Source organism: Xenopus laevis, chromosome 2S (genome assembly GCF_017654675.1).
Source record: "Xenopus laevis strain J_2021 chromosome 2S, Xenopus_laevis_v10.1, whole genome shotgun sequence".
Taxonomy (NCBI): Eukaryota; Metazoa; Chordata; class Amphibia; order Anura; family Pipidae; genus Xenopus; species Xenopus laevis.
In genome coordinates, this window is record NC_054374.1 from 38,380,196 (window position 1) to 38,629,746 (window position 249,551).

At 39.2% G+C, this 249,551-nt stretch overlaps 3 protein-coding genes across 6 annotated transcripts; 1 reads left to right on the forward strand and 2 right to left on the reverse strand.

The window, feature by feature from the left end:
* Positions 1 to 3,071: 3,071 nt before the first annotated feature.
* ift20.S (intraflagellar transport 20 S homeolog) lies at positions 3,072 to 14,203 on the reverse strand. Of its 3 annotated transcripts, XM_018248369.2 has the most exons (6): positions 14,045 to 14,203; positions 13,720 to 13,882; positions 10,766 to 10,894; positions 9,415 to 9,500; positions 6,355 to 6,458; positions 3,072 to 4,367 (listed from the first exon to the last, which is right to left on the reverse strand). In XM_018248369.2, exons 3-6 carry the CDS (start codon positions 10,890 to 10,892, stop codon positions 4,286 to 4,288), a joined length of 399 nt encoding a protein of 132 aa, XP_018103858.1. In that variant the 5' UTR covers positions 10,893 to 10,894; positions 13,720 to 13,882; positions 14,045 to 14,203; the 3' UTR covers positions 3,072 to 4,285.
* A 24,871-nt stretch (positions 14,204 to 39,074) lies between these two features.
* Positions 39,075 to 48,345, reverse strand: gla.S (galactosidase alpha S homeolog). Its single transcript, NM_001096218.1, has 7 exons — positions 47,994 to 48,345; positions 46,906 to 47,080; positions 45,155 to 45,332; positions 42,258 to 42,349; positions 41,684 to 41,845; positions 41,394 to 41,591; positions 39,075 to 39,413 (listed from the first exon to the last, which is right to left on the reverse strand). Exons 1-7 carry the CDS (start codon positions 48,155 to 48,157, stop codon positions 39,156 to 39,158), a joined length of 1,227 nt encoding a protein of 408 aa, NP_001089687.1. The 5' UTR covers positions 48,158 to 48,345; the 3' UTR covers positions 39,075 to 39,155.
* A 7,032-nt stretch (positions 48,346 to 55,377) lies between these two features.
* On the forward strand, positions 55,378 to 225,353 carry LOC108709348 (small G protein signaling modulator 2). 2 transcript variants are annotated; one of them, XM_018249111.2, is made up of 24 exons: positions 55,378 to 55,583; positions 110,478 to 110,553; positions 173,080 to 173,242; positions 181,735 to 181,896; positions 183,188 to 183,255; positions 185,165 to 185,310; positions 190,847 to 190,981; positions 191,982 to 192,106; positions 194,511 to 194,578; positions 196,397 to 196,560; positions 197,917 to 198,049; positions 199,233 to 199,367; positions 205,097 to 205,250; positions 205,637 to 205,701; positions 206,841 to 206,986; positions 207,324 to 207,452; positions 208,762 to 208,944; positions 211,252 to 211,647; positions 214,116 to 214,240; positions 214,864 to 214,946; positions 219,031 to 219,140; positions 220,732 to 220,828; positions 221,024 to 221,191; positions 222,934 to 225,353. In XM_018249111.2, exons 1-24 carry the CDS (start codon positions 55,527 to 55,529, stop codon positions 223,020 to 223,022), a joined length of 3,177 nt encoding a protein of 1,058 aa, XP_018104600.1. In that variant the 5' UTR covers positions 55,378 to 55,526; the 3' UTR covers positions 223,023 to 225,353. The 2 variants fall into 2 exon arrangements, with proteins under 2 accessions (XP_018104600.1, XP_018104599.1); XM_018249110.2 differs by lacking the exon at positions 199,233 to 199,367 and having other exon boundaries at positions 55,379 to 55,583.
* The last annotated feature ends 24,198 nt before the right edge of the window (positions 225,354 to 249,551 follow it).

The window sequence follows — 249,551 nt, forward strand, 5'->3', positions numbered from 1 at the left end:
GCAGTTTTAATCTGCCCGTGTATGGCCACCATTACTTTCTTTTAAATTTGAGGCATAGGAAGAGACTCACTGGGCCCAGTGCAAACTGATCCAATAGTTGGGACCTCAGATCTCAGATCACACCGAAGGAGATACAGGTGGTCGGGTCATTTCTTGATGTGATCCTCGCTCAGACAGGGTTTTTAAACTAAAGATGGCCAAACAAAGCCTTTCAAAGGGCCTTATGCATGGAGCTTTTATGGGCTTTGTTTGGCCATCTTTAGTACTACTTTATCTATTCCACCTGTATTGCCAATACCTTTATTGTCTCTTAGTTTCTGTTGCTCTCACAGTAGTCCTGTAGTCTACACCAATCAAAAAAAAAGGAGCTCCACACGATATTAGGTATGGATCCCTGAAACTGGACGAGTAGCAGCACTATTTAATGCTGTTCTTATATCTACCAGGGAGCAGTTATCTTATGGCGGGGAGTTGTTATCTGGTTACCTTCCCATTGTTCTGTTGTTAAGATGCTGGATGGGGGGAGGGGTGACCACTCCAACTTGCAGTACAGTAGTAAAATGTGACTTAAGTTTATCAGAGCACAAGTCAAGTGACTAAAGGCACCTAGGAAACTAACAACATGTCTAGCCCCATTTCAGAGCAGAAGTCTGCTGGAGCAGCATTAATAAATGATGCATTTTGAAAAAAGTTTTCCCGTGACAGTATCCCTTTAAACTTTGCCCAAAGGCAAAAAGAAATTGATTGATGCACAAATTAGATGTATGCCTTGAAATTGGGCTTAATGGCAGATCCAAAAGCTGTTGAAAATGTCCCTCCTTTGTGGGAATTATAAGGAGATTTGAAGAAATAATATTCTCTGAATGTTTCCTGATCACCTGACGATCAATGAGCAGAGCCAATCTTCAGCAAAATGTGGTTCTTTTCTTGTTATAGGTGCAAAAAAAAAAAAACTGGGGAAGAGGGTGGTTTGATTTTACAATATTCTCTTCTGTATCTCTAAACACCAAGGAAGCAGACACTGACTTTCAAGAGATGGTGAAGCCAACCTACTACTTTTATGCCTAGTTGCTTTATAACCTTTATATTCTTCAAGAAAAGCTGGCACGCAAACGTTTTTACGCTAACATGGGTGATTTTTGGGATTCCCCCTCCACACCTGAAACTTTCCCGCTCTGAAATACAGCTGGCAGAAAGGTTGATGGCCGCAACTCGGAAAACCATTCTGCACCATTGGCTTTCCCCGTCTGCACCCCCACTATCTCTGGTCAAACAAAAGCTACACCATATATTTCACATGGATTGGGTGGAATCCACTACAAACAAAGAACAATTTACTGACAATTTTTTTTCGACATGGATGACTTACATCCAATCGCTCCCGATTCCTACTAGACACCTAACGATATACACGTTTAGATACACTACGTGGTATGATACAGAACTATTACTCAACAATACTAGTGTCCATGAAACAGATCAGTACATTCAAAATCTTCTGCGCTCGCAGGAACAAACGTCACGAACGCCCCCAGGAACCACCACATAAATTAGATGTTAAGAACGAGGTATTCTTAATCGTTTTTCTTTATCCTCACTGATATGTATGAGAGAAATAATGTTGTGTACTGCAATGCCTTATATATTTTACAATGTACCATTAAGTGAAGATTACTGCTCTGGCTATCGTGTGTGTACGTTCGACTTATATTAACGATGGATTTCTCCATCATTCTTTTTTTTTTTCCCATAATTCCAAATTCCTCTGTATTTGTTTATTTTATTTGTTTTAAAAAATTTTCAATAAAGACATATTTGAAAAAAAAAAGAAAAGCTGGCACAAACTTCCAAATCAATCAGTAAAGTGCAAATGAACCAGATCAGCGTCGGCTTCCTGTATGTACAGAATAGAAGTCCATGTTGGCGATCCATTCCAACGAGGCAGCAGAGGAGACTTTTAGCAGCAGCGATCCACAGCTTATATGGTCTGTCGCTTCATAATTAACCATTTAAAATAAGACGATTTACAAAAATGTCTTTCTCACAGTCTATTCAATATGTTGGCACTATATAAATACATGTTAATAATAATTAAGACTGTTTTAACGGTCAACATCCCCTTCAATCTTTCTAAATACAGGGAGGGCTGCCAAATCTGCAGGGTTCTCAAGTCATTGGGGGACAAGCTTGGTCAAACACAAATAAAGGAAATACTTCACTGTCGGGGCCAACTCCCCAGAACTAGGGGTAAGCAGAAAAGGCACAAGTCTAGAGCACAACAGTGTGTGTGTGTGTGGGTGGGGGGGGGGTGCTATGCACATACCTCTTCCGTCTGTCTATCACTAGTTTGGGCCCTAGGTGAGGGAAACTTCTGTACAATATGTATCTGGCTGAGTGATCCCCAGCATTCGCACATGCTGGAGAAAAGCATTGGTCACTTGTATAAAAGGGATGGCTTGCCTTGGTGCTTGACCAACATAGTAATTTCCTAAAGTGGCCATAGACAGAGACCTGGTCGTTTGGCTCTCCTTGATATGTCCACATTGAATTGCCCAATATTGGGCTGAACCGATCGTGGGCCCTAGACAGATATCGATCGGGGAAGCCATCGGATGGCCCCACACGAGCCAATAAGCTGCCGACTCGGTCGGTGAGCTGATAGTTTACATTGTGCCAACATAAAGCCATGTCCTCTGTTTTAAATGCAGTTCTGCAGGAAAATGTAGTTGTAAGGTTACCATTTAAGAATTAAGTACTGGTCCAACATTTACAGACTACAATTTAGCCAAAAAAAACCTAATGATCTTCAGTGACGAGCTTCAATCCAAGCAAACCTTGTGTGTGCGCCATCAATAAGGACATCAGCTGAGTATCCAAATGTAAATTATTTTCAGTCTAGACTACAACTGTATAAAAAGCTGTGATGAACCTCTTCCTATAGTTGCAGCTGTCCCTGCTGCTCACCTGTTCAGTGTGAATGTGTGGCTCATACTGACATTATTCCATTATTATTATTATTATTAGCATTATCAAGTTGCTAAGAAGACAACAAAAGCACAGCTGAAACATTGTGGTGTATATATATATTATTTTATAAATCAAGGCAAATTAAATGTACACAAAAAAGCATCCATATAAAAAAAATTGTTTCTAAGCAGATCCCACTGAGGGCACAATATAAACATATTCACTTATCCACAACACTCCAAGCAATTCAACGTGTACAAATAAAATATATAAAATGAGAGACACTGAAAAACCAATCGAACTCCAGTTTCAGTTAAACAGAACTGACTGACGTACCTACATAAATGCTACCCATGGCTGCTGTTTGGCTTTTTCAATACTACAACAGGTGCACGGTGGGATTTTTTTTTAAAAACACACTATACAAATTGAGATTTTTTCCAAGTGCCAGTAAAATATAAAGGCAAAGTTTCCATTTATAACATCCACACTATTACAAAATGGCACCATTTTCATCTCTGAAGAATATATAGTTGTGTTTGTCTCCAATGGTGAGACTTGTTTTCAGATGAGTAGATGTGACATGCTGCTCCCCATACATACTATAGCTGCTGCTAAATCTACATGGAGCAAAGATATTGCTCTTCCTATGGCTTTTTCTTCAAAGGCAATGTCAAAAATATGAATAGAAAATGCAGAGCCCAGTCTATAATTTCACAGTGATGATTCAAGTGGGTGAGGTATAGGTGAAAAAGGGGTTATATAACCGTAGGTGGCTGCAGCTGCTAAGTACACCATCATAATTTAATTTAAAGGATAATCCCTGCTAACATTATGGCTTTATTTATATTTGAATTGTGCTGACTGGCTGTTACTGATCCATAACTATTCATTGCAGGAAATACTGAAGTCAGATGGGTAAGTCAATATACACACACGTTGCTTTGTATAGATTAATGTGTCCAACATCTAATAACTGTAAAAATTCAAGCATTTAGGCATAGAGAGATAGAGAGATAGAAAGTATAATAATACATTTTAATGTTTAACAGTGATTTAAAATAAGTATTTGATTCTCTTAAAGCTTCTACACCGGTTACTTGCTCGGGAGAAATTCTGGTTTTGCCGTTTTTTTTGTATCCATGAAATGTCTGAAACTGCACAGAAGGAATGGTCGGGAGTCCAGGAACGTTAGAAACAAAACGAGCAAGTAATATTAAGGAATGTTTAATTGAAAGTCCAACGGTATTGCAATGAAATGTACTGGGGGGAAATAAAGGACCCCACACAGAGTCAAGCAATACGCTTGTAACTGATGCTATTTCTGGAGGTTAAACTGATCAATAAATTCATGTTGCTCAGCTTCCACTTTACACAGCGCGTCATATTCTATTCGGTACCTGAAAGAAAGGAACAATAGAATTGTTTGTCCGGGAAGCTTATAAATGTGGCTGTAACATTTCCCAGTATGTCCTACATACAGTAGATATAGACGCACCCATACAAGTTCATGTAATACTTCTCTTATGTATAATAAGCACTTTTTCTATTTGCATATTTTTAGATTTTTTAAAACCAAGACCCAACCCACCTTTTTACCCATTTGAACCTGCTAACCGACCAGCAATTGCTTTATCCTCCATCTGATCCCTAACCAGCTGCCCACCATTGCACAAACTAGTTGTTTTCCGATAGATCACCAGAAATAACTTTTTTCAATTACTTTCTATTTTGTGTGTCACCGTTTTTCCTCATATTGAAGTATCTTTTTTCACCTTCTAAAGCAGCTCTGGGAGGGGGGGTCGCCGACCCTGTAAACTGTTCTAAACTGATACATTTAGTTGATACATTTCTTATCTTTGTCCCTGCTCAGCAGAATCTCTGGGTTTCATTACAGGCAGCTGTTAGAATTGATACAATAGTTGCTAATACTTCAGAGATGCTGCTGAGAAATGTATCAACTAAATGTTACAAAATTGTAACAGTTTAGAGTCTGCAGCTGAATTACTGAGCTGTAGGGATGGGCGAATTTGACCTGTTTCGCTTCGCCAAAAATTCGCCTCCAGCAAAATGTCACCAACGCCCATTAAAGTCTATGGGTGACAAAAAAATGGACGCACGGCGAATTTTTTTTTACGTGCGTCTTTTTTTTTGTTGCACGCTGCCATACAAATCTATGGGCGTAATTTCCGCGGCGAAACAAGCAGAAAAAATACGCCCATCCCTACTGAGCTGCCAGACTGAAACACCAGAGACAGGAATATATTCAACTTTAAACTTAGATTTTGGAAAAACAGTAAAAAATAAATAATGGAAAGTGATTCAAAAAAAGTCTTTATTTCTGGGGAACAATCTGAAAACAACAGAACTGAAAAATGTGTTTGGAAGGTGAACAACCCCTTTGAAGGAGTAAAATCTAGATATAGAAATATAGTGAAGAGCTGAAACCCGACCTACATCAGAAAATCCTAAACACTACCTGCAGGGTACCTGTGTTTTTTGTGGGTAACCTGTGGGTACCCAGCCTGTTGCTGTTGATGTGCTCAGCACCAAGCTCTGGATTTTTCATAAAGAGCACAGGGGGAAGCAAGTGCTTCTAGAATGAGCGCTAAGGGGTGCACCCCCCTGGGATCAAGAAAGACCCCTAATATATCTACAGTCAAACTCTGATTTCATGTTTTCCAGGAAAACGGGGAAAATGTAAACTGGGGGTATATAAAATTGGAGGTTTTCTGTAAAAACAGTATAAACTGTTAAAAATAACTATAAACATAAAATACTAGAAAAATCACATTTCCAGGGGTTTTAAGGAAAATGGGGCAACATTATTATGTAAAATGCAGGAAAACATACTTAAAATCTCAGAAATGTTCCCACTGAAATGTAAAAAAAGAAAATCGGAACAAATGTAAAATGCTAAGACATAAAAGCAGGGGTTGATTGTATATATATACACAGCAGATCAGAACTAGCCTGCTAGTTTATCTGCCAGGTACCCTCACAAGCAGCCATTTTATATCTTATAGGGTGACCCTGTCTCTACTGCAAAAATGTATATATTACATGTGTTTTATACTTCCACAACCTATACCAGACTGTGCCTTGTATTCACTTACGTCCCATTCAAACTAAATGCTTGACTTAATATCTGAGAAATAGCCCAACTCCTGCCATCATCCTTCTATGATAAAAGGCTTATCCAGGAACTCTTGCTAATCATGATAGTTGATAGAAGAACTAACGGAGTTGGTGGAGTTAATATTTACACAAAGCTACACTATGCATACCCTCATGTGCTCACCTTACACACACACTAAAGCACAATGAATACACAATGAAACAATTATGTTTATTCAGAAACAAGATTTGGACGCTGGTAATACATACCTTTCTAGTTGCATTTTCTTCTCTGCTATTAAGGCATACAGTTGCTGCTGCTGGGCTTCTCTTTGCTTTGCTATAGATTTTAATAAGTTCCGGGCACCTATCGCCTTTAACAAAATAAATGTTATTTTTAGACAAACACTGTGCAGTGGGATCATCCAGCACTAGTCAAGATTCCACAGGTTTGATTGCAAGGCTCTGTGTCCCAGGTATATTTCTAGCAGAAGAGCAGCATGACAAACAAACATAAAGCAGTTCAAATACCATAAGGGCTTTAGCAAACGGGCAGATTCGGGGAGATTTAGTCGCCTGGCGACTAATTGCCTCTTCTTCGGGGCGACAATCTCCCCGAAATTCCTTCCGCCTGCTAAAATGAAAAAAATGGCCTGAGGAAACTTCGGGCGACTACGGAAATCAAAGCTCCGCGAGTGCATTGCCGCAGGAAATTTTTCATTTTAGCAGGCGGAAGGCAGTTTTACAAAACTATTGTATTATGAATATGGGTAAAGTGCAAAAGATAAAATCAAGGAAACACTTCTTTTTAAATTAGTTTTAAGAAAACGAAGACCTGATGGTCTTTCTCTGAGAAAACTGTGTTTGCCAAATCTGCAAGATCTGTATGATCTCCCATAGACTTGCACAGGTTTCAAAAACAGCACGTTAAATGGTTTGTCATAGAACTGACCATTAAGGGGGTTATTTATCAAAGTCCTAATTTATCTCAATTTCTGATACAAACTCCGATCAAATCCACTCGGTTTTTTATGCTTATTTTTCCCGAAAATTTGCTTATCGGGAAAAAAAAAAAATCAGATTTTCACAAATTTTTCAGACTTTTTCAAGAATTTTATGATTTTATTGTAATTTTCGGGGAATTGCATTGGGACTTCTCCCATTGACTTACATGCAACCTCGACAGGTCTGAGATGCCGGATTTTCAGATTCGGACTTTTCCATCCTCGGGGGTTTAATAATTTCCGAAAAATTCGTGATTTTTTTAAAAGTCAGATTTTATTAAAAACAAAAAACACACATTTTTCGTGATTTTTGCATCCAGAGTTTAGTAAATAACCCCCTAAAGTGTGTGCCACTGTGAAAGGGACATTCGTTTATTTGCTCCATTTGGGTAAGGATTGATGCGAATGAGGCATAATCTCTGTAAAGTGCCGCTGCATATATTATTATATAAATAATAAAGCCAGGGTGCAGAGCACATGCAGACTCTGATTTCTTAAAGGGATACTGTCATGGGGAAAAAAAATTTTTTAAAATGAATCAGATTATAGTACTGCTCCAGCAAGCAGAATTCCGCACTGAAATCCATTTCTCAAAAGAGCAAACAGATTTTTTTATATTCAATTTTGAAATCTGACATGGGGCTAGACATATTGTCAGTTTCCCAGCTACCCCAGTCATGTGACTTATGCCTGCACTTTAGGATGGAACTAATTTCTGGCAGGCTGTTATTTTTCCTACTAAATATAACTGAATCAGTCTTGGTGGGACTTGGCTTTTACTATTGAGTGCTGTTCTTAGATCTTCCAGGGAGCTGTTATCTTGTGTTAGGGAGCTGCTATCTCGTTACCTTCCCATTGTTCTGTTAGGCTGCTGGGGGGGGAGGGTGATATCACTCCAACTTGCAGTACAGCAGTATCAGAGCACAAGTCACATGACTGGGGGCAGCTGGGAAACTGACAATATGTCTAGCCCCATGTCAGATTTCAAAATTGAATATAACAAAATCTGCTTTTTTGAAAAATGGATTTCAGTACAGAATTCTGCTGGAGCAGCACTATTAACTGATGCGTTTTAAAAAACAAAAACATGTTTTCCATTGACAGTATCCCTTTAAGCATGGCCAACAAGTGCCAACATGTCCAACAGCACTGTACAATAAATGTATACCACTTCATTCATTTATAAGGTACAAGGAGGCCAATAAATCATGCAAAGAAGCTATAAGGCAAGCTAAAATTGATATAGAAAAGGATATTGCAGCAAGCAGTAAAAAAAAATCAAAAATTATTTTTTTAAATATGTTAATAGTAAAAAAATTAAGCAGGAAGGGGTAGGACCCTTACTATCAGAGAGGGGTCAGCTGGTTGATGAAAACAAAATAAAAGCGCAGATTCTGAACTCATTTTTCATCTGTCTACACAAATTTCCCAGCTGCCCCAAGTCATGTGACTTGGGCTCTGATAAACTTCAATCACTCTTTTACTGCTGTACTGCAGTTGGAGTGATATCACCCCCCCCAGCAGCAAAACAAAAGAACAATGGGAAGGTAACCAGATAGCAGCTCCCTAACACAAGATAACAGCTGCCTGGTAGATCTAAGAACAACACTCAATAGTAAAAACCCATGTCTCACTGAGACACATTCAGTTACATTGAGAAGGAAAAACAGCAGCCTGCCAGAAAGCATTTCTCTCCTAAAGTGCAGGCACAAGTCACATGACATGGGGCAGCTGGGGAATTGACAAAATGTCTAGCCCCGTGTCAGATTTCAAAATTGAATATAAAAAAATCTGTTTGTTCTTTTGAGAAATGGATTTCAGTGCATAATGCTGCTGGAGTAGCACTATTAACTGATGTGTTTTGAAAAAACATGTTTTCCGATGACAGGATCCCTTTAAAAGCCGGTTCTTCCATTACTGCATGAGATTCGTTCTGCATCTTACATGTTTATTTTTCTGTATGGTAGGGTTAATTCCAGGGGGCATGCCAATGTTAAGGTGCCTAACTTAAATGGTTTCACAACTTGTAGTAAGTAGCCAGAGGTGTAGGCATGTCAATCAATCATTCTAAGCAGCCCTTGAGGGTATTTCAGACATTTTAACAAAAGAGTATTTATCAATGGGTGCAAGTGAAAATTCACCCTTTGATAAATATGCCTTATAAAATCCCATAGAAATGAATGGAGAGTGGTGGAATTTCACTCTAGCGGAATGTGGCAATCTCTAACTTCACTCTTTGATAAATATACCCCAAATGAGTGGATGTGATCAGCGTTCACAAGAAAATCAATTTTATTTAAATTGTTTAAATATTTAATATCCATACCTTCATCTTCTCATTTTCAGTTTCTTTAGCGAGCTCATCGACAAGCTCAATTAGTCCACCCACTACTTTCTGAAAATGTCCTATTTCTAAACGAAAACAAGGAGGAGCAAGCCATTGTTAGTATGTATGAAACACGTATTTGTATCTGACACAGATATGCAGCCTTTCAGCTGTGATCTGCTATAAAAGGCAGCTGACAGCAGGGCTATAAAAGTATTCTCTATTTGAAGTCATGGATCCAAAAGAAGCTAAGACAAGCAGCGTCAGCATTCTTACCTAAAATACCAGCTTTTACTGCTCATGCAAAAAGCTGGGAAGTTTAAAAGGGAACTATCATGAAAATTGAATAAGAAACTTTCTAAATACTGTTTCTGAAATAATCAAGTTTATCTTCACTATTCCTCTCTCAGCATCTGTTTCTCCTCATTCTCTCTTCATTGAGGAGTTGGGTGTCAGATGAATGATCCAATATATCTTATGGGGGGGGGCTCCTTTTCCCTAGAAGATGTATTAGAGCTCACTCTATTAAAATCACCAGAAATCCTGTCTCTCTACATGCAGAATTTGTGCAAAAGTTATTTATTTTGTTAGATTTTGTTTGTACTGGAATCAGTTATTTGAGTGGGCTCTAATACATCTGCTAGGTAAAAGGAGCCCCCCTATAACATATGACACCCAACTCCTTAAAGGGCACCTGTTTCCCCCAACCAAAGGTGCTGGCTAATACAGCCTGCATTCCGTTTGGGGATAACAGTAGTTTTTTTAAAAAAAAAATTCCCCCCACCAGCGCTACGCTACCCGCACCAGGAGATCCGGTCACTTGCTTGTGCATAATGAAAAGCTGCCCTGAATTGCTCATTATGTGCGTGACGTCACATGCGTGTTATGCGTATGCGAGTGACACAACATGGCTGCTCCCAAAAGGAGCTCCCTCCCGGTGTGGGTAGCGTAGCACTGATGGGGGGCATTTTTTTTTTTCAAAAAAACTACTGTTAGCCCCAACCAGAATGCGGGCGCTATTAGCCCCCACCTTTGATTGGGGATAACATTTTTACCCAACTGGTGCCCTTTAATTATAGTTCCCTTTAAGGCTTCTGTAGCCACAAAACTTTCAAACCGTGCAGGAGAATATGGGGGTCTAGCTGAACGTTCCTTCTATGCACAGAATGACAAGCCTACATGGCTGGAAAATTAAATGGAATCACATTCTAAATAATAGTTCTGGTACATTTTACATTTAGTAAACCCATGAATTCGCATTCATGTCACAAACTGTGTTTCAAATTGCTGTATGCAAAAAAGCATTCTACCATTTCCAACCAAGATGTATACTGAATAATAACAGACTTACTGTCTACAAAATCTCGGCATTCCTCCTTTAATTCGGTTGTTTGCTGGGACACATCTGGATCCAAGATACGCAATTTGTTCAGCTCATCAAAGTGCAGCCCTGCTTCGGATAGGGAGTCCCTGGCCATTGCTGTGGGAACAGCAGGAGGAATATTTGGTTAAAGGTTTAATAGTGTAAGTTCTTCAATCAGTGCAGTAGCCATTTTGAAATCACCAACAGGTCACAATGCAGAGAGTACAGTCATTCAGTTTAGGGGTTTTTTTTATTTGCTTTACTTTTCTATGAATCTTCAGTGTATATAAACTTATAGAAACCTCTCCTCAGACTTAAAGGGGAAGTAAAGTCTAAAATAGAATAAGGCTAGAAATGCTGTATTTTGTATACTAAATATAAACATGAACTTACTGCACCACAAGCCTAATCAAACAAATAATTTATGCTTTGGCCACAGGGGGGTCACCATCTTGTAACTTTGTTAAACATCTTTGCAAGACCAAGACTGTGCACATGCTCAGTGTGGTCTCGGCTACTTAGAGGTCGTCATCAATTATCAACACAGCACAAGTCAAATAATATCTTCCAGAAGCTGATACAGAAGCTAATACAGTTTATTTCCCTGTTCTACGGGAAAACCAACAAAGCTGCTTGAGTTCTGAATGGCTGAGAAGTAAGGATCCCCCTGCTGTTCATAAGTATGATTGTTTCCCTGCTCAGCAGTTAGGGACCTTCTGATAATTCTCATCCACAGCAGTAAATGAAGGGAGAATTTCACTGCATACAGCCAGGTTTCTTATAAAAACGGTACACATTTTTTAATTAAAGTATATTGGATTAAAAAAAGAAAAAATGGGATTTTATTTTTTTGCCCCCTTTATCTGTCATGATTTTTATGATGTATTTTTTATTTCTAAATTACACTGCAAATAATTCACTCTACAATATAAAATTTAATTCCTGAACCAGCAAGTGTATTTTTTTTAAATTGTAATATTGGTATGTAGGCAGCCATCTCAGGTCATTTTGCCTGATCATGTGCTTTCAGAAAGAGTCAGCACTTTTAGGATGAAACTGCTTTCTGGCTGTTGTTTCTCCTACTCAATGTAACTGAATGTGTCACAATGGGACTTGGATTTTACTATTGAGTGCTGTTCTTAGATCTACCAGGCAGCTGTTATCTTGTGTTAGGGAGCTGCTAACGCGTTACCTTCACATAGTTCTGTTGTTAGGCTGCTGGGGGGGGGGGGATTTGGGTTTTTCCCATGACAGTAACCTTTAAACAACAACAAGCATTTTGGAACGCGGGATGCCACAGAAAAAAAGGGACGGCTTGACTTTTACCAAGAAATAACCAAGAATAACTAAACATCTGTCAGCTGAAGGAGTAGCCATGCCTGAAATACATGTATTAAAAACTTTCTGTGAAGCCTCTGCAGTTTTCTTGGCAATTGCATCAAGCATTAATGCAGCGAGATTACATAGTGCATTATACTAAAATACCACAAACTAAAGAGTGCAGGACAAAGTTAATGAACATAGAAATTCATTATTGTATAGACTTTTGGATGATTTTAATTTTTTTACACTTTGATGAGTACGTTGAATTTCTGTAAATAGGCATATGTCATGAAAATGGAGTTGGCTCTTACTGGTTAACTGATCATGTCAAAGATTTTGCATGCAGTGGTTTCAGAATTCTAGGGTTCAGGCTCCCCTTAACTTTGTTAACATTTGTTTGGCTGCACCCTAGCGCCCCTATTAATCATGTGAAGTTATGACTGAATCATTCTATATTCTGCAGTTATTTGCTTTCTCAACACTGCCTGCTTCAGATCTAGCACTCTCTAATCTCTCGGGAACTCCTACATGAGGCCCACAAGTCTGCTGTTCTCAGTCATCTCAATGTGCCCCTGCTAATGTGGGAACAAGCCTCCATTAATGATTGAATTACACAGAATCAGCAGCATGCAAGTCATGACTGTTGGTTTTCCATTACTCTACTACACCTACTAGTAAATTGCCATGTAGATATATAATTTCTACCAAAAACCGTGATTGATCAGGTTAGTGATGTCGGACTGCTATTATTCTGAACACAACTGTGAGAGAGCCATTTTGTTTTACTCAACAAGATGATATATTAATTTATTTCTAATTTAAGAAAAGGTCAGTGTAATACATATTTTACACTTGAGATGCCGCTGTGAATGAACTCCAAACAGGCATCTATATTGATCTATATCCAAATCTGACATTTCCAGGTCAAAGGACTGATGTTAAAAGTGGGGCAAAGAACACTGTTTAACTATCTATTCAGGAAATTGGGAGGGCTGCCATAATTCAAAATAACTTATATATATTGAGTATTACAAGGCATGCTGGGAACTCAGCAGCATAGATTTTGGTTACCAGGAAACAAATAAAACCCACTACAAATAGGCTACAGGTTTCTGAGATACGTTGTGCCCTATTGGTGCTATGGAAATGTTCCCCATCCTGTCTTATCCTAAACTTGACTAGTTAGTAGCTTAAGCCTAATACATTAACAGCATTACCAATCTGTCCACTTCAGAAAGAAGACAGACACAGTAACCAGAACATTCATCTTTTAAATGTGATGGAAGAAGTCAGTGTGAGTCATTAATCCCACCTTGGCTCCATGCAAGTCTAGGAGTGTCCCAGCCTCCTGCCCTCCAGCTGCTGTAAGTCAAACTGCAACTCCCAGCCCCACCACTGGCTGCCAATCAGCAAAAGCTGCACTGTGTTAAATACTGAAATCTCTGAAGATGCAGAATGCCATACCAAGGGCAATTGTTCAAGGGCTAGTAACTCATAGCAACCAATAAGATGTTCACAAAATGCCACTTCCTGATTGTAAGATAGAAGTAACTAACTCCGTATCAAACCATCCAACTCTAATTGTAGCCCATGGAACTGTCGCGTTAAGTTGCCCTCACCTCCCAGTCCTTTCCAGCTTCAGCTGCCACGGATACAACTCGCCGGTGTTTACAGACGTCATTTGCTGGAACACAATGTGGCTTCCATAGTGACAAAGCGGAAGCAGAACCTGTAGGCGCCATGTCACGTGACATAATTCGCTTCATATTTTCCACAGCGAAACTGAAAAAGGGAAACAGATGTATATCATGCATTTTAATAACTAAAGGGATTATACGACAGGTGCCTGGTTTATAATGCCGTCAAACTATGTCATTGCTCTTTTCACTTAAAGAGTAATAACCGTAAATAAACATGTCAGCTGGTATCAGCATTCCTCCTCACCGCGAGGTTCTAAGCCAACACCAGGAGCCTATCAGCGAGGAAGAGCCAGTGTGGCATTCTGGGAGTTTAGTGTTTCATTACGCAGGATGCGTAAAGTTATTTGGCTGCGGCGTGTGACCCAATAGAATACTATTACACTTGCCGGTATCCTCTGGCGCTGGGCAGTTCCGAGATTAAACCTGCTCTACTCTGATAGCGCGGGGCGGTTTCTGTGGCAACTATTGCGGAAGTGACCTCAGCCTGTGGAAAAGATGGAGGGACCATTTACAACGCCTAAATAATTTCATTTTTTTTCTTTAAAGAATAAGTAAACTTTAAAAACAAATGAATGTAAAATTGATGAGGGCTATTCTAAGCACTTTTGCAATGTACATTCATTATAAAATTTTTTTTAATTCAAAGGTATTAAAGGATACACGTCCTGTTAACATGAATTCATTTTGTTACAACAGCACCACCTGCTGGTCATGTTCCAACCAGTCTGACCACTGAGTACTCAAGGAAGTTGTCAGGAGAAAGAAAGAGGCTGCCTTTCTTTCTCCTGACAACTTCTTTGACTACTTGGTGGTCAGACTGGTCGGAACATGACCAGCAGGTGGTGCTGTTGTAACAATTTATTTATCTTTGGCAAAAATGGTTCCAGAAGCATAGGCAGCGAGGCTGATGAATGCTGTGTTTTTAAAATGTGCCATTCTGTGGACATCTGGTTCTATGGAGAAAGGGATAAATCCATCTGCAGAACATCAGGCCCAGGTAGAATAGGAATAAAACACACACAAGCAACTTGTGCTGGCTGTGATCTCTCCAAAATGTGCATGTCTGCAATTTAAAGGGACTCTGTGATAATTTTTAGTGTAGTATTTATTTCTAAATTACACTGTTTACACTGCAAATAATTGGTGTGTAGGCAGCCAACTCTCAGGTCATTTTGCCTGATCATGTGTTTTCAGAAAGAGCCAACACTTTAGGATGGAACTGCTTTCTGGCAGGCTGTTGTTTCTCCTACTCAATGTAACTGAAGAAGTTGCAGTGGGACATCGATTTTTACTATAGAGTGCTGTTCTTAGATCTACCAGGCACCTGTTATCTGGTTACCTTCCCATTGTTCTGTTGTTAGGCTGCTGTGGGGGAGGGAGGGGGTGATATCACTCCAACTTGCAGTGCACCAGTAAAGAGTGACTGAAGTTTATCAGAGCACAAGTCACATGAGTGGGGCAGCTGGTAAACTGACAATATGTCGAGCCCCATGTCAGATTTCAAAATTAAATATAAAAAGTCCATTTGCTTTTTTGAAAAGTGGATTTTAGTGCAGACGTCTGCTGGAGCAGCACTATTAACTGATGCATTTTTTTAAAGAGATAATTACCAATACAGTGTGCTTTGGCTTCCTTATACTGTAGGAATATACAGTGTAGCTGTGCCTGCAACCTACTAACCTCACTGTAGAGACAAATCACAACTTCAAAGTAGCAGAAAGCTTCTCTGATTCACAATAGAGCACTATTGAGCTCTTTATTGTGAGTCCTCTCTGATACTCGTTGCACTCAGTTGAGTCACAAGATAGAGACATGATTAGCTTTGATTCTACCTCCATTTGCAACACCCTTGTGCAGCGAACCCACTGTTTCTTGACTGTGGGTCTTCAGAAGTTGGTGAACTACACCTCCCAATATTCTTTACTATAAAATAAAGAGAAATAGCATGATGTAGTTCATAAGTATATGAGAAAGCACCCCAATGCACTCTTTGTTGTGCATTGTAGTAGTCTTGAGTTTGAGTTTTACATCAAGTAAGTGCTGCGTATAAAATAGTCGGAAGCAAGAAGACTGATTTATTTAAACTGTGATTTCCAGTTTTTCATTTTAAATCATGAGAGGCCTCCCATGGGTTTTGTAGGAAATGTGGTTCTATTGAAATCGACTGTAACAGGAATGTTCACCTTCTGAATTATTCCCTGAAGTGGCCTGATTATCTGATATATCAGTTATTTGTTGGCTGGATTACATTCAAGTGATGCCATATGAGGAAGTCTGTAAACTCTTCAATTCAACAGAGGTGATAGAAATCATATGTAGGAGCACATTATTCACATAGATAACACTGCATTGCAGTAGAAATGCAACATTGGTGTGTAAGGGTGTTTAACCCAATTATTCCAGCTACAGATTGTGATACAAAACACTCAACCTTTGGGGGTACAAGCCAACCTTTGTGAAGTATGTTTTGGTCTCTGCACTAACTGTTCTGCAGGATTACTGGAAAGAAGAGCTAAAATGTCATTGCTGTTTTCATTTTTCCTGGTTTATCTGGATTCTCTTGTGTTCTCTTATGAACATTAATGGCTCATTTAACTGTCTGACTTACTGTTCATGGGTAACAGAGCAGTGAAAGAATGATGAAATGGATCTGGTTTCAGTTGCAGTGTTATCAACATAATGATTGCACAGTACAAAGGTTGCCGTTAGTGATGATTGAAATGGCGAAAAATTCACAAAACGCATTGGTCAATGGTCGCCAAAAAATTTTTTCTGTGCAACAAATTTTCTCACTCCATCTCAACAAAATTCACATAAACCTGTGTAGAAGCATTTAATCCACATTTCTCCCTAACTGGCCTTCAGATTCAGTCCCCATTTATTGCATTGGTTTGAGCCAAAGTTTGGGAGCCTCTGGTTTAATGACATTTGTTTGCTATCTTATGGAAAAACTGCACAGGTGTTGGAAAATTGTGTAGAAACCTTTTGAGATGGTAAAATGATTTTCTAGGCAAATTTACAAACTATACTGGTTTATTCACAAGATACACTTAGGGGCCGATTCACTAAGCTCGAGTGAAGGATTCAAATGAAAAAAATTCGAATTTCGAAGTATTTTTTGGGTACTTCGACCATCGAATTGGTTAAATTCGTTCGAATACGAACGAAATCGAACGAAAAATCGTTCGACTATTCGACCATTCGATAGTCGAAGTACTTTCCCTTTAAAAAAAACTTCGACCCCCTACTTCGGCAGATAAAACCTACCGAAGTCAATGTTAGCCTATGGGGAAGGTCCCCATAGGTTTGCTAACCTTTTTTTGATCGAAGGATTTTCCTTCGATCGTTGGATTAAAATCCTTCGAATCGTTCGATTCGAAGGATTTAATCGTTCGATCGAACGAAAAATCCTTCGATCGATCGAACGAACGTTTAGCGCTAAATCCTTCGACTTCGATATTCGAAGTCGAAGGATTTCAATTCGAGGGTCGAATTTCGAAGTATTTTTAACTTCGAAATTCGACCCTTAATGAATCTGCCCCTTAAAGTGGAATTCTTAATTATAAGGACTTGGCAGACATACTTTTGTAAATAAACCTGCAGAGCCTTTACATTTGCAAATTATACCAAAAGGAAAAGTGTCAGCATTAAAAACAAAGCGTTATAAATAGGTTTTTTTTATATTGTGCTAAATACAATACAGTTTGTACATAAAAATTAAATATAGGCTTCCTGTTTTTATACCCTATATTTTTAAAGTTTTTCCATGATTATCTAAATGGCACAATGAGAGAATGTACAATATATACATTGCGTTTGGCTTAGCAAGAGGTGCCTACAAATCCCTACATTTTCCCAACAGGTTTTTTTTTTTTTTTTTTTGTCACACGAAAAGGTACAAGCAACTGTGTACTGTGCAGTATACACATAATATGCCAAATGCTAGCACCCTTACAGATGTGTTGTTGGTACACTAACATTCCTTTCTATAGTGGAAATAACATAAATCTAAGGAGACGTATACGTACACTTTATTTTACACATTGATTTCTTTTTTCCTTTTACAGGTTGGATTCTTATTGACCTTTGTGGAAAGCATTTTGGGAGCATTTTAAACTATCTTCGAGATGATATTATTGCTCTTCCAAAAATCAGACATGAAATCAAGGAGTTAATGGCTGAAGCCAAATATTACCTCATCCAGGGTTTGCAAGATAAATGCCAAACAGCATTACAGGTGATTATATAAGCCTAGTTTTATTTTGCATCTACCCATCCACTGCAGCATAAGTGTATAAATGCTATATACTGAAGGGGTCACTGATCAATGCAAGTGCAGTGTGCAAATTTGGATGCATATTGCCACGTGTTTACCCATAATGCAGCATTTTTTGTGCATTTAAAACTGCATTTGCATGCAAATCACTGGAAGCATGCCTGGTATGCCTGTTGTAACTCACTTTGGGAACCCTGCAGGTACTGTTATCCAGAATGTTCGGGACCTGGCGTTTTTGGGATAACGGATCGTTCCGTAATTTGGATCTTCATAATTTAAGTCTACTAAAAAATCATGTAAACGGTAAATAAACCCAAACAGGCTGGATTTGCTTCTAGTAAGGATTAATTATATCTTATTTTGGATCAAATACAAGGTATTGTTTTATTACTACGGTGAAAAATGAAATCATTTTTTTTAAAATTTGGATAAAATGGAGTTTATGGGAGACAACCTTTTCATATTTCGGAGCTTTCTGGATATTGGGTTTCCAGATGACTGATCCCATAACTGTACTTCTAGGTCCAACAAAAGTTACAAGATTGAATTATTAGAAAATATAGGGAAGTGCGGGAGCATGTATGGATATAATTACCATAATGAATTGCATCAATATGTGCACTCGGTTGTATGCATTTTAGAGCATGCAGACTTGCAAAGAGTACTTTCATTAATGCCTCCTTATATGTAACAGGTCAAATTAATAAATTACACCTGATATGCTATCACTGGGATTTGTCCAAAGAAAATCCTCCATTTGATGCATGCTTAGACTGTAAGTAAAACATGATTAGAATGAAACAACTTTTTGTATTTATTACTTGGATCATAACATCTTCTGAGCTGGTATTGGGGAGCAAGGATTTGGATGAGGAATATTTCACAGCGTTGCTGCTGACCTGCTTTGAACACTGATATCCCATATCCCAAAACAGTTGAACACATTCTGATCAATTGACAGCTTTACCAGCTTTGATAAATGTGTGTTTTAATTTATTATTTCTTCACCAGAAAGTTTTGATAAGTGGAAAAATAGATCAAGTTGTTGAGAATCCTTCTAAATTCCTTGTGCAATGTTTCATATATCAGCCCCATGGAGTTTGTATGTTTTTCCATGTTTGTGTATGTCCTCTGTTGAAGCTCAAATGAGAGCTCACTGTGGTTGTGCTCATTATGTGAGTGTAAAACTTGTCTGTAAGCACTGATATTTCTCGTTCTTATTTAAGCTTGTTTTCCGCTTTTCAGATTACATTTTACCAGGACTATGTATAGTAAATTGCAACAATACCATAGTATTGATTAATTTTTTTTTTAATTTTAGGACAAGAATGATACATATGAGGCAGTCTGTAATATTCCTATTATCACATCCCCCAAAGAAGAAGAGAAGCTTATTGAATCATTTGCCAAGGTTTGCTATGTACAGTTTAATGCCAGCAAAAGTGGCCTGTTTGTGTATAAATGCTAAGTCTAAATGACTTTTTTCTGTTTTACTAAATGTATCAACTTCTATTTAATTAAATCTACTGCAGACAATAGATCAACAGATGATGCAAGGTAACAATTAATACAGTGAATATACTGGCATACATGTGCAAGTAGGGATTGGTTGAACAATTCTTGGTAGTATATGAAACGGTGTTTAGTGAGACGAAGTGTTATTTTATTTATTATTATTACTATATTCTTTTACTACTAGGTTTTAGCAAACCCATTTGGTTTAGGCAAAGAACTGACCACTAAATCCTTGATTAAAAAAAAGAAAAAGACACTGCATATTACACAGGTCAATAAAAGCTGCTGACTTGCCCCTGCCAGACAAAGTTGGCAAGTTATTGATCTGTGTATCTGGACTGCTATATGACAGATATTTATTGGGCCACATAGAGTTATCCAAATCAGGAAGAGGATCCACTAGTTTGGCAACCTAACCAAAGATCAGATCTCCACGTGTATGGCCTCTCCTATATCTTCTTTACCTATAATTTCTGTCTTGCCGAGACGTTGTAGTATAGTCTGTAATATGTAGGGCCATTGTAGACATTGAGGAAAGGTCCAATTTAGCTTGAACTATTCTGAGCACAGACGTCACAAGGCACATTATTAATAGTTTCCCCCCTCATGATTGCTAACATTATTTCACTTTTCTGTTTTTACTGAATTTCCAACAGCCGGTGGTAAACTGCTATACAACAGAAGCAACAACAAATACTCTTATACCAGGTTGGTTGTCTTTTATTCCATTGGTTTTGGAGCTCTTCTGTGTGTGTTTCATTTTATTAATTCATATTTGAATATAGGTATTTTAGGTTTGCTATACTATGCTTCTTTGAAAGCAGACAGATACAATAGGTCCTCTGCACTCAACTCCTCAATATATTAAAGGATGTATTTTTTATTTCTAAATTACACTGTTTACACTGCAAATAATTCACTCTACAATTCACAATACAAAATATCATTCCTGAACCAGCAAGTGTATTTTTTTAGTTGTAATATTGGTGTGTAGGCGCCATCTCAGGTCATTTTGCCTGGTCATTTGCATTCAGAAAGAGCCAGCACTGTATGATAGAACTGCTTTCTGGCAGGCTGTTGTTTCTCCTACTCAATGTAACTTAATGTGGATTTTACTATTGAGTGCTGTTCTTAGATCTACCAGGGAACGGTTATCTTGTGCTAGGGAGCTATCTGGTTACCTTCCTGTTGTTCTGTTAGGCTGCTGGGGGGGGGGGTGATATCACGCCAAATTGCAGTACAGCAGTAAAGAGTGATTAAAGTTTATCAGAGCATAAGTCACATGACTGAGGACAGCTGGGAAACTGACAAAATGTCTAGCCCCATGTCAGATTTCAAAATTAAATATAAAAAAAAATCTGTTTGCTCTTTTGAGAAACATTTCAGTGCAAAAGTCTGCTGGAGCAGCACTATTAACTAATGCCTTAAGCTACTAAAATGTCCACCTCTTTAAATAAAACAGGGATTGTTTGTCCATATATTGCAATATATTCAATTAATGTTTCAGGTGCCACACAGGGCACAATCCAGAAATTACAGCTCCTGCTAGAGGTATGGAAAGGAAAACAGTGTTCTTTAGCAGCAGATAAGCATGTACTCCAAATCTTCTCTGATTATTAGTCTACTGTCCTGCACACTTTTAGAATATTAGAGCAGGGTATGTATTACAAATGGAAGTGTGTGGAAACTGCAGCTCTGTTGAGTTAAATATAGCACCGTTTTCAGTAGAGTTTGAGAATGGTGCATGGTGTTGCAAAAATCCATAATTAATAGTTGTTCATATTCAAACTCTCCTCAAAAAGTAAAAGTGTAGTGTGTTTGTGTGTGTATGCATGTCTGACTACAAACAATTTCAAATAAATGTAATTACTCACAGAAGTATTTACATTTCCAGCAATGCTGATGACAATCTCCTGAAAAAGCTTTCCTTCCGCTTCAATGGTCGCGTCTTATTTATGAAGGATGTGATTGCTGATGAAATTTGCTTCTGGTCATTCTATGGTCAGGGTCGAAAGTTAGCAGAAGTCTGCTGCACATCGATTGTTTATGCCACAGAAAAGAAGCAAACAAAGGTATATGATTTTACACTGATTTAGCGTTCAGTTCTTCTAGGGTACATTCTGGATTATGTGGATTCTTATATCTTTAGTTTGCTTGCTATTAAAAATTACACATTTTAAGTTATGCCAATGAAAACCAAATTCTACGCATCTTGTTGCAGCATGATTTCATGATTAATGGAATAGTAAAGGCAACATTTGTAAATAGTGGAATAATGCGGCACCTGATTTAATATACCAAAATTATCTTTATTGTCTGCCACAAGATTACCCATAAACAACACTTTAACAGACCACCTTCCCTCTAACATTAAGATAAATACATCGACCTGTATGCCTCTAACCCTAACCTCAAAAATGAATTTCATTATACTGTTCTGGGAGCCATGAGACATTTGTTAAAGGGAATGTCAACCCAAAAAATAATTGTTTGCCTAATCAAAGAAAACATAATTCTGAACTACATTCATTACATTATTTGCTTTGGTTCTTAAAGGGGGTGGTTCATCTTTAAGTTAACTTTTAGTATATTATAGAACGGCCAATTCTAATTAAATTGGTTTTCATTATTTGTTTATAGTTTTTTAATTATTTGCCTTTTAAATCTTTCCAGCTTTCAAATGGGGGTCACTGACCCAACCTAAAAAACAAATGCTCTGCAAGGCTACAAATTTGTTATTGCTACTTTTTATTACTCATGTTTCTATTCGGACCCTTTCCTATTCATATTCCAGTCTCTTATTTATATCAGTGCATGGTTGCTTGGGTGATTTGCACCCTAGCAACCAGCTGAAATTGCTAAGTGGAGAATTGCTGAATAAAAAGCTAAATAACCCAAAAACCACAAATTATTAAAAATGAAAAACAATTGTATCATTCATGTAAATAGGAACAAATGCACAAATGTTTTTCTTTGTTCATTGGTTTATTGTAAAAGAAAACGTAAATAAACTGCTTTAAAAAAAATGAAAAACAATTGCAGATTGTCTCAGAATATTACTCTCTATATCATACTAAAAGTTAATTTAAAGGTGAACAACCGCTTTAAGTTATTTTACTGTATATGTAAAGCAGTGTTTGTTTGTTTCTAGTCTCTGCGCTGGTGGATCAGACTAATGAAACAACATTGAAAAAGTAAAGGAGTAAATGTTACTTTCAATAGCAATTGTTTTTACAAATTACTTTAAAAGCATTGAACACTTTAGAACTAAGTTTTTGTGATTGGCTTGCCTTTTAATCAAGATGGGATTGCATTGCAAGGATCATATATGCACAATGGAACGGTTACCTGTTAAGCTGGCCAAAGATGCAAAGATCCGATTGCTGAATCCTCGAACGATCAGACTTCCCCATCTCCCGACCTGCCACTAACCATTCAGATCAAATAAAGTAGAAAAGAACAGATCAGCTGATGTTCTGCCCCTGACAGCAATCGTATGAAAGTTATGTCCAACAAAAGCTGGTGACAGTCTCCCACTGAAAATCGTACGATCGGCAATACATGCAGAGATATTATTGGCAGCCGACAGAAATCTTTGAACCTGGCGGATCGACCAAACGCCCGATCTCCATGGGACACAAAATATCTGGACTCTCCACACACCGTCCGAAAATCAAACGAATCGATGATTCGTATGACCGGATCTTTGCGTCTATGGCCAGCTTTAGAGACTACTGAGATTTGGTGGAACCTTTAATATTGGATAATGCACAATAATCAAATGATACTGGTAAATGTTACATATTGCCAGATTCATTTCATTTTTACTGGGTTTGAGCTAAAGTTCATCCAGTTGAGCAAATTAATAAATTATGCTTTTGCTTGTATAGTTCAAGGGATATGAAACAGGAGCACATGAGTTAATAGAACAATGTTTGTACATGGAAAAAGTACAAGAACTTGTATCAATGAAATCTTTTCACCCTTAGGTTGAGTTCCCAGAGGCACGCATCTATGAAGAGACGCTAAATGTACAACTATACAAGACCCCTCAAGTACTCAAGTGTTTAATCATGTTCTGGGGGTGCTGTGTTATCCAAGGAGTAAAGGAGGCATATGGATTTAAGGGTATATCTTAATATGACAATTTTTGTCACATATGAGTGATAAGTGATATCCCTGCAGTGAGCACCAACTATTTGGTTTTTTGGTGTGCTATTAATGTGCACATGATCTTGTGGTAACATGGGTGTGGTTTAAAGTGGGTGTGGTTTAAAAAACAGGTAGTGGTCAACACTGGCTTCCATTATCAGGCCCTCCACTATGTAGGCCGGAAAAATGACGGCCCTCTGGACCACAGAAGTTGGACAGCACTGACCTAGAAGATCTCAAATGTTTATCATTGGGAGCCAAACCCTGCAGCGAGTGCTTTATTGCCAACCTGCTATTTGCAGTGATTGTGTGATGTACATACAAGTGAGAATCCAATAACACCCTAGTCTTAATCTTTTTCTTTTTTTAATTAATTGCTTGTTTTTATTTTGCAGTTAGGGTTATTTAAATGTTCTGAGAAGTAAATAGGAATCATGTTTTGCTACTTGGTCTTGCACAGATGCTATTTGTGGTGTTTATCACCTCATCTGTTATTGGTAACAGAGAAGCTGCAAGAGTCGCCCTTTTCATATAACTATATTAGGAAGGTCCTACAATAACACAAACATAGTTGGGCTTCCAAAATCTACAGATTTCACTTATTAATGGCCTTAATTAGTAAGTAAATACTACATTAAACATTTAAGCAGCATGTAGAGTTTAGCTGTGTTTTGTTAGTTCTCAAATGTTGGGCAGTTGTAGCTTCTCAGACAGACTTTATAATGTGAATATGGTATGGCTGATCTCAGCACATCTGGCATGATATATAAAAGGTGGCAGGCAAAGTTTGCCCAGGTTTAGTTACCCATAGCATCTAAAGTTTGCTTTCTTGCAGCTGGACTGGGAATTCTGCCTTCTGATTGGTTGCCTTGGGTTAGTAGACCTGAAGCAAAATGTGCATCCTGTATTGTATCACCCCATAGATAGGAGGAGCACCTCATGTGAGCTGTTCATTGGATACAGGGTTGGCCTCTTCCCCTCTTTATTTTCCACAAAGGGATGCCCTGTATGTAATGTAGTACAGGTATGGGACCTGTTATCCAGAATGCTCGGTACCGGGGGCTTTCCTGATAATGGGTCTTTCCGGAATTTGAATCGTAACACCTTAAGACTACTAGAAAATCATGTAACTATTAAATAAACCCAATAGGCTGCTCTTGCTGCCAATAAGGAATAATTATCCTTTAGTTTGGATCATGTACAAAGTACTCTTTTATTATCACAGAGAAAAAGGAAATAATTTAAAAAAAATTGGATAATTTGATTAGCATAGAGTCTATTGGAGACTGCCTTTTCCGTAATTCTAAACTTTCTGGATAACTGGTTTCCGGATTACGGATTCCATACCTGTACTGATATGAGAGCTGTCATGGAGAAAATATGACGCGACTTAATCTCCCCGAATCTGAGTGTGTGTCTCTGCCCTAAGGGTGAGGACAATTTGAGAGCCACATCTTTGCAACTAAAAAAAAGGGGGGGGGGAGTCACCCTCTGGATGTAGATAACACAAAAATCTAAATTCTTTGTGATCCACCTCTGTGTGGATCAGCCTTTCAAATGTTGCTGTTTTTGAATAACATGAAATGATACCATGGAAATACAGGGAATAATGTGCTTTCTGCTGTAGCCTAGAAGGATACTAGAAGCAGACCCTGGACTTAAAAGAGGAGACTGTGACACCCAGTGGAATTTTCATGCAGGTATTTTATGTTTGTGTTGTGTTTCCCACAATATAAGTAAATTAATTAAGATAGATGGGTCTACCGGCACAATGGTATACCTCAACTGAAAGTGCCTCAACCACTACCAATAGTGAACACCACTTTCTCCACATCTGCTCTGTCTCATTCTGGGAGAGATAAATCTTATGTCTGTGGTTTTTTCCCAGTCACTGTGGCACATCACACCTATATCAACTTATTCACAACATTTCTTTGCATTTGGTTTGGACATGAAGGTGACAGTGACAAATAGGGATTAAGACTTTGTCATTTTTATTGGCAGACATTCAGTATTTAATTACAGCACAACAAAAAAACTCCACTCTCTTTTCTCTTATGAAAAGAATCTGCTCCAAAAGGAAGAGAAAAAAAGCCAAAAGGATGAGGTTGATATTAAATTGCACTCATTGCCAGAACTTTCCATCTTTTTCTGCTTAAATCTAATCAAGTAAAAGACTGAGCACAGACCTTTAATAAAAACGGCAACTTTAATACAGCTGAAAATGCCTGGAGGCGGCGTAATTCCAAAAATTTACTTAATTTAGCTTTTAGCCAATATTCTGGAACGAGAGCTGCTGTGATTTATTTGTGCATCTCGAGTAAAGTTTGTTTCATTTCTCTGTGTTGCCATATTATAAAGAAACCAAGGAAAGCCATAAATTTAAGTAACTTCTTTTTAGTCGCTGCAAAGTGAGATAGAAGTATTTTTTTTTTGGTTTATTCTCTACTAGCCATCTGCCCGTACGACTGAACTCTCCTGTGCTGGCAATTCACAAGGGGAAATCTACTGTGTAGATTTCATAGGCAGCAATTAATATATAAATAAATAAATAAATATATCTATATATCTATATATATATATATATATATATATATATATATATATATATATATATATATATATATATATATATATATATATATATATATATAGATATATATATATACAGTATATAAGGAATAACTTGTTGTTTTGTATTGTTTTTATTTAGATTAAACCATTTATTTAGATTAAACCATTTAAGTGCCAACAGAATTTCACATTTCATTTTCACTCAGTGCCAGACCTTTTTTTGAACATTCTCTGCTCTCTTGTTTTAGTCGGAGATTTTTAGTTTACCTAAGAAAATTATAAATTGCTATATTTCTTTTTCAGGAAAACCTGAGCTCTTGAGGGGCAGATTTACTGAAGGGTGAATCGTTGCCAGCGACCGCTTCGCACACATCGCACCACTTCGCCAGTCGCAAATTGGCTACCACTAGGCTATAATATGCAAAGTTGCACCCTGGGCGCTGAACGCTGGCGACTTTTCGATAGCGTTACTTCGGCTGTGCAAGCATTTTATAGCAAAGATGTGCTAGCGTTGGTTTGTGCCTAGCGAAAATTCGCTAGTGATATTGCACTTAGGTCAATATGCATACGGCGGGTAATTTAAAGTATGGAGGTCTTTATTATAAATTTATTATAAATGTTGGTGCAAATGCTTGAAGTTACCACTTTTTATTACAAATGTCCAGGGAACCTTAATAAAGGCAAGAGAGTTAATATAATGCCCTACACATGAGCCCACTGTAAAATGAATGTTCCATATGTTATGAAATGTCCGGAGAAAACCGGTTACCCAAAAAAAGTTTGTCAGGACTTTTGCAGGCAATTCCGCTTCAAAAAGACAAAAGTTGCAAGCGTTATTTTAACTTTAATGCATTTTCAGCTCACAGAATATGATGTAAGTGACAAAAGATTGAGGAAGATGTAGCTTCTTTACAGCACTTTGCCTGGTCTGACGTAGCGAAGCCAACTCTGGCGAAAGAGGTAATGTTCCATAAAATCCACATTTCACTGAATTTGCGGAGTAACTAGGTGGGAAAAAAGTCTTGATTGTAGTGGTTTTATTGGATTTTAGTGATTTTTATTACATTCTGTCCTGTTCTTAGTGTTCTTTGTTACTTATTTTTGCCCATGGAAATTTTTCTTACTATATATCCATTTGGGGTTCGCTGTGTGCCTCATAGTTTTGTAAAGATTATGGGGCAGATTTACTAAGGTGCGAAGTGGCCAATGTTAGTGACAGGCACAGACTTTTTTTATTCTTTTTTTATCCTTTTGGCCGTTCGCCAGAGCGAAAAGTCGCCTGGCGATAGAGTGTGAATGACCACTAGCGCTGATATGTTTCGCTAGCAAATTGGCGTCTGTGTCTGCTGAAATTGGAAATTGACAAAATCCTTGTGGGCGGCAACACTGACAAATTGTTGTTAACGTTGGCCAGTTTGCACGTTAGTAAATCTGCCCCATAATCTTTACAAAACTTTGTGGTACTAGAGAACCCCAAATGGATATATAGTAAGCAACATTTCCATGGGCAATAATAAGTAACAAAGAATACCAAGAACAGGACAGAATGCAATACAAATCACTAAAATCCAATAAAATCACTAAAATCAAGACTTTTTTTCCTACCATGTGCAATCAACAGTCAGAATCACATTTTACACATTCTACTATTCTGCTCAGTTACAATAATGTAACAAAAAATGAACTTCTGCTCTCAATCAAAATACAATTGTTTTTCCTTGCACTTCTGCAAAGACAGTATGGAGGGGAGTCCAAGGGCAGCCACAGCACTTGCCCCTCCCTGGACTTGTACATAAAGCATATAACACTTTTTTTTTTTTAATTACCATTAAGAACCTGAAATAAGCTTAAGAAAGACTTCTTATGGTCAGCACCCCTTAAAATACTGGACCATCCCAATGCCTATTCTAGCGGTCTGGTTTCACCCGCCCCTTCCCTGCTCCTCAACTGTGTGAGGAATGAGAGTAGAGAATCTCCTGATGAAGCAGCTTCATTCCCAGGGCAGATGTGTGTGAATCTGTGTGAATGCCAGTGTATGTGTGTGTGTAGTAATGTAACTAACCCCTGCTGGGCCCGGGTTTAGGCTGTGCAGCCCCCCCCCCAAGTGCTATTCTGGCAAACAAGGAGTTTGTGTCATTTATAGAATGACAATACTATACATGTGCAACACTTACTACTTTATATATTTATAGAAAAGCTGTTGTTAGGTTTGTGTGGAAACCAAAATATGGGTACAAGTAATTTGTATGATATGTTTTCTTCCTGCCCCCCCCAACAATGACGCAGGGTGATGAGGTTGAGTGGAGTTTTATACAGTATGTGAGTAGATGCTGGGGGAGCGCAATGTGATACCTAAAGGTTCCTTGGGGACTGCATTGAGATTCACACAGTGCTGTGCAAAGCTACCATCACTAATTACGGGACATTATACTAAATTAGTAATGCCCTCCCCCTAGGCGACTATAATTTTTAGTCCACTGGTCACCTGGGTCCACTGAGTGATGGGACCCCAATAAACAAAAAAATAAGCCCCTTCCATGCATAGTCATGCCACTAATCTGCCCAGCCATGTACTGATTATGCCAAAACTCTGTAATCTTATACCAATATCTTTTCAGCAAGCTCAACACCTTTTGTGATCAGCATACAGTACCTTCTTATCTCAGGGGTCCTTTCTGCCACATAGCCCCTGACTACTGCAGCACCACCAGCTGGTGCCTATAGTAGCCTCTGGGAAGGGGCTGTGGCTATGGGATAGCAGGTATAGTAGGGAGAAATGGTGCCTTTAGTAACAGTGAGGATAATAGTCTCCAGAAAGGGACTGTGGGATAGCAGGTATAGTAGGGAGAGATGGTGCCTATAGTAACTGTGGGATAATAGTCTCTGGGAAGGGAGTGTGACTGTGAGATAGCAGGTATAGTAGGGAGAGATGGTGCCTATAGTAGCAATGGGATAATAGTCTCTGGGTAGAAGCTGTGGCTGTGGGATAGCAGGTATAGTAGGGAGAGATGATGTCTATAGTAGCAGTGGGGATAATAGTCTCTGGGAAGGGAGTGTGACTGTGGGATAGCAGGTATAGTAGGGAGAGATAGTGCCTATAGTAGCAGAGGGATAATTGTTTCTGGGAAGGGGCTGTGGCAGTGGGATAGCAGGTATAGTAGGGAGAGATAGTGCCTATAGCAGCAGTGGGAATAATAGTCTCTGAAAAGGGACTGTGGGATAGCAGGTACATTCATGGTAGGGTACCAGCTTCTGTATGATATATTCCTTTAGTCAGTGCTTGAATTGGGGCGGAATGGGATCCCGTTACTTTTTTGAAATGACCAATCTCCATCCCCTCAGGCGGGATGGAACGATTTATAATACCGGAACTATGTGGAACCGTTTTTTTTAAAAAACTTCCCTTTGTTTTTGCGCTTTAGTGTAGGTGGGAGCGTACGCCATGTGGGACGGAGTTCCCTTCCAATCCAAAGTATAGAAAGGCATAGGCGGAGATAGGCAGAGAGGAACCCCGCCTGCTGTAGTCTGCAGAGAGGAAGTCCGGTCTCGGAGGAGGAGCCGATGCAGCAGTATCGCGTTGGCGCGGCACAGCGCTGGCCTTTGTTCAGGGTCTGCTGCCTCACCTGCTCCAATTACTCACACGCAGACACCGGCGGACGGCCGTCAAATCAGTGCTTCATCGGTGACCGGGTGACCAGCCTTCTCTGCTATTCTGCACAGCACACGCAGGACTCACCCTGTCCCAGGTGAGGTCCCTAGTCGCAGTCCCAGCCAGCTGAGCGAGCAAGGCCCAGGTAGGCACTACGCACATCCACGCCATCCATCCATTCCTGATTCAAATGGAGGTCCTGATTCTGTCCCCAGAGACCCTTAAATTAATATTTCCAATTCCAACTATCGCCCTAGTATGGTCTAGTGTCCCAGTGCCTAGGTAGAAAATTTCAACAGATAGGAATGTTTGGGACAATGCCACCCTTATACTATTTTCCTTTTCTGATCTTTAATTAATGAATTGCTGGCCTCTTAATTTTTAAGTTAATTAACTCAATTTTTAATATTTAGTTTTTTTTAAGCACATGCACTTTAATTAATTGATTGGCTTATTTATTATATTATTTATATACCAAAATAATTGATTAATTTATTAATTGATTGATGTGCTGGCACTGTATTGATTTGGGCATTATTGCATATGATTGAATTGGCACTTAGCGCTTATTTATTTATTTATTTAAAATCAATATTTGTAGAGTGTGGGGTTTTACTGCTGCTCTATTTAAAGGATTTCTAGCCATGTTGTCATGTAATCAAGACCTTGAGCATCTTAACAATTTACTATTCCTTGCCCCTGATCTTTGAAGGGGTATTTGAATATTTGAATTATGGTTCACTTTTTAAGGTAACTTTTTTTTTAGTATGTTATAGAATGGCCAGTTCTAAGCAATTTAGCAATTGGTCTTCATTAATATTTTTTAATTTGTTAAAAAAAATTGAATTATGTTGTTATTATATTTATAATTATTTTGCCTCTTACTTGACTTTTTCCAACTTTCAAATAGGGGTTGCTGACCTATCGGAAACAATTGCTCTGTTTTTTAGCTTTTCATTACTCCTTTCTAGTCAGGCCTCTCCTATTCATATTCCAGTCTCTTACTCAAATCAGTGCATGGTTGCTAGGCTCATTTGGGCCCTAACAACCAGATTCCAGAAATTGCAGACTGGAGAACTGCTGAATAAAAAGCTAAATAACTCACAAGTCACAAATAATAAAAAATGAAAACCAATTGCGAATTGTTTCTGAATATCACTTTCAACGTTATACTAAAAGTTATTTTAAAGGTGAACAACCTAATGAACAGGGGGGTTCCACTTCCACAGATAAACTATTTAATCAGATTTATGTTTTCTCAGAATTGCTTCTCTCTTGCCACTTCCTTGCTGCCAAACTTTCTGTTCATTGGCCATGTTTTAGTGATCTTACTTGCTTGTCTGGGATCAATTGAGTGCCCATTGGCCATTTCTACAGTGATTGTACTGGCACAGCTAGGGTTTGCATGACTTGGTTATGTTTTTTAAGTGGTTGTGTTTTTTAGGGGGTGTGGCCAAAAAGTGGGCATGGCTTTGTAGACATTTTTTCGGCGTGCTTAAAATGGTCCTGACTTGCGTTTTTCTCCTGTGTGTGCCATGATGTTGCGGGAGCCGGGAAGGCTTGATTGGTGTGAGCATGTGTGCAGCATCCTGCCAATGTGACATGCTTACTGCGTATGTATAATGTGTGTGTGTATTTTGTGTGTATTGTGCATGTGTGTGTATGTGTGTGCATAGTGTATAGTGTGTGTATAGTGTATGTGTGTGCATAGTGTATAGTGTGTGTGTGTATGTATGTGTGTGTATATAATGTGTGTGTGTGTATATGTATGGCCACCAGCCTGCTGGGTCTTCACATTGGCCGGTTTGTCGGTGTGTCCAGTGTTCCAGGCTCTTACTACTGCAATCGCCTGTATGAGTATGTGGGCTAGTGACTTGTTTTGAAGAAAACAGGAACCGGCCAGGCAAAACAGGCTCCATGTGTGTGTGTGTGTGTGTATATATATATGTGTGTGTACTGTGTATATGGACTCATTGCTCTTATCCTGGGCACAATGACAGTACCTGAAATCTTGCCATGCGCCTGACTAGTAGCTTTATGTGGGATTGAGCAGGAGAGACCGACCCACTGGCCCCTGTATGGTTGGTTCTTGCAGAGCAGAGTCAGTATTCTGTTGCGAATGTGCAACATTTTCACATGTTTAAATAACCGGATCTCCTGTTACTGGCTCAGTTGTGCATTTTTTGTATAATGGCAACGCTTGAGAAGTTGACCCCTGACTTGAGATGAATGCGCATTGTGCAGTTGCGCACTTTAAAAAATGGTGGCTGAGGTAGGCAAATTAATGAGTTTAGCAAGGCAGGGCAGATGGCTAGGAAAGTCTGGTGGCAGAAGAAGTACAGAATGTGTGTGTGAAACACGGGGAGGATGGCTTTACTCACTGAAACAGCTAAACGCCTATTAAGGTCTCTTGGAATTTGGCAGATAAGGGGAGAGGCCAGAGGGAAAAAACACTTAATGGGCAAATGAGTCTGAATTTAGGGAAATAAAATACAGCAGAGGGTGGAATAAAGTTAAAGGAGGCAGAATGCAGATAAGGTCAGGAATGAGCTGAGAACATTAACGTATATATAAATGAATGATAGGGCAAAAGAACATCAGGGAAAAGTAGATAATGTACACAGGAAGAATGAGAACATATTTTGCTCTATTAAAGTAGGAAACTTTGAAGCAAGTAGTAGGATGTGGGTGAGAACAGTAAAGAAAAAGAAAATATGTGAGGATGAAATAGAAAAGATTAAAGGGAAAGTTTACCTAGCAAAACGATTTTTTTTCAGGACAACCAAGGCTGATATATTTTGTGTGAGTCCACTTCTGTAACTTTACAAGCTTCTAAATGCATATACTGTATATACATTTCATTTGAAGCAACATAGGGGGTTCATCACAGTGAGGTTGGGGAATGCACTGCCGGGTGATGTTGTGATGCTTATTCAGATAATGACTATAAGAGGGACTTTTTGGACAGACATAATATCAAAGGCTATTGTGATTCTAAACTCTATAGTTAGTATAGGTATGGGTATGTAGAATTTAATTAAAAGTAGGGAGGGGTGTGTGTATGGATGCTGGGTTTTCATTTGGAGGGGTTGGACTTGATGGACTTTGTCTTTTTTCAACCAAATTTAACTATGTAACTATGTAAATGTAAACAATTAGGGTCATTCTATTTCTTGCAATATTAAAAAAAATATTTTTGATAAACATGGAAATAGCAAAATAACTGGTGGGCGAGACCTATTAAAAGTGGGTGTGGCCTATATTTTTGGGCGTGGTCTAAAAAAATTTGCGCTGCGCGCGGCACATCGCCCATCCCTCCACCTTTTTGAACCCAATTCAAGCACTGCCTTTAGTCCATGTCAGGTCGAGTCAAGAGTGAGTTTATTGTCATTTCATCCATATATGTTTGTACAGTACGCAGTGGAACGAAAAAACGTTCCTCTAGGACCATGGTGCTACACACAACATAGAAGTACCGGACAAAAGACAAAAAGTGCAAGTGCAAAAATATGCAACTCCTGCAAGACAGGACAGCACAGTGCAGGGACAACAAAGTGTATTTTCTTTCTTTGTATAGCCACCAGCAGATAAGTTAAGAGTCATCCAACCAAGATTCTGCACTGAGACTTGTAAGACGGATAAGGTGGAAGGCTTCTCTGATGTGGATTCCAACTGGAGTAAAGCCTTTTCTGTGCTAATGTGAACTAACATCAAACTGCCTGTACCGCAAGAGATGACGGCAACGTAACATCCATGGCTAATTTCATTGGTGAACATCAGATCTTCTGTCTACTGCAAGTGTTTGGCTCTTTAGCAACAACAACACCACCACACGGGATCATTGGAAGAAGAAGACAAACATCACAAGAAAAAAGAGCTGCAAGCTGGATTTTCCAATTGGATTTTTGATGAACTTCCTTTAAAAGAAAACATCAAAACTGAACATACAGTGCACTGTACAACATCAACGTTCAGTATATTTTCAAGTTCTTTATATAGGGTAAATTACAAAAGGTAAGTATGGGAATAAGAATGTTATGTTTATTTCTTTTTCATATATTTTTCTTTCTCTAGCTTTCTTTTTCACACTAATATATAATAGGAATAAGAATATTAGAGTTCGTTCCTTCTCTCCATTTCTTTGCTTTACCATTTTCATCTCTCACGTGTTTTTGTAACCTTCTTTTTCAACCTAAATATATGTTCCAAGTTCCAACAAGTTAATTCTAAGTTATATGCGGATAATTGGTTTTGATTTTTGGGATTGGATAAGGGGGGATGTATAGATGGGAAGTTATATGGGGATATTAATGTTAAGATTCTTTCTTATCTTTCCTCCTCTGTCATTCTTTTCTTTACAATTTTAACCCTTTCGTGTGGTTCTATTTTCTCTTGTGTGAATGGTATGAAATGGTGTGTGACTGCAAATAGGGATCCCCATTGCACCAATATAGAAGATGAACATAGAGAACCTTCTGATTGGCTGCAAGTTTAATTTTGACCATTATTAAAATGTAGAAAATCTCTATGAGGCTTGTGCCTCGTGAACTCAGTAGGAGGGAGTAATAATGCAGCAGATGGAGCTGCAGCTTGTAGGCCCCTTTTAAAACATAAAATTAGGCCCATCAGTGGTATGAATGTGATTTGAATAGAGTTAAGGGAGGCTCAGGGTTTAGGATCAAAGGAATAAGAATAGACTAGGCAGAGCTGTATGTTCCTAAAAGCTGCCTAGCCACAACTCCCTCCTTCCCCTCCCCACCATGAATCATATATTAGTCAAGATAAATAGGCCCATAATAATCCTCATCCCCCATAACCAGGCCTTTTAGATAATAAAGGCTGCTGGTATTAATAGTCAGTGGAAAGTTGATCCAGGGACTGGTCCGATTGCCGTTTTGGAGTCAGGAAGGAATTTTCCCCCCATCTGAAGCAAATTGGAGATGGCTAAAGATGGGGTTTTTTGCCTTCCTCTGGATCATCTATAATAAACCTGATGGACACGCTCACCCTCAATTACTGTGTAACGGTGTCCTTAATTCATTGATAGGGTCCATCAAATTCTTACTGAATAGGGAAGTACTAGGGGAATTATATAGTTAGTAAAGCAGTGGGGAGTGGAATTCCAGTCTCACTGACCATGGGATTTGCCACAGGGACAGAGAAAATAGTGAGTGAATGAGTGAGAGCATGTGGGTGTGCGGAAGTGTGTGTTATTGTAGATTATTCATTGGGGAACTTTTGTTCCTTATACCTCACAGTCTGATCTGAGGAGGAGGGGTCCCATGACGGCTTATATCAGCCGGTATCTGGCCAGTTAGGGAACTATTGCAGCAAGTCATGGGGTGAGCCATTTGCTGCAATAGGTGTGTGAATGGACAGTAACGTGGTTGAAGCCTTGACGTGGCGTTACTGCTCACATGTATATCATGTGCCAGTTCAACTGACTGCCAGACGTAGTCATTATAGTAGCAGTCGTAGTAGAAAATATATATAGAAATAAATGTATAAATTGCATGTTTGCAGAAAAAAACTCTATAGTTCATGTAAATAATCTGATATGTAGCCATGGAGGCAGCTGTTCAATCAAATTTAGTTTATAAATGTAGTTTATTTGTAGGTATAATTACCTATATAAAATGGTCACTATTTTAAATTCAGTTGCCAATTGTTTTCAGTGTGTGGACTCCTGCAACAACAGCAAGATCTGGCTTTTACATTGACGTCATGGGGCGGATAACAAGTGCATGAAACCAGCCATGATTGCTGCTGGAATATACAGTATATATTGCTGTTTTGCCAAAAAAAAGTCATTAAGAAATATGTGAATTGGGCTACTTTGGGAATTTTTTGTGGGATTTATAACTTATGCACTGAAATAAACTGGAGCTCTGTTAGCTGAGAATTTGATGGTCGATATACCCTCATGCCTTCAGCAAAACAAGATATAAAAATATTCAGGGTTGAATTACTAATTTATTGATTTCACCCTTTCATCCACCTCCAGTATGTCCTTTAGGGTTGACACCCCCAAATCCCATATACAGAGGAGTAACTACAGAGGCCGCAGGGATCACAAGCATTTAAAGATCCTTCTCTAGTAAACAAGGTTTCCAGGTTTAAGTTTATCCATCAAGCTGCTCAGTGGAACTGTATCAAAAGCCTTGGCACAATCCGAATATAATCCATGAATTACAACATCACTGTCTAGTAGTTTCCTACTACATCATAAAAGGAAAAAAAATATCACATGATTGGCCGCTCATAAAACCGATGTAGCTGAAATTAATTGAGAGCAACCAAACGCCCCATCTGTCATTGCCCTAAAGCCAATCCAGATACTGGAATGATTTCTTCTCATGTCAGCTTCTATACCAGACAAGGGGAGTAAGAAGGTAAGTAAGGTTTTCTAAGGTATAGTATGTTTACCATATGGTGCTTTGCTCATATTAATTATGTTTTAGGATTATCTTGTGTTTGCCACTATGTAAACCATAGGTTCATATGCAGGCACATCAAAATAATTCCATGGGTAATTCACTGTGCTGCCCACACATTACACACCATGGTTTTTATATAATATAGTGTCACACATTAAGGCATCACCTTACAGAGATTGTTTACTGTTAATGTCCCCAAGAGAGCTTACAATCTAAGGACCCTATCACCTGTCAGGGAGAATATAGAAACTCTTGCCTTTATTACAAAGTACAGGTATTGTATCCGTTAACCAGAAAACTCAGAATTACAGAAAGGTCGTCTCCCATAGACTACTCCATTTTGTCCAAATTTTTTAAAATGATTTCCCTTTTCTTTGTAATAATAAAACAGTAGCTCCAGTCTAAACTATAGTGTTTGGAATATGTGAGAAACAACCAGTATGTAGTTTGACTTTTAGCTGGCTGGATCTAGTAAAGGTTGTCTTTCAGTTTATCAATGTCATACTAATGCTACTTTTTTACCCCCTCTTTTTTAGGGTCAAGTCATCCAGTTCTAATTTGTTTATGCAGTTTCTACAAATTGCAATAAAATTCTTGTCATCATAGCTGTTTCCCGAGTTCAGTATTTCCTTTGCTTATTTCCTGCTTCTGATATTGGAACATTATTTTCACTTGAGCCAGTCATACCTTTATGTACCGTAGGTCTGGGGCCCATAGTTCTGGTTCTAATAAAAGAAAAAATCATTTTCACATCTAAGCACTCTATTAAAGGTCCCGTCTTAAAGATAGGAACTGTATGTTGGTCAGGTCATGGGCTAGAGTACAAAAAGCTGGGCAGAGATTTGTGAGGCCTCCAGTTCCATAAATGTTCTATAATCGCAGTATAGATTGGGGGCAGTTTTTTAGGAAGGCCAATTTCAGCTTTTGTTTTGTTTTTTCTCCCCTTCATATATTTTTCTAGGCAGCTTAAAAAAGGTATTTCTCCTTATAATGAACTTTTGTTACAATCTATTAAGTAGTATTATAAAGCATTTTGCAGTTAGTCTTAAAAATGAATAGTACAATTAACTATAAACAGAAAGCAGAAAAATGCAGATATTTCCCAAATCATTTATTCATGAAGACCAAGTAAGAAGTTGCTTAGAAAGCTTCATTTAAAGTGAACAACCCCTTTCCACCTCTGGATATGATGCTTGGGAACATCAGAAAGATATGGGTTTATCTACAGGATTCTTTTAGTGAAATACATCTTGCTTCCTCTTATTCATTCGTTGTATATTTAAACAGCTCTTTGTGTTTTCATTATAATTTTGGGAATAAGAGGAGGGACCATTTTAAGGTTCCTTCTGCTACAAAGACGGCAGAACCTAAAGGAAAAATAAATCTATAGGAAAACATCATTTTTAATTATCAATCCTCAAATCCATGAAAATATTAACTTTTTTTTTTTTAAACAGCCCCCCATTTCCTGTTAATTTAAGTTTCCACATCACAAAAACATCTGGGAAGTCAATGACTACTTTTTGTTAACTCCTCCTGCTATTGATTTCAGGGGCAGATTTCAGTAACATATTGAAGCTCAGGATACAAACCCCAGGTAAATGTTTTATCATTTCCCATAATGTGCTGCTGTGTAGCCCTGTAAATCTATGATGTGGAGCAAACTGATTGGTTAAATGGGTAGGTGTGTTTTTTTGGGGTAAATGGATGTCAGGCTGAAGTTCACCACCACGTTTGAAACCCCCTAGGGCTATATATGTTTTGCTGCATTTGGTCTTACCCTATGGAATGCTAAAATCTTGGTCAGAGAAAATTTGTGCTGTCAAGAACGTGGGACTAATGGTAAGTAAGAGATATATATATATATATATATACATATATACATATATATATATATATATATATATATATATATATATATATATATATATATATATATATATATATATATATATATATATATATATATATATATGATGTGCAACCTTATTCGTTGGTGTTGGTATATAAGATCACTTTAAAATGCCTACATATACATACACATATTATATAACAAATAAAACCACAACCTTTTGAGCTGCAATTGTGTCTTTTCTAAAGCTGCCCCCCCACCCACCCATTTACATTTCCCCTGTTGTGGATCCTGACACAAGAACATGGCCACGTGACCACAGTCTGCCCAAATATTCTATATTTAGTCATGTCTGAGAAAAGAACTGTCAACATTCATGTATATGCAATGTTTGGCATTTTAAAGTGATCTAATAAATGACGTTTTACATATCTAGATGAGACTCCATTGGATATATATATATATATATATATATATATATATATATATATATATATATATATATATATATATATATATATAGATAGATATAATGGAAGCAAAACCTGCTTATTGGGTTTATTTAATGGTTACATGATTTTCTAGTAGACTTAAGGTATGAAAATCCAAATTACGGAAAGATCTGTTATCCAGAAAACCCCAGAAAACCCCATTCTGGATAACAGGTCCCATACCCATCTCCAATGGAGCCACAGTAAAATAAAAAACAAAATTTGGATTTTAGTTATCACTTGATTTGGAAGTTTTTTGGCTCAGCTGTCTTATCAACTAATATTGTATCCCCATGCCATGAAATTGGTGCCATTATTTGGAAACAACTTTTTAAGTGTTAAAACACTGGTTTCTTTTATCGCTATCTTGCAATGACAGTGTTAAGGCCTCAAAAATATAACCTTCATCTCAGTCCATCCTAAGCAATATGGTTCCTGAGGGATTTATCCACAGTGACAGCAGGGAATTGTCATTCAGATGCCCATACTTATGGTAGGAAGGCAGAAGGCGAGTAATAAAGCAACTGTTCCGGCAAACTCTTTTTTTCCACAGCAAAGACAGGGACAACAGGAAATTTCTAGGGCTGCCTATCTCATAGAAATTGGTCACAGAAACAGCCAGAGATCCTTTGATGAGAGGCTTCTCCCACACTTCAAAATTATCAGCCTAAAGAGGTTTAAAGAGAGACAACAGTTATTAGAAATGACTAGCAGTCTCGGTTTAGGCTAATGCCATAGAGAGCTGAAACTTGCCTGCTGAAAACCACAGGCTGACATTTAGCCCCTATGTTGGAAGCAGCCCCTTACCTTGCCTGCACCCAGATCCATTGCATTGGCCCAGGTACAGGCACAAGCAGATTTCGGAGCCAGAATCCAAATGCAGGCAAAGTAAAGGCAAGCATATGGGCTTCAACTTGGCCTGCATTTTTCAGTAGGCCAAGTTTCAGCCCTATGTGGCATTAGACTAAGGAAATTCTTAAATGTTGGAAGTTTCATCTTGTTCCCAAGCATAATTTCACCCTGATGATTACAGAGAAGTAAATACAGTATTGTTAATAAACATTTGTGTAGGCGCTGATATTTTGATTGTCCTAAGGCATTATCCTTTCTCTGACTAGTGCTACAAAGCACAGACTTTACATGAAACCTACAGGTTCCCATATACATATATTAGACCTGCTATCCAGAATGCTCGAGACCTGGGGTTTCCCACATAAGGTTTTTTTTCCATAATTTGGATCTCTATACCTTAGGGGGCCCATTCATTAAGTTCGACTGAAGGAATAGAAGAACAAAAAACTTCGAATTTCAAAATGTTTTTTTGGCTACTTCGACCATCAAATGGGCTACTTCGAACTTCGACTCAAATGATTCGAACTAAAAATCATTCGACTATTCGACCATTCGATAGTCGAAGTACTGTCTCTTTAAGAAAAAACTTCGACCCCCTAGTTCGCCACCTAAAAGCTACCGAAGTCAATGTTAGCCTATGGGGAAGGTCCCCATAGGCTTGGCTAACTTTTTTTGGTCGAAGGATAATCCTTCGATCGATGGATTAAAATCCTTCGAATCGTTCGATTCGAAGGATTTAATCGTTCAATCGAACGATTATTCCTTCAATCGTTCGATCGAACTATTAACGCAAAATCCTTCGACTTCGATATTCGAAGTCGAAGGATTTTAATTCCCCAGTCGAATATCGAGGGTTAATTAACCCTCGATATTCGACCCTTGATACATTTGCATCTAAATCTACTAAAACACGATTTTAACCCGATAGGATTGTTATGACTTCAATAAGGATTACTTATATTTTAGCTGGGATCAAGTACAAGGTTCTGTTGGATTATTTCAGAGGAAAAAGAAATAATTTAAAAAATTTGAATTATTTGATTAGTATGGTTAAATTTATCAAAGAGTGAAGTTAAAGATTGCCACAGTCTGCTAGAGTGAAATTCCGCCACTCTCCATTCATTTCTATGGGATTTTGAAAGGCGTATTTATCAAAGGATGAACTTTCACTTTTACCCATTGATAAATACTCTTTTAAAAAACCCATAGAAATGAATGGAGAGTGGCAGAATTTCACTCTAGAGGACTGTGGTGATCTCTAGCTTCACTCTTTGATAAATATACCCTTATGGAGATGGCCATCCTGTAATTCAGAGCTTTCAGGATAAAAGGTTTCCAAATAATGGATCCTATACTTGTATCAAGCTACTGAATGATGCTATTGGGATAGTCATAAGGGCTCTAGCTTTTAAGTCTTCATATCTATTGTAATATTTTTTATGCTGCTATCATTATGGTACAGGTATCTGGAAACAACAATGAGCTCAGCTGGTCATCTAGTTAGCTTGTAGCAAAAAAAAAATAACAGGTGTCAGGGCCTCTATAACCTTTATAACTGACAAGTTCAATTTCTACCTATAGTCTTCATCGGAATTAACACATTTAGCCTCTATTTGCTTACCCCCTGCAGGAATAACCAATTAGGTGTCAGAGCTGTTGCTACTATTATAGATATACATAATCATGCAATCACAACGATGCAGAGACACATACCAAAATAAAACCAGGTTACAGATAAAAAAATATGGTTGAAAATTCAGTCCCATGATACATTATTTGTCAATCCATTCACTACCTTGAAAACTCTGTATCCTTGTGCTCCAAGAGGATCTTGGTTAATGGAGATCACATGTTTATCCTGGAGAAGAGCTTTGGACTCAGCAGAAATATCTCTCAGATCATTGGACATCATGAGAGGGGCAGCCATAATGGCCCAGAGAGCCATCTGTGTGACTTGCTGGTTCCAGCTCAAGCCAAAATTACCAATCACCAGCTAAAACAAAGAGAAAGAGGAATGAAATATGGTGAAAAATTCAGGAAAATTGAGATCTTATGGTATATAATTTGTCACTATTTATTGCTTACCATGTCTGGGTCATTCCATGAACCAGGACCAGCCACAGGAACAAGTTCCTCCTGCACAGCAGAGCTTAAGGTCATCACAGCCTTTACACTCCCCCAGGAGTCTGAGATGTCACCAAAATTCCTCCAAGAATTGCAGTATTCGGCCACTTCAGTGTAATTGATCTTCATTAAAGAAATTTAAAATAATAATAATATCACTGTACAGTTCGCACTAAATAATTTCATTTGGTTGATCTGTTTTGGGATCTTCTCTACTTGTAACCATCTCTAGCCAAATTTAAAAATGTGGTTAAGCTTATCTTACTGTGTAGAACGGAAGACGCAAAGCAATGATTTGCAATCTTTTCTATTTGCACTAATGTATGCCAAGTTTACAGTGCCTGAGATCAGTGGTTAACTAGATATTACTGGGCCCCACAGCAAATTATTTTTCCGGTGCCCAAAATGTCTAGAGGTTGACTTGTTCTACCAATATTTATTGAACTTGTACATGAGGTAGGGCCTCCTGGGCCCCCCAGCAGCTGCAGGGTCTGCTTCCTATGCAGTTACGCCCCTGTCTGAGATTAGTTCTCACCTTCTTTATACCCCGTTCGTACAAAGGCCATTCACATGAAAACACTATCTTTCTCCCAGTGCGATTCAAAGCCACAGACATTTGGCGATATCCTGCAGGCAGAAAAGAAATACAAAAAAATTTTGTTAAAACAAGAATTATATTTGTTTAAATATAAAAGGAATGTGCGTAAAAATAGTGTTTTAGGCTGAATTATTGAAAATTTCTGGAAATCCCCTACTAGGCCTGCCCATCTGTTCCACTTCCTGCTGCCTCCTTTCCCAGGCTGTGCAGGGGAACCAGTAGCACTCAGCTCACTGCACTGGTAGGGAACTGAAGCCTGTCTTTGCTTGTGTGACTGCAGGGCTGTGATTGGCTATCCCCCTCCTACTGTGTTACTGGCAGGGACTGTTAGGACACCCCTCAACCCAAACAAGAACTGTAGCATATCTATAGTGAGCTCTAATAAAGTGGTCTTTTTTTTTTTTTTAAAGATAATATTATTTTTTAGCCCAAAGTAACACCAGCACCAAATATGGTTATAATCTATGTCTACTTTAATAGTGATGGTATTGAGATGGTTTCTCAGTCATGGGCATCATAACCCTACCATACATCCATGACTGTATTACCTTAGCAACCCCTTGTTCAACACAAGTTTAATGAATAAGTCTTGCTCTAAACATTGTCTATTCTTTTGATCCTAAAAACCTATGGTTTCTGTTATCTCTTGAGCTAAACAGGTAGTTTGAAGTTATTCCATGTTGGGTCCTTGCAAGGTAGATCATTTATATAATTTAATGTAGATAATGTATCTATTAAGATATTAGAGAATATTAGCAGAGCACAGACAGACCCTGAATAACAAACTACTGTTCACAAAACAATCACAACAATTTTAGGAGGGGCTTCTAGTAACAGAAGAGTGGGGTATGGAAGTGTATATGTCCAGTAAGCCTAGCAGCAAGAAATGAAAGCTGTTATGTATTGAAAGCAATCTGTGCAAGAAAAAGTGTGAGTGTGAAAGTGTTTATGTTCAGTAAGAATACTAAGAAATGTGGTAGCACAAGCAGGCCTAGTAACAGGAGACATGGGATGTAGCAACACATGGACAATAAGGCTAGGTATTCTTTTCAGAGAATATGAGAAAAGATTATTGTATAGTTAATACATTTTTTTTAGGAGGGAGCAAGTAATATGGCCGTAGGGTTTGGGTAGAAGAATAAGTTAGGGAACAGAGTTAGAGCAAGATAAAAGTGAAACTGAGATGAAGGCTGTCAAGAAAGAGAAGACAGAGAAAGTAGAGTATCTGTAAAGGAGAACACGTTACAAATAATCATATAACAGCACTGAGTTTATCCTAGAAAAACAGTATTGCAGAGTCAACATAAGGTGAAGACTCAGCTGTTTGAAATGTAACTTGTATTAGTTACAACATAGGGAGGGATAACTGCAGGTCTTCAATTAGACAATTCATACAAATGCTAAGGGACCAACACTGTTTGTTATCTTTGTAGTAGTTTATGGGGTAAAAACCACGGCCTTTCAAAAGGATCACTGATCAGGGCAGTTACCGATCATTAAGACTGGTAAATCCTGTAGGGAACAGATTGTACTGGAAGGTGGATACAATCCTCTTCTAATAGGACCTAACAGGTCTGCTACATGATATTGTCATTGGTTTGAGTACAAAACAACTGGATCAGCTTTGAACCAAAACTTGGCTAGTTTGGTGAACTTGCCATATGACTAAATCTACCAATAACTTTAGACCAACAATATAAACACAAACATATACAATCCGTAGAGAGAAGAAAGGGAGCAATGGGAAGGAAACAAACAGACACAAACTAAGAAACTGCATTTGTATTTACCATTTGCAGCAAAGAGGAAAGGCAGACCAGCAGGAAGAAGACAAGCATATGCAAGCAAGAAAGTGAATTAGCATTTACCTGTAGAGAGCAGACACAGAAGCCTACAGTTATTCCAATAGTAAATGTTCCTATACATGTAAATGAATAGACTCAGTGATAGAGAGCCACTGAAACTGCACTGTTGTCCCCAACACAGCTTTTTATAAAATAACCAATGGCTGCACAGTTTTTTAAATACATATATTTTTTCTATGGAAATAAGTATCATTAATACTGTGCCGCCAAAGTATGCACTACTTAAACATGTAGGCTGTGTAGATGAGTAGGGTTATGTTATAGTATAAGGGCCAAAATATCGTGGAAATAGATCAGACGGGGTTTTGGTTTGTAGTCCATATAATTCACCCCATGGAAAAGTGCAGAACCCACTTACTTCTTTGCACATACAATTTTAAAATTGCGTGCACAAGATATATTATTGCACACACAGCCAGGAAGAAATTAGAAGGAATGCTGGTTCCAGTGAACATGAGTTATTACACCTGTAGCACATTATTACATTGCCTTAAAAGTTTACACAAGTTTATATTGTGTCAGAAAATCCATAGCAAGTAATCAGCAGGGAGGCCATACTGAACTGTTTAGCTAGTTACTGAGCATGCTGGTCAGGATCAAAAGCAAACTAACTGAACAATTATGTCCCATGTGCCCCCTTCAAGTCTCTGACTTACTGACTGGTTAGAGAGATGCAAAGGTGGAAGCAGTGGCGTAACTACCGGGGGAGCAGGGGGTCCGTTTCCGGCCGTAAATGCGGCCATTTCCGGCCGTATGGAGGGGGCGGGGCCCGGCTGCACGTCCCGCGCCAGGGCCCGCCCCCCTCTAGTTACGTCTCTGGGTGTAAGTTCTGTTCTGGCTATTACGTTAGTTATCCATACACTCCAGTCTTTATAGAGGACATTTTTGGTTAACTAACTATATTGAAAACTTATTTTTATTTTGTACATTCTTCTCTTTTATCCAGTTTTATTTTTACGCTGAACTCACCATCCTCCAGTTGGTCCAGAGTCCCATAGTTGCAACCGTCAAATTTCAGCAGATCCACCTCCCATTCAGCGAAGGTCTGTGCATCCAGGTCATAATAACCTTGGCTTCCTGGAAAGCCTTCACAGGTTTTAGTTCCCACATCTTGATAAATACCCAGAAGTAATCCACGGGAATGAACCTACACACAAAGTAATCACAAATGTTTTGTATGTGTTAAAGAAACGCATGCTAAACACATTATTTCTATATACAGATTCAAAACCCTGGCAATTCCGATGTGGTTATTTTTAATGGAAAAATTGAAATCAATATGAATTTTAGCATAATGGACAGTGATATTTAAGACTTGTCTTTATTTAGCATAGCTTTGTGTAATTTAAACTTTGTGTATTAAACTTTTTTGGGATATTGTTATTCAGCTGGCATTTAAAGCGATACGGATACTTTCGTATAAAAATCAAGTATGTGCTGCACCCGGAATATTTTCCCTCAAAACCGCCCCCCACCTGCGCACCTGCACTGACCCGACCCTCCGACACTGTTGAAAGATCTTCTGTGCAGTTTCAGTGACACTGGGGTGGGAGTGGTGCGATCCTTTCATAGGCTAATTACGGGCCAGAACCCCTCTCCCGATATTGGGATTTGGAAAAAAAAAATTGTTGCAGCGCAGCAGTTCACGCATACGCCGACCCATGCAGTTGTGGCACAGTAGGGGGACGGATAGTCTGACCCTGCTTCAGCCTATGGAAGAATCGCTCCGCCCCCCAACCCAGTCATGGAAGCAACACAGAAGATCCGTTAGTAGTGTGAGTGGTCGGCTGCGCAAAGGTGAGACGGGCTGGGGGATGGCTGAAGTAAAACATTCTGGGTGCAGCACATACTTCATACTGACACGTTTCTATGATTTTTATAGCAACGTGTCAGTATTGCTTTAAACAACAATCTATTTGCTATGACCAAACCCTGGAGAGTGATTGGGAAGGAAGATTAAGATCAACTGCTGTCTAAAAGTTGAAGTTTAATGTTCAACAAGTGTTAATATTTAGGTGATCCTTCCTTCTGAGCATTGTGCACACGGTCCCTGCATTGTTAAACCTTAACCTCCCCCTCTGAATATGCCTACTTCCTTCTTTCATTATTCGGAATGACTAAAGACGGCCTTACAAAAACAAATGTTGTCGTTAGGTACAAGCATTTTTTTGTGTATGTGTCCAATGGAGGATCAGAACAGATGCCCTTGCCCCACAGATATCACTTATTGAATTAGGCAGGTTCGAGAACATTATTTTATCTGACTCAACAAAAGATAATATATGTCTGTGTTTAACCAGTCTAACAATAATAGTAGAACAAAAGAGGGAAAGGATGATGTTTCAGACTGATGTCTTTATACCAATCTTTCCTGTAAACAATCATGTTTAAATATATCATGTTAACTATTCATCAGTTATATGACATTAGCTCTTTGTATATTATTATCTTTATATAAAGGACAAGTAAAATGTCATTCACTAGGGGGTGCCAATATGTTAGCCCCCACCCCAGTAAATATAAACACTAACCTTACTTTTCAGTGGACATGAGCTCTGGCCCGTGGTCTAAGGTTAGCAATTATATGTATTGGGGGGTGCATAACACATTGGAACACCTAGTGAATATCACTTTCTGGAGCAGGAATGCTGCCTAGAGAACTTTGTTTAAAGTGTCATCAAAAGTAGTAGATTGTGTGTGCCAATAGCGAGGTCACATACATAGTCAGCTAGCTTCTTAATACCCCCTGGGAACCGCACAGGGTCAGCTTGTAGCCTGTTGTTTTCATCTCTTTCTCGATCCAACCAGCAGTCATCAATACACAAGTATCGGTACCCTGCATCCAGCCAGCCTTCAGAAACCATCTGGTCAGCCATGTCCATGAAAAGACGCTCACTGGAGGAAGAGAGTTGGGTTCAATTTGACGAGAGACAAACGAAAAACAAGAAAGTCAAGTTTTAGGAAGCTATGTTTTACATTTTACTTGACTTTTAAAGGAAAATACAACCCTAAAGTTAAAAAACCCTACCCTACATAGACCCCCCTCCCTCCAGCAAATGGCCCTAACGTTTTACTTACCCCTCAGTGCAGATTCAGCCATCGGCGTTCACAGGCGCCATCTTCAGCTGCTTCGGTAATCTTCGGAATGAGACCGGCGATTCGGCAATTTTCGTGAGTTTTGGCGCATGCTCAGTTGTCGCGAAACAGAAAATTGCTCCAAATAAGCATGTGTCGCCACGCCGGTCTTTCAAAGAGAAGAAGATGGCGCCCGTGAACTCCGATGCCTGAATCTGCACCGAGGGGTAAGTAAAAGTTTAGGGGCATTTGCCCAGGGTAAGGCTGGGGAGAGGAGGAAGAGGGGGTCTATGTAGGGTAGGGGGGTAGGGTTTTTTTTAACTTTAGGGTTGAATTCTCCTTTAAAGGGGACGTATTGTGTAAAGACCAAGAATGTCCCAGTGCATTATACTCTTTTAAATATAGTAGGAATGGGCTTTAAAAAAAATTGTGTTTTTGGTTGATTTATTGAATATTTATCCATAAAACCTACTAGTCTCTTCCATCTGCAACTGATATACGGGCTTTCAAGTGCCTAATGGGTGCAGTGGGGTATGGGGGCTGTACCAAATTATCAATGTTACCCATGTACGTTTGGGGCATGCAGCAGTTTAAGAAAACAGCAAGTACCTGGCGTTTATCAAACAGCATAGGATTTAATTTCCCCTTGCACAGGCTATGTTGCCCCTCTATCTGCACTACTGATGCAGCCAACAATGGAGTCTCTTGGACTTTCTGCCCTAATGGCTCTCACCTTATACAGTTCTTGGGGTTCCTCTCACAATTGGTTTCACACAGAAACCTCTCCCAGTGGAGCCATCCCATAGGAGGTGTCAGTGCTAGCCCATTTTGCAAGCTTCTGGCCCCAGGGAGCCACACCACACTTCCCAGCAGTACAGATAGCCAAGCAAAAGTCATGGTGCCCTTAGAGTGTTTGCCCTTAGTAAGGTGCACCAGGGTTCAGCCAGTCACAGAGCACCTATGATGAGTCGTCCTGCAGAGCTGTAGTCAGTGAGAAATGACACCCTATCAGCTTGTTAATTGTGGGTGCTTTGGTCCTCTCACTGCAGCCGGCTCAGCACTGTCACTGACTCAAGTTCCCAGCAATGATACAGTCATGTGACAGGTGGGGGGAGCAGCACAAACCAGGAAGTTGCTGTGAGAACCAATCATAGCTCACCGGTTCAAACTGAAAACATTACAAGGAAGCAGTGACACGGGACGGGTGGGGATTTCTGGGAAGTAATAATATAAGAGTATGAAAGCAGGGGAGCTGTATGTAAACCAAGTCCTCACAGCAAACAGTTTTGTGCTTTCACACAGCAGTTGTTAGACGGGAATTAGGGTGTGCTGGTCACATGACCAATACAAAGAACAGCAAGACGAGTTAACACATCGCTGGCTCCTCTGTTATGCCCATACGCATTGCTGCTGCTGCTGGTTTTGCCATGAAAAGTCTACACCCCCCTCCCCCCAGCTGCCTGAAAATCCAATGGTCCAAACAGTGAACTCCTATCCATATTTTTTTTTTTAAATTTATATACTATTTGTATAAACTTTTTGGGGTTGGTCTTACAAAACAATGAGAATCATAAAAAGCATGGCCATTTTAAGTAGAAGTATGAGCTTACCGCTTTCCATAATGGGTCCGTTTGCTCGTGCCCTAAACCCTCAGCAAAGGGGAGCTACAAGCAAACACTTTAAAATGACGAGCAGGCACCATTCCGGTGTTCCTGTGTGTGTGTGTGTGTATGTGTGTATCTATGTCTGTGTGTAAAATGAACTGTTAGTGTTAATGTGTGTAAGGGCCACTGTGTGTAAGAAGGTCTGACAAACTGTGTGTGTGAATTATAGAGACTATAATGAACCTGTGTATAGCTGTGTAACTACATTCATTATTCAGTCTTATAGGGACAGGTTGGCTGTGAGTTTTGCCTACAAATATTCTCTCCACAAAGCACATTAACCCCTACAGTTCCTTGTCTTGCTGCTCCATTGTATCACTCTATTCACTGTCTTCTTTTACCCTTTCCCTTCTCATTCTGTGAGTTACCTCCACACTCACTTCCCTGTCTCTTATAACTCTCTGCCTCACTCTATTCACTCTCCTCTTATACTTACCTCTACACTCACCTCTCCATCTCTAATAACTCTCTGCCTCTTTCTATATATTTGTGTAGATAAAAATATTATAATATATATTTGTGCACCTCATCCCCCTCTCCTGCTCCTGTCCTGTACCCACCTCATTCTTTCTTTTTGGATGACTCATCTTTTAACTCTTCTGCCACTCTGGGAACAAAGCAGCTTTCTATAGACTGAAATAGACTGAATGTATTAACATAGCTTCTATGCTAGTGACATTTTGTTGTTCACAACCTCTTCCTGGTATAATATATGGAAAAAATTAAAATGAGGGTATGTAAAATGGAGGCTTCACTGTATGTATCCAGTTGTTACTAGAACTAGAGGGAATAACATTCTACAAACCACTGGCTAGTAATTGTGCTAAGAAAGTAGAAAATACCAAGTGCTGTCCTGGCAAATAAGGAGTTTGTGTCACTAACAGAATGACAATACTATACATGTGCAACAGTTACTACTTTATATATTTATTAAAAAAAAGCTGTTGTTATGTTTGTGTGGAAACCAAAATATGGGTACAAGTAATTTGTGTAATATGTTTTCTTCCTTGCCCCCAACCCCAGGAAACTTTCTGCAGACGCCCATGGTGGTGCATGCCGATTATAGTAATGTAAAATGGTTAGTTTCAGACATTGTGCAGAAGAACAGCGTACTTTGATTAAAGAGTTGATTGGAGAGGGGGAAACAAGTGCAGAAAATGATATGTTGTGCTGCACTGGTAAAACTGATGTGTTTGTGTCTTTACAATAGTTTCTATAAACAAGCTGCTGTGTAGCCATGGGGGCTGCCATTCAAAGCTCAAAAAGGAGAAAAGGCACAGGATACACAGCATATAACATATAAGCTGTAGTATATGACTGGGTGCTTCAGAATGTATCTGTTATCTATTGTGTATCCTGTGATTTAATGGCTGCCCCCATGGCTACACAGCAGCTTGTTTATATAAACTATTGTGTTGTGTTTCTGACATAAACACACCAATTTTACCAGAGCAAGGCAATAGTACATTATATTTCATTCCTTTAAAACACTTTCCATTTTGGTGTTACTGTGAATAGCCCACATCAAGAAAAAAATCCAGCTTCCAAAGAATTTGCAGCACTCCCCGAAATAATAAAAACACCTTTATTTTCTTACATACGGCTCAAATCCTGCTACCATTCCTGGCAAGCAGCACTGAGTGTCTCAGCTACTAACCAAGCGAGACACCATTTGTACATGATTTATTGGTAAAGTACTTTATGGGGCCGATTTACTAACTTCGAGTGAAGGATTCGAAGTTAAAAAACTTCGAATTTCGAAGGTTTTTTTTGGGCTACTTCAACCATCGAATGGGCTACTTCGACCTTCGACTACGACTATCGAAGGATTCAAAGTAAAAATCGTTCGACTATTCGACCATTCGATAGTCGAAGTACTGTCTCTTTAAAAAAAACTTCGACCCCCTAGTTCGCCATCTAAAAGCTACCGAAGTCAATGTTAGCCTATGGGGGAGGTCCCCATAGGCTTGGCTAACTTTTTTTGATCGAAGGATATTCCTTCGATCGTTGGATTCAAATCCTTCGAATCGTTCGATTCGAAGGATTTAATCGTTCGATCGAAAGGAATTATCCTTCGATCGTTCGATCGAACTATCTGCGCTAAATCCTTCCACTTCGATATTCGAAGTCAAAGGATTTTAGTTCCTAGTCGAATATTGAGGATTAATTAACCCTCGATATTCGACCCTTAGTGAATCGGCCCCTAAGTGTTATAAATCAATAAATGTGTAAAAAATGTTTAACCTTTATACAGAGTGTGATCTATTTTATTATTGGGTGAAGGCATGAGTACCAGATACTGACCAATGTCAGAGTAACAGTATAGAAATGATATGACCACACTGCCCGTTGGTCAATAGTGTAAATGGCAGCAGATGCTTGAGCTTCCTGTGTATGTTTTATGTGTGTTGCAATTTTGTTACAAATGCTTGCTGCTGTTTTCTGTTCAAGCAGTGCCTTCTGATGAAGTAGATCAAAACTGTGCTAAGCTCTCATCATTAAAAAAAAATCACTTTCATCAGAGGTCCTGCTGCACTCGAGGACATTTCACACCAGCTGGTGCATGGAAAGTAGGGAAATCTGCCAATTTTGCAAAGGCTTTAGGGTAGGACTCCATGAACGATGCAGCTTCTGCATCCGTCGTGCCGCGTTGTATCAGTGCTGTGACACCATGCGACAATTCTATCTCTTACCTTATTTTTGTCGCAGTGCATCGGATCGCGACAAAATCGTTTGTGGAGTCCTATCCTTAGGGTTACTTTGGGTTTGAGGACAGTTTCTTGCAGCAAGATGAACTTTCCATAAGATTAACCATAAACACTTAGGGGCAAATTTATCAAAATGTGAGATAGAACTCCTATTTATCAAATGGTGAACTTCATTGATAAATACGATTCTAAAAATCCCATAGGAATGAATAGAAAGTAAGTGAGTTTTTTTAGGCCATGGATTTATGGCAAATTACGAAGACTAGAAACAGATACATTAATTTTTTCTGTGGAGACACCAAACTACTACAGGAATCTGTTATCTCCTTCACACCTTAGGTCTAATTTGTACCTAGTCTGGACTACTTTGCATAACCCATCTCTCTGTAAATCTGTCCCTGCTTGTAATACAAATTATGCTTATGTGTTGTTTCTCCTTTTGTCCCTCACAGTTTTTTTGTAAACAAAATGCTGTATATATGTCAGTGCCAACATAGCTTTATTGTAATCAGCTTTGAAGAAGGAACTGCAATGTTCTGAAAGCTTGCTGTGATTATCATCTTAGTTAGCCAATGGGGGAATGTAATTAAAAGCATTGTTTAAAATGGCATTTCTTTTAGAATGTTTAGCGCTGCTAAAATGTAAAATAATTCACTGGTGAATATTACATTGCCAAATGTTAGGCACCCCCAAGTGAATGTATTTACTTACCTGAAACCCTTTTACGATGCTCCTATCAACAAAAAACTGATTCCAGTGAGCACCACGGAGTGCTCCTCTTCCAGCTTTTTGCTTCGCACGGCTGCACATTAGAGAGAAAAGCCGAACTTTAACTAAAAAGTTGGCTTTTTCACTCTACTGCGCATGTGCCTGCCCCGGGAAATTTGAAGAAAGAAGAAGCCGGAAGACAGAGCCGGGCCACACTGCGCAGGCACCCTAGGCAACCTGGGCCGACGCTGCGCCTGCTGAATGTGCACATGCGCAAGTTGATGCCAGCGCGCATGCGCAAGTTAATCAGCGTGCACACATGCGCAGAAGCATCAATCGCGTGCAAGAAGACGGGGAATGAGAGGACCGGACATGGGGTAGGCGACAGAGCAGGTACGTGCCTGGCGCCCCCCCAGCTTTGCGCCCTAGGCACGTGCCTACTCTGCCTACCCCTAGTTCCGGCCCTGCCGGAAGAGGATCACTCCGTGGTGCTCGCTGGAATAACCCCGGGCCAGTGCAGTTTTCTGCTGATAGGAGCACCAGCCCGGGATTTCAGGTAAGTAAATACATTCTCTTGGGGGGTGCCTAACATTTGGCACCCACAAGTGCTAAACGACTTTCCTTCTCCTTTAAGGTTTCCACTTACCTTAGAGTTCACTCCCTTGAAGAAGCTCTGGGCGAAATGCGCATTGGGCAGACTTGTACAGTGTTGATAAGGTGAGGACCCAGGGTTTGTGCAGTGCCTAGTGGTCAGTATAGTAAGTAGCTAATTTGGCTTAAAAATGATTTGCTTAAATATGCCATATGATTTACTTGGGCAAACATGGTGGGCTTGGATTCTATTATATTTTTGCACATGAGATTTGGGAATCACTTCTGATCCCCTTATTAGTACTCAAGTACTCTATTAGATAGGATATAGATCCAACCTACTTTTAGGTAAATAAGTGGATCGTTTTCACCTTATTCGTGACTGACATGTCAGTATTATTTCAAACATGTGTCTGTTTTAAACTTTGAATAAAGTGTGTTTCAAAAACTATATTTCCAGCAGGGAAACCCCTTTATGAGTAATTTCCCTTTTTCTTAGCGGTTCTTCTTTTCTAGTACCTAAACAGCATTTTATGATAGACACAGCGAGAAACCCCAGCATTTCATGATAGACACAGCGAGTGTCCCCAGCATTTCATGACAGATACAGCGAGAGTCTCCAGCATTCCATGACAAAGAGAGTCCCCAGAGACAAAGCGAGATACCCTAGGTCCCAGTATTTCATGATTGACACAGCGAGAGACCCCAGGAACCAGCCTTCATGACAGACACAGCAAGAGACCCCAGGTCCCAGCATTTCATGACAGACACAGTGAGAGACCCCAAGTCCCAGCATTTCATGACAGACACAGTGAGAGACCCCCAGGTCCCAGCATTTCATGACAGACAGCGAGAGACCCCAGGTCCCAGCATTTCATGACAGACACAGCGAAAAAACCCAGGTCCCAGCATTTCATGACAGACACAGTGAGAGACCCCAGGTCCGCGCATTTCATGACAGACACAGTGAGAGACCCCAGGTCCCAGCATTTCATGACAGACACAGCGAGAGACCCCAGGTCCCAGCATTTCATGACAGACAGAAAGAGACCCCAGGTCCCAGCATTTCATGATAGACACAGCGAAAAACCCCAGCATTTCATGACAGACACAGTGAGAGACCCCAGGTCCCAGCATTTCATGATAGACACAGCGAAAAACCCCAGCATTTCATGACAGACACAGTGAGAGACCCCAGGTCCCAGCATTTCATGACAGACAGAAAGAGACCCCAGGTCCCAGCATTTCATGATAGACACAGCGAAAAACCCCAGCATTTCATGACAGACACAGTGAGAGACCCCAGGTCCCAGCATTTCATGACAGACAGCGAAAGACCCCAGGTCCCAGCATTTCATGACAGACACAGCGAGAGAACCCAGCATTTTATGATAGACAGGGGGAGCATTTACAATTATGCTTATACACAAGATAACAAAAAAACATTCACACTGTTGAAGGCAGAGGCATAAACACAGAATGGGGTGGCAGCAGACTGAACAGTGAGCTGCTGTGGAGGAGGAGCCTGAGCAAGGAGACAGCACGGGAAGACATATGAGTGCGAGTAATCGTGGAGCCCAACGCAGCTGAACTTCTAGGGCACGCGTCTCACAAGATTTGAGTGTGACGTCACGTGGAAAGAGCCGAATGCAGAAATATAGAAATAAAAGTTCCCGTCTGCAGAAACTTAACACGCTGCCCGTACCTCCCAACATTTCGGAAGGTGTTTTTTCACACGTAGAACAGCGAAATGTTTTGAGCACGCCGCTTTCTGTGGCCACACCCCCTTATTACCATGTTCCTTTTACAAAATTTGGCAGGTTAAGTTTGAAAATATTTCTCCTTATCTAAACCGTGTCTCAAAATTGTTACAAGTATCTTATTTGCACCTGTTAGCTGTTCTGGGCTCTCTGCTAAAAGCCAATTAAGTGAGAAACTTTGGGGTTTTTTTCTGGCTGTTCAGTGCAGGGAAAAGAGGGACTTTCCAGTACAAATGAGGGACTGCGGGTGGTTGAGCTGTCAAAAGAGGGACTGACCCTCCGAAAAAGGCATTTGGGAGGTATGCGCCTGACGGGACGCTGTTTTGTAGGGGGAAAAAGTGGCGGGATGACAGAAAGCAAGGGAATGATGTTTTTGGGGCGCGCTGTTATTATTTTACTACACTGGAGATTAATACGCGGCGTACATTTATTTATGGGTGTATTACACTGAAAGATACAGGAGGCACCATTATGTTTTCCTCTCATCCCTAAACATGACACAATTGCTACAGCCAACACGCTTTTTGCTTCACATCTGGCTCCCACCTCCCCCGTGGAGCTGTTACTATGGGAACTGCAGGGACGCAGTCACCAATAACACTAAACCCACTGAGGGGCGGAGTCTAGGGGGAGGGGACTCGGGGGGCAGCCCGGGGTGTGACGTCACAGCGAGTTCTAGCTGGAATGACAGCAACAGCATCATCAGGAGAAGCAGCGGCAGCAGCATCAAGAGCAGCAGCAGCAACAGTCACTCACCTGGGCCAGCGTGTTCCTCCATAGACACGGCTGCAAGGAACAGCTTCCTTCCTAGCACTATCCCTGTGCTCCCAGCACCATGAGCTGCTCAGATGATAGCACCAAGGAGAAGCTGCTGTGGAACGTCAAGAAGGAGGTACATTCCCAACACAAACATTTATATTTGCACAATTGCCTATAGATACACACAGACAAATGCACATCTATCTACACACACATTTGGACACAAATACACTATATCACACATGCTGTAAATGACAGTTTGTGCCAGTGCCTCTCAGACGAGCTGCTAACCCTAACTCTCTGCAAACTGCCTGCTTTTAAACCACAACTCCCAGCATTATGTGACAGCACAAGTCTACCAGGGGATGCTGAGAGTTGTAGTTCTGCAGCTGTAAAGACAATATTTTAGAATGGGCAGACTGAAGACTACACATCCTTATTGAATACATGCTGACTGAGGGCAGTGCTCATTGTCTTTTTGCAACAATAATGTGTTGATGTGTGTTTATAAAAATTCTCAGGTTTTTTGTGGTCACACCATAGTGTAACAGATAGATGAGCCCGTCTGCTAGACAATGGAATTGGTTTCTAGGAACTGTGGCTTCCATTCATAGGATTCTTACAAATATCAGAGATAACCGTATGTTTTGTTTTATGGTCCATGCCTCTCAGGGATAGGTACTAATGACTATTTGGTCCCCAACCTTTTTTACCCGTGAGCCACAATCAATTGTAAAAAGAGATTGGGAGCAACACCAGTATTAAAGGGCACCTGTTGGGTAAAAATGTTATCCCCAACCAAAGGTGCGGGCTAATAGAGCCCGCATTCTGTTTGGGGATAACTCGACTACTGTTATCCCCAACCGTAATGCGGGCTCTATTAGCCCGCACCTTTGGTTGGGAATAACATTTTTACCCAACAGGTGCCCTTTAGAAAAGCTTCTGGGGTGCCACATAAGGGCTGTTATTGGCTATTTGGTAGCCCCTAGTTGGACATGGCAGACTACAGGAAACTCTGTTTGGCCAAAAATAAACATAATTTGATGCCAGAAACCGTGTGTCTCGTTGGTAGCTCAATCAAACAGTGGTCTGGTTTTGCCAAGTCCACAAAGGAAGTATCATGTAGACAACAAAATTTTACTGGAGAGCTGATGTGTTAATAAGTTTATTCAAGATGCAACTGCACCAGAAGAAGGACCCTAGTGGTCCAAAACATGTAGTGCTAATGCATCTTGAATAAACTTATTAACTACTTCAACACATCAGCTCTCCAGACTCTGTTTGGTAGTACACCTGGTTTTTATGCAACTAAAACTTGCCTACAAACCAGGAATTCAAAAATAAGCACCTGCTTTGAGGCCACTGAGAGCAACATCCAAGGGGTTGGGGAGCAGCATGTTGCTCACGAGCCACTGGTTGGGGATCACTGCCCTAGTGTATAATGCATCTGCATGAGAGAGTGTTTGATATGGAGTCTATGCTCTGGCATTAACAAAAGGAGAAACAAATGAGAGAAAAAGGTAAAATTGCTCTTTGATCATCGTCTGCTCATACCTATGGGGTTAAAAGTCAGTGGAGTGAATGAGCCGTCCGTGGCATTTAAGAGTGGAGTCGTGTTCACGCTTAGCGTTTGTTGCTGGTGACATTTCAATAGCATTTGGATCCAGCACAGCCATCTGTATGTTACAGTAACAGATGTACGGATCATGACACCACGGATTTCCGTCTGACTGGCTTACCCCACTTCTTCAAGGTTCCAATAAGCAGAGTGGTCACTGCGTTCCGTAGTTTCTCAACAAAAGAGAATTACACTTACAGTTGAATGTGCCAGATGAAATGGTGTCAGTTCATTTCTTCAGCCTGTTCTGATAAATTATGTGCAAGTACATTGACACAAGGGAACCCCGGAATTACCTTTGACCTGGACATGGTGGTAATTTGAAGGTTTCCTTAGCCAAGTTACATTATAGTCACAAGTGACTTGCACCAAGTGAATCAGATGCTAATGCAGTTTATTAACACTTTGCTCCTGAAGTGACACCATTCCAACACAAAATACTACCATCTACTCATCTTCTCTCCCTACTCTCCCCACAGCCCCTTCCAAGAGGATATTATTCCCACTGCTACTATAGACACCTTCTTTCCCTACTATACCTGCTATCCCACAGACATAGTCCCTTCCCAGAGAATATTAAACCCATTGCTACTTTAGACACCATCTCTTCCTACTATACCTGCTATCCCACAGACATAGTCCCTTCCCAGAGAATATTATCCCCATTGCTATTATGTGCACCATCTCTCCCTACTATACCTGCTATCCCACAGTCATAGTCCCTTCCCAGAGTCTATTATCCCTACTGCTACTATAGGCACCATCTCTCCCTACTATACCTGCTATCCCACAGTCACAGTCTCTTCCCAGAGTCTGCTATCCCACTGCGACTATAGACACCATCTCTCCATACTATACCTGCTATCCCACAGCCCCTTTCAAGAGGCTATTATCCCCACTGCTACTCTAGGCACCATCTCTCCCTACTATACCCGCTATCCCACAGTCACAGTCCCTTCCAAGAGGCTATTATCCGTCTGCTACTATATATGGACCGATGCACCATCTCTCCCTACTAGCCTGCTATCCCACAGCCACATGTATATAGAAAATGTTGCTTATCTACATATACATAATTGAGTATTTAACTAGAAAATACATACTTCACATATGTGGATCAATTAATTTCATGGAAATACCATGACATATAAATACATTGTAGAATTCTTGGCAATATATAGCCCAGTGTCAGCAGCCAGCGTTAAACAATATTCCCCTCTAATTTCTTCCTGGGTATGTTGCCCAAAAAACTATTTTGTGTGCACATTTTAAATTTGTGTGCCCAGTTTTTAATACAAAATCTTGTGTTTTCACACAAAATTCTTCATGTGCACCATAATTTGTTGTGTGTGCTGGCCTCAAAATATGTGCACAAGCTCATGCCTAGAGGGAACACTGGCTGTAGACCTTTAAAATGCTTTAAAAATTGCAGTTCCTACAGATGTCCATGTGGTGGAATATAGTTGCACATATTATTTGTTGTAATACCAAGATTTTTACATTGGCTTCTACAGGGTAGTTCTATCCCAGTGTATGAGAGTTTCTGTGATTACTTTCTGGCTCTCAAATTCTGCAAAATAAAAAAGAAATGTATCATTAAACATGTTGTATCTCCCACAACTGACTGATTGGGTGGTACCTCATTGTAGCATAAGGTTTCCATAACTGCAGTTTCCATTTCTCCCACAAGTAGAAGCTAATTTCTAAAAGCTCCAATTCTATTGTGGTTTATTGTATAGGGTGAATATGAAAGGGAACATGGCAAATGGGCCTAATGCATAGCTAACTATAGGTCATATGCCAGTGAGCTTTTTCTTCCTAGAAAATGTTCTCTCTGCTTCATTAATATAGTTCAATAGAATTCAGAAGGGCTCTCAAAAGCATTCAGCAATCTAATTTCCATTGCCATTTTTATCACAGTTCTGGCTCCTGACATTATTCACCCTACAGTTTGATATGTTTTCTGAAAGGAAAGCAGCTTGTGAGCTGACATCATCACATATGCTTTTATACTCATACAGTACAGATGGAGCCATCTATATTCACTAGGGATGTGCCGAATCCAGGATTCGGTTTGGGATCTGGTCTTTTTCAGCAGGATTCGGATTTGGCAGAATCCTTGTTGCCAGCTGAACGGAATCTGAATCCTAATTTGCATATGCAAATTATGGGCAGGGAGGGAAATCGGGTAACTTTTTGTCACAAAACAAGGAAGCAAAAAATGTTTTCCCCTTCCCATCCCTAATTGCATACTCCTATTAGGATTAAGATTCGGTTCGGCCAAATCTTTCGCGAAGGATTTGGCCAAATACAAAATAGCGAATTCGGTGCATCCCTAATATTCACTCATGTGGTCCTCTTTATTTTGATATATTTGTTATATGGTATCTAGTACAGCAGATCCTAAGAGAAGTAGCAAAACCAAAATTAATTAGGTAGTGCAGTTTCCTAAACCCTATTTTACGATGTGGCTGTATGGGCCAGATGATTTTGGTAAGCTGGCTCTATCTGTCATGTTTATGGGTAGCTTGCACTTATATGTGACCAAGTGAGCCATGGAAAGTCCCCAGCTAGTATGGTCACTTTCAGCCTTAGTTTGTTTAAAGGAGAACTAAACCCATCTTGGAAAGTGTCTGCGACATTCACATGCTCAGTGGGCTCTGAGCAGCTGTTGATAAGCTACGCTTAGGGATTATCAAGCAGAATATGAGGTTGGTCTGTAATATAAGATGATGCTACAAGGATGAATAATAAATTCTGATGTTAATTGTATTGGTTTCTGTGCTGCCATGTAGTAATTATATGTATTAATTACTAATCAGCCTTATATTGTGACATTTATATTCTGTATATACGGTATATTGTGTGTTGGTCCCTAAACTGAGTAAGTGACAGAGAATCAGCAGAAATGAAGATGGAGAGCTACTGGGGCATCTTTGGAGACACAGATCTTTGCTGCTAAAGGCTGTGGTTGCCTTGGGTTGGTACAGAAGCATAAAACATAATGCACAACATTTCTAGCCTACTTCTTTAGTTAAGCTTTAGTTCTCATTTAAGGGGATTGTTCCCCTTTGATTTAACTTTTAATATGATGTAGAGAGTGATATTCTTAGACAAATTGCAGTTGGTTTTCATTTTTTATTATTTGTGGGGTTTGAGTTATTTAACTTTTTATTCATCGGCTTTCCAGTTTGCAAACTTTTTATTCAGCACCTCTCCAGTTTGCAATTTCAGCAATCTCATTGCTAGGATTCAAATTATTCTAGCAACCATGAATTGATTTGAATATGAGACTGGAATATTAATAGGAGAGGACCTGAATAGAAAGATGAGTAATAAAAGTAGTAAATACCAATGCAATTGTAACCTTATAGAGCATTTGATTTTTTCCATTTTTTTCCATTTGAATGTTGGAAAGAGTCAAAAGAAGAAGGCAAATAATTCAAAAACTATAAAAAAAAAAAAACCCCAAAAAAACAATTGAAAAGTTGCTTGGAATGGGAATGTCAAAAGTTAAGTTAAAGGTGAACCACTCCTTTAATAAAAAGTGTTACAAATGGTGTCTGGCCAGCACCTCTGTACTTGAACAGTTGCTGATAGGATCAGTATTTTAAGAACATTCATAGACTATGACTATGAAGGTTTTCATTCTTCCAGGTCATGGTATATATTGTGCAAGTAATTCTAGAGCAAGCAGACTTGCTAAGTAATCATTGCAGACAGTGGAGCAATTAGATGATATTAGGCCCAACTGCAAATACATTTTAGGGCCCCAACAGATCCAGAGATTGTCCTGTTTAACCAATATATGTTGAAACTCACTATTTGGGCCTCATGGGGCCCCCTATACCTCCTGGCCCCCCTGCAGCTCATCCGAACACCTTCTTATGTTCAAAGACTAATATGTCATGTGTCCCTACATTTCTAAATACATTTTTATATTAGCATTTCTGTATATCCATATACAGTATATATAGAATATAGAACTGTCTGCTAAGAACATGTCTAGGTGGAACTGGAATGCTGCTTTTGGATATTAGTTACACCTGAGCTTTACATGGAGTTCTACAATGAGTGTACAGATTATTGTAGATTGTATTTAGTCTGCCGTATTTTATGTTTCGTTCTGTATCTCCCATACTTAACTGCTAATTTCTGGGGAATAGCAAAATCTTAAAAAGGCATTTTTGTGTCTTTCAGGGCAGTTATTATATAGTTAATGGTTAGTTGCAGCTTAGTTTGTATGTACTAAAGTTGGAGCCTCCATTTAACTTGCAACAGCAGTCTGTGCCAGATTGTGTTTATTCATTCACATTTAAGACTTGCACAATAAAGATTGTTATGGGACTAAAATAATAGTGTGTTTGAGCCCACAGGCGTGGGTATGCCTGCTGTAGGTCGGGTCAATCCAAAGTTGTTGCTGTTGTCACAATAACCTGTTGCAAATAAATGGAAAATACGTTTGATACACAAATAAATATTCAGTTGCAGGAAAAAAGAAGCCTGTATACATAGTAATGTGAATTAACCTAGTCAGAGAATGGTTGAGTTAGACATAGAAGGTCATGTTATATTACTGACAATTTAGTTCTGCTACATATATAAGTTCCTAGCTAAACTTTACTGATTCTTCTGCAGCGGATATTCTATGACAGTATTTATTCAAGCTTCTTAAAAAATTTAAGGGAATTCCAGTGCAGTTAAAAGCCTAACATGCTTGCTTAAAGGAATTGTTCAGTGTAAAAATAAAAACTGGGTAAATAGATAGGCTTGGTGACTTGTGACTGGAGTGAATGGATGTCTACTATAATAGCCAGAACACTACTTCCTGCTTTGCAGCTCTATTGGTTTCCACTGATTACCAGGCAGTAACCAATCAGTGACTTGAGGGGGAGAGGGGTCATAACTGTTGCTTTTGAATCTGAGCTGAATGCTGACTATCAATTGCAAACTCACTGAACAATTATGTCCCATGTGGCCCCCCTTATAGTTGCTGACTAACTCAGAGTTAGAGAGCTGAAAAGCAGGAAGTTGGGTTGTGGCTGTTATGTTAGACATCTGGTTGCTTCATCCTTTATAGATTACATATTTGGCTAATTAACTATAATAAACATTTTTTATTTTGCACAGCCTGTTTACCCAGTTTTTATTTTTACACTGAATTGTTTCTTTAAAGTACATGTGGCTTACACTTGCCCTTGAAAGCCCTGAGTCAGAGATTTTTCATCTGTACCCTAAAGGCTCTCCAGCTGTTCCAGGGCAGACAAAGCCTGTAGCTATATGAGCTCGTTTTCATCATCAGCTGTTTTTAGGCCATATTGCTGGTAGAACACTCCCCCTTGCATGTTTATAACACAACAGGAGGGTTATAGGAGCATAAAATGATGATTGTGGCAAATTTATGCTGCAAGGCCTAAATTGCAAGTCAGTAACTCCTTCATTGTATCTAGTGAAAATAAAGCAAGCGTTAACACCTTATACATTTACTGCTTAACCTTTACATTAGACAGAAGTAAAGGGGAGACCCAATAGTCCAGAATACGCTATTTTGAATAAATAGGTTGTGTCATTAGCTGATTGATGTAGGTGTATAGATTTAATTAATATGTTTTGCTATATTCTATCTTTGTTGCCCATAGTAATCTGTTCTAGATAGCATGCACACCAGCAGCTCTGCACACACAGCAAGCCATTCCTCTTTTTAGCTCTATGACAGTATTGCTTTAGACCACTCTCCTCTAATACGTAGGAAAAAAAGCATTTCCTGCTACAGGAAATCTGCCCCATGGTCATTTGCATTTATATGACATCTGACAGGCAAATAGGATTACAGAGCACTTGTAAGATTTCTAGAGTACCTGTCTCCATGACAGCCTCCAAAGGGCAAAAAGGAAACAAAAACAATGGCTTCTACCTGAACTGATTCAACAATGGCATCAGGAGAACTGCTCTATCTTCAGATAACAGGCTTACATTCTATCTTGCCTTCCATCTATGCTCAGCTTTATTTAATTTACTGTATAGAAAATAATAGTCAAGGAGCATTGCCATGAATATGTGTTATCCTCCCTTAAAGGGGAACATCTATAAAATACATGTGCTGTAGGACTGTAAATAACTAATGACAATACGTAACTAAACATTATTTCTACTTTGAAATAGGACATTTAATAAATTATTAAAGGAGAAAGAAAGCAATTTGTTAGCTACCCACTGTACCACCATTATAGCCTGGATGGCCTGGCTGGGAACATTTGCAGTACTGAGGGTTATTCAGATCTTGAATAGTGCATTGGATACCTGGGCGGGGGAGGCAATAGTGGTGTAGCCCTGTGAAAGAATTTACCATGGCTGGAATAGTTTGTAAAGAAAAGTCGAGGCATGTTAAAAAGTAGCAATATTACTTACTGGGGTACTTAACAAATTGCCATTATTCAGTGTTTCTGCTCCTTTAAGTATTACCACTTGGTGGAGAACATTTGTTTCAATAGACCAGAAATTCACTTGTTTAGCCATGTGATTTCAAATGGTTCATTTACTCTGACCCTGTATGCAATACAGCAATAAACGTCTCAAAAGTGTGCCCCTTAATGCTTATTTAAAATACATTCTCATGTACTGACTGCGGGTTAGCACACAGGGATGCTTTTCAACAGAATAGATGCTGTTGAAAATGTGCTAGGTGTAATTCTATTTTAAAGGGGATGTTAGTGGTTTTAAAGCAATTGGTAAATTTAGAGCACAAGGAAAGTTCATATTAGCTGTCTCTCCACTTCCTAGGTGATAGTGAGTTCCTAAGCCACCCAGTGACCACTGAGTGGGTCTCCACTATATTTTCTACAGCAGGAGAAATAACATTGCCTTTGCCAAGCATTAACTTTAGGTAGTGGAAAGTGCTAACAAAGAAAGCCAAGATGATGATCACAAGGTAAAAGGAAGAGGGACAAAGAATATAGCTCTATTAGGGATGCACCAAATCTACTCTTTTAGAATTTGGCTGAACCCTGAAACCTTTGTGACAGATTTGGCCGAATACTGAACCAAATCTTTACCCTAATTTGCATACGAGAACCTAACATACAGCAACTGGATAAATATTTTTTACTTCCTTGTACTTCCTTGTTTGTGTGACATGATTTTAAGGATTTGGTTCAGCTATGCACTTTTATTAGGCTGAATCCTGCTGAAGAAGGTTAAATCCTTGCCGAATCCTGAACTAAATCCTAAATCCAAAACTATACTTTGTTATTTTTAAACAAAAAATATAGGGGCCGATTCACAAAAGGTTGTTATTCCTTAAAGCACAATTTTGTGAGTTATTTAAGGCACGTTATTTAAGGAAGGATTCATCAAAGTATTTTCACATGCACTAATAGATATATTGCAAGTGTTAATTCTACATTACTGCAAAGCAGTATTCTAATTGCATTGCGATACTTATAGAATAGAAAAAATCCTAACGCATAATTCACAAACATATTTTAAGCGATAAAAGCATAAAATAGTGCGATATTTACTGTGAATTTTAACACCTCTCAGGAGTAGGCGTTACTAAACAACTTCAGGAAGATGTAGTGAGGAGCTGTAGGGTAGCAATTAAAGGCCATTATGAGGAACTGAAGCCTTACCTACAGCCACTAACACATTTTCATGATACTTTGGGCAGGTCCAGAATGCACTATGTTCTATGTCCTGGAATTATATTAAGTTTCCCTGGGAAAATAATGACTAGAATACTGTAAAAAGAGACTTCTACTCTGCCAGTGGCATTCCGAATGTCTTAGGTGCTATAGGATGCACTAATAACGCGTGACAATATCAAATGGCTTATAATATTGCACAAAATTATGCACAAAATAACACATACTATAAAATACCCAAAATGAACGTAAAAAAAAAAAATATTGCTTCTTAAGTTAGACAAGTGAACTTTTAGTGAATCATTAATTCTAAAAATATAACAACTGATTTTTAGGGCATGCTATAAATAACACTCACTTTTTCGACCTTCAGTTATTTGGCCCCATAGTGGTTTAAAGGACCACAAGGTGGCCACTCTATAGGCATTGAACTGATTGTGTTCCTTTTATTTTCTTCCATTGTGTGAACCTTTCTGCAGTGAGTGCCAGAACAGTATGCTGATCAGGTTCCTGAAATACAGACTAGTGTTTCCCTTATTTGGGCTCATCTGTGTAGTGCAGGGTTTCTGATCAGCATATGTAGAGCCAGTGGATCATTTTGGTGGATTATACTGATGAGCTTGGAGTGGAGGGACTAGCATGCAGAGAGAGGTGATACGTGCCCAGCGCCCCTACAGCATTGCACCCTAGGCACGTGCCTCTTCTGCCTAGTTCTGGGCCTGGCTGTCCTTAAGAGCCAGAGGTCTGCTTTAGAGGATTCCAGACAAATGGACAATTTTTAGAAACATTTTGGGTTTCTTTGCCAGAATTCCTTTTGCGTTGCATATTAAAGGAATTGTTCAGCGTAAAAACAAAAACTGAATAAATAGATAGGCTGTGCAAAATTAAAAATGTTTCTAATATAGTTAGTTAGCCAAAATATAATGTATAAAGGCTGGAGTGACTGGATGTCTAACATAATAGCCAGAACACTACTTCCTGCTTTGCTGCTCTCTTGGTTTCCACCGATTGGTTACTAAGCAGTAACTAATCAGAGACTTGAGTGGGATGGCACATGGGTCATAACTGTTGCTTTGGAATCTGAGCTGAATGCTGAGGATCAGTTGCAAAGGAGAAGGAAACCCTTCTGGCGCAAAACCCCTCCCCCCGTAGGCCCCCCTCCCTCCTCCCCCAGGCCTACCTCCCCCCTCGGGCAAATGTCCCTAAATTGCTACTTGCCCCTCTGCGCAGGTCCTCTCACGTGGAGTTTGCAGGCACCATCTTCTCCTGTGCGCTCTTCTTCCTGGATTTCCCGGCGTTTTGCGGCACATGCATAGTAGGAGCATTTGCCGGTTGGAATCTACTGCGCATGTGCCGAAAGTCATGAAGTTGCCGGAAAAAAAATCGGAAAACTTTGTGACTTTCGGCGCATGCGCAGTAGATTCCAACCGGCAAATGCTCCTACTGCGCATGTGCCGCCAAACGCCGGGAAATCCAGGAAGAAGAGCGCACAGGAGAAGATGGCGCCTGCAAACTCCACGGGAGAGGACCTGCGCCGAGGGGGTAATTAGCAACTTGGGGGCATTTGCCCGGGGGGGGAGGTAGGCCGGGGTGGAGGGGGGCCTATGGGGGGAGGGTGGAGGGGTTTTGCGTTGAAAGGGTTTCCTTCTCCTTTAAAGTCACTAGGGTTTATTTATGAACTCTGGGTTAATTTGCACATGGGCAGTAACCCATAGCAACCAATCACTGCTTGGCTTTTTTCAGGCAGCTGCAGCTAGAACAATGAATGCAACAATCTGATTGGTTGCTATGGGTAACTGCCCATGGGCTAATTTGCCCAGTGTTGATAAATGACCCCCACTAAATAACTTAGAGTTAAAGAGCTGAAAAGCAGGAAATTAGGTTCTGGCTATTATGTTACACATTCAGTCACTCCAGCCTTTATAGATTACATTTCTAGCTAAGTAACTTGATTAGAAACATTTTTAATTTTGCACTGCCTATCTATTTACCCAGTTTTTATTGTTGCATTGAACTGTTCCTTTAATAAAGAGTGAGTCTCATCTTTTTTCTCATGGATCCAAGAAGGAAGGCTGGGAAGGAAATACAGCATCACTCCTAAAATTATTTAAAGGTATTTGAAATTAAAACATCACACAGAGAACAAAACAACAGTTTAGGTTTTGTTATTATGTAATAACAATTGTTATCATTAGTAAAATGAAAAAATAAGGTCTGAATCCTGTCTGAATACTGTTGCGAGGCAAACTAACCAGTGCTTCCTAGCAGAATCACTAGTGAATGATCATAATAAGGGAAAGACAGAAAAGGAATAAGGAGATGATCAAATAATGTACCCAAAACTCATTATGTTGCTGTATCTGGATAGCTGCTCATGGAACCTCAAGAGTAACTTCAAGAAAAGCCCCCGTAGGCACATCAAACGCTGGTTTTCCTGGAATTAGTGACTGTCCTCTCTTATTATTCCTTTTTACCTTTTACCCAAGCAACTGTGATTGTCAGTGAAGTTGGTTTAATGCTTTGCTGTCAGGCAAGTCAATATACATGTTTCCACCAGTATACCTGCTATTTGCATGGCTGCTTGACATAGAAACAAATCACCAGTGAACAGAACCCTAACCCAGTCAAACAGAGAAGAGGAAATCGTGGCTCATACATTTTATTCCCTCTGTAAACCACTGTATTCTATTGAATCTGTTAATTTGTAAAACTACCTAACAACACATGGGGGAAGGTAATATAGGTGGCTAAAAACATTCACTATGTGAATAAATGTTCTCATTGCAAACATTTTTGCCTTTGCGAACATTTTGTGAACACTTTGCTCCCACGCAACTTTAGGATATTGATTGCGAATTTTATAGTTTGCAATGTATGTAATATAACTTTTCAATGACAAAGTCCACCGTCAAGCAGGTATTAAAGGTTTTCAATACGCAATTAAGATTCGAAAAGCAATAAAAGCCTAATGAGGAATTTTACATTGTGACATGTACATTTTTATTTGCAAATTGTTTCTCTTGGCAAATTTTATTACATTTCCCCAATAGGGTTTTAATGTTGAAGGACAGAGAAAGAAATGGACAGAGAAATAAATGTTCTCTAAGCCAAACAGGAATGAAGGTAGAAACACAAACTCCACCTTCAAGCTCAACAGCTGGAAAGCAAATAAAGAAATAGAAAGGTCAAGTATTGTAGGTTTTATGATGCAAATATCATTAGTCCCAACACTGATAGCAGTCCTGTATCGTGGTGCACTATGTACAGATGTACACTATACAAGAGATCTATCAAATGTTACGCAGATGTGCACTAGTCCAACCACAAAGCCTACTCCCTTAACCAATAAGTTGCTTTATAATTATAACCATTTGTGTATCTGTATATTATTTGCATAGTACTGGCAAAATGCTTATCATAGTAGAATTACAGTCCATTACTGCTATAATGTCAATTCACTTACAAGCTAGGAAATAAGTACAAAAAGTATCTGACAGTTTCCCAATCTAATGGAAAAGCGATTTGTGTTTGTAAACCTTCAGTTTTGGCCAAGCTTAATATATATACTCTGTAGAAAAGAGTAGAAAGATATGTAGACATATAAGATGTAATAGGGAAGCATCATTCCCTTGCCTGCAGTCCTAGCAAAAACATCAGCCATTATATACATTTCTGTTTTTCAGGTTTTATGCTCTCCTCTCTGCTGAGCTTCCGATTTATGACTCCAAGGGTGACTCCTGTTTATATCACAAATTCTAACAAGCATTTTAGGCTTCTTGAAATCACTTGCCCACAAGTAAAATATAAATCATGTGTTTTATAATGCTTAGCTGGCAATATATGCCATTAACATGGTCATTAACAATTACAAGGTAGAGCACAAAGAGAAGCAAAAGCATGCCCGTTAGTGTTCATTTCAGAAGCTCTCTCTCTCTCTCTCTTTTTTTTTTAATTCGTAATTTCTGAATTTTTCGTATAATAGGGAGGGGATACAGAAAAGAAAATGGAAGAGGGAAAGGGAGAGGGGAATAGCTCCAATGTACATATTAAAGTAGCATTGATGTATTCACGCATTACTTCTAAAATGTAATTCCAGCAGCTCTCAACACCACATTGAATACAATTAAAATGTCTAAGATAATGTTTAGGGGATACAGGTGCTTTCTGCATCCAGCACCAGATAGGAAATCTGACACTAGTTTGAGAATCCAGCACCAACGTGCATTAGGTTATGGGAAGGGCAGAGCAGTTTGGATACCTACAAAATATCCCCCCTATGTTTATATATTTAGCGTCCATTAAACAAGTGAAATAATAAGTAATATCTTCATTAGGACACCAGGAGAGGCATATAAAAGAGAGTGAATATGTAGCTAGGTGGTCTGTGTGTATGGCCTTGCACTGGACAGCTGAACATTGGGGCCATTGTTTGTGGTTACTCCACTATCAAACAAACCACTGGATTAAATTAATATTTGAAATAGCAAAGGTGATCAGAGAACTTTGAGAAATTTTACCTTAAGTTATAAGTTGGGCGTATGTCCCCTTTAATATGTGTATTTCAGTCTATTTAGCACTCTTTGGTATATTCCAGATGTTTTATGTGCTAACATATACCTCTGGGTGCAGCAATGAACATTCTGTATTTATATCTGTGTGTATATCCGTGGATATTGTGCAGATATGATTCTGGTGTAGCTAATTATCTTTACCTGACATAACTGTCACATCCTTGATATTCCTACATATTAGTTGATAATGAAACTTTAAAAAAATCAATTAATGGAAGCATATTTACAAGCAAGGATACATATTTTCTTTTATGTGTTTGTCATTGTATTGCATTGTATATATGTTTACTAACTTCGGAGATAAAAATCTGGAGATATTTCTGGAGATCAGCAATTAGATTTAAACAGCCACCTATAAGTTAGAAAACAAAAGCAGAGATCTGATTGGTGCTATGTGCAACATCTCCAGAAATCTCTCTAGATATTTATCTCCAATGTTATTAAACATACTTAGCAAGCGCTGCAGTGCTAGCTCAGATGTATAAATATTGTATAGCGATAATACGAATGAATAAGCAAGGATGCAAAGCTGATTGTACAGGGTAAATCCTTTACAGAGGAAATGGGAAGTAAAGTTTCAGTTAAAGAGACAGTAACACCATTTTTATTTGGCCTCTGATGTCACATCAGGTAATTTTCATATCCTGACATTATCACGCAGCACTAGAACAGTTATGTGCCTTAGAGGGCAGCAGGCAACCTGAATGCATAACCAGGTGATCTGCTGCATTTCTTTTTTGAGGCAATGCAGTGTTCCTGGGAAGATCTAACATAGCTAGCAAAGGAATATTGAGGCTTATCCTTGCTTAGCTACCTCACTCCATAAAGTTCCATATGCTAAGTATTGTAACGTTCAGTATCCCACAACCCAGAGTAAACCCCAATGTCCCGGGCTCGGCTCACGCTTCGGCCTATAACTGCCGCCTTTCACGTCGGGTGGGGCCCTCCGCTACTCGGATGCCGCCAGGACTTAATAGTGAGGAGACTGAGGGAAGAACTCTGGGCGAGCAAGGGAACGTAACGTAAAGGTTATCAAAGTCCAGGAACGGGCCGAGTCGAAACCAATCGGGAATGCAGTACAAAATCGGTAAGCAGCAGAGTAATCGAGGTCACAGGCCAGGTCAGCAACTAACAGGGTCGAAGTACAGAACGGAATCCAAAGAGTAGTCAGGGACAAGCCAAAGGGTCAGGGCAGGCGGAAGTCAAACATGAATCAGGGATAGCCAAGGTCACAACAAGAATCACAGAAATAATCGCACCCAGGAACCATATACAGAACCTACGTTGGGCAAGGCACAAAAGGACTGATGGCCCTTTAAACACTTGAATTTGGCACCATTGGACGCTGGCGAATCAGCGCCTGCGCAAACACGGCAGCGCAATTGCGCCAGCGTGCCTGCGTCTTTAATTCTAGCGCATGCGCGCCGCGCGCTCCATAGGAGCCGGCGCCTGGGGCCTAGCCGTATCGACGGAGGAGGTGCGAGACGGGCGTCCCCGTCGAGGGGGCGGCAGGCGTCCCTGCCGTCCCCTGGGTAAGTACCTTACAAGTATACTTTGTAGTACTTTGCAGCCTCTCGCTGCTCTAGCTTGATGGTCATAGATGCATGCCCCTTATCTCCAGTTAAGGTGCTATATTTTTCTACCCATGAGTAATCCATATTCTTAAAATGCTGTATAGTGCAGTCCACAGCCAAAAGGACATTTCAGGGCTGGCACAGTAAAATATAGTTAAAGGACAGGGAAAGGCCTACCTATAGTGATGCCATCAGACAGCTGCGAAGCTGTCGCTGGCGAATTTTCGCCACTTAGTAAATTTACCCCCAAGACTTTTGGTCATGTGCAGGTAAGTTTATAGGCGGCACATGCACATTTCAAGACTTCAGGAGCGATCGTTATTTCCTGAGAACGAGCACTTACCCATGAAAAGTCCTCACATCCAGGGGAGGAATATTCTTGGTGCATGTGCATTTAGTTTGCCAGGACTATCTACTTTATGTCACTTAAAAGAACATGGCAGCGCAGAGTAAGAATAAGTAATGTTAACTACCAGCAGACACTACATGAGACATTATTTCAGTGATCAGGTACACCAAGGTGCCCTCTATTAGATAAAGACAAAAGCATTGAAAGCCTTTCCTTGTCCTTTAATACCTATTTTGGTGTTACACCTCCACAGTGTCATTGTTAACGTCCATCATCCATGTTTTATGGCAGTGATGGAATGGTTGATATTCAGAATATATTGTATTCGGAACAAAACTAAAAATCACAGTGATCAAATTCCCTGCAGTAAAAACTATTCCATCATCTGCATGTGTCTGCCCCATCATGGCCACATGTCAAACTAGACTGGTACTTCCCCTTTAGTAGGGGAAACAATTTAGCTATGATAGATGACATTTAAAGGTGCCATATTTTTTGGAGCAAAAATAACTTTTTCAGTAAGAGACTTTCGTATATACCATGTACATGTGCAAACAAAAACTTGCAGTTATTAACACTGGTGGATGGGGTCACTAAATACTTTTATTAGTTTGCAAAACTACATTAATTTACGCAAAGGAAAACTTGTTCCAACAAAGGAATACATATATTTTTATTTTTTCTTTTATTACATTCCCTCCACACCATTTCCCAGGCATCAATTTGTCACTGCTGAACCAGACATTCAGATTTATTGGATGGTGGAACTTCAGAATGGATGATCTAATTGGAATCAGAATAGCCAAGCATAAAGTGCAACTGACATTAATTGCTTGTAAATTGCCTGGCTTAGATTGAATTACTGACAGTCAGAGAAAACCCACCCGTTGCGGTAGGCAAGAATCTAACAGACCTCATTTGTTTTGTGTAACTGCCAATTGCTGGATATCTGTGAGCACTAAAGGCTAGGGCCAGGCATTTGTAGATTCTCCGCAGGTGGAGAATCTGTTGCCTGCTGCACCCCATCTTTTCTTCAGGAAGGGCAAATTTCAGTTTAAAATGTAAAATGTTGTGTTTTGACTCAGAAATCCACTATGTCTGCCTGCACCCGAGCAGAGACAATGTTTTCGGGTGAAGGCAGAGCAGAAGCGGAGGAGCAGTGCGTTTCTCCACAGGCCAAAATCCGCAATCTGGCCCTAGCCAAAGTGACAACATAACCTGTAAAGGTGACCATACACAGAGAGATCTGCTCGTTTGGCGATGTCGCCAAACGAGCGGATCTCTCCCCGATATGCCCACCTTGAGGTGGGCAATATCGAGCTGATCCGATCGTGGGCCCTAGAGCCCAACGATCGGATCCTACGGTGGCTTTACGGGCGGTCAGATCGCGGGACCACATCAACGAACAGATGCGGCCGTGGTCCGACTGGATTTTTAGTCCCATTCGATCGAGATCTGCCCGACTTTCGGCCAGATCTCGATCGGGGAAGCCCGTCAGGGGGCCCAATACACGGGCCAATAAGCTGCCGACTCGGTCTGTCGCCAGCTTTTGTTGGCCCGTGTATGGCCACCTTTAGGCTCACTTAAGAGTGTAGATATGTCCCCTTAAAGGTGGCCATACACGGGCCGACAAAAGCTGCAGAAAGACCGAGTCCTAAGGAAGTGCCAAAGAAGCACTCAAAAGTGCATTTGGCTACCATATGGAAAATACACAGCGTATTTCAGCAAAGTGTATTTCCAAACCTGTGGATCCTATAGAGTTCAATAATATGTTTCCTTGGCTTATTGGCGTTTCTGCGTCTTGTGGCGGATGTTGGCTCGCAAATGCCAAATGGGAATTGCTAAGGTTTGTATTCCATTATTTTCAGTAGGGCTTCATTTTGTGTGTATTTACGCTTAACCAAGCATTTTTAAAAGTGCATAAAAATGTCCCGTGTGACCTCGATCCTTAGTCTTACCAAACTTGCAGCTCTCTTCCTCTTTTTGTTACAGGGCTGGATCAGATCATTGGGTCATAGTGAGCAACAAGCTGCTTGTGTAGCAATGGCGGAAATTGAAAAAAGGCTATATGGAACAGGTTAAACAGATAACACCATTATGTTCTACAGAGCTTATCTGCTGTGTAACCTGAGCCTTTTCTCCTTTGAATGGCTGCCCCCATTGCTACACTGCAGCTTATTTATATAAACAAAAGTAGTGTTTCTGAAGCAAAAACAGCAGTTTTACCAGTGCAGGGCAACACTGCATTATATTTTTATTACTTTAAAACACTTTCATTTGTTGATATTACTGTTTCTTTAAGGTCCCAAGCATTCTGGATAACAGGTCCCATACATGCACTACAGAAGCAAATGCAAAATCCTGTAATGTGTGAAAAATTGCTATAGATGAAGGCCTTAACTTAAAAAGCCCCTGTCACATCACTAACATGGTCCAAGAAGTGCAGAGATGGGGTTGGAGATAACTTGTGGGTCAGAGTGATATTTTTCATGTTTCGGTGCTTGAATAATTGTGTTCTATCTTGCCAGACTGGTCATTTAAGTGTTCCACCACTACACCAAAAGTTGAAGCACAATACTAATATATATATATATATATATATATATATATATATATATATATATATATATATATATATATATATATATATATATATATATATGGAAAATGTGATTTTGAAGGAATTGTATTCATTTTAATCTACCACCTTAATTGTAGCCAAGATAATATAAATAACAGTGAATCTCCATGTAGATTACCCACATACAAATACATTATAGTTCAGTGCTATAATATGTTTATATAACTAGGTGTACAGTTTCGACAGATATCGGATTTATTATCTGAGAACCCTTTATCCAAAATTACAGCTATGCCATTCCGAAGTCAGTCTTATTTAAAGAGCTTAATAACACTTTTGCCTTATTTGCACTTGATGGTGAGTTAATCTTAAATTGTCCTGATGGTAAATCAACCCTAATGGTTTAATATTTAAATGTTTTTATTATAGCCTTCAGGTACAGTGCTTCACATATAGGAAGGACCCCTTATTCTTAAAGGGGTTGTTTACTTTCAAATATTATTTCCATTGCAGTTGGTTTCAGATTGTTCACCAGAAATAAAGACTTTTTGGGATTACTTTCTATTTTTTATTTGTGACTGTTTTTCTGATATTGAAGTTTAAAGTTTAATTTATCACCTTCTAAAGCAGCTCTGGGAGGGGAGGTCGCTGACTCTCTAAACTGTTCTAAATTGATACATTTAGTTGATCCATTTGTTATCTTTGTCCCTGCTGAGCAGAATCCCTGGGTTTCATTAAAGGCAGCTGTTAGAATTGATAGAATTGATATATTTCATTTGATTTGATATATTGCTAATATTGCAATGATACAGGCTGAGAAATGTATCAACTAAATGGTTCTGCCGGAAGAGGATCGCTCCATGGTGCTCACTGGTATAACCCCAGGCCGGTGCAGTTTTTTGCTGATAGGGGCACAGGCCCAGGGTTTCAGGTAAGTCAATACAATCACTTGTTGTGCCTAACATTTGGCACCCCCAAGTGCACAAAGCCTTTCCTTCTCCTTTAATTAAGTAATTAACACAGTGCTACGCAATATGTTGGCGCTATATAAATACATGTTAATAATAAAATTAACTGTAATGCGTGTTGGAATGATGAGAATTGGAGACCATTATTTGAGTTTGTTTCTACTGCAGAGTGGCAGAGGCTGGCCAGCTGGGGACCTAGACAACCCATCCGGCCAGCCTGCCCACACTTCCCCTATCCCGCATGCGCGGTGACGTTGCACACTTCTGAGTGCACTAGACGCAGAGGGCATTCACGCATGCGTGGTGACGTGGTTCGTGTATGCGCAGTGACGCTGAGAGGCGTTCGCTCGTGTTCAGTGCCAGGTGAGTCTTGTCTAGGGTTAGGCAGAAGAGGTAGCTGCACAGCCCCCCCCCCCCCAATTGTTGCGCTCTAGGCAGCTCTGCCTCTTCTGTCTAATCTTAGTTCTGGCCCTGCAGAGTGGATTTCCATATTGTGAGGGGTGAGGTTTGTTCTGTTCTGGGGGGTGAATTCTTGCATAGACAACCACTGTGTGTATTTGGGAAGAGTAGTGAACATGGTGCTAGAAGTTGTAGACCACAGGCACCTTCCTAGCAGCCTCGCAAGGAGCTTAATCAGTATCAGCTTTACCCATGTCCTGCTCTTTGATCTGCATTCCGTTAATGTTGATGGAAACTTTTTGGGCATGTAATTGTCTCCTCAAAAATATAGATATTAACACATGCGTGTGGGTGTTTAATCACACATAGGAAGTTGCTCTGTACTCTGGAGCTTTATTCTCATATCATAACTTTGTGGTATAAAGTAAGAGGAGCAAATTTTTTTGGTAACATTTGGGTCATCATGATCAAATTCCATGACTCACCGTTGGTTATTTTTGAACGTAATATCCTGACAGCATGATGATGACTCATTTAATAACCCTGTCATTAAGAAAGATCTTAGAGAGAGGGCTTGTCAGGGGTTTATAAATTCTATTACTGAAACTGCAAGATAGCAAGATAAGATAATGTTCTGAGACTGCCTGGGGGTTATCTAGTAACATGGTCAAGGATTGCCTTGACCAGTAACCAATAGCAACCAACGAGATCTTTGCTTTTTTATACTCACTGCACTAGCCCATATTATTTGCTGTTTTTTTCTATTGGTTACTTGACTACGAACAACTTCTGTCCATATTACTGCAGTTGTGGGAATAGTCAGATTGCTTCTTAAAACAGTGTCAGACTGGATGTAAATATCTCAGTACATTCAATGTATTTATTTGAAACAAAATGAAATATAGATGTAATGATACATGCCCTTTTAAGTACAGTAGTATTGTCTACAAATTAAAAATATCAGGCTCAAGTTTTGTCCCCTCCAAAAAAAACAAGGGATATGTAATAGCCAATAAGAGATATCAGTAAGCTGCAAAATCAGTACTTAGTCCCCTACAGCCCCCTTACACTAGGAAATTTTGTACAATTTACATATTTACAAAGATTTGTCATTTTGAATTCCCCGCTGATTATATAAATCTTAGGGTGTAATATACGTATATATATAAATGCAAGGAACAAAGCTGTGCAAGAGTGGTATAACTATATAGAAGAGGGGGGCCTGGGAAGAGAAGTTGCAAGTCATCTGCAATTTTATGTGTGCGGTGGGGGGGACCCAAAAAACTTTTTGCATCGGGGCCAGGGATCCCCAAATACACCACTGGCTACTTAATATATGCTGTATTGTGTAAAAAGTACAATTGTGTTTCTGTGATTCATTTAGACACACTTGAGGATTGACATAACTGATCATGCGGTACTAACTAAGCATTCAACTGCGATAACTCATTCCACTTCTGTCTCATTTTCCTTCTGGCTAATGTCAGATGGGACATGGGGTGGACTTGTTTTAGTCTAGTGTAAAGGTGACAATAGACATTACAATTACGATTTCCTCTCACCATTGAATTTCAAGATTTATCATAATCTGGCCCTTTAAGAACTCAAATTTGACTATTCGCCACCTAAAACCTGCCAAATTACTATATAAGTCAATGGGAGAGGTCCAAGGATCAGTTTGGTGATTTTTGTAGCCTACCTGACAATCAAGTTTTTTAAATTCAAATTGAGTTTTTATAATTCAAATCAAATTCGATTTGAGTTTGCAGGTCGTTTAAATGTGTTTGAGTTTCAAAAATTAGATTTCATTACTAAAATTTCGACTAGTCGAATTTCAAATTTATGGGAGTTTTGGGGAGTTAAAATTCACATGAATTTGAAACTCGACCCTTGATAACTGCCTCACTGTTAGAGTTGAATTGTCAGATATACAGGTAGAAACAATAGAATTCTACCTGACAATTCAGCACTTACAATGGTTGATGTTCGGGTGCCTTCAAAGGCGCTCTATCAAAATGTTCTGGGTAGCCCGATCGACGAGCTAACCGATATCCAAGTCTTCTGCCAGTCGGCTTATCTTCCACCATAGACGCACCAAATATCATACGAAACTATGTTTCTTACAATATTATTGGTGCGTCTATGACCACATTAAGTCCCAATAGAGAATTTAGAAGCAAAATGTATAGTCCAAATAAGTAAGTAGAGCCATATGAGACTTATGTTAGATCACCCCAATTAGAGAATATTTGCAACTTGAAGACATGTTAAAACAGAGCCTAATGCATTTCATGGCTGCTGGGGCACTTATATGATGCCAGATCTGGCTGTTTCTCAGCCTATATGTAAACACAGGCTAGGGTTGCCACCCATCCGGTTTTGACCTGGACAGCCCCAGCTTTCAGAAGGGCTGCCCAGGTCAAGATTGCCTGTCCTGGTTTTCCCAATTAGGGAAACCGGCAGGATCCCCCTTGATTGCTACATCATGGCCCCGTCCCCGTGCTGAGACTTGCCTCACCCACAATGTCACCGGTCCACCCTATTGTGTCACTGCCTTCCCACCATGATGTTACCAGTCTGCCCCCTGCCCAGATCACAGTGGTCTGCTCTCTTCCACTCCTATATGGCTGTTAGTAGCCTTGGGCTACACTAGCTTACAGAAAGAAACACACCAATGTATCAGACATTTAGCCAAAGTTGCAAGATTACAGTACATTTCTAGTACAGCAAATGTGTTTTTGCCTCAAATCTCACCTTCAAGCTGAGGGTCCTGTGGATCAGTTGATTGGATATATAAGAAGTAAGCTGCATGGGGATTAGTCCAACAAACCATCTATATTATTATCAAATAAACCCTTACCCCTCCCCCCATTTAATTACATATTTATGCTCATAGAGTAGGAAAGCTGCACCAAGTCTCCCCAAAGTGTAATTTTTATTTATTTACCATTTGCTGTATTTCTTAGTCAGATGACTCCTTGCTTGGATTTTTTTTCTTTAGAAAAGAGTCTCCTTGACTACTGTGTTGGATGTAAAGGCTCACCCTCCTCCAGTGGTGCCTTTATACTTTGTATAGGTGGGGGAGTGCTCTCCCAGATGTCTGCATTGTTAAAAGTCATAACAACGTCAGATGCTCACATAGCATATTATTTTATTCTAATCGCACTAATCGTGTATATGTATAAGTAAATGTTAAAACGATAAAAACTCACATGAACCCACAAGACCTCATTTACTATTATTATTTGTCCTGTCCTTGCTACCTTCATAAACTAGGGGGCAGATTTAAAAACCCTCGAATTAGACCCTCAAAGTAAAATCCTTCAAATTCGAAGATTGAATCGAAGGATATACCGCAAATACTTTTTTTTTAAGCGATCGATCAAAGGATTTTTATTCTACCACAAAAACCTTAGAAAAGTGCTGGGGAAGGTCCCCATAGGCTAACATTGAACCTCTGTAGGTTTAAAGTGGCGAAGTATGAAGTCGAAGTATTTTTTAAAGAGACATTACTTCGACTATCGAATGGTCGAATAGTCTAACGATTTTTACTTCGGATCGTTCGAATCATTCGATTCGATCAATTAGATCGAATTTGACCCATTCGATGGTCGAATTACCCAATAAAATACTTCGAAATTCGAATTTTTTTCAATTCGAATTATTCCCTCAAGTTTAGTAAATCTGCCCCTTGATGTTAACATCCAAAAGCTATATGAAATGGATACCATAACAACAGAATTGACATTTATGTCAAAAGTTGTTGAGACATTGTTACATCAGGGTAGAAACTGGAGTAAAATAAAGGTTTAATTTTTACCATTAGCTAGGTGTTACAGAATGTACACTTATCTTTTAATACCATGATTTGTGAGAAGTTCTATAAGTGCAATTTAAAACATTTTTAAGCATTCCATACTTTGAGCCACAGCTTGTTTATATTGTAACATGGAACATATATATTGCACAATTCAACATGCGTTCTGTCCTTGTATGTCATTTTTTTCACCCCAAAGGGGCCCTTCTGATAAAGGTAATGGTAACTGTAATATATGTTCCATGCAGCAGTGATACACAGGCTTAGGTTGTTCTTACTTTATTCATTCTGTTGACAAACAGCCTGCTCAGTCCCAGATAACTCCATTGAGATATGGGTATAATATTGCAAGATATATTGTGACACAAGACTGAATAAACCCCTACCTACTGCTGAATAAAATATCTGGGGATAAATCATATTGTGGGATTATTAGAAAACCAGCCCATGACATGATTTATCTCTGGCAGGCTCCAAGAGGCGAGGGCCCAGTTGTGCACCCCTGGTAATTACACCATTGGATGTGTGTTTCTTCCTTTTATATGTGGCGGCTAATGCTAAAAATGAAGCTTTTATTTAACTCCAGTCTCTGACCTAGTATAACCCATTGAAATTCAGTTGGAGAATATTTTTGCCATAAAAAGAGGTAAAAGAAGCAAAACATGGCAATGTTCACCTTTGTTTTTTTAAAAACTATCACTGCTTTTACGGTAAAACGTTCCCATATTTGGATATACAGGTATGGGATCCGTTATCCAGAAACCTGTTATCCAAAAATCTCATAATTACGGAAAGGCTGTCACCCATAGACTCCATTTTGTCTAAATGATCCACATTTTTAAAAAATAATTTTCCTTTTCTCTGTAGTAATTAAACAGTACTGAGTACATTGTACTTGGTCACAATATATAATATATGCATAAATAGTTATATAATTAATCCAATTAATCCAAATTATGGAAAAGATCCATTATCCAGAAAATCTCAGGTCATTCTGGATAACAGGTCCCATACCTGTAATATAATCCATTTTCTTATATGTAATCATCTAAAGCTCTGTGAATACATACAATGACTTGCTAGTGGCACTGCTAAAACAATATAAAGGGCAATGCTGTATTCTATGCTAAGGCCCTTCTAGTTTAGCCTATTAACTGCATAGGAGCATAACAGCCATATTGCTGCAGTTGTGGGAATAGTCAGATTATTTCTAAAACAGTGTCAGACTGCATGTAAATATCTCTGTACATTCAGGGGGTTATTTATTAAAGTCTGAATCCAAAAAAACTTGGAAAAGTCTTTTTTTAACAATAAAATCCAAATTTTTAGTGGGAAAAAAATACTTTTTTGAGATTTATTGTACCCCAAGGATGGAAAAAGTCATAATCTGAAAATACTCCATCTCAGACCTGCTGAGCTTGTATACAAATCAATGGAAGAGGTCCCTATCCTATTTGGAAGTTTCTGTGGTCTGTGCTGGAATAAGACTGAAAATCCAACAGTTTCTGGCAACAAAATTGAAAAATTTAGTGATTCTGGAAAAAAATCTGAAAAAATCATACATAATACATTTTTTAAAAATGATTTCCTTTTTCTCTGCAATAATAAAATAGTACCTTGTACTTAATCCCAACTAAGAAATAGTTAACCCTCATTGGAATCAAAACCAACTTTTGGGGCTTATTTAATTTTTACATTATTTTCTAGTAGACTTATAGTATGAAGATCCAAATTAAAGAAAGATCTGATATCCGGAAAACCCCAGGTCCCGAGCATTCTGGATAACAGGTCCCATACCTGTATATCTTTTTTTTTTAATATTACCTGATCACTGCATTAAAACAAGTATTCGCGCTGGCGAATAAATTCACAAAATGGCTGCAAAAATTCGCTGGTGGACACCGGCATCATAAACAAGACGCCGGCGCCGTTTTGCGAATTTTGCGGGAAATTCACGAATTTTTCACTGAAGCGAAACGGTGCAAATTCTCCCATCACTACAAGTATTCCATGGGTGCATCAGTGGCTTTAAATAGAGTTTTTTTTATGACTTATACCAAAGATTGAGGTTAGGCAATCTCCCACCCCTATATACAGTATAAAGGCACAGTTGGAGGAGGGTGAGTCTTTCGGACCAATACAGTAGTCAAGGAGACTCGAGAACAATACAATACTTGAGGTGTGGGGCCTCATTTGATAATAGTGTCCCTCTCTACTACAGTTTAGCAAGCCATTGCAGTCTAAAAGCAAAAAGCTTTGATCATACATGTATAGGAATCAAATTAATGATAATCATATATAGCTAGATATTCAACAGAATAACCAGCTTTGCATCAGACTGAGATGGCCACATCCGTAGGTGCAAGGCAGATTTAGTTCAATAGTGTACTGCACTATTTACTTCTACTTGTAGTCATGATTTCCCATTGTGATCTACATTCATAAAAGCATTGTTTGCATTCTGTTCCATGGAAAATATTACTTAAATACTGAATTATGAGAAAATGTATATTGCTATATTTTACAAAACTTCTATTTCTAACATTAATGTAATAAATATCTGAATGAAAAGCAAGAAATAGGAGAGTGATTTAGACAAGCTGTTTGTTGACAGTGTCTTGAGATCTACTGATCACCAGCAAGAGGTCCTACCTTTTGGGCACCCCTGTTGTACTGTGTGCTTTTCTGCTCTCTTGTCCAAAAAGAGACACTGTTCCTGGTGTTCCTGGTAAAGAACAGTGAGACTGGCTCTTAAAGTTACACATGCTCTTTGGAGGCACCTGTAACTCCCCTAAACTTATTGGACTCTTTTCTCATTGCAACACTCACAGAGGCTATCTCTTCCACCCTGGCTCTCTGGCAGTAGTCACAGACTTGGAGCATGGGCAGTTGAAGCCAGGACCAGACTGGTTTTAGCTGTGCATGTGACAGATTGGTCATTTTCACAAGAGAACCAGGGAGAGGAAGTCAGACAGCACAAGATGACCCAAGATCCCCGAATCCTGCTGCACTACTTTTTCTGTTATCATGAGGAATGTGGGAGTGGGCTGACTGTATTGGGGTGGTTGGTTGTTGTGGTTCAGGATATGGGAGAGAGCACTCTGCAGGGAATTGAAATGGTATAAAGGGGTTTTGGTGTCCTTTAAAAACCTGTCCCAGTAACATGATTCTGCATTTTATATGTACTTATTATTGCTTACAATACGTGCATATCTGTGTATTGCATCCCTTATTTGCTCCCTGTTAATAACATCTCATGTAGAGGCAAGCTGTTGCTACCCATCAATTGTTGACCTTCTGTTTCCAGTTACTGACACACATGTTCCTTAAATAAATATTTATAGTCCGATAATATCAGGGAGAAAGTGTCATTGGTTGATAAAAGTATTTAGTGAGAAGTCTCAAGAGAATTGCTTATACACAAGCCTCAAAATCTTTTTAATGACTCTAATGACAACTTTACCTAGGTAATGAATTCTATCTGATTCCTGTCTGTTCCAGCTTCATGTCTGTGTGTTCTGCCCCCTCTGGGCACACTGATAGAGAAAAATACCTCATTAGCATTATCTGAAGGAAGCTGCAGCTCAGTTATGCATGGAAACAGGCCCAAGTTCCCTCCCGACGTTTGGGAATTCAACCAGAAATTATATCAAAACCTAGTCCTCCTACACAGAATCCACTGGGGGTTGTAGCTTCTTTCCCACAGCATCTCTCTCCTTCACTTCACCCACTCACCAAAAAAGAGGGCAATCAGAAGCAGTAATATCAAGATTCTGCTGACTGATTTAACATTTGCTGTAATGGCTGTTTGTATCGACCACAAATATATATAAGAATGCTGCAGCAAACTAAGGCATGCATACATTGTAGTAACCAAACAGTCTTCTTTGGTGCTTCTTGCAACCCCCTGAAATAATCTAGAAAAAGTCAACATTATAATAAATTTCCATTTTATTTTATTTTTTTAATAATTATTTTTATTGAATCGGGCCTCATTTGTAAAGCATGAATGTGCAGTTTTGCAATCAGAGACCACCTACTGGAGCGGAGCTATGAAGGAGAGCTGGAGTGGCTTCCATGGACCCATTATTTGGAAAACACTCAGCAGAGACCTATTAACCTCCCTTAGGGCGACCAGTATAACGAATCTATTTCTCTCAGTTTTAGTAGTCATTATGGAACCTGTAGTAAAACTCGTACCCTAACCCTTATCTCTCCTTTCTTCCTAAACCCACCCTCTTCCCCTACTGGTGTGACGAAAGAGCTAAACTGTAGCACACTATGTTGCCATTGTGCGCATTACTGAATCATATACTGTACATCTCAATGTCTAAATGCACACCAATGTTTAATTGGGACAGACAAAGTGACATTGTGCTACTTTTATTTGTACTGTGTTTTCAGTATTATGACTGTTTAACCTATCATTCTTTGAAAATCAATAAAACGTTCAAATGAGAAAAAAAAAGAATGTGCAGTTTTTACATGTATTTTGACAAACATTTTCAACATTTTTTGACTCACAATTCTCCCCAGAATTTCACTGTAATTGAGGTTCTTTCCAGGTTGCAAGCAATGCTGTAAAATAAAAAGAAATTAGTGGAGTGGAGATGGTTTATTTTTTGGTGCCCCCAATTTTGTGTTTATGATGTATCTGCTCACATGGCTCTAGACAGGTGCATCTGGACATCACAGACCAATCAAAACTTTTTTTTTATATAGCCAATGAGATCTTTGCCCAGGGCCCACTGATACCTTAAAGCTTTTTAGTCTTCAGTTGGCTCCAACAGAACTTCTTTATCTCGGATTGCAGTAACATTTAGAGGAAAAATAATGCAATAAGGAAATTCAAATGATAAGTTGAAATTATAATAGGATGTAATTTATTGAGCATCACAGACCAATCACAACTTTTTTTTATAGCTATGGGAGTTCACCAATGAGGTCTTTGCCCTGGGCCCACTGATACCTTAAAGCTTTTTAGTCTCCTGTTGGCTCCATCTGCAACTGAGCATCTTTATCTTGGATTGCAGTAACATTTAACATCTAGAGCAGGGCTGTCCAACTGGTGACCCCCCCCCCCTTGTGTGGCCCCCCACCTACCTGCTGTGTTTGCTTACCATGTGTAAGATTTAAATGGTATCATTACAGAGAATAACTGGCCCCTGCATTGTTTAAACTAAAACTAATCCCATGTATTGTTCACATCTGTGATCCCCCTGCATTGTTCACACTTGTGACATTTCTATTGTTTACACCCCTAAAGCCTTGTACTGTTCACACCTGAGACCCAGACTGAAACTGCCCACATTGTTCACCTGTTCACACTTTATACAAAATGCTAATGGGGCACCAGCACTGTGTCACTGTATGTAGTACATCATAGAGTGGTCCTGATAGGTTTCACTGTCTCTTGCTCTGTTCTGCCTTCCATATGACCCCTGTGTGTGCCATACTCTGTCTATGTGTGCCCTGCTCTGGCTGTGTGTGCCCTGCTCTGCCTGTGTGTGACATACTCTGCCTGTGTGTGCCATACTCTACCTATGTGTGACATACTCTGCCTGTGTGTGCCCTGTTCTGCCTGTGTGTGCCCTGCTTTGCCTTTGTGTGCCCTGCTCTGCCTGTGTGTGACATACTCTGCCTGTGTGTGCCCTGCTCTGCCTGTGTGTGACATACTCTGCTTTTGTGTGCCCTGCTCTGCCAGTGTGTGCCCTGCTCTGCCAGTGTGTGTCCTGCTCTGCCAGTGTGTGTCCTGCTCGGCCTGTGGAACATAAGCCTGGTACTTGTTCTGGGGGTTTGTTAGCATTTGAAAATAAATTATTGTTAGGGGCCCCTGAGGTATTTGATCATGTGCTGGGGGTGCTGTGTTATCCAAGGGGAAGAGGAAGCATATGGATATAAGGGTATATCTTAATATGACAACTTTTTTCACATATGAGTGATAAGCAATATCCCTGCAGTGAGCACCAACTATTTGGTTTTTTGGTGTGCTACCACAATAAATGTGGACATGATCTTGTGGTAACATGGGTGTGGTTTTAAAGTGGGTGTGGTTTAAAACAGGGCGTGGTCAACACTGGCTTCCATTATCGGCCCTCCGCTATGTAGGCTGGAAAAATTTTGGCCCTCTGTTCCACAGAAGTTGGACAGCACTGATCTAGAGGAAACAAATAATGCAATAAGGAAATTCAAATGAAAAGGTGAAATCATAATAGATGTAATTTATTGAGCTGTTTATCTCAGAGGTTTGTACAGTTCATACTTATTTCACTTGGAATAACATATAAACATATTTTAATACTCATGCAAGGTAGATTTGAATAAATAATCAGAGTGATGGATTTTCCAGAGACTACTGTGTGGGAGCACAAACTGGTTTTAAATGCAGATGACACAGACAATTGCTTATTAGCATTATGAAACTGCAGTAAGTCCCCAGGCAGAAATGAGCAAGACCTCTGATGGAATAAAAAAAGATGGATTCTGTGGCTTACTTTCCTTCTGAATTGTAAAACAGATTAATAAAAGAATGACAAATCAAACTTACTAGGAAAGCCCTGAATGATTAAAGTTAGAAAATAGGTCCCCTGGAGGGGATATAGTCATAACACAACCAAATATCCGTATATGGTAAGCACCAAAATATGACTTTTTTTCTAATGAACAATAGAAATGTACTCATTTTTATTTGGTTTGTGAAACTCAATGGGCCTGATCCACAGAGAAGAAACATAATTGCTCCATTTGAGGACCGTAATTAAATTGAAATGGATGATTAATACCTGATAATTTCCCTTTAAGAAAAAGATATCACTAGATTGTTCTCTTGAGCTATAATCACTGCAGCTTGGTGACTGGTGAAACAATGTATATTGGACTCTGCATTTTATTATCCTGAGGGTTGTGCCATGTCATGTGATTGCCTGGCATGTCATTTCTTATGATCACTTCTATTTGTGCATAATGGGAATTGACTCAGTGCTGCATTTAGCTTGCTGTTTGAAAACCAGCCAGCAGTGTTAAATAACTGCAAAACAACCAACAATCTCTTTGTTAACAAAAATAAATAATCCATGAAAATTACTCGTTTCTTGTGAAAACAACATATATGACCTGTTACATTAACTAAACATTGATGGACATCCTTTGAGTGACTATTGTGATTAATTCTACTGTTGCCTGTATCTGTACTGACATTTTCTTTGAAGCCATCATTGCTATGAAGAACATTGTTATTTATTGTTGAGACATACACGCCCAGGTAGTCTTGCTGATGATATAATGCTAGCAACAGAGAGAGAGAGAGAGAGAGAGAGGTTCATTTTAAAGTAAAGTCCTGGACAAGTTCAGTTTCTGAAAACCAGACCTGACTTATGACACACACCTAGACCTACACGCAACAGGAACCATCATGTGTGGATCATCCTGACATCTTTCGCACCATGGTCGTTTATTCGGTGGGACAGGTTAGAAAGTTTCTGTCTGATAACAATAATATCCTTGTTACTAAGTGGTAAGTAGTCTTTGGATTTCTATGGTTTGTTAAATGTTTGATAAAGAATATGGCGCCTTGGACTTTATATTATTCTGAGCAACAAAATAGCGTATAGGACAAGAACTAAATAGATTTAAGCCTGTGGTTGCTGGGTATTGTAATATGCAATACAAGATATTTATAATATACACACAGCACTTTGCCACAGAACTTTTATATCATCCACTCCTGTATGTTTTTATTGCTGTTATTAAGTGTTTTTGAAAGACAAATCACATCCATTGCCCTCTATGTCTCTCAGGGATTTTGCTGGCTTTCTGGCTGAGGGCTTATCTAGCTTTAAGGTAATTTCAGAGGATAAGTTGTGATGATGTCCGCTTATAATGACTACTGTGTTAATGAGCAGAGGTGCCTGCTGCAAATTAGACATGACATTTTTTTATAGCCACAAACCAAAAATTCTTTATACATCAACTCCCAAATATTTCAGGTACACAACTCATCCTCCCCACATACATACAGTATTTTCTCTCTCTCTGTCTCCCAGACAATCTTTGTTGAACAATAATACTTTAACACAATACTCTCTCTGCATCAAAATTCTCTTATAAATGTTTCATATTTTATTTGCCTCTGGTATTCTGAATCTTTGGGGGGTAATTTATCAAAAATTGACGTTTAAAATTGTGGGGCAGTTGTTATCAGGCTTAGTGAGTTCAAGTGTTCAACCTTGTGTCAGGGCCCCACTTAGTTGATAAGATCACCCATTCATCAGATGTTCCAATAATATCTACAGTGTTTTGCCCAGAATTATTTACAGTCACATAGGAAGAAAAAGTGAGGTGAAAAATGTGTATAATTCACTATGTGCCTAATTGTGCAAATATAGTACATGTGGAATATGCAAAAGCACATAGTCCTACCAGCTTCTTTGTTCTAATAAGGAGGACCAAGTTAGGGGAGGCTTTGAGGAGCACTGTATTAATCAGATAGGTTGGATCAGAGCCAGATGAGTTACAAAAAATGCTGGTGGAGCACCTATCTTAAAGGGATGAACACTGATTTATAACAGCAAATATGAGTTCAACCACACCCTAGCCGAATGGACCTTTAATCTTGGGTTTCAGGTGTATTATGAAGAGCAAATAAGCATTCTCCCCAAATCTTATTCTTACTGACCTTCAGGCCAAGCCTCCTGTCACTGCTCCAGGACCCACTGGTGGGGGCAGCCACTTGGGGAACCACTGCTGTGGAGTTATGTGCCGTGTTTTTCATTGATACATGTTCAGTTTTCATCATCTAATTAATGACAGGTTAATCGGTATCTCCCATCTCAACCAGACTTCAGTCATCAGTTACCTGGTGGTATATAGTTGTTTTTGGGTAGGACTCCACGGGCGATTTCTGCGCGATCCGATGCGATGTGCAAAAACGCAGGCGTCACGTTGGATGCGATGTAAATAAGGGAAGATATGGAAATGTCGGATTAAGTTGCATCGTTGATCCGACGCAACACGACTGTCGGATGCAGACGCGGCATCTGCATCCGACAGTCACGTCGGATCTACGCTGCGACACCATCCGACAATGCTACTACTTACCTTATTTCCGTTGCATCTGATGTGACGCCTGCGTTTTTGCGCAGTGCACCGGATCGTGCCGAATTCATGGAGTACTACCCTTTCTTCTGCAGGATTCTGTTTCATTGCCTCAGTGACATTAGAGCCTTTTATAAAACAAACTGAGTAGAAGCAAGAGCTGTGTTTCATAATTTATGAATTAAGACATCCTAAAATTATTTAAATGTAATTTTACAGTATGTTTATGTCCTTGCCTTTCAGCTGCTCTGTACATTGCACATCGGAATATACACAGTTTACAATGTTTCCTTATTTAAAGTATTTTACTATTTTATATACTGTACTGCTGAAATATTTATGGTAGCTACATAAGCCTCATCAACACTTTTTGTTGGAGCAATTCATTGTTCCCATTAAAGTCACAGCATAATTTCACTAGCAATTTTGCTGCTTTTAGTAGCTAATAAAAAGAATATTTTATCAATGAGTTTTATGAAATGAGTACTTGCCATTAGATTAAGGCTGACTTGGGGATAGAAGTGGGTTCTTCTATACAGCTCATCTTTGTGGAAAAAACAGACCCATGCAGCTGTGCTCACTAATAAATGCCTAGGATATGGCTTTCAGGACCAAAGACAGCTGTGAGAAAACCTAAGACTCCGAAGAAGATGCTCCTTGTGATTAGCATTGGTGCATTTGGCAGTTCTTGCCAGAATGACTGTTGTTATTATTATTTATTATCCTCTGGAACAATTTAGGATCTTGTGTACTCTGGTCATCAAAATGTTGAAATGTATTTTAAAAAATCAACAACTACAGTATATTTACATTTCTGGTGATGTGTTCACAATTATCAATTTGGGCTTAAGGGGGTAGATTGCCTTTAAATTAACGTTTAGCGTTATGTAGAGATTGATATTATGAGAAAATTTCAGACTAGTCTGCAGTTTATTTTTTGTTATTCCTCTTATTTAGCTTTTTATTCTGCAGCTTTTCAGGCTGAAATGTAAGCAGCTACCTGGTTACTAGGAAACAGTTTACCCTAGCAATCAGGCAATGGTTTGAATAAGAGAATTGAGTGTGAATATGAGAAGGCTTGACTAGAAAGATTAGTTATAAAAGGTAACAATAAAATGCAATTGTAATTTTAGTATAATTGTAGATATAGCTTTTTGTCTTATCTCCATATGAAAGCATGTCAGATGCAGAATTAGAAAACTAGAAGAGCAACAAGTGTTAAATTGAATATTTAAATACTTTTTTTGAAGTTAACGCAGAGGTGAACTACCTGTTTAATACAGCCTTTGGGAGCAGCAAAGAATATCTAAGAATCAGAATATAACCAATAAGCCTGTCCGGTCCAGTGAAACCTCTTTTTTTCCCTTGCTGCTCTTCATTGCTTGATCTATTGGGACATATGAATAGGTCCATGTCACTGTTTTATAGTTGACATTAGCCAGTTGACATTAGCCAGCACCTCCATATTGGCGCATTGCTTTCTAGAGTTCCCAGATGAATTTCCATATACTCTTTGTATTTTCTCATAACCAACAACTGAGGGTGAGCATTTAATTTAAGATATTGTACCAAATTAACTTATACAGACAAATACAAGAGGTCCTCTGCACTCAACCCATTATCAATATATTTAAGACATTGAGACATTTTGTGCATTAAGCTACCAAAATATGCCCTCCCCTTTAAACAAAACAGGTATTGTTTGTCCATATATTGCAATATTATTCAGGACAATGCAGTTATTAACCTACCTATGCATAATATGGTAATAAATTAATATACTCCTAGCTAAATTAGTTTTCATTTATGAAAACATTTATAACTGTTATTGATAGTTAAAGTGGTGGTTCATATTTAAGTTAACTTTTAGTATGTTATAGAATGCCTAATTCTAAACAACTTTTCAATTGAGTTTCATTATTATTATTTTTTATTTTTATAGTTTTTGAATCATTTGCCTTTTTCTTATGACACTATCCATGTTTCAAATGGGGGTCACTGACCCCATTCAGAGAACGAATGCTCTGTAAGGCTACAAATGTATTGTTATTTCTACTTTTTTTTGCTTAGCTTTCCATTCAGGCCTCTCCTGTTCATAATCCAGTCTCTTATTCAAATCAATGCATGGTTGCTATTATAATTAGGACACTAGCAACCAGATTGTTGAAACTGCAAACTGCGGAGCTGCTGAATTAAAGGCTAAATAGCTCAAAAACTGTAAATAATAAAAAATGGAAAGAAATTGCAAATTGTCTCAGAATATCACTACATCATACTAAAAGTTAATTAAAAGGTGAACAAGTCCTTTTATACTACTCTGCTCGACTCATCATATGTGCCAGTCAGTTATCAGGAACACACTTTCTCAATCCTAAACTCTCCCACCAACATGGTATCAGCCAATGAAAACTCCTATTGCCTGTATGTTCTCAGCTCCAAATCCTCCTTAGTCCCTTCCGATATCGCTGTTTGAGTAAAAGATGATAAAGGCTTGCCTTGTCGTGGGAAGTCTAAAAAATGCTCAAATTTACAAACAATTGCTTGGAATTAGCTGAAGAAGTTAGGGTGGGGTAACTAACCCCTCTTGCCCCCTTCTGTGGACACCCATGTTCATAACCTGACTGTCCAACCAGCAAGCTGAACCATAAGTATAAATATAGCCTTTTCCATCTTATTTAAAAATAGCTCGAAGACTTGTTAAGTCAAGAAAACATTTTATCACTTATTTGTTGTGTGGATCTAAGTGTCAAAGCATACAGAAAAATGTGACATTATTAGAATTTGCTCAAGCATACTAATATGTGAACATGACAAGCGACGCAGTGATATATAACCAATGGGAAAAGAATGCAGACAAATAGCAGTGTTCTTAGACTAGAGCCAGGCATAGAGAGAAGTCCTTGTGGGTACATACTATTGGCATACATAGTATTGCTGTTTACTTCCTTATGAATTATTTGTTCTCAGCTAACGAAACAGTAAGATTAGCATCTTAAATCATGTTGTAAAACATTACATATTGGTATAAGAACTTTTTTATTCTCTCCAGAGTACAACCAACTGGAGGCAGAGACACTGAAGATCTATGACAGTGCCCAACAGATTTATCAGAGTAGAAAAATTATTCATAGCTGCTCCTGTTCATTTTAGATGAGGGCTGCTGAGGGAAAGGCCATGCGCTTCCTTTAGAACTATTTCCATGCTATCATTAGCTGTGTGATAATATTCCAAAGCGGCTTAGATGTTAGAGCAAGCTGAATTTTGGCACAGTTGTCACATTACTTATTAAAGTACTACTGAATCAGAAATGGCATGAAGTGATATGTGCTCAGAGCCAGAAAAGAAGCAAATATAAAAAAAGTTCTGGCATTCAAAATCTGTTCATGTTAAGTTGCTCATCTTCTGCTGTACCTTCTGCAGTTGGTAGAACATTACCACTCCAAATAGTTTTTTCCTTGGAATGTCTACAGATTTGTTGCTTTAATAGAACCCTGTCATTTTTGTAATTACATTTTTTTGCACAGCACGCTTTTTTGGTGAAAATATGGAGAATTATATGGAATTCTTGAAACAATTTTACATAATAATGGTTTATGTAAGCTAGGGATGCACCGGATCCACTATTTTAGATTCGGCCGAACCCCCGAATCCTTTGCAAAAGATTCAGCAGAATACCAAACTGAATTGGAATTCTAATTTGCATATGCAAATTAGGGGTGGGAAGGGGAAACATTTTTTACTTCCTTGTTTTGTGACAAAAAGTCACGCAATTTCCCTCCCCACCCCTAATTTGCATATGCAAATTAAGATTCGGCAGAAGGATTTTGCCGAATCTGAATCCTGCTGATAAAGGCCGAATCCTGACTTGATTCGGTGGATCCGTAATGCAAATAGTTTTAGGCAAAAAAAAAATCTCATAGGAAAAGTAAAAAATGCTTTTGTAAACTGCATAAATGTGAATGCACCGAGTGCCCTATTTTGGCATTTGACTCAATCCTGAATCTTTCATGAAGATGAATCCCAGAGCTGCCCCCACAGTGCTCCCGTGATTTAAATTGTGATCGATGTCGCTTCACGCAGCCGGCGCTAGGACCATGTAGTGCCGGCAGCGGCAGGTGGGGCGTGCGCAACAGAAGAAGTCGGCGCTTGGACAATGCGGCCTTGGGGCGCCGCGATTTGAAATCCGGCCCTGCGGCTGGGCGGCATGCCGCCCCTACATTTTTGCCGCCCTAGGCCCGGGCCTATGTGGCCTCGCCACAAATCCGGGCCTGGGAATAGCAAAGTTAGGCACCTACAAGTGACTATTTTTACTTACCCGACACCCCGGGCCAGTGCTTTGATCAGCACAAAACCGCTCTGCCCAAGGGTTTTTCTAGCGAACACCACAGAGAGATCCTCTTCCTGCTTCATTGGTTTTCAAATTTCCCGGGGCAGACGCAAGCCCAGTAGAGCAAAATAACTGCTTTTTGGTTAAAGTCCAGATTTCTGCTCTACTGCGCATGCGTAACTGCGAGAATGCCCGAAGAGGCAGGAAGAGAATCTTTCCATGGTGGTCACTGGAAGATCCCTGGGCCGTTGTGGTTTTCTGCTGATAGGAGCGCTGGCCAGGGGGGTCAGGTAAGGAAAAGTAGTCACTTGGGGATGCCTAACTTTTGGCACCACCAAGTGTAAAATAATGTTCCTTCTCCTTTAACGATTCAGATTTGGTTGAACCAGGCACTTGGCTTTTGATTGAATTCGAATCCAACTAGTAAAGGCAGAATTTTGGCCAAATCTCAAACTGAATCCTGGATTTGTTGCAGAAAAGATTTTGTCTTAAAACTCATAAACTGATAAATATTCACACCTTCAAAAAAATGCAATTTTAACTTCATTTTTATTAAAACAACTGTAGGGTTGTAGTACACCATCTAGTGCTACTCTCACTATAGGGGACCTAAGATATTATCTGACCGATCAGTTTAAGCCTAGACACAGGGAATGAGTAATATTCCTTAATTAATGGAACAGGTTTTGAACATGATTTTCCTGCTTTTAGAAGCGTCCATTAAAAGCATGAAAGCCATTAACGTACAAGGATTGTGCATTTTTAATGGGATGTCAATAGTATTCCCAGTGGTGCTATATGCACATGAGGATGCAGTTATTGCTGTGACTGTTCATGAGTCACAAGTTTCTTGTCATTGATGTTCCTTTTTTTACACTAGCAGGCTAGCAGACCTCTGGTTGTTCCAGCACTGATCATTATGTAGCAAGATTGCAGGTTACTATTGAATCTGTCAGTAAGTAATATTGAGACGTCATTGTTTGTTAAATTACACTGTATTCAGTCGAGATTTCTAGTGTGAAGGAACTGTAAGGATGGTGGTAGACTGAAGATGTCATCGCATGGATATTTATGGAGCACTGGGGAAGATGAGAGAGTGAAGAAACCCGTCCTTGTTTGCCTCAGTGGCGTAACGAGAATTTGTTGGGGCCCCCTACAGAGGAACTTTCCGAGGGCCCCCGATGAAGAATGTGGGCGTGGGACCTGATTGGGTACAATTGGTCCAGCATCAGCTGTGCAGAGCTGTCAATTTCAGTTTCAGCTACTGACTACTTGCCACACATAAGCACATAGCTCAGATGACGTCACTGTCTTTGTGCATGCACACATCCAATTTTGCCTGCAGAAAACTTGGGGAATTCCTATTAGACTGGAGTAAACTGGGCAAAATCAGGTAACCCCTGGGGAAATGGGGGGGATGACATGTATGGTTGTGCTAGTATAGTCACTATAAATATGGCCAATAAGCACTCCATTAATCTCAGCTATGCCAATAAAATCACTGAAAAATGGCGAATAAACACTGTTAACTCCACACATACCAGTAAGATGCCTGAAAATGGCCAATAAACACTCTGTTAATTCCACATATGCCAGTAAGATCACTGAAAATGGCCAATGAGAACTTCATTAAATCCTGAGATGACCGTAAAATCAGTGAATAGATTAAAAGAATTACCTTACACTTGCAGAATACCAGTATTGAATTTTCATTGTGCTCCCACAGCTGGTTAGCGCTCTCTCTCTCTATCTCTGCCTGCTCCCTAGGTTGGTAAAAAAAATCCAATATGGATGTGTGTTCCACAGCAGAACACACGGCCCTTCACCACCAGCGGGAGCACCGGCAGCAGCCAGGAGGCAAAGTGTGAGAAATTAAAATTTCGAATTCGAATTTTCAATTCAACCTTTGATAAATCTGCCCCTTAATGTTAAAATGATTCTCTAGTAGAAATAAGGTATGAAGATCCAAATTACGGAAAGGTCTATTATCTGAAACCCCCAGGTCCCAAGCATTTTGGATAACAGATTCTACACCTGTATACTGAGTCCTGCAGAAGAGCTCCCAGATCAGCCACATGTGCTCTGTAACTTTTTTTTTTTTTTTGAAGCCACGTTTGTTATTGTTTGGCTTTACCACAGCATTTCTATCATACTTTTTGTTTGCTGGGTTGGCTGGTAAACTAATATATTTTTTTATTTCACAAGCTCCTGATTGCCTGTTTGCTGGATTGATTGTCTGCCTTTTTATTGCATCAAACCTCTAAATTCTGTTATGTGGTACCATTCATAAATATTTGTATGGGTGACTGTGCTCTCTACCTGCTGTCTCTATAAACTGCTTCCTTCCCTGTCCTTGCAAATGGCATATACACACACAGCTGTGCTGCTCTGGTCTAAGTGTGCCCAGCTTGTGCCATGTGTTTGCCAGGTTCATGTTAAATGCAGATGACCAGCTTTTGTTTAGTGGAGCAAGTCCATTTTCCCAAAACTAACACAAGTTGTATTTGTATACATTAAAAATACCCAGCCTGACATCTTCCAGCAATTGTTAAAATGCACTTCTCATCATTACAAACAGCTGAAGGTATATGAATAGTGATGGGTGAATCTCACCCGTTTTGCTTCGCTGAAAATTTGCGAAATGGCAAAAAATTTGCGAAATGCATTGTTAATGGGCGATAATTTTTTTTATGCACAAATTTTCACCCATTGGAGTCTGTGGGTGTCTTTATCATGGCGAAAACCTGGCTAAAAATTACTTTATATGTGAATTACTGTATATTCAATGCCCATGTTTTATTTATGCCAATTTTCAGAGACAGGGCCACTACTGCAGATGTGCATTGCATAACAGGTCAAGTGTTTGGGGAAGTGGTTTGGCATTTTCTATTTGAATGAACATATTTATGTTAAATAAAGCACCCTTCTACTACAGGGCCCACTGTCCATGGGGATCAAGTAGTTAATAACCTGGGCCCTCCCAGAAAGGAAGAGGGACTGAATAGTATCTAGTAGTACCTGTGGCAGAGATCCAGAGGTAAAGTGTGCCATAGGTTTAAATGGGGTTAATTGGCACAATCATAGCTCCACGCACTCAGTTCCAAACATGAGGTGGAATTGACACTTCAGCTCCGAATCCAACTATATGGAATTGTGTCATAAGAAGCAAGTACCTTAAATGAATGACAGGGCATGGCTGTCCATCTATTTTGCGATAGACACCAGAAAAAATGCCACAGCAGGTTTACGAAATGCTAACACTTCTGACACCCCCCTCCCACTCGACAGATCCCACACAGTGCTGATGCTACAGAAGGGCTATCCCACTTGGGGGTGGGAGACAGAAGGGGTATGTAACTGTGATCTTGACATATGCCTCTTCTGCCTACCCCTAGTTCCGACACTGATGTAAGTTGTTCAACAGGGTTTAGTTAGAATGATAAATATAAATGTGTTATTACTTTTTACAAACAACTTTTAAAATGCTGAACATTTTTAATAAATGTAAATTGAAAAGTTGCTCAGATACCATATACCCGCGGGACCTGTGGGCCAACCTCACTGCACCATTTGCGGATTGTGGGTACTGCCTGCTCTTTCTGCATTGGACCTTACACTAACAGCTTCCGATTTAATATAGGCGCTCCTGCTCTGCTCCATCTTTTTTGTGACATAATCGCGGGCCAAGGCATTGTGGAACGGATCTATAAATGGAGGGGGAAGCCGGGTGTGGGTGGGTCAGCCAGGTGCAGGTACAGGTTGAGTGCAGGCCCAGTTCAGGGGCGGGTCGAGTTTTTCTCAACCTGCACATCACTACTGTGGATGTAGCTTAATGTCATTAATCCGCCACTTCGTTTATTGGCACTGTTCACAAAGGTATTCGCATTAATACATACTCCTAAGCAACTTGCAGTGGGCACCGATATGATTGTTCCGCCTTCTATGACAAATTGCCCACCATTTTAAGCAAGGACACAAGAGAACCCTGAAACTAATGGTGGCCTTGAGCTGGTTTTACTTCCAGGGCTTTCTTAGCAGTTTGTGTCCATGGTGACAACTAACATGCAGCACGTGAATACCATTATTGTTGCTGTGTGTCAAAAGTAACACCTACACAAATGCTCTTTAAAAAGTGCATTTCAGCTTGTGTGTTATTAGCAATTAAGATGCTGATTTGCATCCATATTGGCTGGAGAGAAAATTCTGCACTATGGATACAAAATGAGCCAATTTGCATTCACATTCGTAAAGATGGTGTGTACAAAGTGCCAAAAAACAGTTTTTTCCTCCTGATAATGGATATGGAACAATTTGAAGCAAACCCACTACACTTAAGCTGGCCACAGACGCAAAGATCCGATCATACGAATCAATGTACGATCAGACTTTCCCATCTCCCGACCTGCCACTAACCAGATCAAAGTCTTACCATTCCGACCAAATAAAGTAGTTAAAGAACAGATCAGCCGATGTTCTGCCCCTGACAGCAATCGTATGATAGACAAAGCTAGTGACAGTCTCCCACTGAAAATTGTACGATCGGCAATACACGCAGAGATATTACCTGCAGCCGACAGAAATTTTCTAACCTGTCCGATCGACCAAACGAACAATCTCTACTGGACGAAAAATGTCGGGACTCTCCACACACGTACGATGAGATATGTGCGTCTATGGCCAGCTTTAGATTGTCTTCTTGCTACATTCTTATTTCCTGAGCTTCTCTTTAGCACTGATTCACACGGATCTTTGAAAATGAATTTCTACCAGAGGAGAAACGGGTCTTTTTTGAGTCGGAACAAAGGAGACTGTGCACAATTTGAAGCAAGTTGCACTTACCTGCCTCAAAATATATAATTTTTAATTAATCAGTCAAAACATTCAAAATGAGCATGTCAAGTAAGATTCCACAAAAACTGTCTTTTCACCTGAAAACTTGAAAGCCCTGTACTTCTGGGACATTATGTATTTATAGTAAGTTAGAAAATATAATGTACTGATTGCTTTGCACTGATACAACTGCTTTGTTTGCTTCAAAAACTCTACTGTACATAAATAAGCTGCTGTGTAGCCATGAGGGGCAGCCATTAAAAAATGAAAAAGGAAAAAAGGCACATGAAACACAGCAGATAACAGATATGCTCTGTAGTATACAATGGCATTCTTGAGAACGTATCTATTATCTACTGTGTGTCCTGTGCTTGAATGGCTGCCCCCATGGCTACAAAGGCAGCTTGTTTATATAAACTATAGTGTGTTTTTGAAGCAAACATGCCAATTTTACCATTGCAGGGCTGGGCACCAGTACATTATATTGTCATTCCTTTGAAACACTTTATTTTTTTGGTGTTACTGTTAGGGGCACATTTGCTAAGCTCGAGAGAAGGATTCGAATGAAAAAAACTTCGAATTTCGAAGTATTTTTTTGGGTACTTCGACCAATGAATAGGCTTCTACGACTCGAACGATTCGAACTAAAAATCGTTAGACTATTCAATCATTTGATAGTCGAAGTACTGTCTCTTTAAAAAAACTTCGACTACATACTTCGGCAGTTTAAACCTACCGAGGTACAATGTTAGCCTATAGGGACCTTCCCCAGCACTTTCCTAACCTTTTTTTGATCGAAAAAAAATCCTTCCATCGAAGGATTTGCGTTAAATCCTTCGAATTTGATATTCGAATTAGAAGGATTTAAATTTGAGGGTCGAATTCGAGGGTTAATTAACCCTCGATATTCGACCCTTGATAAATGTGCCCCTTAATGTCACAGTGGGTACTATGTATTTTAGCTGGCTGAAAAGCACCCATCATAGTCTCTTGTCGATCCCATTCATTTGAACGCAGAACGATGGGCAGCACAGACGTAAGTGATCTTCAATGGGTCTTCATGACTACCCCTTTAAAAGTCAAATGTCCTGCTCTGATAATTAAATAAGTTGCATAATTACTACAAACTTAATTTGGGTCCCTGAGAAAACTGTTAATAGCCCCAGGCTTATAATGAAATTTTACACCTTTAGAAAAACATATATTATTTCTATGCTGTGAACTAAATCAGCTTTTTTGACACATTTTTTGTTTAAACTAGATGTTTTACAATGTCCCTGGTTTGGAGGCTAATTTAAAGAGCATTCTTTTTTTTCACACATTTTCTAAATATAGTTGAAGGTCACATAATGTTCTGGTGAGATGAAGTCCCGATCTGTGCATTCATGGTCTCTGCCTCCAAATGTAATATGAAATTCTTTTCTCCTGCTAACAATATAGTTCAGGGAACATGAATTCCACAAGGTTCTATGGAAACAACAAATGTGATACGACATGCTGTAAATGTATTGAGTGAAATCTTCTGAAAAGACGACCTTATGAACTGAAGCTTCTGTTTCCTTTGCTTATACAGGTTCATAAATGTGAAATCCCGGGAAATATGGGATATTAAGATGTCTTATAATACTGAGAAACTTGCAATATTAAATGATTTGGGAAACTAATCGGTAATTAGTTTCCATCAACATGTTTTGTTTCATTAGCCTGATTGTGTAAGTAACATGATTCTTCCTCATTTGTAGTTTAAAAGTACCAAGGTCTTCAGTGTGTGAATGTATTTTTCCAGCATTTGGTTGATAATGCTTCAGTCATAGTAAATTGAACCTCCTTGCCCAGATCTGGTCAGGCTCTTCTGTTTAACGTATGGCAATTTCATTGGATTATTTTACAATGATATGAGATCAAAGACTGTTCAAACTAAAAACTTTATCTGCCAGTTCCCTTTCTTAAATGGGCCAGAAACTTGCAGATATAATAGTACGAAACAAAGTTTTGTACAACTTTCAGACAGTGTGTGGTCTAAGAATAATTGTACCATGGTGAACGCCCGGTTAGAACATTTCTGTCAGTTAACGATAATATCTTTGCACGTATCTGGCAATATCAGTGCGAGACCGGCACTGCTATTTCCAGGACGTTAGTTTGTATGATTGTTGTTTGTCAATTAATGTCTAGAACATTGTTGGATAGGATTTATTTTTCTGAATTTAATCCTACAGTTAAAATCTGAATGCTAGTTTTAGTTGGTTTCATTGGATTAAAATGTACAATTGATATCCTAACGTTTGTCTTACAACGACTGAAATCTGAACATGTATGGCCAGCTTTAGTGGCAGAGATGTCAACCTAAGGTGGCCATACACGGAGAGATCTGCTCGTTTAGCGATGTCTCCAAGCAAGCTGATCTCTCCCCGATATGCCCACCTTGAGGTAGGCAATATCAGGCTGGTCCGATCGTGGGCCCTAGGGCCCAACGATCGGATCCTAACGAATAGTAATGGGCGGTCGGATCGCCCAATTTGTCCCATCCGATCGAGATCTGGCTGACTTTGAAGCCTGTCGGGGGGCCCCATACACGGGCCAATGAGCTGCCGACACGGTCTGTCAGCAGCTTTTATCGGCCCGTGTATGGCCACCTCTAGATACCCTCCCATCTGAGTGCCTTTTTGTCATACCTCTCTGTCCCAGCCTTGCCTTCAGCCAACCCAACATCATGTTCCAACTGCTTCTGAGGATTCAAGTGACACTTTCATGCATTACAGTGGTAACGGTAAGTGGAAATCCTGGCGAAAATACTTACAAAAGCAGAATGGGCTATTAATATGTTTAAATAAGGGGGTTTAATCTTGGTGACTACCAAAAAATGAGGTATCAGCAGAGTAGAAATATATAGAACAAGCTATCTGGTCATTCCTGTTAATGGTCAAATCACAGTATCTGACTATATATCCCGCAGGTCAGTTGGATAACTGTAAGGTTGACTATTTAATGGCCACCTTAGAGGGGAACTATAGCGAAAATGAAAATTTAATATAAGCTTCAGCATACTGAAATAATAGGTTTTCTGAATAAAATCTATTTAAATCCAAAATATCTTATATGGAGGCCCCTTTTGCCTAGAAGATGTATTAGAGCTCACTATTAAACTCACCAGAAATCAAGTCTCTCTACATGCAGAATTTGTGCAAAAATCAGTCATTTTGTTAGATTTTGTTTGTACTGGAATCAGTTATTTGAGTGAGCTCTTATACAGCTGCTAGGAAAGGAAGCCCCCCTATAAGATATATTGGATCTAACTGTCAATGAATATCTGACACCCAACTGCTGCAAGAAGACAGAATGAAGAGAAACAGATGCTGAGAGAGGGATAGTGAACATAAACGTGATTATTTTAGAAACAATTGAGAATATTTAATTGATTGTGTTTAGAAAGTTTCTTATTTCAGTATGACGAAGCTTGAATTAAATTTTCATTTTTGCGATAGTTCCCCTCTGGTGAATGTTGTGATGTTAGAGCCTGTGCCAGTTGAGCTGTGACTGGTGTCTTACAGGAATTTCTACAGGAGATGTAGGGAAACCTTGTGAGACACAAAAAGTAAGCAAGTAAGTGGTAACAGGTGTATAATTATATGGAAAGAATATCTTACTATTTCCTTTCATCGCATACAAAAGAACATATGATTAAAAAAAAGATTAGTGTGTGTCTATAAGCTGAGAGATGATTGACCACATTAAATGCCGCAGCCTACCATTGTATCATTGATCTTCTACTGTGTTCTAAATCTGCCTCCTGCAAACATCTCATCTAGAAAATGTAAACAAACACCTCATTGAATAGAAAAAATTCTGTAGCATTTATAAAAGAGATCAAGACTAATGTAAATTGGTAGGATGCAAGTAATATTTTCTGATAATTAGATTTTATCTTTTATTTATTTATCTGCAGTGCCTTAATCTTTGAACGCAATTGCATATGATTTCCTGCCAGGGGATTATAAGCACTAATGGCAATAATGTCATTCAATAGAAAGCTGAGTGAGGCATTACCATTTCTATTATTTGAGTGTAGATTTTCAGTAGAAAAACGTACCTTTAATTTTTTAGGTTAAAAAAAATACCAAACATGCCATAAATGTTTTGCCCAAATAACAATGAATTGTCTTATGCATATTACACTTGGCATCTTTCTTATGGATTTAGAATTGAGAATGTGTTTGGCTTATCTTGCTTAGTAGAACAGTGTCAGACCTCTGCCTGAAAGGTGATTTCTCTAATGGTAGCTTGTAAAGTCAAGAAATGTTGTCTTGCAGAGAGCAGTGTTTCTCTTTAGCCTTTAATAAGGGTTCCTCTTTAAAGAACTCCTGCTTCCAGTATGTGGATGGGGAGCAGTGGGAGAGACGTATCATGAACAGGGCAGGGCCCTCTTTATCTTATCTCTTGTATTTTTTGTATGTTCAGTTTATACAACCATTTATTTTATATGTAGGCACTATATAAATGTATAATAATAATAATAATAACACCAACAATAATAATAATAATGTATTTATTACTTGTGCTGGGTATCTGCATTCACACTTCTTCATTAATTAGATAGAGACAAAAACTTAAGGATCATGGGAAATTCCTTCATCTGTCCAGCAAATTCCTATTCAAAGTGTTTCTCTATGTTTCTCACTTAGGATAATCACTGAACTGATACGATATGATAATGGAGCTGTCATACTAGGATCATAGAGATCACAAGAACTCTCACAATATGTTTCCCCGCTTCCCTGTCACAGTAGTTCTAACTGGAAATGGGTGCAGAAGGGGCACAGTATTCAGTAAACATAATGAGACATGTACTAACTTGTACAAACATGTACAAACAATAATTTGGTCCCATCCTCAAGGCCTTTGCCCAAGTCCTGTTCCTATTTGCCTATTTGGATACATATCTTAAGGAATATGGAAACCAAAGTGGACATTTTTGTGTTCTTTCTTCTTTTTTTTTTTAACATAAAACAGATGAGTTCTTTGTTATCTGAGTCACGAAAAGTAATTTCTGATCTGTGATTCATTCTGTTGAGCTCCAGATATCACGAATACCTATGTATGTTAATTTCATTACTGCCCATCCTGACGTCTGTCCTTAGGCCTGTTGTCAAGCTGCCCATTCTTTCTTCGTGATGGTTATTGGTTGACTCCTCCTGCCCCTGTCTAAACACATTTCCTTAGGACTCAGTGAGGAGGTTAATGTGGCTGTGTGCGTTTTTTAGGCACAGAGCTAACGTTCACCTGGGAAGACTTATGCTAATAGGCTCTTTAACAGAAAGAGGATTATTGACCCCAGGAAGTATAATTAATGACTTATTCTGAGAAAGAAAATTTCGGATAGTAATACTTATATTAGTTATTAGCTAAATATTTCAGTGTTAACATAGAGATGATATAGTTACTGCTGGAACCAAGTAGCTTTTTCCTTTATGCATGTAATATATCTTATTTCTACTTCAGATTTCCAACCTATGGCCACGCCTAGCCACAGACTACCCTTTAAAGTACACAGCTATCTACACCTTTATTCAACATGAGCAAAACAAATATACAGTTACACATACCATATCATATATGCTTCATTTATAAACAACCAAACTACAAAACGCAACACAATACAATACTAAAATACATACATGGTCGTGTATGTATATTGTATAGTATTCTTTAAAGGACATCTGTCAAAGGTGTGGATCAATAGTGCTGACACTCTAGGCTGCCCACACTGAGGGGGAGCACCCAGTGTGGGCTGCCATCTTTCATAGTGCACATGCACATAATGAGCAAGTTGCAGCACCAACATGGCAATTTGGGCCACATGGATCCTGGGAGCTCCCTGGGCAATTTTAAAAAAAAACAAACTATTGACTATTGTATCTCCCCAACTGGAATGCGGGCTAATAACAAGGTTAAAAAAAATGGTGACTGGTGCTCTTTAAAGGGGATCTAAAGTCTAAAATAGAATCATGCTAGAAATGCTGTATTTCGTATACTAATCATAAACATGAACTTACTGCAACAGAAACCTAATTAAGCCTAATTAAACAAATAATTTATCTTTTCAAAGTTGGCCGCAGGGGGCTGTCATCTTGCTTCAGTTGGGAGGTTAAGCTTAGGGATCATCATAAATTATCAAAACAGCACAAGTCAAATAATATCTGCCATAGAAGCCGATGCAGCAAGACTCTATGCAGTCGCCAGCTGCTTTACAGGGAAACAAACAAAGTTGCTCGAGGTCAGTGAAGTAGTGATGTCCGGGCCGGCCTGATACCTGCGGGACCCTCTTCCTCCACCTTCAAAGGCCGACTTCCGACTTTATAGCCACGCGCCTGCTCGCCCCGTCCCTTTTATGACATCATCGGCAGGGCGGCACGGGTCTATAAAAGGAACCTGGAAATGGATGAGTGTGGGCGTGGGTGGAGGGAGGGCAGGTCAGGTTTTACCCGACCCGCACATCATAACAGGGAAGTAAGGTGGGGGCTCCCCGCTGCAGTTTGAAAGTATGACCATTTTCCTGCAGAGCAGTTAGGGATTGTCTGAATTTTCCTATCTGCAGCTGTCAGAGCAATTAAATGAAGGGGGAATTTTACTGGATACAGTCAGGTTTATTAAAAAAAAAACATTTTTTAATAAAAGTATATTGGAGATGCATTTCTTTTTCATTAAAGAAAGTAAAAATTGGATTTTATTTTTTTGCCTTTACATCCCCTAAGTATGATTATGTAAAACAGGAATTGATGTTGATAAGGTTGACAGCAGCCCCACTCTAAAGATGCCATATACAGGCTGAAAAAAGCTGACAATTCATCCCCTCCTGATGGAGTAGGCAGCATATCACCTGGAAACCCTTGGGAGGTCATGTCTGATCGATATCGATGGGCCACAGATTGCCATAGATTCCCATTAGCATTGATCCAAGGTCCAGCTGTACTACCCCTACTCATATTCTCACTCTTCTCAAATGTTGCCACTCTTTCAAGCTCTGTCACCTGACTGGACAAAGTTTGTTTTCATGATGGCATCCTATTCATGTTGCCTTCTATAATATTATGTAAGTCAGTATACAGTATATAATAGTTATTTTTCTCCATCTCATCTCATGTGCTTTAAGCAGGATCTTGAAGAGCCAGATTGCAAAGATAGCCAATGGTTATAGCATCACATACAGGCAATTCCAGCTGTAGATGCTATATAGGTATTCCCTATAAACCCTTGCATTCTGGTAAAAACTGCACTCTGTACATCTGTCCAGCTTCAGAAGCCAAGCAGTGGCCATTCTTTATACTTTGCACACTGAGTACTGCAAAATAAATTACCCCTGCTGGGAGGCTTTGCAGTAGAATAAAGCCTGCTTTATTCTACTGCAAAAAGCACATAACAGTTGCAGATTCCATGATCTAATTAGTAGAATATCTTTCCACCCACAAAAAACATAAAAAAACCACCATTGAGCCTTCCCCAGCAGACATACAGAAAAAATGGACCCACATCAGTAATTAAAGAATAGCATCAGGTTGGCATTTGTGACGCAACTACACCTCATCTTGCTATAATTGCATTAGCTCTTTCTATTGATGGCACCAATGATAGGAAATCAGGCGGATTTCAGTGTGAGGAAATACCTTATTTTACAGACTACCAGTCAATAATATCCTATCAACAGAAACTGTGTACTAATTATATCAAAAGGCAAAGGAGAAAATAATTACAACCCTTTTATCAGTGTCGTTTTCCAGCAACTGGCTGTTAGAACCCTGGCAATATTCTGAATTGCCTGAGTACTTTAAACATATTAAAACGCTATGCAAACATTAGTACTAACCAACAGGTTCTGCCCAGTGGTGTGATTAATGGGATGTGTGAGAAACCTGAAGCCACAAAAGCAGATTAACCGATTAGGAAAACAATAATGTTCCATGTATGTAAGTTGTGGCCCCAGGAATGGGACTCTACCCACCTACTGTCTCCGTATGAAAAGATTGGTGGGGAAAATACTGTCTTTATAAAAAGTACTTTATGTGGCTAGAGGTTTGGCAGGTTAAGTCCATAAAAGCTGAGACCCTTTGTTGGCTATGAAAGAGAGAACGGTGAATGATAGTAAGGTTATCACGAGTATCTGAGCTCTAGCTGAAGACAATGAACCAGCTTTTAAGGGAAGATTTTCTTTTTCATTCTCCACTTCTGACAACTTCTCCTCTTTCAAAATGTAGCTGGTCTTCACAATTTAGGGACCTCTCTAACAAGCCATAGTAAATGGCATACTTTGTCTGGCACCTTCTCCTTTTCAGGGAGAAGGGAGTGACAAGACCTGCTGTCCTGCTCTTGAGTAGGAACGGTTCTTGGGCAACGGTCATTCATAACACTTTCCTATTGTTTCCACAGTAACCATTCATAGAACAAATCATAGGTTAAAAAGTGGTAAATACCCTAGTGCAGTAACCCATGGCAACTAATCACTTTTTTCCTTCATTATTCTTACTGCAGCTGGCTCAGTATTGCTAATCAGTGGTTGGTAAATGACACTAGGGCTAATTTGTGAATGCAAGCTAATGAGCTGTGAAAATATGCCCACAATTGAGAACATTTCAATGCCATTCTCAAAGGTACTTTGCCTACATATACACTGGTTTTGATTGTTCCTTGCTCCCAAATGGGAGTTCCTTCTGCAAGGTGCCGAATACAGGGAACTTGGAAGCAGGTAGGTCCTGGAATTACCATCAGAGAAGCAGAGAAACCAACCTGGTTAGGGTGAGACAGGCTAAAAGGAGCCTTAAAGCCCTTCACAATGCAAGACATGCAGTGTAAAGCCTTCTTAAAAATAGAAGGTATTTACATGCCTCATTCTACAAATATAGCACTGCCAGGATCAAAACAGGCTGTCTGCAAGTTTGGGTATATGTGGCTTGCACCTTGCACAATTACCATGACAATTACACAATCTGCACCTCTCCTTCTCATTGAGGGTACCAAACCGTTGCAAGCACATGCATGCAATGGACACCAATTTGTTGTCTGCTCTTTTCCTATGTACTGTAAGTGGTTGTCTCTATGGGGCAAATTCACTAACCTGCTGATTTGGGCTTGCACAGGCTTCGCAACACTTCGCCAGACTAAGTTTAGCCAGGGCGCCTCTAATTCACTAAAATCCGAAGTTGCGCTTATGGAGGCGAACGGTAGCGAAGTTGCGCTAGCATCAATTTGTCAAGCAAAGCGAAGTTACGCTAGTGATGCTTAATTTGCATACGGCGCCAAAAGTACAATGGACGTATATGTAGCAGAAAATACATTACACTACACAAGCCTGGGAAAGCTTCATAAAATAAAATAGACTTGTTATTTTTCCCTATACATGTGCCCACTGTATAGTTTAGGTGCCATTTGTTAGGGGAAATGTAGGGGGGAAGGAGGGTACCCCAAAAAAATGGACGATCTTTTTCAGCCTATCACCCTTAAAAAAGGAAAAGATGCCATGTTTTCTGGGACTTGTAAACTTTTTTTGAAGCAATCCCTATCTACTCTATTGCACTTCGCCTGGTCTGAGGTAGCGAAGGCAAGTCTGGCGCAAGAGGTAACGTTCAGTAAAATGTGCAAGTTAGTGAATTAGCTTAGTTACGTCCCTTCGCCATAGCGCAACTTTGCATGGCGTAAGGATGTGAAGTAGCGCTAGAGTAGGTCAACTTCGCTGGCACATTTGCGCTAGCATTAGGCGCTTAACGCTTTAGTGAATTTGCCCCTATGAGTGAAGGAGGAAACTGAATTGTTAAAGGGGTGGTTCACCTTTAAGTAAACTTTTAGTATGAAATAGAAGGCCCATATCTTACCAACTTTTCAATTATTCAATAAATTATTAATTATTCTGATTATTTCAATTTTTTTTTTATAGTTTTTGCCTTTTTCTGCCTCTTTCCTGCTTTCAAATGGGGTCACTGACCACCATTTCAAGCCAAAACTATTGCTCTGTGGGCATGGACGTCCGCAGAAAATTTTGCTGGGTAGGGGGGCAAGTAGATAAGGTATTAATTAAAGTATTGCCCTTGTAATGAGCCCCTGGGAGGGAAAGGGAGAAGCAGGATCTCAGATGAGCCCGGGAGCCCCCTAAGTAGGCGCAGTCGAGGGGCCTCAGGCAGCAGCACCAGATAGGTTTCCAGGGCCATCAAAAAGCATCTCATGATACCTTTAAGAGCAGAATTTCCGGTTTTTAAATCAGAAATTCAGCTTTACTAGTGCGAGAGAGCGCAATTGCGCTCTCCGCACTAGTGTTCCTGCCTCTCCTCCCGACAGGTAAGCCTGCGAGGGGGAGCAGCGTTGCAGGAATTCCCGATGTCGTGCAGAAGAGTTGGGCCGGAGGGGATGACGGCTCAGCACCATGTTGCACTGTGGGGGCCCCACACTGGCAAACTTGTGAAACAGGTGGCTGCCTGCTGCTGCCCCGCTTCCTGCTCACGGCGATGATGCTGTGGCTGCTGGATTTCCAGTGCATCATAAGGAGGGTCCTGCTGTCCGCCAGGGAGGAGAGCACCGCCAAGCACGAAAACCCCCCTGTGCGTCTCTCATGCAACTGAGGTGCAGGATGCAGGGGGGCGAGAGCCCCCACTTGCCCCTATATGTGGACACCCATGTCTGTGGGGCTATAATTTTATTGTTTTCATGACTTACCTTTATATGCAGGCCCTCTCCTTTTCATATTCCCATCCCTTGTTTAAACCACTGCCTGGTTGCTAGGATAAATAAGACCATTATGAACAAAGCTAAATAACTGAAAAACCATAAAAATAAAAAATGAAGACCAACTGAAAATTGTCCCAGAATAGCAATGTCAGCATCATAGTTAACATTAATTTAAAGGTGAACTATCCCTTTAATGGTTGTGTAGTTCATCTGCTCAAAAACCTTTTAATATCATTGTGATACCAAATGATTACAGTGTATTGGAATAGGATTTGGACACAACCTGAAACCTCCTTTCGGAAAGCAAGCATTGGTTTTGATCCAAATCCAAACAGTAGTAATGACTCTAACAATGAGAAGTATGTAGGTATTGGGGTTTCCCTCTATGAAAAGCTGCATTTCTGTGACCATAAGGACATAGCTAGGAAGCGAGGAGCATCTGGGATACTTTGGCTGTGGCCGCTAATGGATCGATAGCAAAGCAGGTCCCTGAATGCACTGACATCACACAGTCTTCCCTGTTTACTAAGAAGCAGCTGCTCTGACATTTACCAGAGACACATGTTTGTAAAGAGAAAATCTGTCGTGGGGGCAGGGAAAATCTCTCCCAACTGATGGTCACGATCCGTGTAGAGAAAAGAAACTCCTGATTCTGTCACTGACCTTTTTATTCTGCTGTACATATGCTAAAGGTTGGAAGAAGGTGATTATGCCCAAAGTGTTTCACCGAATATGTGAAAACATACACTGTGTAACATCTGCAGAGAGGGAGTATTACATTTATTCATAGCAAAAACAAAGCAAGTTATAGCAATAGGGTACATACAGGTAAGAGAAAGGCTGGGGAAACCCAGATGTACAATAAAGGATGTTGAGTTATAAGGAAAGTGCATCATGTACGTACCTGCCTGCCTTACACTAATATCAGCATTATTTCTTCTATTGCTGTGTCTGTGTTTTTAGTATACTTTGTTTAGGAGTCCATGTATAGGTTCAGCACATATATGGAGCTGAAATTCATTTTGCTACATGATCCCATAGATGATAAATCTCCAAACATCTTCCTCTCTTTAGCCATATTGTTATTATTGCCACATTCCTTTTGTGGCTTGTGGTTTTAGGGGGAAAATAAGGATTTTTTTCCACAGGAGAAATATCCCTTCTGAGATCTGCATCCCCCCTCTAAAGGAGTAGTATTTAGTGCCTGTGTATAGAGCATACCCAGGGGCAGATTTTACACATTTCTCAATTTAAAAAAAAAAACCTCAAACGTTTGTGTATGAAAAAATCCAAATGTAAAAAAACTCGATGGAATACAACTAGAATTTTTCGTGCTTATAGGCTTTAAAAACTCGAATTTGTGAGTTTACAAACTCGAAAACTCGAATTTGCCTAGGGCAACTCCCATTGAATTTTTTACATTCGAGTCTTTTTTTTGCTGAATAAATAACAGACATTCCAGTTTTTGAAAATATCATTCATCATAGCAAGCTTTCAGTACACGCACTGGAGCTCATTTATCAACACTGGGCAAATTTGCCCATGGGCATTTACCTATAGCAACCAATCAGTGATTAGCTTTTTGAAACAAGCTGCAAGTAGAACAATGAATGCAGCAATCTGATTGGTTGCCATGGGTTACTGTCCATGGGCAAATTTGCCCAGTGTTGATAAATGAGCCCACTGTATGTATTTTATCCCGGCGTGTCCTATAAGCTTACAAACTGTTTATTGTCATGCCAGTGAAGTAGTGTATGCAGATTTACAATAGCAAAATAAAATAAAAATACATTTGTTTTTCTTTCAGCACCTGTATTAGATGGACAGAAGAACATTTAAATAGTGAATCAGGGATTATATATTAAGGAACAAGAGTAGCAAAGCTGGATAGATGTAGTGGTGCTATTAATTGTCTGTTAGAGAAATCTGCTATCTGAAATTTTGAGTTTTTCCTTCTTTGTCTTATAAATACTGTTGGTTTGTAAATTGATTAATTCTGTAGTTGCTAGGATACATAATTGGTTAATGAGAGTGGTTACATGCCTGACAAAGGATGTAGTTAAGCTAAGAAATCAATGTATAATTTCCTTTAAAGGCACTTGGTATATTCCTGTTAAATGGTTGGCAAATATATCCCATTTTTACTACCCAAACAAGTATTATGATCTTTAAGGAGAACTGAACCCTGAAAACATGAATTTTTGTCAATTCATGTACTACGAATAGAAACATGACATAGCCAATTGCATTTTAGTACTTCCTTGGTATTTGGTGCTGATCCTCTTCTCCATAATCAATACAATACAAATTATTTAAAAAAGAGTGATTTGCAGGACCTAGTTCTGCAGTAAACTTCGCTTCCATTACTGCAATCTACCAATCCAGTGACAGCAAGACAATAGGAGCCATATACTGTACAATGTATATTTTTCATTGCTAAGGCTTCTTATATGGACATGTGCATAACCCTTGTTTTTTCACATTTTTATTATAGTTTTAGATTGCTGATGAATAAAGTTTGGTACTCCAGCTTAATTGACATGTTTCTTTCAGGTGAAGCAGATAATGGAGGAAGCGGTTACCAGGAAGTTTGTGCATGAAGACAGCAGCCATATCATTGCTCTCTGCGGTAAGTGGGCTTAAACTATGTTCATGAACTATATTGACTGCTTGGTGCATCGGTGCTCGCAAATTGTTTTACTTTTAACCTGAGGGATCATTTACCAATATCGGACAAAAGAAGTGCTAAAAGGAGCAAAGTTGTGCCTGTAGCAATATACAGGGTCGGACTGGAACATTAGGAGCCTACCTAGATTGCAAAATGAAGGGCCCTCCTGCAGTGGCGTAACTAGAAATTACTGGGCCCCACAGCAAATTATTTTTCAGACCCCAAAATGTCTAGAGATTGACCTGTTTTGCTAATATTTATTGAAATTGTATATACATTAGGGCCTTGTGGGGCATTTATACTTCCTGGGGCCACTTGCAGCCACAGGGTCTGCGACCTCCAAACTTGCGACATGCGTGAAAGACACTGCGCTGCTCGCATGCCCAAAGGACGTGCCACAACAGCTGTTCAGCCGATTGGGGAGCAGGTCTGGCCCGGCGGGGGCACATGTGGGCTGGGGCCCACTGGGTTTTTTCCTGGTGTCCCGTCGGCCCAGTCCGACCCTGGCAATATATAAAGCTCTTGCACTTGGTTCTGCCACAGAGCTGCTGTATCCTATGCACATCCATGATACAAATCAGCTCTCTGTGCTAGGGTCCAGTTGAGTTTAACCTAAAGATGAGCTCTTGCTTCTGCTGCTTGTAACATATATTGGTACTTGATTGAGACTCCTGCATTGCAGTATTCTGTTTGATACAAAGTCTGTATCATACTGAAATGGAAATTTAGGACATTTTTGACCACTGCCCCTGATTCACACAGACTTTTCCCGACCGCAACCATTTAAAACCATAAATCACTTCCCTTTTATTCTTAATCCCATATTAATATCAGTGTAGATTACATCCATATTATAAGGATGTTTTAATTCACTTTTATAAGCAGTGCAAGATTTAAATTCCAACACTATGATAGGATTCTAAATGTTAATATTGTGTACAAAAAATATATTTCTTTATATTTGTTTATATAACCTAACTACAGACATAACTTAAAAACAAAATCATTTTAAAGTATGTTTAAATTATCAGGGATCACTTACAAATCCTATGGATGCAAATGCTGGAGGTCCATCTATAAAGAACATTTACATCTATTGTGTAGGTGCCACAAACTACATTCTGCACGTTACACTGGAAAAAAGGCGCTTGCGAGGGGACATGAGTACACTTTACAAGTACATTAAGAGGACATTATAGACAAATAGCAGGGGACCTTTTTACCCATAAAGTGGATCACCGTACCAGAGGCCACCCCTTTAGACTAGAAGAAAAGAACTTTCATTTGAAGCAACGTAGGGGGTTCTTCACAGTCAGGACAGTGAGGTTGTGGAATGCACTGCCGGGTGATGTTGTGATGCTGATTCAGTTAATGCCTTTAAGAATGGCTTGGATGATTTTTTGGACAGACATAATATCAAAGGCTATTGTGATACTAAGCTCTATAGTTAGTATAGGTATGGGTATATAGAATTTAATTAAAAGTAGGGAGGGGTGTGTGTATGGATGCTGGGTTTTCATTTGGAGGGGTTGAACTTGATGGACTTTGTCTTTTTTCAACCCAATTTAACTATGTAACTATGTAACACTGGATTAAAAAATATAACTGAAAGCGCAGGGCATAAAACTGTCAAGGGACAAAGTGCTACCCCCTTATTGCCACCTTGTTACTGCCATTATCTTTCAGGAACATAAATACTGTACATATTGTTGCTTATAGGCATAGTTAATTTTTCAGTTAAAAGCTTCACATAAGATTCACTAAGATTTAGCATACATATTTTCTCAGCTCACCCTAGTAAGCCCTGATTCAAAAACTAATTTTTTCACCCCAACCCTAGCTGTGTTGGAAAATTAGAGCCTGTGCAAACTGGAAACCACAGGTGCACATTCAGTATAAACTGGTTTTCTGCCAAGCGGCTGCAATTGTATTCATGTCATGTTGTACATAGAAACAAATACATCTTCCATGGTTGCTGCCTGATCTCAAAACAAATCAATAGAGCAGTTTCCCAGCTCTTTATTGCATCATTTCTCTTCTCTCACAAATTCATTAAGGGAATCTCCACCCTTCTGGTTCTGGCTCTTTAAGGAGAAGTAAAGGTTTGGTGCATTTGAGGTTGCCAAATGTTAGGCACCCGCAAGTGATTGTATTGACTTACCCGAAACCCCAGGCTGGTGCTCCTATCAGCAGAAAACTGCACTGGCCTGGGGTTATACCAGTGAGCACCACGGAGCGATCTTCTTCTGTCTTCTTCTTTCTTCAAATTTCCCGTGGCAAATGCATGCGCAGTTGAACAAAATAGCACCCCCAAATGCACTAAGCCTTTCCTTCTCATTTAAAACAATGTAACAGAAGTCAGGTATCCTCCTGGTCTTTTAAACAGCTGGCTTTTGCTGTATTACAACAAGGAGAGCAGAGAATGTAAACAACCTGACAGATACTGTTTTCAATAGCAATTACATTTGCATTTAACTTTAAAACCACTGATAACTTCATATATAATGGAAAGTTACTGTAGAATTATGCATTTTTTCCTTATACAAACAGTTTTTGGTATAGATTAAATAATCTCTACTAATGCAATAAATGCATGTTTGTGTAGGGCAAACAGCTACAATTACATCTTATGTAAATTGAATACCCAAAAGCTGATTTAAAAGATTTCTCTAGCTGTGATTTTAGTGTGTTGACCATGATATTAGCTGCACGCAATTAAATTTCATCCTGGTATATTTGTTTCAACTGTAGCTAAATGCAGATGCGTGTGTTGCTGTTAGAAGTAGCTGCTTCATTTAAAGACTCATTTCAGCACCATGGACAGATCAAGCTATTCTAAACGTAGTGGGGGGAAAAGATGTGGAAATACATCATTATACTAACACACTTTTGTTCAACACGAACACAAAAAACAGGACTTGTTTTGAAAATGTTTTCTGGTAATTCTTTAAATAAAAAAAACAATTTGACGCCAATTTAACATCTTAAAGTTAGATAGTTAGTTGGCAATTTTTAAGAAGCAGGTATAATCAGATGATTACAGCAGGCACCAGCTACAGAAACAACAACTGTTTAAACCCAAAATAATCTATTTCAAACAACTAAACATGTTTTACTGATTGTGAGCAGATGGTCCAGCTTTTCTCACCCACAAGGCAGGTGAAATGCATGTGATTACTGGAACAGTTATTGAACTACAAGCCAAGGAATCTGGCTGTGGCTGCCATGCTGTTTTTGGTAGCTGCTGCTGGACTTTCAGGGTAAAACAAAGATATATGATCATTTATTATAGAACTGTGAATAGATAAATGTGGCAGAATATATAGTCACTGTTTGTTGTTGTGTTTATTCCTATACTGCTGGTCACCTGTCTCTGTTGCTGTACTGTATACTCTGTGTAACATGTTATATGTCGTGGCTCCTTGCTACCTATTTTCCTACACATGTCATACAACTGCATCCCTCAGAGCAATCTAGCTACACATGTGCCTGTGTCTCTTTCATTGCCTGAGAAGCCAGAGTCATATTGTGTTGAGCAATTAAACCTCTGATCTACCATCCTGATCAGCCAAGCTCTGAAGATTGGCTTCACCAAAATGTGGTCATGCCAGTATGCCACTTGGCTTGTCATTGCTAGCAATAATTCATGAGATGATTTGCAAGGGTCTAGTTAAAGAGACTTATTTACCATAACATTAATTTTAATATGGTGTAAACAGGAGAATTCAATGGCAATTTGCAATGACACTTTATTTTTTAGATTTATTTATGGATTATTTATCATGTATTAATATGTGTTGCTAAGAGTTAATGAATGAAAGATATAGAAAAAAAATAGGTCCATCTGTAACATATTAAACATTAATGTAAAGTTAAGCTTACACTTTAATAGAGGCAATATCCATCATACCCAAGGGCAATCTATTTAGCATGGGGATATTAGGGTTACATTAATAAGTGAAAGAAACAGCACATAAACAATGAAGAGATAAAATGCTTAAATGCATTACCAGTTTTATGGGCATTTACTCATATTATTAGCAGCTGATAGTTTCCCTTTAATACTGCTTTTGTTTTCTTTTCTGCATGAAAAACAGATGCCCATGACTGTGCGGTGACTCTCTCCACATGTAAACAGACAATCACGGGCTGAACAGAATTCCTCATTCAGAGTGCTCGCAGCGATGGTAGTTTTTTCATTATTCTTTGATCATTTCCTTTTGCTAATCCCTCTTTTTTTCACTTCTAATTAACATGACTCAAGCTTGCTTTTAGCAGCAAAGAACACTGTGCTTTGTATTGAGAACAAAATCTAACCAGCAGAGAAAGTGCAACAAATAGCCCTAAGTCTAGAAATAAAAAGGCTAATAAGCTAAAATTGGAAACATTATTGTTGCGTAGTAGTCACGTAAACCGATCAAAGGGCCTTGTTTTTTTTTTTTATACTTCGTAAACCAGAAAGGAGAAGGGTATTAACAATACAAACCACAGCAGAGCAATAAGTTCTGAAGTCCTGGGAGTCTTCATGGGTGTGTGGTAAATGTGTTTATTCAAGATTTGAGGCATTAACTTTTAAGTGAATTTGTACCCTGGGCACTGTAGCTTCACTCATGGCAGCTCTGAAACATGTAGTATAGCCAGTATGGATGTCCATATACAGTGTATGATTAAGACACGTAACTACTAGACAAAGGAAAATAGAGCTCACTAGAGGGGCGATCCCTAGCCTTGAGCATATGAGTTTTAGGCTATATTTTGAGAAAAATTAAGATCCAATGAACACCATAGTCCTGCATTACAGTATTTTCAGTTCTGAGGGGCTCATAAACACACCGGAAGGGCCGATTTATTAACTTCATCAATTTGAGTTTTCACCTTAAGTGGAGTTTTTTGAGCTAAAACTCACGAATTCGAGTTTTCAAGATTTATTATGCACAAAAAACACAAATGTAAAAAATTGCCATCTAAATGCTGATAAGTTCATGTAGAAATCAATGGGAGTTCTCCTAGGCAAAATGTAAAGGAGGGGGGGGGGTCACCTTTAAGTTAACTTTTGGTATGTTAAAGATTGCCCAATTCTAAGCAACTTTTTTAAACAATTTTTTTTATTGATTCTTAATTGTTTATTTTTGATAGTTTTTGAATTATTTTCCTTCTTTTTTTGACTCTTTCCAACCTTCAAATGGGGGTCACTGACCCCATATACAAACTAATACTCTGTAAGGCTACAAATGTATTATGTTATTAATTACTCATCTTTTTATTCAGACCTCTCCTATTCACATTCCAGTCTCTTATTCAAATCAATGCATGGTTGCTAGGATAATTTGGACCCTAGCAACCAGATTGCTGTAATTGCAAACTAGAGAGCTGCTAAATAAAAAACGAAATAACTCAAAGCCTGAATGAAAAAACCTCTACATCATACTAAAAGTTAACTCAAAGGTGAACAACCCCATTTTTTTTTTTCAGTTCAAATTTGAGCTTTTTTTGAAAAGTTGGTAGACTAGGATTTTATTGCGTTTGGTAAGTTTTTGATAAATATGCATCCCCAAATGCATTATTATATTTTTGGTAAACTTAGGGAACCTGTCATGGAGTGGGGTTCTCACAAAAATAGCAGAGTTTTGGGTAGATTGGCAGAGGCATGGGTGGACTGATTCATTGCCAAGTGATCACATTGATTCCTAATGGCAACCCTATTTGCTGATGTTACTAGATATTAATAGATGTATTAAGCCTTGAAAAAACCTGAAGTTCAGTAATATCTCCCTTGTGTCTTGCGCTACATTGTTTAGATTATTTATTAAACACCTTGGGGAATTATGATGCACTAGACCAAAAAAAAGGATTGATTTCAAACTTATTGAACTCACTAACTGAATTACAGCCTTCTAACTGCTTGGGGATCTTATCAGCTGGTTTATTGTTTATAAACCCACATACTAGTGTAACATAAACGTATTCACCCAAAAGATCCCTTCGACGACTAATCAAATTGCAGATATTAACTACACCCCGCTAATAGCCTCTTTACGCAAGGATCTACATCGGTGGCATAGAATGCCAATATCTTGGATGGGTAGAATCTGCTCTGTTAAAATGAATCTACTTCCTAAACTTTTGTATTTGTTCAGGGCTCTGCCCGTGCCTCCTCCCAAAAAAGATCTAGGGAAGTTACAACAGCAGATGATAGATTTCACTTGGCAGTATAAACGACATAGAATACATTTTGGAGAACTATAGAAGAGCAGCTATATTAGCTCAAATAACTAAGTGGCACTCAGATCCTAATACTAGCAGATGGGTAGAGCTTGAGAACCAACTGACCGCTCCCAATACGGCTGCAGATTTACTATGGTTGGAGCTTATATATAGACCCCGAACAAGTTTAAATAACATGTTTATTAAGTACTCAGTGACTGAATGGGATAAAGTGAAATCAACTCTATATCCTCGCAAACTCCCTTCCCCTCTTACTCCACTGTTTCATAATCCTGCTTTCCCTCCGGGGATGAATTCTTTAACGTTTACATGGTGGACCACTAATGGTTTCTCCAGGGTTCAAGATATGTTCCGTAACTCAAAACCACTGTCATGGGAGACTCTACGGTTGAAATACCAAATACCACTGAAGGAACACTATAGATTTCAACAGATCCTCCATTATGTTTCTGGATTGTTGGGACGAAATTACCCAGATATCTCCTCATTCGAATCTTTATGCAATAACCCTTTGCGCAAACATAAAATCAGTATTCTATATTCTGATCTAGTAGAAGCCACAGGTACACAGGGGAAAACTACTACTATGCTCAGATGGGAACAAAGATTGGGGGAGCCCCTAGAAATAGAGGACTGGGAGAATATTCACAGAGTTATGGCAAAAGCTTCTATAAATACCTATATTAAGGAAAATGCATATAAGATATATCATGACTGGTACTATACGCCCAAGAAGTTGCATAAATGGTTTCATTCTTCTGACTTATGCCCGAGGGGATGTGGGGAGGTAGCAGATGAAATGCACATGTGGTGGTCATGCCCTACAGTCTACAGTTTATGGGAGGAAGTATTTAAAACAATAAATGAAACGTTGGCGACATCAATGCCACCTGACCCTTGGTTAGCTCTTTTATTGCGTAAACCCGAACAAGTGACACACAATGAACATAAACTATGTGTCCAATTCTGCCTAACCACAAGAGGTTTGATAGCTAAGAGATGGAAGGGCCCCCCTCCGACGATGCAGGAAATCCGAAACAAACTATGGTGGACTATTGAAATGGAGAAACTTACTGCCTTATTGCATAATAGGCTTAGTAAATTTGAGGACGTATGGAATATCTGGCTTTATGGAGAAGGAATGCTACAAAGACAATTATAATATCTCAACCACAGAAAGGTCTCAATCAACCCCACCCCCCACCTTTTTCCCCTATCTTTTTTCCCCTGTTATAAGGAAATATTACTATTTTGTTAACACATATATAGGTTTGTACACGTGGAGTAAAGTGATAGACGAGAATGTTTTTCAATAAAGATTTTTATTGCTGTGTGTATAAGCTGGACACAATCTTGCATTCTGTCAAATATTTGTGTTAACCTCAATAAACAGAAAGTTGAAAAAAAAAAAAAGTATTCACCAAATGGCAAATAATATTACAGGTATGGATGGGATCCATTATCCAGAAACTTGGGAAGGCTGGCTCTCATAGACTCCATTTAATCCAAATAATCCACATTTGTAAAAACTATTTCCTTTTTCTCTATAATAATAAAAGAGTACCTTGTACTTGAGCCCCGCTAAAATATTATTAATCCATGTTAGAATCAAAACCAACCTATTGGGTTTATGAAAAGTTTAAATTATATTCTAGTAGATTTAAGGTATGAAGATCCAGATTACGGAAAGATCAGTTATACAGAAAACCACAGGTCTCGAGCATTCTGGATAAACAGGTCCCATACCTGTATTATATGGCATATTTGAGAAGAGGTAAATCCTCTGACAAAGAATCGAATGCACACAAAGCTGTCCTCTGAACACTATATTTTGCTTGTACTAGGGGTGAGTTTGATGGGAGTAGCTCACAAGCAGCGTAACACAAGTGTTTTGTAAAAATATGAGCATTACTAATATGTCATTAGTGTGTCCATATTATTCTGTTTTTACACAATGGGCTAAATGCCTGACTTCAAGAAGACATTAGTGCATGCAGATTTATTTGGCACATTCAGAACCTTTGCTTTTCTGCTATTTAATGTGCTGTCTAGATTCTTTGATAGGGCCAATGTTATGTGAGAACATAGTGTTCCCGGCATGAATTATCTATGTGTTATCTCCTTTTCAGCAGATGTATCCTCCAGTTCAAGAAAATTAGTGCTTGTTATGAGGGAACGGCTGCGTTAAATGCTTTTTTTTTATTTAAGGTAAATTATTTAAATGAGTTATTAGGAAAATTATTTGAAATGTTATTTTTATTGTAGTGCAAATAGGCAGCTTTATTTCCATGGGGTAAAAAAAAAAACGGACAGAATTCAATAGTCGGTCAGTAAATTCTACAATTATAGCTCAGCATTAGCCAGTGGGCCATAGGTTAGATACAGCACTAAATACAAACTGTGAAATGGAAAGAAATGTGTTATTTTTAATAGGAGTGTTTTGCTGAGGCTGACGTGTTGTAAGTACCTCCAAGCAATATGGCAACATTTCTGCTTTGAAGTGGTGGTCCATAAATGTAGGAAGGCTTTGGTCAATAACTTGATAAAAAAATAACTCTGGATTTTGGTTGGATCCGGGGAGCTGTCAATGTGTCTGTGGTGCGAGAGGGCTATATTGCTATAGCTCTGTTTCCATTTACTTTGTCAGGACAAGTCCTGTGGAAGGTGCCAAATATACTGAAATGTTGACTTTATTTAGTATCATTAACTCTATATTCTTGCCCCTCCATTTCTATTCACCTTACTCTGATTTTACAGTTAAAACAAAATACCACTTATCTTTATACTGTATCTTGTGGTGGGCTAAGGTGGCATATGCCCCTCCAGATGTTGTGGAATCAGGAACCTATGGCACTGCAGCAGTTATGCCACATATTTATGAGTATAATTATGTAAGGGAATCATACAAGAAACATCATGCAGCTCTTTGAAAGCTTTCTGCTTTCCCCTAGCTGCTCCGTTTGGGTCAGCCAAAATGAATTGCATTAGAAAGCGTATCATTATGTGCAAGGGTATGTTTGGTAAATTAAACTGGGCTTAAAATAGGAAATCTGTGTAATGTATTCAATATAATGCATATCTTTCAGAAACATATCTATAAAGCTTTTAACAAATAATTATCAATCTTAAAAGAATCTAGCAAGAAAACAATATATTTTACCAATCCTATTTTGGGTCTCACAGATAAGACCTTGCAATTTAGAAGCCCACTTGTAAACATTGTACAGCATATAACCAACTTTCAAAGAAGAACAATATGCTAAATAGTGGTCTAATTATAGGAGAACCTGTTAATGACTAGAAAAGGCAATGGATCACATGTCACACGCAATGGTTAAACTCCCAAGCATGTGCACAGTGGATTAGGCACAAAAACTTTTTGCTAGGAGCCCAGGACCATGAAATTATGCCCCTGCTGTTAAATAGTATGTTAGGGTGTTCTTGCAGCAAAAAAAATAGATTTTGCAGCTAAAATACTGATAGATAACAGTACATAGTAGCTTTAAGAAAGAGTTGAATAATATATAATACACCTAAAACACTAGATCCAGAGACTGATTAATAGTCATTTTAGAAGCAAGAAACACATGCTCCACTTCTAGGGTTGCCACCTGTCCGGATTTCACCTGGACAGCCCGGTTTTTGGAAGGGCTGTCAGGGTGAAAACTGTCTGTCCAGATCTCCAAATTAGGAAATCCAGACAGGACATTGAAATTAATGACATGGTGATCAGTCAATCGCCACATCATCAGTCCCAATCCCGACGTCACCGGCACCACCCCCACTCCCAATGGCACTGGTCCGACCTGCCCCCGAAAACACAATTTGAATTTGCCTCTTTGTCTTCAGTTAGTTCTGTTGGCCAACTTTTATCTTACCTGTGTGCATTAGAAGCCTTCTAAGTTCATGGGCAGAGCAGATAAAAGTCTTTGATATTCCTCCTTAATATTCTATGCCCTTATGCAAGAAGTTGAAAATATCATTTCCTAAATACTCATAGCAGAAATAATATCACTAGAAGGCAGAACAATTCCATTATCTCCCCAATGAACACAAGATTTGCTTTTAGGTTAAGTGGGTTTGTTATCTTGATGCCAGTGGCCTTTCAATACAAACATGCCTCTGTAGTTATGGTAACTTGTTCTTGCAGCACTCAGCAGGGAGATGGGATTCTCATCTGTGTATACTACCGACATTTACAGCCCTGTGGGTTGGCTATGAATGATTTGTCTTCATACATGTGTTAAGGACACCTGGCTAATCCTATGATTTACCTATTTTTGTGTTACAGCATATTTTGAGTCATTTAAAAAATTAAAAGAATGACCTTGGTATTATAGACATTATGCAGTGTGCTTTCTGTGTAATCATTAGCTAGATTCTGTTTGACCTGTCATTGCCATCTCTGAGCAGCCGCTCATTTATTTAAGCATGCATATTAGTACATTTGCCTTTAGAGCTTTATACTGGAAATGCATTGTACAATTTTTAAACCTTACAAAATCAGGCTTTATGGCGTAAGGAATAAGATATAAATAATGCCAAAGAGAAAATGCAAGTGCAGTGTTTTCCCCAGGTGCTTTTTTTGTAGGGATTATTCAAAAACTAACACAAATCCTACAAAATGTTCTAGAATTAGGCTGAATCCCAAACTGAATGTTTGATTCTGGGCATAACTATAGGGAATACAAGACACACTTTTTTTTAGTCTTCATCAATAAAATGTAAAAAATTTAAAAAGTCCACAGCCTCAACCTGTCTGTTGGGTAATGGGGTGACAGGTGAATTGCCTCTGACTTTTTTTTAGCAGAGAATGTATTATGCTCACAACACAATACAAATCAGAATACATATGACTACAAGTCTAAAAGAGCAAAATCTGTCTTCTTTATTAAAAAGTCTAGAGGTAGTCTGACTGTGCTTTGCTTGTTTTGTCTGTTGGTAAGAATGCTTCCAGCTGCAGCCTGCTCTCTTTGCTGATCTATGGCTCTGCCGTATTCACAAATCACAAGAACTTAGTGTTTGTGGCAAAGGAAAGTATTGTCACAGCCAATTTACACAGAATTCCAGATGTGTGTTTATTTACAGGAGCCAATATGTAGACAAATAACATTTTTTGTTTATTATAGGGAGCATACTGTATGTTACATAGTTAATTTGGGTTTAAAAAGGTGATAATGAAGTTCACCCCTCCAAATAAACCTAGCACAACCCAAATCACAACATAAACACTTCTATGTGTCTCTGCACTGATACACTGATACACTAGCACTGAACTCTATATTTTGATATCTATACTAAACTTAGGGGCTGATTCACTAAGGGTCGAATATCGAGGGTTAATTAACCCTCGATATTCGACTAGGAATTAAAATCCTTCGACTTCGAATATCGAAGTCGAAGGATTTAGCATAAATACTGCGATCGTACGATCGAAGGATTATTCCTTCGATCGAACGATTAAATCCTTCGAATCGAATGATTCGAAGGATTTAAATCCAACGATCGAAGGAATATCCTTCGATCAAAAAAACTTAGAAAAGCCTATGGGGACCTTCCCCATAGGCTAACATTGACTTCGGTAGCTTTTAGCTGCCGAAGTAGGGGGTCGAAGTTTTTTTTAAAGAGACAGTACTTCGACTATCGAATGGTCGAATAGTCGAACGATTTTTAGTTCGAATCCTTCGATTCGAAGTCGTAGTCGAAGGTCGAAGTAGCCCATTCGATGGTCAAAGTAGCCCAAAAAATACTTCGAAATTCGAAGTTTTTTTACTTTGAATCCTTCACTTGAATTTAGTGAATCGGCCCCTTAGTGTAGACAATATTGATGAATCAGCTCACAGCCTCCCACCACACGTAGCGAATGCATCAATCCTTTACCTATGGATGCACTGTATAGCAGTCTGCAATAATGAAAATCTGCATTAGAGTGCTCTCCTTTTTCTCATTGATAAACTAAGTGTAGATCTTTTTTTTTAACACTGAAATGTTTTATTGATTTTCCAAGCATTTCAAATAAACTCGCTTAAACTTGTCAAGCATGTATACATAACATACCATAAATTAAAATAAAATAGGATATTTTAAAGTAAGATAAAATAAAATGGCATAACATATAATAAGATAAAGTACAGTAAAATAAAATAACATAAAATAGGGCGGCCAGGTCTCACTCAATATCATTTGAATAAACATAATACGATTAAGGCATAGTGTCAAGTCCTATTGTTTTGTAGTTTACCATAGTAATAGAGTCATACATGTAGTGCTGAAAAAAGCAGGGGATCATTCTCGTATGCTAACCAGGGGAGCCAAATTCGGTCATAGGCTTTCATATAATTTTGCAAAATATATGTCATTTTTTCATTAGTTGGTATATCCATTATTTTTGTTTTGAGCATAGATAGGGGTATGGTAGCTCTTTTCCAGTTGCGTGCAATTACCAGTCTTGCAGCTGTGAGAATATGTTGAGATAATCTGTGAGATGGGATGTTGAACCTATTAGGTTTTTTCCCTAGAAGCATAACGAATGGATCTTTAGGAAATTCAGTATGCAGTATTTTGGATAAGAGGCGTTTTACATTGTCCCAAAACTTAGAGACCACTGTACAGTTCCACCATATATGAAGCAATGACCCATTTTCTTGGCAACCCCTGAAGCAGTGTGGGTCACAAGATGGATAAATCCTATATAGTCACGTTGGGACCAAATAGATTCTATGTCGGAGTTTTATTGAGGTTTATCTATTTGATACACATGTACTACCTTGGTTTGCTGTAAGAATGCATTGTGACCATTGTTTGGCTGAGATTGTGGTCTCTAGATCCTGTTCCCAGTTAAGCATATATTTATGTTTAAAATCCTCCGTAGGCAACCGATTCAGCAATTTGTAAGTCAGGCTTAATATTCCAGGTGCCAATGGTGCCTGTCGGCAAATAGATTCATAACTTGATTTTGTGAATGAGTTGTTGCAACATTTCATAGGCTGTTTGTTCACGTAATGGATAAGTTGTGAGGCTCTGAACATTTCCTGTGGTGGTGGGTCATACTTTTGGATCAGTTGCTGTAGATTTAGTGGTTTACCTTGCCATGTTAATGAATCTATTGTGCTCACCACATTGCTTAGCCACCAAGCAAATGCACGCCAGGCAAAGGCTTTACCAGAGACCTATAGAAAGACCAATGATGATGTCATTTTCTTTAGTAGCTACAGAGTGACATTGCCTAGAGTTGCACATCTTGTTATACACAAAAAAAACCAAACCCTTCTCAAGTAAAAAGCCCCCAACACAGCTCTACTTAGTGTATACATCTTCTGTTTATATTATTTCTACTAACGTGCAAAACCTTGCACTTATGCATTTTACGCCTTATGAGCCAGTTTGCTGCCTAGTTCTCAAGTTAGTCAAATCCCTCTGCAATGGCAGAATCTTGTGTGGAACTAATAGTAACTATAAAATCATGTAACATTAAATAAAGCCAGTAGGCTGGTTTTGCTTCCAATAAGGATTAATTATATCTTAGTTTGGATCAAGTACAAGGTACTGTTTTATTATTACAGAAAAAAGGAAATCATTTTTAAAAAACTTGGATTATTTGGATAAAATGGAGTCTATGGAAGATGGTCATTTCGTTATTCGGAGCTTTCTGCATAATGGGTTTCCAGATAACAGATCCCATACCTGAACATGTTATTTCTACCAAAATGCAAAACATTGTACTTGTGAATTTTAAGCCTTATGTGCCAGTTTGCTGCCTAGTTCTCAAGTTAGTCAAATCCCTCTGCAATGGCAGTATCTTGTGTGGAACCTCAAGGTTATTAATAAACAAGTTAAAAAGCATAGGGACAGACCGCTGCAATTCTTTACTAACAACACTGGTCCAGTTAGAAAACATTCCATTTACCACCACAGTGCAAACTATTTTTCTGCCAGTTCTCTATTCAAGTACAAATACTATGTTCTATGGCAATATTGCAACATTTTAATCAGTATCCTATTGTGTGGTACTATCAAATACTTTAGCAAAGTCCAATTAGATTTTATCCCCCAGGCCCCCCACAGGCCCTATAAATAGTGATTGTGTATAGCATCTTACAGCCGCCGTCTGTTGCCAGTTTCAGGCCTGACATCCCCTGCAACTCCAGAGTCGAAGTTCCTGCTCCCCGCCTCAACGAAGCCAATAAGATTAGTCAAGGAATAAAACCATGCTAAAACAAACTAGTGTTGTGATTTGCAATCTATTGAAGTATCTTATCCCTTATTACCCCTTGCAAAAGACTTCCTAACACTAAAATAAAATTAATACTCCTATAGTTTTCAGGCTGAGAACTGGATCCCTTTTTGAATTGAACCTCTGGTGTACAATCTGCAATGAGTTCCCTTCCATTATAAAAGTATCTAGACAGGTCAGTTCACTTTTTATAAAATTGACCCTAGAATGTGAATATGAAAGGCAGTATGAAGGGAAATTCAAAAGGCTCCAAGAGAAGAACTGAGTGGAATGCTGCAAATTCCTTCTAAAATCCTGTGACATATCAGTGCTAAATAAAGGTTTAAAAATCATATTTAAATAAAGATTCACAAAAGAGTCTCATTAAGAGTTCTGTAAAAAATTCTTATGTTTTTAAAACTTGCAATATGTTCCTTGCCTTCTACACTCTACTATAGTTTGTGGCATTGGCACCATAGACACCTGAGCAAAGGAATAACCATGTACCACCTGTGCTGCTGGGGCTCCTTGGTAAATTTATTTCATGAACATATAAATGTAAGGCTTCATGTATACCACTGTAGCATGGAGAGGCTTTAATACATTAATAGGTTTCCAGACAAAAATTATAGCCCCCTTTTCCCCCTTTAAATATTCAGAAGCATAAACAATGGGGGCATGAAGAGAACCACACACACACATTCATTTCTAAAGCTGGCCATAGATGTTGAGATTTTTAAAAGATCAGATCCTGATCGTGAGACCACGATCTTCTCGGAACGGTCATACGAATTGACCATCAACTAAAAAGACCAATTTGCCAGGAAAACAAAGGGGAGCTGCCTGCTTGGCCCTGCAAACATAGATAGATTGCACTGGGACTGACAAAGATTTTTTGACCTGGCCAATCAATTTACTGACAGATGTCTGCCGAAAAATCGTAAGATGTACGATACTTCGAATCCCACTAACTGCACGATAATTTCGAAGGATTGGTCGGGCTTCACTAAAATCGGTCGTTCGGCAAGAGAAATCTTTGCGTCTATGGGGACCTTAAGATTATTTTAGGGAGGGTAGAGACATACAAATGCCAAACTGCAGTGCTACACAGGGACAATATACAGTTTTCCATGCATTAAATGAAGTCATAAGGGAAATAATCTCATCTCCATCCATTCTATCTTCCTGCAGAAAACGGTTAACGTGTTGTGGCAGAATGATTTATTTGTTGAATAATAATGTCGTTCCCGATAACCTGATTTAAGTAAGTTGACGCAATCGAAAGCTGGCATAGCCTCTCGTAATAAATTCCCACCATGCTCTTTGATTGGCATGCATGCATTTCTTAATCAAGCCCGTAGCTATCCATGAAGGGTAATGCACTGGCATTTAAATATAGTCTAGACACGTCAACTCTCAGAGTCACAACTGATTTCTCAGCCAAACCAGGAAAATATAAAGCTATTTACCTAATTTGCACTAAGGGTATCACTATACACTGCCATTAAAATCCCCTTGCACTGACTATATTAGCCTTTAAATAATTTTCAGTGCACATTTTTGCAGCCCATTAAAGATCTCTTTGGTACCGAAGGAGTTAATCACCAAGTGGGAAATCAGATGGTAGATGGGGAAGGCCTCCCTAATGTGTCAGTTACATTTTAATTATTGGCATATATGCTAATGTGCCAAAAGGATAGTAACATTTATCTCTATATCTATCCAAATAATTGCAATTGAAGTATTTGTTCAGTGCGTGTTGGATCTTAGTCATTAAAGCTGATCTCCTGATCTAAAGCTTATAATGTAATGTGATTTGGGATTTAATTACCTCTTCCGCCTGGAGCGCAAACTGATTTGTGTCTCCAGTCAAACGTTTATTGGTTTTTGTGCTGCTGCCATCCTTTATCCAGTCCAGGGCAAAATCACATATTTACCTTCTGTAAGTTTCAGTGAATTTTATTGGAAGTGCCTGTAGGGATTTCTTTCTCATACCAAAACTCATTTACATACTGATTTATGTTCAATGGATGGACCATATTGTAGGCATATAATATTCGGGATAACAGTCAATGCAGCTTCCAGGGAGCTCTGGAGTATAAAAGGGGGCTTATCAGGTCTTGAATTATGTGTGCAAAACATTAACATTGCCAATACACATGTTACCTTATAGCAACACTTCTACTGATGTTTCAAACAAGCAGATTGCCGAGAGGTTGGTGTGTATTTCCTGGCTTATGTCACATCATTCTGATGTAATGCACCTATACAATGTGAGCTTGGCATATTCAGGTGCTGCCCACAACAATTAAAGGAGGTGCAGTTGTGCAACTGGATTTTCCAGTCCAGTGCTACAAGGATGCCGCACTAATCAAAAGGAGTAAGAAGCAAGTCATGGTAGGGACATGTAGTCAGCCATCTAACCCAAAGCATGTGCTGGAGGATACAGTATAATCATGCACTGTGCCACTGTGTGACTTTGGAAGATATTTATAAAGGTGTGTAAAACATTTTAGGCAAAACATTACAAATAAACAGTGGATTTACTTCTGCTGTAGTACTTCAGTGTGAATTAATGCCATGCAGTGTAATCACAGAAATCATTCATTACAAAGAGCTAATCATGGAATTTATAAAGGTGTGTATTTTCCTTTTTTTAATGCTCAACTGATGCTGAAAATGACACCATTATTTTACACTCAATGGTCTTAACTCAGCGGGACCAATTCAGTGAGAGAAGATGTGTTAAGGCTTTCTTCAAGCTGACACATCTTTTTACGCCACAATACATCCCTGTATATATACAGCAGATGCATTACACAGTGCATGATTTTTAACTGCATGGCATAAAAGTTGCAACGTGTGCTGTATTTTAATGCAATTTTTTGAACAACTTAAAATAGTTCCATGTGTCTCGTTTTAAATGGATTGTGGATGGAACACCTATCTTAAGTCAAATGCTTTTGGCACAAGACCAGTCAGGAACTGCTACAGATGGCAATCCGATTTCAGTAGTTACATAGATGTGCAAAAATAATAAGGGAGGTGCAAAGGTTGTCACCTTTTGTCTTCAAGTATTAAAAACCAAATACCAGCCTGGACAAAAAAGAAGCGTGATGACACAAAGAGTGGGGCCATGTTGTAAAGGGGTAAATCTGATGGGGATTTGGTGATTATGGCAGGCTTATAGAGTGGCTACTGGTTATGAGGGAGGCTCGGATGGAACAACTAGTATAGTACTGGCTAACCCAGTGAAATACCAGCTAAGGGTCATCCCTAGCATGTGCAAGTATGCAGAGAAGTGTGCACACTGCTTTCCTTTATTAATCAGGCCAACAAGTTATAGTCATTCTAAGACCTCTAAATTAAAGGCAGGGGTGTTTTTGCCATGAGGCAAAGTTAAAACCATCACTCAGGAGGCACTTTACCTGGGATGACTCATAGCCACACCTAGAAACCATAAGAATTTCCATTTTTAAAACTGAAATGCGTGTCTTTAATTGGGTTTATTTACTAAACTCTGAATGCAAAAATCACGCATTTTTTGGAATTTATTAAATCCTGAGGATGGAAAAGTCTGAATCTGAAAATCCGGCATCTCAGACCAGTCAAGGTTGCATATAAGTCAATGGGAGAAGTACCAATGATTTTTTGATGTGCACTGGGTTTCGTGCAATACCCTGAAATATTCTGAGTTTTCAGGTGAAAATTACGAAAAAATCATGAAAATCGGATAAAAATCGGAAAAAAATCGTGAAAATCTGTTTTTTTTCCCGCAAAGCACATTTTCGGAAAAATGTAATCATAATTAAGCATTAAAAACCAGAGTGGATTTGATATCGGAGTTTGTAGCAGCAAATATTGAGATAAATTCAGACTTTGATAAATAACCCCCTGAGTGTAGAGAGCCCTATTGCCCCTGCTATACCAGCAACAATAAGCAACTATCCAGTCTCCGCTCAGGAGAGGAAAGTGCTGTTAGTGAGGGGGCAGAATTAGGTGGACAGAAGTGCCCCTGAAAAGGCTATTTTTATGATAGAAATCCAGTCTGGCATGAATAGCTGAGATTCTTCTGGTCTGGAATTCAGTCTCCGTAGACTTGACTATATTTCATTTTGTGGACCTGATGTTTATTCTGAACAGCTAAACAATTTACAGTAAATTGTCCTTCAGTCTGTGTTTCCTCATCCCTTTCATTACTCTAGCCTTAAACCAACCCTTAAGTGGCTTAACTGTAGAGGAAGAATAGCCCATCCAGCTCTGCAGGAATTAGGGGCCCTGGACCACCAGGTCCCATTCTTCTACTACATCAGCTGGAGCAGGTGTGGACACAAGTGGAGGGTATCAGTGGTAGCATTGATGGGGGGGTTGGGTTTGTTCATGCAAGGTCCCTCTGAAGATTTTTTTGAGTGGGCCCCTAACCTTATATTTAAGGCACACTGCAACACTGTACAAAATTCCATGCCATCTTAGAGGCAGATTGAGTCCAATGAAATATTTTGATTTCCATAGTCCTCTAAGGGAGAATGACTCAAAACAACATTCCCTTACTGCCATTATAAGAAGAGAGGCAGATGATGACTGAAAGGGACCTTTAATATCCAAGACCAATGTGGCCTAAACAAGGTAATGATTCAGGACTATAGTTTATATAAACAAGCTGCTGTGTAGCCATGGGGGCAGCCATTAAAGCACAGGATACACAGTAGATAACTAATAAGTTCAGAAGAATCCCATTGTATACTACAGATCTTACCTGCTGTGTATCCTGTGCCTTTTCTCCTTTTTCAGCTTTGAATAATTCCCCCCATGGCTACACAGCAGCTTGTTTATATAACCTATTGTAGTCTTTCTGAAGCAAACATACAACTTTCCAGTGCAGCACAACACTACATTATAATTTCATTACTTTAAAACACATTTATTGGTGTTACTATTCTTTTAAGGGGATTATTTACTTAATTCCAAATTTTTCTGTTCGGAGTTTTAAAGGGTAAAGCACCATTTTTCCATGGGAAAAACAAACCCAATTTTTCAAGATGTATTATATCCCGAGGCTGCTAAAAGTCTGAATCCAAGATCACTTCATCTCAAACCTGCTGGGATTATGTAGAAGTCAATGGCAGATGTAGGTATGTAGTTTGGAGTAAAACGACATAATTACCCATTTTTGGAAAATATATGGTTTTCAGGGGTCACCATAATTTTTTGTAGCTTTTATCACGCATAAAACTGGCAGTGTTTATAAATTAGTGTAAATGTAAGCCATCAAATAAGGGAGATTTTGGGGTCTTTTTGGGGCCATGTACTTTGATAAATCTATGTACATTTGGGTATCAAACTGTTCAGTGGACCCCGAGCAATAATATTTAGGGTGTTTTATCTTTGTACCTAATAGTATGTGGGAGATAAGATGCTGCAAGGTAGAAGTTTTGAGGTGATTTTCGTAAATGTCACTAAAATTGCCAAAAAAGGTTTTTGGCTTGGTTCTTTGGAGTAGAAAGACATGCATACCCAGTTTGGATTCAGGGGAATATCTACTTTGCGAAAATATGTTTTTTGGGGGTAAACATACTTTTTTCTATCTTTGGCCCTCAAAAAATGCTGTAAATGTGTTGACTTTGCAGTACCTGAAATGATAGACCATGTGGGGGTGTCTTCATTTTGGAGGCCCTATATGCCACATGCTTTTTTAAATCTATACATATTAGACATAAAACTGATTTAGGACAATTTTGTTTTTATTTTGCTTCCTAGAAATTTTAATCGTAAGTCGCCATTTCCAGCAACTTCACCATCACTAAAAAAGACAGATATATTACCTGTATGTACCCGCCATATTTAAATTGACTTAACATAAGTATGTCGCTAAGAAGCAAGTTACACTAGGGAAAATTTGCTAAGAAACTTTTCTTCCAAATATACGCCAGCGTTCATTTGCAGCAAAGAATTTTCTCATTTTGATTAATACGCTTAGTCGAGGTGGATTAACATCTGACGTGGTTGCATGAAGTACGGCAAAGCTTTCTTGGAAAGCTTAAATTGGAACTTAAGTAAATGTGCCCCATAGAAATGATTAATCCTTATTGGAGGTAAAACATTAATCCTTCTTAGAGGCATTTACTATACTATAGTTAAATCATCAACCATATTAATGCCGTGGCCAACCTATAATAGCTTCTCTTTTTTGTCTACTTTCCCAAGAAGAATATGGCACCCTGCTTACAGTGCTTAAATACTGCTGGATGTTCAATAGCTCATAACTGCTATGATTTATGGATTTTTGTCACACTGCTTAAAAAATAGCAGGAGTTCATTATATATGTCTGCACATACCATGTTGATCGATACATGCCTCTAAAAGAGAAAAAGATAATGTGCCACATGGGACTCGAAAAGTGCAAAATTACAGCTTCCACGGTCTATAATATATCTGATAAAGAGGTCTGCATACAGTGGAATGGAAAGCTATAGTTGGCGCAGCAATAACAAATTTTTATTTCATAGTAGTTTATAACATTTTTTCTGTGATAAGTTTGTTTGATATTGGTTGGAGGAATTTGATTGAGAATTGTACTGAGAATCTAGAGATTTATTTCCGTTTCGAGATACAGGTATGGGACCTGTTATCCAGAATTCCAGGTACCTGGGGTTTTCTGGATAACAGATCTTTCCACCATTTAGATCTTCATACCTTAAAGGTGGCCAGACACGGGCAGATTGAAGCTGCCTATATCGGTTCTTTAGACCAATTCAGCAGTTTATCTGCCAGTGTATTGGGGCTTCCGACAGGTCTCCCCGATCAATATGTGGCCAAGATATCGATCAGAGAGTTTTCATTTTTATGGCGATCGTGGTCCGCATCGGCTAGGTGATGCGGTCCTCATCCCGTTGCCGCCCATTCTCTTTGTTTTAATCGGATTGTTCGGCCCTAAGATCTTATTGTGTGTGCCCACCTTAAGAAAAATAAACCCAATGGTTTTTGCTTCCAATAAGGACTATTTATATCTTAGTCAAGTACAATGTACTGGTTTATTATTACATAGAAAAAGGACATTTTTCAAAATCTGGATTATTTGGATAAAATGGTGTCTATAGGAGATGGAATTTCCGTAATTCAGAGCTTTCTGTATAATGGGTTTCCAGATAACGGATCCTATGCCTGTTTAAAGGAGACTGCTCCAATTTTATTTTTTAATTGAAGAATGTATGATACAAAATTCTGAAGTGAAAATATGTTTTGAAATTTAACAATGTGCTTAAAAATACAAATACCTCAAAATCCCTCTTAAAATTTTGAGTTTTTCTGACAATTTCTACTGAAAAAAATCTGAATTGATTAAAAGCGCTGCAATAAGATCAGTGCAGTTCCCACTGACTTCTATAGGACTTTTACTTGGTATTACAGGTTTGTGTGGTTTTAAAACTTAATAAATCTTGATTTTTTAGAGCTTTTAAGAAATAGAGAAAAAACACACATTTTCAAGATTTGTGGAAAATAAATCGCAATTCGATTGTTCGTAAATGGGCCCTGTAAAGTTGTTGGCCTGATAAGGGATAGTCCAGTTCTGCATAATAGACTACATAGAGGATATACATTCTTTTAGATATGTATGTGGTCTAAATGTATGTGCTTCCTGTTTTTGGAGTGGTGGCAGTGTAGTCCTGTTTTTTGCACATATTAAAGAGTGTCTACAGGATCACAGTTGTATCAGAAGATGGGCACGTAATGTGTACTGATAAGTTATGACATGGGAGAATAAGTTAGAAACAAGATGTGTTTGTGGGACCTCTCAATGTGCTTTAGGAACCAGTTTTCTAAAAGTGTAGGCATTTTTTTAATTTTCTCCAAGTTAAAAAACCAAGAGCAACAGCTGGGGAACTTAATGCCTGCCTAAAAAGTTCCATGAAACCATTGTGATTATATTACCCTGAAGGTTACTGTATATATTGCCAAGGATTACCCTACCACTCAGTTGATCTTAAGAGACTGCTTGGGTAAAGGTGGCCATAGACGCACAGATAATATAGAACAAAATGAATTTTCGTACGATATTCGGTGCGTGTATAGTGGGAAAAGAGCGAACCGATATCGGCAGAAGACTTGAATATCGGTCGGCTCGTCGATCGGGCTGGGCTGGATGGAAAATTTTGATCGGGTGCCCAAACATCGGCCATTGTTTGTGCTGAATTGTCAGATACAGGTAGAATTTTATTGCTTCTACCTGTATATCTACCTGTATATCTGATGATTCAGCTCTACACGTGTGTATTGAAACAAACGATCTTTCTTGGAAAGATCTTTTCCAAGAAAGATCGTAATTGTTACGTCTATGGCCACCTTAAGTCATAAAACCTTTTCCAGATTATTCAGCACATCCGGTTGCTTTATAGTTACGCCTACTAGATACTGTATATGTGTGGTTCACTGCTGAGAGGACTAGGTATGTATGCTACCAAGGCCATGCTGTGTTTTATTGAAGTAGTTATTTCCAGTACAGAATAATTCCATGTCAATGAGCACAGCAGAGAAGAATGTGTTGTATGATAAAACATAGAAAGAGTAATTTTTAGGATAAGGTGCTTTTGTAGTTTGATAAAAGCTTTATGATCCCAGGCGTTTGCAGTCTTTTTTACTCCTAATTTGGGGTTGTGTATTGTAGTCTACACTATACATATTGTCCCATGTAGTAAAGCATAATCAGTGACTTCAGTGACTTAATATGTAGCTAGACCCTATGTTTCCCCTTCTTGATACTGTATCTGTCTGGCTTCTGCAGAAATATTACAAAGCATTGTTTTGCTTCTAGAGAAGATGGTGTTTGTTGAATGGATTCTGCAGTGGGAAAGCATGTTTTATACAAAATGCATCAGTTAAAAGCACTCCTCCAGCAGATTTCTGCTTTCAAATTTATTTGCAAAACAGATCAAATCAAACAGATTTTTTTATAATTATTTTTGAAATCTGGCTACATCTGTTTTTAGTTTTGCAGAGGCCCTCAGAATTGTGAATTGTGCTCTGATCAATTTAAGTAACTCTTCCCTACCCCCTAAATCCCTCCCCCCCCCAGCAGCCTATCAACAAAACTACGGATTGTAACCGGATTATAGCTCTCTGACACCTGCTTTACTAAAAAAGCTCCCATGCCCCACCTACTGATAGATATGAGAACAGCACTGAATAGTAAAAATCCAAATCCAGCTAACCCAAATCACAATTCCTTCAGATACGTTGAGTCGGAGAATCAGTAGCTTATCTGAAAGTAATACGTACAAAGTAGATGGAGACAGAACTGGAAGTGCAGTACCTATCCTGCAAATATCTAACACTACAATGGAAATGTAATAAAATGTGCATAGAGCAAAACTTTGCGAATAAAAATGTGTCTGTTGCAATGTAATATTATTCACTAGGCTTTTATTGCATTGTGAATCTTAATTGCGCATTACAAACCTTTAACCCCTGCTCTGGAGTTTCATTAAATATTTTGTCTCAAAAAATGGTTTGCGATTTTGAATTTGTCACAAAAGCAATTTGGTCTCAAACTTTCGAGGAAGTTGTTGAGGTCTTCAATCAGTCAAAAATGGCAAATGTTTGTGAAGGTGTTTGTGAACATTTTTTGTGCTAACAAAACATATTATATATTCCCCCATACGTTTTCCAGCAGAGTTGCCAATTATCAAGTGTGAGAGCAACTCTGCTCAAAACATGAAGGGGCAGATTTACTAAGCTCGAGTGAATTTTCAAAGTTCAAAAAGTTCGAATTTCGAAGTAATTTTTTGAATACTTTGACCATCGAATAGGATACTACGACTATGAATTTACTTCAACTTCGGTTCGAAGTAAAAATCGTTCAAATATTTGACCATTCGATAATCGAAGTACTGTCTCTTTAAAAAAAACTTCGACTTCATACTTCGCCAAGTTAAAGCTACCGAAGTGCAATGTTAGCCTATGGGGACCTTCCTAAGGTTTTTTTGATCGAATAGAAAACCTTCGATCGATCGCTTAAAATCGTTCGATTCGAACTATTTAATCGTTCGATCCATCGAATACGCTAAAAATCCTTCGACTTCGATATTCGAAGTCGAAGGATTTCAATTCGAGGGTGGAATTTCAAGGTTTTTTAACTTCGAAATTCGACCCTAGTAAATCTGCCCTGTAGTGTCTAATAAAAGAATATGTTGCAGCATACTTCCATCTACTTTCTATGTATTAATTACATTGTGGTACCTGGGACAGGGTATAGGAGCAGACATTTAAGACAAAAAGTATATTCCATCCTGTTGGAACAAGTGATTTAGCTTATCTGAAAGTACTTCCATTGTGAAGTACTGGCTCTTTCTAAATGCTCAGAATCAGGCTCAATGACCTGAGATGGCTTCTTACACACCTATATTATAGCAACAAAAAATACATTTATTGGTTCAAGTGTAACATTTTAAATGGTATAATGAATTTATTGCAATGTACACAGTGCAATTTAGTAATAAAAACGATACCATAAAAATCATGACATAATCCCTTTTGAGAAGTTAAAAGAATGCAAAGATGGTACTGACTGTCCTCCTGGGGCAATGTTTTATGGCATGGCTAATCTGTAGAACAAGTTATAATTGCAGGTGGAATGTCTTGATGTAAATGTTAAAAAAGCACAGCTTGCAATGTTCTTTGAGTGGCAATTAATACTTTTAACTGCACAGAAGGTTCTACTTATGGGATTTCGTAGAGGACACTGTTATTCAATGAATTCCAGTGGAAGTAAACTGTTTTATCTAATAGATATTAAAATGCTATATTTTGGAACAGACGATATTTAAAAAATGGAAATATTGATTAGACTGATGTATGGATTTAGAAAGCAAAGAACAGACTAACAGGGGGAAAAAAATTAACTTTACTTGTTTTTCTTGCCAGAGAACACAAATACACTTTCTCATTGGTGTCCATTAACAGAACAGTATAAACTGATTTATATAGCTTGCTACAATCTTGAATTGAATTTAATCTTTTCCAGGTTTTGGTTTTTCAGCTGTGTGAATGATCTACTAATGGGGTCCTGAGGCCATGAAAGCTAGTTTCTAGGGTATTGGTGGCCATACACGGGCAGATAAAGCTGCCGATATCGGTCGTTTGGACCGCTTATCTGCCCTTGTATGGGGACTTCCGACGGGTCTTCTGATCGATATCTGGCCACGATATCGATCGGGAAGGTTTGATTTTTAACCGATCGACCCGTCGGAGCCCCTTGGCGTATCGTAATTCGATCGTTCAGCCATACGCCCGAACATTCGAATTACCCCCGATATAGCCATGCCGTTAGTGGCATATCGGGGAAAGATCCGCTCTTTGGCGATGTCGCCCAACAAGCGGATCTTTGAGTCTATGGCCAGTTTAAGACTTGGACTTATTTGTTTACCAGTCTAAAGACCCCCTTAAGTTAAAATTAAGGCAAACACTTGTTGGAACTATATGAATATGGTGAATGCAACTATGTTGTCATTAAGCTGCCTACCTTATTATGATGTAAATGAGCCCTAAACCAAAAGCTATACCACTCACGGGAGATTAAACTCAAGTCTTAAAATGTGTATTTTTAAGTCCATCAATATCTGTTTTGCATGACTTTATATCCCTAAGATGTAGGATTTAATAGCCTTTAAGTGGTTCATGTGGTTTGTGATCTATAAGTATCATATAATAAAAAGCTGTTGGGATTTACACTTGTGCACTTTAATTAATGTCATTTGTGGTTATGTATGTATAAGAACACAAATAACATACCATTTCTTTCTACAAAATGAGCATATCAAGGGAGTATGTTTAATAATCTAGATGAACAACACATTCATTAAGTAGACAAAGTGTAGTATAACCGCCATGTTCTAAAATGGTTTTGTTACTCTATGACCGCACCACAGTAATAACAAGTGCCTTGGAAGGGTAAGGCAAACAAGGAGCATACTGTATGGCTGTACTGTTTCAATCTGCATTAGGGAGCTTCACAATATACAGAATTACTGCACTATTGGTTTTCATACAGCCTGTTTTTCTGATGTGTATTTCAGAAAGATTGCCATTTCCTGACAACTGAAATTATACTATTTGATTCAAAAGGAAATGCACAAATTAAAACGGCATGCTTTCTTTTTGATAAGCACAGTCGTCTAGTTTCCAAGCCAGGCAATGACCCTAATAGTATGTTCTACAGCAGCTGCATGAATGGAAGCAGGATGCAAGCATGCATGTGGTCATTGGACAGCCAGGGCGCAAGTTTGATTTGTGTGTGTAGTAAAATCGACTTGGCAGTCAACCGTAGGATTTTATTAGCTCTGTGAATCTAGTAAATCTCAGTGAAGTAACTGCATGAACGGGTTGAGTTTGCCTAGTTATTAAACCTCAAATTCTTCTGGTCGAGTTTTAAAGGGGGAAAAACTCAAATCTTTAGAGGAAATTAAAAAAAACTTGAATTTTTCGGGATTTATTATGCTCTGAAGATGCTAAAAAATTAGAATCTGAAAATCTAAAACCTTTTGAAATCACATAGACGTCAATGGCAGATGGTTCCTTTAACAATTGGAGCATGTTTTTACTTTCAGGTTTGTCAATAGTGTCAGGCTGTTTGCGCTGGTTTTCGCTTGATAATCAAATAAATCTGAGTTTTTCAGATCACAACTCGAAAAAGCAGAACATTTCAAGCGTCAAATACAAAAAACGTTGCCCATTTTACGTTACCCATTTGCTCCCTTTATTTCTTTTCAGCAGATATTGTATTAAAAAAGAAACAATGTTCAGAACATAATGGGGTGTGAGGCTACTTAATTTTCCAGAAATCAGTTTTTGTCCATGTTGCCAGCTGCAATCAGTATGGCTTCATAACAGTTTTTTGCATTCCAGATAAAAATTACTTTTTTTTAAGAACCTCCTTTTTGTATTCTTGCTTAACTTTATTTTCATGCCATCAAACGGGACCAATCCCCGAAAAAAAAGATTCAAAATCCTATTTTATTACATTAGTCAAGCAAAATGAACTTTAATTACACTTTATAAATTATTTGAATCCGGTTTCCTCCAGTCTGGTTATTCATAATTATAACAAGCAGGCAGGAGCCATTTTGTGGACAATGTTATCAGGGCAAGCCTTGCATCATCTCAGAATCTTGTTTGTGCACCAGAATGGGGGACCTGATGTCCATCCCCATGCCCTGGCTACACAATTAAACTGTGAAGAGAACAGTGGAATATGAGGAGAGCAGTGACATCTAAAGAGAACAGTGGAATATGAGGAGAGCAGTGACATCTAGGAAGTGCTGAATGGAAAGTGAAAGCAATTGTCTGCCCCGCCTCGATGCCTAGGCATAGAGGAGGGGCAGACAATATTTGATTGACAGCTGAGATTTTTAAATGAGCTTACAACAGCTATGAAAGCTTTAATAATAAATAGAAATTGGATTTCATGTTTAATTTTAAAAGGACTTTTATTATACGGATTTTTGTGTCTGGGTGACAGGTCCACTTTAATCAGTTTTAGACTAATTGTTTTTCTATTACCATTACCATGTGTTACTCTGCAGATATGCCATTTTTATTTCCATTAGTATAGCTTTCCTCATTTATTTCCATTAGTTGCAATCATTCCTCATTAGATCTCTTTCTTTGGTCTTTTTGTACTTCTTTGGTGTGTGACAATCAACATTTATGTTCATGTACAGTATGTAAATCCAGTCCGCTCATACAGAAAACTGTATGTTAATTGCTTATTTACTGTAAGTTAAGTGTTCACAAATGTTCTTCACTATATCCACTTTTAATCAAATGAAAAAATGGCCATTTGATTGCTTCATATCCCAGTGAAGTCTCAAGCATTTCATCTGAAAATATGATCCTTTCATATCCTTACATCTCATTATCTTCAGAGCAAGGGGTTTATGTGCAGAATATAGGAAGGAAAGTAGGTTTCTGTCCAAAAAAAATAAGCCTATATTGTTACATATAAGTTCTGTAGGTGTCACGTCATACACTCCTCATATTCCTGTCATCTAGTCAAGCCAAGTAGTACATTTTTTTACATAGGCTAGACCAGTGATCCTCAACCAGGAGCTCGTGAGCAACATGTTGCTCTCCAACCCCTTGGATGTTGCTCCCAGTTGCCTCAAAGCAGGTGCTTATTTTTAAATTCTTGGCTTGGAGGCAAGTTTTGGTTGTATAAAAACCAGGTGCACTCAATGTAGGTTGACAATCCACATAGGGGCTACCAAATGGCCAATCACAGCACTTATTTGGTACCACAAGAACATTTTTCATGCTAGTGTTGCTCCCCAACTCCTTTTTCCTATACAGACTTGCTTTTATTCAACTTTTAGCCTGTCCTTGAAACCACTGGAATCATGAGAAGAGTTTACATTCTGGGTTGGACAGCTGAGAAACCCAAAGCGGTTGTTCACCTTTAAATTAAAATTTTAGTATGGTGTAGAGGGTGATATTCTGAGACAATTTCCAATTCGTTTTCATTTTTTATTATTTGTGGGGTTTGAGTTATTTAGCTTTTTATTCAGCAGCTCTCCAATTTGCAATTTCAGCTATCTGGTTGCTAGGGTCCAAATTATCCTAGCAACCATGCATTGATTTAATTCAATCTTTTGTGTCAGTGTAAAATCTTCCTAATTGCTAGTTGATCTAGGGGGAAAGGACATCTGACGATTTATTATAGGCTAGTTAATTGCAGTTCTATGTTCTTTGAAGTATTGCTGTACTTGAGATAAGCACAATTTCAGATGGTTATCTGCCAGTTTTGTGTAGCATGTTTCTTTTGTGAGTAAATAGTGAATCAGATGCTGCAGTCATATTCACTTTATTAGTCTGACAGTCTGAAACATATTATTAAATAAGCCTTTTTATATAATTCTCTGATCAACCAGAGTGTTCTGTTATTTGTTATGCCAGTGATATAATCCCAGGGAACATAAATAGTCAATGTGCACAGTAAACCTTCTGCATCTCAGCAAACAGCACTTATGGGAAGCGGAGAAACAAGTGCAATAATGGCTCGCATGTAATATCGTCAATTAGCCCAGCTTGCCTTCAGAGGAATTTTGGGGAGGTCGACTGGATGTGCATAACTTCACAGTGATTACACTCATAACTCATTGTTAGACCTAGGAGTCAACAAGACAGAATCACAAGAATATTCTTAGATATAATAGGAAGGGCTTATAATGTGGTTATGTGGTTCCTTATTGTAGCATATAATATTAACATGTTGTTGGCCAAAACTTGTGTACATTCATGTACTAGGTGCTATTTATATTGAATATATTGTATTTATACTGTATATACTGTATAAAGCAAGGACCTCCTTTCTCGGTTTTCACCTTTAAATTAACTTTTAATATGATACAGAGAGAGAAATTTTGAGGCAATTGGTCATTATTTACAGATTTTGCATGGTTTGCAGTTTCAGCAATAAGTAGGGTCCAAATTTTCCTAGCAACCATGCAGTCATATGAATAAAAAGATGAGTAATAAAGAGTAGCAATAACAATACATTTGTAGCCTTACGGAGCATTTGTTTTTTTTAGATGGGGTCTGTGACCTCTGTTTGAAAGAAGAAGGCAAATAATTCAAAAACTATTAAAAGAAAAAATAAAGACCAATTGAAGTGTTGCTTAGAAATTGCTATTTTTAGGAATGCACAGAATCCGCTATTTTCGATTCGCCCGAACCCCGAACCTTAGTGAAAGATTTGTCAGAATACCGAATTGAATCCAAATTTGCATATGCAAATTAGGGGCGGGAAGGGGAAAACATACTTCCTTGTTTTTGACAAGTCACGCGTTTTCCCTCCCGCCCCTAATGTGCGTATGCAAATTCGAATTCGCTTCGGCCGTGCAGATGGATTTGGCCGAATCCTGCTGAAAAAGGCCGAATTCTGGCAGAATCCTGGATTCGGTGCATCCCTAGCTATTTTATAACATACTGGTTAATTAGTATTATTATTAATATAGTTGTATTTTTATATATTCTAATTATACATAAGTGCCATAAATATGCTGTAAATTATATCCATATATTACATAAGAGCCATGAATATCCTGTAAATTATATCCTTATACAACAGTGACTAGTGATGTCATCACATAGGGGGTACTTTATTCACTATATTAACAGTGGTTGTGAAGTGATGTCATTCCTGTCACATGACACCTGTGTATTTTAATAAGTAATTACCCCCTGGTTAAAAATACGAGGATATATTATTATTTATTAATATAGGATTTCAATGTACATTTAGCACAACCAGAATACAAATATACATACATACATGTGTAACTACATTTTAAGGCCTCCCTGGAAACCATTAAAGGGGAACTCCGACTTCCAAACCAAAATTTGATAAAGAGGCCCACATTACACAGAAACCCATAATATAACCGTCACAGTTACCTGTTTCTTCAAAAAGTATGAATGAATGCAATTTTCTATGCTGAAATCCAGCTGTTTAATAGTCCTTCTCTTTCTGCATCATTTGAAATCCTGGCAGGGAAGAAGGGACTAAACACTGATGTTAGAAATTGTAACAACTTCTCCACAGCTTACAGACAGCATGCAGCAACTACATAACCCACAATGCATTGCTCTGTGAGATTCTGTTCCCTATTGAAATCACCTGTGCAGGGAATTGTGGGGTTTGGAGGATGCAGGCTAAGGACAGCTGGCTGTTGATACAAAGTAATAGTTGTCAGCCAGCTCAGCAAAGTAGTCAGCAAGCTCAGCAGGGGGATAGGCTTAGGGAATTGTTCTAAACCATTAAAAATAATGAAAAGTCTGCATATTTTTTAATTGATGTATATTGCAAAGTTGCTTGAAATTATGTTTACTTTTCAAAAAGCTTAAATTATGGTTGTGTGGAGTTCCCCTTTAAGTAGGCCAGAAGCACTCATGTTGGCAGCCTTTTAACTATGAAATCACTGATATGGGATATAAACATCTGGTGCACACACAGCACACCATTCCTTTTAGTTGGAAAAGGGAATGTCTCTGTGTATCAAATCATAGCTGCTCCATCTGTATGCCTGGCCATTCAACCATATATTTGTGTTGTTTCTTGTTATTGAGTTGCCAAATAAAAAGAGCCATGGGGTTAGTCTGTACTGGTTGGAAATGCAGGACACTCTGCCATGAATTCATTTCATTTGAAAGCCACAGTAGAGGAAAGATAAACACAAAGCTGGAAATTCAATATGATCATGAAATCTTTCTGCTTACTTTGATGTTTCATTAATGAGAATTAGTTGCCAGAGCTACAAGGGAGCCTGTGATCTCTCCGTGCAATTGTAATAAATCACCACAAGCTTCACATACATTTATACATAATATTGTTATTATCCTTTATTTATATAGTGGCATCATATTATACTGTGATTTATTTGAGACTGTCATTCAGTTCCTGCTTACAGTCTACGTTCCCTACCATACACATATAATGTTTTATGATTCATTTATTTAATAAGGGCATAGTTAACCTGCTTCTTTGTTTTTTATTTTTGGAGTGTCTAAGAATACTGGAGTACTCAGAGAAAACACATACAGACTTCCCTGCATAAAATGCCCTGTTCGGACTGTGGTCTCCAGCTACCGAGTGCTATGTAATGAGGCAGTGTGCCACTCATAATGCATTTCATTCTATGCTATTCTATTTGTTTCTTTTGAAGCCGTAAGAAAGAAAGTGCTTTATGGCAATAAATACAAAGTAACATGACTATGAGGCAAATACTGTGTGCACATCCAACCAAGCCACACTGCCACTGTCTTGTAGGTAGGGTTGCCACCCGACCGGTATTTTACTGGCATAGCCGGGGCCGGTATTACAAATTTACTGGCAATGTAGCTGCCGGTAAATTTGTAATACCCCTAAAAAAGGTCCTTGTCCCGCCCCCAATCAAAACATACCTTTTTCACTGCCTTCTGCCCATCGCGTGCCGTTGCTCCACCCCCTTTGATGTCACGGCCCACCCCTGTTGTTACCGCCCCCACCACTGGCCGGTGAAAATTTAGTAAAAAGGTGGCAACCCTACTTGTAGGGTGTGTCCCTATTTGTTGTAGCTAACTCTGGTTAGGAGCTTTAGGGTCAGGGCACACAGGCAGATTTGGGGAGATTAGTCGCCCGGCAACAAATCTCCTCTTCTTTGGGACGACTAATCTCCCGAACTGCCTCTCCTGCCTTCCCCCCAGCTAAAATGTAAATCGCCAGCGGGATGGCACTCGGACCGATTTGTTTTCCGAAGTTGCCCGAAGTTTCCTCGTGAGGCAAAACGTATAGCTCCTAGTGCCATCCCGCCATCGATTTACATTTTAGCCGGCGGGAAGGCAGGAGAGGCAGTTTGCGGAGATTAGTCACCCCGAAGAAGAGGAGATTTGTCGTCGGCCGACTAATCTCCCTGAATCTGCCTCTCCTCCTGCTAGAATCTACATTGCCGGCGGGATGGCACTCGGATCGATTCATTTTCTGTAGTCACCGGAAAACGAAGCACTCCGAGTGCCATCCTGCCGGCGATTTAGATTTTAGCCGTCCGGTCCCTCTGTTTTGTGTGCACTGTAGAAAGCAGATTGTTCAACTGAATGTCAAAAATGGAGGAATATTTATCATTTAAGTGGAGCTGCTTGAAATAAGATCAAGAAATAAGCTCTCAAGACAACAAAATAAATTGTCTAAACTGGAATCATTTTCTACTTTATTGCCCCTTTGTTTTTAATTGTTTATGTTGATGTACTCCTTGCAGCTATTTTTTTAGTTTAAAGAAACCTTATTCAATTTTAAGTTTTGTTCAGGTGCCACAAAAACTGTTTATGGGGTAATGATGTCTTAAACAAAGCTACACAAACTGATCTTAGACACTACTCTCTTTTGTCAAGGAGCAGCATACCATTTCCTTAATGTGAAAGCAATGAAATGGGCATCTATTGAACATACTTTTTTGTTAAAATCTGTTTTGTTAATCTACAGTTTTTGTAATTTATGAGCCAAACAGGGAAATTGAACTACTCCATGTTTGGGAGATAGATAATTAGATTACCAGAGTTCATATATTCCCCCTGCATCATAGATATCTGCTTATCTGTGCATTGGTAATCTATCTGCCTAGCAAGGACCAAATTTGAAATAGTTTCAAATTTCCCTGTATTCCCTGTTTAGCTCAAGAAATAACAAAACGGATAGATGTGTTAGTGATTAAAACAATGGGCAAACAGTATGTTCAGTGATTCCCCTATTCATTGAGAGAATGAGGGAATCGTGTGGAAATGGGGTAAACTGACCCTTTAACAATTATCCTGACACTTTTTTTAGAATTTGATTTTTGCTGAATTATTGATATGAAGAATAAAAGCTCTTTACCAACAGGCAGATGTTTAACAACATTTTGCCTTGTGTTTTCAGATGCAAATAAATGCATGTTTCCTAGACTTTGAAGTTGCTTTCTTCTTAAAGACAAGAACATTAACAGCACTGAACCAACAGGTGTTTTTTGACAAAATTGTGCTTGTGCTCATTAAATTTCAGTTGCCAACTACACTACCTATTAGGAACTGTATATAAAATCAAGGCATGTTGTTCTCAGCCCCCCAGCATGGATTCTGTTTAATTTTGTATTTCCTGTAAGACTTTTACCAGCTTTCTGGAGTTAAAGGCTTATAGTAGTATGCTGTGAAAATTCTTTTTCATTCTTACTATTATTATTGAAAGAGCCTTTTATACCTGGAAGCCAAACTGTGACAATTATGTTGTTAATTACAAGCACTTTCTTCAGAGGGCAGGTGGGGTTCTTGCACTGGAATGTATCTGAGCCAAGCTGCAAAGTATTAAGGTAGAACAACATATCACTGTTGAGCTGAAATAAACAGGACAATTTAGATTTGCTTTTTTGCTTTAAATGGTCGCTAATTTCACAAACAAAGTTTAAGGCAGTCTAAAGCGATTGCTTTTATTATAATACCTTTAATAAGGCTGCTTTTTTCACATTCAGAGCTTTCTGAATGGCTAAGGGTTATGACAGTTGTTGGATGAAGTTTGGAAAGAGAGAATTTTTAAAAATTATTTATTTAAAAAACAAAATGAGGCTCCTAACCCTTCAGCAGCAGCCATTATAGTGCTGCAAATGGCCATCTCTGAACATTTTTTAGACAAGACTGTACCATATTTCACTTTAACTTTCAGCAGCATTTACGCCCCACCCTATCTCAAACCAGCCCTGACTTTAAAATCTTAAAAGAGACGGTGCCTTATGATGAACACTGTTGTTGCTTTAAAACCAAAAATTTGATTTTGAAACTTTTTGAGGAAACTGTATGCACAATGAGGATTTACATCCCTTCCATTAGAATATTTTATTGTAAATCATACTGTGAGCCTTATCAAGATATTGGAACATAGCTTAAAAAGGACTTATTTAAAGGAACAGTAACAACAAAAAATGTAACGGATTTAAAGGAATGACAATATAATGTAGTGTTGCCCTGCACTGGTGTGTTTGCTTCAGAAACACAACTATATGGTATATAGACAAATTGCTGTGTAGCCATAGGGGCAGCCATTCAAGCACAGGATACACAGTAAGTAGATAACCGATAAGTTCTAAAAGAAATCCCATTATAAACTAAAGAGCTTATCTGTTATCTGCTGTGTATCCTGGGCCTTTTCTCCTTGTTCAGCTTTGAATGGCTGCCCCCATGACTACACATCAGCATGTTTATAAAAAGTATAGTAGAGTTTCTCAAGCATACACACCTGTTTTACTAGTGCAGCGCAACAGTACATTATATTTGTATTACTTTAAAAGACTTTTATTTTTTGGTGTTACTGTTCCTTTAAATTCATTGTCCTATATATTTAGCATTGCCTGAAAATAAAATAAGTTTAAGCCTCACGGAATTTATGGGAAAAGCAAATTATTCCTTTAAGGTCCCATGACCAAATAGGCATCCTGAACCACTATATGTACAGCATGAGGCATGTGAATATCACTTATCTTGAAAAGGCTTTCACTATTTTTAATATGCAGTGGGGGTGTTGCTTGCTTTACTTCACCTTAACTTCCCTGGTACTTCTTTTTGCCTGGCCTGGAGGATCACTGTCATATTTGCAGAGACAGGCGTTGGCTGTGGAGAGACATATGTGGATGGGGGGCGGGGGTGAGGGTTTGAGCCAGGAACAGGGTGGACTCTGTGGCTGGAATGGGGGACCCTTGAGATGACCATTTCCAGAGGGTCCAAGAAATTCCATCGTTATAGGGGTTACTCTCCAAGTTCTAAGCTTCTGGAGCCCGGTTCCAATACTTCTACTTGCAGGGCCGGATTTACATAGTGGGCACCCCTTGGCCCACTGCCTTTTTTCGCCCCTGTCCCCTCCCCTTTATCCGTGCAAATTTTCATAATCTGGACCGGAGCAATGGGGATTTAAAAAATTATTATATCTCCAGCGCATCCCCAGTGTTTTTGAACCAATGTGGGTGTGGTTGGGCAGCCAAGTTCAGTCAAAGGGGTGAAAGGCAATGGCACTGGCCTAGCCATACGCCAGCAATTAATCCAAATATAGAAAAAACGCCAATACCTTAGTATGCTGCAACAGGGGTGATCCCAATTTATTCCATAGTGCTGCCAGACACTGCAGTTACAATTAAACGTTTCGAGAACGCCTGTCCCTTCTTCAGTGGGCCCCCTAAAAATCCTGCCACCTTAGGCCCGGGCCTAGGTGGCCTTTCCACAAATCCGGGCCTGTGTACTTGTGAGATCAACAATAATTGAAAGACAGAAAATTGACTGTAAGAATATAGAATGATAAGAATGTATCAGAGCAATGTATCCAGAGCTGGTTCCATATGGATATAAAGATATATGCAGGCTTGTGAATATGTTCTATTTTGAAACGTTTTCTGTGCATTTTATGTACGACAGGTTTGTGACTTTTTTTTTACAACATGTATTTTTATTGAAAAGTTTCTGGTGAATGTGAATTTTTGTGGCTTATGTGTAGCTAAATTTTGCCACAACATTGCCTATTTACTAAATGGAGAAGAGGACAATTCGCTAGAGAAAACCCTCAGCAATTTCAACGATAAATACGTACATATGACCTATGACCTTTATGTACCTGTCATATTTAAAGTGATATAAGCGGAAGTATGTTGATGAAGAAATTAATATCATCATCATCATTTATTTATATAGCACTGTCAAGATACGCAGTGCTTTAATATAAGTAACGCTAGAGATAATTTGCTAAGAAACTTTCGAGCTGACAAATAAACGCTATTGAAAGTATGCCAGCGTCCATTTGTCGAGGTGAATTTTCTTATTTTGATAAAATTAACATTATGGTGAACCTTTCCGAAAAAAAAATTTGGACCTAAATAAATTTGCCCCTCTGTGTCTGGTTCTCCCAGTTGCTAAATGATTGCTTTTTCTAAAGTGAATCCAGAAAGCATTTATACAAGTTCAATAATAATGCCAAGTCTTTTAGGCAATATACAGTTTAAATTTACAAGACAATATACAGTCTTGCAGAGTATGTTAAACTATAAGCTAATAAATTAATATTTTATTTGTTGATTAGTAAGAGGAAATGATGCAATGCAAATGTGAGCTACAACAGATTGCAAATATTCAGGCACCATAATAAAACTTTGATTAAAAAATGTCCCAGTGGTGGCACTAAAGGTGATATATTACTGCGATATATAGAGAGTTCTCAGTGTAGCATCTAAAGTGGACTCTGCTCAGTCATATTTAATCATGGCTTATAATTTATAAATGTAGTCTGCGGAACATCTATAACTAAATATCTCCGGAATCCCTTCCCCTGTTTCACTTGCGAATGTTCGCTTGGGATACATTTAATTCACATACATATTAAAATCAGGAGAGATGACTGTAATGTGAATATTATTCACACAAGGCAGATGGGGATCATGTAATAGCGCCAACTAAGAAGATGCAAGCTATTCAATTCTAAACATAATCACAAAACTCATTTTACCTGCAGCTGCCTTACAAAAGGTTTTTAAAGAGGTAAAAGTGTTGTATGTTATGACAGGTATAGGACCAGTGGTAGCTACACCCAGCCCTGGATCTATTTTTGTGACATATAAAGTAGTGATGTATGGGCCAGCCCGAAACCCACGAGGACCCACAGGTTTAACCATGGATCGGGTGGGTTTGGCCCGACTTTGGCATACAGATTGTGGATCATGAGTGGGTTCGGGTTGAGCTCTTCCTTCTTCTCTTGCAGTCCACAACCTTCCTGTGCCTGCTTCTTCTTCTGGCAGCATCTATTCATAGGTGTGCTCTGCACAGTCCCATTTCTTGATGTCCAAAATGGACAGGTCGGGTGCGGCTCTATAAATAGAAGTGCTGAGTGGGTAAGGGTCCGGTATGGGTTGATAGACTATTTTATGGTTACAGTTTCTTTTGAATACTTTTCTTGTAACTTGCATGCCTTTTGATTCTCTTGTCATAATGTCTAATCCATCAATTTCCTTGACAGCATATACTGTAAATAAGAGTTAGTAAATCGGCTTAGCCTCTAGGTAACTATAATTGGGTTTCTCTTGGCAGATAGGATACCTTTACTGCTGGCATATTGCACATTTGCAGCAGTACATAGTTCTATCTGACAAGGTAACAGACAGTTGTTTCAGTAATCCTTTCATTAATAGAAAGTGTAGAATGGAATATGGGATATAATGTTTATCTTAAAGGTGAATGCTGGGAGTCCTGTAACGGAGCATGGCTATATACCCCTTATATACTTCGATATATGAAAACCATGGGAACGTGGCACGGATATTGTTTCCTGTATATAACTATCTTACAGCATGCCAGGTGAAGATTGTAAGTGCTACTGAGCAGGACTTTGTTAATTTCTGCATCAATCAGCTTTTGCATAGACCCTATTGTTGTACAGGTATGGGATCTATTGTCAAGAATCAGGACCTGATGTTTTCCAGATAAGAGGTCATTTTGTAATTTGGTTCTCTATACTCTGTTAAAAAAACCATTTAAACTTTAATTAACTTAAGTAGAATTGATATGCCCTTAAACATGAAATCAAATTTCCATTTTTTATTAAAGCATTCATAGCTGTTGTAAGCTCATTTAAACATCTCAGCTGTCAATCAAATATTATTCTATGCATTAGGCATAGAGTCGGGGCAAGCAATTACTTTTCACTTTCTATTCAGCACTTCTTATATGTCACTGCTCTCTCCACATTCCCCTGTTCTCTTAATCATTTAATTATGTAGCCAGGGCATGGGGATGGACATCGGGTCCCTCATTCTGGTGCACAAACAAGATTCTGAGATGATGCAAGGCTTGTCTTAATAACAATGTCAACAAAATGGCTCCTGCCTGCTTGATATAATTATGAGTTCCCAGACTGAAGGAAACAAGATTTAACTATTTTATATTGTGTAATTAAAGTTAATTTTGCTTGACTAATGTGATAAAATAGGATTTTGAATGTAGTTTTTGTAGTGACGGCTCCCCTTTAATAAGGATTAATTATCTTAATTTGGATTAAATTCAAGGTACTGTTTTTGGATGAAGACACACAGAGATACTAGTAGCAGCTACTTGTCACGGCTACAAAAATAGACAATACTGATCATTTACTGATAACTGTCTGTACGTGTGTTTTAGCAGAGGCAATTCTCAGCATTGTCTATGGAAGGGTATTTTTTTCTGGCCTTGGTAGCCATGACTAGCTATTAGTAGTTCTGTGTGTGTCTTCACCCTTTTAAAATTGAGTCTATGGGCAGCATCCCTTAATTTGGAGCTTTCTGGATAACAGGTTTCCTATACCTGTACAGCCCTGTGAAATATGTTGAATCCAGGCAGCCGTAGCTTAGAAGACATCAAGTCTCAAGAAAATCAAGTTCCCTATCGGTATAGGAAGGGGTTCTTTTCCCAGAGAACTGGCATCAAGCAATTGGCAGGTTAAAAATAAATAGGGCAGATGCCTTTTTAGCACGTAAGGGCATATGTAGTTATCATTATTAGACACAATCAATAGTAACTGATCCAGGCAGCTCTTCCATTGCCATATTGGCTTCAGGAATTAATTCTCTCCCATGAGAGTAAATCCGCAAATGGAGTTATTGTTTGCCTTCTTCTGTATTCATTTGGAGGGGGATTGTAAAAGGTTAATGATCAACATATATTTTATTTCTGCCTTAATAATTAAATATATATAGACGTTCATAAAAATTAATTGCATTTTTACTAAACTGACTCTTTAATCTGGCACAGCCACAGTTGAGCAGAGACATTTTTTGCTCTAATGATGGTTTGATAAATTGCCTTATGGGATTCCGTAGTTTTTGATACACTGCAGCTGTGACTTCTGAACCCCCTGCACCATTAGTAACAGGAAAACAGGGAACTTAAAACTTCCTATGTGAAAAACCTAGTTTGCTATTTTCATATGATTGCTATTTTTTTCATACGCCAGGTGCTAGAGGCAGGTAAAGCCAAAAGAAGCAGCTATAGCAATTAGCTGTAATCGGTCCTGGAAAGCTTGTATCTGCCTCCATTTTTATTGCTTTGTGCAATGATACAGGTTGTCTTGGGGCTTTTAAAATAAATCATAATTTATTTGATTTTTTATTTTAGTTGAAAGCTGTTTTTTTATGCAGGGTGGTGTAGGGTGAAACAGTGGTGCAATGGTTAGCACTACTGCCTTGCAGCTTGGGGTCTATTTTCTCCCGGGGCTGCTTAAATCCTCCAGTTTCCTCCCACACTCTAAACAGGTTAAAGCTGTTCATACATTAAAAAATCCACTCTTTTGGCAAGGTCCACCTTAAGTTGGGCAATATTGGACCCAACCTGGACCCTAGGACCCAACGATCGTATCACAATGATGAAGATACAGGCAGCCAGAGTGAGATCTGCATCAACGATCTGATATGATCAGTGCCTTTATGGAATTTTGGAACCTGTCCGATTGATATCTGGGTGATTTTTGGTCAGATATCAGTCAGGGAAGAGCCCGATACACCGGCCAATAAGCTGCTGATTTAACAGCTTTTATCAGCTGCTTATGGGCATCTTAATTTGTTCCTGAACTTACCATAGTGTGTATGAATACTTTAGGGACCATAGATGATTGTAAGCTCCATTGGGACAGGGACAGATGTGAATGATGTATCATCAATATAAATATCTATTTCATAGCCATATGGGTTCAATTTTCTTTAAATAATAAATGATATACACTAAAAATACTGTACATTACATGCCTAAAATCCAGTCTGAACAAATGGCCAGTGTCCTTGTTGGGTAGTTTTAAATCCTGCTCTTGTATAACAGGGAGAGATTTCAGAACACGAAGCCACCCACGATCCAGACCTTATATTACACAACACGTAGCAGTCATTTAATCTGGCACAGCAATATCTAAGTGCTACGGGAGAATGCGTGTGCGCTACTTTGGAAAGGTCTTAAGATAAAACAAATAGCCTTGATGGCTTTTCTGCAACAGATGTAAATAATTAAGTCTCAATCTGCTCTGTTGCTTCTTTATATTGTTTCATAAATATTTAAATAACCATTGACAATTGTTTTTAACTAGACAACTCTGCTTACATATATTCCATGCCCTTTATCCCGTTCTCCCTGCCATTCAGGCCAATAGCACATGGTTTCACAGTCAAATTTGTGTTCGTTTTTTAATCTTTTATTTTATATAATCAATGTGAATTTCTCTGGTTATGATTTAAATAGTTTTGAATGTATACTATATGGCCAAAAGTATATAGACACCTTCATGTCTAAAATCTAATTCCAAACCGCAGTTATAGGTATAGAATTTGTTAGTCATAAAGCTATGAAATATTGGAAGGCAGTCTCCCATAGCTTCCTTCTTATCCAAATAATTCAAATTTTTATCAATTATTTCCTTTTTCTCTGTAATAATAAAACATTAACCTGTACATGATACAAACTAAGATATTATTAATCCTTATAGGAAGCAAAACCAGCATATTGGGTTTATTTGATGATTAAATAATTTTATAGTGGTCTTACACCAACTGAATTAATGTATACATTAGCCTCTTAATCATTAGAAATGTAGTCAGTAGTACCAAGTTTCATCATCCTTGTATGCATTTGTTAATGTGCCTCTGTGCCCTTACCATAATATCACTGCAGATCTCTTAAGCATCACACAGACTGAATCCCAGTGATACTTTCAGTATTTTGCCGAACCCAAAAAATCACACAGCTGCCTCCCTATATGAATCTGGTTTAATAGCTTATCAAGTTACCCTGACAATCAGGTTGTTGCTTTTTGAGTCTAGTTAGACTCTGTTGAGCAGGAGAAATGGTGTTTCAGGTACTTAGTGTACCCACAGGCCCCCTTCCACCTCATGTTACCTATGAACCTCCCCCATGCTGATATATCTTTATTTATGTATTTGCACAGATATAAACAATATAGTGCTTTGTTACTGAACTGTAGAAATTTCCCACGTGCATAAGCATAGTTTAATAAAAAGGCACCAGTGGTTCTTAAAACAATCAATAACTGTTTACTGGCAGAAACACATTGAGAGCACTTGGCGATAAATGCAGATGACTGCAGCACAGTTGCTAAGCATATACTTACAGCACAGGCACCAATCATTAGACTATGTATAGTCAACCTGAAAGTTTTAAGGTGGCCATAGACAATTACGATTGTTGTTTTCAATATGAACTGTTAGAGCTGAATAGTCAGATATACAGGTAGAAACAATAGAATTCTACCTGTATCTGACGATTCAGCACTAACAGTGGCCAATGTTCAGGTGCCTTCAAAGGTGCCCAATCAAAATTTTCAGACCAGCCCAATTGACGATCCAAGTCTTCTGACGATACCGGTCAGCCTGTCTCCCGCCATAGACGCACCGAATATTATACTAATCAAAGTTACGTGAGATATTATTGGTGTGTCTATGACCACCTTTACTCCCAGCTTTGGGCCTCCTAAGTGAAAGATAAGTAGGACAGTTCTGTACACTTGGTCTCTACTCTGGGGTGGTACTCATAGGACCTTAATCCTTCTTATTCTCTGTAGTGGAGCTCAGGCTGCTGACTCTAGCTAACCTGAACCTGTCTCTCACTCCTGGCGTGATATCCAGGATAGTGTTAAGGTGGCCATACATAGGCAGATAAAGCTGCCAACAGACAACATTGTCAGCTTATTGGGCTGTGTATGGGGCACTCCAACGGGCTTCCCCAATTGGTATCTGGCTGACATCTTCCGAAAATAAATTGGGCGGGTTTAAAAATCCCATCTGAGGGAGGACAGCATTGACTCGTTAAGAGCAACTTTCTGAGTTAAGTTGCACTTGGGGGACTTGGAAATGATCTAGGCTGAGATACTGTTTCCATTTTTTCCTCCAGCCTATTAGAACATTGCTCGTGGCTCGCCTCAAGCATGCTGTCACTCAGGAAGCTGCTGTCCTGTAATAAAATTCACCAAGAATAAAAACTTGCCTGTCGCAATGTAATTTTCTTTGTTAGGCTCTTATTGCATTGTGAATCTTAATTGCATATTGTGAACCTTTACCACTTTCTCAGGAGTTTTTTAAAATATTTTATTGCAAAAAATGGTTTGGGATTGCGAACGTTCACAAAAGTAGTTTGGTTGCAAACTTTGCAAGGAAGTTGTTGAGATATTTAATCAGTAAAAAATTGTGCAAACATGGTCACTAACATTCGCAAAGGTGTTTGCAAAGGTATTTGTGCTAATGAAACATATTAAATTCAATTCAATATTATTAATAATTCAATATTATTATTTTTGAATATTTCATTTTAAGTTGTTCAGGTAGGAAGTTGTCAGATCCCTTTGTGTAACCGATTTAAAAAAATTACGAAGCTAAGTAGGACAGTTATACCCCTAAGTCCGTACACTTGGTCCCTACTCCTGGGTAGTACACCTATCTTAAGCCTTCTTATTCTCTTCGGTGGAGCTAAGGCTGCTTAGTAGCTAACCAGAACCTGTCTCTCAATCCTGGAGTGATATCCAGGATAGTGTTAAGGTGGTCATACACAGGCAGATAAAATCTGCCGACAGACAACATCAGAATCTTATTGGACTGTGTATGGGGCCCAATAATGTGCCCCTATCCCATTATGACTTCATTCCCAGCTTTATTAACATCTTAATCTCTTAATGATATAATGTAATAAATAAAGTAAAATGCACTGCAAGAACGATTTCACCGAACCTTTCAGAGGGCATTGCTATTTATCAGTCATGTTTTATGCAATATTATTATTTTTTAATAGTTTATTTTAAGTTCTTCAGGTTCATTTATAAAAAAAAATAATAAGTAGGAATTGCCAGATCCCCTTGTGCAACATATTTAAATATTGATGTAAATGTTCATGTGTTATTTGCAGTTGAAAGAAATTAGCTACAGAATCTCTTTAGATGGAACTATCCAGCACAGGATTTAGTATTCCTTGCACTATTAGAGCTGTGTAATTTCAACACATTACTCTTTATTTGTTGGCTGCATTATGAATAATGCAAATAAGATTTGTGTAATTGAATGCATCTTCTTTTTCTCCTGAGCACTCTGATGTGAATGTTGGTGTAGAATAGTGCTTGAGAGCCCTCCCATCACAGTTTCCTTATCACTTTTTTCGGGAATGATACTCAAGACGAATCTTAGCTTTCTTTCTGTAGCAAACATAATTCCAGACCAATCAGTGGGATTTTTGTTGTGTATCCTGCTATAAGCTACCCTTGATGCTCTTCAGGGCTGGTAATAGCTTAGAGCAAAAAGGATATTTCCACTGAGCATGGGCTATTGTTGGGCTGGAACTCTGGACATCATAGTAGTCCCACCAACAGCCACAGATGTTTGAGGAACTGCTTGGGGGCTACATGTTGGACAATTCTGTTTAGTGGAAGAAACCCCAGCCTTCCTGCAATGCCAGGGAGCTAGATGTGCGGGGTCAGGAAAAACTAAGCCCGAACCTGCAAAATGTTACCATTGTAGGATCCATGCCCAACCTGTACCCTCATCTTCTCGGTCTTTACGCTACCTCTGTGCTGTCTCTGGTTCCAAGACTGGGAAACTTTGCGAGCAGTGGAGGAGTATACTTCCCCATTCTGACCTGCACCCAATGCTAACTCGCAATGGTTGGCCAAATTTTAACCAATACACGCCCAACCAGTGGTCAACTCGAACATCACTATAGGGAGCCCCTACCCTAATTGAGAGTCTGGTGCTTTTTATATTTTTTATATATTTGGTAATTACCAATCCTTCTGGAGTAGTTTTAATTGTTGCTAGGTGTTCAGAATCTGTTCGTATTTATGAGATAAAGGGAAATGTCCATATACAGTACTCAAGCTGTATTCATTGCTCTATTATGTCAGGAACAAAAACGTGATCTTTACCTAAGAAGAAACAAAGGGATAACCTATGGTCCATGTATAATATGCTTATTGTTGGCGATCCATGAATAATGTGTATGCCTTGTTCTTCTTTTCCTTGACGATGAAACGCAAGCATGACAGGGGGTGCCAGCTAATGGGAACACCACTACATTTAGATCAGCTCGCAGCTGTGATTAGAGCTTTATAACTATAACTTTCCCTGATTTAAATGCCTTAGCGGGCCTGTTATTTTACAGCAGCTTTTTAATGCCATAATAGGCATATGTGACATTTCGAATGCAAATTGCATAGCCATAATCATAGATTATTTCAAAAACAACTCCACACAAGAGTGTCTCTCTCTGGGTTAATTGAGTGAGTGTGCTTCAGTCTTTTTGTAATATCCCTGCGTTAAACCACATTTAAAATCACAGTATAATGCCAGTGATGTTAAATCATCTAGTTATATTACAGACAAGTAAAATATTGATTATTTTGAAAAATTTACCATAGGACTAATCTACAAATACAAGCATAACAGCAATCCGTGAAATTGAGGATGCGTTGACACTAATCACAAAGGTATTTGTTTGGTGTTCATTAAGTAGCATCCACCACAACTTGCATGGGATGTACAAATACAGATACAAATTAGAATCTGTTTTGGCAAATTGCACACAAATTACAGAGCAAGCTTTTCATACTGCATCTTAATGCAAATCACCACCATGACCAATTCACTTGGCAGTTGCGTTGATGGATACAGGTTGCTTAGGGAGCCCTGGAATTACTAGCAAGTCCAGCTTTAATTAATGGTAGAGGTCCCTTGTGTGTTTGTGTGCAATGTATTACAGGGCAACCCTTTTGAAATATATAAAAAAAATAACAAAAGTAGTATAAAGGTGATACCTTTATTGGCTAACTAATATAATCATAGCAAGCTTTCAGAACATGTTAGTTCCTTTTTCAAGCTGATTACAATGAAGCTGTGGTGTTCTCTGGTATATATACAACATTCAGTTCACAGGTCAAATGACCAACAAAAAGAAATATCAATCTATGTGTAAGGTGGCGAAAATTTCGGCACTTCGCCAATTTACTAACGGTAACTGGCGAATTTACGGTCTGGTGAAAGTTTTTGATTTTACTGACCCTTACCTCTATCGCCAGACTTGCCTTCACCACCTCAGACCAGGCGAAGTGCAATAGAGTAGATAGGACTTCATCAAAAAACAGTTTAAAATTTTTCTAAGTCCCAAAAAACGCTGGGGTTTTTTCCTATTTAAAGGGTGATAGACTGAAAAAGATTGTAAATTTTTTTTTCGGGTATCCTCCTTCCCCCCCTACATTTGCTAACATATGGCACCTAAACTATACTGTGGGCACATGTGTTGGGCATTATAACAACTTTTATATAATTTTATTAAGGTTCTCTGGCCTTGTGTAGAGTAATGTATTTGCTGCAGCATATACGGTCATTGTACATTAACTGCACGCCGTATGCTAATTAGCCAACACTAGCGTTCGGTATCCTGTGCGCAACTTCGGATCTTCGTGAATTATCGTTGTCCAGGCGAATTTACGCCTGGCGAAGTGTTGCGATGTGTGCAAAGCCATCGCTGGCGAATTTTCGCCTGTTAGTGAATTTGCAAGAGTGCACACTAGATCTTCCCAACATTTTATCTTCCAGCATGTGTCTTCTGGGGATTGTGGGAACCCTTCCTAGGTGTAATTGTGCAAAACTACCTACAGTAATCTTACTTTGCAGTGAACGGCAGTATCGCCTCCTTCTCTGAGTTTCCTGGCTAAGTAAAAACCCTGATAAATTTAAAGGAATTTGGGGCCCATGGCTGGAATGTCAAACCCCAAGGTGTACACAGATACCCTTGCCTATTTAATGCCCTCCTTGTGGGGCTTAAAACAGACCAGCTGGGCTCACTCTCGCTTCCTTTATATTTCTTACCTTTTCTTCTTTTGTCTTCACTTTTGTTTTATGTATGTGAGGTTAAATTGACAACCATTAAAGGACATGGAAAGTTAAACTAAAGAAGTAGCTAGAAATGTTGTACATTATGTTTTGGGTTTCTGTACCAGCCCAAGGCACCCACAGCCCTTTAGCAGTAAAGATCGGTGTCTCCAAAGATGCCCAAGTAGCTCCCCATTTTCTTTTCTGCTGATGTGCTGCTGTCACTTACTAAACTTAGGGACTGACTCAAAATATACAGTACACATAGAATAGAAATGTCACAGTATATGACTGATTAGTAATTAATACAGATAATTATACATGACAGCACAGAAACCAGTACAATTAGCATCAGAATTTAATTTAATAATCAGCCCTGTAGCATCAGCTTATATTACAGGCCAACCTCATTTTCTGCTTGATAATTAGTGACGACCTCTAAGCTCAGCTTCTCAACAGCTGCTCAGAGCCCACTGAGCATGTGAGTGTCACAGACACTTTCCAAGATGGTGACCCCCTGTGACAAGTTTGAAGTCCTGGATCATTGCTGCTATTGACAAGCTGAAACTTTAGGCTGGTGCAATAAGGTCAGTATATAAAATATGGCATTTTTAGCCCTATTCATTTTTAGGGTTTAGTTCTCCATTACAGGGGTTGTTCACCTTTGAATTAACTTTTAGTATGATGTAGAGACTGATTCTGAGACAATTTGTAATTGGTTTTCATTTTTTATTATTTGCGGTTTTTGAGTTATTTAACCTTTTATGCAAAAGCTCTCCAGATTGCTATTTAAAGGGCACCAATCATGACCAAAATCATTTACTAACTATGTGAAAGTTCAAGAAATCTGATTTTTAGAATTGTTTGTATAATGTAAATGATCAGCTCACTATCTTCTGCAAGATCTCCCCTGCAGTTCTAGCTGAGGCAGGCATCTTGGATTTCACTGGCTCCTCCTACCTATATCTTCCCAGCCAACTGTAGCTCTGAAATCTCGCACATGCTCAGTTGAAATTCCTTGCTTGCTTATCAACCCTTCTAAGCTATTTTCAAATCAGCCAAACCTCTGTGTTAGCTGCTGTTCAGTGGTGCTGCCACCTGCTGGAAGTTAGTGTGTGTCCTTCATTTGCATAATAACTTTACCAGCAGGGGACAAGATAGGGAAATCTCCTGATACTTCTAGTGGAGGAGTTTACTAAAACAAGCCATTCTGGGTAGAATACTCAAAGCAGTGCTACAATCTGAGCATGCTCCTGAAATTTGCATATTATAGTCTCTGTTATAGTCACAGTATGGCCTCCCTCAGTGAAAGAACCCATTTGACAAAGTAAGGGATTTTTTTAAAACCTGCAGTTTTTTCAAAAAACGATATATGTAGTTTGATTAAACGTGTTTAGCTTGTACTGGTCAGATTGTTAATATGTGTTTGATTTTGGATGTGATAGGTGCCCTTTAAGCAACCATGCATTGATTTGAATTATAGACTGGAATATGAATAGAAGAGGACCTGAATAGAAAGATTACTAATAACAAGTAGCAATAACAGGACTTTAAAAACTTTAAAACCATATTTGCAGAGGTTTATGAATACAGAAATTATATATACAAGCCAACGCAGTGTCAAAGGTCCCTTGGTATCAAATCACTGAAAATAAATTGCCTTTCTCGTAGCATACTCTTATATTTTCCAAAGACAAAGCTTGTGCTTCTGTATTCTGCATTTTTTGTTTTTTATTATACCTATTGGAAGAACGAGAGTCTTAAAGTCTATATCTAAGTGCACACAGTTTATATTTGTTGAATTGACTACCATTTCCACCAGCTAGTAATTAGCGGATAATGCTAGGATTTGTATGTGACAACGCTGGCATCAGATGAGAGCATCTCTGATCTCACCTATTCTTATAAACCAATTCAGTGTAGATCTAATGCTAATAGAGAAATAGCACACTACACACAGACATTTTGTATCTGGGATGTTCTATTGTATCTTGGGTTCATTGGCTACACTTGTTTAGAAAGGTTGTAATCCAGATGCAGCTCTTCCTAGGCTTTAAGGGTAAGGTCACAATGAGCTTTCGGGGAGATTTAGTCGCCTGGTGACTAATCGCCTCATCTTTGCGGCAAACAATCTCCCAGAACACCTTCCCTTACTCTGCACTGGCTAAAATGAAAAATCGCAAAAGACAAGGCGATTAGTCACCAGGCGACAATATCTCCCCGAAACGCCCAGTGTGACCTTACCCTAAAGCACAACAGCCTACTCAAAGGCTATTTATTTAATAATCTACTCTGCAAACATGCTAGAACAGCAGACAATCAGCCTACTAGAAGAAGGGAGGTAGATTGCTGTGTTGTATATGAATGCAATTGCCAGTGATTAAAGGGATACTGTTTTTTTCAAAATGAATCAGTTAATAGTGCTGCTCCAGCAGAATTCTGCACTAAAATCCATTTCTCAAAAGAGCAAACAGATTTTTTTATATTCAATTTTGAAATCTGACATGGGGCTAGACATATTGTCAATTTCCCAGCTGCCCCAAGTCATGATGCGTTTTGAAAAAAACATGTTTTCCGATGACAGGATCCCTTTAAGGACTTGGCTTGCTAAAGCCTGAGTATACAGCATTAAAGGTTGATGGGATACATTGGAATATACACCATGAATCCTATTATCTATAATGAGAAGCGGTTTGAGGCAGTTCTTTGTAACTTGGTGTTGCTTTTTGGTGAGAATACCCGTGGAAGGCGGTACAGCCCATAAACCTTAGGCTTCTTGGTAACCAAACCACATGCTGATGGAAGTCATGCACAGGTTTGATTTCCTTTTGAGATCCTTTAGGAAATTAGTATAGACTGTGATCTGATAGCCTAGCAGAATGATCTTTTAACACTACCTCCTGAACCACCCACAGTAACCTAGCGAGACCATACATAGCATTTCCTGGATGGAATCTTATATTTTTCTACTGTAGGCTTGGCTTTAAGCTGAGGGTTAAGCAGTAGTTTTTAATGAGTAGAAATAATTGATTTGTAAAGGCCGAATATAGCTGATGACCCATGTGTGTCGGTTACCAACTCAAAAGCACCACTATATTCATTATAAAAGGGTAAAATTAATCTCTTTTCCCTTTACATATCAATTGTTTCTACTAACAACATTTACTTTCTGTAAGTTAGTTACTAGCAACCAGGTACGGAGGGATTCCTCACTGGATGTGCTCATGATTTCATGTTGAACTGAATTTGAAATCTGGAAAACTTTATGTCTTTCCTTTACCTAATATGTCAACATATGGACACATATACACAGTAATCAATGTCTGATGCTGTCTCTATGCGTAACATTTCTGTCGTATTTTGACATTCATGTATACAAAAAGTGTTCTCAATAAAAAACATATGTTATAAAGAAAAGTGTCAGATTATGTAGTTGAGCAACATCTAGAGAGAAAATGAAATGATATAAACAGAATTTTGTGTTGGGTGTAATGGTAGCATTGTCATTGTGTCCTTATCCCTATTAGTTGCTCCTTGAGAAACCATTTTCAGGCACATTCGTAATACGTAATTCGCAAAAGTCACCAGAGTCTCTGTATGCAAAAAATTCTTTACCTTCAGTCCCCGAGTAGGAATTAATTCAGTGATACAGTATGGTACCTGTTCTCCAGAATTATCAGAATCTGGGATTTTCAGGATAAGAGGTATTTCTGTTATTTGGATCTCTATACCTTAAGTCTGCTAAAAAGATTTAAACATTAAATAAGCCAAATAGAATTGTTTTGCCCTCAATAAGGATTCATTATATGGTAATTTGAATGAAGTACAAGGTAATGTTTTATTATTACAGAGAAAAAGGAAAACATTTTTAAAAATATGAGCTATGTGATTAAAATTGAGTCTATGGGAGACGGGCTTCCCCAAATTCGGAGCTTTGTAGATAACAGGTTTCCAAATAATGGATCCCATACCTATACAAGCAAATAATAATGAACCATATTTTGTTACATAAAATAAACATTATTTAATAGTCTGTCTTATGAAAGCTACTTTAGACTATATGAACATATGCAACTTAACCTGAAGTTTTAGTTTAATTAAAACAGGACCATTATTCATTAAAAATGAATCACAGGAACCCATGGAAAGTGAATGTTTTAGCAGAAGTGCAGTGCTAATAGTTCGTATTAGATTGTGCTGGGCATTCCTCATTCACTGAAAAGGGTTTTCTATGTGAAAGGGTCATTATTGCTTCACTGAATGTGTCACACCTAGGTAAGCAGCTATATTTCAGATGTGAAACATTTTTTAATGCCATTTGACACAAAGAAATCCTGGTGTTCGAGGCGGCTTGACAGCTGAAATAAGCATCCGTTTCTATTGATTTTTAGATGCAGACAAGCTAATACCAAAGGTTTATGGAGAGCGTGCACCACGCTGAGGGACTTATATAAGATGACGAATGGTTTCCTCTTAGGAGCCATCCTTATTAACAGTGACCTGATATGTTACTTTAAGCAGGTTCTTTCGGTTCCGAATCAATGACGGTCGTGTCTCAGTCACTGGAGAAATATTCAAGAGGAAACCATTGAGCTGACAATATAAAGCTCACATGAATAAACTCTAAATTAATTTTCTCAAACACAATATCTGCAGACTTCTATAATAAACACAGCTTCTCTCAAGCAAGGTAATTCTAAAAATAAGGCAGTTGGGCAGATGAGGTTAGGGTTACAGAGTGGTAAGCATTATCCTTGGCTTAGCACAAAGGACCAACTTTAGCACAACCTTAGTACATGTGCTACTAAACTTCCTCTCCTAGAAAGTGCAACTGTCATCAAGCAGCTATTAGTCTCACAGAGATAAAGGTTAATTGGAGAGAGTGCACTTTTCAGTGCCAGGCTCATATACATTAGGTCATGTGATATGATATGATCCCCATAAATGTTAATTTCAGTAAATACCCATGATAAAGAGTAAAGGTATGTGATAAAGCATAAATGGCTTAACCCCAGAACCTATATTGCAGTGCTTGCCTTGCTTATAGAGCATTCTGCTGAACATCAGATACAGGGCTGTTGGGGTTTAGAGCACTGATATTAGTGCACCTAGGCTACATCATTTTGAAGTGGTAAATACATAGACAGCTTTCATTGCTGTTCTTGGAATGTCACAGACCTTGTGTAGGGCTTTGCTAAGATTATTTCAGTTTCCCAGCTGGATGGGCAAGCCGCCAACTCAGTGTTCTACATGTTCTATTCAGGGTAGCACATCTAGATAGTGCTGAATGTAAAGTGATCCCAGGGCAGACCATGTTTTGCCATGTTTTTTCAGGGACTTTAGGTCAGGGTTACTCTATGGTTTAGAAACCCCAAATGGATAATAATAATAATAATTCAAATATGGCTCATAATTATTTCTAAACTAATTTTTGGGGTTATAGTGATGATGCATAGATGTAATCCATGTCGAAGTCGAAGGATTTACCGCATTTAGTTTGATCGAACGATCATAGGAAAAATTGTTCAATCGAACGACTAAATCCTTCGAATCTAACGATTCCAAGGATTTTAATTCATCAATCAAACGATTTTCCTTCGATCAGAAATTGCTAGGAAAGCTTATAGGGAAGGTCCCCGCAGGCTAACATTGGTGCTCGGTAGGTTTTAGGTGGCGAAGTAGGTAGTCAAAGTTTTTTTTAAAGAGAGACAGTACATCGACTATGGAATGGTCGAATAGTCAAACGATTTTTAGTTCGAATCATTCGATTCGAAGTCGTAGTGGAAGGTCGAAGTAGCCAATTCGATGGTCGAAGTAGCCAAAAAAACTTCAAAATTCAAAGTATTTTTCATTCTAATCCTTCACTCGAGCTAAATAAATGTGCCCCTTAGAATATAAATGCCACAATATAAGGCTGATTAGTAATTAATACAGATAATTACTACATGGCAGCACAGAAACCAGTGCAATTAGCATCAGCATATAATAATCAGCCCTGTAGCATCAGCTTATATTACACACCAACCTCATTTTCTTCTTGACAATTCTTGATGACCCCTAAGCTTAGCTTCTCAACAGCTGCTCAGAGCCCACTGAGCATGTGAGTGTCGCAGCCACTTTCCAAGATGGTGACCCCCTGTGACAAGTTTGAAGTCCTGAATCATTGCTGCTATTGAGAAGCTGAAACTTTAGGCTGGTGCAATAGGTTCAGTATATAAAACTTTGCATTTTTAGCCCTATTCATTTTTAGGGTTTAGTTCTCCTTTAAGAGGCATGCTTTAACTAGAAAACTATCCTGTACTGCTGGTATTGTTTTGCACATGACTGTGCCATTCACATTCACTAGTGGGCACCTGGCATAGACAAAGACAGTATACCATGCCCAGTAATTTTTGGCACATGAGAAGTAAAATAACATGCTAAAATGTACAGGTATGTACAGGTATTGGATCTGTTATTCAGAAAACTTTGAGTTACAGCAAGGCCATCTCCCATAGACTCTATTTTAATCAAATATTCACATTTTTAAAATTCTCTGTAAAAATTAAACAGTCCATTGTACTTGATCCCAACTAAGATATAACAAACCGGTAGTGGAGTCAAAACAATCCTATTGGGTTTAATTAATACTTAAATATTTTTTTAGTAGACTTAAGTTATGGAGTATGGAAAGACCCCTTTTCGGGAAAATCCCATGCATTCTGGATAACAGGTCCCATACCTGTATTAGTACCTGCAACACTTTAGTTATTGTTCTGGAGGCTTATTGGTTATTGTTTTTCACATACCAACATTACAGAAGTTCGGTGTTTTTTCAGGTTGGTTCTGATTTTCCAGGCAAGACACGCAGACATGTTTAAGGCATCACAAGCATTATGCCCGCTTGCATTAATGTATGTAAGTCCAAATATACATTTTATGTTACAATAATAGAATAAAAGACATAGATCATGCACCCACCTACCTTTACTGCTCCTTATTCATATCTTTCTTATCCATGGTACACCAAGGGCCGACCAGAAAATCCGATACTGTTTTTTTTTTTTTAAAATAATTTCTCCTGCTAGGTGCAAGCTCACTGAAGTCTGTGGGAAAGATTGTATACATAGAGACATATAACTGAACTGTTAAAGGTCTATCTACAGTGTCTTCTGTTTGTTACATTGTGTTTGTTGGATTATTGCTAATATTCGTTGTAACTGCTGGGTGAGAAAACAGCGATGCAATGGATACACACAGACAGACTGCAGATGATAACACAGATAGACAGTAGGCCAAGCCTCTCTATGCCCATGCTATTTACAGCTCCGTTTATATGGTTGTTTGGGGAATCTATTAGCTCTTGCTCTTTCATTTGCACTCTATAAATTCTTCATGAGAAACTCTCCCTGCCAGACCTGTATAATTAGCAGTCTCCCTGGATTCTCCAGCTTTTCCGTGGCAATAGAAAATAGATTCTTTCCTGTCTGTCTCACTGCTGGAAATAAAGGAAAACACAAGCAGAACTCAGAAAAGGTACAAAAGATTGAGGGGCACATTTACTAAGCTCGAGTGAAGGATTCGAATATCGAAGGTTTTTTTTTGGGTACTTCGACCATAGAATAGGCTACTACGACCTTCGACTTTGATTCGAACGATTCGAACTAAAAATCGTTTGACTATTCGACCATTCGATATTCAAAGTAGTCTCTTTGCCTACCTACTTCACCACTTTAAACCTACCGAGCTTCAATGTTAGCCTATGGGGACCTTCCCCATAAGGTTTCTAAGCTTTCGATCAATGGATTAAAATCCTTCGAATCGTTCGATTCGAAGGATTTAATTATTCGATTGAACGATTTTTCCTTCGATCGTTCCATCTAAATATTTGCAGTAAATCCTTCGACTTCGATATTCGAAGTCGAAGGATTTTACTTTGAGGGTCGAATATCTAGGGTTAATTAACCCTCAATATTCGACCCTTAGTTGTGTATGCTCCAGAAACGGCAAAGGGTCCACCCACATCATGGCCCACCAAGAAAAATCCTAGTACGCAGGAAGGTAAGTCTGGCACTGCCCCTTATATTATTTCCGTCCCAACAGTGGTAGCCAATGCATTGGCATTGAGTGAGGAGCTTTTAAATGGCTAATCAAGGACTGTATAATTATGACACTGGGGAAATAATATTAATTTAACTTCAGTAGTGGGCTAAAGGGTGTAGAGGCAATGCACTTATTCTGCTGCACTGTTCACAGTGTATAGGGTTTGTCTTTGTAGAACAAGTGGTATCATATATTACAGGTTTTATCAAGCCATGCATCTTTTGACATGTTTTACTAAATGCAATGTAATGCACTTTTCAATAAGTTTAATGTGTTTTCAAGATTTGCTGCCTCTAATTTCATTCCTGTCATTGTTGGTTCAATAAAGGAGAAGGCAGTGACACCTCAATTGCAGACAAGCAAAAATGGCAGGGTTCCTGGCTTCAGACACTATGCAAAATACTAAGCAAAATATTCCTAATTAGAACTGATACAGTGTCATTTGTGGCCAGTATTGAAATATTAACACAGTAATGATTATACTGGGTATTAAATGAACTCCAGGGAAATTACAATCAATAGAGACAAATGAACATTGCTGGTGCCAGAGAAAGTGAAATATAACCGCAATATCTTGAACAGGATTGGTATTACTGGAAAAAGGAGGGGGTTCTGCAAGATTATGTACAACTTGCTTTCCCCTCTCTATATTAGAGATCAGGTTGATGTGGCTTTGCTACTAGAATTCATTTCAATTGCAGAAATGCTGATATTAACTTTTACAAATGATTAAGGGTTTAATAAACATTACCCTTTGTTCCACTGCCTACATATTTCATACAAATGTTATTGGGCTTATTTTGCAAAATAGGTGCTCTGTTGTTGCAGTCTCCTACAGTAATCATCAGCAATTAGTTAATTAAAAAAAAAAGTGCAGTGAGTAAAGGGCAATTTGGAGCCCAATCGCCATGTTTTTCCCATAATGCAACCTACTGCAGTTGTATCTGTAACACTGAAAGCAACACAACTGTGTGTACGCATTGTTGTAAATAGGGCCCAGTTACACCTTGTGTCATTTCCAGTGTTTGCTGTGCCTTAAAATGCTAAAGGTAGGTTCATGGTGCAATTTAACACTCACATTCTTAAATTATCACCACTGTCTCTACTATTAGATCTAAGAGCACATGTACATTCTCAAGCTTAGTTGCGGTCCTTTCCTGACAGTGAGTCAGCACAAAACAAATTACATTTGATTAAAGGGGATGTCCACCTTTGCGAAAATTGAAGGAAATAAATAGATTTGCCCATTTAAACATTATTTGCAATTTGGTTTCATTTACAAATATGCATCAGTTTTCATATACCGTACCTACCTGGAAAGGTAGTGTTGCAAAGATTTTTAGCTCCCCACTCTCTGACAAAGCAGGGGGGGTCGCCAACCCTCTAGTGATAGAGGAAAAACAAGGGGAAGTGAAGGCATTGATCTGTTTCACACACATGCCCCTAGTTAGCAGTCAGAGACAGAGAGGAGCTTAAGATTTCTATTGCACTTCCATTCCGGGTGCATGGACTGAAAACTGCATTTTTGTTAATAAAACCAAAATGTAAATCCTATTAACATTGGCAAATTTATTCTCATCAATTTTTACAAAGATGACCAGTCACTTTGGAATGTGCTCCTTTGATATTGTTGCGCTCAGTGCTGCTCAGTCCTTCTTATCTTTTGTTCTGAATGGAGCTCTGCCACCACCTTCTGACCAGGCAATAGCTCCAGCGTTCCATCAGCACCCTGAGTCAATTGGCGCTGTTCAGTTGCGCCAAAAGAATAGGGTGCATGCATGATGCATCACCCACACGTCAAACGGCAGAAATTACACCAGCAATTACCAGGCAGTTGCATTAATTATAACAACAACAACAATAAAATTGTAAGCTCATGGAACAATAGTTTTATGGCTGCTGGGGTCAGTGATATCCATTTGGGAGGGATACAAAAGTGGAGGGCAAACAATTAAAAATTAAAAAACTATAAAAAAAAATAATGAAAACCAACTGCAAAGTTGGTAAGAATGGCCTATTTTATAACTTACTAAAAGTTAACCTAAAGACTGAACCACCCCTTTAAGCAGTCATACTCTATTAAGCAGAACGTGGATATAGTGTCTCCTCAAGTTAAATTTTCACAAAGAACATTTGTCTCAGAAGAAATGTATTCAAATTTGAGCTCACATTTTTTCTATGATTTAAAAAAAATAGCAGCAAAAAAAGTAATCTCTAATTTGAGATTTAGCAATATGAATAAAAAAATTGCCAGCGAAACCTGGCGAGATTCTGTGGACTTTTATCTTAAACAGTCTAAATTGTAAAAAGTGAACAAAACAATGCTATTTTCATTGTTTTTGAGTGTTTTTGTGTTGGTGTTTAAGGGTCAGATTTATCAAGGGTCGAATGAAAATACTTCAAATTGGAATATCGAATTCGAACTTTTTTCATCTAATTTAGGTAAAATCGATCGTTCGAACAATTAAATCCTTTGAATCGTACGATTTTACTTTGACTTCAAAAAACGTAGAAAAATGCCGTAGAAGGTCCCCATAGGCAAACATAGCACTTCGGCGGGTTTAATTTGGCGAAGTATTGAAGTCGAAGTTTTTTTAAAGAGACAGTACTTCGATTATCGAATGGTTGAATATTCAAAGTATTTTTACTTCGAATCAAAGTCGTAGTATCCTATTCAATGGTCGAAGTATCCAAAAAGTTACTTCGAAAATTCCCTCGAATTCACTTCGACCCTTGATAACTCTGCCCCTTAGTGTTTCCTTCAATTGACATGGTTGGCTTTTTCTGAATCAAGTTTTTTCATGATTATATGTGATCACAAAAAAATCATAGAAAAAACTCGATTATGCTTAATAGTACAGAATAACCCTAATCTTCTCAGTGTTATTTGGGAGTTTATTATTTTGAGAAGATGGGTAGATTTTATGCGATGAACACCACAGAATTGCCATCAAATTCTTCTATTATTGGCATTTTCATCAAGAAATGTGTGAAATTTGCTAATTTTCATCTCTAATTTGCCACGAGGTTTGCTTATGTGACTCATTAAGCCCATATGCTTGCGAAATTTACAAGATTCAGTATCCGTCATAAATTCTCGACCCCATCCCTATCCCGCAGACAGAATTGACTTTGTGGCAATTATAGCATTGGCTGACTCATCACAGTCAACTGTTACAAAATACAAGCTGAAATGCAGCATTTGCTACATTCTGGCAATTATTTAATTCTCTTTTAATCGTTGGGACATTAAAGTGCCACACCATTTTCCTGCAGACTTTAGATAATTACATGAGAATACTTATAGTTCATAAAGTATCTGTATTTTCTTTTTGAACTGTTATAGTGTCCCTAGATCAGTTGAAAAATCCAGAGACGTATGGAAAATCCAGCTACAATGGCTGCATAGGTTTCATTTAGTGAATTGGTGCAGCCCAGCAACTTTAGCTTGGTTTATCTGGAGCTTATTAACTTAAATTATTAGCTGGTTATCTGGAGCCAGAAATTTTCATTTTAAAGCTGCATTTTTATTGTTATTCTTACTTATATATACATGAAATATGTAAGTAAGAATATATAAATTTAAATTAAAAAAAAATATATATGACTGCATGGTCACTTCATCAGAAGCCTGATGAAGTGGCCATGCACTCACAAAACGGGTAGAGCCATGCACTCCCCTGCTCTATACATCCACTCCAAATAAAAATGATGTTTTTAAAGTATATTTAATAAAATTGGGTTTTTTACCAGTACAAGTTGTACCAGGGGACCCCATCCTATTCTGGATCCAGTTACATTTTATTGATAAAATTTGCCAGACTCAAAGTGATGATGAAGCAGTTGTTGCAGTAATAATAATAATAAATAATAAAATCCAGTTGACCAGTAAAATATTACTGGAATGCTATTGTTGCAAGTATTTCATCAATAAGTACCGTATTATAACCAGATAGTAAAAGTAGTCATGCCTCTTCTCTCTCTCTTTGCCATACAGAAGTTCTCCTTCCTTCTTTAGGAAATCACATGGTGCTGTCATAGAGGAAGTTCCTGAAAACAGGGAAAACTAAGAAAATAAATGTTACACATATGGGAATAAAACCTTCCTGACGAAGTTACATTTTTATTTGGTAATGTTGGCAGCCTTGTCTATTGGCAGCCTTCCCCATTTTAATGCTTTTTTTAAACAGGCCCTTCTGAGTTCATTTGCCTGTAGTTGTTTTCAACAATGCAACATCTTGGCAGTAAGAATGCTTAGGAAATTGTTCTTGCCCGGTAAACAAAACCATTGCACACTAGGAGATTTATCAGGATTTTTATATGTTACTTTGCAGTTGCAGTCACAAAACTTACAGTGTACATATGAACCTTAACCAAGCCATAAGGTTTGCTGCAATAGAAGTCATTTTCAGTGTGGGGGAAAAATGTGTCTCATTATTTGGTTAAGGATAAATGCACTATTATCTCTTTTCTTGTAAATATGTGCACTAAGAGATTGTTTGCTCAGCGATACCTGCCTTTAATCTTTCCTTCTTTGTGCTGTAAATATGCAATCCAATAATTGCTATAAAATCTTCTCATAAAAGCTAACACAAACACTAGCCTAAGCTTTTTATCCTGGTTTTATATCTCAGGTGCGAAAACTACTCTCTCATTTCCAGGCTAAACTTGTTCATGTACAATGTGTACATATTAAGATTAAGAAAACAATTAAATACCAGGTCATTTTTTTTTTCCCATTCTTGTTTTCGTCACAAAAATCACTGTATAATATTAAAAGTGTTAATTTAAGTAAAAGATTTACATACAGCAGGTCCATATGCTGTATTCTAATAGTTTGGTTTCATAGATTTCTAACTATATATATATGGCCTTTTTTCCCTTTTTAGCGTAGGGGCACACGGATTTGTCAACCGCGATTTTTAAAAGTGAGTTCTGGCGACAAGTCGTTTGTTTTGTCTCTACATGCAACTCGCCAGTCATTGTGTACACAGCGCGATTTGAAATCGCCTTTAGTTCCAAAACGCACTGAGACCCTTTTTGGAGCAATTTGTCAGAAATAGCATGTACATAGAGAAGTACAGAAATCTCCTACAAGCACACACACATAGAGATTAGTAGACGCAATAGTATGCAAATTCTTATGCGTGCGCAATGACGCAGTTACGTAAGGACGATAGCAAAGGTTGTGCTGTGGGAACACCATTCTTTTACCAAACGCTCGAGGCAAGACGCAGAGAAAACACTCTCCTTCGTGCGTGTGTGAGAATATATAATTTATACTTATGCGTATGTACAAAACAGTGAGCGAAAAACAACATAGTACACAGTAGTTGTTTTCCATTTCCTGCGTGGTAGGAGAAGGGATACAAATCGATCCAAAACAAAAGTCACTCAAAATCTTCGCTTGCACAAAGACGATCGGAAGACTCTCTTTTTAAAAATCGCAGGCGACAAATCTCCCCCTGTGCCCCTACCCTTATGAGATATTAAGAATTAATGAACCTGACTAGTGATGGGTGAATTTCTCCAGTGTCGCTTCGCCGGAAAATCCGCAAATTTCCAGGCGAAAAATTAGCGAAACGTGAATTTTGACGCCAGTGTCAAAATATTTTTGATGCTGGCGACAATTCTGACGCCAGGGTCAAAAATGTTTTGATGCCGCAGGCAAATTTTTTCTGCAATTTTGTGAATTTATTCGCCAGCTGCGAAATGCGGAAATTCACTGCAAATTCGCGCCTGGCGAATAAATTCGCCCATCACTAAACCTGACCTTGAGCTATATGAAGATTCTCATTAGCTGCTCTAACACCAGGGGGCACATTTACATAGGGTTGAATATCGAGGGTTAATTAACCCTCGATATTAGACTGTCAAAGTTAAATCCTTCAACTTCGAATATCGAAGTCGAAGGATTTACCGCAATTCGTTCGATCGAACGATTAAATTCTTCTAATCGAAAGATTCGAAGGATTTTAATCCATCGATCGAACGATTTTTCTTCGACCAAAAAAAGCTAAGAAAGCCTATGGGGACCTTCCCCATAGGCTAACATTGACGTTCGGTAGGTTTTAGGTGGCGAAATAGGGGGTCAAAGTTTTTTTTAAAGAGACAGTACTTCAACTATGGAATGGTGGAATAGTCGAACGATTTTTAGTTCAAATCGTTCGATTCGAAGTCGTAGTCGAAGGTCGAAGTAGCCAAAAAAACATTCAAAATTCAAAGTTTTTTTTATTCTATTCCTTCACTCGAGCTAAGTAAATGTGCCCCCAGATGTTGCATACTAGTGCAGAGATACATTAATCAGCAGCTTTGTCATACCTGAAATCCCTGGCTAATACAAAGAGCTTCCTGTGTTAAACATTGTATACTGTATGTCCTAGCCCTGTTAAAAAGTGTAATTCCTAGCCTTGATCTGCTGCCTGTGCATATGTATCTAGAAATCCATTATCCAGAAAGATCCAAAATATAGGAATGCCACTGTCTATAGAATCCTATTCAAAGCAACCAATTCTTATACAGGTATGGGATCCATTATCTGGAAACCCGTTATCCAGAATGCTCCGAATTATGGAAAGGCTGCCTCCCAAAGACTCCATTATAATGAAAAAATCCAGATTTTTAAAAAATCTCTCTCTAATAATATAACAGTACCTTGTACTTGATCCCAGCTAAGAGATAATGATTCCTTATTAGAATCAAAACCAGCTTATTGGGTTTATTTTATGTTTACATGATTTTCTAGTAAAGTTAAGGTATGAAGATCCAAATTACGGAAAGAGACGCTATCTGGAAAACCCAGGTCTGAGCATTCTGCATAACAGGTCCCATACCTGTACAGTATGTTGACTGATTTCCTTATTCTCACTAATATTATGAAAGTATCAATCCTATTGTTTTTCTATGCATTTTTATTGCCCTTAATACATGGTGCTCAAAATTATCCATTAAAATTCCAGGTCCTAAGAATTCAAAGATAATAGATCCCATATCTGTAGTAAGTTTTAAAAATTTGGATTGTAAAGGTGGCCATAGACGCAGAGATCCGCTCGTTTGGCGATGTTGCCAACAATTGGATCAGAATGCATTTGAAACGAGCAGTTTCGGGGTTTTTTACCCTGACCGATTGAAATCTGGCCAACTTTCGGCCAGATATCAATCGGGGAAGCCTGTCGGATAGCCTAACACACGGGCCGATAAACTGCAGACTCGGCAGCTTTTATCGGCCCGTGTATGGGTCAGTCCACACAAGCAGATTCGGGGGGATTTAGTCGACTGGCGACTAATCGCCTCTTCTTCTGGGCGACAATCTCCCCAAACTTCGGGCAACTTTGGAAAAACAAAGCGCTGCGTGTGCTTTATCGCAGGCGACTTTTGATTATAGCAGACGGGAAGACACGCAAAGGCAGTTCGGGGAGATTATCGGGGAATTCGGGGAGAATTGTGTGTTTGTACCACTAGCTATTCCAACCAATTCCAACTAGCTTTAGCCATGAACCCCTGGTTACAGCTCAATAAATAAATAAACGTTAGTTACATATAAATATAATTCCATCCTTCTTTCACAGGTGTGGTAGAGGCATGTCTTCTGCACCTTCTGAAGAGGAGAGCGGCTGGCTTCCTAAGAAGTGATAAAGTGGCGGCATTGTTCATGAAAGTGGCCAAAACCTGTGTGACTGCTGCAGATATATGCAAGAAAGTGCAAGACCTGCAGCAACAAGTGGACGGCAGGTGAGTATATTTCAAGTTGCTACTCCACATGGAAAAGTGATTTAACTGCAAGAAAAAACGCTGGGGCTCATTTATAAACACTGGGCAAATTTACTCCTAGCCAGTGGCAACCAATCAGACAATTGCTTTCAGTGTTCAACCTGCAGCTGACTGAAAAAAGCTAATCACTGATTGGTTGCTATGGGTTACTGCCCAGGTGCAAATTTGCCCAGGGTTTATAAGTGAGCCCCCACGAAGCTGAAGTTGGTAGGCGCACCCTGATCTCTCAGTGCCCAGAGGCACCCTGACACTTAGGCGGACATGCTGGGAAGCACGGAATTTTGGAAATACATATTAATATATTTGCACAGATGTTGCATGTGTTCAGACGGTGGCCTCCTATTTTAGGAGCCCCTGCTTTTTAGGTTTTATGGTAAATAAAAGATGGTTATTTGATTACGTTTGGAATTCAGCCCTACATGACAAATGTTTATATTAGCCCCTGGTCCTCTGTTTCAATCAGGGATTTTTAATCTGTGAACCCCCAGACACAGACATACACTGATGATGCCTGTCTACAAGGGAAAGTCAACTCTATACTCTGAGAATGTCATGCAGACTGATTCTTAATGCATGGCCCCCTGGGTAATGATGCTGATGCATATAATGTACTACAAGATGTTGGCTTTTCCCTGTCCTAGCATCACACTCCACACAATTATATTGCATTTTATATTGAGAGAGATTGCCATAAGCAGTGCTTGCAATCTAGAAGGAATGGGGTACACACAGCACATTAGTTACTAAGGAAGAACAGAGATGTCACCTGCTAATACCCCACCTGTTTGTTGTTTTAAGAAGTTATTTCTATGCCAACAAACCCATCTGTTACAGTTGAAATCCAACAGTGATACATCTGACTGTGTTTCATTTATCAACACTGGTAAAATTTGCACTAGTGATTCACACCACACTGACCCTAACCCACCCTTAACAGAAGCCCAGATCAACCTGGCCCACCACCATTTTCTGTACCTGGGCCTGATGTGCCCCATTTGTGATGGCATTGGAGGGGGCAGGGAAAGTGTGAGTATATAAGTTAGCAACCCAACAGCAATATAGGGACTGGGACAGTTGGAGAGGTTGGAGATGGGCTGATGGGGAATACATCCCACCATTCATTGTAACCCACCCATAGGGGCAATAGGTTGGCCTGAAACCCCTCAATCTCTTGGTTTTAGCCTGACCCACACATCATTACTCTGCACCTGTGCAGTAACCCATGTCAACCAATTAAATGTTTTCTTGCTTTGTTCTACCTGCTAATTACTGACTGGTTGTTATTTCCCAGGTGCAAATTTGCAGAGTTTTAATAGATGAGCCCCAGTTGTGGGTTTTTAGATTAAAGTAAGGGCTAACTTACAGAAGTGTATTGGAAAATGTACTCCAATTATTTAAGTGTTTCTGCTACATTAAATCATATAAGTTAATTTAAAAATAACCCTGTGCTTTAAGCAAAGTGGTTAAAAGATTGTGCAATGTTGTAGATCACTGATATACAACTGTGACTCTCAAGGATCTTACCCACCATTTATATATATATATATATATATATATATATATATATATATATATATATATATCCATGGTTTTACTGCTTGAAAAGGTCATTAGTGGCTCAATCGTTTTGACTGATCCACCTTCCGTTAGCTGAGGTCAGACCTTATGCCTTGCCAATTAAATCCCCTAAAGTCTTAAGTTGAAGAGACCTTTTCCTGAATAACTATATATAGAATCTAATAATACCATTGCACTAGGTCTCATCTGTTAGGCCACAGAATGTATGAATATATTGTATATTTTGTAGACCTGACTACATGTCCTTGTACAGTACATGCAGAGATATCAACTTTATATTAGTGGATTGTTTGCCTCTTTACACTAATTGATAACTTGAAATAGAAATAATGCCTGGAGTAGATTATTATAAATGGCATGGGGTTAGCAGACATCTCAGGTGCTTGAGTGTATGACTCCCATTGTTGTATGGTTAGCATCTCATCTGAAACAACAAGGCTGCTCTGATTGCAACATATTGCATTTAACAGATATACAACTGGAGCAGCCCTGCTAGCTGGTTTGCAGGGCTGCATTTACTATATAGGCACCCTAGGGCCTGTATCTAGTGTGCCACCTTTTTGGGGGAGGGCAGTCCTTTGTTGCTTATATAAAATAAAAACTACTATACAAAAAAAAAACTCCCAGCCAAATGCAAGAAGTGCCCAAGGCAACCCCGCCCTAGAGTTACCAGATGACATGAAAATTCAGGGACACATTTATTTATTAGGTGCGTCCCTAAATTTGTAAGTCATCTGGTAACCCTACCCCACCCCTCTATCACCCCACCACCACAATGAGTGGGGCAATGTGGCAGAAATTGGGGTTTGACTTTGATGAGCGGGTCAAGGGGTGCTAGGAGGGTGGTGACACAGTAAGTCCGTCAGCATCTGGCATCCCGCTGCTGGATTCTTTCCGTGAAATCTGATGGTAGATCTGATGGAGTGGGATGGGGTTCCCCTCACTGAATGTGCTGATTAGTGATGGGAAGGGACCAGGCTGATCTACAGTAAATACAGCTTTAAAAATGTCTCAACAGAGAAAAGAAGCTCAGTAACAACCTGCAAACCCCTGTTCTGCCCACTCCACATACATCCCACATATGTCCTACATAAAGATGGGCTCCAGTATCTACCCAATAACCACCATCCAACCCACAGTCTCCTGCAATCATCTATTGCCAAACCCATTTATAGTAAGTGTTTGTGCTGGTGGAATTTGCAGGAGATTTCCATTTGCAGTATAGTATTGGTCCTTGGCAGCTTTCCCTTGTGATCAGTGGGTTCTGGTTCAGCATCAGAATTCATGTTGCAGGCTCACCTTTTCTTTCCCAAAACAACTCAACCTAAGAATCAGGTCTCTCATTTGCTATGCTACCCTGACCCTGTGATGCATTCATTTTATTTACATTTCATCCTCAGATTCCACTGAAGTGAGAATTCTACTTGCAATATAGTATTACGTCCTAGGCAGCTTGCCCTTGTGATCACAGTATTAAAATGTATGAATGTGACAGTCTAATTAAACCAGCTTCTGTTACGTGTGTACAGTACATTGCAAGCTGTTACATTCAAAGATCCTCTAATCGATTGCTTTGCTATGTTTCCCTGTTGTTTTGTTTAAAATCATTAATATCCATTATAAACATATAATGCATCTCTGCATCTCAGTGTTAAGTGACGTAGAGCCATACGTTAAAGGAACAGTAATACCAAAAAATGTAAGTGTTTTAAAGGAATGAAAATATAATGTACTGTTGCCCTGCACTGGTACATTTGCTTCAGAAATGCTACAATAGATTATATAAACAAGGTGCTGTGTATTCATGGGAGCAGCCATTCAAAGCTGAAAAAGGAGAAAAGGCACAGCTGATAGTAGATAAACTCTATAGTGGGACAATGGGATTCTTCATCTGTTATCTACTGTGTATCCTGTGCTTGAATGGCTGCCCCCGTGGCTACACAGCAGCTTGTTTATATAAACGATAGTTGTGTTTCTGAAGCACACACACTAGTTTTACCAGTGCAGGGCAACACTACATTATATTGTCATTCCTTTAAAACCCTTGAATTTTTTGGTATTACAGTTCCTTTAACAAATTTAAGAAGTAGAAGTCAGTAGGGCAGTAACAAGTTTTGCATTATGAGTCAGGAGACATATTGTAGGGTACAAGGCAACTCTTAAGAATCTTCGGAATCACTATCATACATGTCTACATCCTATCCTGCCTATCCTAGAGAACTGTAGCCTTCTGCTTACTTGCCTCCCACACTCCAAAAACCATAGTCTTTTAATTGCAACCAGGGTCGAATTTCCATAGCGGGCGCCCCTGGGCCCACTACCATTCGTCACCCCGCCCCCTCCCCTTTATTCGTACAAATTTTCATCAGAGGGACATAAGCAATGGGTATTGGCACATGGGAAGTTAAAAAAAAAATTATTGTATCTCCTGCACATCCCCAATTTTTTTTAACAGTGGGTGTGGCTGGGCAGCATGCTGCCCCCTAAAATCCTGCCGCCCTAGGCCCGGGCCATTGTGGCCTTTTCACAAATCCGGGCCTGATGGCAACAACATCCACAGCCCACCCCTTGCATTAAACCATTTTCTGCCCCTTACCTGTGGGATTCCATTTGTGAACTTTTCTGTAAGGACCCCTCCCTCTGCCTCTGATTCAGTGTTTGCACTAATGAGCCAATTAGTGATGTGTGGGTCGGGCGAGTTCCGGTCGACTTCTGCAAACTGTTTTTCTGTCTTTCTGCTCTCCTCGCCTGCGACCTTACTGTGTCCCAGCTTCTGCTTCCAGCAGCCATTATTTATAGATCCATGCCTCCCCATAAACATCATGCGGGTCGGTGCAGGCCTATAAATTGAAGTGCCAGTAGGCTTCAGGTTAGGTACGAGTTAAGAGTGGGCGGGCACAGGTCAACTTTTTGTCGACCCGCACATCACTAGAGTGCCGATGCCAAAACCACTATGAATGCACTTATACTCCTATTTATGTTTCTAGGTTACCCACCGACTTTGATTTTAAGCAAAGTAGGGACCTTCTTCTTCTTGAATTATATTATTTATGTTATATTTATTTTATTGTTTTTTCTGTAGTATTATTTGAAAGGAAAGGATTATTTATATCTGAGTAACGCTGGTAAATACACTCTTGTCATAGTCACCCTTGTGTGCCATAGTCTATGTGATTGCAATATACTACGAGGAAATTTGGCTGCTGGCTGTTTCTGATGCTTTCGAAAGTGGTATCATTCTTCCAACGATCGTCTTTTACACGAGGAGAAGAACAGTTGTTACAAAGTTTTACTGACAAAAAGATTTGTTATAAATAATGAAGAAAGTTAAAAAGTGACAGCAAGAAAGTCATTCAGATGAATCAAATCGTAAAAGACAGTCATATCCCCAAACTCTTCAGAAAATCAGTCAGGAATAGAGTATGGTATGAAAGAAAAGAATATGAATTGTCAGTCATATTCCCAGGCCTCCTGTTTCTTATATCAAACATCAGATACATTTGATTATCCTATTTAATTACTTTAGTAATGCAAATAGTGTCAGTTCAGTTTGGGTTGACATCTGTTATTTATGCCTGTTATTTTATTTTACTGCATTACCATATGCTCAATTTGCTGTGTTCTATATTATTTTTCTTCTAGTACTACGAAAACCATTTCATATTAGTTTTAGTATGATTTAGGAACTGTTTTAATTCAGTGGCAATAATATATAAGTGCAGTAGCATTTAGTAATGTTCAGCACCTGGGGTTTTCTGAAGAAGGGGTCTTTCCTCTTATTAGGATCTCCATACCTTAAGTCTATGAAAAAAATAATTCAATAATTCAATAATTAAACCCAATACGGTTGTTTTGGCTCCAAAAAGGATTTATTATAATATAGTTAGGATCAAGTACAAGGTACTGTTTTATTAGTACAAAGAAAAAGGAAACACAATTTTGAATTATTACATTAAAATGTGATTATATGGGAGATAGCCATCCTGTAATTTAGAGCTTTCTGGATAACGGGTAGTGAGTAGTATGAGATTTTTTCTGTTGCCGCTTGAGGCCAAACATTAGTGTGCATGCAGCACTGTGGCACTTTCACTGTATTGTTAATAATGTGTTATTGTGTTACGTAGACCCTTTGTGGGGAAACACAATAGTCACGCTCCTTATCTGCTACGTATCTGCTCTAATGCTTTTGCAATTTCTAGTGCAACATTCTGCAAGTATCTGCTTTTGTGATCTGCAGAAATGCAAAAACAATCCCCAATGTGGAGGCAATATACATAAAAACCTGCCAAATGGTACCAAATCAATGTGTAATGTTGTTATTTGTTTAGTATAGCAAGAACAACAGTTAAATAAATAGCTCCATTTTCAGATAAAACCTACAGTGTAAACACATTATGCAAATGGGAAACTGTAGAAAATAAGAGCGTGCACTCGTCTCCGCTTCCGTCAGTCACGTTCCCGGGAGCAATTCCCTTCCCAGAAAGAGCAATGCTCTCAGTCTGGAGTCAGCTCGTTACAGCATCACAAGATGAATTGTGCGTTGGTGGAAGTGGAGGTGTTATTTTTCTTTATCACTCTGCTTAATGACATATTGTCAGCTCTTGTACAGATTATGCTCAGTGAGATTGCAGGATTTATGTGTGCAGACACACGCAGATGGTTCCCATTGTCTGACCACTTTACCCAAGTAATCTCTGTAGTGCTTCTGTATATGGACTATGTGATTGGCAATAGTGAGTAAGGGTAACAAACACACCAAGAATTGCAGTGGATCACTGGTTATTGATGACAGTATCAAGTGCTATGAGTAACCCTTAATTTTAGGGCTGCCATCCCTGGCCATAGGTTGCCAGTGACGATGAGTACTGATTATGCACCCTGAGTAGCAATGGCCTTGGGTTCAGGTGAACATATTGTAATTGAATGGTAATTACATTCTTTTTAAAAAAGTTGGTTAGAGCAAAAGATACAAATAATTCCATTTATCACACTGTATTGTAATAGCAGTTCCTGGTTTTGTATCTCATTGGTGATGACATGCACTATGCTCGGAACATTGCCACACATTCCCATGCTCCACAGATCTCTGTCCCTAGGGAAGAGCACAAAGGAGTGTGATTGTGCATAGTATGGTGCAATAATGAACACTCTGGGGCAATTTCACTATGCGCCGAAGCGCCTAAAGCTAGCGTCAATTCGCTAGCATTGGGCATTTTCGTTACTTTGCAAATTCACAACAGACGCTGGCGTAACTTTGCTAGTGTAACTTCGCACCCTTACGCCTGGCGAATTTGCACAATGGACGTAATTACGCAAATTCACAACGCGCGCATTGTTCTGAGCGCTAACTTTTATACTAGACTTCCTTCGCCACCTCAGACCAGGCGAAGCGCAATAGAGTAGACAGGGATTTCTTCAAAAAAAGTTAAAAATTTTTCTAAGTCCCAAAAAACGCTGGCGTTTTTTCTATATTATGGGTGATAGGCTGAAAAAGATCGAAAAAATTTTTGGGGCTCCCCTCCTTCCCCCCTACATTTCCTAACTCATGGCAACTTAACTATACAGTGGGCACATGTGTAGGGCAAAATAAAAATTTTATTTGATGTTTTGAAGGTTTCCCAAGCATTTGTAGTGCTGCTACATATTCCTCCATTGAAATTTGAATTTGGCGCCGTATGCAAATTAACCATCGCTTGTGGAACTTCGCTTCGCTTAGCGAATCAACGCTAGCGCAACTTCGCAACCTTACGCTACCCCTGAGCACAACTTCGGATTTTAGTGAATTTGCGGAGCGCTGGCGAAACTACGCCTGGCGAAGTGCGGCGAAGTGCGGCGAAGTTACGCCTGGTGCAACTACGAATCTTAGTGAATGTCCCACTCTGTCTCTACTGGGCCAGCAAAATAAAAGTGAGGCAAGAAGAATGCAGTGTTATTTTAGTATTCCCATCGAGTGCACAAGTGAATAAATTCAGACTATTTCTTTTCCCTTATATCATTTATAATGAAGTGTTTACATATCTTAAATACAAGTTTATCACGGTTTTTGGACCATTTTTGCTGGGACTTCAATAACATTCATTCATTTCCAAAATGCATGAGAGGGTTATAGTGAAGTGCCCCACAGAGTCATGTTTCAGAGAGATACTTGAGGTGAGCCACAAACAGTGGCTCATGAGAAACATGTTGCTCACAAACAGTTGCTCCCAGTGGCCTCAAAGCAGGTGCTTATCTTTGATTTCCAGGCTTGGAGGCAAGTTTTTGTTGCATAAAAAACAGATGTATTGCCAAACAGAATCTCCTGTAGGCTGCCAGTCCACATAGGGGCTACCAAATGGTCAATCACAGCTCTAATTTTGCCCCAATCAGAAACAATTTTCATGCTTGTGTTGCTCCCCAACTCTTTATACATCTGAATGTTGCTAAAAGTTAAAAAGGGTTGGGGACCCTCGCTTTAGAATGTCCCTCAGATCTTGACGAATATGGCAGAATGTCCCTGCGGATGGGTTGGACTTCTTGGGGAGATAGGAGAATGTTTCAAAAAAGATATAGCAGCATGTCCCAGAGAGATATTATGGTATGCTTCATGGGAATATACTATAGCATAATGTTTCAGCCAGCATTCTTCTATGAGATATAGTGGAAATGGAGTGTCAAGAAGGATATTGTGACATCTTGTAAGAAATGTATCAGAATTACTGTATGTATTGGCAGGGATATAGCAGTCAGAATGATGTAAATACAGTATGTTTCAGTTTCCAGCGAGCCACTTGTTCAGGTGTATTGTGTTCCACAATGGATCTAAGTTAAAAATAATTCAGGCTAATATTATGTGCAGAAACAAAGAAACTGAGACCTCTTTTTGGGTATTTTCCTAGGAAGAACTTTTCCAATGGTCAAGAATCTTTAAAAAGGCAGAGCTCAACAACAGGAAGAACAGTTACCCTCACCCCGCAAGCTCTGAAGCACATTTGGGTGCGTACGGCCCTCATAGAAAAAGTGCTGGACAAAATTGTGCAATACATTGTGGATAACTGCAGGTAAGCAGTGCTTGTATATAAAATTATAATATTGTTGCAGCAGCAGAATGTACCCCTCGGTGAAAATAAATTCAATGAATAGGACTTGTGTTGAACATACTTTTAATCTGTATGTGTGGGGCAAACAGGGCTATAGTTTACCAGTGCACAGATAATGGTCCTACACAATGGACGCCTGTTAACAAAATAGTCACAACAAGGGGATGGAAGGGGGTTCAAAAGGGTATATTTATCAAAGAGTGAAGTTAGAGATAACCACAGTCCTCTAGAGTGAAATTCCACCACTCTCGATTCATTTCTATGGGATTGTAAAAAAAGGCGTATTTATTAAAAGATGAACTTTCACCATTGATAAATACTCTTAAAAATCCCATAGAAATGGATAGAGAGTGGTGGAATTTCACTCTAGTGGACTGTGGTGATCTCTAACTTCACTCTTATATGATAAATATGCCACAAAGAGTTATGGAAGACTTATGTTCAGCACAAGCCTTATTCATTAAACTCATGTTGATCTAGATCAGTGATCCCCAACCAGTAGCTCGTGAGCAACATGTTGCTCTCCAACCCCTTGGATGTTGCTCCCCGTGGCCTTGAAGCAGGTGCTTATTTTTAAATTCCAGGTTTGGAGGCAAGTTTTGGTTGTATAAAAACGAAGTATAGTGCCAAGCAGAGCCTCCTGTAGACTGCCAGACCATATAGGGGCTACCAAATAGCCAATCACAACACTTTTTCAGCACCCCAATGGACTTTTTCATGCTTGTGTTGCTCCCCAACTCTTTTTACATTTGAATGTGGCTCATGGGTAAAAAAGGCTGGGGACCCCTGATCTAGAGGTATACTGCCTGTTTAAGGGCTAATTTACTATTGCTTTAGGAGCAGTTTCTGCAATATAAGGGGCACATACCCCAGCGAGCAGTGGGACCATATTCAAGGAGCAGGGTAATTGAGGGCAAAAACATAGAAGTAAAGATTCTCTTTGTTCTTTCCTTGGGACCATGAATATCTGGTTGTTTTTTCGAATAACCAAATCTGCTTGTGGATATTTTACCAAATCTGTTTGGGCCAGTAATGTCCAACATGTTGTTTCACTATTATAGTGTTGTGGGGAGGAGAGGTCATGGTTGTATACCAAAAATGTTTTCCAGCAGGCTTTATAATGGAGTTATAATAAGACTTCCAGCCAAGGAAATATTTCCTGCAATTTCTGTCAATATGATTGTTACCAGAGTGGTTTGTTTGAGGTCAAAGACTTGAAAGTGATTTTTTTTTGTGTCTTTTTAATCCTTAGTAAATACTACGAAAAGGAATCTTTAATGTCTGATCCTGTTTGTGGGCCCATTTTGGCTGCTCTTTTGGGTAAGATCACTCCCGTATATGTTATACTGATCATCTGCACTGCACACTGGAGAGTGTAATAGTGTAAATCAAGTTTGGTTTCAGATGTGGTAGAGCCCAGTGCAAAGATGAATGCCAAGGATGGCCAATATGGTGCCTTAAAGGACCAGTAACACAAAAGTACAATTTGAATTGACAAAGTGTTATTTCAGTCCATGTTTTCTAGGCGGGGGGAGGCAAAATTCAATTTTGTATTGAATTACACTTGCAGATAGCTCTGCTGTGTTCAGCCATCTTTAATATTGTGTGTTAACCATCGTGTGCAACAGCTTTAGATAACAAAGTCCATGAAGGTCCATCAAAAGTCCTACCACCAGGTACAACTGTTGTTTCTACATTACAATATCTTAGAATGGAGTGGAGGAAGACTCCAGTTTCAAAAATGTAAAAGAAATATAAATATATATTTATTTAATATATCATTATTTATTTGCCATTTATCTCCTTGCATTTCTGCCTGGTTTGGTGCACCCTAGTATTACAGCACTATCAGGTGGCCAGAAATTAGTGGCATAATAGTAATTTGGAGTTCTGCAAGGTACACTCCCTGGCTCTTTCTTGCCAGCCTATATAGTGAACAATAACAAAATAGATACAGTATCTGAAATTTGAGAATGGGATGCTCCCATATTTATTAAAGGTGCATAATGACACTGACCAAATATTTATGGGGCTTCTGTTATAAATGCCTCAGAGTTGAATAGGAAATTTATACCCTAGTAAACGATACCACATGCACTTAATATGAGCATGGATGCACAGCCATATATACTAAAACTATTAATGGAAGTCTGTAAAGCAACATTTTACATAAAGTCCATATCATTTAGTCCATTCCATAGGTGTATAAAATCCATGAAAAGTCCACAGCATACTAGTCCCTTGTAGAAGTTCAGAAGTAACACATTGAAATGTGACATACATATACCCTTTGTATATCTACAAAGTAGTTCATGTATAGCTTAAATAACCTTAAATAGCCTTAAATATAACTTAAATAAACAAAAAACGGCCAAAACTCACTCTTTGGGATTTTCTGCATCCGTCTGCTCAGATTCAATAACAAATTTATAGAGAATTCTTTATACAAACACATCATGTGTATACACCCTTATCAAAAATCTGTCAGTGTTCAGCTAAAAACCCATAAATGTATTTCATCATACTAAAAGGAAATGAGCAAAAGATTTGCAGGGCACCATAGGTTGTGCATGCCTATTCATAGCTCTTTATCAGAAGACCCTCACAAATGGACTGGCATTGCCCTGTTTCATTAAGTTTTTTTGGAAAGTGCCAGGTTGAGAAAAGAGCTATGTATGAAATAGGAGAGCTGGAGAGGGAGGCGATAGCAGTAAGAAGAGCATAGAAATGTGTAACTTACATATTTGCACTAAAATACACACAAATACACTGTATATGATGCTAACACAGACACAGAAAATAAATGGAGCTCATTGACTACTCACATATTTCACTAATGCCTGCTGTATGCCCTTTATCATGCTTTGCAAGCTGGAGCACCTCTCCCCACCCCCTTATATAGAGATTTTATAGTAGAACCACAGTCAACTGGATCTTAATTAAAACATTGTGGATCCAGTAAATTAAAATGAGGGCCTGCCATATTTTAGATTGGCATCCCCTCCACCCTGGAATGAAGGTAGAATGGATATTTAGACTGGTGGTCTTGGTGTATTAAGGCTAAATGTTCCCTAAATCTGACATGTCCCCTATTATAATGCTTCAGACGGATACATTACACTTAAATATTGTGTTTGTTTTCTCTTTATTATGTTGAAATCAATGAATAGATAAACTATGTTTTATACCCAGCCTCATAGTGCTTCTGTTTAACACTTTCTGCTTGCAGTGGGGCCCTGTGCATTGGAATACACAAAGCTTAAAACTGCTGATCATTACTGGACAGATCCCTCAGCTGATGAACTGGTGCAACGGCACAGAATCCATGGGGCTCACAGCCGCCAAGATTCACCTTGCAAACGCCCCGCTCTAAGTGTAAGTAGCCTGTCTCCTGATGGTTGGATATGAAACCAAAGGGTTTCTTCATTTCTGTAAAAAAAAGTGATGCTAAAAGCGACACCATTCCAACACAAATACAGAAGAAAAACCAACAGCAGCAACTTGTGCACAACTTGTCAAAACGGTCTCTAATCTGCATCCATATTGATATTTCAAGCAGAAGTTACAGTGCACACAACGTTGCGTTGCCCTAGAATTCTGGGAAAAGAGTTGTGGATAAAATACCTGTTGCATTTTCCACATTGCACTTCTATTATAAATGAACCTTTAAATTAAATAAATTTTACATTTTTATGCATTAAAGGGTCATTTTACCAATTTTTTGTCAAAATGAGGTCAATGAACAGGGCTTGGCAATTGTTTTCATGACAAAAAAAAAATCTATGGGTTTTGATATTTCCTGACCTAAAAGGGGGAAACAGGGAACAGAAGCTACTCCATGTTTGGTTTTTGTCAAGTACATAATAGTTACAGCCTCCCAGCCGTGTGCACTGGATTGATGACAACTACCAAATGCTTTTGAGCTCTCCAAGGTGCTGAAATCATGCTGTCTCATCTGTTGTCTGCTTAGCTTTGTTGCTTACTGGAGGATAATTCCATGTGAAGCAAGTCCAGTCTCAGAATAAATAGACATTATATAGCCTCAAACAAATTATTCTATGTTCTGAACAATTATAAGGTATCAGCCAGTACCTTTTAAATTGAAAGACCTGCACTAAATGAATAGCATCAAACAAAATATTGAAACAGGTCACAACCAATTGTGTTTCTTCAAAAGTGTTTCTTATTCTTTCCTCAAAGTACCTTTAATGTGACTATGATATTTGGAAGTATTATTAACTGCGTGGGAAGCTGCTTATATTTGTATTCTTTATTATGTGCTGAAAAGAAGAAAGCCCCCAGCCTCTTATTATCTTATACTTGTTATTTTAAATCACAGTATGGCATTACTATGAGGGTCATAAAGTAACCATTGCTCAGGCAGGTTATTCCTAGTCAACCAGTTAAAAGCCTCTTTTTTTTTTAAATGTTAAAAAAAATATATACTGCAGACTACCTACGACATGTAATATGCCATGAGATACTGATGGGACAAACATGAATGGTTCAGGTGCATAAAAAGGGGATAGGAAGTAAACAAGATAGTGGGGGAAGAAGTGCACACTACTACAACATGTTGTAAGACACAATTGCTAGGTTGTAGCAAAAAGGTACTAAGCCAAAGTATGAGAAATGAAAAAGTGGGTTTAATGGGGGCAGATTGTGAAGGGGTATAGAGAATGGACCTTTCCACCATTTCTGCTAGTGAAATACTTAAGCGTATAGTTCCACAGCAACAGCTTGAGTGCACAAGATTTAGACTCTTGTATAGTGTTGGGTACTGTAGTGTCACTTTGTGGCCTCTCCTACCATCAGTCTACTGCGGCACTTTCCAAGTGGCTTTAGATTGAGAGGAAACCATAGAATCTGTTTTAATGACTTTTTTATTGATGTTGGGTGTTCTTGTTGCAGTCACTCATTTGCATCCCTGGGCATCGCTTTGCTATGGTCAATAGGCAAGTGCAGTGTTCAGCATTTTAGGGTCAGGGCACACGCTCAGATTCGGGGAATCTCCTCTTCTTCGGGGCGACTAATCTCCCCAAATTGCCTTTTGCCGGTGGGATGGCACTCGGAGAACTTCGTTTTCCAAAGACTTGGGGAGGCAGTTCAGGGGAGATTAGTCGCCCCGTAGAAGAGATTTGTCACTGGGCGACTAATCTCCCCGAATCTGAGCGCGTGCCCTGACCCTTATAGATTAGAGCAGCATGCAGGAATGTGGTATATTGTCTGGTGAATTTGACTTGCACCAAATGTATTTAATTTGCTATAAAATGTTTGTCAAATGCATTTACAAACTGATAAGCATGAGAAGCTGGCAGGGGTTCATTTTCTAATTAATAGTATTGGTACTAAGATATTTGCCCATGACATAAACTTCATCATTGACAGGAATGGAAACTCTCAAATCTTGGCAGGTGCAGGAAGGACAGTGTCGGACTGGGCCGGCGGGACACCGGGAAAATACCCGAAGGGCCCAGGCCCTCATGGGCCCCCACTGACCCAGACCCCTCCTCCAATCTGCTGGCCCCTAAAGAAACAGTTTGCGCTGTGCGCAGGCATTCTCACAGGTCGCATCAGTCATGCCTTATTCACGTTCCTTCCTGCTGCGACCAGCATAAAACACAGTGCGTGTGTGCGCCTGTGCAGAAGTGCAGAAGTGCGGATCGGTGGAGCGTCGGGGGGGGGCTGCATGGGCTCTACAGCAGTGGGAGCCAGGGTCTGCAGGGGGGCCCTGGACAGCAGCCTCGGTGGGCCCCGGGCCCCCCAGTCCGACCCTGAGGAAGGATACCCCTTCCAGTATATTATGGCAGAAGCGCATCAATTTGCTTTTATCAGTGCTATTACTCTGATGGGAATTTACATCACATTCAATGTTTTTTGACCTAAAAAGTCATTTATGCTGAAATTTGCCTTTAATTTTTAAAAGCAAATATGACCTGGATCTAGTTCAGAAACAAATCTTCTGCGAGGAGGAGAAATAAATGCAGTTTCAAGCTGTCAAGTATTATTGCCTAGTTGCCTAAAACTTGGGTCGCAAAACCAAATATAAAATTTTCAATTATAAAAGCAAATATATTCTAAGAGACTTTGCAATACACAGTAATTACACATTTACAATGATTTTGCAGTTAAGTGTAAATGTAGTTGCTGCTGAAAGTAGTATATGTCTATCACAGGGGTAGGCAACCCGTGGCTCATGCCTCATGCGGCTCTTCATCCTGCTTGTTGCGGCTCAGTCTTGCTGCTTTGCCTGTCGTGTTCTTGAGTGTGCGACCGCTGTAAGCTAGCGGTTAGCTTACCGCTGTCACACACTCAGGAAGCCACCAGCAGGTGCGAGGGCTGTATAGACACTCAAGACAAGAGAAGGAAGATCAGCATGGACCTTCAGAAAGAGAAGTCCCATTAAACAGATGAGAACACTGTCATTTAACAGGGCTATTTAGTGTTTAATTTATTTCAAAGTAGTCCTACACATACACACTGAACTTCTGTTTGTTGTATTCTGTTGTTGTAACAGTTAAAATTAAAAAAAGGTTAAAACTTTTAAAGGTTTATTAGCTGTGTTATGTTTTGTGGCTCCAGACTATTTTTCTTTAGTGGAAGAGGGGGCAAAATGGCTCTTTTGTCAGTAAAGGTTGCTGACCCCTGGTCTATCATTTCTCTGCACTGACTACGCATACAATGTTGCAGTAGTTCGCTCCACTCCAGTTTCCACACTATCTTGCACACTTCTGTGATCATCCTTCTTTACAGGTCGTTTACAGGACATGCAAAGCATTGTGGGAATTGTAGTCTTGACTGGGGGGAGTTAACTATTGCTTGAGCGGTGTATGTTGTTATAACTAGCAGTGCAGAGAATAGCAAAGGACAGGCATACACTGCTTTCAATTCCAATAACATTTAAATAACATTAAATAACATTAATTGCAAATCTGTAGTTCCTGTATACAGGCATTGGATCCATTATCCTGAAACCTGTTATCCAGAAAGCTCCGCATTACGGAAAAGCCGCTCCCATAGACTCCATTTTATCCAAATAATCCATATTTTTAAAATGATTTTCTCTTTTACAATAAAACAGTAGCTTGTACTTGAGCCAAAGTAAGATATACAGTAATTAATCCTTATTGGAAGCAAAACCAACCTAATGGGTTTATTTAAAATGTATCTGATTTTTTTAGTGGATTTAGCGGCAGATTTATTAAGGTTCGTATGTTTGTTTGTTTTTTGTAAAAACTCACAAATTCGAATTTAAAAGCACCAACTCGAACTTGATTATGAAAGTGAGATTTATCACAGTTCGACCCTGGTAACAGTTCTGCTTTGAATATTTGCCACATAAAACCTGCCGAGAAGTCAATGGCAGAGGTTGAACTATTTAAATATGTTAACAGTAGCCATGAGCCAAATTTTCACTGCAAAAATGACACCCCATAGACTCCAATGGGAGAAAAGAAATGTCACTCATTCAAAAAAATTGTTGCACGTCCAAAAAAATGAGTTATGCCTCAAAGAAAATTTGACATGCAAAATTTCAGGGTTTTTTTAGAGGAAAACACAATTTTAATTTGATTCAAATTTGAATCAAATTTTCAGGTCGTTCCTATTCAATCGAATATTAGACATTCAAGTTTTTCATAACCTCCCATTCGCGTTGTACATTCGGATTTATTAGAGTTAAAAATAATTCACATAACTTCAAAATTCGACCACTGATAAATCTGCTCCTTAAAGTAGGAAAATCTAAATGAAAAAAAGATCTGTTATCTGGAAACCCCAGGTCCAGAGTACTCTGTATAACAGGTCCCATGCCTGTATTAGATGTTTTTGCTTTTATTTGATTTTACATCTCCTTTAAGTATTAAAAATAGTAATGTTTCCAGGAGGACATATTGTAGGATAGATGCAAGTGGTTAGATGAAATGAACTGAGATATGAACATGCAGTTGCCTACAATGGCCTGGATACTGAAGCCAAACATTAAATAGGTTTCTGTTTGGGAAAATGCAGTGCTGGGATCATTTGTTGCTGAACTTGCAATAAGATGAGATTAGGGCAATTCTTTGTAGCACACATGACAGGACTTTATTCTTCTTTGCCCAATCGATCAATAGAAATATAGAGCCAGCTACAATATATAATTGATGATTTAGAAACCAACCTCTTCCTAAAACTTCAACCGCATGCATTTTAGAATTGTTGTCTACGAAAAATAGGAATGCCTAGTACAAATCAAATGGACAGTTAGATCTGCAATTTTGCTTGATACCAAAATTAAAAGAAACTTTTAAATCAGACCATGACCTCTGATCGAATAGAAGATAAAGATATTAGAAGATAAATAAATCTGTTCCAAACTGCAGTGTCTCTTTTGTAAACTATAATGCTTTATTTCACTTACCTATATTACACAAAATGCAATTGGTAAATCCAATTAGGATCCAATAAGCATGTGGCTTACAAAAACTGTCTGATACTTATAGCTAGGAAACCATCTGGGAAATGGATGCACTGATCAGTTATGTTGTTTTTTTCTAGTTATGTTTCTGTTTGCTCAGTTTAGGATCAAACATGTAGGAACAATACCGTACATGTGGGATTTTTCTCAGGAACATATATATATTATGGATGCACCGAATCCAGGTTTGGGATTCAGACAGGATTCGGCCTTTTTCAGCAGGATTCGGATTCAGCCGAATCCTTCTGCCCGGCCGAACCGAATCCTAATTTGTATATGCAAATTAGGGATGAGGAGGGAAATCACATGACTTTTTGTCACAAAACAAGGAAGTAAAAAATGTTTTCCCCTTCCCACCCCTAATTTCCATATGCAAATTAGGATTCTGTTCGGTATTCAGCCGAATCTTTTGTGAAGGGTGATTAACTAGTTTTGTTTTTTATCTTCTCTTAGATCAAAAAACGCCATTCCAGTGGTAGCATGTCAGAGGACAAGTTTGCTGCCTCAGCTAGAGAATATGTTGAATCTCTTCACCAGAATTCTAGAACTCACCTTCTGTATGGGAAAAATAATGTTCTGGTTCAGCCAGTAAGTTGCTTGCTTCTTGTGATAAAACAGGATGGGCATAATACTACACCGGTCTGTCATATGGAAGAATGAAAAAGCAAAAAAGTTATTTGTATGCACTTAGGGATTTAATCTGAATAGAACAGAGATAATATGGCAAAAATTTGTGCCCCCTTAGCCAACTGACCACCTGGCCTCCTGGATGGTGGGCCTTGCCAGCAGGGGGGTCCCTACACAGTCACACATCAATATCTGCCCCTGCTACTTCCTACTTTGCCCGCAATCCACCAGCTCTAGTCTACCACTTCCCAACAAGCCCTGCCCCACACTGTAGCCAATGCTTGAGGCTTTTTTTATGTTTGGACCCCACTTTGCCACTACTCAACTTAACTGCCATTACTGAAATTAGAAAAGTAGAAATAAATTAAAAACAGTGAAAAAAATAAATGACAGAAGTAGTTTTGGAGGCAGATTCTGGTTGTTAAATGGGAAATATACTAATATATTTGTCCTTATCTAGGTTCATTCTCCTTCATGATACACTATAAACCACAGCCATCTGCTAAATGCAACACTAATGAGCTTATTGGTTACAATTCAAATATGTGTAATGGTAGACATTTTTTTCTACTTCAAATAAACTAATTTTATGAAAATGTGGATGCTTATTTAATAAAAAAATACCATTACAAAAAAAGTGTTAAAAACATGAAAAATGCAATTTCTACTCTATCATTTTCAATGGGTCAAAAACAAAATTTGAAAACCTCACATTGAAAAAAGCCTTAAATTTGTCATATTCAACTCCCATTGACTTTTTCATGAACTACGCATATTTTAGTTGCTGCAGTTTTACATTTGAGCTTTACAAATTTTTTGGGCTTGGCAAATATTGTACGTATGAGTTTTTTTAAAGCATTATTCCAATTCTCAAGTTTTAGTGCAAATTTGAGGGAAAAAAATGCAAACGTTGATAAATCACCCCCTTAATGCATAGCCTTTTACCTTTTCCTTCATGTAGAAAGAAGACAAAGAAGCGATTCCTGGATATCTGTCATTGCACCAGAGTGGGGAGAACCTGACCTTAAAATGGACTCCAAACCAGCTGCTAAATGGAACTCTGGGGGACTCAGAACTTGAAAAGAGGTAATGTTCAGCCACAGCTTCTTATCTGACTATGTAACCCACATTTTTACAAGGGTTGGAATGTGTGGCACATATTTGGTGGCAAGTTGTGATTTTTATGGGGGTCATTTATGACCTCCAAGGCACTTCGCCAACTGCAAGAACAGGGTGCAATGCCTCTCTTGCCCCTAGAGCAGTGGAGCCAGAACTGTAGGCAGGACCCCCTTGAGGAGCTTGCAACATTTGCCAATCCGAAAGGACAATTGGGGTGAGATGTGGAGAGAATGCCTATTTGCTCTCCTAGATACACTTGAAAATTCATCTTGAAGGTAAATAGGGTTAGAGTTGGAGTGTAAACTTATATGATGACTTAGATATTCTTGAAAGTATGGCGGAATAAATGATACATCGTCTTCCTTCATATATCTGTAAACACCATGAGTTATGGGGGTCTCTAAAGGTTAGACATCCATAGGATACTGAAAAAGTCCAACAGCCCTATAGCATTATTGATCTTGCTTTGTCCTATGGAACAAATGACTCTCATCCTGAGGTTGTATCTAATATCCCTGCCATGAAATCCCAGTTTGCCAGAAAGAAAATGTAAATAGTTCCGTGGACACCAGTTAATCGATTCCACCATGCAAGTATAAAATGTGCTCATAATTCTCCCCTTTAAATATTGGTATAGGTAATAAGAGATTTCTCTCCACTGTTCTATTTTCATCAAATAACTCATTTTCTATTGCAATCATTAGTGCTCAATGCTTTGCTTTGAAAATAAATCCCATTATCTTTAAACTGCTCCTTGTAATTATACTTTGAGTTCTTTAAGACTTTATGCCTCTCAGTACAACTTGTAATTACCTTTTATGATCATCGGATTTCTTATTTACTTGATGCATTCGCCGTTTATATAAGACCAGTGTTTTATATCTACTTATAAAACAAAACAAAAACATCTACTAGTCACCAAAATACTATATCCCAGTGCTTAGAAAGGGGGCAGGGGTCCCACATCTTAATCCGCCACATCGCCTACATTGCTGCTTGGACTTATGTGCGTCAGTTTAGGAACATCAAGGTTTAGTGGCACTAACATTTATGTTATTGCTTTAGTATTCAGTCACACAGAGCTTAGCCTTTAGCTCATTCCTTCAAATAAAGAAAATGACTGATTGAAAAGATCTGCCCCTCAAGAATCCCTGATCCCATTCCCAATTAAATGATTTCTAGTTTACAGGCAAGGATCATATCCCCGGTCAGAATCCTGGAATGCTCTGGTTCCAGAGACACACTTTTAGGGGGATGTGGGTGTGAGCTATTACTTGAGATCCAGTATATTCTCAAGAGCTCTTGAGAAAGGAGGTTGTACCTCTGAAACGTTGTGTGGAGATCTCAAATAAACCACTTAAGTTTTAGCTGGTGTGTGCCATCTGATTTTTTTTATTTTTCCGTGGCTATTACTTGAGATGCCTTGTTAAATCTTCTTTTACTGTTTCCAAACAATGCCCTGTGTGGACTAGGGAATTTTTGCTGTGTGCTCACCATCTGTAGCAGTACTTAGAATTTGGTTGCACAGTTGTACATGAAAATGAAAACAATTCCCTTTGCACATGTTCATTTTAAGTGCCCACTGTAATGAGCATGTCTTAGTTAATTAATGGACCAACACAATTTCACAGTCGATGTCCTTGAGGAACTAACAATACTGTTTCTTTATTAAAGCACCTGAAACACCATAGAGTGAAAATATTTATATTTTACATTCCAAGTATGTATCTTTTGCATCCGGAAACTACATATAAACCATTTCTTGGCAACAAATGTCAAATGTTTTCTGTTTATTGTTCTGTGGAAATCTATAAATTACATTTGACTTCAATTTATATCCCTATTTAAGAACTGAAACCATTGTATTCTCCGGATCTTATATCTGCTATGTAAACATGTAGTGATGGCCGAATTTATTCGCCAGGCACGAATTTGTAGCGAATTTCAACGTTTCGGCGATGGTGACAATTAAAGGCGCCCATTGACTTTAATTCGCAAATTTTTCGGCGAATCGAAACAGGAGAAATTCACCCATCACTATAAACGTGCCCTATTGCCCTGTTCAACTTGAATGCCTGCCCTCATGTCTACAGGGCAGATTATTTATATAAAATATGTCATAGCAAACTGCTGGGGTGATTTATCAAATATCAAGCTGTGGGATCCAAAAGCATACATAGCTGTTTAACCTATGTTTAGATTTATCTGAATTTCCTGACTGTTAGAAACATTACTTGTCTCCCTGATGGGTATTACATGCAAAGGTCAGACAACTGTTAACCCTGCAGTAAGGTTTTATCAATCAGTCATTTTCATTATATCTTTCTGTTTGCCATGACACCATTCATGTATTCTTCTTCACTTTTTCCAGTGTGTTTTGGGATTATGCCTTGATCGTGCCAATCAGCCAGATTGTCTGCATTCACTGCCACCAGCAGCGTAAGTATAGACATTACAGTGTCTTTAGCTTGTCCATCAGTTGCATAGCATGCTTTTTACCTTAACATTCAATGCTTGACTTTGGACATGGCTTGTGCCTTGGTCCTGAGAGTTAGGGAATTCCTGGGAAATTCATTTTCCTTTACAAACGCACAAATTAAATTTATTACAAAGATTTAATGACATGTTGACAATTCATCTCAAATTTATTACAGAGATTTTGTCACATGTTTACAGATTAGATAGATTGGTAGATGTTCACATATACCAGTAACTTCTAATTCATTATGTTATTGTGATGAAAATAGGGATGCACCAAATCCAGGATTCAGTTTGGGATTCAGCCAGGATTCAGACTTTTTCAGAAGGAATCGGACCAAACCAAACCATTCCTTGCCAATTACTGGAATATATATATATTTTATATATACATTTGTGTTTTGCATATACACAAACACAGGCTAAAGTTCTTTTGGTGAAACAGGTGCAAAGTTACTAGAGTTCATCTCCATTATGTTCTCCCAGATATATCCCAACTATTTTGCTGCACTGGGACCCTTATTCACCATTGTAAATACACCCACATTTTACATGTACATTTATATATTATTTTCTATATTTGTATGCACACATGCTGACACACATACTCAAATATGTGTTGTGCATTCATTAAAACACACAAACATATATACACATGCAGATAAACATAAGCATATGTACATGCACCACACACACAATATGGCACTTTATTTAGTTGAAGTGATTTTTCTGCAAACAGTGATCGGCTTATGAAACAATATATGGTCGTGTAAATGGATTTCAATACATAAATTTTTTTTTTTTTTTGCATAAAAGTACAAATATGGGAAAAATATGCAACTTGCTCACAATGATTCCGTTCCCCTTTCTGCCTATGCAAATCTGTAACAGGTGCCATTGCTCAACAGCACACAAGCATGACAGATTTGGATTGAAATAGTGAATGTGCATAGAGAGAAATATAGCAAATATGATGGGCTTTCACTGTAAATCTTTTCATGAAATAATAGGCTCCATATGAGATGCGTTTGGAATTAATGGACTGAAACACCTCATACACAAGAGTCAATATATTGACTCCAAGAGCTTAGAAATGAAACCATATTTGGCTGTAATTCTTTATAATAAAATATAATGACATTTAAGGATGCTCATCCGAGTTCTTGTAAAATTTCCTTGTCTCCATGATGTGTTTCTTCTTATGCAAGCTAGATCAGCTATTATGTATATAATGGGGGGCTGTATGTTGGATACTCCTAATCTGAAGGTATTTTTAGAATGCAATATCAGGTTGAATGACTAATCATAATGTATTCAAATACAGGTATGGGACCTGTTATCCAGAAAGCTGGTCTTCATGCCTTAAGTCTACTAGAAATTCATTTAAACATTAAATAACCCCAATAGGCTGGTTTTGCTTCCAATAATGATTAATTATATCTTAGTTGGGATCAAGTACAAGGTACTGTTTTATTATTTCAGAGAAAAAGGAAATCATTTTTAAAAATTTGGATTATTTGGATAAAATGGAGTCTATGGGAGACATTCCGTAATTCGGAGCTTTCTGGATATCGGGTTTCCGGATTAGGGATCCTATACCTGTACTTTGACACCCAGTACATCCATCTTTGATATTTGCATTTTTGCAATGCAAATTGGGCATGTGTCCATTTTAGGCCTAATCTTTCATTATTTGCTCAGATTAAGACAAAGCAGGGACTAGAGTGAAGTGTTGAATGAAAAGCACTCTTCTTACTTTTGCCTTGGTTTTGTTTACAGCAGACAGCAGGGGCACCCTTGTTCTGGTGAGTCAGGATGGTATCCAGAGACCCCCACTCCACTTTCCTCCCGGAGGACATCTACTTGCTTTTCTTTCCTGCCTAGAAAATGGACTTTTACCCAGAGGACAGTTGGATCCACCCTTATGGTCTCAACGAGGGAAGGTATGCACAGGTGTTCTTGTTGGTTTCATTCTTTAGCAATACTCAGTATTGATTGAATAACACTACTACTTCTACTCTGGCTAGTGAGAGGGTAAGTGAAACTCTCATTCTGTTTCCCCTACAGGCTGATATTTAATACAGAAACAAGTCCCTGGTCTTAGCTAATCATACACACTGGGAAGCCACGTCTTTGTAGTTTTATAATTGCTAGGTCAATTGGTTGCTGTACACTTGCGTTTTCCACTGAGAACTTCTTTTAGGCCACTGATTTAGACCAAAATGTTGGGTTCACGATTGTGCAAGAGGCTCTTTCCTTCACAGTCTGTACCAGAGAGACTGCCTGATCCACCACAAACACGTATCCCATGGGTTAAGGTTGCCATATTATGATATTACAGATATGGGACCTGATATCCAATGTCAATGAGCACTAAGGATCTTAAATTTGCACAATTTATGCAGCATAAATTACGTTCTTGCATACTAATTTCTTCTTGCAATAATAGATAGATCCGCTCCCCCATTAATAATTGCATTATAATTGCGCTTCTGCCGCTGCTATCACTTGAACATTTAAAGCTTACGTCTGCTATGGCAAGTTATATGGTGACATAACCATATACAGTACATAAAAATGGAAATATATAAATGAGCAGTGTTTGTGTATGCAGTACTTTTGCCTGTTTTGGGCTCATGGTTTTGCAAGAGGCTCTTTACTTCACAGTCTGTACCAGAGAGACTGCCTGACGCACCACAAACACAAGGTATCCCATGGGTTAAGGTTGCCATATTATGCTTTTACAGATATGGGACCTGGTATCCAGAATGCTCGGGACCTGGGGTTTTCCGGATAAGGGATCTCTCCGTAATTTGCATCTTCATACTTTAAGTTTACTAGAAAATCAAAAAAGATTAAATATACCCAATAGGCTTATCTGCCTACAATAAAGATCAATTATATTGTATTTGGGATCATGTTCAAGTTACTGTTTTATTATAACAGAGAAAAAGGAAGCCATTTTAAAAAATTTGGATAAAATGATGTCTACGGGAGATGGCCATTCTGTAATTCGAGCATTCTGGATAACTGGTTTCTGGATAACGGATCCCATACCGGTACTAGAAAGGCTAACCTGCATGGCATTGTAATCCATGTGCAATCTGCCCAGCAAACTAGGTTTAAATGTTTCCTGATTTCTCAAACCATATGGGTGAGGACACGATTCACTGTAAGACAATAATCTTTAAATACATTTTTTTCGATTCTCATTTTATTGAGTGGTTATTTATAGTTAATAGGTTCATTATGGTTATCCGTGGTTCATACAACACTGTTCTAAATACTTTTGATCACAGGGGAAGGTATTTCCCAAACTCCGGAAAAGGAACAGCTCCAACAAATCGGTTGACTTTGATGATCATGTGGTTGAAGAAATAACTACAGATTATGTCTTCAGAATCATCTATGCAGGTCACAAACATGATAACAGTAAGTGATGGCATAATGGATTTTTTTGTCTTTTTGGAGGGCACAAACCTACATTATTATATTATGGTCTTATGGTCCTAGTGTTGTAATAGAATTACCTTATGAACATGCAAATTTAAATTAATTTATTAGGCCCAACTGGAACATTTACCTTGCTAAAGAATTAAAAGGAATATGCCCATGTGAATGTATATACTGTGAGCATAAATTACCTTCTTACATACTAATTTCAGCAGTGTTTGCAGTGCAGTAATTTTGCCTGTTTTTCATGTCTATTTAAAACGAAATGTAATATTAGCCTTACTTTTAGGCAGAATACATTTTCTACCGAAATATATGTTTTCCCTCATGGGCAATTTGATTTATTACACTAACACAATTCTTAGAAACCAGCTGCAATCAGCAGCATAACTAGAGGGGGTTGGGCCCTGGCGCGGGACGTGCAGCGGGGCCCCGCCCCCCTCCGTACACCTGGAAACGGCTGCATTTACAGCCGCATTTAGGTGAAAACACAGTGGTGCGCGAGCTGCCGCGGGGCCCTGAGGGGGTGCGGGCCCTGGCCCAATCGCACCCCCTGCTCCCCCGGTAGTTACGCCACTGGCTGCAATGAAACACATACTAAAATCAATAGGATACTCTTTATAATAAGAGAAGAAGAGTTTAGCTGTATAAATTATACCCTGCTGGCTTGTGCCCTACAGTGCCTCAGCATTTTTCATCAAAATCACTTATTATTCATCCCATATAGAGAGAGGAAGAATGCTACGTTTATGTTCATTGAATGCCACAGCATTCATAGCAGGGTTTTGCCTGAAGAATGGTAATTGTATGGTATTTCAATGCTTGGCTTCACAGTAAGTTTTATAATTGTTAGGTCAATTGGTTGCTGTACACTTGCTTTGTCCACTGAGAACTTGTTTTAGGCCACTGATTTAGACCAAAATGTTGGGCTCACGATTGTGCAAGAGGCTCTTTACTTCCCAGTCTGTACCAGAGAGACTGCCTGACCCACCACAAACACAACGTATCCCATGGGTTTTCTGTACCAGAAAGAATGAAACATAGGCTGTAGGCTGAAATCCCAACTTTGAATAAACTGAATGGTCGGACCAACCTTTACAGCTGTCTCTTTCATTTTGTTTGTTTTGCACTCCTTTCTTCCCTCCACTATTTGGTAAAGCAGTTACTATTAACTACCACCACTTAGCTGCCAGTCGTTCGGTCTCTGTTGATGATGATGAGGAAGAAGAAGATAGGCTTCACGCCATGCTATCCATGATCTCCTCTCTGAACCTCACAGCTCCTAATACAATGAAAGGTTTTTATCCAGTTTGCATTTTAAACCTCCCTGCGTCATGCTGTGATAAGGCAGTGCCCCCACTCAACAGATCACAGCAACTGTGGTGCCATTATCGGGCCTCATTGTACTAATTCTGTATCATTGTATTCATTCTGTCACCTTGTTGGTTTACTCTGTACTGCTGACAGTAGTTTACTTAATGTATCATCATCTAAAACTACACTAGACCCGTATTGAAAGGTTTTAATGTTAGTGCACTATGATATAAGCAATCAAAATAAGGAGAGCTAGTGTTTGTTATCACATTAGAGGGCCCAAGGGAAGACAAAAGTCAATATATGGCACTCAAAGGGTAACACAATTGCTATTGCCAGTATTGTTTGCTGAATTGGTGGGAAATAATGGCAGATGTCTGGACATAGCTTGGAACTTTTACACTAGCGATGCTGACTCTGGATCACAATGGAGTAATCCCTTGAAGGCAAACTAAAGCTTAACTTAAAGAAGTAGGGTAGAAATGTGGTACAGGTGTACTTTCAGTGCAACTGAACTGTGCCAACTGATGCAAGGTGCTGAGAGATGCCACGAGCTACAGCCTGGAAGTGGCAATAGCTTTGGGTTCCCCCTGAGTCAGCACTTGATTCATTGATTCAGAAGGAAAGTCAGAAGACAGCATGGCACAGAACGCAACTATACAGAAGTGCAAGGAGAGCATTTTGCTGCAACCATGCATTGGTTTGAAAAACATACTGGAATATGAATAGGAGGGGGCCTGTATAGAAAGATCAGTAATTGTAACCTTACAGGGCATTTGTTTTATAGATGGAGTCAGTGACCCCAATTTGAAAGCTGGAAAGTATCAAAAGAAGGTAGCAAAAAAATTCAAAAACCATAAAAAGAAAACAATTAAAGTCATTTGAAAATGTGCTTAAAATTAGCCATTCTATAACATACTAAAAGCTAAATCAAACGTGAACCACCCCTTTAAGCAGAAAAATAGAATGGTGGGTTATAGTGTTTAGAGTTTAGCAACACATAATACAGTAGTGATACCATATTGATTCTCCTATTTCCTTTATGTTTAAGCTCAGACACTGCTGCATGCAGTTTGTACTAGGTGTCAATGAAGAGACAGTTCATTAGGTGTAGATAAAATAAAAGCTGATACAAATATCAGTCAATACTTTTTTTATACTAATTACAAGATTGAGCTGATACCAATTCCACAATCAAGTGTATTAATTGTAATGAAGCACTCTGGTAGAGTTGAAGGACAGATGGGTTAAGTAAAAGCGGACCTTCTTTTCTAGATGTTAGTTGTCCTTTATTTGTGATCTCTAAACCTTCAATATGAGGGAATATACAGGAAAATGTGTCTGCACCCAAGATGAAGGTAATATTGAATGGATTCAGCAGTCAGACTAAACCATCATGCCTTTCGCTTCTTAGTCAAACAATGAAAAGGATTACTACAACAAGCAGAATATCACCATGCATAACAAATGTACTGTGCTCATTAAAGGGAAACGCTATTCTTACTATATATAACTGTTCTTTTATTACAGTTGTTTGGTGGCATATTCTTGAGTGGTGCCATATTGCTTTCCTCAGATAGACCGAGTGGAAAGGAACTTTGATTGGCAAGCAATATAGCAACTACCTGCACCTAACACATGGAGAATCCACTTTTCTTATATAAAAGAGTACACTTTTCCCTTTCAATTGTTAATCTGCAAATAAACATGCAGCATTGGGCAAGAAAAGATCATTAAAGGGATACTGTCATGGGGAAAAAAAAATGATAAAAAATGAATCAGTTAATAGTGCTGCTCCAGCAGAATTCTGCACTGAAATCCATTTCTCAAAAGAGCAAACAGATTTTTTTTAATTCAATTTTGAAATCTGAAATGGGGCTACACATATTGTCAATTTCCCAGCTGCCCCAAGTCATGTGACTTGTGCTCTGATAAACTTCAATCACTCTTTACTGCTGTACTGCTGTACTGCTAGAGTCATAAGTTAGAGTGATAAGTTAGAGTGATATCACCCCCCCTCCCTTCCCCCCCCAGGAGCCAAACAAAAGAACAATGGGAAGGTAACCAGATAGCAGCTCCCCAACACAAGATAACAGCTGCCTGGTAGATCTAAGAACAACACTCAATAGTAAAAACCCATGTCCCACTGATACACATTCAGTTACATTGAGAAGGAAAAACAGCAGCCTGCCAGAAAGCATTTCTTTCCTAAAGTGCAGGCACATGTCACATGACTGGGGGCAGCTGGGAAATTGACAAAATGTCTAGCCCCATGCTAGATTTCAAAATTGAATATAAAAAAATCTGTTTGCTCTTTTGCGAAATGGATTTCAGTGCAGAATTCTGCTAGAGTAGCACTATTAACTGATGCGTTTTGAAAAAAACATGTTTTCCGATGACAGGATCCCTTTAATGAAATGAATTGCCATGTGCATACATTGGGCCAACCTCCCGATAATGACATCCCCGTTGCTTGCAGGGTTTGCTTGCCCTTGTCTGCTGTTGTCTTCAACATGCTCGACCTTTGCATGTGGCTAATCTAGCAGCTACCCAAACCATTGATGAATGGAACAAAATAATGAAGATGCTGTTCACTTATAATTCTTCAACGACTCCGGTACCTTTCATCTGGATCCTTAGGTTCTGTGGGGTTCTGATTTCCATTTTTTTTTAACTTTATCTTTTTTTAATGATTTTATGTGTTTTTGTTTTTTTAAATAATGTTTGTAATTACGGGGCCCGTGAAAAATATTTAAAGCAGTCCAAAGTTAAAGCAGAGTGAAAGAGTTTTCTTCTCTATACACATGTACAATTTAAGTTACATATATAAATATATATAGAATATAGAATATTTTGCTGCAATTTTGCTACAATTCTTTGGCCAGCCAGCTCCCTCCATGAAGAATTAAGGTGAAGAGCATTTTTTCATTAATGTTTACATTTCTTTTGCATTTTTTTTCTTATTTCAATGCAGATTTGTTCGCATGTTATTTTATTGCTGTTATCTCATTTTCATTTTTTTGCCTGCCTATTATACCACGCTTCCCCAACACCCAAATGCAATAAACAATCTGGTTTATATCCCCTGCCTGGATTTTACAGCTGGGGATCATGAGGAACTTATTGCACCTCACTAAAACACTCAGCTCTGAGCACAGGAAAGAGCAAAAAAATTCCTGAATGTGGCCATAGGCATAGAGATCTGCTCATTTGGTGGATTTCTCCCCGATATGGGCGATATCAGACTGATCCGATCGTGGGCTCTAGGGCCCAATGATCGGATCATAATGAATCCGATACAGGTGGTCGGATCGTGGGACCGCATAGATGCGGCCGCGATCTGACAGGATTTTAACCTGTCCGATCAAGATCTGTCCGATTTTGGGGCCAATATCGATTGCGGAAGCCCGTCGGATGGCCCACACAGGTACCAATAAGCTGCCGACTCAGTCTCACGACAGCTTTTATCGGTCCATATGGGGCCTTAAATTTAGTCCTAGAGGGGAAGGGGTAACATTGGCTTTTGTCTGCTTAAGCTATAATATTTGATTCCTGCTTGCCAAAAAGATTTGTTGTACTGTATCTGGTACTGTATATGATTGTGCATGAGTCACTTGAAAGTTCCTTCTTTGTGTTTTTCCCCATATTTATTTTTACTTTATTTTTCATGCACTTGTGCTAATTTTCACTCTCTTTATATGATGGGTCATCTTGATTTGACCTTGTACCTAAATAAAAAGCCTCTCTTTTATCTTGAGTCTCAACCAGATATTCAGGTTCCCCTTGTATTATCATTCACCTTGTAGGCACCCCTACACTTTCACAACCTAATTCATGCCATGGAGAGAGCTGGAAGGCCAAATGTATTTCAGGTTTCATTGTTTGGTTAGGGAACTAGAACACTTACACTGACAGTAGCCAACTTTTGAAGCCTCTTTAAGTTTGAGAATATTTCTCTCTGCTAACATACCTTGTTCTGCTAATGGCTTTTACGAATGACCTCCCGGAAAAAAATAACTTGTGTGAATGTATCATTAGGCTTTAGGGGTGCGATTTAAGAGAACGCAGTGAGATCAGGCCATTGTTGCAGGTGAGATTAAGAATCAAAATGCTGGAAAGAAGTAGACCGGCCCATGTACAATGGATGACAGGTAACAGTGATTTCTAACCATGCTCTAATTCACCAAACTATTCGCTAATGCTGTTGTTGGCCAAGAATAGATTCATTTGTTAAGATTGCCCCTTTATGGCTTTTATCGGAGGAATATACATTATAGTAGAGTTGTTTCTCGGGGAAAAAATGCCCCCATTTGACTGGACCTGATTCGGTTGGACTTATGTAAAAAGAAAATGGTACAGAAACACTATCTGATCTGCCACATATACATAAATATATACACAGACATACATGAGTCCTCCAATCAGCAGGAAACCACATGGGTCTGATTTGCAGGGGGAGGAACCCACATTATCTAGGCTAAAAAGTTACTGAACAAATAACATGTAACATTAGTAAGACAGCAGTATCCTGATTCCCACTATTACTAATACGTAACTGAACGCCAGAAGGCAGGTACGGTTGCAGTTCCAGTCTATTGAGCCTGCCTTACCATTTAAACCACATGACTTGATTCATATAAGCTTATGCCAACGACTGTTGTGCAACTATAGAATAATTTATAGCCTGCACCACAACTTTCTTCCTTAATCTCTACTTCAGGTAACCCTCTCACTGCTTTAATATCCCCCCCCCCATTTATTTATTTTAGCTGCCTAACCCCCAACTCTCTAATAAAAGCCCACCTTTACCTACATACAGTACACAGTCAGACTACAAGGGAAGGTGGGGAAGGCCTGCTCCTGAGGACATTGGTTGCCCCAACAAAATTTCCCCATCCCCTTTTACTGTAATAACCCACCCACACAACCAATGGCTGCCTGTTCCCTAGCCCCACAGCATGCCCTCCCATTCAAACTGAACAACCAGTTTCTGTCCTTCTTGTTGTTCAGTGCTTGTGTTATTTTAGTATGGAAGATGGACAACTGCTGCAGGAATTAAAAATCTTTCACTGGAACATATACAGGGATAATTCTATTCTTTTTGCAAAGTTTGCTCCAATTCCCTTTTTATGGTACATTGAGGAGTTAGCAGTGTAATAATAGAGTTTTAATGTGTGAAACGCAATGCCCGTGAAGTGTATGTATGGTTTTTTATATACATGGATATGATAATTTAAACTTTCTGGATTCATAGGGTACATGGTCTGAAAACTCATTAGCAGAACAAATTCACACACACACACAACCCCCCACTCTTCTCAGTTGTTGTTGGCCACATTAGAAACCTGCCAGGGGTTTCTAGGAGATCTTCAGAATCTGGAAGCCACATACAAGTTTGCTATCTCTGCATTAGTTTGTTGAGAACACGATTATTTGACATAATTAGGAAAAACGTGAAACTGCAGCTTTAGATTCGGATGAAGGGCTTGAGGTGTCCCAGAGATAAAAGGCAAGTAGTACTGCATTATGTGCTTTAACCATTGTACAAGAACATGGTTGAAATAACTGACACACACACACACATATATATATATATATATATATATATATATATATATATATATATATATATATATATATATATATATATATGTGTGTGTGCATGTGTACATACACTTGTGTGTTCATTCAGTGGATGGTGTGTCTCTCCAGAGTCCGGTGACGTGATAGAGATGCAAGGATTCGGTTCTACTCTTTTACCCTGGCATCTGAATGAATTCTGCAGCAAGGGCTCGTCCTGCCTATCCTGCTCCACAGGCAGCTCTCCATATGACATTCCCAGCTGTTGCAGTTGCGCACACAACAGGTGAGTGTCCTCCTTACTGGCCCTGTGTAATGAGGAATTGTATTCATAAATACATTCACCCCTTCCCCTGCTACTATATTGCATAGATTAAGGATATGACAAGATATTGCCCGTGAAAGAGCAGGAAGGCTAGGGGGAGCTGAAATCTGCCTGCTGAAATACACAGGTAAATTTCAGCCCCTACCACGGGCAGTCTCCTTCTTGTTGTCTCCCTTAGATGGTAAATTCATCTGCTGATGAGATGGGTGGATAGGGCATTGACAAGTGCAGTGAGAGGCACCACATCAGTTCCCTTAGAAGTGCAATGGGAATTTCTGTGTGAATAAGTCAGTTTAATGGTCAAGTCAAATGAAAACTTTTAATAATCATCTTTTACCAACCCGCAGGGCACCACTGAAACAGCTGTGCGAGAATATGAAGAAACAGATTATCTCTCGAGCCTTCTATGGATGTAAGTCAATAATTATATGACCAAATACAATGTGTTCAGGTGCACCGCATTTCTAAATGTATTCATTTCTTTAATGTAATTCTGACATAAAGTTTGCCAAATCCTCTTTGTTGCTGCCCCATTCACCATATTGTTATTTTCTTCCACATACGACAAGCCTGCAAGTCCAAAAATGCTACTATTGTTTATATATTCCAAACTGCCCCCATGACTACACAGCAGCTTGTTTATATAAACTACTGTAGTATTTCTGAAGCAAACACACCAGTTTTACCAGTGCAGAGCAACAGTAACTATAGTTCCTTTATAAGTATAGTTCATTCTGAACAGATATAAGTAAGTATAGTTCATTCTGAACAGATAGGTTATGCTAATGTATTTTAAAAACCACAAAGGTATAGACAGCTATAGCGATCACCGTAGCCTTAGCTATTTATTTTCTTTACTTACCCTTTATTCTGTGCCAGTGCTTTGAATTTGCAGTATAATTTAACTTTCACTAATCCTAAAATATTTCGAATGGATTGTTAAACAGGATAATTAGAATGCCGCTGTTAGGCTGGAGCAAGCTGACAAGTCTGCAAATCATACCCTGTTATCAGGGGTGATCCTGGGTGGCCTTCCTTTTGCCGCCCCTCCACCCCTCCCCATGGCACTCACCTTTTCAGTGCCGGAGGGGGTCCGGGCGGTCCACATCGTGCAGAAGGGGGTCGGGGGTGGTCCACATCGTTAGTGCAGAGAGCACAATTGCACTCTCTGCACTAGAAGAGCCGAATTTCCTGGTTGAAAAACTAAAATTTGGCTCTTAGTTACCAGGAGCGGCATCTTTGCTGCCCTTGGCAACCAGGGGGACGCTGCCGCCTGAGGCGAGTGTTTCAATTTGCCTCATTGGTGGAGCACCCCTGCCTGTTATCTTCCATTGATTTGAAGGGGAAACGCCTGCAAACACCTCCAGTGGCTTTAAGGTGTAAACAAGCTCATCAGATTAAAACTACCGGTGGTGTAATGGGCATTTCCAATTCAATGCAGTGGTTGGTTATTTTTTACTTATTTCAGCTGATTTAAAAACTCTTTCCTGGGAAACTAATTGCAGCTGCAGAACTAATGTAACGTTTGAGTCTTTGCCATTCTCTACACAGGGCTTGCCTACTGCCGCCATTTGTCCACTGTTCGGACCCATCTTTCTGCCCTGGTCCATCATTCCATTATTCCACCTGACAAACCTACAGATGCCTCGGGTGGGCTGACCAAGGAGGTGTGGAGCAAGTATGAAAAGGACATGAAGGTGAGAATATAAGCTTGTCTCACAGTTACTTTATTTGATGCACAACTATTATATGTGGAAATACAACATTTGTCACAATATTAATAACTTCAAGAGTATGGTGAATAGATGCACATTATCTTTAATGCTCTTGAACTAAAGTCCAACCCTGAGTATTATAGAAGTTACTCTATTGCATTAGCTAGTGGGCCGTGATTGAATGAGCTTGACCAACTGTGGAGCATATTTATTTACATTTATTATTTACCATGCAACATGTAATTCAGCTGAAATTATTTGTTTTATATTTGTTTAATAATGTTCTGAGAATTCTGGGCTTTTGATTCCATTCTGATAGAACTACAAGGAGCTGGAGCTACTCAGGCTAGTGTACTATGGAGGAGTAGAGCATGAAATCCGCAAAGAGGTGTGGCCGTTCCTCCTGGGACATTACAAGTTTGGAATGACAAAAAAAGAAATGGATCGTGTAAGTGCAAGCACCATTTTGTTGGGTCAGTGGCGTAACTGTTGAGGCAGGGTCCCAAAACTAGATGGGGCCCATTAAGAACTCATGAGCCTCCCACTCAGCACACATCTTGTTTACCCCACTGCAGGCATCCATAATTACACCACTGTGTTTGCTAATGACTGCTGTTTATATAATATATATCTGGAACAGTCCAATTCCTAAGACGGACGAATGGCTAGTGTCAGAGGGTTGATAGTTGTCACCCCCACCCTCTATGACGCCATAACGCTATAAGGCCCAAGGCAGGATGGACTAATGGTCTACTGTGGACAATGGTCACTCATATAGCTTATACTAGGCCATACAAACAAAAGATCATCACTCTGTTACTTAAATTCCAGAGTGTTAGCATAACGCCAGTCTGTCTGTTGGGGCCCCTTACTGCTGAAGTGCTGCTCAAATTACTTGAAATACCACAATGGCCTTGGTTAGCCGATAGCTGATTGCGAGGCTGTGGACTGTTGGAGCTAGGCACAGTATGTTACAACATTCCTTTGATAACATGTAAGACTAAGTAAATCATTTAGACATTAATTGTACAAGGAGGAGACAGACTATGTATGGTATTTCCATGAAACCCTTGTCACACTTATTGTAAAAGCCTTCTGAAAGCTATATAATGCCTCGACCAAGAGGTGTGTCTTTGGTAAGTCCTTGGCTGACATTCTGTGTGTTACTCCAACAGCTTACCCAGACAAAACTGTTATGTTGTATTATGTAAGAATAAATTGCCTGACTATTACTAAAGGTTTTCCTTTACTGAGTTTTGTCTTACACGAGGTCAAAATGGTACTACAAAAAATACCATCACTGCATGCATAAAGTAATTGGAATGTTGTATGCCACCCATTGGCATGTGAACAAATGTGAGGCATTGATTGAAAGGAAAACATAGAATCTATTGCATAGGTACTTTTTTAAAAAGTTTTTATTGAACATTTTCTGATAAATATTACATAGCCAAACAAGGTTAGAAATAGGAGGATAGAAGAGGAAAGACAAGAGGAAGGAGTGAGCCCAGTGGGCCATATAAAACCCAGTCACTCAGAATCCAGCTGGGTGAGGGTAGTGGATCAGGCCCTAGAGTGTTATGTTTTTACCGAGGGCCACAAATTTTACAGGGCAAAGTGGAAGTGGCAAAGAGGCTGTGAATCCCACAGTAACGGATATGTTGTAGAGTGACATGCAGAATATTGTAGGTACAGCTCATTGTTATATATTGGATACTTAGCTAAACTGTGCATTTATAAAATCTATTTCCTTCCAGGTCGATGAAGCCATCGCAGCCAGGTACCTAAAAGTCATGGCAGAATGGAAAGCCTGTGAGGTGATCGTGAAGCAGAGAGAGAAAGAGTCCCATTCAGCCATTTATGCCAAGCTTTCTTCAGGCAGTAGCATTGACAGCCATGTGCTGCGCCTAATTCATCGGGATTCTACCATCAGTAATGATGTGAGTGGCCTCCATTATCCAGCTCAGCGCAACAATGATCTCACGATTTATGCGACAAAATAAGATATCTGCTGGCCGAGTCTGAAATGTACTTAGGAACGTACAGAGTTTTGGCAGCTTCTGTTGCATGCTCATGGGCAAAAAAATGCAGTTTAGCTCCTCATTCAGATCATACGTTCCAAGTTGGGTTGGTGTGCAATAAGTGATGATGTTTATTAGATTGGAACAATATTTTTTTTTTTTGCTGCTTAAAAGGTTTAAGATTTGCTTCTGAAAAAAATGGGGCAAATTTCTAATTAACAGTTATAATTGGTATCCCCTGTTGTATATTCTAAGTAGGGATGCACCGAATCCAGGATTCGGTTCGGTATTTGGCTAGGATTCGGTCATTTTCAGCAGGATTCGGCTGAATCCTTGTGCCTAGCCGAATCCTTAAAATCATGTGACTCTTCGTCACAAAACAAAAACAAGTAAAAAATTCTTGTTTCGGATTCGGTTCGGTATTCGGCGCAATCTTTCTGAAATCCTTGTGCCTAACTGAATCCGAATCCTTAAAATCGTGTGACTTGCATATGCAAATTAGGATTTGGTCCGGTATTCGGCGGAATCTTTCACAAAGGATTCGGTGGTTCAGCTGAATCCAAAATAGTGGATTCAGTGCATCCCTAATTCTATGGATTGGTACCTAAAACAGTTGGGTGTAGTATGTAGAGCTGGTGCACCTCTATACAGTATCTCCCACAATATATCTGTGTTCATTCTGGGATCTGCACCTGTCAGACTACTCTGTACTTACATCATAAATACTTCCATTGATCTTTATGGGGGATTATACAACTACTATTAGAGCGTTAATGACTCCAAAAGGCAGGGATGAATAATAATCATTATTTTTCTTTGCTACCTCTTTCTCTTTCTAGGCAACATTCTATCTCAGCTAAACTCTGATAACTGATTAGCATTCTGCAGCATTTGCATGAAGATTGCTCATTTATCCTTGTTTCTTTTTCTTACCATCTGTTTTATAACATAGAGGGCGATTATATAAAATATGTGCTGTTGCTTAGCAATGGCATTTATATCTTAATTAGTGCAGAGTTAAGCGAAAGGCCATCCCATCTGCAGAATCATTTATTTATCTGCTTTTCATCCGCTTTTTCACTGGCAGGGTTTGATAGTCACTTTGATTCACTGTTTAAGTTAAAGGCAGAGTATTCCCAGGTGCCTGGCAGAAGGTTCCACTCCACTAGCTGAGGCTGATTCATTGCCCATGGTGGCATTTCTCTAATTCTGCTAGAATAAAACAACCTTAAATGGAGAGTTCTCCTGCACAAATCATATCATTTTCATATAGTGCACCCCAAATACTGTAACCCTAATTTGGCTTAAAAAGGCAAATACGGACTAGTGAAGTAGAGCATGGGCTACACTGGAACCTCTTTCATCAGGATGGGCTTTCGCTAAGTGGAAAGTGCATGTGAGGCTGTTGTTGAACTACGCCTGGATACTGCCAAAAATATAAAATAATAGAAAAGAGGACGCCAGGGGTTCTTTGCAAACAAATGTAACTCAAGGCTTTATTCAATATAAAGCACCGCATGCTTAAGGATACTCCCAGCACATGCGGTAGATCAGTAAATGGCAGGCCCCAATGAAGCCTCTGAGAAATTGAAGAGATTCACGAAACATGTTGGGATGGAAATTTCAAGAGTAAATTTTTAAGAGTAAGTGTGTATTATTTATTGCAATAAAAGTTTGACCACATTATTAAGCCTTCTTCCTGTTTTGCCCGAAACGGTTTCCCAGTCCATAGCGTTTGAACATCGATGTTTGCACGTTAGATAATCTTGTCCATGAGGTCCCTGGTCCCCCATTTCTCTAAAGGGATTGTTCATTTAGGGCCTAATACTTCTGGGGCCTTGTTGACTCCAGGCTCAATGGACATCCACCCAGATCAACTACTGCAGGCCTAAGAGGAAGGACCTCCCCCTGCAAAGCTCTATGTTACAGTGAGGCAGGAAATTGTCATCACTCATGAGGGCCAATGAACTGGGTATGCAAAATAAGCAGAAACGGTTTCAGGGGTTTTAAACCAGCAACAAGGAAATGAGGCTAGTAGTGAATGAAACCATAGGGGCCATGATCCTATAGGTCCCTACAATACAATGGAGTTCTACTGTTCTCTTTCTGTAGGTATAGTCAAACTTTGCCCATTGGTTGAATATAAAAGTGTTCTCTGCCGAACCCTTTCTCGTGTTATTTGCACCAATGTTTTCATCCTTTATACAATGTGTATTTGTGTTGCAGGTTTTTATGTCTACGGAAGAAATAGATATTACAGACAGAGATCTGAAAGGGCACAACAGCAAAACATCAAATCTCGCAGGTGGTCCCGTTGCATTGGCCGTGGATCCCCAGCAGTCAGTGGAATTTGACTCTCCAGATTCTGGTCTTCCTTCTTCTCGGAATTATTCTGTGACCTCAGGCATCCTTTCCAGCATTGATGATGGACAGAGCATCTGCTTTGAGGAAGAGGAGTCAAACACAGAATCTGATAGGACAGAAATGACCGTGTGCCCTACAAGGAAATCCAAAGCAGTCCTCAAAATGCAGGAATCAATAAGCGAAGAGCAGTTGAACTCACAGCTAGACTATTTAAATGCCACCGAAGACATCTCTTCCTTGTGTCCCACGTCATATACAGTAAGTCTGTGTACCTCTGAGGGGAGACAGAGGAAAATCAAACCTACAGCGTACAAATAGTTTTATGAAAACTGCATTAATCGGCTGCAAAAAATGTATTTCATAATTCCTTATTATTGTTATTATTATTATAATCCTTCATTTATATAGTGCAGAAATATTTGGTAGCTTTTATATATTTAATACTAGGGATGCACCAAATCCACTTTTTTGGACTCGCCCTACCCCCGAATCCTTCGTGAAAGATTCAGCCGAATACCAAACTGAATCCGAACCATAATATGCAAATCAGTAAGGGGGAGGGAAAAAGAGAGCCGCACACAAAGTTTTTTAAAGAATTTTTTTAAATTTTGACTTCCTTGTTTTGTGATGAAAAATCACATGATTTTAAGGATTCAGATTCGGTTTGGCCAGGCACAAGGATTCGGCTGAATCTGAATCCTGCTGAAAATGGCTGAATCCTGGCCGAATACCAAACCTAATCCTGGCCGAATACCAAACCGAATCCTGGATTTGGTGCATCCCTATTTTATAAATTATGGCCATGAGTCCCTGCCCCAGTGAAGCTTACAATCTAAGGTTCCTATCACATATAGACACACACACAATGTCTATTTTATCAGGAAACAGTTAATTTTTCAGTATTTTTTGGGTGAAACTAAAGTGACAACAAGAAACCACCCCAGACATGGAAAGAACATATAACTGCCCTAGGCTGTAATCAGGCCCGGATTTGGGGAAAGGCCACCTAGGCCCGGGCCTAGGGCAGCAGGATTTTAGGGGGACGGCATGCTGCCCAACCACACCCACAATGGCACAAAATACTGGGAATGCACTGGAGATACAATAATTTTTTAAATTTCTTATGCACCAATCCCCATTGATAATGAAAATTTGGATGTAAAGGAGAGGGGACAGGGGTGACAAACGGCAGTGGGCCTAGGGGCGCCCACTATGTAAATCCGGCCCTGGCTGTAATCCAACATAGAAGCCAATAATAAGAAAGGAAAATGGCTGTATGTGATGATTGTCTCTGTAATAATAAGACGTACCATGTACTGATCCCAACTAAGTTGTGCTGCACTATTTGTGTTTGCTTCAGAAACGGTACTATAGTTTTTATAAACAAGCTGCTGCGTTGCCATGGGGGCAGCCATCAAAGCTGAAAAGGGAGAAATGGCACAGGATACACAGCAGATAACAGATAAGCTCTGTAGCATACAATGGGATTCTTCAGAACGTATCTGTTATCCATTGTGTATCCTCTGCTTGAATGGCTGCCCCCATGGCTACATAGAAGCTTGTTTATATCAACTATAGTTGTGTTTCTGAAGCAAATACTCCAGCTTTACCAGGATAGGGAAATAGTATATTATATTGTCATTTCTTTAAGACACTTTCAGCTTTTGGTGTTACTGTTCCTTTAATCCTTATTGAAGTGTAATAGAGTTTAATGTTTAAGGGCTAGTCCACACGGGGAGATAGCCCTGCGTTTGCGGTCGCGGCGACAAAGCGCCGCGCCAGTCGCCGCGACCGGCGCAGGCGACAGTTTTGTATGGGCGCCTATGTAAAAACGCCTGTGCTAACCACACGAGGCGATGCGCTTTTCAACAGTCGCCTGAAAAAGCCTGGCGAGGCATTTTCAGGCGACTGTTGAAAAGCGCATCGCCTCGTGTGGTTAGCACAGGCGTTTTTACATAGGCGCCCATACAAAACTGTCGCCTGCGCCGGTCGCGGCGACTGGCGCGGCGCTTTGTCGCCGCGACCGCAAACGCAAGGCTATCTCCCCGTGTGGAATAGCCCTAAAAGATTTTTTAACAGACTTAAGGTCCCTTATCCCTTATCTGGAAAACCCCAGGCCATGAGCATTCTGGATAACCAGTATATTCTCTCATGCAACAAAAAAGTAAGTTTTTACAATGTGGGTAAAGCCAGAGGGCAAAATGTCAAAAGTGACAGTTGTTAATTCAATTTAAGGGCTTTTGCCCATGTCCGTCCCATTCACTTGATCTGGATGTGCCTAACAGTGCTACTACTTGTGCTTCTTCAGCCTCTCTAAGTGTTTTTTGTGCTTTAAAGCACCAGTACCGGGGGAGCAAGGAGTTTTCCATGTAAGTGAACTATAGGAGGCAGAGATTTCAGGTACTTTTTCACCAGCTGGAATATGATGGTGAAGAAATGGTTGTTTATGCAGTCAGTGGTATAATGAGTCTAGAGGTAATCTGACATGGGTGATCTTAGTATTTTGTAACTCTATGGGTTAGGGACAAAACACGCTTTCCCATGGAGCTACAAAATGCTCTACATAGTATACCATTGCTCTTACTGATAAACGCAGCCCGTGAGACCCTCCTGTAGTACCTGGATGATGGTTTGGCTGCATCACAAACTCTCTGTTACACATCATGTTGCAAAATACTACTTGAATGCTAACTGCAGTTATTTCTGCTTAACATTTCCCTTATCAGATAGAACTACTGGATACCATCGCCTTAAATTTGCATCGAATTGATAAAGATGTGCAGCGGTGTGATCGCAATTACTGGTATTTCACTGATGAAAACTTAGAAAAGCTCCGGAACATCATGTGCAGGTGGATTATTGAATTACTTAGTTGGGGTTAACTGATCCATTCAATAGTTAATCAAAATGTAAAGTGGAAATGGAGATATCCCGATGATTGTAAATTAGATGTTGTCCATAGAAAACGAGCGCGTTTCACAATAGATGGGAATTTTACTACAGAAAATTTGTACAAATGTTCCTGAAATGAACATAATGTAAATGCTTGCACCATTCTGATATCCTCAGCTCAGCTTCATCCTATAAATTTATATGAAATTAAAGGGCAGGGCTTAATATGCCTGATGGGAGGACAAAGGACACTTTAGCTAAGGGTGTTCAATTAAAACAAATTCTACTCTTGTATATACAGTAAAGGTATGTGATACGAAGTTCACATGAATGGGAATGTTATTATGCACCAGTAATTCCCTAGTCCATAGGTTCATTAAATACTGTAATAAATGTAAAATCCTGGATTATGGTTATATATTATAGAATCTCTGAAAATGAAATAGAATACCAGTATAGTATGTATTTAGCCAAGGAGTACATTTTAACTAGGGGCAATTGTGCCCAAGTTTGTGGACCTAATTATTAATCATTATTAAAGGTTAATTCACTAATCTAATTCAAATTCTCTACTCCATGTAGTTACGTGTGGGAACACCTGGATGTAGGTTATGTGCAAGGAATGTGTGACCTGTTGGCTCCCCTGATGGTTGTTTTGGATAATGGTAAGAGAAGATACATTGAACGTCAACTGCTTTATTGCAAATGTTATTTTACATATTCATAATGTCCCTTGTTTTGATAAGTTTGTCAATTGTGCTCCAGTGGGCAGCCGCAGCATCAGTTAAATATTTATTATAAAATAAAAAAGTCAAATCTTGGCAGCAGCATAATCTTTGTAGGTCCTATTTCTCAGCAGACATTATCCCTTATAATACATGAGTGATACTCCGAGTTCCCTGTATAACTCAGCCTGCAGCCTTGTGCCTTTATATGGTCACAGAACAACCCGTCAGTAACTTCTAATTTCCTTATCATTTACAGTAGGTGGTACATTATCCCTTATAATACATGAGTGATACTCCGAGTTCCCTGTATAACTCAGCCTGCAGCCTTGTGCCTTTATATGGTCACAGAACAACCCCTCAGTGACTTCTAATATCCTTATCATTTACAGTAGGGGGTACATAATCCATTATAATACATGAGTGATACTCAGAGTTCCCTGTATAACTCAGCCTGCAGCCTTGTGCCTTTATATGGCCATAGAACCCCTCAGTGACTTCTAATATCCTTATCATTTACAGTAGGGGGTACATTATCTCTTATTATACATGAGTAATTCTCAGAGTACCCTGTTTCCAGTTGAAAAGATAATTTACAAATAGAACAAACTGTGTCTGATGTTGCACTTGGTACTGCAGCGCAGCTGTTCTTATAAGAAGCAGTTTCTGGCCGTATCTGCTGCTGCACAAGTCTGTATGTCAGATGACAGAAAACCATTATGTTCTGCTGAAACCTGCAGCTAAGATGCAAGTCAATCACATTTTGTAAACAAGGGAAAAGTGTAAGGAAGGAAACCTAATTCTGTAATAGGTTGAAATGAAAAAGGTCCCTTATGTCGCACTCTTGTAAATTTCTTCTTAATGAAATATAATAATCATTAATTAATTAAATGGAGTAAATGGATTTAAATTAATTGAGGTTTTTAATTTCATCACACAATATATATAAAATCATGTACAAAATTCATTTATCAAATTTCATATGTAGCCATTAATTTATAGCATTAAATTCATATTATTAGTTTGTATATAAATATTTATTTCATCTTGATTATCGCAGCAGTAACTTAAAGCATAAAAAGTTCTATATTAAAAATAGACTAATTGTGTAATAGAACTGAAATGGTTTTCATTTTGTAGGAAGCAGGAAAGGGCCATAAAAACATCTGTAACAGGTTTAGATCACTTGTGATTCTGCACCTCCAGCAAATCTGCAAGTTGACTATGACATATTTCTCTACATGGCCGATATACAGCAGATCTGCAGGGGAAATATCAAATGTACATACCAGCTAAGGAACAGATCAGCTTGCTGGGACACACGCAGCACGGCAGAGGCAGCACAAGCACAGAGAGGAGTGGGAGGGGGCGGAGCCACAGCGGGAGATAGGCTGGAGGAGCGGTCCTAAAGCAGCCGGATCTATCAGGAGCAGCCGACTTACACAAGATGTTAGGGGGTGCCTTCTTGCCACCCCTAACATCTTGCCGCCCTAGGCCCGGGCTTAGGGGGCCTTTCCCTAAATCCGGGCCTGGGAGCGCTTCGTTTTCCAAAGTTGCCCGAAGTTGCCTCACAAGGAAACTTCAGGCGACTTCGGAAAACGAATCGCTCCTTAGTGCCATCCCACCAGCGATTTTCATTCTAGGCAGGGGAGGCAGTTTGGGGAGATTAGTCGCCCCGAAGAAGAGGAGATTTGTCTCCCCGAATTGCAGCGTGTGCCTTTGCCCTAACGAATCAGCACAATGCAAAAAAGTACTTTGTAGATCTAAACTCTTCTTGGTTTTTTTACTAGTTGCTTTTGCCATTGCCACTCAAAAACATACCAGCATTTTGTAACTCTGCCCCTAAGTTTCTTATGAAGAAAGACATATGGATAACAAGTAGTATAGTGTGCACTGTATCAAGCTATGGATCTGCACATGAGATATTAGCCTACAAATACTGTAAAAAAAAACCAGAACCACCACACTGTTCTAGTAACCTTTAAAATACCAACCTCAGCTTCCCTTTTTAAAGTTTTTTATTTTTGGTTTGATTCACTATTAACAGACATTAACAGTAAGAAACAATGGTTCTTTGTGTATAAGCAAAAACTCAGAACAACACAGGGTTGTTGAATAGCTCTGAACTAAGCAACCATTAGTCAAATGGTTTTTACAGTATATGATAGGATAGAAATGAAAAGAGAGGGATTGGGGGGCAACAGGCCATGGACCAAGAAACAACACATAAACTCATATGAAAAATTTTGGGAACCCCTATTAATTCTTTTGAGTTTTGTTTATCATTGGCTGAGCATTCAAAGTAGCAACTTCCTTTTAATATATAACATGCCTTATGGAAACAGTAGTATTTCAGCAGTGACATAAAGTTTATGGGATTAACAGAAAATATGCAATATGCATCATAACAAAATTAGACAGGTGCATAAATGTGGGCACCCCAACACAGATATTACATCAATAAGTGTGTTTAGGGACATTGTCTTGTTGGAATATCCAACCCCTGCATAACTTCAACTTTGTGACTGATGCTTGAACATTATCCCGAAGAATTTGTTGATATTGGGTTGAATTCATCCAACCCTCGACTCTAACAAGGGCCACAGTCCCTGAACTAGCCACACAGCCCCACAGCCGCACAGCATGATGGAACCTCCACCAAATTTGACAGTAGGTAGCAGGTGTTTTTCTTGGAATGCGATGTTGTTGAATGCTGAATTGTAGAACGATGTACAGATACACCATCTGCAGCAAGATGTTCTTGCAGGTCTTTGGAGGTGATCTTTGGGTTGTCTGTAACCATTCTCACAATCCTCCGCATATGCCATTCCTGTCAGTGGCGTAACTAGCAGGGGAACAGGGGGTGCGATTGGATTGTACCCCCTCAGGGCCCCCCGGCAGCTCATGCACCACTGGATTCCGCACAGAAAATAGCGTACAGAGGGGGCAGGGGCCCGGCTGCACGTTATTGCGCCAGGGCCCACCCCCGTCTAGTTACGTTACTGGTTCCTGTATTTTTCTTGGCCTGCCAGACCTGGGTTTTACAGCAACTGTGCCTGTGACCATCCGTTTCCTGATTACATTCCTTACAGTTGAAACTGACAGTTTAAACCTCTGAGATTTTTGTAGCTTTCCCACCATATACAGAACAATCTTTGTTTTCAGATCTTTTGAGAGTTTTTTTGAGGATCCCATGCTGTCCCTCTTCAGAGGAGAGTCAAACAGAAGCACAACTTGCAATTGGCCACCTTAAATACCTTTTCTCATGATTGGACACACCTGCCTATGAAGTTCAAGACCTAATAAGCTAATCCAACCAAGTTGGTGTTGCCAGTAATCAGTATTGAGCAGTTACATGCATTCAAATTAGCGAAATTTTTGCACAGCCAGTTTTTCACATTTGATTTAATTCCATACAACTGAATACTGTTTCACTAAAAATCACGTTCATAAAACACCCCAGTACTCAGATGTTCCTGGGAAATGAAAGACATACCACTGTTATCTTTTATGTTGAAAGTGGAGTAAATTATTATGCAGGCTGAGAGGGGTTCCCAGACTTTTTCATATGACTTTATGGGAGCACGTAGCATAAACCATATTACCATTGTCCTAAGCTGTGGAAAATTCATAAATTAATCTGGGCAGCCTCTGCTCTTGTAGGTTTACCTCAGCATTTTTAAGTATATCTCTGAGGGCTCATTATTGTTAGAAAGGAGGATCCATCCACACAAATGTACAGTACTGGTTTCCTTTGCTTAAAGAAAAGGAATTACACCGATATCCCTCTGTCAGTGAAACTCCAGATGTAAATAAGGAGTCTTTACTGTAAGCTTGATGGAAATGCTTTCAGCCAGTAGTTCTCTCTGTGTTACTATTATTATTATGTATTTATAAAGTACCAACATATTCTGCCTCGCAGTTAGATAGAAGGGTGTATATATCAAATATATAAACTACATACAAAAATACAACTGCTAACCAACAGAAAAATGAATAAATAATTGATTTATGTATTCTATAGATTTGCTGGCGTACAGTTGCTTCACTCAACTGATGAAACGAATGAGCCAGAACTTTCCAAATGGGGGTGCAATGGATACACACTTTGCAAACATGAGATCCTTAATCCAGGTAGGTTTTACCATCATTTTTGCGATGAGTGAGTGCCATTGCCTTGGGTGCCTGTACCTTCTGGTTCCGCTCTGCCCCTTCTATACATTTGTGAAAAAACCAACCATTTATTGTCTAATATTTGCTCAGGACCTCATACAGAAACATTGTTTTAATTCACCTTTCTATAGTTCCAGGTGAATTTGGGAAAATACAGACTCCAAATCAACAAAAAAATATATTTATACAGTAGCTGTTGCCTATTCCAGAGTGCGTGCCCCTTAAAACCCACCCTATCTGCTGCTTTGAACTCCACAAGAGCATAGGGATGTGGATTTCAAAGTTTGTGTCCTTTATGGGGTAACTTAGAGCAACGGTAGGGGGGCTCAGCCTTAAATCCAGTTAGGAGCTTGGGGAGCCATTTGCTCCCCAAGATACACCTGAAAACCCATCTTGAAGGCCATTTAGGGCGAGCTTTGGGGTGAATACATATTTGCTGTCCTAGATATTGTTGAAACTGTGACTTAATGGCTGATACACCAACATTTACTTACAGTATATCTGTACTCACTTCATGAGCTAAGGACCTGACCAAAGGTTTGACCTTGACCAATGACTGGACCTTCAAAGTGGGGCTTGAACAGAAAATGTTTGCCAACAAGTGGCACAGGCAGATTAGCCTTTAGGGTTAGAATTTTGTAAGTCAAGCTACTTTTTCCAGTACTAATTTTTTTATTTTTTATTCTACGTACATATTTTTATATTCGTCTAATATATCGTCTATATTCGTGAGTGATACAAATACAATATCTAGACTTGGAATGCCTTATAGTCCAACCAACCAAAACAAAACTTCTTTCAAATACCGAAAAAAAACAACACGTCTCTAGGAGGTATGACCCACGGCCTAGGGTGACATACAAATGGGAAGCTAGCAGGATCCAACTGGATTCTGACAACTGGGAAGAAATTACAGACAGTCTGTATCAACCCTTAGTAAGCACCAGAGATAAGCTCATACAATTTAAAACTATACATCAGACCTACCTCACACCACAAAAATTACATATCATGGGTAAATGTGATTCCCCAAGTTGCCAGAGATGCAAGACTCAGACAGCTAGTTTCATGCACTTAATTCGGGACTGCCCCGAGGATCAGACGTTTTGGCAACAGGTGACACACAGAACTGACCCTACCACATGTCTGCTAGGCCTCCTGGATTCCTTGGTGCCCAGAACAAATACTAGACACCCAATGAGACTGCTCATGTTTTATGCGGAAAAAACTATCGCACTACACTGGATGGGCCCATCGCCACCAACTATGCATATATGGATCATACTTGTTAATTCACAGCTAAAATGATATAAACTCACCTACCTGGCTAGAGGATGCCCGCAAAAGTTCAAGGACATTTGGTCTCCTTGGTTGGACTCACCTGCAACATCAATGTAATGGCTCTTGCACTCTCTGACTTACTCTCTTTCTCCTTCCTTCCCTTCTATACAAACTACTTTCTTGTTGTAAAACAAGCAATCTTAAAAATAAAAAAAAAGGCAAGCGATACCACAAGTTCATTGTATGCTTAATTATCATTTTCTTTTTGCAGATTTTGGACTCTGAGCTGTTTGAACTCATGCACCAGAATGGAGACTATACACATTTCTATTTCTGTTACCGCTGGTTCTTGCTTGATTTTAAACGAGGTAAATCCTTAGACACTCCATAACTAAGCATCTAAGTAGCCTTGTGACTCATAGCCCATTTGGGATGGCTTTCACTGTGTAGTTGAAGGAAAGTTTAGAGAAAGACAAATTGCTTCCTCTTCCATTTGCTGCTGAATCTGCTTGTGACATATACATTTTAAGTGATGCCAGCTCTTTCCCATTGTATCCTTCTAGAATTGCTCTATGAAGATGTGTTTGCAGTGTGGGAGGCCATTTGGGCTGCTAGACTTATATCCTCAGAGCATTTTGTGCTCTTCATCGCTCTGGCTCTGGTGGAGGTCTATCGGGAGATTGTGCGTGACAATAATATGGACTTCACAGATATCATCAAGTTTTTTAATGGTAAGATTTCAAATATCTCATGCTGAAGATGTTTTCGCCTGTCACAAGTGACAGCTGTTTGGGAAATTCAGATCTTCACGATCAGCGAGGCGTTTCTGTTTTGACTAAAAGCAGATAGTAAGTTGAATATGTGCACAGATCTAGGAAAGCATCTGCTGAATCATGGGTAAATATAAGCAAACATTCATCTACAAAAGAGATGCTTCCTATTCACATTTCTGTGTCTTATTTAAATCAATACATTGCTACTAGGGTCATTTGGACCCCAGCAACCAGATTATTCAACTTGCAAACTGGAGAGCTGCTGAATAATAAGCTAAGTATTTAAAAAAACAGAAATAAAAAATGAAAGTCAATTGTAAATTATCTAAGAATATCACTCTCTCACACTAAGGGGGTTATTTACTAAACTCCGAATGCAAAAATCACGAAAAACTTGTGATTTTTTTTTTTATAAAATCTGACTTTTAAAAAATCATGATTTTTTCTAAATGTATTAAACCCTGAGGATCGAAAAGTCAGAATCAGAAAATCCGGCATCTTAGACCTGTCGAGGACACATAAGTTAACGGAAGAAGGCCCAATATTTTTTTGATGTGCGCTGGGTTTCGTGCAATACCCAAAAGTGTTTGGAGTTGAAGAGCAAAAATCTGAGGTTTCGGGTGAAAAATCCGGAAAAATCTTGAAAATCGGATGAAAAATCAGAAAAAAATTGTTTAAATCTGATTTTTTTTTCCCGCAAAGCAAATTTTCGGGAAAATGTATTAATAAATAAGCGCAAAAAACCTGAGCGGATTTGATCGGAGTTTGTAGCAGAAAATATTGAGATAAATTCGGACTTTGATAAATAAAGGTGAACAACCACTTTAATTCTCACAATTTAAGCATCTAAAAAGTATATTCATGTACTTTTTCTTTCTCTCTCTTATTAAAGCAAAAAAACTGCTAACGTTTCAGGCTATAGAAAGGCTAGAGTGCTAGAGTAGGCTAGAGTACATTAGCGTTTTTTTTTTTTTGCTTTAATAAATAACTTCTTTCTTCATAAGTCCTGTGAGTGCGTGCCCTTGTTTGGACTCAATTCTAAGGGGCAGATTTGCTAAGCTCGATTGGATCTTCGAAGTCCAAAAAGTTCAAATTTCGAACTCATTTTTTGGATATTTACTTCGACTTCGATTCGAAGTAAAAATTGTTCGAATATTCGACTTACTTCGACTTCGATTCGAAGTAAAAATCGTTCGAATATTCGACCATTCGATAGTCGAAGTACCATCTCTTTAAAAATCCTTAGATTTCAACACTTCGCCAAATTAAAGCTACCAAATTGCTATATGGCCTATGGGAACCTTCCAGTGCATTTTTTAAAGTTTTTGGCATCAAATAAAAATCCTTCGATCGATCGCTAAAAATCATTCGAATAGTTCGATATGAAGGATTTAATCGTTTGATCAAATGATTTTTATTTGATCGGTTGAATGCTATTTTAGCGCTAAATCCTTCGTATTCGAATTCGAAGAATTTCAATTTGCACCCAGGCGTTTATGACTTTACACACACACATATATATATATGGAATTGCTGTGGTTTTGTCACATAATAAACACGAAATATATATATATATATATATATATATATATATATATATATATATATATATATATATATATATATACTGTATATATAAATAGTAGAATTACAAAACATTAAATATTCGTAATAAACTTGTGACTATTTTTGTGTTCTAGAAATGGCAGAACATCACGATGCACAACTAATTCTGAGGATAGCCCGGGAGCTGGTTCACAAGGTTCAGACACTGATTGAAAATAAATGAAGCGCATCCTCATCAGTTATGGAGAACTGCAGGATGATCCAGAAGCAAAGCTGAATCGGGCAGCACCGGAACACATGATTTCTTGCACTGTAAATCCATAAAGACATTTTAGGAGAATTTCCACCCAATGGGCTAAATATTTTAAATTTGTAAAATAAGTTAATAAATAAAAAAAAAATCCCCCTAAAGCAAACAGCACAAATCAGGGACCACTACCGCGTGTTCATGAGACACTCGTCTCATTTGAATTGAAGGTAATGTAAATAGATTCTATAGATACCTTCCACTGTTGGCCAAGGAATTTCTAAAATATTCTGGTGTCTGTTGAGTTTGGCTGAGGATCCCATGTTGTGTGTTGTCCTTTGCAACCCATATTACAGTTGAATGGCTGTGTTTGTGTTCAGCATGCAGATATTTGTCTGGCAAATTCCACTGTGATGATAAATGAAGGGCTGAGCAGCAGATTTTCCACCTAGATAAGAAGAACCAAACCTGGACTCATCTGTGAAGAAATCTCTTCTCTCCTGATCCCTGAACACAATAGAAAAAGGCCAGATACTGTATATGGCCCAGGAGGCAACAGGTCAAACCCATTTGGTGCTGATCCTGTATTTCCTCCTACCAATATAAAGGAAATGTATGTGCCTGTGAGCAGAGATATTACCCAGTGGTTTCCAAAATAACTAAAGATGAAAAAACCCAGGGCCACTTACAGCTAAGCAAATAGAAGGAAGGCAAAAAACCTCCCGTTTCAGGGCAGTTGAGCAAAAGGAACTCTGAAGAGCGATCTGTGAACCCTGTGTTCATGAACTTGCTTTTTACTACAAGTCAGAGGTGTCAAGAAGGGGAGGAGGGTGTTTTGTGGAAGTTACCAATAGAAGACTTTCCATTGGAAAACTTTTATTTATATAGCACTTGGCTTCTTTTTTGGGAAGGTTAAGCCTACCTAAATCTTTATTATTCTCTGCCTCTGGTACCAAGCAAAGCAGCTGTGAGGGCTTCCATGTGGTTTAAGTGGTTCCATGGTTTTCCAGCTATCTATGATTCTGGATATAGTTGGAGAGGCCAGGCTGTCACTATGAGGAGGTCAGGATCTCAGGAAACTCCATTTATGAGACATTGTCAGATCAGTGAAGTCTGTGGTGCTGCTCAGCTCACATTTCATGCTGCTATCTGAGAGTTTACACACCCTGTTGGAAATGAAAACTGCCATGTTATTTTGGTGCCAAATACAAATCACCAACACACCATTCTGACAGGGAAATGCATGTACTTTCCTCAAGTATTATTATTGTAAATATATTTAGGTAGTGTTTTACTTTGCCATCATGATTTGCCAGTCAGTGTGTCATTGGTTCTATCAAGTCTTCTCTGAAATTGCTGGAAGTATAATAATAAAAGTAAGTCATACACCACAAATCTATAGGTAACAATAAGGCTCATTTATCACTAGGTGCAAAGTGCTTAAACAGACAGAAAGCAATGCCTCTTTCCCTGGGACGTGCACTTGCTCAGAGCAAACGGTATAGAGCAACCTTGTACCTGTGAGCTTGCTCTCTATGTCTTTAAAGGGGAAGTAAGGTCTAAAATAGAATAAGGCTTGAAATGCTGTATTTTGTATACTAAACATAAACATGAACTTTCTGCACCAAAATCCTAATCAAACAAATCATTTATGCTTTCAAAGTTGGCCACAGACGGTCACCATCTTGTAACTTTGTTAAACATCTTTGCAAGACCAAGACTGTGCACATGCTCCGTGTGGTCATTGTCAAAAAACATTTATGACTTTTCTCATCAATGGTCCTATAAAGTAAGTTGGTCAATTTAACAATATAAATCATCTTGCAGTTGGTGTAACTACAATACAGCAGACCCTGTGGTCATGGGAGGGGGGAAGGTGGGTGCAGACCATGGGGTACCAACCACCAAGTAGGCTTAATAGCATAAAGGGTGAGGGGTGCCCTTAGTAGCAATGTGTTGGACATTTTATTTATGCTACAGAATTGGTTATATTTATCCTTCGTGTTTAAGAATTATTTTTGAATTAATGGAAAAAAAAAAGATAGTGCCTTGTGTGTAAGAAATGAGGCTGAACCAGGGAGGATCACACATCTTTCTTGTGAAAACCACAGGCCAGATTTTGTTTCGGTGTCACCAGCAGCAACATTACAGTTAAAATGTCAGTCTGGAGATGGGAAACCTATGAAATCTTTAGGAAAAATACCAAATAAAGGAATTTACAGCATCTTAAACAAACAATGTCGATTTATTCAACCGAACCTGCTACAGTCTATTTTGTAAATTTACTCATTAAAAAAATGATTTGCGTTTTCTTGTTTTTTTTTTCCACTTTTTAACGTTCTTTTATTTGTTGAATAGAAGAAAAAATGTAGAGTTAGTTTTCTTTTGTCTTGTTTGTGCCAGTATCTGTGAGGGTGCAATGCCTCGGAAAAGAGAAAAATCAACAATAGTACAACAATCAAAAAATTACAATAAAAAAAGTACAAAAATCAAGAAACCACGAATGAGAAGAGTCAAGGGATTAAAACCTATTGCCCAATAACTGATTTGTTGTACCAGGGGTAAGGAAATACCAATGAGTTCATAAATCATTCAAATACAGGACCAGATTCATTAGAAATACATATCGCATGCTTTATTTACTCCATTGGAGTCTATGGGGAAATCTGTGATTGATGTAGAGATTTTTCTTAATCAGCATTGGACTGGGGGGTCCTGGGCCCACCATGGCTACCAACTCAGGGACCAAACACCCCCTGGGCCCCCCAGCCTCACCCCCCTCTTTCCCGGAGCCCCCCACCTTGGCTAAAGTCACCCTCTGCCCCCTCCTGCGCTTCACTTTATCTTGTTGCAGCGACGATCAGGGCTAGGGCGACATAAGGGTGCAATGTACATTAAATAGCAGATTGTGACAATTTTTCCACTTTCAATCCAGCATTCCACATTGTAAATGTCCCCTATTGTTTATCCAATTGTTGTCTTATAGACTAAAGGTGGCCATACACGGGCAGATAAAGCTGCCGATATCGGTCGTTTAGACCAATTTGAAAGCTTATCTTTCCGTGTATGGGGGCTTCCGACGGGTCTTTCCAATCGATCTGGCCACGTTATCGATCGGGAAGGTTGGATTTTAACCCGACCGACCCGTCTGAGCCCCTTGGTGTATAGTAATCCAATCGTTCAACCATACGGCGAACATTTGGATTACCCCCGATATAGCCATGCTGTTAGTGGCATCGGGGAAAGATCCGCTTGGCAATGTCGCCAAACGAGCGGATCTTTGAGTCTATGGCCAGCTTTACACAGTGGTGGGAACCATACTCAGCACCCTGATTAGCCCTAACAAAGAACTCAATTGTTCTATTCAAAATAATCACACTGCCATCTTTTGTATAAATGGATTAGGTCTGGAGTAAGGCTTATCACTCCCCACGACCATCCATGGCTCTACTTGCAGCTCTATATGTGGCACTTTTCAGTGACCCTTTGTTAGATTATTCTGGCATGTACCCACCACTTAAGAGAGCACTTGGCGCGACTTATTCCTCCAACCTCCATCATGAATTTTGGTATATTTTTTTTAAATAATAAGACTAGAATAAGGGTAGTCTCCAATAAGTAAAGTTGTTCCTCACCTTATTAAGGAAGTGGCCCAGGTGCACCACCCTGAGCCCTCTGGCACTCCGATAAAAGCAATCTTCCACCAGGTTGTTGAAACAAAGAAAAAAAGATTTATTGTGTCCACAGCCTTACTCGTTTTGTGTTACAAACACTTAGGGGCCAATTCACTAAGCTCGAGTGAAGGATTCGAATGAAAAATACTTCGAATTTCGAAGTATTTTTTGGGTACTTCGACCATCGAATGGGCTACTTCGACCTTCGACTACGCCCTTCGACTTCGATTCGAACGTTTCGAACGAAAAATCGTTCGACTATTCGACCATTCGATAGTCGAAGTACTTTCCCTTTAAAAAAAACTTCGACCCCCTAGTTCGGCAGATAAAACCTACCGAAGTCAATGTTAGCCTATGGGGAAGGTCCCCATAGGCTTGCTAAACTTTTTTTGATCGAAGGATTTTCCTTCGATCGTTGGATTAAAATCCTTCGAATCGTTCGATTCGAAGGATTTAATCGTTCGATCGAACGAAAAATCCTTCGATCGATCGAACGTTTAGCGCTAAATTTCAATTCGAGGGTTGAATTTCGAAGTATTTTTTACTTCGAAATTCGACCCTTAGTGAATCTGCCCCCTAGAGATAGGCTTAAGCCTACGACTAAGGGGGTTATTTATTAAAGTTCGATTTTATCTCTGCATTTTCTGCTACAAACTCCGATCAAATCTGCTCGGGTTTTTTACGCTTATTTATTATTAAATTTTCCCGAAAATTTCCTTTGCAGGAAAAAAATCTGATTTTCACAACTTGAAAACTAAGATTTCTTATGCTTTTTGCCCCAAAACTTCGGGGTATTGCACGAAACCCAGCACACATCAAAAAATCATTGGAACGTCTCCCATTGACTTATATGCAACCTCGACAGGTCCGAGAGGCCAGATTTTCTGATTTGGACTTTTCAATCCTCTGGGTTTAATAAATTCTGAAAAATTCATGATTTTTTAAAAGTCTGATTTTATAAAAAAAAAACACCAATTTTTCGGGATTTTTGCATTCAGGGTTTAGTAAATAACCCCCTTAGTGTTTGTAACACTAAATGCATAAGGCTGTGGACACAATAGGCTTAAGCATATGGGGAGTGATACGGGAGTGATTTATCAAGGTCCGAAATTATATCAATATTGGCTACTACAAACTCCGATCTAAGCTGCTCGGGTTTTTAATGCTTATTTATTATTACATGTTCCTGAAAATTTGCTTTGCGGTAAATACTCCGATTTTCACCATTTTTTTTTGGAGGTTTCACCCGGTTTACAAGATTTTTTCGGAGTTTTCACCCAAAACCTCAGATTTTTGCCCAAAACCTCCAAAAACTTCGGGGTTTGTCACGAGACCCATCGCAAATCAATAAAATCATTGGGACTTCTCCCATTGATTTATATGCAACCTTTGACAGATCTGAGATGCCGGGATTTTAGATTCTGAGTTTTCCAGCCCCGGGGTTTAATAAATTCTGAAAAATTTGTTAATTTTTAAAAGACCAATTTTATGAAAAAAAATCACGAATTTTTTGTGATTTTTGCATTCAGGGCTTAGTAAATAACCCCCTAAGTGTTTGTAACATGAAACGCATAAGGTTGTGGACACAATAAATCTTTTTTACTTTGCTTCAACAACCTGGTGAAAGATTGCGTGGGGGACACCTGTACGCAGCAGAAAGAATATGTTCTTGAAAATAAACCCTTTTTAATTTTTTTAAATTATGAATATATTTGTTGAAATAAGATTTTTATGGAAATTCTGTAGATATAAATAGTGTTCCTGGAAATCATTTTGATTCTGAGGATTACAGAATTTTAGTCATCAAGATGAATTAAAAGTCTGGAATATTATTTGCAGTCCTTTACCCCCTCCTGTGTTAGCAGAAAGAAACACAATGAAGCCAATATTAAACTGCCTTTGCATCTTGTGAAAGAGTCAAATACAGGCAAATATTATCCAAATACCCTGTGTGTACATGCCCTGCCAGCACAGTGATATCGTTCACATTTAATCTCATACAATGAATTAGAATCATCATGGATATGTGGAAGAGAGAGGCTCATCGGGTGCATCTAATCTGCTTATTAATGATTAACAGTTGTTTCCTTGGACTGTGCCAATGGGGTGGGGTACATACATCTGATAACACTTCACTCCCACTTTGACTCTACATAAATCTGGGCACATTGTCCTCTATATTTGTCCCAAGGTTGTGTTTGTCGATGTAATTTCTTATTTCTGCTTGGAGATGTTACTCATTCTCAGCCATTGCCATGTACCGACCAGATACAGTATATTTATCTTTTAATCTAAAAATTATCAATAAAAGATGTTTTTTTGTGAATAATTAATTTTTTGTTTGTATGTTTTTGTGAATAATGCATAGGTCGTAAGATTGCAAGTGTTTTGGAAATTCAGGAACCAGAGATCACTTGAGACAAAAGATTATTTGACACGGTGGATTCTGAATTCACAAAGACTCGTAACCCAGAAAAAGTAACCCAGTCTCAAGGTTTTTTTTTATCAAATTGTAAAAACAAGGTAGCAGACAATAACGATATTGCTCCACAGCTCAGAAAAACAGCAAAGCACATGTTTCCTTCTTAAGGCCAGAATACTAGTGACCAAGGCTAGCTTGAGAACTGAATCCATCCACGTCAGGGAGGCTCACAAGGGAATCTGCATACACTGAATTTTATTCACATATACTTTATCTTTTCTCTTATGAGAAGCAGTTTAATCCAGACTTTCCCTTTTGCTCCAAAAGGGAGAATATAGGGGGAGACTGAAGGCTATGGCAATTCATTGATGGCTGGGGCACATCATGGAGGAAAAGGGAGCTGAGGTTGAAGGAGGCTGTGGTGATTCATGGAGTGCTGAGTGAAGATTGGGGAGGGCTATGGCTTGATAGAGAAGAGAACTAGGAGAGAATGAGGTAGCGGGTTAAGGGAGGATGAAAAAAGGGCAGAGAATGGATTGTGGTTGAATGAGGAGGGGCTGAGGGAAGATCTTGCTTGGTTAAGAGAAGGTGGGTCTGGGTCACATTGTAGAGGGGAAGAGAGAGCTGAGGTGGATAATGGAGGACTGTGGGCAGATTGGGGAGGGCTTTAGAAGGATGAATGAGAAAGATGAGGGCAGATTTTAAAGGGCTAGGGGAGACTAATGGAGAGACTGAGGGCATGTTACCAGGCTTTGATGGATGCACACTCACATACAATGCTTTTATTTAACACAATGAAGAACAGGTAGTTATTTGGTCTAACATCTCTCTCTGACAGTACAGAAATGGACATCTCACAACTTGCAGGTGTGCTTTGAGTTGAGTGCCTCATGCACTTGTGATTAGAGCCTCAAAACGGCAACACATTGTCATGAAAATGGTTGTCACACTATGGCACCATACCAAATGGTTGTCAAATGGCACCATACTGTACCATTTATGCTGAGGGACAAAATGTAGCAAGAAATACTTGTACCAAATAAATAGAATGCGTGGGAACTCTCTCTACCATGAAATGCAGGTGTCGCAGTGTGTCATGGAATGCTTAGGGCCACAGTATATCATTAAATGGGCCACTGTGTCCGCAGTGGCGGAACTACCGGGGGAGTAGGGGGTGCGAGGGGCCCCCCGGCAGTCCGCTCGCCACTAAACGGCAGTCTAGAAAATTGCGTACGGAGGGGGGCGGGGGCCCGGCTGCACGTCACGCACCAGGGCCGTCTTAAAATGATAGTACACCTTGTGCATCCGATGCTGCCATTTCAACCAGGGGAAAAGGGGGTGTTTTTGTTAAACAGTTGTGGTATTTTGTGGGTGTGGCAACATTTACATTGTCTCTATCCTTTTTATGGTTTTCAAGTGTTGCATCTTCTTCCAGTGACAGCAAGAAGGTTTAGGCCTGGTCTACTGTTGAGAGAGGAAGTGTTAACCATTAAAGTGTTGTCAGGGTCCTCTATTTTTTAAAAGAAGAATCCAACACATGTTCTGTCTCTTTGGTCCCAACTTACTGGAGGAGGAGGTGGTGTGCTTATGGACCTGAGGGTGAAGTAGGCCTCAGTAGATGAAGTTAGTGCTAGAATGTTTAGTAATAACTTGCTGTAGGAGTGAGAGGCAGGATCAAGGAAGTTAGTAGAGCCAATCAGCGGGGAGAGTTGTACTGAGCCCAGAGGGTAGGGGGGGGGGTGGCATTGCTGCAATTACTTGATTAGCTGGGTCCCCTGCTTTCAGAGAGCTGCCGACTTCAGGGGAGGGTGGGAGCACAGGTGGAAGCATCTTCGGTCCATTTCCTTCCCTTATTGTTTACAGAGTTTAACTCCTGGTTGAGTTGCTCAGTGATTGGATAGCTGAGGTTTGAACGTCCCCTCCAGCTCATCCAATCGCTATGCAGCTTTACCGGGACTAAAAGTTCTGTGACCAATAAGGGAAGAAAATGCTGTCGCTCTAAGTAGGTGCAGCCACCTGTGCTCCGCCCCCTTCCAAAGCTGGTAGCCCACTGACAGTTGCAATGGTGTGGGCGCAGCCCAGAAAAAATGTTGTCGTATAGGGCCCTGTGATTTTTGATGGCAGCCATGAGTAGAGCAGCCAGAGGCTCCAATGAGGAGAGCCAGTACAGCAAGAGCCCATCTGAGAGTTGCAGCATGTGCTGTACTGGGAATTGCAATTGACCAAGGCCAAGCTGGGTAAGAAAACAAAGGTACCAGGTGCCACAGAGTAGACCATCCACAAATTATTTTTACAACTACAAAGAAGTCTTAAGTGGCAAAACATTGCACTCCTCACCCGAATGCCATATAGCACCCAAATGAGCTCAGTGTGTCTGTGGAGGTGTTTGTGACGGCTGCAAATTGTTTTCAGTAAATCAGAAATGGTGTTGGTAAAACTGCAACTACAGGAACTGTTAGTTTTTTTTTGTAATAAAGGAAAGGTTCACTCTTTCCAGCTTTCAAATACTTTTTAAGGCTACAAACGTATTGTTATTGCTACTTTGTACTACTCATCTGTCTATTCAGGTCCTCTCCTATTCATATTCCAGTCTCTTATTCAAAGCAGTACATGGTTGCTAGGGTATAACAAACCCTAGAAACCTGATTGTGGAAATCACAGACAAGGGACCAGCAGAACAAAAAGCTAAATAGCTCAAAAACCACAAATAATAAAAAATTAAAACCAGTTGCGAATTGTGTCGCTGTCTATATCATACTAAAAGTTAATGTAAAGGTGAACACCCCTTCATAAACATTTAGACAATTCTATACATGTTTTAAGCACATTTTCATTGGCTTGTAGCAATTCCAGAGAAATCAGTATATTCTGGTATAATGAAGTGATACAGCAGCAACAATGTATTTGAGCTGTACATCTCATATACAGTATTTGTCATACAGCAAAGGTTTTTTTATTCAGTTTAAGTAACCTGAGTATTTTAGCAAATGCCCTTGCTGAAAGTAAAAACCAGGGAAAAACAAATTGAGAAGGGGCTAAGGAAAAACATATCCTAAAAAAGAATCTATAAAAGACTGATCTTGTCAGATTTGGACCCAGCGATGGGACTACTATCTAACTGTCAGGCATCCTTAGTGAGGCTGAAGGGTTCAGCAGGTGCTGGTACTTAGCATTGCCATGGGGCCTTGGATATCTGCATCAGCACCCACAGTATCCTACTCCACTTCAGGACCCCACACAGCAGAGACAGTGCTAAGAAAGACTGGTAGTGTAGATCAGGGAAAGAAACAAATCCAGGAAATAACAAAGGGCAGGCAATGGTGGAAATGACATGGCGTTGGTACTGTGGCACCAAAGTGTACTCACACACACATACTCTCTGGCGTTCCCAAAAATCAGATTGTGGGAAAAAGAAATCTCCAAACTGCCACTGTGTGGGCTCGAGTGCAGGCACACTCAGCTGATTTTGGTCAAGTAATGCATTCGTTTGTAAAGACAAAAGAGGAGGCAAAATGTTGATTGTATTAATGGTAAAAGGGCATGTAAAGGCAAAAAAATAAATTTTTTACTTTCTTTAATGAAAAAGAAACCTATCTCTAATATACTTTAATTAAAAAATGTGTACTGTTTTTATAAGAAACCTGACTGTATGCAGTGGAATTCTCCCTTCATTTACTGCTGTGGATAGGAATTGTCAGATGGTTCCTAACTGCTCTGCAGGGAAACAATCATACTTATGAACAGCAGGGGGAGCCCCCGCCTTACTTCCCAGCCATGCAGAACTCAAGCATCTTTGTTTGTTTCCCTGTAGAGCAGTCGGCGACTGTGTAGAGATTTGTATTAGATTTTATTTTTACCTTTACATCCCCTCTACTGTTTCCAACTCCAGCTGCAGGGACAAAGATCATGGAGCCAGATTTAAACAGATAAACTGGGATTCTATTTGGACGGAGGATTATTTTGCTGCAGCCACTGGTTCTGCAGAGTTGAACAAAGTTAGTATTAAACAATACAAAAACTATAAAATCCACATTAGATTACATGACAACACAGGACCCAGTGCATTCTTCCTATTCTGGTAATTAAGCAGTCTTGCCATATCGGCTTCTGGCAGATATTATTTGACTTGTGCTTTTTTGATAATTTATGATGATCCCTAAGTAGCCCAGACCAGACTGAGCATGATTAAAGTCTTGGTCTTGCAAAGATGTTTAACAATGTTACAAGACGGTGACCCCCTGTGGCCAATTTTGAAAGCATAAATCATTTGTTTGATTGGGCTTGTGGTGTTGTAAGTTCATGTTTATGTTTAGTATACAAAATACAGCATTTCTAGCCTTATTCTATTTTAGATGTTATTTCCCCTTTAAGTTACAGCTGGTTTGGCCACTAGAGGGCAGCAATATATAAGGTTGTTTAGTGAAGAAATAAAGTTTGTTGAGACCAAAGGATAATAAAAGACAGTGTCTGACAGTGTGATGTCAGGGGCAGAAGTCTGTGTCAGAGAGAGGATAGGAGGAAAATAAGTGCTGCAAGTACCTGTGAGGGACAGCTCGCTTTTATAAGGTGCCTGTATGGGACTGACCTGGAGGGTGATGCTCAAAAGGCAGCACTTCAGTTGCCAGAAGCAGAAAGAGGTATCCTGGATGAGATTGTGTAGAAGTTGTAGTAGCCACAAACCTTCACATAAGTTTCTTCACGCGAGTGCAGAGAGAAGGAGAGAGGCTCCCCCAGTTTGCAGTGGCATTACAGGAACTCTGGAACAAGCTAATTAAGGTGGATGGCCAGGGACTAGCCGTAGCGACCGAGCCTGACAGTCTTCTTCATAACCAGTTTATGGCAGGTCTGCCTGAGGCAGGATTGAGACCTACGTGGAGGGGCAGCCAGAGGGACATTATACAATATAGTCTACCCGCAACCAGCTGTCTGCAAGGTTGACAAATGAACTGTAAAGTAATGTATAATGGATGATGGTTAGTGGTGTTGTTTCTTCCACAACAAGGCATTTTACCGAGTGGACTGGCTGGCCAATCAGAAGCGGATGTCTAATTGTTAATGTGCTATGAGTTCATTTAAAAAGGTTAATAATGTGTTTCGGTTAACATGAAAATGCTCACAGTAACTAAGTATGTGCTGGAGGTGCCTGGAGTAGGCTCAGTGAGAATCTGTATGGATGTTGGTAAGGGTGAACAATACCAGGGTAAAAAGTATTTCAGAAAATGGATAAAATGTTGTATTTCCCAAATATTTAGGGAGAGTTAGTGGGAGGCATAACTTGATTTCGTTTTGGAGCAACCATTGTGCTATGGCAGGTGAGGGTGCTGAAGATATTGTGAAATGATGTGATGTATTATATAAAGGGAAATTGAGAAATCTGTTAGAGACATGTGAAAGTGTGGTGTGAACAGGGTCGGACTGGGGGGCCCAGGGCCCACCGGGACTGCTGGTCCAGGGCCCCCCGCCCCCCTACTGCGCCGCTCGACCGCCGCCATGCGCATGCGCGAGCAGCGCTTCTCGTTGAGCAAGCGGCAATGCGCATGCGCAAGCGGCGACGCGATGCGCATCGCCGGAAACTTTTTCAAAGTTTTTATAATATTAGAGGTGGTCTGGCCCGGCGGGGGCCCACGAGGGTCGGGGCCCACCGGGTTTTTTCCCGGTGTCCCGCCGGGCCAGTCCGACACTGGGTGTGATAGTGAAGGTGATTGGCAGACACAAGGACATGTCTGGTTTCCTAAGGGGAGGAATGTAAGGAGGTGAAATGTTAATTGTTAGGCTAGTTTAGCCACTAGATGGCAGCAATATATAAGGTTATTTAGTAAAGAAATAAAATTGGTTGAGACAAAAAGGATAAAGGAAATAGGTAGTGGAAGTAGGTTGGCCAGTCTGACAGTGTGATGGTCAGGGACAGAAGTCTGTGTCAGGGAGAGGAAAATAACTGTTGCAATTATCTTGTTGAAAAGCAACTACAGCAATATACACTGAACTGGTTCATTGGAAAGTCTTCCATCATTCTCAATGAATTTTACACGAGTAGAGGCTGAATTTTCAGGCTGTGTTTTTCAGCAGCCAATTTCAGCTCCTTCTGGTATTAGCCTAATGGTATTTCCAATGCTACAAGAAATACCGCATAATCATGCCGGCTAGAGTCAACTGCAGAGAGAAACAGCTGGACTCCTATAAAATGCTCAGAATGAAACATGCATGAGACTGACAGAATGAGATGCATGAGGAAAGAAGAAGAGCTAAAGAAGAGAAAGAACAAAGGTAAAACACACATAAAGCGGCTCCCAGAGGTTAGACTTATAAGATTCCTGCAAAACAGAAACTGGAACAATAAACCTTTCACAAATGCAAATGCTGATGTAAATTCAACATACTGCCTGCATTTATTTCACAGTGAATTAGATGTACTCAGAAAAACATATATTGTCTGCAGACAAAACAACAAACTTGCATTGAGCTAGATTCCATAGGGGGGTCATTCATGGCCCAAGTGCAAGAGCACTTTGGGGTACCAGATCCAACGTCAGCCTCTTGAATGGAGTGCTGCCAGACAAAGGTTAAAGTGTCCTCCGAAGCAGCTATTTGCACACACGGAAAAACACAAAGTGGGTAAAAAAATGTACTTGCTATTTTTTGCACTTTGCTGTGTTTAAATGAGCCCTTATGTCTTTGCCAGGAAAAGAGTTAACCATTACATGCCGATGATTTTTGTTAGTAGAACAGTCTATAGAAAAGTTCTAAAAACATCAATGAAAATTGACCTATAAACAGTTGTACAAATATAGAACTCTTCATTTAATTCCACAGGTTTGTCTTTGCTCCATCGTCTGTCTCTGCTTCTTTATATGGTATGAACTTGTGAGCAAGGTTCTCTGTAACCCCTGTTTGTTCAATATATAGTGAATAAAGTACCCCCTCTTGTAAAATATAAGGATATTATAAGTTACCGAGGAGTTTCATGACCATATAAAAGCACGAGTCCGAAGGCCGAGTGTTTTTATACAGGTCATGGAACTCCGAAGTAACTTCTAATATCCTCATATTTTACAACTGGGGGTACTTTATTTATTATAATACAAAAATTTCAGTAAGTCATGTGACAGAAATGACATCAGAACTCACCGTTTTTAACTGATGACATCAGAACTCACCATTTATAAGGATATAATTTACAAGATATTCATAGCTTTTGTGTATTATATGGAAATGAATGATGCTTTGGTGGTGATTGTGAAGAGGCAAAAGGAAAGATTACACGAGACAAACACTAGAGGGAGTACCGAGCACATGGGAAAAGATGATTGAGGAACAACTTATGAATGAATAAAGGAGATTCACAAACATGGAAATGAGAGACACAGAAAAGGTGGAAGACCTGAGTGTCCCCAAATAAGGCACAAAGGCAAACATCCCTAATGAGAGTGCAGTGAACTGGGTAGTTCATATATTTTCCTGTAGAACACTATAAGACACAAACATATTTTGCTAAGACAAAGCACTCCCTCCTGCACATGGGTGTCCTCTCTGCATTTAACCACAGATAAAAGTTCTGGCATGAGGTGCAGAGCTCAGTGTTGGACAGTAGTAAGTACAGGGCCCCATTGCAGCCTATAAACATTCCCTAACATGCACATCTCAATGACACACAAGTTAGAGGACACGTAGGGACAGGAGTGGGGGGGAGGGGTGTCTACGTGCCTCACCCATCCCGTCCCTCATTCATGGGGGGTCTCTGTTCTCTGAAATAAAGTGCAGAGACCTGACACAATGCCATCAATTATTACCCCTAATTTGTTTTCATCTATAGTTTCCTCCATTGGGTCCCTTAGCTACAAGGTGCCTAGGGAATATATTATTTCTGCCCTACCCTAAAGCTCACCTACTCCAAAGAGTGTTTTACTGAGAAATATTCCTAGAGCTAAATTGTGCCGTGTAGTAACCAGCAACAATTAGTTCCTGTCTGTCTACTCCAAATTAAGGTGGCCATACTCGCTAAGTACTACAAACAATAGACTGTAGAAATTGCAAAGCTCTTCCAACTCTCCGCATATCCTCTTGGTTTAACCTCTAGCAAGAACCTGGCAACTTCTTTCTGACTTTAGTGATACATTCACACTCGCCTGTAAGCGCTGACCAAATCAGCGCACGCGAGCGCAAATTCGCGCACACGCACACTAAATAGGCGCTGCGACTGCCGGGCCTGCCTAGGGCCCCTGCCCAGCATGGCCCGGCACTGCTCTCTCCTGTTCATAGCCCAGTCTCTTATTTAAATCAATGCATGATTGCTAAGGTATATTGGACCCTAGCAACCAGATGGAATTGCAAACTGGAGAGCTGCTGAAAAAATAGCTAAATAACTCAAAAACCACAAATAAAAAAAAATTAAAACCCATTGCTAGTTGTCTCAGAATATCCCTCTCTACTTCATACTAAAAGTTAATTTAAAAGTAAACAACCCATTTAGAAGGAATTCCCTAGAACAGTGTGCTTAAAGGGCATGCATTATTTCGTTTCAATAATGAATTCTATATTCAAGTACAAGGGACCGCGATGGGAAGTAACCTCGCACCTAGCTATGCTAACATCTTTATGCACTATTTGGAGCAGAGTCTGATACTTAATAATGTATTTAAAGACCATATCAAATGCTATTTGAGATTTGTGGACGATGTTTTTTTGATCTGGAGTGGAAAGGAAACTGAATTACAAGAATTCCTACAATTCATAAATACTCAACACAAAACAATTAAATTTACCGCTGAATACAGCATTGAATCAATACATTATCTTGATGTGAAGGTGATTAACAATAAGGGCAGACTGGAGACAGACCTTTATACTAAACCCACTGAATGTAATAACCTACTACATAAAAAAAGTTACCATACCCCTGGGACATTGCATGGGATCCCAAAAGGTCAATTTTTAAGAATCAGAAGGATTACATCTGATGACCAGAAATACATCACTAACACCAATAAACTTATTAAAAAATTTTGTGAGAGGGGCTATAATGAACAGGAATTGACTTATACAAGGGATAAGGTGTTAGAAATTGAGAGAGAGACACTACTTAGACCTAAACAAACCACTTCTACTAAACAACAAAAAAATGAGCGGATACCACTTGTATCAACTTATGGTCCAACAAGTAAAAGCATACAACGTGTGGTAAATAAATATTGGCCTATATTACGGAGAGACCAAACATTACATGAAATTTGTAAGGATCAACCCATTTTTTCATATAAAAGGGGTACGAACATTGCAGACAAATTAGTGAAATCCGATATATTAAAATCAAAATCAGATACGAGGTTCCTTGGTCCACCAAAGTATGGGACATTCCCTTGCCTTAACTGCAGTAATTGCAATTCAATTATAAAGGGTCCTTTTGTAACACATCCCTTAAAAGGAAATAAAATTGCTATCAAACAGTACAGCACATGCAATACAGAGTCTGTAGTATATGGGCTTAAATGCCCTTGTGGCAAAATGTATGTTGGCCAGACTAAGAGGAAAGTGCGGGTTAGAATTGGAGAACATAAACGCTCCATTACAAATTACAACCCCGCTGATGTTAAAACTCACACCCCAGTGGGTAAACATTTCCACGACTATAGACATAACAGTGCCAGTTTAAGGTGGCTAGTACTTGAGGAGGTGAAAATACCGAAACGAGGTGGTGATAGAAAAAAGCTATTATTACAAACTGAAGCCAAGTGGATACATACACTTAATGCAATGGAACCATGGGGATTGAATGATGCCTTTAGTATAAAATGTTTTTTGTAATATGAATATGTTACTAATATAAGCTTGTCTCTTTTCTGCAGAGTTGAACTGCAACATTGTATTTACGTCAGTTAAAGATATTCTATATCTGCAAAGGGTAGGAAACCACTACTTCCTTTTGAAACAATGTATACACTGTATTGTGATTAACTATGTATACTTCTACACTAATATGGTAAAAAGGTGTGTTTTTGGAGTAGGCCACAAGATGGCAGTACTCTTTAAGATGTATTGGATAATATTATGGTCTGGCCAGAGGGTGGAGCTGACATCACATGATGGGATTTGGGGATGTATTTATTCTTCTGTTTTTTTGCACTGTGTAATAAGCACCTGATGAAGAGTCCTTGGACTCGAAACATGTTGTGTATATTGAAATAAACAATACAATCGTTTGAAGGTTCTCCAGGGTAAGCTTTATTCTTTGATCTGTGAAATTTCCTGACTGGACGGAGTCAGATACCCTGTTGAGAGCAGATACATATTTATACAAACGCTGCAAGGATATCACCTAAAGCAATTCTGATTTAAAGGCAAAAAAAAAATAATCCCATTTTTACTTTCTTTAATGAAAAAGAAACGTATCTCTAATATACTTTGATTAAAAAATATGTACCGTTTTTATAAGAAACCTGACTGTATGCAGTGAAATTCTCCCTTCATTTACTGCTGTGGATAGGAATTGTCAGACGGTCCCTAACTGCTGAGCAGGGAAACAATCATACTTATGAATAGCAGGGGGAGCCCCAGCCTTACTTCCCACCCATGCAGAAATCAAGCAGCTTTGTTTATGACGATCCCTAAGCAGCCCAGACCACATTGAGCATGTGCACAGTCTTAAGGTGGCCATACTCGGGCCGATAAAAGCTGCCGACAGACCGAGTCGGCAGCTTATTGGCCCGTGTGTGGGGGCCCCCGACGGGCTTCCCCGATCGAGATCTGGCCGAAAGTCGGCCAGATCTCGATCGGATGGGGTTAAAAATCCCGTCGGATCGCGGCCGCATCTGTTCGTTGATGCGGTCCCGCGATCCGACCGCCCGTTTGCGAACGTGAAGGATCCGATCGTTGGGCCTTAGGGCCCACGATCGGATCAGCCCGATATTGCCCACCTCAAGGTGGGCATATCGGAGGGAGATCCGCTCGTTTGGCGACATCGCCAAACGAGCGGATCTATCCGTGTATGGCCACCTTTAGTCTTGCAAAGATGTTTAACAAAGTTACAAGATGGTGACCCCCTGTAGCCAACTTTGAAAGCATAAATTATTTGTTTGATTAGGCTTGTGGTGCAGTAAGTTCATGTTTATATTTAGTATACAAAATACAGCATTTCTAGCCTTATTCTATTGTAGACTTTACATGCCCTTTAACAGGGTAGTACCATGTCTGTGCAGACGGCAGACGTCACACACACTTACATAACTAGCATGGCGGAGCTTGCCAGTCACATACTTATGATACTAATGGAAAAACTGTTTCTTTTATTAGGATGTCACCTAATCTGAAAAAGAATAATTATGTTTCTTGCTCATGTAGGACAAGTGCTCATTTGTTCTGCATTCACCTTACAGAAAACCCGTCAGACCTTCCCAAGATATAGTATAAGCCCCTCGGGACAGACAGCGTATTCACTTCCATTAAAACCCTGCGAAGGCTGAGACTCTGCCAAATGCCAGTTCCAGGAAGGCTGGATTGCAGTTATCCGGCAGACTGCTGAGCAAGAGAACTGCAGTGCAGTTACCTGAAATGACCGTTGTCAATGGCAACCGATGCTCCTGTGTAAGATTCCGCTCCCTTTTCCGCGCCAACTTGTTTATGCAGAAAGACTTTTTTTGGGGGGGGGGAGGATCTTTACAGAGAATGAAATATATTTATCATTGTGTTTCTGAAAGCTTGCTGGGTTTTGCGCAGTTTGAAAGCACTGGCTGCTGTGCGGATGGGAACTAAACCCTGTGTATGAAATCCCAGCAGAGTCACAGATGCTGCACTTGTTATAGCTTTTTGGTGACAAGTTATCATACACATTACGTATGGGATCCATTACATGGAAACCTGGTTTCCAGAAGTTTCGAAATTGCAGAAAGCCTGTCTCCCATAGACTCTGTTTTAATCAAATAATTAGAGGCAGATTTACTAAAGGGTGAAGTGGCTGTCGCTAGCGAAAATTCATCAGCAATCCCGTCAGCAGGGACATCGCCAGTACAGGCATAAAGTACATCGCTAATGCTATTGCGCTCCTTTACACCATGCAAATTTCTGCTCAGGTGAACAATTCACTAAATTAACTAAAGTGCGAATTTTAGAGAACGTTATCCCTTTCGCCAGAGTTTCCTTCTCCAGCTTAGACCAGGCGAAGCTACATCTGCCTCAATCTTATGTTAGTGACATTATGTCCTGTATGCGAAATCATAAAAATGAAAAAAAAAGCTGGCATTTTTTCATATTTTAAAGTGAAATTCTCTTTAAAAATGGTAACTGTTAAAGATGTTCATTTAAAATGTTTTTAACCATTTGAGGGGCATGCCACATATGTTTTAGGGTGGGCTCATGTCTAGGGCATTAGAGGATCTCTTTTGTCTTAATTTTGGACATTTTTAATAAGTGGCCACTTCACTAATAGACGTATATATGACCTTATTGTACCCACCCTATTCAAATTGACCTAAGCGTGTGTTAATGAGGTTTCGCTAGGCAGAAGTGTCCACTAGCGAAAGTCTGTTAAGAAATGCTCGCTCGGATGAATTTACGCATTTTAGTGAATTAGCGTATGCAGATTAACATCTGACGAAGTGGCGTGAAGTGTGGCGGACCCTTCGCAGGCAAAATTTGCACTTTAGTGAATCTGCCCCTTCAAGTTTTAAAAAATGATTTCCTTTTTCTCTGTAATAATAAAACAGAACCTTGTACAGGTATAGGATCCCTTATCCGGAAACCCGATATCCAGAAAGCTCCAAATAGCTCCCATAGACTCCATTTTATCCAAATAATCCAAATTTTTAAAAATGATTCCATTTTCTCTGTAATAATAAAACAGTATCTTGTACTTGATCCCAACTAAGATATAATTAATCCTTACTGGAAGCGAAACCAGCCTATTGGGTTAATTTAATGTTTAAATTAATTTCTAATAGACTTAAGGCATGAAGACCCAAATTACGGAAAGATCCGTTATCCGGAAAACCCCAGGTCCCGAGCATTCTGATTAACAGGTCCCATACCTGTACTTATTATTATTGGAGGCAAAACAATCCTATTGGGATTAATTCATGTTAAAATTACTTAAGGTATGGAGATCCAAATTACAGAAAGATTCCAAACAGGAACATTTTGGATAACAGGTCCCATATCTGTACTACTTTAGCTTGATGAAACAGACACATACACATTGATATTTTACTATATGAAAAATCATATATAACTCATGCCATATGTTATTGCCTTTATGAATAAAAGATAAAAATGACTTCACATTTTAAGTTATAACTAGTGCTATTTCTAACTGACCTTAAGGGCAGAGATACACATTCAGATTCGGGGAGGTTAGTCGTCTGGAGACAAATCTCCTCTTGACTGAAGACTAATCTCCCGAACTGCCTCCCGCCGGCTAGAATGTAAATCGCCGACAGGATGGCACTCGGAGCGATACGTTTTCCAAAGTCACCCGAAGTTTCCTCGCAGGGCAACTTCGGAAAATGAAGCGCATTGATTGCCATCCCGCCAGTGATTTACATTCTAGCCAGTGGGAGGCAGTTCAGGGAGATTAGTCGCCCTGAAAAAGAAAAGATTTGTCGCTGGGCGACTAATCACTCAGAATTTGAGCTTGTTTCTCTGCCCTAAAAAGAAGTACCATTAGGGCAGAGGGAAATGCTCAGATTTGGGGAGATTAGTCGCCTGGAGATAAATCGCCTCTTCTTCGGGGCAAATAATATCCCTGAAGTGCCTCCCACCGTCTAGAATCTAAATTGTCAGCGGGATGGCACTCGGAGAGCTTTGTTTTCCGAAGTCACCCGAAGTTTCCTTGTGAGGCAACTTCGGACGACTTCGGAAAATGAAGCGCACCGATTGCCATCCCGCCATCAATTTACATTCTAGCCGGCGGGAGGCAGTTCGGGGAGATTAGTCGCCCCCACGAAGAAGAGGAGATTTGGCGCCGGGCGACTAATCTCCCCGATTCTGAACGTGTGTCTCTGCCTAGGATGAGATAGGCAACAGCAATTTAAAGCTGTACAGACATGGTCAGATTAGGTCAGTCAGTCTGCTGGGCGTGTTTAGCAATATAGACATGGAAACAACTGTTCTTCTAGCAGAAAAATGTTCCGTGTGACTCTCTCTTTAAGCCGGAACCTTGCAGAACAGTGGAGGCAAATGGTCTCCAAGTAGAACTCTTACACGCACCTTCACAAAATATATTAGGCACCAGGACAGTGGTGTAACAATAGAGGAAGCAGATCCTACAGGGGGGCCAGTAGTGTTTGCTACTCTGCACCATGCCCTATAGAAGTTTTTTTTTTTCTGGGGGGGGGGAGGATATTTATGGTAGATCATAAAATAACATCACAGTATTTTCGCAAGGTAAATACCCAAGCCATGAGTTTTCTGCCCCAGTGTACAAGGAGGTCTCAGTGCTGCCTCCACCCACTACACAGGGTTCTAACTACCTGGGTCCCTACGGCTGCCCCAAACTACAGCCTTCTCAGTAAATCACATAACTGTTCTCATCCACTCATATGAACTATCTCATACTCCTAGTTTACACTCCTAGTTAGTATTCTCAGTTTACTACAAGGCCTTTGTTTTTCCAGCATAACTTAGGATCTTTACTCCCTGTCAGTTCCTCCAGCAGCATCCCCTACCACTGTCACCTACAAATCCTGGATACCAGGTTGTAGTTGTGAATGAGTAACAAAGTAGAAAGGTAAGTATTAAAGATCTAATTTGACACTTGATTTACTTTTTGGTCACTAAGGTTACTGAAAGGAACAACCAGCAAGGTAATTAGAATTCTACAATGGAAAGAAGCAAAATGAGAGACTATGTCCAAGCCAACATTCTCCAGTTCTCTAATGAACACAACAAAAACATTCTATGTGCAGGTTCAGGGGTGAAGGATGTTTGTCTGCACAAGTCCAAGTTTATTCTGTGCTTTAAAACTTTCCACTGCACTGAAGGACAATTAGAATGGATAATTTCCAGTGAAACTCCATTATATTCATACTCATGAGAAGAGTTTTGTCTAGCTTGTGTAAATGCAACCTTCAAGCTTTGTGTTACTGCCAGCTTTAACTCATAGCTCTTGAATGTTTGTCATGTTTGGTAAAATCATTCATCATTCCAGGAGCTAAATAAAGGCATCAATAGAGAGCTCTGTTGTTTAAAGGGGAAGTAAAGTCTAAAATAGAATAATGCTAGAGATGCTGTATTTTGTATACTAAACATAAACATAAACTTACTGCACCACAAACCTAATTAAACAAATGATTTATGCTTTCAAAGTTGGCCACAGGGGGTCATCACCTTGTAACTTTGTTAAACATCTTTGCAAGAAAAAGACTGTGCACGTGCTCAGTGTGGTCTGGGCTGCTTAGGGACTGTCATAAATTATCAAAAAAGCACAAATCAAATAATCTCAAAATAATCTTCCAAATAGAACAGTTTATGTGTTTAAGGGGATGTAAAGCCAAAATAAAATCCAATACAAATCTCTACACAGTGCTGACTACTCTACAGGGAAACAGACAAAGCTGTTTGAGTTCTGCATGGCTGGGAAGTAAAGTAAAACAGCTCAAGGACATACACACATGCCTTAGTTTTATGATTCTAAATAAGTGTTCCTCTCATACTAGAGACGGACTACAGAAGTATATCTGAGAAAGGAAAAATCAGGGCCGACCTTAGGCAAATTTAACCTATCTGACCTCTTAGTCATCTCCAACTTTGAAAAAAACCTAACCCTAGTTAAGATGTTGGAAAGGGGCAGAGAGCAATAATCTGGCAGTATCGTTGGCATTAGTTGTCTCTTGCCTTGATGGATCCAAATCCTTTTAACATCACACATAAGGTCAAAGGGCAGAATGCTCCACCAACAGTGTCCAAAACGGGTCCAATAATTGCTGGGAAAAATGACGGCACCATTCAGAAATTGTTGGGTCCCATACAACCCAATTTTCTGGGCCCTTCCCTCCCCAGAGTTCATCCACCCCACTGATGGCTAGGGCTGATGGCTAGGACCCCCTGTATAAGTAAAAAAAAAACATTGATAGACAGCCCCCCTTACAATTTGAAAAAAAAACATTGATGACCTGGGCCCCCTTACACATTCAAAAAAACACTGGTGGCTAGAGACCCCCCCCCCCAAGTTAATAAACATACACCAGGGCCCACTACACATTCACAAAAACATTGGTGGCTAGGGAATTCCTACAATTAATTGTTGGTCAGGTGGTTAAAAAAACCATTGGTGTTCAGTGGAATTTACCTTTAAATTTAAGCAGGTGGCCTTCATCCTCCTCGGCAAGCGGACTTCTTCGTTCTTTTCTGTCGTAGCTTCTTCATTCTTTTCCATCGCAGCTTCTTTGTTCTTTTCAATCGTGGCTTCTTTGTTCTTTTCCATTGTGGCTTCTTTGTTCTTCTCCGGAGCTTCTTCTGCAACATGGCCAGGCCCCCCTTTAGAACTTGAATCCGTCGGGCCCGGGACGACAGTCAACACTGTGCCCTACTGGTGGTGGCCCTGGAAGCAACCATTACAGTAACGAGAATAAAAAGAAACATGCTACAATCTAGTATGTGGAGACACTCAAATACATCATTTTCAAAACTGTTTATGTTTATAAAAATTGTATTTGTACAGGGCTGCTATTATCATCCACACCAATGTTTACAATATAATTAAACAAGCAGAAATATATTGATAGTACTTTGACCCATTTTCCCTTTTAACACACACTTCCTGTGCTCTTGCAGTGAGAAGCAATTTTTGCACCTAGACAAGCTGCACCAACAGAGTAATATTCTTCAAGTATTGGTTATATCAGAGCTGTCAACCCTTTCCATGTAGTGGGCCAGATAGCAAACTACGTTTGTGGTCATATTATATCAAATTAATGATGTCATATACAGCAGTCTATGGAGCCCATAGGCAGACAGAGGACCACAAAAATACCATAGAGAGCCACATCTGGCCCACGGACAACCCTGGCCGATTATAGCTGCTGAGAATAAAATAAATGTACTTGCTGTTAGCCACAAGTAAGAAGCATGTACCGGTGTTAATTGCATTTGAGTGTTCTCAGAATTGTGCACATCTATGTACTTACACATGCAGTTAGACGTGCGCTGCCCCTGATAAAATGCTGATGGGACGACAACTCAACTTGCCTCATAGCACAAATGTCATTGCCCTTTTCGAGATGTAATTTCTATAAAAAACAAAATATACAGTAGAACCCCCATTTTACATTTAGGGGAACAGAAGAAAATTGTGTAAAGTTTGTCAAAATGTATAATAATGGAAAATGTATAAAGCATTACTGTATATATTGGTGGGATCAAAGAAGAACAGTATAAATGTGACAAAGCTGAGGTTTCACTGTATAATAATGCATGTTTTATGCCTGCATTAAGACCTCTGGACAACTTAATTAAGATATAATTTACCATAAAATCTAATCTATTTTAATATTGCACTTGTAAGAGCCATCAGGCTGCCGTAAGCAATGTCCTCAAAAAAGCAATGAAAGCATCTGGAAAACCTTGAAACTATGTTATGAATACAATGCATTATATGAAACAAAAATGGTGTGATTCAGGTTCACTCTATCTATCTACTGTATCTATATCAGGTGGAGCCTGTAAATAGCACTTAAAACACAATAATCTCCTGATGACTGGTCCTAATTAGGAGAGAAAATAGAGCCATAAGTTGAAGAAGTTCTTCTTTTTCATGATTTAACTTTAACTACTGAGCAAGTTTGATACAAATGGGGTATTCTGCACAAAACAGACTAGAGATTTATAAGGCAGTAATATTACAGGAGATCTTTTGTTAGTTCACTACTGGGAAGTGAGACCTAGCAATAGCTTAAGTGCCCGTATTTCTTCTCCAATATCTAGAATAAAGAATTCTTTAAAAGCCACTTCCTTGAATGTGCAAAGCGCATGACACAAGAGACAGCCAAAGAGGAGAACAGGATTTAAAATAGACTCATGTGGAAATAAGAAAAACAAAAATAGGTCATATTGAAATGTTAAACTTGAAAAATATCAACATTCAATTTCAATACAAATGTCAACTACTAAGAGTCACCTACTTCTATATAAAGAACAAAGTGCCCTGAGAGCATATAGGATATACAGTAAATGTTGTACAAAATTCTTCCAAAATATACTGAAAACTATTGCTACTGAAAACCTTCTCATTAGTCACCATCTGACATTTTAAATTTGGACATAAAGTACTGTATATCATTAGGTAGCATGTGTCACCAAATCCCACCTAATCATTTCTCCATCATTTAAAAAGATCCACCCTAGAGAACTTGTCTGCTATTAGTGCAAACAACTAAATTAATTATGGTTTATGTCTAGGAGGGGCACCCTGCTAACTCCTTCCCAGTGATCCCCCAGATCTTTTACTTAAAATAACATTGGAACATATTCATCTTATCCCAGCTTTTCACATTTTCCCTAACTACAAGTAATTTTCCAGACTTGCAACACAGCTTGAGATAACCTAATGCTATAATATATTCTGCACACTACATTGTTTTATCCACCCATTGGGGCAAATTTACTAAGGGCGAAGTGACTAACGTTAACAAAATTCGCCAGAGTGACATCATTTCGGTTCTTCACCAATTTACTAACGGGCGCTGGAGTAACTTCGCTAGCAAAGGAGATAGACTCTAGCGCTACTTCGCACTCTTATGCCAGGGGAAGTTTCGCTCTGGTGATAGAGCGTTACTTCGCAAATTCACTAAGATGCGCATTCTATTGAACGTTACCTGTTCAGCCAGATTTGCCTTCATCAGCTCAGACCAGGCGAAGTGCATTGGAACGTATAGGACTTCTTCAATTGCTAGTCCCACGCTGGCGTCTTTTAATTTTTTCAGGGTGATAGGCTGCAAAAGTCTGTAAAAAAATTTTCAGGTACCCGGGCTCCCCCCTACATTTCCTACCATATGGCACATAAACTTTGCACTGGGCTCATGTGTAGGGCAATATAACAACTCTATTTCATTTTGTTAAGGTTTCCCTAGCTTGTGTAATGTAATGTATTTGCTGCAACATATACGCCCATTCAACTTTAACTTCCCGCCGTATGCAAATTAGCCAACGCTAGCGCAACTTTGCTTCACTTGGTGCAGTAACGCTAGCAGAACTTCGCCAGAGTTTGGCGCTCTGGACGCAACTTCGGATTTTAGAGAATTAGCGTTGTCCTCGTGGGTCTATGTCTAAGTGTTGCTATGTGAGCGAAGCCATCGCTGGCGAATTTACGGAGGTTAGTGAATTGGCCCCATTGAATCAAAGTATGCTGTGGACTTTTTTCTAAAGTCTACTGTTAAACACCAGAGTACTTCAAGGAACCCATAAAATATTCATTGAAAATACTGTATGTCCACCTTTTTTGTCCATCTTGTCACTGCTTGATCTTGGCAATCTCTGCAGTGTCTTGACTCTGAACAGGTATTTAATTTTTTTAAGATATACACAAATGTCCACATCTATGGAGTCCTGCGCTAAACGCCTGAAAACCTTTGTTTTGAAGTTGTAAATCGAGTGTCTTCTGGTCTTCAATTCGATGCCTTTCTTTCTCTTGCTCTTGAACAAAACTGGCTAGTGCCTTAACCTGAAGCTGTGCATGGAAGACAGATTGACTAGTAACAACTGCTTGAGGTTTGACAACAGGAGCTAAAACAATTGCTGAATCTGAACCTTGAGACCATTGTGAAGAAGCTATGTTTTCTCTAGGAAGTTACTTGCTCCTTGCGTATCAGAAGTTACTTTGTAATTTGCTGAGTTGCTTAGCGGTTCTGAAATGTGGCATAATTTCTTACATCTACACAGAGCACTCACCTGTTTTATCCGCAGTCCCTAATAACTGTGAACTGATTGAAACTCTTATGCTTCAGATCAAATATAAATTTGGCTCTATATAGCAAAATCAATGATGGTCCAAGGCATTCTGTTTGGATGCCATTTACGGTTTTTAATGCAGCTACATCATTTCTGTTATCTATAAAGGTACAACCCCTTCTGGTTTTCTAAATAGAAATGGTTTATTAGTATGTTTTCTCAACCTAGCTTTTTTTCTCAACTGTAAACAACTCAACTTGCTGTTTGTCAGCACTATATTGCAAATTGCTAGGAAGCAGAGGCCCAGACTGTGAGGTCTGGTTCCTCTATAACTAATTAAAAAAACCCTCGTCTCTTACCTGCGGCAAGGAAGGGGGGGCTGAAGTTGGACGGGAGTGGGTGGAGACAGGGAATGGGCTGGAAGATGGGGATCGGAGTAGGCCGGCCCCTCTGAAGATTCTTTTGGGGGGAGCCCGTTGCACTATAGTTATGCCACTGCTACCATATATTGGAACCAGCCTAGTAAAGTAGGTGAAATCTGTC

Excerpts from the sequence above, each read along its gene's own strand:
- ift20.S (XM_018248369.2), bottom strand. The coding sequence starts at position 10,892 with ATGGCCAGGGACTCCCTATCCGAAGCAGGGCTGCACTTTGATGAGCTG. Across the intron at positions 9,501-10,765 it reads ATGCCGAGATTTTGTAGACA|AAATAGGACATTTTCAGAAA; the intron begins GTAAGTCTGTTA and ends GTTTTCGTTTAG. Across the intron at positions 6,459-9,414 it reads CTGAAAATGAGAAGATGAAG|GCGATAGGTGCCCGGAACTT; the intron begins GTATGGATATTA and ends ATTTTGTTAAAG.
- LOC108709348 (XM_018249111.2), top strand. The coding sequence starts at position 55,527 with ATGAGCTGCTCAGATGATAGCACCAAGGAGAAGCTGCTGTGGAACGTC. Across the intron at positions 207,453-208,761 it reads CAAAAAAAGAAATGGATCGT|GTCGATGAAGCCATCGCAGC; the intron begins GTAAGTGCAAGC and ends ATTTCCTTCCAG. Across the intron at positions 220,829-221,023 it reads CTTGCTTGATTTTAAACGAG|AATTGCTCTATGAAGATGTG; the intron begins GTAAATCCTTAG and ends GTATCCTTCTAG.
- gla.S (NM_001096218.1), bottom strand. The coding sequence starts at position 48,157 with ATGACTTTTGCTTGGCTATCTGTACTGCTGGGAAGTGTGGTGTGGCTC. Across the intron at positions 45,333-46,905 it reads TTAAGAAGCTAGCTGACTAT|GTTCATTCCCGTGGATTACT; the intron begins GTATGTGACCTC and ends CTTTGTGTGTAG. Across the intron at positions 42,350-45,154 it reads TCTGGACCAACTGGAGGATG|GATATCGCCAAATGTCTGTG; the intron begins GTGAGTTCAGCG and ends TTCTGCCTGCAG.